The 258,183-nt window shown below is 38.6% G+C and overlaps 3 protein-coding genes across 6 annotated transcripts in view; 2 read left to right on the top strand and 1 right to left on the bottom strand.

The window, feature by feature from the left end:
• Positions 1–1,156: 1,156 nt before the first annotated feature.
• On the top strand, positions 1,157–50,872 carry lmbrd1 (LMBR1 domain containing 1). The gene is made up of 16 exons (XM_085369376.1): positions 1,157–1,222; positions 2,858–3,034; positions 3,880–3,943; positions 15,003–15,100; positions 16,807–16,874; positions 19,367–19,455; positions 24,732–24,805; positions 29,368–29,493; positions 30,169–30,321; positions 32,972–33,036; positions 33,216–33,318; positions 34,776–34,880; positions 34,978–35,127; positions 38,514–38,589; positions 50,202–50,293; positions 50,434–50,872. The coding sequence occupies exons 1-16, from the start codon at positions 1,157–1,159 to the stop codon at positions 50,542–50,544; spliced, it is 1,617 nt and encodes a 538-aa protein (XP_085225502.1). The 3' UTR covers positions 50,545–50,872.
• A 13,270-nt stretch (positions 50,873–64,142) lies between these two features.
• adgrb3 (adhesion G protein-coupled receptor B3) lies at positions 64,143–183,304 on the bottom strand. 3 transcript variants are annotated; one of them, XM_085369372.1, is made up of 30 exons: positions 182,551–183,304; positions 130,784–130,894; positions 128,081–128,242; positions 122,863–123,027; positions 121,970–122,134; positions 120,008–120,172; positions 119,324–119,425; positions 111,226–111,332; positions 109,999–110,193; positions 108,085–108,153; positions 105,728–105,836; positions 101,390–101,536; positions 100,274–100,349; positions 97,808–97,910; positions 97,244–97,287; positions 84,215–84,341; positions 83,121–83,224; positions 82,879–82,981; positions 74,349–74,499; positions 72,735–72,804; positions 72,261–72,327; positions 70,861–70,964; positions 70,432–70,530; positions 70,024–70,195; positions 69,673–69,768; positions 68,893–68,932; positions 66,706–67,382; positions 66,540–66,575; positions 65,628–65,732; positions 64,143–64,331 (listed from the first exon to the last, which is right to left on the bottom strand). In XM_085369372.1, the coding sequence occupies exons 1-30, from the start codon at positions 183,302–183,304 to the stop codon at positions 64,143–64,145; spliced, it is 4,614 nt and encodes a 1,537-aa protein (XP_085225498.1). The 3 variants fall into 3 exon arrangements, with proteins under 3 accessions (XP_085225498.1, XP_085225500.1, XP_085225499.1); XM_085369374.1 differs by having other exon boundaries at positions 70,879–70,964; XM_085369373.1 differs by having other exon boundaries at positions 109,999–110,187.
• A 64,910-nt stretch (positions 183,305–248,214) lies between these two features.
• The window catches only part of eys (EGF-like photoreceptor maintenance factor), a 166,182-nt gene continuing 156,213 nt past the window's right edge, over positions 248,215–258,183 (top strand). Inside the window, exons 1-6 of one of the 2 annotated variants that reach the window (XM_085368758.1) lie at positions 248,215–248,959; positions 249,445–249,561; positions 253,773–253,826; positions 254,788–254,938; positions 255,588–255,702; positions 257,276–257,435. In XM_085368758.1, the coding sequence (XP_085224884.1) occupies positions 248,215–248,959; positions 249,445–249,561; positions 253,773–253,826; positions 254,788–254,938; positions 255,588–255,702; positions 257,276–257,435 (1,342 nt within the window). Of the gene's footprint in view, positions 248,960–249,444; positions 249,562–253,772; positions 253,970–254,787; positions 254,939–255,587; positions 255,703–257,275; positions 257,436–258,183 lie in introns of both variants that reach the window. The other variant, XM_085368757.1, reaches the window with a different exon arrangement.

The raw sequence follows: 258,183 nt of genomic DNA, 5'->3' as shown, positions 1-258,183 counted from the left end.
TTGCTGAAGTCTCATCAGAAATGGTATCCAAGGAAAGTTGGCTGTTGAGATGCCATTCTTAAGACTGGGAAACAGGCATCCCAAACTATACAAGAACTCAAGAGGGACTCTGGTAAGTGTTGACAGCCTTCTGTAAAATACTGTGGAGGCTCTATCATGGCTCTATCAGCCAGTGGTGTTCAGGATCTTGTCAAAATTGATGGACTGATGAATGCAGAAAAATACAGTCAGGTAAACGACAATGTCCCCCAAACACACTGCCAATGCAGTAAAAGTATACCTGGAAAGAAAAACACACAATAGAACAATATCATGGATTGGCCTCCCCAGAGTCTGGACCTCAACAATTCTTAAGCAGTGTGGGATCATCTTGACGGAAAACAGAACAAAAGGCAACATCCAAAGAAGAGCTTTGAATGTCCCCCAAGAAGCCCGGAGAACTATTCCTCAAGACTACTTAAAGAAATGACAAGAAAGCCTGTCAAAGAAGGTTCAGGCTGTGCGGAAGATTAAATGTGATCATGTTTGATTTTCAAGTTCACTGCTTTTTGCCTTACATGCTGTATTCCTATTTATAAGAGCATCAATAACAAAAATTGCAGCCAGTATTTCCCATTTTACTACCAAAATATACAAAAATTAGTTAGCTCAATACTTTTCCAAAGTACTGCACATTAATGTCAGAATCTAAGTCTTGCGGAACATCGCAATGTAGCAAGATGATCAATGCTAACCCCTTTATTGGTGATGTAAGCCATAAATAGCAGCAATAACAAAATGCCAGAAATTCAGTTAAAAGAACATTTAGTTGAACATTCAGTCTTTTTAAAGTTAAAGGCAATATTTTTCTTGTTGAATACTTTTTCCCCTGCTGATGGGAGTTTTACAAAACTATACAGATTATACCTGGAGCTTAAATATTCATTTACTCACTGGGTGTTTTGTGTTGCTTCTAGTCAAGAAGCAGACTAGACTAGACGTGTTGTATTTTATCACACATACTTAAATTCTGCACATCACGATAAAAATCTACGATTATCAGTTCAGCATTGACGCTTGAACGCGCTTCCTGCGGAGACGTCACGGTCAGCTGCCCGTCTCTCCACCGTGGTGACGTTAACAGGAGCACGTGGGTTTGTTATTGCAGGAAGTGAAGATGGCGGCTCAGTCGTTGCTAACAGAGTCTGTGCTCGGGTGGTCTATTTTCACCGTTATACTGTTGGTAAGGAAGCACGACATTACGTAGTCGCTTTATAAAGTAGTGGAGCGGTAAACGGTTAGCCCGAGTTGTGCTAGTAGGCAAATTCGTTGCTTTAACATCGGTGTTAATCGGCGCAACATGGCTACAGCGCATTAACGCCAGCACTGTCTTTGGATTGGTTTTAGCTAACATTAGCCGTGACACACTTACAGGCTGTCGCCCTATAAGAGGCTTTCAGTGAACTGTTTAGAATATTTTGGTGTTGCGTACTGTTAGTAACATTGGAATTGTTAAACACCACTTTGTGGAGAATAGGAATCTGGTATTGTTACTTAATTTCATAAAAATGTAACATCCACGGTTAGATTTTTCCTGTATAAAACCACCCAGCTGTACTGTAAAGTGTCTCCTTGTTTTTAAACGCACTGTTTTTATTACAAATAAATAAGTGCTGAAAGTGGAAAAACTACATTAACCAACCTTAACCAAAGACAACTATGTAGTTTTCTTTCCCCCCCCCCCCCCCCTAGCAAGACATAAATTGAGACTTCTGTAGTGGGCTACTTAAATGAATGTCTTAAAATTGTTCAGCTTGATAATCTGCAGCCCATTTTAGCCCTCATTATCCCAAATGTCATTCATACCCACATCACATGGCTAAATTACAAGTCCTCCAGAAGAATGGCTGGATGCCAATAAATTGCTCTGTTTTTCTGCCCAGTACTAAGCAACCCTTTTATTTCAGACCTCTCAATGGGTCTTATTTGGATGCAGAGCCTTTCGCCATTACCTGGCAGAGCAAGCAGCCGGAGGCGTAAAGCTGTGGGCCTTTAATTGATCCTGTCTGCGAATGGCAGCCCTTAAGCTGAAGGGGCAAGTGTTTGCAGTGTCCTCACCTCTTAAAGCACATGTGCCTGGAATATGACCTTGTCATTTTGGAGCCCATTTATTGCTTTTTTGTCTAATGAGCTTCTCTCCCATTACAATGTCAATTTCTCTCCTGTTCGTTTTTTCCCCTTTAAACGTTGAACAGCATGATAATACATGTGTATGTTATTACTTAATTTAAACAATCTTTTAAAAAGTGTACCACTCGTATCACCTTTCTAGTAAGTCTGTTTATTTTGCTTCTTACGAAATGAAGACTTTGTGTTATTGCCTGTCACTCTGAGAAGGGAGTATGATATAATCGGATCAGCTCCTCCAGAGCACCTGCAGTCAGGCTTTTAAAGTTACATAATGCCCTACTTGTTGTTTTAATACTTAGATTTCAGTTGTTTTGTTTTTGTGTTATAAGTGTGTTACATTTCAAGGATATATAACACTACAAAGGTAGACTTTGTTGCAAGGTTATTGTATTATGCAGCATAATTTTACTGATTTCCAACCTCTAGTGTGTTGCTTGTTTGCTTCAGTTTGATTTTTATAAATCCTGTTGACATTTTGCAAATTAAATGCAAATGCCACCTTGTTCAAGCATTTAGTTGATTGAATTTACTTCTGTTTTCTTTTGCCTTTACATGTAATAGAGCTCTGTAAGCCAAAAGTGTTTTTGCTGCCCTGTTATTTATTTTAAGTGTTCCTCGTGACGACATTATTAAACCTTTGATTTATTTGAATTACTGGGTTTTTTTTGTTTTGTTTTTTGTTTTTAAGGTAATTCTCGTGTTCTGTTGGATCTACATTCGGAAATTTCAAAGTCGGCGGGAGAGTGAAGTTATTTCAACTATCACTGCAATATGTGCTCTGGCTATTGCTTTGATCACGTCTGCACTTCTACCAGTGGACATATTCCTTGTTTCTTTCATGAAGTATCCCAATGGTACTTATAAGGTTAGTATTTTGTTCTTCAACCTAAAATCTAAATGCATTTCTCAGTTGGATTTTTTTTGTCTTATTGTTGCATTTGAATAAAGTCGCCAGACAATTTATTAGGTATATGTTGCTAGTGCAGGATTAGAACTTGTTTTGCCTTCAGAGCTACCATGAGTCCTTTGGGCACAGATTCAGAAAGTTGTTAGAAACATTCCTCAAAGATTTTAGTTTCATATTAACACGATAGCATCGCACAGTTGCGGGTTTGTTGTCTGCACATCAGTGAGTTGGGAAATCGAGACTCAGGCCAGGCAACATTTTCCCTTCTGCTCACTGGATATTTGCTCTTTTTCTCGTCATTCTGTATAAACTGTGTGAGATTGTTGTAGATGAGCACCAGTTCAAAATCACTTAAATCCCCTTTCTTGCCCATTCTGATGCTCAGTTTAAACTTTAGCCGTTTGTCTTCCCCATGACTGCATGGCTAAAGTGGCTTTCATGCAATTGGCTAATGGGGTATTTTTGTTAATGAACAGTTGATTAGCAGTTGGATAAAGTGGTCAGTAGGTGTACATCTACATCAAGATGTGTAATATGTTCAGTGTGTTTAATAGTATTTTTGTTTGAACATTAGGTAATTTGTTGCTTTGTGTGATTGTAAGCTGCTAAATCATTCATCACTGCAATATTTTTTCTTTTGTCTCAGGCTTAAGTTTTATGGTATTTATTTAAGCTGTCATTCTAAATACATTTTTTGAGAACTATTATTGCAAACTTTTTTCATTTATTGTTATACATGAGTCATGAATCAGCCTTGTTACAAATGTTAAAATTAATATTCATAATTGGCTTTCTCATGGCAGGAATGGGCAGCAAACAATGAGACAAGAGGGCAAATTGAAGATACTGTGTTGTATGGATATTACAGTAAGTATATTTTTTTTCATAGTTTATGTGGGTAATAAACTCAGACAATGAAAATTGTTGACATTTATGTCATTATGTGAAAATAAAATATAGTAAACACTTAAATTATAAAAGGATTATTAACTGCACAGCGGTTAAGTTTGCGTTGTTTTCAATGTTTGCTTTTGAGTTATTTACTTTTCTTACATGATTATAAGTGTGTTACGTCATTATTTTGATCTTATCTCTGCTTTGATTTGAATGAGGTGCCAGTTCAATTTTGATAACACCTGGGGCCTGTCTCATCTATGCAGCAGTCCTAGAGGGTTAGCAGTCTAACTCTGGAAATCACATAGGCTCTTTGTTTCCCACACTGGTGACTCATTTTCACACAGGGCATCTCTCTGTAGTAACTTCGACTGCAGAGCTTACCTGCTCTGAAGCTGCTTTAGTCAGGCTGTGACTTGAGGATATATTTAAAGCCCAAACAATAGCTAACTGTTTCTAAAGCATCATCTGGCCTTTTTAAAGACCAGCTTTTCATCACAAATTCGGTTGAATTCAAATTTGGGTTTTTGTCACAGGGTTATGTTGAAGAACGAAAACAGTTTTACATGATTATTCTGTAAATCAGATCTATCAAACATTTATTGTGTTTCTGGGCAATATGCCAGTTTTGGTCATTAAAGAAAGTCGTATCTGTTAAATAGCACTCCACTTAGGTTTGTCCTTTGTAGCAATAAACAAATTGAATTTACTGTTACAAATAAAGTGCCTTTCCAATCATTTGGTTCCACAACCCTGGGATTTTTAACAACGTAAGAGTTGAAAATTAGGTAATTTATTTCGTAAATTTACATACTTGTGTAATGTCATAGTATTTACTTTAATAGCATATGTTTGTAATACTTTAATGTGCCTTATTTTGTGTGTTGTAGAGAATGTGTTTTTTTTGTTTCACTGGGACCAAGTTCATAATGTATCAAATATGCTGCTTGCTGAGTTGGTCATACAGGTTTCTGCCTTTTGGTTACCAACTCTTCATGTAAAATGGCAGGAATTGACAAGTTGTTAAACAGGTTTACAAAACCGGTCAGTCTGTGATGAAGTCACATGACCATATGGACCATTTCAATGATAAGGATGTGATGCATACATATACTTTTACTACAGTCTTCAAAAGCAATTGATTTTCCAATTGCTGCTTGACAGTATTTCAGCTAAACAACACCTGATGTGTGATATTTTTTTTTGTTGCATAATGTGTTGTATATTTTCAGAGGCATTTTAGCACCAGGACTTGATGTTTTAATAGCAGCAGGATGTAGTTTTAGGTTTCTAGCTAGCTGGGAGCCTTCTAGCTAGAAGGCCTTCCTTGATAAAGACATTATCTGGTGATATATGTTCCTCCAAAACTTGATCATTTAGCATTAATGATGCCTTCACAGTTCTGCAAGTGACCCATTCCATGTGTCCTTTGCTGTCTTTTGAAATGTGCCTGAATAACTAGCTGGATTAGTGTCTCTCATCTCTGGCAGAGAAGACTAAGTGTCCATGATTTAAAAAAAAAGAAAAGAAAAAAAGCTTAAAGCTTTAGTCATCCAACAGTTGGACTGTGTTCTACTTTGCTGCAGTTCATCTTAAATGAGATAAAGTTCAGAGGGTCAGAAGCTCTCTCTTAGATGCATAATGACTTTACAGTACTCCACATTTGTAGTGTGACAGTGGGGGATAAAGTCAGAGTGCACATCTGTGTGAATGTAGCCAAGCATCCTTCTCACTTGATGGCTTGGTCACTGGACACTTGTCCATGGAAGAGTACTGTCCTCTCGGACAGAGACCAAATCTAATCTACACTGATAATTCTTAGAATGAAGGCTGACTAAGTTTGATACAGAAGTTGATGTCTGATTTTAAGTTTGAGGTACATGAAAGTGATGAGAACCTCCAGGAATTGACTCAAACGTGGCAGGAGTGCTCTAAGTGGTGCACAATGAAAAAACTTTGAAGGGGATAGCAACCGGATTTAAATTATTTTTAGTTTATTGCTTTTTATGAGCGGAGATGTAATTTTTTTTGATTTCTTAGCTATGGCTTTTTTCATGGCAGAGATCTAAATTGCAGTTATGAATGCAGCGAAACTCTACTTTCTGGTATTAATTTCAAAAGTGGATTTTTAATGCAGTTCCACCTGAGGGCCTCACAGATATTTAATATTACTTTTGAAGAGAAGTCTTTGCAGACACTTCTCTGGATACTCTAAATCTTTTCAATATTATGTACCAATACATTTTAGACTTTGGGGTTACTATATTCATAGTGGAATTGACATTAAGGATGGCACAAATGAGAGCCTGTTTGTTTTAAAAAAAAAAAAATAATTATAATAATAATTATTATATTTTGGGGGATTTTTTCTTGCATTCTGTGTATTAATCCAAAACCTACAAAATCTGCAGATAGCTTGATGGCTGATTATTCAACAGTACTTCTTTCCACTTCTTTGTTCACCAAGATTTATTTGATTTGCTTGTTGTAGTTGTCACACTTAGCTTGTATTTATTGACACTTTGTTTTTGGCTTTGTTTGACACTGGGTTGCATCATTAGGAGGTTTTTTTGAGCATCTTGGACTAATCCTGTTTGATTCCTTTGCTATGAGAAAGGGCAGGTCTAGTCTCCAAGGATGACTCTGCAATTCCAGTTGCTACGACCCGTCTAGGGCCAGGCAATAACATGAGTGAGGCACCCCCCCCCCCCCCCACCGGACCCAAGCAGCGACAGGAAACAAATACGTTCTTTATAATGTGATTTATTTACCAAGTGGTAAAGAAGGACAGAAAAATGGTAAGTGGCCTGTATTTGTATAGCGCTTTACTAGTCCCTATGGACCCCAAAGCGCTTTACACATTCAGTCATTCACCCATTCACACACACATTCACACACTGGTGATGGCAGTCAAGCACCAGGTGTGGCCACAGCCACCCTGGGGCGCACTGACAGAGGTGAGGCTGCCGGACACTGGCGCCACTGGGCCCTCTGACCACTACCAGTAGGCAACGGGTGAAGTGTCTTGCCCAAGGACACAGCGACCGAGACTGTCCAAGCCGGGGCTCGAACCGGCAACCTTCCGATTACAAGACGAAAGCGGGAGCATCAACGCTTTAGGGTGAGCCAAGGCCAAAATAACAAAAACAAATCTACACAAATCTCGCACTCCTGACCTTACCAAAACAAAGTCAAAAATAAAGACAGTCTGACCTCCTTAACTAATTCAAAACAGGAGAAAACTGGTGATCAACAGCAGCTCACCCCTAACCACTCCACTTCCACAACTTCCAAAACAGCAATGCAGCCAGCGGCTGCCACAGGTATACTGCTGGGTCATGAGGAGAGATGCGAGAACCTCTCCCGCCGCGGCACTCCGGCCTCCTTTTAATGGGTGGGTCCTCCAGCTGGAACCAGTCACGTCGGGCTGTATATCCACGCACCAATCGGAGCAGGGCCCTGGCACAGCTGAATTAACATAAACAGATACATTAACTGCACAAAACAAACACATGAAATGCAAGTTCGTAACACAGTATTTGTATGTGGTTGTAAATCATGGACAACATCCAGACTTTTTGACTGATAAATTACAAGCTTAAAACTGTTGGTGCCTCAGAAATGTCTTCATGGTCGTTATATTAAAGGATAACACAAGTTGTCCTTGTTGATAGCAAATTCAGTCATGCCAAAGTCTCTAGATCGTGTGTTTTCTAACAGATGCTAGCTTAAAGTGGCTGTCAGCAACACTGTTGTATACCGTCTGTTAAAAAATGCCAAATGCAAGGACAACAAGCTGTCTCCATGCCCAGGCAGTCCCCTCAAAGAAACCACTTCCTCTGGCATAATGACACCCTCCCTCCAAAATCCAAAAAAGGCACAGACCACAGCACTGCCCCTCAGCATTCAGGCCATAATATATTGTGCTCTAAACATAAACTTATGATTTCATACATAAGGATGACTTTTTTCTTTTGCTATCTATAGTTTGGATTAGACATCCCCCTAAATGAAACCTTGCTTTATAGAGATTTAGAAATATGAATAATTCATTAGGCTTAGTCTTCAATGCAGGGCTGTGTCTTGTCAGTAATTTAATTCATTTAATGGCCAAACTGCCTGGAAACCATGTTCATGGTACAGTAGTTACACTCAAGATGTGTTTCCCAAATTAAAGCAAAAGCACATATAGTTGGCTTAATAATTGGTTTAGTACATCTGGTTGGAGCCTTTGAGAGAAAATCTTAAGTCACAATTTCTGTAATTGCTTTGAGTGGCAGCTAAAATTGCTGGGTTTTATGTAGCACTTCATATTGTGATGCTCATTCCACACAGTTTTATAGGTTACTACATGTTTTATATTGTGTGTTAAGTAGGCATTATATGCTTTTATGTCATTCAAAGAGCAAAAGAGAGGCTTTTTTATGTGCATAATGTTATTCAGCTGAAAAGCCATAGACGTTAAAGTCAGAAGAGGGGTAGGGAAGAAGCTTGAAGGAATTTGCTGTTTGCTTCAAGCATGTGCACATGTGGTCAGAGCTGTGTAAGTATATGCTGTGCTTGTAACCTTTGGCTGCTGATATGGAAGGATGTATACTTGTAAAACTGCCTGGAATACAAAAGTCCCAGCCTTGGAGTTTAGATTGATAATGGGTTCTGCTCGTTTGGAGCAACGTTTTGTTCAATCGTAGCACATTTTGAATATTGGAATTGAATTATGAGCTCAGCGGTGCAGAATATTAACCTGTCACACTGACATGTTCCTCAGTTGATTGTACTTGTTGTTCTGCTGCTTTCTGCTGTACCAAACATAAGATGACTGTTGGTCATATGATGTGAGATTTTTACAGATTAGCTCTCCAGTCAGCTCTACCTTTCTACCTCCTTTTTTTTTTTTTTTTTTTAACTCAGAAGGGATTCATGATGCATCATTATGTGATAAAATGTCTACTGTGACTAGGTGCTTGTGAAGATGACGGCATGAGAGGACTGTGCTGCGTCTTAGCAAAGTCATACTTTGCTGAAGGCTGCAGCATGAGACTGAAAGTGAAAATACGCTGAATCTAATTTTAGCTACATAGTGCATTTTGTTATCGGTGTTTATGTAGAACTAGACAGATTTGGTTTTTATTTATTTATTTATAACGGCCATCACTTTATTATTTGCCAGTAGGTGGAGACCTAGCTCCATGTTTATTGTGTGGACAGCTTCCTTTCAAGTGTAACTTTTAAAGATGAATTTTCCTTAAGGCAACATTTGATAGCACTGTCCATTTGTCTCTTCACAAATAGTATAATTACAGGGTTGACAGAGATTTCTATTTGTACTGGTGATGCATGTTTTTCTCTGAAGTAGACTGTTTTATATTCATTGGTGGTCACAGTTAATAAGTATGTGCATGTCCAGTGATTTGAAGAACTCCCCGTGTTTTATTTATTTGATCTTTAAAATAATTTGATGGCTTTACATAGCTGTCATTTGGTTCATTTCTGCTGTTTTATTATTATTATTTTTAAAGTGCATTTTCTATGGACATGCTTCTCTGCAGCCACATTTTACTTTATAATCAGCCTTAAGAGTTTTACAAACATAGGGTAGTCATAGAATTGCAATTATAGGGTTGGAAAATTCTGTTGTAGCCTTTTCTTTCTTTCTTTCTTTCTTTCTTTCTTTCTTTCTTTCTTTCTTTCTTTCTTTCTGATAAACCTTTTCACATGAATGTTTTCTCTTTTTTTTTGTTTTTTTAGGAATCAACATAATTGTACAGAATCAGTGGGAGCATTTGCCATTGTGGCATTTACAGGTTACTTCAAACCATTTTTAAAATTTATCTGTGTGTTCATGTTAAGCTTTTGCTCAAGCAAATGTTTCATTTTATATTCGATCTCAGAGTAAATGCGCGAGTATAGAGTATTGCACAGGGGGCACTTTGAGCAAAAACCTGAACAGCAGTGATGAAAAGGTAACAGCTATATCAGAATACATCTGTAATGCCAGAATCAAGATTGAACCATTACTTATTAAACTCTGCAGTTGCTCACAAAGTCTACACGGTGTACTATTACATTCAGTGTACCTTTTAAGTCGACAAAGGGGAAGAACGTCTGCAACAGAAACAACCACTTCCGTTTAGAGCCCAAATACCTTTTTGTGATCTTTGATGAACCCTAAGTTTGAAAGCTTAGCCTTTCAATCTCCTTCCTCTGTCCATTTATACATTTCCTTGGACTGCTCAGTACTTCAAAGCAGTGGTGCATAAGACCCTTAAGCAACAGGGCAAAATACCCCTGGGCCCTTTAAATAAATCATTGGCTTTCTCCCTGCCTTTTTTTTAAATGCCATTTGTGGAAGAGAAACTAGCGAGGAAGGAGTCCTCTTGCAAATACACTAACAATAAGTTTCTTTTTTTTTCTCTGTGATTTTTTTTTTTTTTTTTTTTTTGGTCCACCCACATGTGCAGAGTGAATTTTATTGTAAAGTGGTAGCCTAATGCTTTTTTTAAGAGCATTTCTGAAAACACTGACAAATTGTAGTTTTATTTTGGCAGTTTTATGTGATACAGAGGGGCCTTTGACAATTGAAACATAGTCACACAAGGACAAGAAACAACCCAGGTAGCAGCTTTTCTGCTCCCTTTTTCCCAGTTCAAAATACTGACACAGATTTTAAGTGAACACTTAGCCTCACCTTGTATCGTATACAATAGAAGAGGTAAAAGGGGTCATCAGCTAATTCGAGCGCTAGTGGTATGAACCCCCGGCTTCTTCAATCCACACGCCAAAGTGTCCTTACGCAAGGTACTGATGGTGCTGATCTGAAGTACCTTGAGGACAGAGCTGATGAAAATTTAGTGTGAATGCAGCCAGTCCCTTTTTTCGTATGCATTCAGTTTCACATTACCCTCTTTCCTCAAAGTGTGTGTGTGTAATGAGGTCTGCTGCCAGCTGGAAAAAGCTGGGGTTTCTGTGAAAATATGAGAGGCCTATGCAAATCCTACATATTCAACATAAAGAACTGAAACCTGTAGAATAACTTGGAGGTTTCCAGAGTGTCTTAAGTTGCTGCTTGTTGCTTTAGTGGACTTTAAATATTGCTAAATGGTACTTATATAGCACTTGAAATGATCAGTTGTTAAACTTTAGGGTTCAGTATCTTGCCCAAGGACACTTCGACAGGCAGACTAGAGGAGCCATGGGTGGTACCTGTGACTCTCCAACAACCGTCTGTATCTCTTGAGCCAGTCACCAAATATTGAAATCTGGTTGCCAGAGGCTAAGTCCGCATGTATAACAGCAGTAGACTGCTGCATGTGAAAGTCCCAGACACATGCCAGTCACAGCAAACTTGTTACTGATATACCTTTAAGAAATATGAGTCAGTGCAATTCTCCTGATATTCATGTAGCTCGTGTGCAAATTCTGTTTTGTTTTAAATAAATATCTGAAATCCTCTGTGTCTTCAGTGTTGATAGTTTCAGTGTTGACATGCAAGTAAGGAAGGTTTTCTATGAGATATCACCCATGGTATTGAATTTTCACATGATCAGTAATACATGTTGTATTTTTACAACATGTATTACTGTATTACATCAAGGAACAAGAGGTGCTAATGCTCAGTGGATAGCCACTGTCATGTGAGGACGTGGTTATCATTAAGCCTCACAGAGCAAATTTATAAGTACTGTTGTTTTTGATCACTGAGTAAACGGGAGTGTATACTGGAACCACTGACTGGTGAAGTGAATAACGACAATCATCTTGTTACACTGAAATGCTCTGCCTCAAAACCTTGCGTGTTGGCACTCCTGTAGCTCTTACTTTGACATGTACCACCCACCAAAACATTGTTTTGGGACAAACCCATACCCGATGATAGTCATCTCTCTTAGCAAGGCAGTGAACTCCACTGCTCCTCAAAAACTGCTCAAAAACAACTCAAGGAATGTGACAAAGGTCTCTTGGTGCTGACTCCCCATACCTCATTCTGGTGGATATCTGTGGGATGCCTCAGAAAAGCTGATCCAGGGAAAGTGCAGCCCTGCTACCCACAGAACATGATGGATCCACTGCCAGCACAAGAATTGTGTAAAGGTTTAAGGACATTTATACATGCTCCCTTTCACAGGGATAAATATGCAAAACTTTCCCTGGTCAGGTCTTCTTCCCAAGATCTGCATGAAGAGTAATGGATGATTCATTGCAATGCAGTATGACCTATTCCTTCATTGTGTTAATATTCATGGTGTTATGATTAATTTTGCTCACTGCTTTAACCTGCAAGCATATGCCAGTGGCTGCATACTGTGCATGGCTTGCATTTATGGGCTCCTGGCATCATTCTGAACTCCGTTTGTTTAGCTGTAAATGAGTGTAAATGGATACCTTAGTGGAGCAATGAGCATGTGTTTATTGAAAGTAATGCCCTGTCAGAATCACAGCTGGGAAAAACCAAACCTCTGTAACAATGGCATTCATTTGTCTGCAGCACAGAGAGCCTTTTGTGGAATATTGTTCATTTCACAAAGGGACATGTTTGCACTCGCTTAGGGTCATACCTTCTTGACTGATATGGAACAGTAGTTTTCCACATGCCCATTGGAGTTGAAGTGTACTGCTGATTTTATGGATTAAGTGCTTGTTAGGAGTTTTCAATTTTAGTTTTACTCAGCTTCTATTAGTTTACATCCAACAGTCACATTTACAGTTGTGTAGTTTCTCATTCTGAGGTCCGGGGTATTGCTTAGGGCATTTATTTAGTCTTTCATATACCTGAACCTCAAATCCATTAAAGGTTTCAAATGTTACCTTTTGTTATTATTTTTGTTTTATTTTGAGAACTTTAAATTCAAGTTTAACTCATAAAAATCACGCACAGTATTAAAGGGGCTGTTTTCACGGGAAAGTACAGTGGATACGGTCTTGGTAAGCTGTTTATTCTAGCACATTTCTTTTTTGTTGCACCTTGTGCTAATGATTCACATTATCACCTCAAGGTGTTTCTGGGAAACGGTAACCATGCTGCTGAGCACACTGTTGCGACATGCTTTTCTATGAGTTATTTTGAGGTTATCTGGTCTGTCTGCATCGACATCCATTTGCTGCAGGAAAAAAAAGCTACCAGCTTGGAATAGCATCTCTCTGTTTAAGTGTTTTTTGCCGCACCCTCCCCTTTATGAATTCCTAATGCATTTGAGTGTTGGTCTTTTCTCTCAGAAAAGTTATATAGGAAGAAACAAACAAAAAGGCTTGGATCAGAGAATGTCAAAGCCCTTTCTCTAAGGACAGGACACCTCATGTAGAAGGTCACAAGCTCTATTGAATAAAGCAATTTTTCTCAAGCTGATAGGTTTCTCTTATATTAGTGTTGTCAACATTCAAGAGGAAATTGTTATTATCTGCTTTGTAAAAGGTACTCAGTCTAATAGTCACAGCAACAACCAAGGGAGAACATATTCCTCCTTTAATTGAATCAATTGTTTAGTGTTCTGGATCATATTCTGAGCAGAAAGAGCACCATTCATAGATTACTGAGTTTAACACGCTCAAAGTGTGTAAACAACAGTTCCTTACATGTTCAGGCTGTTTAAAGAATACTAATGATACAGGTTTACTAGCTGACAGTTGTTATTGACCCCATTTACACATAAACATATGATTTGTATGAGAAAACATTGTATGGATACTGATTAGTGATATCAGTTCTATTTCTTTTTTCAATTTTCAACATCTTGTATTAAAATCAGTTCTCATTATCTTGATTGTGCTTGCATCGAATCCAGTCTCCATATGCAAATCAATAAAATGTGGATGACTGACTTGTCAACAAACATGGTGCATACTAGCAAATTCTTTCTTCCATTGCAGATGAGATGCTGAGATCTGATGTTTTTCCGCTCACACTATGATCTGCTTTTATCTTGCATAACCGTTTGTTTTTCTTGCAGATGAACTGTCTGCATACAGTTTATTTTTAACAACCATAGTTAAGACAGTGTTTAAATAGTGCTTGCTGGTTAACACAGCTTAAGAGGTGTGAGCCTGTTCCACACTACAAGTTACTGGAAAGAAAAGGAAAAAGAAACTAGAAACATTGTTTGTTAAATTTTGACCCCGTGGCCAAATATTTTATAAAGATAAGCAGTTACAAATACCTTGAGCATTAAAAGCACTACTTTAACGAGACCTAAAAAGTGAAAGCCATATTTTTTTTCAGTATGCTAATTTATTTTCATTGTGATGTGGCCTCATTATTTTTATAAGATAAGATAAGATATATATGAAATATATATCTGAAATGAAATATTATTATATGAAATATTGTTATTATTTATGCATTTATTTTGCTTGACCTAGTCTTTATATAGTTAGTTTATATATATCTGAACATAAATTTCATTTCTCTTTAAGCCAGTTTGAATATCAAAGGTTAGTTCTGGAGTTTGTCCATCACCACATTTGCTTATGTGATCTCTTTCACTCCCTCTTTCTGTCTTTCCACTTTTCTGAATGAGGCTTATTTATTTGTTTATTTGTTTTGGTTATTTCTTCATAGCAGTTGTGATATACATGTTAATTTTTCATTAGCAATAACTTGCAGGTTCCACCTTTCTCAGCCCCCTGTTGCAGCAGTAGAGACTTAACTGCTGGTGGCACCAGATTATAATGTGCACCTAGTACATTATGTCCATACCAGTTTAATAGAAAGAAAAGTTCCTGTATTTTTGGGAGTATTAGAAATAAAACTTTTGGGGTTTCTATATAATTTGTTATATTGTGGTACCTTAATATCCTGAATAGGGTTAAAAAAGTAATGCACATGTCCTTAGGGTCAAAATATATTTTCATATGTGTACTTCACATGACCTTTAACATGTTAATGGAAGGTCAGCACAATACGTTTTCTTTTTAATGCACTGTACTGCTGTGTCATGATAGAGCAGGTTTGACAGTCTGTGATGTTCACTTTTGTCAGTGTAAATCTCAAAATTTATGATTTTTAATTCTTGAATTCATTTCTCCTTTTTCCAAACAGCTCTTTACTCCATCATACTAATCTGTGTCTTCCTGTGGATCCCCTTTGTTTACTTCTACTATGAAGAAAGGGATGACAACAATGTGAACAAATGCTCAGTAAGTGACTTTCTTTTGCTACACACATCTCTGTAAACTGCTGAGATGTGGTGCATATCCTAAAATGATTTCATTTGAATATTGTAGCCAGTTCAAGGCGACTTGCACCACTTCATCTTTTATTTTTATTTAATTGAAAATCACACAAACCTTCCCAAAGCACCCATGTTAAAGTGGATTTTTATCAACAAAATAGGTTGTTTCTTAAGTAGTTTTTCCTTTAATATTATTTCTAATAATTGGATCATTTATGATTCTCTGCTAATAACTTTTACATTGCTATGCTCCTTGTGACTAAAATTTACAAGCTTTAAAATAATTTGCAAGTAATTGCAGATACAGTGTTGATTGTTTGACTACTTGTGGTGCTGTAGAGGAATGTTTTCTAATCTGTCACAAGACTCACACAGCATGATCACAGAAGGAACAAGGTGCACATATTTGCTGAATGTAAAAGGTTGTAATGGTTGTTGAGAGTTAGACTATGTACTTTGTACATTAAAAAGACTTAAAAAATAAAGACATCAAATGTTCTGTTAGGTAGCAAATACAATCAACATGCTTTTAAGGCACTGGCAATGCAGGGGCAAACTTAAGTGAGCTCTCTGTAACCTGGGTTTAAACCATCCATGTCCAATCAAGCACCATCGCTTGCTTTTTTTATTGAACTCAAGTTTATATGTAACTTAAGCTTAACACACTGTGTGCAAACTTGCATGGACTACAACAGTAAGACATTGTACTACTTTATGTACTGTATGCCACAGAAAACAAGTGTTATTTATTACGTTTTGCTTTGCGCCATTTATGTAATTTACTGATGGCTAAAATCAACATTGGCTGGTCAAGTAATTTAGGAGGCTAGCCAACTCGCATTTCCAAATGTATCCATAAGTTACAGACACAAGTTAGGTGGTAATTGTAGCTAAATTGAGTTGCTAACTTCATTTTTGTTAACAGGCAATAACTAACACTAGCCAGAAAAAAGACAGGTTAGATTTGATAAAAAAAAAAAATCAATTACTCCATGATAGTTACTCCAAATATCTGACTGGTGTTAACTGTAGTTTTCCTCCGAAAGAAAGGACCGGTCATGATTTCTTTTTTTTTTTTTCTTTTTTTTTTGGAGATAAAACAGGCTTTCTTCTGCTTAATGTTTGCTACCATTAGCTCACCTGCTCTCAGTTTTAGGTAACATTTCAGTCTGCAAGGCATTGCCACTTAAAAAGTCATAACACATGAAGAAAAGTTACCCAACAGATGTTTCACGGATTTTATCCAACACGTGTTTCATTGTGGTAATGAAAATAGTCACCCCAATTTACCGAACCACTGCATTAATTCAGAGAGACTTTAGAAGATGCTTTAGTGAGGGATTTTAACATTTAGTCATTTCACGAGCACCAAACAGCAGCTATCTCATAGTGCAGTTTCTCCCATGCATGTGTCAATTTTGAGCTGACAGAGGCACTTTCTCTCACAGATTGGAAGGTCCTTTGTATTGTTACTTTAAAAGCCTTGAATAGCACCAGGAGTGACAGTTTATCTCTGCCAGGTAAAACAGGATCTACACTGGCTCTGTATAGTTCTCACTCTCTATAGTCCTTAACTGAATGGAATATGACCCCTTCCCTCACTCACAATGAATAATAATAGTTCACTTCATGGCTATGATTGACCAGTTAAATTTATTTTTTTCATTACAGCAAGTGAAAAATGCTCTGAAGTACACAATTGGATTCGTCATTGTCTGCGTGGCGCTTCTTTTAATTGGGTGAGTTGGAGACATGGTTGGCTTCTTCTGCTTTAGTACACAGCAGGTACTCGGGTGTGGATACATCATTGTGTTGAGTTAATGAGAAGACGATCCCTTCAAACAGCTACAGGGCCATTTGTCTGGCCATGATAAGCCATTCAGGAGACAAAGCTATGTACCTTTCTCTAAATAAGTGTATGAGTGCTAACTAGATTCTTTGAATGCAGAGTGCATTTAAATAGATCTTTGTTAGAAATTCAGCATTTAGACATTTTCAGCCATGCTCTGTTTATGTGCAGATTTAAAACTGGTTGTGTTTAGGAACACCAACACAACATAATAGATTTCCTTTGCAACCGTGACAGCAACACACCTGAAGTTCAACCTACACAATTAAATGCGCTCTCTCAACCATTAAATGGTGAACTGAGAAAAGGCTTACCTGGCTGGGAGAAAAAAAGGACACATGACTATACTTTGTTACAGCTGAAAGTTTGGATGTCAGGATGTTTTTATTGACAGAAGCAATTTCCCTCTCCTTTGCCCAATAAACTGGAACTATTGGTGCTTTGTTCTAGCAATTGTTGCTTAGGTGCTTTGATTTTCAGCAACATGATAGCTTTAATCTCAGACTGCTTTTCTGATACCAACAGACATAATGGCCCTGTTTGGGCAGTGTTCACTCAGTAGGTCTTTGCTTCATGTTACAGGCTTTTGTTGTCTTTAAACCTGGCAAGGTGACTGACTCCTTAAATAGCCTCTGATTGTTCGCTGCAGGATTTCTACTTATTTATCTATGTTTCTTAAAATCTGACTGCCAATGATGTAATACTTTCAGTTTTTTTAAACGTATTTTTTGTAGTAATGTAAATAATATTAAGGGTTTTCTTTCTCTCTCTCTTTTTTTTTTTTTTTTAAATTTGAAATCGGAGGAACTGAAGTCAAGCTTTGTCAGAGTTATAGAGAAGCTAGATTTTTATAACTAAGACACTATGTCAAACTTATTTTTTGGAACTACATAGAAAATGTGCTCTAAAAATTTCAAAACACGTTTTAAGTGGCAACGAGAGACTGTTACAGTGGTGATCAAAGATGATGGCTTCTGAATTCTGCAACAACTAAAGCAAGGTTACTTCTCCAAAAAGAGTGAACCACAACACACAAAAGTTTGGAAATTAATGTCGATAAATAAAGCAAGACCAACTCTGCCAAACATTTCTCATCTGATGGATATAAGAATGAAGTTTTAAAAACCTTTATGTAGACACAGTTATGAAGAGTTGAGTAAGCTAACGAGAGCTTTTTATTTTCTTTTTCTAAAAACAAAAGTGAGACGTATGATGGCCAAAGGAATTCACATTAAAAAGATAAAGTGCAAGTATGAATCCTAGAGGAAATACATATAACATCAGAAAATATCTTTGGGTCTGGATACTTTAGACTTAGTTTGGGATTTTTTGCTTAGATTGGTCTTGATTTTGCTAAAATAATTTTAAAGTGGAAACAATAGTCCAACTCAAGCCTAAGGTGGATGTTACTGTGGTAACAATTGGTGACATTTGCTTAAACTCTTTCTGCCTTGGTTGCCTGCGGGGGGGTAACCATTGTTTCTTTTTTCTGAATTGAGTAGTTTCTGTTCTATTTCAGGTTTTTATTTGCTGTGTTGTCCCTTTACCTAAAAAAGATACAAGTGATCTCTGCCAATCACCCGGTTGGGAAACGTAGGTCTCTTTATTACTCAAAATGTACATTAAAAAAAGACTATCAGAGAGAGCAGAGTGGCGCCTGGTAATCTCTGTGTGGCAGCTGTTTTTCTCAAAATGACAAAATTGAGAAGCTTTTATGAAAAATTGTAAATAGCTTCATTTTGAATAATCAGGTGTTAATCATTTGAGCGATATGCTGACTTGTAAGAATTCTTTTGTAGTAACAGTAGTTTCAGTGATTATTATCCATTGCCATAATAAATTCCTTCTCAGCTATGTTATCCAAGTCAGTTTCATAGTCACATGTGTAAACATAGACCATAATTACTGGCTCGCGCCAATGTATGTCTGTATCTGGCTGAGTAGCTGCGTGGGTCATAATTTAAGGACACTTAGAAACTGCTGACCTGACTGAACCTGTAGCTCAGCAGTTTACTGTGAAAGTAAGGAGAATACAGTTTAACAGTTGTGGTTTATGCCGAGGTAAGCAAATAGATGTTTTTCCAGAAACTATTAATGCGTAAGTTTAATCATTTTTATGTGTTGTTTTTCTACTGTTTTTAATTAAATACAAGGTTTACTTTATTTTTAAATGATTTGATTAATATCTCAACTTTTTGGAAACTTCATTTTTTGGAAACCTTATTATTATTCATGTACTTTCCTTCATTGAAAAGAGCAGTTTAATGTGCTGTTAATATGAATTTCTGTGAATCTTTGTCTCTGTGATGAGGACAAAGATAGCCTAGAAAGAACCACCATAATTTTATCTGTCTTAAAAGTTATTATTTTTTATTCTTACAGAGCGTTTGTTCCACTCGCCGCCCCACCCGGTCAGAATTCTACTCAGTGGGAGAAAGTACAATACCTTTTTGAGGAACTTGGGAGTAGTCGTAAGTACCCATTCTTTAGAAAAACGCCTACACTTATGTCCAATTTATGTCTTGTTTTATAGCAGTTGTTCCCATGACTTATCGTATTTTTTCTCTTTATCACTTGAAAGTGAAGCTACTTCATTCAATCCACCTCATCTTGTAGGATTTCCTTATTTCTACTGTCATCCTATTATCAAGTTATTATAATGTCAGTTTTACATATAGCCTGATCACTGATCACAGTACTGTCCAGTACAGCTTTTCTGTCTATGTAACACAGGATTTTGGACTACCATTATAACCATGACTAAACACTTCAATACAATGCATAACCCTCTCCACTTTGGAGAGGGAGGATATGAGCAGGTAGTCATGTCTTGGATGGCTAGAAAATTATGTGGTGGTTTTGAAAGTCTCAAATTAGTTTTTAAACTAACAGACTAGAAATGTGGTTAATTTAAAGTGCACCATTGAAAGTTAAGTGGAACTAGAACAAGTCAAAGATGAGATGTCAAAAACGGACTGAAATTGTTAATATGCACTCTCCACATTTAGCTCACTGGAACCATCAGAAAAAAAAACCCTCACCAATGTAATGTAAAATTGTAACAACTTGTACCACAACCCCTCTAGAACTGCCAGGCTCTGTCAAGCAACAACAGCAATAGTGGTACAGAATCCACTAATGAACAAGAACAAACACAACGATATCTAAATACTTTATTTATTGTAGGAGAACAAAATTATGGAAAAGTTGTGGAGCCGGTTGAACCGACCATTGCCTACATTTTAAAAGTTAATTCACAGTTGCCCACAAAAGATAAGAAGCACATTTTAATAAATGAATTGTTGTAAAAGTAGAACAGTGACTGTTTATCATCTCATTAACATCACATCCCTGCTGCTCTGCACAGTCAGCAAACCGTCCGGGACTCTGTTCTGCTCCACCCTGGCTCAATATCCCATCTGCAACTTATTTAGCACTACAATGATTATTCTTCTTTTATCTAACTATAGTGACCTATATAGTTATTGGTTAATAAATGTGTTGCTTGGCAGCCAGACTGGTTGAGTGTACAGCATTTGCGTTAATGTCTTTTAGGTAAAAATGATGTCCTCAGTGGCTATAGCTATAAATGGTTGTCATTTTTCTTTTTATTCCACACAACTGAAAATTCACCATAAGATGAATAAACCCATTTTAGGAAAAAGTCAAGAAATATGAGTTAAGTTACAAAACGACCCCCTTAGCTCTCCTAGTGTAAATATATATTTTAGCTTTCATTTGTGATTTACAGACAGGCTGTCTAGTAATCACTCTTAAATCAGTCTTTGTATTTGTCATAGAAAGTGCCAAAATCGACAGCAGAAGTCAAGCTTTGAAAACAGATTGCAATACTGCCCTAAATACTCAATAACGTTATGTAGCAAGCTTTTCTAGTCACTCTCTACCTGAACAGTCATATAAAATGTGATGATAAATGATTTTATAAAGAAAATAGCTTGTGTTGATGCCTAACAACACTGTAAAAACTCCCTATTTGGGCATTTTCACTTGTTGAATGGAACAAAGGCTGAGAATATGCTCATGCTAAACACTGGCAAATGTGGACTCCTAATAGTTCTTTTGGCCTCTTGCCATCTGGGGATCAAGGAGGAAGTTGAACCATCTGCCTCTCTGCATAATAGTGGACCCCTACATGCTCTCTATAACCTTCCTCCTTTGGCACAGGGGGAAATTGCTCTGCTGCTGAGGAAATGTGAGGATGATCCCTTTTGTAATTCCCCATCTCTTCTCTTTCCAGATGGGAGGTTAATTGTGTAAAGAAAAGGCACTTTTACCACATAACCCTCCTGACTGCTTTGCAACAACTGTGCATTAAAGTCACTACCTCTTCAATAGTTCCAGCATTACATTTGTTACAGTGCTCAAGTGATGCCTTAATGTTCTCCAGATCACTAGCTCTCGTGTTGGTATTCAAGACCATACAGTACCGTTGTGTATTTTTGGCCATGTCTCAAGAGGGAGAGTGCAGTGGGCAGTAGTCCAGTTTTAACTACTATGAGTACTCGAACAATATTCCTAACACTTAACTTATCTTGACTTTTTCCTTTCTTCAGCATTAAGAAAAGAAATTATAAACTTAAGTGCTGCCCCTGGAAGTAGATGCTGTAAAGCATCACTTGAAGATCCTTAATTTCACTCAAATCTTTTGGGTTAAGCATTTGTTCATCCATGACAAAAATGTGATGCACTTGTGGTTAACTCTTTTAAAAACTCTTTAAAGGTGTGCTGATGCTGATTTTTTTTCTCCTTTGAATAGATGACTAGTTGCTGGTTGCTTTTAATTACTCAGTCGCTCAACAGAAGTAGGGTGCTAGGGCTAAAGGAGTTCCTTAATAAACACCTTTCTTTATAAGTCTTATGCATGACCATAGGCCTGTAGGGCTATATATATGTGGGGTTGAGATAAGAGCTGCCTCATTCCGTTTCTCTTGGAGTCGAAGCTGTCCAGACGTGGAAGCACCAATGATAAAAGACAACATTCCCTATGTTTAAGCCCCAGAAAATCTGCTCAAGAAACCAAGAATACTGGCAGCAAACATGTATCCTTTGCTTTGTGTGGAGTTCATGAACAGAATGTTCTCTATGCAGAACATGATGCTATTGTCTATTTTACCAAGCTCACCACTAAACAAAGGCAGCAAATTCGGGATGAAACACTCGGGAGTAGAAAACACGTATTCACATGTTAATGTTAAGCCCAGCTGTCAGACTTCAAAGTTTTCCTTTTGCATACAATACAATAGGGAGCAGGTATATAATTTATCTCTATTTTCCACTTCTTTGTCCTGCTGCTTGTTAGATGCCTATAAAGGAAAGTGATAAATGATATAAACAGCACAACATATATGCCCTGAATACAGACTTAAAATTCCCATTCAAATTCCACTGTCAAGGAGAAAGGCAAGCAGAGCCACCTATGACCGTGTTGACAGGTGGGCTGGGCATTATGAGGCTGCTGCTGAGAAAATGCGGGATATCTACAGAGGGACAAATGTGTAGCTTTTTACTTGGAGCACTATGACAGGTGGGATCCTGACAGGGGAGTGTGGCAATCAGTCTCTTCATCAATCCCTGTCTTCTAACTCTAACTCTGACAGCTGGTGTGATACCTACTGTTGCCCTTGCCTTATGGGTGGTCCTCTTTCTGGCTCAATCAAAGGTGACACACATCAGCTCAACCACACATCAGAATTGAGAGACGCAGCTGTTAAAACATTGGCTATGATCAATGTATTAAATGGCAGTGATGACAAAAATGTTGAATAGGTGTATCTCTGGAAAAAGAAATTCTGTTAATTAAAATAACATACAAAATCCCAAGATTACCTGAATACTAACAAGCATTATCCCCATTCAATGATATAACATTTATTGTTGAATCTGTGGGCATGGGGTACTTACAAAAAAAGAATGAGTAGTACAAGCAGCAGATACTAATATGATTTTTAAGCTTTAGCCCTTCAAGCTCAAATCTTGCAGTTCTGTGAAAAGTTATTCTCTTTTTTTTCTCCTTCTTTTTTTGCATATTTGTCCCACTTGTATTATTTTTTTATTATCAAACAGATTTTAATGTTTGACCAAGATAACTAAAATAAATGTAAAAAAAAAAGTGATTTTATTTATTAAGGGGGAAAAAAAAGCTGTCCAAACCTGCCTGCCCCTTTCTGACAAATATTTTCTTTTCATAAACTAGAAACTGGTTTTGCCACCCAGCAATAACTGCAATCAAGCATTTGCAATAAGTACCAATTAGTTTTTCACATCACTGTGGAGGAATTTTGGCCCACATTTCTTTACAGAATTATGTTAATTCAAGAGTGTTTTCAACCATGACGGCCTGTTTAAGGTCATGCCAGTGTGTAGCAATCTGATTTCACTTCAGTCTTTGACTAGGCCACTCAAAAACCTTTTTTTTTTGTTGTTGTTGTTGTATTCAGAGGTGGATTTGCAGGTGTGTTTTGAATCATTGTGTTGATGTATAATCCAAGTGCTTTTGGCACAAACTGATGGCCTGACATTCTCTTTCGGGATTCTCTTGTAGAGAGCCCAATTCATGGTTACGCTCGATGTAACGGGATGCAAACCTTTCTAAAGGTTTAGCTTTCGTCTCATCAGTGCACAGAATATTCTCCCAAAAGTCTTGGGAGATATTTTTAACATGTGTGAGATGACGTTTTCGCTTGGGAACTCTTCCATGGATGTCTTTTTTGTCTTAGTCTCTTTCTTATCTTTGAATCACAAACTCTGACCTTAACTGAAGTAAGTTAAACCTTTAGTTCCTAAGGTGTTGTTCTGGTTTCTTTTGTGACCTCCTGGATGAGTCATTGATGCGTTCTTGAAGTAATTTTGTTAGGCCGACCATTCCTGGGAAAATTCACTGAGTTTTCTCAATTTGTGAATAATAGCTCTTTCTGTGATTCACTGGTGTCCCAAAGCCTTCAAGAAGGTTCCCAGACTGCTATATATCACTGACTTTGTTTTTCATGTGTTACTGAGTTTCTTTACATCTTTGCAAGATGTGTTGCTTTTCTTTAACTTTCTTTTATAGTTCTTTTGGCCCACTTCACTTAATCAGACAGGTTCTGTTTCAGGTCTAGCAGTAAACAGTCCTGTGTGTTGCTAGTGAAAGTGAGCTCAGCTTTCCACAAATTTAGTTAAAAACAGGGGCGATTACTTTGCTTTTTTTCCTTTAATAAAATCATCATTTAAACAAAAAACAAGAAATAAGTAAGGGGGAAACATACTTCTTCACAGTACTGTATTTGTTTGTCATTAATTTGCTGTACTTACTACTATCTTTCCACTGTTTGTAATGTATACTTTTAAGTAAAACCATACATTACCTAGAAAAATCTATTTAGAGTTGCACTTTCTATGAAAGGTAAATGGACTTTATTTTCACAGTGGAGAGCCTCGAATCTAGTCCCAATATTAGTTTTCACTGTCTTCCAATCACTGTGGATACTTTAAAGACCTCCCTGTAGACAACTGGAGCAAATGATAACAGCTTGTGGTGTTTAATACATTCAATGCAATAGAATTTGAACAATTTTAACATTTCAACTAATAGCAGGACTCAACGAACAGCTGCCTGAAAAACATTACTAAAAAAAATAAAAAGAGCAGAAATTGTGATCTTGAGTTTGTACATGTTGTGAGTCCATCGATGTGTCCTTCAGAGGTCAATGGCACATCTCTAATTCCTTACCGGATTTTCCTTCTACAGATGGTCTTCCTGCCCTGTCTTTCTCCATCAGCTCCTTGACCTTGATTGGCATGTTGGCAGTGATCACTTACACGGTGAGTTGACAAGTGGTCAGTGTTATTTCATGTGTTCATTGGAGCAACATTCAGTTCATCTGCTTGGTAATTAAGCAGTTATACAATGGGATGACTTCCAAAGCTTACCAGCTCTGCAGCTTAATAGAGTTTGTGGTTTTTAAGACACAACAGAGTGACTTATAAAATGATTTGACGTAGGAAATGGGACTAAATTGTTATCTTTGTTTTGTCAAACATACCAAGTTTGGTTTACGCAGTGGTTATAATTTATTTTTCTTTTTAGCTTTTAAAGTCTTTCAAGTGCACTGCAGGTTTTGTGTACAAATGGTTTCTCATAGTATTGGTTGACTTGGTGATGGAGTTGCCTTTTACTATTAGTAATGTCTTGTGATCTTAAAGATAAAGCATTTAGTTGCTGAAATTGTTTAGGCTGCTGTCTTTTATCTAATAACCCGAGACTTTTGATGTATGGATCCTCCTCCCAGCCTTATCAGCCACTTATCTCTCTCTCTCGCTCTCTCTCGCTCTCTGTATATTTGGTTATATATTGATTGTGTTTTTTGCTGGGTCAGAAAAAAAGAACTTATGAAACTTTGTCTATTTTTCATAGCTTTCATTGTTTAACTAATCTGTGAATAATACCTGGAGGTTGTGGCTGACATGAGTTAGTGTCTGTTGGGGAAAAAATACAAGAGCGCTATTAGGATCAGCCCAGACATTGAGAATAACACTGACAACCAACTTCAATCTATCGAGTTTCTGTTGAGCTCAAAGAATCCTATCTGACAGATGAACAACAATTGAATGTGGAACTCTTAATGAATAATACACAACCAAGTCAAATAAGTTGTCGAGGCAGTTGCCCTTTAACACAAAAAAAATCTGTCTCATCTGGGAATTTATCCACTGTTCTCTCACCTTTGTGTAACCGTTCTCCAAAGGGTGGATAATTACAGAGTACATTTTGAGGATGGAACTGTGCTCAGATATGTTCTGGCCCATGCTGCTATGGACCAAATGCCCCGAGGAAATCAAAACACCCGGCGTGTCTTTGTTTTTGATGTTCCTTGTTTTGATAAAGTCAATCAAAGAACTCAGGCTTTTAGGCGACAGCAACAGCAGTCTGTACCTCTTTTATTGTCACAGCCTCAAAGCAGAAACTCTTTTTTTGTGTGTCTGACTTTGAATAATGTCCTTTTATCTGCTGTATCTCCTCTCTTCTCTAACTACAAGTGTGAAAACTGTTGTAGGTGGCAACCTACCGGTATTTGCAAAGAACTGTCTAATTTATCATCTTATGCTACTAAGCCCGATTAACTTAATGGAAGCCAAGTGACAGGTTCCATAAGCAGTGGAAATGTTGTCCATGACTCCTTTTGCTAATTTATCACTACCCTTTGTGCAGAACTCGCCATGTACTCTTAATGCACACAGCTCTGTGATGTAAACACTATACAGCTCTGCAACCTGGTGCACTTAAATTTCGTTCACATTGACGTAAGGCTGCACGGCTTTCTTTCTGTGTGCATAGTTCACTTATTAGAAGCAACTTAAACAAAACTCAAGCAATGTTATTTACCTTTCTATAGACAGAAACAGTTAATGGCTGCTAATGACTATTTTATTGTTGGGGTGTTCTGATAATGTATGGTCCTGTCAGTACTGTAAATCAAATAGAGCTCAGCTTTAGAGAGATTATACACTGAGTTTAAATTCAGTAAATTTATTTATTTTTCTAATATATTTTGCAAACATAGTGTTTTGCACTTGATAGCAACTTTAACTATTTTAATCTGTTTTAGAGGGCAATAAATAAGAAAATATTTAATGAAAAGAATTTAAGTACACAAAAAAGAACTTTTTCTTATCCCTAATTACTCTGTAATCTCCCACTCTGCTTCACTCAACCCAATGATATTACAAGGGATCAGCAAAATCTCAAAGCTCATGCATCATGTGAGATCCTTTGGCATCGTTTACTTCCTTTAAAAGCTTAGCTAGCATATTGACTTATGACTGTCATGGCTCTGTCTGCTGTTGAGATGCCATTCTCTTGCTCTTAAAGTGAAAGCCATAAAAATGCTGATACTGAATTAAATTTGGTTAATGTCTGGTAGTGTAATCCCAGACCCTGAAATTGACCTGGGCATAAGGTTCTTCCAGAGAATTGGAGTGATATCTGTTTTTCTAGAATTCTGTAACACCTCGAGGCTTTTTAAAATTTGAATTAAATTTTTATATTTTGTATTTCATTTTGAAGTTCAAAGTTTGTGACATTGGATTTTGAATAAAACAAGACGTGTTTTAGTGTGATAAGCACTTACAAACTGAAATTCTAAACAAGGAGAAGTACATGACATGAACAGAAGGACAGTATGTCCCTGAATGAAATTACTATTTTATAAACTTCATGTAATAAGTATATCTATTTAGTAGGATGAAATCACAGACGGTATTACCAGCAGACTGTATATAATGCACACATGTAGTTACAGAGGTTTTGGATTCCTCAGTTTAAAACATCACTGAATCTGAATTTATTTTTTGGCAAAAGAAAGGTTAGGTTCAATATAATCTTTTTTTAAAATAGCACAAGTTCAAAAAAGTCACAAAGTGCTTTTATAAAAATTAATAAATTAATAAACGCCGCAAATTTGTACAGTAAAATTACACAGTTGGCATGAATGGCTCCATGAACACTAATTTAGTCTGAAAAAAAAAAAAGTAAACAAATGAAATATTCACATGGGTTTTACATGTCTGGTTTGAAAAGGCCTTAAGAGTGAGCACTTGGCAACTGTAGGAAGGAAGAACTCCCTTTTAACAGGAAAAGACCTCTTGCAGAAGCAGTTTAGGGCTGAGGATGAGACAGTGTAGTGAACCACTGCCTAACATTACAATAATCTAGTTGCTCTCTTCCCTGTTCACTTTAGGGTTCAAGTCTGTTTTTAATCCTGTATTAGTTCTCAGTGCAGAACAATTTGTAGTCTACAAAGACATGGTAACCATAATGTTCTGTCATGTTTGTGAAGATTATTTTGTTCTAACACCCTTTGCTAATTGAATCAAATGACAGAGAACCCTGAATATGTTAGTTTAAATGAGTGGAAATGTCTTTTCACCCACTTCTATCCAGAGAATTTTATGCTTTGTTATTTCTTAACTGATAGCATTGAGAACTTGTGGGGGGCCTCAGATCCATCCAGTGGAAACACAAACAAAGAGGCCTGTGTAGGAGACCTGTGCCCAACTACTTCTCCCTCTTCCCACTCAGCAGTCATGTGACTGAATGATTTCAGCTAGTGACTTCACCCTCAGCCAACACACACTTATTGAGTTGCATACACATTCCCAGCTCCCCTGCTGAGCTATTTCTGGTTATTATTGACCACGGTGAGTTTTAAAATAACTTTAATGAGCATGCATTACGATGAGTGAGCTAAAAATGTACACTCCAGCAGAGGGAAACCTGTTTTGTCTTTCTTTTAGTTTCTTTTCTATTTCTCTCATATAGTTGCACATTTCAGGGGCGGGAAATGTTTCTCTTGGGATCTGGGACAGGTTTTCCTTTTATGAGTGTGTTTGATATTCGGGACATGCTCTGGCCTTAAGAGCTCCATGATTCATTGCAAGAGGCGACATTCGCCCGTGGCAGAGATCCTCAGCAGAGACTAATAATAGTGTAGCCTGACTTAGTATCCCATGCGGCTCTCTTAATGCTACCTAACACTCAAAAACTAGTAAAAGTTGTTTTAGAAAAATATAGACTGTGACATTTCCCCACATGAAAAATGGAAGGAGGGCAGCATCTTTTGCACAGAATGGCCCTTTGTTTTACTATGAACCTGTAAAATGGCACACTTCCAAGTTGATAAAAGTGAGACAGCATTGTGAAAGCATTGGCCTGTTGCTTTTACTTTTCTTTGTATTGATTGGTCTGTTTCCTGGTATTAAAGATGTCCCTCGTTTTTGATTAAAGTCCAGATGTCCCTTCAGGTGATTTAAGACCCCTGAAAGATGAAATCACCCCACAGATTTTCTCTTATTGTCTATCTTTGTGGGAAACTGTGCAGTGTTTATATATTGTATCTAACTTTTACAAAGAAATATAATTAAATGACATCTGTTGATTTAAATTCAGGTGAAAATTGACTGCATCTTGATTTTCCTACCTAAATGCGTCTATTGAAAATTATAATTAGAACAAGTTCTTCATATCCTAGAGAGAGGGTAGTGCTGTCACATGGGGGCACTGTTAAGCTGTAAATGCATCAGAGTGATATAAGGCAGTGATATCCTCACAAAATGGTTGCAGCAAATTCTCCAATAAACCTCAGCACAATTATAGGTTCCACCATTTTAATCTTTTTTCCTGAACCAAAAATGACATGGCCTGGGAGGCCAGGAACTATATGATTTGCTCTGTGTGTGTTTGCTTACCCTCATTTGACTGTTGTCATGTCCCACATTGTGATGGGTTTGCCGTCAGGCAGGAGCCTGTGTGGGTGGATGCACGTGCCATATGTGCTCACTCTGACAATGATGTCTGATTATAATGGTAGTTTTGCACTGTCTTCCAGGCATATGGTATGTCTGTTATGCCTTTGAATCTGATAAAAGGCACCCGCAGTGTTAAGTATGAACGCCTGGAGAACACTGAGGACATTGATGATGTTGAGCATCAGATTGAAAAGCTAAAATCCAAGGTGAGTCCCATCAGAAGACACAAAGAGTTATTTAAGCTTAAAAGATTTACTTTAGTAATCATGAAAACAAATGCTGTTTTTATTTGTTTTTCCTTTAATATCATTCTGGATTTTTCTATCTCATATGTGCCCCTTTGTCTTTGAATTCTGTTATGTGTGGGTAACATTGCTTTAGTCAACCACCTTCCCAGCTGGAGGCCACATATACTGAAAGTGTAGACATCTATTAGTTGCTCATTGCAACATGAAGTATAAACAATAGTCCAGATCATTCCTTATTTGTCCCTTGCATAAATGCACTTGTTAAAAACCAGGTATTGGCAGCATTAAAGGTTATTTTCACAGTAGCAAGAAGGTTAATGCAAAACACGCACAGTTTGCTTTAATATTGTGAGAGCAGTAGTTTAAATATGATACAGTGATATACATTTACAAGTATGTATATGCTTTGAGAATGTTTAGAAAACAGCATTTATATAATACTCCCACTATTTTTAGTCTACATACTCATTCACTTGACTGTAAATATTTATTAAAATCATATTTTTGCAGATAAAATGATATCTACATTTTTCAATGTTCTCATTAAAACTTCCAGCAGTGTAGTGTAGTTTCAAAAGTCCGCATAATATCGATCATTGATGCATTTGGGATATCTTTTGGTCGTCTTGTCAGTGCCAAGATGGACGTCCTCTGTCCTCGAGGGATAGAAACAACCTGCAGGAGCTGGAGGGCAAACTACAGGTCCTCCGGCGCAGGGGGAGACACCTGGAAATTGCAGAGAGGAACTGCTGCACTAAAGTGGGCAGTGCTCTCAGACCTTTCAAGGTGAGTGTCCATTATGGAATTGGCTCTCATTCACAAAAGTAAATTATGTTCTCCAAAGTATTCTGTACAAAGGGAAATTATGCTGATGAGTGTGTATTGAATGCAAGCATACAGACAGGGTTATTTAACATAGATAGTGCTGTATTTATTCAGTGCTTCTTTTAATTGATATTTGAGATTAAGAATAGGTGAAACTGCAAAAACCCGCTCTAGCTTGTGTAATACATTTAAAACATCATTTTTGTGTTTGTATTTTTATAGCCACCTTCAACTACTTCTTCCTAAACAATTTCTTTGTGCTCAATTTCCAATCTGAACTGCTCTAGATTTACTTTGAGTTCTACTTTACACAACCGCATAGTTACATGATTCCCACAGGAAATCTATTCACCTAATTTACTCTGAAGTCTCTCAGGGAGTCTCATATTTCTCAGGCAGGATCTCATGGTACCCAAGGGATAGACCAAAGCAACCAAGAAACTTGTCTTTTTATTGTTTTTCATATTTTTTTTCTTCTTTTTTTGGCTACTAGTGGACATGTTGGTCCCAACATTACTGGCCCAGTACAAAACATCCAGACACAATGTACTGATGAGCATAATGTAGAGACTCAAAGTGCCTCAAAGTTCTGATCAATTACATACATTTCATTTGAGCAGTTTTTCATGGTATTGAATAGAAGTGCTTTATAATAATTTTTTGAAGTTAAATAAAAAGCACATTGGCTTTTTATGCAGTCACTTGGGGGCAAAAATAAATAAATCACAAATTCAGCCAGAATCCCGCGTGGCTAGGTTTTCTTACCAATCCTTAATAATATATCCTTGTTCCAAACCACTCATTTATTGTGTGTGCTTTTTTTTTTATCAACAATTGGCAGAAACAGCTATTGAAAATGGCATAAATACACTTCACTGGACTTTGAGACAACGCAGTGGCTCTCACAATGAAAATGGCTTTTCTTAACAGACTTATGACTGTTATTATTCTTGTTAAACATAATGGTGGAGGGTCTGAATAAAAGGTATAATATAAAGTTACAATACTGCAAATCCTCAAGCAGCAGAAGTATTTACTCCTAATAGTTTTATTGAACTGCAGCTGAAATACAGTAACAAGAATGTTTATAACATTACTGAAAAAGATCAAAAGACTTTGATAACAGATTTTCGTTGTCGTATATTTCCTTCTCGATTATTCCCACGTTATAGAAAAAAAAATTTCTTCTTTTAACTGATATAAAAGACTTATGTGGCTGGCTGCAGTGCTATTGTAATAACTCACTGAAAGAATATCCACTTACTTCTGTTCATATTTCAACCTATGCAGCCAGCACGTGCACACAAATGTACTTTGTGCCTATATGAATGGCTTACATGCTTAATGTGCTCTTATTACTCGGCATTACCACATGACTTATCAGTGGTAATGCCCAGTTACAGTCCTGCAGACCCCTCACTTTTAATGCCTTTTCCATGTGTTAAGGATAAAATAAATTCAAGCATCATTCCCTTCTTTCACATTTTACTTTTCCTACTGCTGTTCATTTTTCAGTACTTAACTGCACTGCAGGCTCAAACAAATATTTTAAACCAGTGTCTGTAACAGTTTGTCTTTAACCAGGGGGGTTGCTGCTAATGATAGTCCCCAGACTCAAATTTAAACAGTAATGAGTTGGGAGATTTATTTACTGTATACTGAGAGACTGGTGTAGAGTGATAAGCCAAATGATTGCGATTTCAGCCTCACTGTTCCTCAGACACATGCTGTCCTTTTAATACCAACACCGACAGTGAGCGAAAATGACTCACTAAGCATGTTAAACACTGACAGTTAAAATCAGTGCGTGAGGACATGGAGCTCACAATAGTTACTCTCTTTTGATCGCGCAAGAAATGTAACAAGCTATTTTTTTTTTTTTAGGTAAGCAACTTGCACCATAATAGGGTGAAAAATTGTGCCACCTATTTATAGAGGTTTTATTAAAAAAGTGTATATATATATGGCAGGTGCCTTATTTAATGTTTTAATAACTTTACTATCATTTAATACATGTAAACTCATTTTTTAGATATTTCCTTGGTTAGAGTAGCAGTTTCATAAAAAGATTACTGTACTTTTTTAAAATTAAACTAAATTATGTTTTTCTTCTCCGTCTTGCCTGCTTCTCTCCTAAGTCTGTCATCAGTATCTTAATTAATATTTTGCTGCAAGGGGTTTATCTCAGATAATTTGGTATAATTTGGTCTAACTATTGATATGAAGATCAGCATTAGATTCACTTTTTTTCCCCTCCCACTACGTTCATCTGATCAGCCAGCTTTTTCCTCCCTGATTGCAGCCTCCTAACTCTGCTTCAGCTGTGCCATTGCTTCCCCCTGTCACCCTGAGCGACAGTGCCAAACTGTGGCTGGCTATGCCATATGGTCTCTGTTTGACAAAAGACATGGTAGAAAGGTTATATTTGCTGACTAAGTAGCTGTCTTTAAAAATACACATTTTATTTAAATGCAGCTTTTAATGCAGTTCACAAACAAGGGCACACTGTGATTACACGTCCCTCCTATAGCAGTCATTTCTAAAAATGTATCCTGGTATTTTGTTGTAGTTATTTATTTTTGTTTCTCTGTTTTGATTGATTGATTTGCAGATATTACTAGGCATATTCTTTATCCTGGTTGCGTTGCTGTTCACCATTGCCCTCTTCATTTCAAAGTAAGTTATGATTTGTCCTGTAACACAAAATACAGTTTGCAGTGTGTGCCTTGTAAGACCAAAATGTACCAAAATAAACAGTGCAATTGCTTCATTTAACCTTATATATTAAAGTTTAATACTGGAGATTGATACCCTTATTTCTTCTTTTTCTTTCTCTCTGTTTTTTTCCTCCTCAGTCTGGATAAAGCCCTCCACTCGGCTGGCATCAGCTCTGGGTTCATAATCTTTGGCACCAACCTAACCAATCCTCTGAATGAACTTCTTTTAGCCTTGCAACCTGTGAGTATCCTCTCATCTCTCACGTTGGAATAGTGATTATACTCAATTAAGATATGCTTAAATCCATATTTTTTTGTTTCTGTCATCATTAACCTCAATGAAGCATCATTTAAAAGCTTTATCACTGGTCTCTCCTAAATGAACTTGAGATGTTGTTTAAAACTTGGGGAGTATGTGCTTCAGTGTGCTGAAATTTAAACACATTAAACTGATTTTTGGGTCAGTGCTAATTTGTAATGAAATTAGGTTACACAATACACATCGTCAGTGATAGGTCATTGAGTTTCCAGGTTTTTCAGCATCATACACCTTCACTCAGGAAACCCAGCAAGGGTTGTTCAGACCCTGGCTTGTTTCCCAGCAGCATTGGCGAAAGGATCACTCCTCCTCATTGAAAGCCATCTGGAGGCCCTCTCTGCAGCTTCCAGAGTGGACATGATGGCTTTCTTTTTTGCAGCACCGGTGACTGAAAAAGCTGCACCTTAATCAGCTCACACTGCACCATACAGCCTCTCCTCCTGCACTGATCTACCAGTTCCTGGTACTTGGACCATTTATGCTTATTTGCCTCTTCATTTAGCTGTAAAAGAAGCAGTTGCTTTGACGAGGCTAAAGACAGGACCACACACAAAAGCTTGGCAAAACATGACTGCTAAATTGGTTTAAATAGTAAAGTAAGTAAGTAAAATTTTATTTATATAGCACATTTCTAGATAGAGATCACAAAGTGCTTTACAAGATATAACAGATTAAAAAGACAAAATACAAACAAAGTTAGCAAAAGGCAGTTTTAAAAAGATGTGTTTTTAGCTGTTTTTTAAAAGTAATCAATGAATCAGCGGATCGTAAGTCCTGAGGAAGGGAATTCCACAGTCTGGCGGCCACAGTAGCAAAAGCTCTATCACCCCTAGTTTTCAGTCTCGTATACTGAATGACAAGTAGGCCCTGACTACTCGACCTCAGAGACCTACTAGGGGCATAGGGCTGTAAAAGTTCAATAATATATGGTGGTGCTTGTTGTTGAAGAGCCTTGAAAGTTAAAACCAAAATCTTAAACTGGACTCTAAATTCAACAGGAAGCCAATGTAACTGCATGAGCAACGGTGTTATATGTGAAAATTTAGAAGCTTTCGTCAAAAGTCTTGCTGCAGCATTCTGAACGATCTGCAGACGCTCCAAAGAACCTTTATTCCTAAACTTGCCAGTCTGAACACTTCATGTTGCAAAGCATAACAGTTGTTGATGTTCAGATTTTTTCCTGGTGTGTGAATGTGCTGCAGACTAACCAGGATAGATATGGTTAGCATTTATTGGAGCTGACCAGATATTGTGGGATTACCCATTTTTACTGGTTGCTCCTTGAAAGATTACCATCCTAAGTGTTTGGCTCTGGATGCAATAATTATTGTTGTGCATTTAAGATTTATACGGTAGCTGACTTGTTTTTGATGTCACAGGTTTTTCCACTGGATTATATCCTGATCACAGTCATCACAGTGTACTTCGTACTCACATCCATGGCCGGCATTCGTAACATGGGCATTTGGTTCTTCTGGATAAGGGTAAGAAAATGCCTTATTTATGTATTTAAATTTTTGCAAATGCCCAGTTAACTACATGATAATGTGTTCTTTTTTTCTTTTCTTTTTTTTTTTACAGCTGTACAAAATAAGACCTAAGAAAACTCGCCCCCAGGCTCTCCTCTTCCTCTGTATGATTCTTCTTTTGATCGTTCTGCACACCAGCTACATGATCTATAGTCTAGCCCCACAATATGTCATGTATGGCAGCCAGAAATACCTTGTACAGGTAAGGAAAAATTCATGTCCATTCCTGTGTGTTTCTTTGTTTTCACTCTCCCTGATGAGAGCTTCTAACAATGGCAGTGTCAGTTAGTCAGTGTGTTCAAACCTCTTTGGTTCAGTTTGGTGTAGGCAGCAGCATGGTCTCTACAGGCTGGCAGCGGGGCTTTTAGACTCTTGTTCGTTTTCAGTTCCGTCTTTCTATATTAGACTATGTGGCTTTGCTGTTTGACAGTCTACTCTCCATGTGATCTAATGTAGCTCTGCTCTTTCTCGCTGTGTGGGTGTACGCAGGTGGTTTAGATGCACCCTTGCGTCTACACTTTATCAGAAAAAAAATCTTTTAAACAACATAATTTAAATGAACCGGTGTGTTGTTTTACTGAAACATCCTCTTGTTCTTTTCTTTTAAATTTTGATATCACATTATATGGTAAATGGCCTGCATTTGTATAGCGCTTTTCTAGTCCTTAAGGGACCCCAAAGCGCTTTACATATCCAGTCATCCACCCATTCACACACTGGCGATAGCAAGCTACATTGTAGCCACAGCTGCCCTGGGGCACACTGACAGAGGCGAGGCTGCCGGACACAGGCGCCACCGGGCCCTCTGACCACCACCAGTAGGCAAACATGGGGTTAGTAACTTGCCCAAGGATATTTGGCATGCAGCCGGGAGGCAGCCTGGGATTGAACCACCGACCTTCTGATTAGTGGCTGACCTGCTCTGCCACCTGAGCTACAGCCACCCCATATATCAAAGATGCATACAGTTTAGAGTAAATATTGAATAGGACTGGTTGAATTCTTCTGTGATCAATATCATGATGAGCTCCCACATTTGTTTCTGTTAGGTTCCTCGTTTAGATATGATTAAATTGCTTAAAAAGTGGACAGAGCTTAGCAAATGCATGCGCTGAGGCTGAGAAGTATCAAGTTAAGAAGCAGTAAAGGGTTAGTTGCCTCTAGACTTTTCCTCATCTGGGCTGTTAGACCAGGAGGAGGAACTGGAGCAAAATTAATTAACACTTGCTGCTTTCTTTTTTTTTCCTTTTGGTTTTTAAATCAAAACACTACATTTCTAATATTACCTTCCTTGCGCACCACATGGTCACGTGCAGTTTTATATAATGGGTGGAGTTAGATAATCACCCCAAATCGCATTTGATTGGATGGATTTTTGCAAATGTCCCCAAGTGCAGGATTAGGGACCAAAAAATATTTTATTTTTGTGTCTAAAATTGACATAAATTAAACATAGAATATAAAAATTTAATTTTTGTTTTGAGAATTAAGGGTAGGAATTATTTTATTCCTTACTAGTTAGATATTTAGTCGATTTCTTCAATTAATTACAGAGCTGTGTTGGTTATTAAATGCATTGTCACCGTACTGTCATTGTTAACAGAGGTTCATATGTCTGATATAGCTATTAGGGGTGCAACGATATTCGTATCGATATTGAACCGTTCGATACAGTGCTTTCGGTTCGGTACGCATATGTATCGAACAATACAACATTTGTAATTTATTTTATCAATTTTCCTTCTGACGATGCTGTCTGTGTTGAGCGCTCAGTGAATCTGTGTTCGACTACTCCGCCTAGGCTGCACTGTCGAGCGCAGATCCACTGAGCGCTCAACACAGACAGCATAGTCAGAAGGAAGAGAGCAGGGCAAGCTAGCGAGACAGAAGTTAAGCTCTACTTGCAACAGGCAAATTGAACCTCCCCCACTCTCATTCAGATCTGGCGTTTGGAATTATTTTGGTTTTCATGTGACGTATGACCCTGAAGGTAAGCGAGTCATGGACTAAAGTAAAACAGTATGTTGGATGTGCCATGCAATGCTCAATTACATTGGTGTGAACTAGTGTGTTAGCGCAGTTAGCTCGTTAACGTGTTGGCCATCTAGCCCCATGCACGGAGCGATCGGCGGTAGCTCGTTAACGGAGATTTGCCGTGTTGTGGCGTTAAGGTCATTTCAACGAGATTAACCTGAAAGCACTAGTGGGAACACAACGAATATGACTGCACATTTACGCCGACATCATCCTAGTGCAAAGACAAAAACAACAAGCATGCTACTAACTTTAGCCGAGTCATTTAGACAGCTGTTAGCACATGATTCTCCTTATGCTGCTGAGAATATAGCCCAGAAGAAGCGGATAGTATAGCTTTTATTTTGGAAAGAGCCATTTCTCTGTAATAAACTCTCTTTTCCAAAGATGAGTGATTCCTCAATCAGATACAGGGCTTGCAATATCGCTAGCCCGACGTCCCGGAGCTAGCGATTTTTTCAGTCGGGCTACCAAAATCTATCTCTTCCCTGCCCGTCGGGCTATTGTAGGAAAAATATATGTCAATGCTTTTGCATTCTTTCAGAAATGTAGCTGGGTAATTATGTCATTGGCATCGGTGAGCCACTGTCAATATGTGACATATTGAAGTTGCGTTTGAATTTGCGCTTGTTTTTTTGCTTTCACTTTGCAATCGTGTGAACTGTGTATAGAGAGCGACAGCACTGATCTGTGAGTGATGATAATTTGTGCACCAATTCCTCTGACATCGTCTTATTAATCGTTAGCTTACTATGCAAACATGACAAGTGAAATCTCCCGCAGCTTAAACATGTGAGAGGTTGATCGCGCAGAGAATCGCTGAGCTTATGTGAGTGAGCGTGTAAAAGCATTTCAGTTCTGCTGAGCCAAATAAGACAGGTCAGGGTGAAGAAGTGACAGCCAAAGAAAAGCTTACCACAAAACGGAGAAGTTATGACAAATCAGACTATAAGGCAAAAAGAAAGAGCAGCTTTATGGTTTCATGGACAAAAGAATTTCTGTGGCTGCAATATGACGAGCTAAATAACCAGGGCTGCACATAAGTGGTCCGCAGGTGCGCATTCGCTGTCAAAATAAAAAACACGCACAAGGGTTACGGTTAAATTTAAAAACTGTACTTTTGAGTTAAAATATATATTTATAATTTGAATAAATGACAAATTAAAAAGGCATGAACATTTTTTTTGTATCGAAAAAATATCGAACCGTGACACCAAAGTATCGAACCGAACCGTGAATTTTGTGTATCGTTGCACCCCTAATAGCTATATATTGTGTATACCTGCAGGAAAATTAGATTAATATTATTACAACTTTTACAGTCCTTTGGACCCAAATCATCTTGTTTTTACTTTGCATAATGTAAATCAGCCGATAATACAGTATATGAATAAAGTATGTTGATGATCTGTACTAATTCAGTGTTATAAATTCTTAAAGACGATAGTTCAAACAGTTCCATGTTCATAAAATGCCAAAATATTTGTGTACTGCAGTGTTTAATGTTTCTGTAGTAAACACGTACATCACTCTTGTTTTGTTTTTTGGTTTCAGATGCCATCACCAGGTCCTACATCTGGGAATACAACTATTAACACCTCCAGGATATGTGATGCAGATGCACCTGAGGGTAAGTTCGTCATTTCTACCACACTATAGTAGCGCTGGCTCCAATCGTGAGATGCTTAAAGAACCTACAAGACAACATGAAACATTTATTGCTCATAACGTGGAATTCATGCTAGAGGAACAGAAGGACGGTGTGTGTGACCAAGTTATATAATGTAGAACACTGTTCAGTAATCTTTATCACTATTCATTATGTATTAGAATTAATAATACCAAGAACAAATGTTTACTAATGCAGTAGGTAGTGTCTTACTGTCAACATGCAAATGTTTAATTCACTAAAGGAGGCATGAATACACCAACGTGTGCATGCACATAAGTATAAGCTCTACTATGTTTATTTATTCATGTGATAAATGCTCATGTCAGGCTGCTGTTGGTGGTGAAGGGGATACTTTGTATGATGTGTAAAACCAAAGATACATCTGTAGAAATGTGTGAATGTTGTGTAATAAGTTTGTTTATGATACAGATGGCAATCTATCTAGCTAGTTGGCTATTCTACATATATGCAGATCCACAGTGACATCTGTCTTGAATGGGGTAACATAGCATTGAAGGCTTCAAGTAAACAGACAGAAAAGGAATTATTTTCATTTCGACGCAGGTTTAAAGAAAAACAAACAAGATCATAAATTTACTTCATTTTTCAACATACCTGACACATGTGCCTTTTATCATTCCTCATCTACTCTAACCTTAATAGTCTTAATACTATTTTTGTTCTCCAAAACAAAAATAGTGTTGTTTTACAGTATGCCCTAAACTGTAGTAGCATGACAGGAAAAATGGCTTTCAGACTCACTGTTATGGTCTTTTAGACCCTACCCCAGAATTGTATAGCTAAATCCTCAAAGTCCATTTTTTCTGGGGGAAAAGTAAATTGTTACAGTTAAACCTGCTTTTCTCTGCACACACAACAAAGTCTGTGCCAGTACCTGAAACCTCACACAGGAGCACACAGACCTTTCTAAACCCTTTCTAAATATGAGTTTTCGCTCATATACAGTTTTTTTTTCTATAATGTTCTACAATCTATCTACAATACAATTTTATAGTAGTCTTAAGTAAATGTAAAACCGTGTCTGTAATCACTCCGATTCAACATGATATGAGCTAACGTCAGCTTATCACTTATCTGGCTGTTTCTAGAAGGCTGTTTTCTGAATTTTTCAGATGCATGCAGCACCAAACAGTAGCAAGATCTTTTCCAAAGTGAGGGAAATTCTTTTAACAATCAAGTATCATTAATCTAACAGCAAATTAGTGATATTATTATCATAAGCTTTTATATAATTTATTAAATGGTACTTGATGTGTTTGGAGTTATTTTTGGGAGTAATTATTTATGGAGCTATATAAATGATATTTAGAGCATGTGTGTGGCTCAAATGCACTGAACTAGAGGAAATGGCATTTGTTAAAGGCTGTGGTTTCACAATTGTCATTGTGTGAGAAGTTATCTCTCAATTACAAAATATTTATTATTCTAACCTTATTAGGCAGATCATTGCCATGTTAAGATCATTGCTTATAAAAATGGAAAGCCTTGTAGAGAAATAACTAGTAGGATCACACACAATACTTTTATGTGGAATATAAAGACAGATGATTTCATATTTGAAATTAAGTTATGTTACAATGTTTTCCTTCGTATCAAAGGTAAACATTCAAACACCTATTTAATTACCATAGTTTGAAATATAAATATATATATAATTACATATAACAAACAATGCTTATATTGATTGCTTATATTTAATGTTTAAACAGGTTATATCCAATAAATCCATTGAAACCATTTGTTTACACCTGCTGACATACAGTAATTAGGTATCTGTAAATCTCCCAGTAATACTTATGCTTATCAAAGAATATTGTTCAAAATAAGTGGCGATAGCTTTTTTTATTGTATGTATTTCAGATAATAATGTTTGTTCTTCTTCCCCACCTCTAACAGTTATGATTCTAATTATGATCATGATTCTGCAGCATATTCTCCTGTTGTTTACTTCATTACTAAAAGATAAGTTATGTATATCTTTATAGCTGCAAATCAGATGGTACCACAAGACACTCAATTTGTGGAATATTGTGACCATTTGTTCAACAATATTCTATTATGCTGGGAAACTGCACACATTAATTTAGCTGCTGATTTCCTTTGGCTCTTGCTAAAACCTATTTTGGTTTTTTATTACAGCCAATATTAATATACTAACAAACAAGCATAAAGTCATATTGCTGCATCTGAGGGCTTTTCCCTAAGAACACATTCATCTGTTCATTTTATTTAATGTTTATATACACCTACATGTAGCATTTAAGTGTCTGAGATTCATGTAGGTGCCAGAATAAAATGACTATTACATCCATGCCCAAAGTGTACAACAGAAAATTTAATAAAATATTCTTTTAGAAAACCTGCTCTTATGACAAATCAAATACAGACATATTGCATTTGATTTGTCATATAGGATAATATAGATTTATATCAGTTTATGCATTATCATGTAGAACAGTAAAGCTGTCGAGTTATCCTTACAGCTTGCTTTTAAATAAATACAAACAATATGTCATATAATTTTGTTTTTTTATTCAATTTTGCCGACATTTGTGATGTTCAGTAAACCCAAAAATAAAATGACACTTATTGACAGAATGTCAGAAAAATCAGATCAATCAATCAATTCATCTTTAGCATTATTATGTCAACATATCACTGTTTCTTTTAATACATCATAAGTATTTTGGTAGAGAAGCCAGTATTATTAATATATTCAAGCACCATCATCATGAATACATGTTTGGTATTCTTTCATGCCAGACTGCTTGGAATTTAGCAGAAATGTAATTATGACAAAACATCCTGCCTCATCATTTGATTCTGTTACAGTTCTTAAGAAGTTTTGTCACAACTGGCAACTAAAGTATGACATTTGTTGTCGGTGTTCCTGAGTTGTTGCTTTTCACAAAAAATGGTTCAAATGTGCGGTTTTTACACTTTTTGTAAAGCAGCAGTTCAGGTAGTTCTTACAAGAGTGGCCTAAACATCAATTGGTTTCTTACATATGAGGTGCTCCAGTGTGACGTGCGGTCATTATAAATGACCCATAGAGCTCCTGATTAGTTGTGAGAATTATCTCATAATTTTTTTGGAGCTCTTCAGCACTGTTATACTAAAGGTGTCGTTATTGCTGGAGTTAGTAGTCTGGCAAGATTTGTAATTTGTCTTTTGACCAGCTTAGTAAAATGAGTTCTTTTTTTGCCATCTTGTAAATGGCTCCTGCTTTCACAACAGCCGTTGTACCACCTACCATGAGGCGAAGGAAGTGTCAAGCAGAGATAACACATGTGACTGAGAGGGACTGCAATCAGACACTTAATAGCTTAAACAGTTAAAAAAAAAGTGACTGTATGATAAAAAAAAAAAATTCTGTTGCCATTTAGATAATATCCCTTTTGTTTATAAGAAGATAGTATTTGATTTGCCCCTAGACAGTGCGTAGTTGTGGAAAGGTGACTACATGCAGCGCAAACAGTCGAGAGCCTCCATTTATCTGATTTGCACAATTTATGTTTTTCCAGGGTGTCACACTGAGCAAAAATGTGCTCCACATAATGTATGGTAAAATATTTTTGGGGTGACACAGACATGACCAACGCTGATTGTCTTTATTCTGTACCCACTGCATTAATCTAACAATTGCTACATAATGATGAAGTTGAAGCAAAAAAAATGAAGCAAACTACATTTCAAATAGTAATCATTGCAAAAGTTGGGAAAGTCTGAAAAACTTTGAGTATGCACAAAACAGAGGACAGCCACCAGAAGAATCTGACACTTGAGTTAGGTGCAGGAAGGTAGAGTCTTGTGTCAGAGAGAAGACTCAGGAGATCGGTGCTCTTTCCGTAATTGATATAGACTTGTTGGAGAGGAACTGTGCCTTGCCTATAAAGCTGACAAAAGCAAGTTTCCAGCAGACTTCATAGTTTGAAAAAATGAGTTCTGTTAAAACTTACCCGTTTTGATTCATTATCTAAAAAATGTGCTCATCTTGTAAACTGTTGGTTCTTCATTGTTTTTCATACCATGTTAATACTTTTATCTGAGAATTGAGAAATGCTGTTGTTGACAAAACAGTAGTAACAGTTATAGTAATAATTAGTAAATAGTAAAGGCATTAAAGTTGTTCTTTAATTTATGGTGCCATCGTGAGAAATTTGCCTAGAATTTGCCAGTTGTGTCCAAATTCCTTATTCTTGAAATTTTAATCTAGTATGAACTCAAGCACAGATATGGAGACATGTATCTTTTCTTGGGATTTAAAAGCCCTTTTGGTTGATGTAAAAATAATGATAAGAGAAAAAATTATGGCAATACCCTTTGGTAGAAATTTGCATCACAAGGCACGGGAACTGCATCACTTTGTAATAACCCACAGTATGACATTACATCAAGACAGCTAAGACAAAAGAGGGTAGAAGTCAAACCTAGTGACTGATTGGGCGATTGGTCACAGTTGGGTAATGACACTAACATCTTGGCGAGCAGGTGCTCAGTGCCAGGCTCTCCATTATGTACTCTAAGGTCATTACCATGCCATTACTCATTTACTCAGCGTAATGGAAATGAATCTTCAGGATTTAGCTGCCATGGCGCCAGACAATCTGAAACTTGAAGTTCTCTTGATTATCCAATTTAACACAGGGAGTAAAGGCATTTTAGGGTTTTAAAAAAATGGGTGTGTGTTATATCTTATATTTGTAACATTTCACAAGCCCTGGCACAAACTTGAACTTTTGCAACATTCCCTGTTCAGTTTTAGTTATAGGTTTTATGAAGCCTGGCTGAAACACAGAGAACTTTCAGCTGCTCTGTCAAATTAGTCTTACCTCCATGATGCTCATGCTGCTACTTCTGCAGGGGGCTTTGCTTTGATCATAAATTCTGATATGCATCTAAAACCATCAACAAAATACTACTCCCAGTCAGTTTTGTTTGTTGTTATTTTTGGTGGTTTTGTTGTATTTTCTGTGAGTCTATGTGCGCACACAAGCCTTTTTTGGATAATCAGAATTTCATTATTTATTCTTTTTTTTTAATTTGTGTGACTGACATTTATGTGATTGGGCTATTTAAATAACCTTCAATGTCACTTATTGATGCAGTGATTTTTATTGTGGCCAACCCATCACATATTTCTCTTTCTTGTCCATTTATAATAATGACTGCCTCACTTAAGGGATTAAATGTCCTTAACTGTTGTTTTTTGCAGTCATGTTAACACCTACGTCATTAATTCAGGAAACTCAGCTTGTGGTTACACTCATTCCCTGGACACTTTGACCAGTGATTTTTATAACTTTGAACCCAATGCAGCTCACTGAATTTCTTACCAAAACAACACACTTGTGGAGAAGAACAGATCAAAACGTTAAAAACATGTTTATGCAGCAAGGAAAGTATATTTCACATTTAATATCAATACATCCAGTCGAAGGTTTGCTTTTGACCCAGTGGCTCAATTTATCAGTGAGCTTCTCTGCGTGATTACGGGTAAAATTCTAGCAGCGTGAGCTTAATTCATTTAATAGCAACATAAAGCTGGGTTTTCACCTTGAAAGACGTATCATATTATTCCTATATTGAATCTTAGAGATCAAACTGTACACTTATAGACTCCTGTCTGTTTCCTAGCAACTTCCCTGTTTCCACAGCATTGTTTTAAAGAGTTGGGGAGGGGGCTGGTTGCGTCGTGTTAGCTCTGAGATGCCAGGTACCATAGCAATTTTCAACAGGACTCCCTCAACCCCAACTCAAATTAATAGTAATTTTCTTTCCATCAATGGGATCATCATCAATTTGCATTACAATGGAATATGTCAATCAAAAGTAATTCTCCTGAAAGAAAAATGCCCATTTTGTAATCCACAGACACCCCTTACCTTTTATAGGAGGAAAGAAAATCACTTTTCAAAGGGTATATTTGCTTGGTATTGCTCAGAAAGACCTCCACTATTAACTGATAGAAATAAAATTACTTTTTTGATAGAGGTTGAGCTTTAAAGACGCTTAATTAAAATGCTACTCCTTGCTTAAAAGTGATCCTAATTGAAAATTTTAAATAAACCCAGTTTTTATAGACCTGTTGATTGTAGTGGGGCATTTAGCAGCCAGCTGTTTCCTTCAGGGCTGGAAGAGACACAAAAAAAGAGCTAAGAGAAGATTGAGCTTTCTACATCTAATACCTGACTGTACCTGATGCTCCCAATACCCCTTTATCTCAGCTAAATGTGTAAAAATAATTACGGTTTCTTTCTTAAAAAGTAATAGTTCCTAGCATTCGTCTTGATTTGAAAACTTAATTTAATGTCCTTTGCTTTAGAAAACAGTTTGTTTCTCACTTTGGTTTTAGTTCGTATGATCAGTAGTTTTGGTGAGGTCAAGTTAGGTTATGTGTGTTATCTTTTTGTGGAACTTGATCACTGCTCAAATTGATTTCTTTTTTTTTTGTCTACTGCCAAAAGATGTTTCTGGTGATTTTTTTCTTCTTCTTACGCACAACACTAATAAGTGAAGCCAGAAATGTGAAAATAGTTCTGCTGAAGGAATGGCAGTATTCTCAAAGGACTTTAGATGGAAAGTAAAAGCATACGGTTTTGGCACAAGAGCTTGCTGATCAAGAACCTTTTGGAAGAGCACATTGTGTGTGCAGAGTACTATGCATGTATTTGCACAGATGCACAGATGAAAGTTATGCATAATGCATCATCCTACACCGGGCAGCACTCACCCGGGTATCATGAGTCAGGGTGAAATTACCTGCACTCCCTGGCTGCCCCATACTCTTATCAGAGAACGGTAATGATTTCAAGGTGAAGCTGGTCAGTGGTGTACGTGATAATATATTTAGGCAGACCACTGTTGTGAACCATCTGTAGATCCCACTCAGTGCCCTGCAATTCTGGTAAGCAGCTGGAGAGCTACAGATGGCTGAGGTAGTGGAGCAAAAGAGTGGGGTCACAGTGATGAAGAAAGACTTGCTTCTTCTATTATCTCCTGGTCCTGGTGAAGTGAAAGCTGATTCTTGTTGCACATCACAACTCCTGTGGGATTGTGTCTTCTCATTTGTATTATAGATGAAACAGCACTGAGCTGAATTTTTCCACCGAACTCTGGTAGGGAAAGCTTTTAAAAGTATTGACTTTAATGGAAAAAATCAAAAAGACTGTGTTATTGCTGTGGACCTTGATGTCATGTAGCTTTGTGTAGGTCTGATTGCACTGTTCATACGTTTCAAGTCAGTGTGAAGAGCTGTGTAAGAAACAGTGTGATAGGAGCAGCACAGCAGGGTTGGCGTTAATGCTCCAGATGGCTCTCTAACATAGCCAGACTTCAGCTTTTGGGACTTTCTCTCTTGCCTTGTTCTGTAGAAATGATGCAAGTCCTATAAAGGAGTGTATTTCCATATATACTTTGTTGTTTTTATTGCTTAAGTGTGCATGGCTAAGCTAATTAATAAATGCGATCTGTTCTTACTGTGTTTTCACACAAAACAATTGTGGAGCTAAGAAGAGACCCAGACATGGCATGCATATCATTGGCACTTTCTACTTTTGACGTCACCAGCATTTTACCACGCCTGCCAATACCCATTCATACACATAAAGGCTAAATGACTCAGCTTAAGACTTTTATAATATTTCTGCTGTCTGCGGCAGTCGGATCAATAACAGTATCAGTTCACTCAAAAAGTGGGGAGCTGAAGCTCAAAGGTGATGTCACCAGCATAAGGAAAAGAGCAGCTCGACAGAAAAGAGAAGGCAATTGGATTATGTAAGCAATAAGCGAGTTTCTTTCCTGGGGCTTTTGATTTTGATGATCACAGTGCTGAGTCAATAATGATTGAGCTGCCTTTGGTCACCGCAATAAAATGTCATTTGAGGAACATTGCAGAGTTGAGGTTTGCTTACTTCTGTCGAGGCTGGGACAAAAAGGTTCTCCCAGAAAACTGATACATTTGAAGTGGCAGCTTTAAATTGGTTCATTTAGTGGATTACTATTGTGCAGCATTTAACCTCTTTAGTCTTTTCCACTTTCGAAACTCAGCCTTGTTTGAAATCAACACTAAAACATTTATGTTCTGCACTTCCTTTGACTCACCCTTCAGTGCTCAACATCAACCATCTGGCACTCCTTTGTTTTCAATCCTCGTGTCTAATGTTTTTTCTTCTAATTTCTTCTCTATTCTTTTCATTTGCATTTTAATGTTGTAATTCTTTTTTTTTAATTTAATTTTTAAGTGAGAGCACCTTGAGTTGCCCTTGTGTAAGAAATGCACTACACAAATTAACTTGTGTTGCTTTTAAGTTGCTAGCTACAGTAACACATACACATAATGAATGGGTGCTTTAATGCACTACAAGTAAATAGATGATCCTCTTAAATGCATCTTTATCAGTTTTTACACAGTAGTTGGCAAAAGTGCAGTGCACACAAAAACTGAAATCAAATCGATATCTGTGTGAGCACTTTCTGCCTTTTCATTCTTAACACTCTACGGCACTCAAGGAAAATTCTGCCAGTGTATTTGAAATGGCACAGGCCCGTTCATTGAGTCATCGATTCAAAGCAAAGATATGAAGGCTATAAACCATTTTAAGATACAAATACCAGAGACGAAGCAGTTTTTACTTTGTAATAACAGTAGGTACACAGCAAAATGGTTGTTTCTTATGTTTTATGTCATCTCCGAGGCCACATACTTGTTGAATCACTATGTGCTGGGCTGTGTTTTCATCATAAGAGAATAACAAACAAAGTGCTTTCAAGCTTTTAGTTTTGTTCAGTATAAAAGTGGGCAGATGTTAAGGGGATAAAAGGTACACTTGCAAACAATGTTTCAAGGTGTTTGGCAGGTTTTCTGTGGCTTTAATTAGGGGATGTCATTCATTGGCCACACAGTCTGATTTAATGTCAAGTGGGCGAGAAAGGTAAAGTCATTACACAATTACCTATACATAAAGAAATTTACATATTTCCATACATCTATGTAAATACATCCATTTAATATCAGATGCTGCACAGCCTGAGCTGTCTTAAGAAACATCATTTGAACAATATGCCTCTCTTCCCCCTGCACTTAGTCATTCTGCTGTCATTTCAAAGAAATCGACTGTCATCTTTTAACTCAAAGAAGCTTTGCTCTATGGCTTACCTTACCTAACCTTACCTTACCTCTATATGGACATAGGCCGTGTCTTTGTCAGTGGATGTAGAAATGATGATGACTTAGATCTCTGAATTGTACGAAACATTTCAGAGCACAATTTAAGATACTGGATTCAAACTCGTCAACTTGACACTTCATGGTTCCTGGTGCAAAATACAAAGATAGTCCAGTTTGTATTCTTTGGTTTGTTCTTCTTATAGCTGGAAATGGTTCTTTAGGAATCACTGCATATTTGGTGACCAGACTTGTGATGGATTCATATCTAAAGATCCGAAGTGCCTGAAATGTCTACTTATAACACAGTCATGAGCCTGAATTTGCGTCATCAGAGAATTGGGGTTACATGCATAACCCATAACCTATGGTTCACTGTCTTCACATTTGCTGGTGTCCTCTGTGGGCCCATGCTTTTGCCTTTTGGGGTTTCAGTGTGTTATAGTGGATATACTCTATTAAATGTTACATTTCATTCCAGTTTTATTCATTGGCTGAACCATATTCACACTGACAGTGACACAGCTTTCCTCTTTTCCGACGACTGGTTGTCTTTTTTAGTTACAATAACAAAATTGCCCGAGGCCCTGCTCCATGTAGTAACAGCAGCCTGTGTTGAGCTCTTAAGTTAATATTAGAGCTGGGCGATAGAACGATAACGATATGTATCGCGATATAACTTTTACTCGATAGAGAAATTAAGCTATCGCGATAGACCTTGCCGCTCTTGTCCTCTTAAAAAAAAAAAAAAGGTCAGCCAATCCAAATTAAGTAGCGCAGAGCCGAACCAATCACAGCCGCAGCGTCACGTGGCGTGACTTGTTACAGCACAAGTGCCAAGCCGCACGTGTGTTTGTTTGGGAAGCAACCAGCGGGTAATGGAGCCAGCGCGTAATGGAGGAAATGAGTGTGCCGACTAGAAAAATCAACCGAGCGTGACCGAAGAGAAAACAGATGATGGTTCCAATGCCGGAGAGATTGTCGAACGGAAGAGCCATAGAAGTTCCGTAGTGTGAAGGTATTTCGGCTATTTCAAGTCTGACAAAAAACAGAGTAGCGTGCACTGTAAATTGTGCCGAAAGCAAGTCTGGAAATACAATAAACTGGTGCATGCGTCACACTGTGCGCCACGTTATTGTTTCGGTGAAATGAATTTCTACAATACTGTTACTGTTAATTCTACTCTCTGCAGTGTTTAAATGCTTACATATACACACAGTTACTGTCCCTCCACACATACGACTCGGTTCTGCTTCTATGCCCCAGCTTTGTTTACTTTTTCCCACCGAGGCTTCTAGACTTCTGATTGGCCAATATTTCTGCACGGTTAGGAATCTAGCGCCACCTGCTGCTTTGGCATGTTCATAGCAGCGTTTTCCTTCATTTCTGCCTTTATGTGTGGACGGGATTATTTTTTAAAACGAAAAAGGAAAATCTCCGTTTTCAAAAATACCCGTGTACGTGTGGACGTAGCCTCAGTCTCTGACTGGAAGCGCTAATTCGTCATTCGGCTTTTGTCAGACTAAAGTAACTGTTAAAACTGTTTGAAAAGCTAAGCTATACAACAAGGAGAGATTGAGAATTTCCTTTTAGTTCTCAGTTTATTTGATATTGACAAAAGTTAGTCAGTTTTGTCTGTTCTTCTGTAAAACAAACTAAGATTTATTTTTAGAATTAATATTTTGTTTCTAAGTGGAATTGACAATTTAGTCTGTTTCGTTTGTTCTATTTTGAAACTTAAACGCTTTAGCGGCTGCCTTTTGTGTAGTTTGCAATATTTGCCTTTATTTATCTGAAAAAGTCTCATGTTCCTTAAGTACATCTACCCTGTTGAACTTATTATGGGAAATAAATATTTAAATAAAAACAAGCTGCTGATTATTTCACATTTTACTTGTGAGCAACGGCACATTTAAATCTTACAAATATAGTTATTTGGCTTATATCGTGATAGATATCGTTATCGCCTGAAATGAAAAAAACATATCGTGATATGAAAAAATCTCATATCGCCCAGCTCTAGTTAATATAGACTACTTTATAACACAGGTGTATAACAAGTGATACACTTGTGCAATTATAAACAGAAAGCAGCAGTAGATGTGTCACATTTAATTGTGCTCCAGACCACAGAGAACCTATCTGTGTCATGCAGGCACCTCTCACCTAAAAACAATGAACCACTAGAGTGAAACTACTAAACCGTTTGGGCCCACATTAGTCAAGTATTGATTTTCAAGCCTGTCATTTGAATACACGACAGGTGTCCAAACAATACTGTGAGACAAATACTTCAAAGCGACTGCTTGATTTAAAACTTGCCACAGAGAGAAGACATTGCATATAGCCTCTGTCATTAATGTTGTGCTTTTCTTCTTTTCAGATCAGTGCACTGTGACAAGGTCTTATCTTTTCCTTCACAAGTTCTGGTTCTTCAGCACCATCTACTACTTTGGGAACTGGGCTTTTATTGGAGTAAGTCCAAAGATATGAATGAGATGTCACTGTCTGCATTTTGAATTTATCGCTCAAGTCCTCAGCTAAATATTTTCCACATTAGCAATGAAATGAGCCTTGATATATTTTGTCATGTGTGCTTTCATCGTTGTTTTTAGGCTTTCCTCATTGGTCTGGTGGTGTCCTGCTGCAGAGGGAAGAAGTCTGTGATTGAAGGAGAAGTGGAGGCCGATGACTCAGACTTCAGTGATGATGAATACGTGCACTGAAAAAGCAGAATCACTGTTCACTTGTGTAGGTTTATAGATATCATAACCAACACTGAAAAGGGACTAGAGAGCACAATTTCATTAAGTAATGAATACAGATTTTTTTTTTCTTAAATATATTTTGTTTATTTTATTGTACAGCTATTTCATCTTTGGTTGAAGTTGACGCATGCCTCCCCTTAATTAGACCTCTCAACTGTATTTCTCCGTCAGTGTTACTAATGACAGGATACTGGAAGTGTTCTCCAAGTCAGTCCTACCTTAAAGTTAACTGTTAACTGAAATAAATTGGTTGTTTTTCAGCACACACATTTGTGAGTAGCAGCATAGATGCTTTTTTTTTTTTTTTTTTTTTAAATCTAAGCTTTATTTGTGTAGAGCTCAGGTCTAAATGTGCTTTATAATCTTTCTGTATGCTTTCTAGACCTTTTACATGGTTTGGTTATCTACATATTAAGTTAAAATTCCAGTCGAACCTACACAAGCTGTTTCTGAAAAGCTAATTGGTATAAGAAAGACTAATAAATCCCAAGTGTTGACAGCAGTAGCACTTTTTGTCAGTTTATTTTGCTGATTTTTATCTGAGGTTAAAAATAGTGCGAGTGGATGCGCTGCATTAGTTATTGGCAGTCTGGGACCGTTATGCACAGTGAAATGTTACTCTACTTGCATACCTGCACTCTCTGTGTGTGTGTAATGTAAAGGACCAATTGTCTCTGCTGTATTTTCAAGGATTCAGTTAATTGTGGTTTTAATTATATGGGTTCAGCAGCTTTCTTCTCTTTATTGGTAGGAAAATAGTAAAATTACTAGAAAAGATAGAAATAAAAAAATGTGGATGTGACTTTCTTTTTAATTAAACTACTACTTCTCATTTTTGCCTGCACTTGAGAATTTATTAACAGCAAAAGTGGCAGATCTATTAATGGGCTTCTTTTAGACATACATATTAAAATCTTTGCAAGGTACTTATCTGTTTGAGGAAGATGATGAAAAACTGTAAATTTACTCTGGAAGCCAAGTGCTTGTGCCTCATGAATGTGTGTGACCATGATGGGCACACAACACTGGATATGCTAACCTAAATTAATCGCTCAGAAATCAGCCAGAATGAGTTTGAAATGTTTTTGTTTTGTTTTGGGTTGTTTTTGGTTTGATATTCGTGTTAGGTTTGTTGTCCTTTTGTGAGAATCAGTAGAGGGGATGCAGTGATGTGATGGCGATGATGATGACTGAAGCTGCATCATTTGTATACTTGCTCTTTATCGGTTGTGGAAGTTGTTTGAATATATAACGATGCCTGTGTTTAAAGAAATAAAGCTGTTTTAAACCCCATCATGGCTTTAATGCCTTTTTACATACAGTTTGTGTTCTCATTGAAACTATGTACGCCACTTTAAAACAAGAATCACCAATCTGCAAATAATAATGCATGTGCAAATGTCAATATATCGTTTTTTTTGTAATACTTGTTACATTTTTCCCCTCATGCAGTAATAATTTCAGATGACATGTTTGTAAAGTATAAAATATAAATTACTAGATATTAAATATGTGAGAAATGTGGGATGTATATTTTCTCTGTCAAGATGAACACACACTGTTTCATTAATGTTGAGGCCTGATAATGTTCCATTGTGTGTTTCTGTATCAAGGCATGCTTTTGCTGCATTGACTGTGTGTTTGGCAGTGATCCCAATAACACACTTTCCAGATGGTATTACATGGTGGATCAAAATCTGCATTCGTAAGTCCATCCATTCTGACAAAATCTCACTGGATGAAATGCAACACAAAACAATGACAGAACTTCTACCGTGCTGTACAAATGTAGACAGTGTTGTACCTCTGTCCTGCCCTCATTTCATACACTTCAAATCTGGATTCATCTCCCCATAAGACCTGATGCAGTTCAGTTCTTGTGTAATTTGTCATATCTACTTTCTCCTTGTTTCCCTCTTTACACTATAATTAGTTCATTTCCTTTTTTTAACCCGTATTTCTTTCAAATATCGACTGTTCCTCATCAATAAGGCAAAAGTATTTTCTTCTCCACTTACTTGATTGATGGAAGAATTCATAGAATACTTGATTACTAAAATAACTGATAGCTCTAGCCCTGTGATGGACTAGAGCTATCAGCAAACTGCCAAAACTGCTTTTATAGAGGGTCTCAAACTCAATCAATTAATCATGTGTATTTGATTTGCGGATGTTCTTAGTTTTTGTTAAATAAATAATGACAGGGTGTTAAATGTCATGTTTTGGAGTTTATCTGAGTTGTATTTACCTCATTGTAAGACCTTCTAGGGCCCAGATAAGGCGTAAAACCTTAGATTTGAAATAGGTTGTACGTTCTTTTTATCTTGACTATATTTACTCATATGTTTAATTACAGTATGTAGTATGTCCTGATTTTGTATGTGATTGTACTGTCATCTTGACAGTGCCAGGACATTTGGGGATATAATTTCCTTGCCAGAGAGACAAAATGTCACCACTGGTAATTCTAGGTTAGTGTGTGAATAATGGAGTTTGATAAACCTGAAAACCTCATCTACCAAAAATGTATTTTCTGCAACATGTCGACACGAATCAGAGGCAACAAGCAGCCGGGCTGTCAGAAGACACCAAACAAGATGCTCGGGTCATTGTGCGCCGAAAAAGCTCTGCTGGCCTGCCCTTTCAGGTCTCCCAAAATAGAAACAACCAACCAAATAGGGTGATGAACAACAAAAAAATACATCTCAGTACATATAGCACTCACTCAAAGTTTCAGGATAAGTCAGATCCAATTCTTTCCAACTCCTTTCCACAGCCCAGTGCTCGACTCTGACTATATGTATGCAGTGTAGTTCTTTGCATCACCGTATACCTCATGTTATGTCTACAAAAAACATGCAATGTGGATTTTATGACGTCTTTCATAGTGTAAAGTCCGTCTTTAATATAAAAGGATTGAAGCATTAAAAACTGTGCAGCACATTATTGTATTTGCTGACTAATGCTGGGACAATTATCAGAGTGTGGTCCGACACAAGCAGGAACTCTGAAGTTTATAACAATCAGGAATTCTGTAAACATGAAAGTGCATTCTGCATTGCCACCACAGCAATATTAAACGTTTTAGCATAATAAAGACGTGTATCAAATTAGAGTGGCACTTAAATACATTCGCCACTGGATTAGGATAAAACTGCGTCAGATGGATTTGCATGGAATTTTGTGTGCATATCCAATTAGAGTTTGAGGTATGCATACCTTGTCATAACTATTGTGCAAACCTGCTTTGAGTTAAGCCATTATACGATATGCCACCCCCACATTTCACTAATAGACTAACTAAGCCTTGAGCCAAAAACACGAGCCCGAGGACCCTAGCAGAAAGGATCGTGTGATCAACATGTCAGATCAGAGGATCTGTCGCTGTTTAGAGCGCAACTTTTCTTGTTATCCCTCGTATTCAAAAGCCAGTCTTGTCTCATCTTCTTTTCTTTCTTTGCTGCACATCTTCCAAAGCTCCACTCACAACTTTCTTTGGGAAAACACTTTAATGAAAAAATGAAGGAATTCATGCAGGAAAATAAAACTATCTTGACATGGAGCTACAGTATTAAATATACCTGAAGGTCATACATGTCAAATGCATTTGATCATGTTTGGTTTTGTCTACAATATGTGTATGTGTTCATATATTGCTATAATCTCCATTTGATTTCCCTGTCTTAATAATTTGCATGTGTTAAATGTGGGCTCATTCTGTAATTTAAACCAATATTTAAACTTGTCAGAAAAATGGCAAAAAGAAGCAATCAAATCTTATTTTAGAGTCGGACAGATACAAAATCTTAATTTTTCGATTCATTACATCCTTGCTTGCATAAATTATTATATTTGCTTCCAAACCCGGAATATTCAAACAAAAAACACAAAGGTAACCCAAACAAGCTGGCCACTGTTTGGGTCTTTTTTCACAAAAGGCAAATATGATTTTGTGGAGAACTGCAGGTACCAGGAGGAATTAGAAAACACTGCAGCTATTGTCATGGGCCTCTGTACCCATCATCGCTCTTACTGCTCCACACAACAACAGACCTTAGAGCATTACACAGTGCATGGCAAGTACCTGCCCAAGAATGTTCCAGAGTTTTCTTTTTTTACAAGCTTTCAAAACTTTTTTCTTTACTTCCAGTGCAACTGTTGTTTAAAGTTTTCAGCACAAAAGTCTTCATATTTTGCTTCCAAGGACCCAGACTTCCTTTTTTTTTCAAGTGATCTCGAGCTGTAGTTCTCCGAGCTTTCTGAGTTGTTCAAAGTCTTTCAAAGTTTCTTTGGACATTAGCTGCTTTTTCACTCATGTAGTTCTTGATACCGATCATTTTCAGACATCAATATGTACAGTCAGGAGAGAGGTACAACAATGAGTGTGTACAGCCATCTGTAAAAACATGCTGGAGAGATTGATGTGGCTCAGAGTTGCATTTGATGGAATAATAAACTCTGGAAAATGTACCATCACATTTTGATCCATCATGAAATTCCATTATGAAAGCACCTGATTGGCAACAGCTTCATTTTTCAGCATGATGGTCATCCCAAACACACAGTAGTTTGCAGTAAATGCATTCCTTGATAGAAAAAAACAAGTCATATATAAGTCATAGACTGGCCTCCCTAGAGCCTGGAACGTGGAGCCACAGAACTATTCCTGAAGACTGTCATTGCCTAAGAGAGTTCACACTGGGCAGAAGAATAAAGTTGGTCATACAAATATTGCATTTCAAACCTGTTAGAATTGTACTCTGTTTTTGCCTTATATACTATATTTCCAGTTATATTTGCAATTGTTTCCATAATTGCTGCACCTCTATTTCCTGGCAAAATATAAAGAAATGAGAGATGACTCAAGACAGCACTGTATACAGTGGGGCAAAAAAGTGTTTAGTCAGCCACCGATTGTGCAAGTTCCCCCATTTAAAATGATGACAGAGGTCAGTAATTTGCACCAGAGGTACACTTCAACTGTGAGAGACAGAATGTGAAAAAAAAATCCATGAATTCACATGGTAGGATTTGTAAAGAATTTATTCGTAAATTATGGTGGAAAATAAGTATTTGGTCACCTCAAACAAGGAAAATCTCTGCTCTCACAGACCTGTAACGTCTTCTGTAAGAAGCTTTTCTGTCCCCCACTCGTTACCTGTATGAATGGCACCTGTTTGAACTCATCATCTGTATAAAAGACACCTGTCCACAGCCTCAAACAGTCAGACTCCAAACTCCGCCATGGCCAAGACCAAAGAGCTTTCGAAGGACACCAGGAAAAGTATTGTAGACCTGCACCAGACTGGGAAGAGTGAATCTACAATAGGCAAGCAGCTTGGTGTGAAAAAAATCAACTGTGGGAGCAATCATCAGAAAATGGAAGACATACAAGACCACTGATAATCTCCCTCGATCTGGGGCTCCACGCAAGATCTCATCCCGTGGGGTCAAAATGATCATGAGAACGGTGAGCAAAGATCCCAGAACCACACGGGGGGACCTGGTGAATGACCTGCAGAGAGCTGGGACCAAAGTAACAAAGGTCACCATCAGTAACACACTACAACGGCAGGGAATCAAATCCCGCAGTGCCAGACGTGTTCCGCTGCTGAAGCCAGTGCATGTCCAGGCCCGTCTGAAGTTTGCCAGAGAGCACATGGATGATACAGCAGAGGATTGGGAGAATGTCATGTGGTCAGATGAAACCAAAGTAGAACTTTTTGGTATAAACTCAACTTGTCGTGTTTGGAGGAAGAAGAATACTGAGTTGCATCCCAAGAACACCATACCTACTGTGAAGCATGGGGGTGGAAACATCATGCTATGGGGCTGTTTTTCTGCCAAGGGGACAGGACGACTGATCCGTGTTAAGGACAGAATGAATGGGGCCATGTATCGTGAGATTTTGAGCCAAAACCTCCTTCCATCAGTGAGAACTTTGAAGATGAAACGAGGCTGGGTTTTCCAACATGACAATGATCCAAAACACACCGCCCGGGCAACAAAGGAGTGGCTCCGTAAGAAGCATTTGAAAGTCCTGGAGTGGCCTAGCCAGTCTCCAGACCTCAACCCCATAGAAAATCTGTGGCGGGAGTTGAAAGTCCGTGTTGCTCGGCGACAGCCCCAAAACATCACTGCTCTCGAGAAGATCTGCATGGAGGAATGGGCCAAAATACCAGCTACTGTGTGTGCAAACCTGGTAAAGACCTATAGTAAACGTTTGACCTCTGTTATTGCCAACAAAGGTTATGTTACAAAGTATTGAGTTGTATTTTTGTTATTGACCAAATACTTATTTTCCACCCTGATTTACGAATAAATTCTTTACAAATCCTACCATGTGGATTCATGGATTTTTTTTTTCACATTCTGTCTCTCACAGTTGAAGTGTACCTCTGGTGCAAATTACTGACCTCTGTCATCATTTTAGGTGGGGGAACTTGCACAATCGGTGGCTGACTAAATACTTTTTTGCCCCACTGTATGTGGTGCCCGAGCTAAAGTAACAACGCCAAGTTTCTAAATAACGACATGATAACACAGAAATGTTTTTTAAAAATTAAAATACCTTCAAATCTGTAAAATTACAGCCAGGTATTCCAGATTATGATCATAATCTCCTTAGAGACTAACAGGTCTGCTCTGGGTCCTGGTGGCCTTTTTGCAACCCAAGATGTTGGACAAACCTTTGCTTGGCTTTTAAAAAATACCCTCAAATCATTTCAAACCACTCATTTCTCTATTATGAAGATAACCTACAAAGTGTGTGGATTTCAAATTCGTCCAGGACTGACTGCACCAGCAAATTCAACCCAAGAGCAAACCATCTGCTGTTTTCACAGCAGTCTTCAGAACTATTCCTGAAGCTCACTTCCTTTAAGAAGTCTTCAGAAAAGACTCTTGGCTACCAAGAAACCAAAAAAAGAGAGAAATCATCACAGAATTTTCAGACATCTCCTGAAATTGTAGGTTTCAAAGGGCATGCGTCTCCAAGCAGGACGACACTTCACAAATTTCCCCTGCATAAGAGACCAGGAAGAAACACTTTGCCATCTGAAAGAAACTTAAAACAAGAGTTTGACACAAACAGGCAAAGAGCAGAACTTTTGGAATGTGGATTGTGGATTGACAAATCAGTGTGGCCACAGTATCATTTAACATTTTAGAAGAATAACCTGAAATCCTCTGTAAAGTGTGGTGGGCAAAATGTTAGTGTTTCTGTTCAGTTATGCAATATTTATATATTTCAAGAATAACCAATGATTTCCATGGGGTGTAGAGTTCCTTTTTTTCAAATCACTGTATTGGCTCATTGAAAAGTAAACAACACACAGACCTGTATGTTTAAATATCACAACTGTCCAAACATTGCACCATTTTTCATTTTGATTTTGTCCTTCATAACTTTTGCCTGGATGTATTTTTCACTTTTTTTCCTTTTTTTTGTGTGGCCCCAAGTCTTTCCTCTGGGCTCTAACTCCTCTGAAAGGCCCTTGATAGACGAGCAGTTTGCCTTTCCCCTCAGCGATGCCTCCAGAGAGCAAAGTGACACAGGATCAATGTAATTATGTTGATTCAGTGTTTGTAGCCCCAAAGCAGGTTAACCTCAGTGCTCTCACGGGCCTGTGGGACCTGCCTAGGGTTGCCAACCGTCCCTTAAAATACGGAATCGTCCCGTATTTCGAAACAAAAGTACACGTCCCGTATTGAGCTAATAAGGGACGCACTTTGTCCCGTAATACAGTGAGAATCAAAAGTAGTCTATAACTTTTAATGGAATTAACGCTTTGTTTGAAAACATAATTCCCAGCCCCTCTCCTGCTTTGTGACCAATGAGCTGACAGCACACTTACGAGTATGACAATTCAGATTACCGCTCATCTCATTGGTCGAGGAAAGGTCGCTTACGGAGAAAATACCGGAAGACAACAGATGACCACAACAAGAAGCATGGCCAACAGGGAAACAAACGCCGACACTGCGGTGCAAGTCTCGGACGACAGTACACCTAAAGCTGGACAGACATTGTGCAAGTTTTTTCAGTCACGCTATTCAGCTCCTGCTCAAACTGCACGATTGACTCACAGGGGTTAGAAGTTGGTAGGTCACGATGCAGGTCTCACACTATACCGCCCGATGCTCTGATGCGACCTGAGTGCGCACACTGTGCCTCCATAACATGAAGGTTATAACAGAAAATCTGTCGCGCTCTCTCTCTCCGTCTTTCACTCACACAGACACACCACTACCATCAACTTTGCTAAATTGCTAATGAAAAACATTGATCGGGCAGCTGTGATTGAGCAGCAGTGTAGATCCAACTATTTTCACGGTTGTTGTGTCGTGATAATTTCTGAGGCCACATCGAAAAGGCTCGGATGAGCTTTCCAAAGTTCTACAAGTTGTACCTCCATCGCTTGTGTCCAGATCACACGCTGCACAGCCGTGTTGCGGCGTCTTTTTCGCCGACATTTGTGTTTGCGCGTGAGCAGTGTGACAAACTGCGGTGACACCCTCCCGACCAAGCGATTGATGATCGGGAGCTGGTCGTGAGGTGTTAATCGCGTCTCGTTACCCCACGTATACTACACGATACACGACGCACGATGAAGGCCAAAATCGGGCCGATCGCCAAAACGGTCGCACGACTCAAAAATCGGCTCAAAATGGGCCAAAAATCGCACAGTGTAAGCCCAGCATTACACTCACACAGACACGCACACCACCACCATCAACTTTGCTAAATTGCTAATGAAAAACATTGATCGGGCAGCTGTGACTGAGCAGCAATGTAAATCCAACTATTTTCACGGTTGTGTGCCTCCATCGCTTGTGTCCAGATCACACGCTGCACAGCCGTGCTGCTCCATCTTTTACACCAACGTTTACGTGTTTGCGCGCGAGCAGTGTGAGCGGCTGTGGTGAGACCCTCACGAGCGATTGATGATCGGGAGTTGGTCGTGAGGTGTTAATCACTTCTCGTTACCCCACGTATACTACACGAGGCACGATGAAGGCCAAAATCGGTCCGATCACTCAAAAATCGGCTCAAAATGGGCCTAAAACCGCACAGTGTGAGCCCAGCATTAGAGCAGCAATGTTTGTTCAGAGAAAGGGAAAAATGGGAAAAGGAAAACACCTGGCTGGAAAAAGTTAATATGGGCATGTGCAGTGAATATCAGTGCTATGTGGCCAGAAGTGTGATAATATAATTTATTTTGTGTAATAAACAACTGTAAGGATAGATGATTACAACAAATAGATGACTAATACATAAAAGTAATACACAGATGAATAATGATGATGAGTTATGATGCGTAATCATGGGAACAAGCGGGTTTACAAACAGGAGCAGCTGATTAGCATTAAGCCAATTGTACTAAATGCACTAAATGTGCACTGTTACAAGAATGTTTTTTCTTTCTATTGTTTTCTATTATTTTAAGTTAAGCAGGACAGAGTTCTTTTAAAGAAAGATTTACTTATATTCTCAAAAGTTAAGCATGACAGGCTTCTGTTTAAGAAAGAGACCTGTTTTACTGTGTTAATGTTGTCATTTTGAGCTAAAAATAAATGGCTAAATGATCATTTGTTTCACATGTGTTCATATCACAAAGAATACACATCTACTTAAATCAAATTCAAGTCAAATGGTTAAAAAAATAATTTCACACACAAAAAAAGAGCTAGAAAATTCACCACACTGGGAAGGGTGAAGACAACTGGGTCGCCCGGCCCTGGCCACGAGGTGTCCCTTATTTATTTTTCAGGGAGTTGGCAACCCTAGACCTGCCACTCACTATCGAACTAAGAACATCCAGCAGGTCAACATATATCAGCTTGATTTAAAAACAACTAAATAACATCACTTTCCACTTCCAGAGACACGGAGTGTGAGCAGGAATCAATGTGAAGCTCGTGTATAAAAAAAAAAATCAAAATACCCTGCAGGATTCTCACAAAATGACTGTCCAAGTGTGAAATATTAGAAGTCATCATCACGTTCTTACCCATATTACTTTCATTAACTGAGCCAAAGAGAATCTCTGCCAAAGCAACGCTTCACAGAGAATGAAGTAATTTCTCATTAAATGACATTAGAAGCTGTTCTTGTATTAGTGTTTAAACACAAAATGCTTTGTGTGACGCACAGGCAGCATGTGATGGTCCTCTTGTTAAAATTGGGGACTGCATATACAAATAGAGGGGTTTGTTTTTGAAAATTTGATATTTCAATACAGATGGTAATATTGTTAATCGGGGAAATCTCTAAGTGATTTGCATTAAAGCTGCTGTATTTTTGTTATTTTAAAACTCCTCTTTGACGATTCTTGACACTGAGATTATTCACCCAGTAGTACTATTAAAAATAAATAAAAAGAGGACCAACACAAACACAAACTTGCCATCTTTAGAACACCTCATTAACTCTGGAAGTTAAAACATACATGGAAATACAGTATATAAGGCAATAACAGAGTCAGTACAATTCTAACAAGCATAAAAGTCAAAGTCAATATTTGCACGACAGCCTGAACTCTCTAAAGCAAGTATTCTTGTCATTTCTTTAAGTAGTCTTCAAGAATAGTTCTCCAGCCTTCTTAAAAGACATTCAAATGTGCTCTCTTCTTTAGAAGTTTGCATTTTCTGTGAAAATGATCCCACTCTGCTTCAGTAATGTTGAGGTCCAAGTTCTGGGGAGGCCAATCCATGACTGATAGTTTTCCATTGTGTGTGTTTTCTATCCAGCATTGTGTTTGTGATCATTGATATGCTGACAAACAAAGGTGTTTCCAGATGTTTTTGCATGGTGGATCAAAATCTGACTGTACTTTTCTGTGTATAATTTCATCCATTAGCCTCCATGTTTTACAGATGGCTGTAGATATGGTTGTGTGAATGTATGCGTGAATGGGTGGATGACTGGATATGTAAAGCGCTTTGGGGTCCTTAGGGACTAGTAAAGCGCTATATAAATACAGGCCATTTACCATTTGTACCTCTTGCCTGACCTTGTCTGTACATGCTGATGATGATTTGAACCAAAAATTTCAAATTTGGATTCATCACTCCATCATCCATCATCAGTATCATGGAGTGATAAGAATTACTTAAGGATTATGCACCATTCCAGTAAAAGCATTTCTAATGAGGCTTCAGTGAAGACTAGCTGAATCAACTAACGGGCCAGAAGCATCTCTCAGGTCCAGTGTCAGGTCTTTTCTGGTTTTTATTTTGGTTTTTTTCTTTTTGGCTGACTTTGAGATATTGTTCATCTGCTGTAGATTTTAGGCCTGCTACTTTTGTTCTATACAGTTTCCTCAAATTTTGTTAAGGACACACTACACACCATGCCGAGATTTACCAGGTTTTGCTTTAATAGCTCTTTGGATTCACTTTGTTGCCATGTTTCATAGTCAGCTAAAAACTGGAATAATTGATGTCTTTTTGTGACAGTTAGTAACAAAGTGTCTGAAGATTTGCTAAATTGTCTGTTATGTAGACACAACACTGGTTCACCCCTTGAATATGCTTTTATATGCTTGAATGATTCATAGGTCAGTGTTAAGTGGCTTCACAAAAAAACAAAAGAATGAAAAAAAGACCTTCAGAAAGCCTGGAGAACTATCACTCAAAACCACTTTAAAAAATGACAAGAAAGCCTGGCTCCTTGGATCTAAAGAAATAAGGGGCAGTTTAAAACTTTTGTACAGTACTGTATTCAGTCCAGAAATGGCCTTTAAATAAAACAACATGGTACAATCTAGTGTGCCTTTTTTATATTGGTTACAAATGCACTCTGGCTGTAAAACTGTTTTGTGATGAACTCTCAATACTTGAACCCACAAGCTATGCACTTATTGTATATGCATTTAGGGCGTTGTGTGAAAAATAGGGCCTCCTGCACAGGCAAGGGGGAGATGGCAATATGTTTAAAAGCACTGTAATGGATGCTGCTTCATTAATAGGGAATAAAAAAACTCTTACAGCACCGGCAACAGGCTGGAGTACTGTATATAATTAACCTAATTATGTCTGGTAGTCTAAATTGAAATGCACTGTAAATTTAGATATTAACGTCTAGACCAAGCTCTGCTCTTAATCATCTTAATTTATGTTGGGACGACATCAAACCGCAGACGAGTCTTCGTGTTTAATGGACGGACCCCCCTTTTTCGCCTCCGGTCCTTGCTCTTCACTGACACTTCCTCCTCCTCCTCCTCTTTGCTGGACTCCTGTTTCCCGGGAGGGGATGAGGTGGCGACTGGGTTCGGGGGTGGGCACATACTGGAGCTCTCACGCCATTCATTCAGCTGTACGGCACTCACCACCAGACAGAGCAAACAAGATTTTCCCTGAGCCCTCACAGCCTCTCCCCATTAGTGCTCTGTCTGGGCCTGTCTGTCTGAGAAAACAGACGTTATTAGCCGAACCTTCTGGAGGCACAGAGCCATATTAAGGCTTTAAATGTTTCCTATCCAAATGCAGAAATTTCATATGAGTTTATGAGCCGAGGCAGGAAACTTTCCATGTCAAACCTTCCACAGCAGTGTTACACGAGGCACTTTTTTTGACAGTTCACATCAAGCCGGGAGTAAATTGGATATTGAACAAAAGCAATTTATAGCACGAATCTTAATCTCTTAACCAAGCATGTCACAGCCACCCAACGCCATAAACTTGACACAACCGCTGAAGCAGTACGAACATATTTCCTCTTTTATTTACATTCCTTTTCAAATGTTAACATTTTTCGCTATAACTTTTTGATCAGGTTGGCATTTTTTTTCTCATTAAAATAAATTGGCACAAGTAAAACATATGTAGACAAAAGTTTATTTACACCATACAACATTTTGTTTTTAAATATTTTATACAGAGCTGCAGATGAGAGAGCTTGCTGGGATCCTTCAAGCAGATTCTGCAGTAATAAAGTTGTGAAATATATTATTTATATAAAAGTGAGTATTATCTTTATTGCATTTAAAGCAATGAAGAATGTAGCTTGACAAACATTCATTTTAATATGACAGAAAAAATCCTCTTTGCCTCCCATGTTTTATATTATAAAGTAAAAAGTGTAGTAATGGCCAAACAGACTGTTATAAACTTTTTAAAAACCTGCATAAATATATACATTGTGCTCCCGGGTCTAGTTTTAGGAAATCAAAACTAGACCCGATGAAGCTGGGACCACATGGCATGTCTTTGCTTTGTGAGGTTTACCTTTTTTTTTTAATCCACTTTCTTTTCGCCAATTCCTCAAAAGATAATTCGAAACACATGATGGTAAATATTGTACACCAGGCTGCCCCACACTAAGTACACTAGTGAGAATACAAAAAGTAACACTGATGTTTTTATCCCTTTTTTTTCTTCTTTTTTTCTCTCTCACCAGTCCTTATATTGTATTGGCACATAATGTCCCTGCCACACTCGTATTATCCAGATATGTATGCCAAGGCTGTTAGAAAAGTCTGTTGCTTTGTTCAGTGCAAATTACATCCCCTTTTCTCCTCATTTCCTAGTTTGCATTTCACCTTCTCCGCCCTCTAGACCTCTGTTTGGAAGTCTCCCTCCTGGACATCTAAGGGTAAGTTGACACACTTTTCCCACTCTGCAGGCGTCATCTCCAGTGAGTCCTTGGTGTCAGATTCTAGTACATTCATAGTGGCGTAGTTCTGGTACTCACAGGCTGGATTGTAGCTCTCCCATGGGTTCTTGTTTGGCATTGCCTTGTCCTGTGAACATGGCCGGTGGGGTGTGATGTTAGTGGCATGATATCCTCTGCAGCTAAACCATTTTCTGTCTTTTACATAGTTGAAAGTCAGTTCACTCAAAAGGGCATTATCTGAACTCATCTATGAACCCACTTCTAATTGAAAATAATGGATTAATGCTGTGGAAAGCATCAAATAACAAAAGATAATGGTAGTGTATTAAAGGTGAACATGCTTACGCTATTATCATGGAGTCATAGCAGAACTGTGTTTTCCCAAAGTTCTAAAACTGCTTTATTATATGGGCTCCATATGTGAGCCATTCATCTGAATGTGCTCTTACTGAGAGTCCCAAAGATGCTATTGCAAATAAAGGAGAGAAGCTGCTCCCAGTCAGGGAATATAAAATGGATACTAATGTCTGCAGCCAGCTCTGCAGTAGATTCATTTAGGTAAAAAAAAAAAAAAAAAGAAAGAAAAAGAGAGAGAGAAAAAGAAAAAATGGGGGAGTGAGAATGTGCTGTAGTTTTCTATACAAAAGATCCTGTATTGGTAACTAAGCAACAGGCCTTGAATTACATTGTACTGTAGGGCTGATTGAAAAGGGATTATATGCGACCAAAGGTACTGACATATCCTTTTATCAGATGTGTTTGGTCACCAACCCAATTTGTGCTTTCAGTATAAACATTAAATGCTGCTTGCGTGAGGCAGACGCGTGAAGCCTTATATCCTCACAGTCTGCAGCTGTAGTCAGGTGCAAAGACAGATGGTAAGACTTTTGATTTGCAGCGAGGTCAGGACTAATTCATAGAAGCAGCCTGACTTCTGGACCGAGCGTGATAAAGGAACGTTTCCCCCCCACACACACACACAGCCGCCAGAGGAGTGCAACGGCATTAAGGTCAAAGTTGTATACGATGCTGATAGATTAAATAATCTGCCATGCATTTATGGAAAAAATGATGGTGTTGCTAAGTAGATAAATGTGCATGTAAATAAAAGTGCATTCATGGCCTTGCATTGGAATGGATGCACTCTACTGCGACAAGAAAACCAAAGGTCCTTTTTCCCCTGGCCTCGTGGAAAAAATGCTTCAATGCTTTTAAGGGTCGGCCCCCGTCACTCAGCCTTCGCCAGCTGCTGGCAGGCCCGCTGCTTTACTGGACGGTTCACTTCTGCATGTACTTTAGCTACATAACCACTCATTTGCACAATCACACACTATGTGTCCTGCACCGGGTATCTAAATAGAGTATTTGGATGTTGCTCTGTTTCACTGGCTGACCGCCACCCCCCTGGTTTCCTGTTACTCACCATGCTGCCCATATTTGGTATGTCTCGAAATCGGTCCAGGGTTTGAAATTTCTGATTCAGTTCCTGGAACAGCTCCATGTGTCTTTTCCTGGTGTGCATGACTTTCTGCAATAGCAAGGGTTTTTCTTTTGGTATTGACAGCCAATAATGGAAATGCATCTTCCTCCCCACCCCCTCCAGCTCTGCTCAATTTGTTAGTGTCATGGTAGTTTACTTATAGGCCAGGTTTGAAACAAATCTACCTGTCACTGCATATACACAAGTGACTGCCAAAATAAAGGAAACAGCACTGTAATTAAAGTTAGGGTTAGAGGACACTGAAACGCTGAATAACCTACACTCTTAGTTTTGTTGGTGTCAGGGAAACCCTCGTAATCAAACCTTGGCACTAATTTTCCATTTAAGCCCAAGCTAAAAGAAAACACACCCCAAGCCAAACTAGATGCCATGTTTCCTTGATTTTGACAGAGTTTACAATATATATGCAGCAAAGCCTGATTTAACATTGCAAAGGAAATGCTATAACCTGCCAAAGGGGGTTTGACTATGTGTTTGCAAGCCAATAAAATCACTGCTGAAACCAGTGGTAAAAATCAGATGTGAAATGTGCAAATGACTTTAAAAGCATACATTTTGGAAATCAACATATAGCTAATGGATGTAGGAGATGGAGGAGGACAAAATGTAGATGAGAACTGTTGCCCTGTTTGTCAGTTGACAGCCTTGCTTTTACCTTAACTACACAGCGTGCCAATAAATCTCACTGAGTCAAGGCTGTGTAACTCCAATAAGCTTAAGAGGCACAACAAGAACTAGTAAATCAAATGACAAACACAACTGCAAAAATGGCCTTTCTCTGCATAAAAAGCTAGATGCATGTACCAAGGAAGGAAACATTATGGTTTTACATACCTCAAAGTCCAGATCGGAGTAACGTGACTTTCTTCTCTGTAAACAGAAAATCGGAAAGTATTATGAAGCAGCCATGGGCCCCAATACAGATGTTTGGAGTATTTTAACATAAAAGTGTTAAAGTGCAACTGAATCTTCTGTGCTTCATCCACATGAGCATATGTACCTCCAGAGAGCTCATAGATATTGTTGACCCTGTCTCACTCCTAGAAAGCCCCGTGGATTCCTCCATTTCAGCGAGGAAGTTCTTAACAGCCGTGCGAGGTTCAAAGGGCAGGTTTTGCATCTGCTCTGGAGCGCTCGGATATTGCTGCTCCAGGTTCACATTCATGTGGTCCATGCCTGACGGGTTGATATTGAAGTCAGGGCTCATCTTGTAATGCATTAGCCTCTCGTGTGGCAGTGTATCCATAGTGATGTTCATCTTGGTGTCGTCTTTCAGGAGGGTGGGCACGTTACCCGACCCCGACACGGCTGCGGAGGCACGGGGCATGACTATGTAGTCTGTCTCCATCATCTGACTCTGCATGGGATGGCCCTCCTTGTCGTGGACGCCCATGTCTTGGTCGCTCTGGCGCAGGGCGTCGTCGGTGCAAAGGTAAACGGTGCGGCGAATGTCGGCGGTGGTGTCCACCATGCACTGCTCTTTCAGCTCGCCCATTCCCATCGGCATGTGCAGAGCGGAAGGCTGCTGGATAATCACTTTGGAGATGATGTTGCCAGGCAGTGTGGAGTAGTTGAGGCCCTCGGGGGCCTTCTCGTCCTCCTCATCATTGAGGGAAATGCGGGAGAGGGTGCCTGTTATGGTGGCGGCGCGACAAGAGCCCATGTCTTTGTGGAGTGCTGCGGGGCAGGGTGATACAAGGATTAGTTGGAATTTCTCAGTAATGGGTGTCAGACTCTGTTTTATATTTTTCAGCATGTGACTGAAAGAACAAGGGGATTCAAATCAATGCGAAAGAACTCTCGGCGGAATATGCAGTACAGAGGGAATAAAGTACGGGATATGCACCGAGTGTGACATCACGCCCAAATACAAAGGGACACAACAGCAGACACTGCTGTCTCTCGAGGATATTACTGTAAATGGGCTCATATAGTTTCATCCATCCCTGAAACTCCCTCCGCCATTCAGAGTACAGCATTTCACATCCTAATCCAAACTTAGTAATTGCTGGTGAACTTGTCCTGTGAAAAATATTCTACCAAGGAGCAGATATCTATTCCAAAATACCCTCTGGTTATAGGAAACACTGAATCCTCCCCTGTGTGTATTTTAATCTTTGCCTAGGAATTATATTATCTGCTGACAAAAGGCCTGCAAGGACATTACAAGAATAGCAAACAAGCGCAATACTCCCCTCTCTGTTCGAGGCTAATTTAATGCTCAGTGTGGACATGGGGAAAACAGTGTGGTATTCGCTCTGAAGAAGTCCTTTGATCTAAGTTTACCCTGTGTTCTGTAGTGTGACGCTGCAGAATATTACTTCTGCTGCTGACAATAACCCAAGCTTGTAAACAACCAGCTTTAACACCGTGAGCCCGCAGAGTGGTCCGTTAAGTGCATTTCTCTCAGACTGCAGCTCCACTTCGGTCCATATCAGGTCATAATTTATAAATGACACCTGTCTTTTCTTCCTTTTTGTATCAGGTATGCCCACTTTAGCTTTAGACGAGCACAGAATGAAGTAGGGCAGGCCAGAAGAGCCAGGGAGCCCCTTTTTGTTACTTAACAAGTGCCGTTTCAGAGAGCTCTGAATAATGGCCAGCTTGGTTGCTCCCTCCACATTTAGGATGTGGAAGGGAGTGGGAAAAGGAGAGGTTTCAAGCCTGTGCAGGTTTCTAACGCGAGATAACTTGCACAGTCTCTTTTATTCTCCTCAGTTTTATTAAATCATAAAACTAATGTGGCCCAAAAATACAAAAGAGCGCGACAGAGGAATCAGAAAACATTGTATCTCCCCAGTGAGATAACTTAGAAAGAAAATCCTCCCACAATTAGACACGAAGGACCTACGTACCTATCCTTAGATGGTATCACGACGTTAATGAAAAGACATAATTGCAAATGGAACTGCCGAAAGATGAGGAAAGCTGCCGCTATTTCAATTTACTGCAGTTATCTATTACAGTGACGCTGGAAATTACAGTGAAAACTCCAACAGCTCTCTTTATACTGTTTTGTTCTCAGATTAAAGTCAGTGTTTTTGAAACTGTGAAAAAACTCCTGTGGGGATTGTTGGTTGTTATATAACCTGAGCTATTTTTTACTGTCTAACCTCTTTGTTTTTTTGTTTTTTTCAACATGCAAGCCAAGAGGAATCTAGTTAATCAAAGAGTGTGTGTTCTTTACCTGATCGGCAGGCGATGTCCACATCCTTCTCAAAGTCCGTCTGTAAGTGAAGGACAGTGAAATGCTCAATATTTCTAAAAATAAAAAGCATATTTTAAAAAAGAAACCAGCTACAAAAGTGAGATCAATGCTATTCTATTGTTATGATACATGAAAAGAATCCCAATAATATTTCAGCAAAATGTGTGTGGCTGAAAAAAAAAAATTGGCTGCAGCAGCTGGGGAGCATTTTGTGCTTGCTGCTAATGATCGCATTGAACGAGAGGGCCTGACACCATTCTGCTATTGTGAAAACTGTTTCACTCTGGATGGTATTACAATACTAATGGCAGATCATTGCTTCAATGTGCCGGTGGCATCGTCATGCTAGATGAAGAGACTGGCGTCCCAGTCAAAGGTCATAGAGGGAACAGTCCTCTATTACCCAGTGAGAGGAAATGAGAGGGATGGACGGCAAATATGGCCAGTAAGTTCAATCAAATAGAAATAAAAGACTGAGCTCAGGGGCTAAGAAGACCAAAGGAAACTAATACCATTTATCAAGGGGCCAAGTGTCTTCACCGCATATAATCTGAGCTTTATAAAAGCACACCATGCAAAATTATTAACCTATAGAAAGAGGTCATAGAAACCTAAAAAAAAATAGGATAGTAATAAAAGACAAATTAAGGTTAGTAGAGAACAAAGGGGTGTGCCCATGTATTATAAATAACCAGGGAACATTGCTCAAATTACAGAGGATCTAACGGCTGCAGATAACAGTGGGGTAACTGTGCCTACCATTATCTGAGCATGCCCATTAGGGAAAGTTCCTGTTGCATCACCGCTGATTGGATCTTGGCAGTTTCTGAGCCGACATCTAAAAGCATCCTGGACCTATGCACAAGAGGGAATAAGTGTTAGGGAATATATTAACAATACAGCTTATTATGTCTGTGATATCCTTTAAACATTTCTTTTTAAATATGCAAAACCCTACAGGGAAAGAACTGTTGCTTTAGGCTGTTAGTGAGTTTAGGATTCGAAAGCAATTAATAGTTAATAGCATTTGCAGGAGCATAATCTGCTGACATACAGGCAGTTAAAAGAGATCACAGGTGAAGAGGGGGAAGAAATGAAATCATCCTCTACCTCTCTCCGTAGGATACAGTGCACCATCACAATGACAAAACCCTGCAGCGAGTCAAAGACAGCAAAGAGGATCTGAAAGAGGATGGAGCGCTTGTCCGTTATGGCAAGTACCGCAGACATCCAGGTCAAAGCCAGCAGAGGCAGCACGACACAGGAACTCCACAAGGACGCCCTGAGAGAAAAGAAGGAGCACCGTGTAGAAGAAATAAAGGCAGGCAAACTGGTGGTGATATATACAGTCTACAGTGCTGACTAAAATCTCAAATCTCAACCGTTTCAACACTGAAACGTAAATTTGCATTGCAGTGGGCAGCGAGATGATCAGAACTGCAGAGGTGGACATGCTGTACATACAGAGACTCCCCGCAGCACCGCCTTATTGATTCACAGACACTGACAGGCACTTACATTGCATTGCTAGCTGTAGTTGCTGATAAAGCAGTTGTTGATACAACGCCACATTTGGCACACTTGAGAGTTAATCCTGTATGCGGCTCACTCATCTGTCTGTGGGACATAGAGACAACATCATGACAAACAACGCTGAGAGCCACTAACTCCACTTTAAAATCTCCCACCGTCATATTATCTACAACAGAAGCAGCCAATGTGTGGGCGTGTGTGTGTGGTTTTTTCATCTTGGACTGATTCTGCCAAAGAAATACGAAACCATGTCGCTCCCGAGAGAGATCTGACCTCTTTATGTTTATGCCTGTAATTTCCTTTCAATGGCAGAAAAAAGGAGGTCTAAATCTCCATATGTACAACAACTCAAAGCACACTGTATGTATATTTTTGCATGATTTTAAGAGAAGAAAAGAAAAAGCAGGTACTAACAAGGATGTGCTGTCATACCCTGCTCGGTGCTTCAGCTTCTTGTCCAGTATACCATCTCTGGACACTAGTTTGTTAAACACCAAAATGCCAATCACCATGTTGACCTGTCACGAGAAAGGAGAACAGGAATATTTGTTTTCAATAAATCATCCACAACGAGAGGATTTTAAGAGCAATGTTTTTAATTTCCCAGCATGACATTCTCCTTAAGTAGCCAATGGTTAGTGTCATTTTCCATCTGCATTAACTTTGACCTGTAGCTTCTATTATTTGCTCTTCTCTGTGACATTTCAGCCAATGGAAGAGACATGCCCCGCACACTCAGCCCCGGCACAACAGCCTTAAGAAAGGATCTGCCTGACAAGAAGCACTCGTCTCCTCAAAGGCACCTTCTCCTATTATTAGCAGAGAAGTGAGGGAGCTTTACACTCGCTGGCTGGACCATTGTTTAAAACAGTGCACTGTAGTCTATTTAAAATCCCCCATAACTGTGAGAAGAACTCATTAAGTATTTATGCAAATACATTCGGGGAAGTTTTTATCCAACAAGCTCTGTTACTGTGAGACATCTGACTATCGATATAGTGATAACAGCAGCACGGTGTGGCGTGCATTCTCACTGCAGATGGTTGTTTCTGCTTTTTTTTTTTGTTTTGTTTTTTTGCAGAGATTAGCTTGTGTTCCTCTGAGATTCGCTGCAAATAATAACCACGGAGCGGCGAGACTTCCGAGTCTTTGCGCTCAAACAAGAGGTTTAGTCACTTAAAAAATACATATATCTGAAATCGCTTCATTTCAAATCCCAGCAGAGAACAGGAATTTGACAGTGAACAATATTATTACACATTCCGAGTCGTCCGTCCCTCTGACACAGACTTAGTGATTTGCATAATCACATTCTTTGTGTAATTTTCTCTGTACAGCTATGTAAATACAAAATGATTAAAATACCCCAGTATATTAGATTTTGGACAAATCTAATGCATAAATACTTAATAACCTCACAGCTTCATGGAGGGCCATTATGGTAAATGAAAGGGGGTTACTCGAGCACATTGCCTGATGGGACGCTCATTACTTTGACTTTGAAACCACAGTTGGTTCCTCAAGTCAAACATTTTCAAAGCATCATTTTTTGTGTCGGGTTTCAGCACAGCACAGTTGTACCATATTCACACCATACCACCGCTAGAATCGCGTGGCTCGTGTGAGTGCTGGTCTTTGAGTGCAACCAGAACAATTCACAAGCACTGCAAAGTCATGTTTATTGAAGAATTTGTTGCTGCTAGTGCTGGCAGTTTTTCCTTTAATGTACATTTCCTTTACATTACATTATACAGAAAAGCAAAAAAACCCAACCCCAACAAAACAAAAAACAGACAGTGGTGGCTGAGACATACCAGAACAACAGCAGCTGCAGGTCCAACAAAGGCGTACAGGAGCCCGCCCTCCAAAGACAGCCAACAGCTGCAGGAAAAGCAGAGGAAAAAACACAGTTAACTCCCACTAAGGCATTAACATCCAAGTTAATGGTGCACACCAGCATACAGTTGTGTTTTCCACAATTGTCAGGGGAGAAGTGCCATATGTTGTAACTCCATATCCAAAGTTTCACGGGGTAATAAGATTCTAAAGAGATTTTAAGCAGTGTTTATGCATTTGGTATCCAGCAGGGATACAACTCACATAGAATTGGGGTCTTGCTGTGCTATTTTGAAATTTGATTGGCTTCTTGGGACTTTGTTTATGATACTATTTAGGATAACTAAGCCACTGCAGACGCGTGCAATCATTACCCTTAGATTTTACAGACGAACCTACGATGTGCCCACTGAATACTAAACACAGTTAGAAAGAGAGGAAAAAAAACTTACTATAAGGGTGTCCCATAGCCCTTTGTTTTGGTAAATCCCATCGAAACCGCAACAACTAAAGCTGGTAATCCTTCAAAGGAGAAAACAATCAATAGTTATTTGAGCAGTTCTAGTAGCTTGTTAGAGCTGAGAGCATAAACCCACTTCAAGGGAGAAGAAGTCAACTGTGCCTTCCAGTCATTAAGGAAAGTGCAACCCAATTGATTTCATTAGAAGCCACAGTATGAGACTATACAGACATCTGAGAGTATATGATCAAGTATGGGCAATTCAATTTATTTCTTTAAGTGGCAGAAAAGAACAGACTGTACGCGGCTTCGACAAAAGGGCAGCAGTGCATCATGTCCAGAAATTTCATCACTGTACTGTACAACACGTCTCCACCTTCCACACCTTTTACAAGAAGGGATTTGGCTGTACGTCTCCTCATTATAGATTGGTGTAATTGATTCGGTTCTTGCTACTATGTACTTGGAATATTAACACTATCCCTCTCCAAGCAGCGCAAGCAGGTGCTATTGATGTAATCAGTTTCCTGGAGGCACGAGCCGAAGACCCCGTTGCCATCCAGTGCTTCTCTGCAGTGCCGGAGAGGTATAGAGTGCTGGGTGTTCGCAAGCATGTCGTAAATCACAGCGCAGGCAACAATCTGGTGGAGACACTGCGCTTCAAACAGGTGAATTAAGAGACCACAGGCACTCTGTGCTGCTTGTCTCTTTTAGATCAGTGTTTTGTTTGAATAAGGTCGTAATCTGTAGAGGATTAAAGAATTATGTTCTTGTTGTGGCATGAGTAAACGAATAGAGTAATCTGTACTGCAATGCAACATCACTGTGGGACGACACAATCTCATTTATTTGTCAAAATGTATATTAGTACTTTTTTAGAAATCTGTGTGATTGCAGAACAGGCTTTGTCCATTTTTTTTGCAAGCCATGGCACTGCAATGACTAAGAGAGCCTTGTTTGTTGCTAGGTAACAAGAAGAATGAGTGTGGGCTCTTTCATACCGTAATCAAATTGATTTTTTTTTTTTTTAGGAGAGATTTTTGTAAGAAAAGGCTGTTTGGACAGGGATTGATACTGGCAGTTATCAAATGAAGGGAAATCTTGTAGGTTTTGATGCCGCATGTATTTATTGATATTTGTATGGTGCTTATGATTAAAATCGGTAAAGAAAGATGATACATATGCTGTACTAGTTGCATTCAGTGCATTTTGCCTCTGCAAACATTTCCTTCTTCTAAACTGTACATCAGAGGGTTTCAGATGAAATGTATTCTGCTGCAGTGTGAATGCCTGGCTCAGACCCTCTTTATCAGACATAAGGTCATTGTAACCTGCAATTGAAGAGCCGCACCAGTCTGTCCTTCCCCCCCACACTGCTCATGACTGGTCCATTTACCCAGCCCTTAGAGAGCTTGACTGGAAAAAGCATCACAACAAAAGCACCTGACAGGATGAGGATCTAGCAGCCCCACGGAGAGGATGAATAGGAAAAGACGGTGCAGTTACTTGGAAAGACACCGCGGCCAGAGATATTGTGAGAAAATGGCAGCTGCTGGGATGATGGGAGATAATGGAGAGGTTTAGAGAAACATGCTGCTTTACTTACCCCAACCCAGACACAGAAAGCGCTTACGGATGAGCCTGGTCCGAACCTTTCCTGTCACTGCCATGTAGGACTGCCAGGCCTCTGTTAGGACCCAGCAGAACGACGCCAGGAAGAAGAAGTGCAGGAAGGCTGTTGTCATGATGCAGACGCTCTATTGGATGGAGAACAAAACATGTCAGACAGAGGCAGAGCTTCATATTTAAAAGAAATGCAGTTTACTAACAGCTAATAAATATAGATTCCTTTGAAGCAACAGGCTTCCTACGGAGATGCATCAATTCTATTGATAATCCCTCATTTCCTTGAATCATTCCGGCCATACGAACAACACAGACCATCCATTAGTATCCTGTGCAGCTCAGGGAAAGTCTGCCTTGCACCAACAGAGTCAGCGATAGTAGTTTAGATCAAAGCCAGTCTAGCCAACACAAAAAAACACAGCGTAGCATTCCTCCACACTAAACCTCATTAGTATGCAGACGATCCAACCTGGAGCCATGTGAACCAAGGTCAACTGTTTTACACAGACAGAAGGGGCAACAAACCCACAACACTGCTTAAACGTTAGAGAACGCATGTGTCGGAGGCAGCACATTGGATTGATGCCACTTTTCATCTTCATTAGTTTGTCCATCTTTGTCCCACGCTCCAAATGGGATCGTTTAGAAGAGGATTAGAAATGAAGAAGTATCCTTGAGAATCTTGTCATTACATGCTGACATTTGTGAGCGAGAAGAGATTAAGCTTTTTTTCTTTTTGCTCAGATTGTTTGCACTGTGAAGATTTGGTAAACTGAGTAATACTGTACAAAGACGCAAAAGATTGAAGTGCATCATCTCGTCCGGGGGAGTATACACCATGCTGTGAGATCTCCCATACACTTTTTCATCCCCACTGTGAAAGGCGCACTAAATCCATCTATCCCCTGTAGTGCTCACGGGGTTTATGCGAGACAATAATCCTGCATTACCTTATTCCCGGGAAGTGGGAAATTCTGTTAAACTACACCCACGAGGGTGGAAAATTCATGTAGGATGCATTCAGGTGCAGTATGTATTTGTCATTTTCTTAGATACTTAAATGCTTTTGGATATTTTTTTAATTCAGCAGTCACTGTGGATTAAGGAAGTTAAAGGAATTTCATTACTGGTTGCAAAGAAGAGCTGCTGGTAAAATAATGCTTTGCTAATGTAGCAAAATAATCCAAAGCACCGAAGTAGAATATTAGTCAGTTTTGGCAGGTTCCAACTGTTAAATAATCAGCAGTGTGTTCATTTACACATTTCATTAAGTGCAAAAATGTCAGCCTAAATGTACCTGCAAGTGTGACAATCATTTCTGGAAACTTTTGCTTTTTCCACAGAGTCTAACTGGAAACAAAGCAATCCAACTGCAACTTTAAAAGCTTCAAAATCCGTAAACACGTATAGTATTTATGTTACTATAAATGGTGAAGGAAAACTATTTTGTTTTTGTGAGGTTTAGGTGGATTCAATACACTTGTGGCTAATGCTGCAGACGGTAGTATCGAAGCAACAGGGGAAAAAAAGAAAGAAGAAAGAAACCCACAACAATCATAACACATCACACTCCCATGACGCATTGCCACCTGCTCGTGTGGTAATTACAGGTGCCGTTTTAGAAATCACAAACATGCTGCGCTATAAATCTTTGATAAACTGAGATTAAGAAAAGGCATGTATGTGGGAGTCTGCCCACTTTTGACAAATTCTGACCTTTCAATATGGATTTTTTAAAATTTAGTAACCTATATCCACATGTTAGCATGCACTGTGATTGTTACTGGCAGTGATCATTACTGGATGGAGTATGTGACCAAAAAAACCTCCAGCAATTTCACATCCTGATTTTGTGAAGGAGACAAAAGGGAAATGGGAAACCATACAGTAGCTAGACAGCTTGTAGACTTGCACCCAAAGCTAATTCTAGCGTTGCTGTTGCTCATGTGCTGTCCAAGGTGCTGAAAATAGAGCCTGCCTTGTTTCCTGGAAACGGGTCATATGCAACCACTATGCTTCATGGTTCACTTGGATGCCTGTGCCGTCCAGCCTCATTAGTCCTCCAAAATGAAAGCTGTGCATTTGAAGAGAGAGGAAGCCACACTATGAGGATATTACGATGGCATCGGTTGAAGGAAGGCAGCTATACAGAAACGAGGCTGAAACCCAGAGTTCACGTTGCCCTTTAAAAAGGCAAATGCTCTGAGATGCTGAGTACACTGTGTCGGTATCCATGGAAACAGAGGAACCGAGGAAGGGACCAACATTAAAACATCGCAGAGCTAATAGACGCTGAGGTAAGGGTAGGTGGTGATGGGGTATGCTTCAAGCCTGTTCAGCAGTGACAGTTTAAGATGAGGACAGGACATTTGAAGAATTAATGTGTCCTGCCTAAACTCTGACTAAAAGGTCTCTGACACTTCAACCTTCAAAGCCACAAAGTAAAAAAGAGCAGTGACATATTATTCATACATAACTTTCTATTATGTTATTACTTGTTCACACTACTGTTGCTGATGAAATTGTTTTCAGGGTCCAATTAATATTCAATATTTGGTTATTTCCATTATTTATAGGTTCATTAACTGGTTTTATGAGAATACTCAAAGTCATACACTGTCAGGTTAAAACTCTAAATTTTAATGAAACCTGAAGAAATAGATTACTCACTGTGTTTTCGCAGCAGAGACCTACAACATTATTTAAAATGCTGTAGAACAATCTGAACTGGACTATATAACATTGCTTTTATCTTCCCAACTGTACTGAATCACTGTAGGAGGAGGAGGCTGGTGGTTATTTTGACTGAAGCACCCTCCTTCTGAATCAAGCAGCAAGCGCCCCAGTGCGTTACACAGTGGGTGCTTGGGTGGAGGACGTTAAAAAACTCCAAACAACAAAAGTGGTAGTGGCAAAGAGTTGTTGAACCGCAGAGGAACGCTGAAAAAAATGTATTGACTTTGCCACTACAGCCAGAAAATGGCTACTTCTACTTCCTGGTCTGTGGATGTGCCTCACATGAACCTGAAGTGAACTCATCCCGATAACAATTCTACTTCTGCCTACTTTATCTCAATATATAACACTCCCAAGGCTCTAAACAGTACATCCAGTTATTCTCTCCAACATAATCAGAGGATTCCTGCCAAGTATGTAGGAATGAGCAGCATGTTGATTTAGTCACTTTCTACTCTGTGTGACATCAATTTAGTTAAAGTGAAACCTTGAACTGGATTGAAGAGGATGAACCAAATCCCACTTCCGTGCAGCTCATCCTAAGGAGATGAAGCCTGTAGTGTGCTGAAACTATGTGCTATTGTGTGTTGCAGTTATTGTATGTCGAATATTTGGTGCATGGACCCTTGATTATGTTTAATAAACGATGACTAAGTGCATATATTATGCATGTTTTAATGGTAGTAAATGGCAAAAAAGCTTCATTCTTCCAATTCCATTATTTTTAACTACTCTGTCAAAATAATGCTGCACATCTCAGGGATCTATCTGTTTATCCTGTCTACTTCAAACTTGACGTGCACTGCTGAGGATCCGAGTAAGTGCAGTGTTGAATTTAAGGTCATTTGGATGAGGAATAATGTGAGTTTGAATGGTTGTCTGCCTCTATGAGTTGGTCCTGTGATGGTGACTTATCTGAAATGTACTCTGCCTCTCGCCCTATGATGGCTGAGTTAGGCTTCTGCCCCCTGTGACCCTGATAAGGATAAATGGAAGAGAATGGATGGATGAGGGGTGGTCTCATTTCATGGTTTCCTTCATGTTGCTGCACAGAAAGAGTAAAAGTACAGTGATAATGTGTGCCTGTCACCATTCTTGACCTCGCTGTCACGCTCCTGTTAGCGTCAGTGTTGGCGTCAGTTCACGCAACACAAAGAAAGATTCTAAACAAAGTGCTGCTTTCTCAGCGATGCTGTTTATGATGAGGTGCTGACAACGTGAAATCAGCCCCCGAGAAACCACAACAGTATCCTCAGAGTGCCTTTAGATCAGCGGCAAAGACTACCGACTGTCATCGGCTTTGAATCTCCTGGTTACTGTTGCTATGCAGCACTGATGATGTCACACTGACTTTTATGATCTGTATTCAGGATCATGTAATGTTGCCTGGTAACAGCGGCGACTTAGGCTTTGTATTAACAGGGGACAGTCATTGTGGCAATTTCCAGTCCTGAACCCTAAACATATGTTTCCGTCTCAGGTGAAGGAGCACAAGCCTACAAGTGATTTTCACAGGAATCCGGTCACATGAAGCTACAGACTGACACCTGACACTTGTCGCTGCGTGACGGGCCACAAATCAGAGATTGTGGCTTGTGAGGCCTTGTGAGGCCTTCATCATCAAATGCTGAAGATGAATCATCAACATTCAATGCTTTCATGCATGCAGACTCACATAAGTGCATTGGTAACATTAACTAATGCTTGATAAACACCTTAAAGGAAGCATCAAGGTAGATGACCATCTTTAACTGTATTCCTTTTAAGTGGTGTCAACATTTCTCAAAGGGCTGTACACACATTAAGAGACAAGCAATAATATGGCAAAAAGCAAATGTGGATTGCAATAAAACTCAGCAAATTGAAGACATGAAAGGAAATAATTGCTATTGATGTAAAGTGACCATGAACCAAGTTACAGTAACTTCAACTCTGAGGTAAGTAACAATCAATGGGTGCGAAGAATAAGTTGACTGGCACACTGCAAGGTGAGCAATATACAAAAGCAGGGTGACATAAGGACTGTGAGCCTTAAATGGCTACTAATGACCAGTGGGTGATGAGTGAATCACTTCATGGAGGGTTGACTTTAACCCTAAATCACAGAGCACTAATTCAGTGTGGAGCCCAACTAAGTTGCTGCTGTTGCTAAGCAGCATCAATAAAGGACTATAACCACCATTAAAAAAACAAAAAATCTCTGTCTGGCTCTTCATCATTACAACCATCTTTACAATCCACCTGAAACTTTCAGAGGACATGCAATGGCCATTTCATATCAAAATCTGTCACCTATCCGATATCTATATGTAAGGAAAACCTCCCTAACTCTGCCGAAATGCCTCTGACTTGCCTGTGACAGTGGGAACAGGCAGTAGGAGTTTAGAAAAAAATCCCCTCTCAAAGCAAACATCAAATAAGCCAGGCAAGCATCTGCAATGCTGTCGCAGATCAAAGTGTATAAACACTGTAATGTCACAAAGGGAGTGACTGCCAGCAATTCACTTGTGATAACTTGTAACATCAGGAGGTTTAAAATGAAGATAAAGCTATAAACTGGTTCTCATTTCAGAAGACTTATGACACCTTGACCCCATCTGCCTTATGTATTTCATAGTAAGAGCATTTTAGTGGAACGGCCTCTCTAGCTCCAAGACTCTCTAATTGCATCTTCCCAGGCAAAGCCAACAGCTCCTGCTTGTCTTTGTTTGTCTTTCTATAAACCAGGATCAACAGAAACAGAGGACAAAGGAAAAGCATACACAGGCAAAGGTGATTCACTGTCTTCCTGCTCCCAGGGGACACCTCCATAGCAAAAAGATGATTTCTATTAGATGATGAGCAACTCGGAATCCACAAACAGTGGAGCCAATTATGTGCACTTCTTACAGGAGATGGAGGAAAAACAAGTGAGGCTGTGTCAGGCAGCATGGCAATTAAACCCACACAGGGACTGTTTTCTCCTCTTGGTGGCCTATCACTCAAACACCGGCTTCTACAGAGTGTCTGATCAAACAGATGAGCATTTTCTCAAATATTGTTACAACAGAGTGTTCAACACAGAGCAAAGGGACACTAGTAATAATTGCATTGTTTGGGAAGTTTTATCTACAGCGCAGCTGCACTTGAATAAATACATTTTACTACTCTTGACGACAGTACTCAGCTAGCTGAGTTTTGAGGTCCCCAATTAAATCTAGTTTTGGTTCTCGAGGCCATGGTAAATAAGCACATTTGTGCTTTTTGTGTGCTTGCTTTAGAAGTAAAGATAATTTATGCACAGAAGCCACAACAGCAGTTTGATAATAGTGTGCTTGGCTCAAAATTCTAAATCTGCTAATGTAAGAATGAGGCAAAATCTGCAAGTAATGAATCTTTGGGTGGTTTTTCTAGTCACTTACTGAAAGCAGAATCTATAGTTTAGCTCAGCAGCCACTTGCTTCTGCTTTATACAAAAACACCTGTTTACTAATGGAGAAAACAGATCATAAAAACTGAACCAGACAAAACAATAAGTTTAAAGCTGCTGAAAATTTCAGTGAAACTAAGAGGAATTTCAAAGCCAGGTTACAATTCTGTGGGTTCAATTACACCAACAACCTTGATCCAGATTTGTGTAGCTTCAAAGTTCAGTATTAATAACAGTGTTGGTCCGTTCCAAACAAATCTGTCAGCACTGCTTATTTTGATCCCCGTGAGTCTGACAAGGTAGCTTGTTGAGTCAGTCTAACAGATGCTGAAATTACATCTTCAGTATGTCAGTGGATTTTCGGGGGGGAAAAACACCTAATCTCTTTACAGATTTCACAGACAGACATCCTATTAGAGGCGAGCCGAGTGAGTATTCCATGTTAAGTGGTGGTCCTTACAATCAAGACAGGAGATGGCTGAAGCCCTGATTAAATCTGACAGGGCTTCAAATCAGCTCAGCTTTAAAAAATGCCCTGAAGCTTTGTGGATTCAGCGTCTTGGCTACTACAGTGTGCCAGAGATGCGAGGGCCAGCAGGGACACAGATGAACTTGTTATGTGCGGATGCTGTTTTTGTTATTTTACGAGACTGTTTGTAATGAACCAGCTCGGGTTCGCGTCACGATGCTAACAACTAGCACATTTTTGTCCATAATTTATCTTGTTGATTCTTATTAGATTAGTTTCCTTATTCATTTGTTGTCCATGTTTCCATTTTCGATGAACTCGGGAAAATTAACAAGCAGTATTTTGATTTATGAGTAGTAAGAACCACTAGTTGGCCCATCTGGTCCTAAAGTACTAGAAGGTAAGAGTGGCAAGTCAGTACTCGTGTTATACAGCACCAGCAATACTTCTAATGACAAAAGACCCCCTAACTCTTTTGACACATTTCTTTCATTTTTACAAGCATTTTAAAGGGATTTTTGTCTGTGATTTAGATTCTAAAATCTTTGACTGCTGCGATATGAGAATATCCAGATGTGCCTTATTAATGAGCTGAAAAAGCAAAACAAACAAACAAACAAACAAAAACAAAATGGAAGCGAATACGAGAAACACTGAGGAATAATGAGATGAGGGACAAAAAGCCATGTGTGTCTCGCAAAAGGTAAAGATATACCGAGAAAGTGGTTACACAATAAAATGCCTGTAATCAGACAATGTGTCACACTGTAGTGCTGCCAAATGACCGAGAAGGGCATCTGTGTGGGCAGCTTGTAAATCCTAACTACTTTTTTGCCAAACAATCTTTTACATTAGCTACTTGTTCGCTGGCCAGTGACAAAGCAGGAGGAAGGAAACGACGCATTTTACTGGAAGCGCTTCTCCAGCAGCAGCTGGGTTTTCGAATCCTGCCGTGACTTGATCAGAAATTCAGCTCTTGTTGATATCTGAAGAAAAAAAAATGATTTGCTATCTCTCCGCGATGCTTTTGAGTCACTGCAGCAATGCCAAATCCACATTCAGTCTTAGCAGGACAGAATGCTAATTTCCTGCGTTTGACCCATGCACCATGTGTGCTGGTGTGCAAAATGTCTGCCTTTCTGCTCTTACACTACTTGCTGCGAACCTATCTTGACTTTTTAAGGAACTCTATAATATATAGAAGGTCCCGACAGTCTTTTATGTTAATTCTTTTATTGCTTTGCACTTTTAACTGTGTCTGAATATCACTGTAGTTTCAGTGCCAACAGATTGGGGGTTGTCTCAAGTTTCACCAGAGTAATATGTATGGTTCTAAGCCAAGGCAGAGTAGGTCTGCATCTTAAGGAGGCATTAGACACACATTATTTTCCATTTGGAATGAATATAAAAGGCTTCTGTGAGACCTAAAAGAAAACGAGTAATTTACTTGAACACAGCAAAATGCTAACTACTAGATTCTTTAAAAAAGATATTCTTTAAAGAAATCTGGAGTTCAAAAGGTGCTATTTTGAAGATAAGAGTTGGCAGATGAAGAATGGGACTGATTATTGATTCAAATCTCTGCCTTAAAGATGAGCAAATTTGACTAACACTTCTCCAGCTGACTGGGAACAGGTGAATATGATGGAGCATTTGTAGCATATCTTTTCATCCTCAATACCTCATTACATTCTACATGATAATATGCACAGCTCTGCATAATTCTGCATGGTAAACTATTACCTGTTGAGCTCAAAGAAATGCCAGAATGAAAATTAAGAAGGCTGAGCTGTGTTAAAGCTGGTGTAGGTGAGCGTGGTGTCATTTGGATCTTTCTAACCCATGCACCTCCACACTTTGGAATCTGTGCCCAATAAATCCTTAAATTGCACTTACCACATTGTGGGTCTGTGTTTGCCCAACAAGGATCAATATGTTTGAGCAGACTATAGATAAGCAGAAGTTGAGCAGGATGATGGATCGCTCAGAGCGGATATATCTAAAAAAAACAAGGGAAGAGAATTAACCAGACTTTAAGTTTTACCAGAACTTTCACCAGATTATGAAACATCACATAACAACTGAGAATTATTATTATTGTTTGGTTGAAATGTATGCACTTAAAGCGTTGCAGTTACCGCCATAGCACTGCGTAGATCACTGCCAATGTGATCAAGGCGAGGCAAGACAAGCCACAGCCAACTATCAATGTCACAGATGGGACCCCTGAGTACTCCATGGTCTGTAGGGATGACAGAGCAAGACGAACCAGTCAGTGGGAGGCTGGATGTGGTTCATGCAGGACAGTAAATCTTTATTATTGGCCAGAGAGGGAAGCAATCAAAACAACCACCACCAACAATATGAATAATCCACAGTGCGACTTAATTTACATTGAGGTTTTAGTTGCATGTGTGGGCTTGAAGCTTGTTTAGATACTTGCATAAAACTTTCCAGGAGATCATGTTGCAGGAGAATAAACAGTGGAAGTAATTATAACCAATGTTTTTGTTTTATGCTGTGTTTTCTCAGTCACACTTGGAAGTCAAGGAGGCTGGCCAATCGCGGGCCAGCCACTGAGGCTTCCTTCACATACACTAATGCGGTTTCCCATATTATAAACCATATTCAGTAAATCAAAGCTAGACAAAATAAGCACTTTGCTGCAAGAAAAATGATGCTGTATGATTTAGGCCTGACAGAGAGGAAGGCCACAGTGTAAGTACTGCATGTTCTCAGATTTAATTACTTTATCTTTTCAGGAAATTACAGGCTCCTGCTTCCTTTACCCCAGTCTAATTGCAACACACAATTGTGCTCAAAACACAATTTAAAGATCTCACCTGCAAGAATTTGTCAGCTTTTTTTGTGGACAGGTCAGTAAAGAAAACAGCACCCAAAAAAGGTGAACTTTATCTTTATCTCTTCCCTAACATGATTGATGAGGAGACACTTAAAGACAAGCACCAGCACGCACACACCCTCCCCCTCTGCATGCCCATACACAATCTATCTATCTAAGTCTATGCCCAAACTAGAAAATACTCCCCCCCACAATCTCCCCTTTACCACTGTATTACTATTTAACAGGATTAGCACACACGAAGATTCAATTTTCATTCTCACCAGCACACACACAGACACACACACATACACACACGAACAGGGAGCCTTTCTCCTTTACATGAGCTCATGAAACCCACATCGAATAGCAAATCAATAGCCTACTTACTATTTCTCTTGGTTGCTGAGCCAAAATGGCGAAGGTAGATACACGATCACATAAGCATTTTGTATGGGATGCATCTGTAAGCACCGTTTTACATCCTTTTGTGGACCAGGCTCCCCAAGAATCGTTCCTGCAAGGAGGAGGCAGAGGCAATTAGAGGTTTAATTCCAGCGGTGACACGACTTCACAGGACTTCTCGACATCGCTTCGGCGTTTTTATTTAATTATTACTAATATGACTCGAGAGCTGGAGAGATTGTTTCATAGAGAGAAAGAAGAAGAAAAAAAGCGAACAGACTAATCGACACGGCTCTGGTGTGGCTACGAGCAGCATTTCAGCTGGAGCAGATAGAGAGGCAGAGACGGAGGAGGGGGAGGACGCACGGAGCTGTCCAAGCAGACCGGTGCTGATTGATTCGCTATACGCAGATAAATACCAACGAGTCGAGTGATACAGAAAACAGCGTTATTTCCTCTTCACGCACAAGTTAAAAGCCTTTATATTTACCTGTTTGCCTCTCTGCGTGCTTTATATTCTTCTAGAGATCTTTTCCAAACGACTATAATCCTCTTCCCCCCCCCCCCCGGTTATCCTGTCCTTTTTTACCCCCCCCCACTTTCGGCTGATTTTTCCCCCCCTCAGCTGTTTTAATTAGCAGCTTTTGAATGCTTCCTTGGGGGGATTTTCACCCTGGAAACGGTGGACAGCATCAGATTGATACTTTGTTCCTCTCTGCTGGTGTGAGGGGGGGAGGCAGATGCAGTGAAAAAATAAACGCACGCCGTCGCAAGGTTTGCTTATTCGGCTTCGAGTCTAGTGATATGACGGGAATAAAGGATGCTTTTGGGTCATTCCTGAAAGTCATTTTACACGAAAGTTGTCGCTCCCCGGCGTGAAGCGCTCCCCTAAAAAAACACCGCAGAACTAATACCACCCCGCGGAGGCAGCGCAAATGGTTGCAGCCAGTCCCCACTTCACACCACTAGTAGGTGAAATGAAAGGAGCGTCTCTCTTCCATTTGTCATTCACCCCCGACTCATTTTGTGCCTTCAGAAATACCATCCTTGCTGATTAAATATCACCGAGGCTTTATTCTGAACACAGCCTTTGCCGCAACACCCAACCTGACTTTTAGCTTCGTGCCGTCACTAGCAAACACCTGTTGTCCTGCAAGGCGCTCTGCTCACCCTACTACTAATTTTATAAAGCCAAGAAGAAGAAGAAAAGGGAAAAAGATGCATACTAGTGATTCAAGACAATATAAGACGTACTGGCTTTTGATTTGTTTAAGCGGGCAGTGGCTGCTGTGCGAGCTAATCCTGCTTTGTCATTTGATCAATGTGGCAGAAATATTTATTATTCCTGGAAGAGACCATGGAGCCAGTTGCAAATTTCCAGCCAGGGCCAACCGACACTGTGGGTTGTTTGTGTGTGCACAGCAATGAAACGATAAACGGATATCCTCCCCCTTTTGCTTCTCTTCTTAACTGGGCTGTGACCATTCTGTGTACACAACTGATATGTGCTTTTCAGCAGACTGCATGCTAAAACAAAAAGCATAAACCAATTAAGACAAAAACCAAAAGAAAAAGAAAGAAAGGATAAAAGAGAAAAAAGCGAATGACCCACTCATTAAGCTAGCATCAGCAGTTCTTAAAAAAGTTTAGTTATAAATTTGAATCACAGTTTATAAATAAATTAAACTATATGTATTTATACATACAGCAGAACCTCTACGAATTGGTCATATCAGAAACATTAATTTCTTCAAAACTGGTGCAAAATGAACGTTTGAAGCAAATAAACAACATGTCTACAAGTCACCAAAGAAGCACCTGTGGGTGAAATATGGAGCAAGTTTAGCCCTGGAATAGGAGTCATATGATAGCTGAGAAGGATTTTATGATACCGCACTGCTGATGATTGCAGAAGTAGTTCAATGTTGAAATTGCATGTTGGACTTTCCATCATTTTTTTGTCTGTACAGGTGTGTGGCTCTCCAGATGTTCCAGTTTCAACATTAAGATTAATGTTGGTTTAAGCAAGTGCAAATCTATTTACAGCTATATGAACCCAGTGAGAAACTGTACGCAATATCACCACGACTTTCTTTTTGCTTATTTGTCACACTTAAATGTTTAAGATCATCAAACAAATTTTAACATTAGACAAAGGACACTTAAGCAAGAACAAAATGCAGTTTTCAATGATAATTTTATTTATTAAGGGGGAAAAAATGCTATTCAAACCAAACTGGCCCTGTGCGAAAATATAATTACCTCCTAAATCTAATATCTAGTTGTGCCACCCTTGGCAGCAACAACCGCAATCAAGCATTTGATATTCAGATCATTATCATGCTCTATAATCCAAGTGTACTTGAGTTTCAGGGAACAAACTTGTGGCTGGGCATTCTCCTTCAGGATTTCTAGTAGAGAGCAGAATTCATCGATCCATCAATTACAACAAGTCATTCATGTCCTGACACAACAAAGCAGCCTCAGACCATCACATTACCATCACATACCACATTACCACCATCACCATACTTGACTGTTGTCTTTTCAATCCACAGATTATTTCTCCAGAAGTTTTGGGGATCGTCAGCAGTGGTTTTCTCCTTGGAGCTCTCCTGTGGATGCCACCTTCGCCCAGTCTCTTTTTTATTGTTGAATCATAAATGCTGACCTTAATTGAGGCAAGTGAGGCCTGCAGTTCTTTAGATGCTTTTCTGCGTTGTTTTGGACCTCGTGTATGAGTCATTGATGCACTCTTGGAGTGATTTTGATAGTCCGAACACTCCTTGGAAGCCTCAACACTGTTCCTAGTTCTCTCTTTTTGTGGAAAATGACTCTCACCATCGTTTGATGAAGTCCCAATGCCTTAGGAACCCTTCCAAGGTTGATGTGACTTGTTTTCTTATTTGTTCTTAAGTTCCTTTAGCTCATGGCATGATGTGTTGCTTTTTGAGATCTTTTAACCTACTTCACTTTGTCAGAGAGGTTCTAAAGTGACTTCTTGATTCAGAAGGTCTGGGTGTGGCTGCTTAAATTCAACTCAGCTTTCCAAAAATTGTGGTAAATTCCATTAAATTAATGATTTAACAAAGGGAGTGGGGTTGGGGAGATGTGGCAATTGTTTTTTTTAACAGTGCCAGGTAGGTTCAAATAGCTTTTTTCCCCTTAATACATGAAATCATGATTTAAAAACATTGTATTTACTCAGGTTATCTTTATCTAATATTACAAGATAAACATGTAAGTGTGACAAATATGCAAAACTAAGAAATCAGGAAAGGAAAACACTTCTTCACAACACTGTAGTCAGTACATCTTTGCACAGCTGCAGAGTAAAGGTTAGAAAAGAATCTTTTAACGTGACAAAACTGCTGTGCACATATTTTATAACAATAGTGCACACTTTTCAGCACTTTGGGTAATTCCTGTAGGAGAGTGATGAGGTACCATAAGGTAACAAGTAGGGTGCTATTACATACTCAAACTGATTGTCACGATCTAACTAGCACTTAGACCCCCGGAGAGCAGTCATTTTGGTTTTCTACCTTAGACCCCCGCGGAGTCATCATTTTGCGTTTCTACCTTTAAAAGCCGGAGAGCAGTCAGTCAAATGCTGGAGTCATTCATATGTATATTAGGTCGTTACCTAGGAATTCTGGAGGGAGGGGAGTGGGGGTGAGTGATTGAGGGGGTGGGGGAGTGGAGTGTTTCAGTTTGCCATCTTAGGGAGAAATCAACACATGTCCTTTGTATGTCCTTTGTTGCTGACATTTATTGATAAAAACAGTACAAAAAACCAACCATTTGTACACATATTTACAAATAATGATAAAAAGTGAGTGAGTACATTTCAACATTTTCAGCAATCACTCACAATCCTGGCACTGCCACGGTATCTGTCGTCTGCATTTACCACATGTGTACCTGTAGCAGTGAACACATCGCACAGTGGCCTGATTTTTTTTGCATCTGTGTTTGACCTGACACGTGGCCCTTTTGGGGGGACCTGTCTCCCTTTCACCCCAATAGAAGCGTACGCTGCAGATGGAGAGCCAACGGCTAAGGCCAGGAGAAGTATCTCGAGTCGCCTTCAGAGCTTCCTGTGTTTCGTCACTCTTGACATGCTTCGTAGCATTCAAGAATGGACTATTCAACATGCACAGCAAACGGAGCATGTTCATTGGTTCATGGACCTCCCTGAACTAATGGCATTTATTGCAATTGTGATCTTGCGGGGGGTTTGCAGGCTTCCATCTGTAAATGACTGCTGGTCAGCAAACCTGGGAAACCCACAGATAATTGGAATTATGGCACGAAACCGCTTCCAAAACATCATGCAACACCTACGCTTTGATGACAAGTCCACCCGCTGTGATCGAGCAAAGACTGACAAGTTTGCTGCAATTTCCAGTGTGTGGGGATCATTTGTCACCAACTGCATCACGTGCTACAACCCTGGTCTACATATCACCATTGATGAACAGCTTTTCCCATCAAAGACTCGGTGCTGTTTCCTGCAGTATATTGCAAGTAAACCTGACAAGTTTGGGATCAAGTTTTGGGTGGCTTGCGACCTAAAATCCAAGTACATTTGCAATGTCTTCCCATATCTTGGCAAGGACCCCAGTCGTCCCACTGGGGAGAGACTTTCTGAAAATGTAGTAATGAGGCTGATGGAACCATTCCTAGACAAGGGCAGAAATGTTACCACGGACAATTTTTTCACATCGCTTTCACTGGCACAAAAACTTCTTAGACGGAAAACCACCATCCTCGGCACAGTCAACAGGATTCGCAGGGAAATTCCTCAATCCACTAGACAGACAGATCGCAATGTATTCACCACTCAGGTATGTTGCAGGTCTTTTGTGGTTCTATGTTTATGTGTTTCATTGTGTGTAAAAGGGCTATGAAAATAACAATTTATCTTATTTCTTAGGTGTTTTCAACCTCTGCTGCCACGCTGATGGCGTATGCGGCCAAACGGAAGAAGACAGTCTATATTCTTAGCAGCATGCACAGCGTGGTTCAGACTGATAACACCACCAAAAGGAAGCCAAACACTGTCACCCTTTACAACAAAACAAAGTGTGGCGTGGATGTGATGGACCAGATGGTTCGGGAGTACACTGTCCGCAAAGGAACACGGCGCTGGCCAGTCGCCGTGTTTTATAACATGATTGACATGGCAGCACTGAATGCACATGTGCTGTATCAAGCATGCACCGGGACGAAGGAAAGACGGGTGGACTTCCTGGTGGCGCTTGCAACAGAGTTGGCTCACTCTCATGTAGCTGCGAAGAAGGCAAGAAAAGATCAGTTGCTTCGGGCAGAACCCTCCACACCTAGCCCTGGAAAAAGAGCCACGTGTCAGGTCAAACACAAATGCAAGAAAAATCAGGCCACTGTGCGATGTGTTCACTGCAAAAGATACACATGTGGTAAATGCAGACTACAGGTACCATGGCAGTGCCAGGATTGTGAGTGATTGCTGACAATGTTGAATTATTTGTAAATATGTGTACAAATGGTTGGTTTTTTGTACTGTTTTTATCAATAAATGTCAGCAACAAAGGACATACACCCATGTGTGTTGATTTCTCCCCAAGATGGCAAACTGAAACACTCCACTCCCCCACCCCCACTCCCCTCCCTCCAGAATTCCTACTTAACAGCCTAATATACATATGAATGACTAGCCAATTTAGCTTCCACTTCCACCATTTGACTGCTCTCCGGGTTTTATAGGTAGAAAGGTAGAAGCCTGGGGATGCTAGTCTAATGCAACCTACTTTCCAATGCAGGCTTTCTTTTGACGTGACAGATTGACACAATGTGTGATGCTTTGTAACTTTGGGATGAATCCATCTCTCCCCTGGTGAAAACTCAATCCTTGGCATGATCTGTTTCTAACTTTTGACTTGTTAGATGTTTGCTTATCCTCTGTGCCGGGGGGAAGCTGACAGGAGAACAATCCCTGCCTGGGGATTTATGTATGCCACGTTTGATGTGTTGCCTGACCTTATTGGGGCTCGGTGGCCCAAGAATATAAAACATCCCCAAGAGAAAGTGACATTTTTGACCACAGTAAGACTGATGACATGACATTCATCACACACCAACTGCTGACCACTTTATATCCACGCAGTGATCTATTGACAACTTTACATCAAAACTTACAGGACTTAAAATTTCTGACAGAACTTGATGGGGCTCCGGTTTTTACGTAGTTCGGTGTCAAGCCGCAAGATAAGTGACAGCAAGAGTTACAAAGAAAGCTCACAAAGTTTTAAGCACATTCAGTATTTAAACCTTTGAGTCTTGCTAAACCACAACTTAACTTTGAAAGACTGAGCCCCTCTACACATCCTGTTACTAAATGTACACCTTACCCACATGTTTAGACATTATACTTACAGCATAAGTCAAACAGTAAATCTGTATCATTATTTTTAAGCCAACATGGTGGTGCTGCTGTATACGCTACATGACCATAGCTGCAGTTGTTTAACCTCACTTGTCACACTGCACATAAGCAAGGCTAACTGTATGTTTCTATAGGGATGCAAAAACCTTTAAATTCCTTGCATGCCCACATTAGATTAGGCAGACACCGAGATGGGAGCTTAAAGTGTGCCTTAGGCTATGCACTTAAGGCATTTTTATAAAGTCTTGAAAGACTGACACACAATGGCAGGCAGAGGAGGGAGGGGGCAATGCTGGGAAATGATTCCATCCATCTTGGATCTCTTGATGATGGGCAATTTATATCAGCCTGTGGGCCACATTGTGTGTGTTAACTGAGTGAAGAGAAAAGAAAAATGAGCGCATATTCTTGTGTATCAGGGAAATCGGATTAATCCCTAACATTCCCTGAGTGGGACAAGACCCTTCAAAACGAGGCAGACAAACAAGATAACGTGACATCTGTATTTATTAGTGAGGGTGTGACTAGCCCTACAGGTGCATACAAATGAAATGTATCGTGTATCTGTTTAATAAAATACACCAAGGGACAAGCATCACTACAGTTCATTAGGGTCACTGTAGTAACAGAGAGATTTTTTTTTCATTAGCAAACATTTTTATTTGTCAGTCTGGTTCTTCTGGGAGTCACAACCTGTCCAGGGTCTACCCCACCTTTTGTCATTTGCCTGCTAGGATAGGCTCCAGACATCCCTGTGGTCCTAAACTGGATACGTGGTTAAAAAAGTGCATGGATTGATGGAAAGCACTCAGTACAAAACAGCATGCATGAGTGACAGACAGAAAACTGATTAAGTCAGAGACAGCATGAAGGTGGAGGGGTGGTGGTGCAAAGTGGTTTGAAGATGCAGCAACTCTGTGCAGCCAATGAGACCTCCCTATGAGATTTGACAATTGGATGCATAAAAGGGTATCATTTGAACTGAGATGAGCTGTTATCAGGTGATCTACCAGCATATCCGGCTGAGCTTGGCTTAATGGCCTGCCTGTTATCCTCAGTTTAGTTGACCTTTAGTGCATCCACTACTGTCTGCACTGTACTGCACTGCATCTACTGTCCAATGTTTGGTATTAAATACCAATATTTAAACTTTATGTGACTGGTAAATTTAAATTGTGTTGCGAACTGTAAGTTCAGACAGCCATAATTGAAAGTACACAAGTTTTCTTTGGTCATCTATACGAATATAAAAATACATCTATTATCTAAGTTAAATAATAATGGAGTCAGATAGAATTCCTGCATGCATAAAGTATCAGATAATTATCGCCTGCAAGGGGCTGGTGCATTAGTATTGCATGCCATACTTCACTGTGTGTACATGTGCATTACCCCAACCTCTGGCCCATGCACAAATGCAAAAATACCTTTTACTGTGAATTAATTCATAGTTAAGAGTCGTTATCAGTCCACTATCAGCCCTTGTTTGACTAAAGCTTACAATTAGAATTATTAAACATCACTCGTACTGTCACTTCTCGCCTGGTGCCATCCTTTTGATTTCAGCCACCAGACATAAAGGCGCTTTCACCATTATTGTCTCTACATCTGCACTGTCAACAGTTTCCACTCAAAAGCAGCCCTCGGAAATTGACATAAATCTTTCCACATGGGTCCCTGAGACTAAATCTGATGAAGTGCGAGTCTATGGAGCGAATGTGTCTCTTTGTGGTCCTATGCTGTGAAAAAGCTTGACAGCTGCTGATCACAGATATGAAAATGTCAAATAAGATTGACGTCAAACAGGGGAAACCATTGGAGAGTTCTTCAAAACAACAACAACAAAGACAAAATACCCCCCAAAAAACCCCCAAACCTAAAATCAAATACCGCATTAGCTGAAAGATAAAGTGAGACGTGATTTTGAGTTTTACATGGCATTATGCTGCAGGCAGAGTTGACCGTGGACATGACTGAAGTGAACAGATACAGCATTATTCACATGAAACCAGGCACAACTAAAATGAAAGCAATGCTTATCAAATTTATTAGTAAATGTAAATTCTCTCTTAGCAGTAATGTTACTGTTTGACTTGTCACAGATTTAATGTTATATTCAAAAACTAGGTTAGGCGTGGTTGCATGAACTCCGTCCCAGCTTCCACCCAGCTCATGGAGTAAACGACTACCACTGAACCACACAGACAAACTTGTGGATGGCGGCATCTTCTTTGTTGCTGTAGTAGATACATTTTGATTCAACACTTAAACACACCGCCATGAAGCTGCTGGGGTTTTTTTTAAATGTCCAAATGGAAAGCAAATGTTGCTGTTGCAGAGGTTTCTCTTGATTCATAGGATTTGGAGCAGTTGGAGAGTGTAGGGTGCAGCCTTTTTGGCTCAAATTCAGCTTCTCCAGATGTTTGTAGAACTCGAAGCAGTGACAGCTGCTTTCACACGTTAACATCTAAATGATTAAAAAGGTTTAATTTCTCAGGAAGTGGAGTGCTCCCGGTAAATTCTTGCTAAGAATTGTGCAGCACTTAGAAATGCCAGATAAAACTAACGAGGTGCATAATTTTCAGTAAAAGCTAAAGACGTGACTTGAAAGCGCTTTCCGTTGTAATCGGCAGTTTTGTTTTGTTTTTACACATAATTGTTTAAAACACGTTTTACTGCTCGAGTCCTTGCTATACTTTATTTTTGTTTTATTCGAAACTTGTGTCAAACACGTGTCTTTGCATGCTAGGAAAAAAGACTTTATCCATCAATATATTTGACTAGAAAGTCATTATTTAATATTTAAATAACAATAATTTCGTACTTCATTGTCTTGCTTAGAGTAAACACATTAAACAAGAAAATAACCTTGAGGGTGAAATAAAAGGCAGTGAAATTCTCTGTTTTAAAGATGTCTTAATGAAGGGCCAAGATGCTGACTTGTGAATCCTTATTTAAGGATCTGCAAATGTTCTCAGCCGTTTGATGTTTAGCTTCCACGAGACTCTGTTTGATAATCCGAGAAAGGGTCCTGAAGCATCTGCGATTAAAATGTCAAAAAGACACTCATATGGCTTTCCATGCACTGCTTCCCAAGCATCAGAGGATTTTTAAAAGCAGTTAATTGCAAGGCAACGTCAAAAGGCCAGAACTAGCTTGGAACGTCATTCTGCATTTTTATTTTTTCTACAAGTTTGGGGGCAGTAAGGAAGAAAACCGCCTAGTTTTACAACTAGTAGCATTAGAAAGAGACAAGTCAGAACTGTAAAATAACCTTATGGTAGACTCACAGTGTCATATCACTTCTAAGATATTCTAAGATGGATTAATATATATATAGTTAAAATGTTATTTATGAAAGCTAGGGATAAGGTGAAGTGAGTTGTCAGGCAGATTAATTCTCCCTAAATATTTATTTTTGACCACAACAGGGATGTTAACTGATCTGAAGTCACTGGGTTGCACTTTTTATTGTTCCCTTGGCACAGTGGTGGGATATTGGTAATTTCGAGGTTATTTGAAAGAAATATTGACATTTGAAAAAGTAATAAAAGTGTATGCATCTGATATGTTTACACTCAGTGCTGTGGACCTGGAGACCGGAAGAGTAAATTTAAAAAAGATATTGGATATTTTAGAACTCAGTGTGTGGTGTTTGTTTATATTTCTCTGTCGTTTTCAAAGCTAGCCAACTGCAGCAGATTCACCTATAGGCCTCCATAATAATGATGTGAATTGAGCCCTCACTGTTTTCAAGCAGTTTAATATTATGGTCACTACTTTAATATTACATTGGAAGTTAGTTATAGTCAATTTCAACATTTCATTATTTGTAAGTCTTATATAAATAAAGCCTATTCTGAAAGATTTGTTCACATTTGTTTAAAAATACTTTGATCGTGTAGGTTATGTTAAAGTCCAGCTCAGTGTTCACATAACCTGCACGTGGACCATAGCTCTCCACTTGCAAATGTTTTCTCTCTGCTAATTGTCAACATGAGCACTCTCATTTGGTTTGAACCAACATGGCTGACAGATGGCACATCATCCCCTCAATGAGTCCTAAGAGTGGATCCTATTGGATAATAGAAAGAGCCAAATGTTTGAAAAATGATTATCATACCATGGAGTCATTCAGTGGTGCTATGATTAAAATTACCTAATGTAGTATGGGGGGGAAAAAATCAGATAGTTAACACTAGGTTTGTGAAAGTCAGACAGAGAGAATGTAGCTGAGTTGTCCCAGTTGTATCATTGCTGTTCAAAAATAGACCAGCTGCCCTCAAATACTGTGATAGAGGACAGACCGCGCACAATTCAGATGCTATTTCACAGTGAAAGTAACAAGCTTTTATATGCCTTTGCCAGAGATCTGTTCATCCACTATTGCTGTTAGGTTGTACACAATTAAGTGAAACTGGAATCAAACATATTTCTAGTAAATACATTTCCATCCTGTTACAGGTAAAAAATAAAAATAAACAACAAACTGAACAAAAGTTCTACAAAACATGATCCATCCATAGTGTTAGTATTCTTATTTTAGAAAAAACAATACCGCTGTCCATGTTGAAGTTCTAAAAAATACGATTTCTCTTCCACTGATTTCAGGTAAGCTTGAGTAGTTTTCTATAATAATCCTGGTATTTTTGTTGAGCTTAAAAGACACATGTATCGCCCAAGTGGATGACGCAAACGATGGCTGTGCAGCCGAAATGCGACAGAAGGAGGAAAAGTCTTGTTTTTCCTATAACACATGCAGACAAATGCAGACAAAACTACAACCTTATTGTAGTACACCAAATGTTTTCTTTCTTCATTATGTGAAATGCTGGCTTGCGCCCACTCGATGATATCCATTGCAGACATTGTTGCCTGTAAATCCCTCATGCAGTTTGAGTTGACTTGCCTGCTGTTTGCAGTATCCAACCCTGTTTCATTTTTAGGTTTATCAAGTTTTATTGAACCACCCAGGAGCAAATCTTTCTTTGGATCCTGCCTTGCCATTTGCCCCAACAGCCACCAGAGTTCTTTCTCTCTCTCTTTCTTTTTGATGTCCAGCACTGGAATTCTTCATCAGGTAATTGCTTGTGTAGCCGCCTAAGCTGTTCAATCGGCCACCCCAACCATCCATCAGCCGCCCCTGCCAACACCCAGTGAAATGTCCATCCCTCAAATATTCAATAGCCTGTCTTCTCTGCGCCATGACTACTGGGCACTACCCCAATTGCTCCAGGTCTTAAGACTGGTGTCTGCCACTGTAAGACTCACTGATATTTAATTTGCTGCCACTTCAGAAGTATTTGCATCCCAGTTGTCTACCTGTCCTGGATCAAAACTACTGCCCACCAATCACAACTCTTCCAACCATCTTTTTTTTTCTCCCTAGCCTTGCAGCCACCCTCTAAACTCTCTAGCTCAGCAGATTTCCAGCCCTCAGGCCATCCATCTGACCTCTTTTGCCCTGGCCCCCCACCTGTTATGTGATGCTTCTTTTCTTTCCAGCCGTGAGGCAGTCTACCTGGCCTTCTACACTACCTCAGGGGCAATCATTCATGATGTCTTTTTGAGGCTAATTAACACGTACTGACACCGTGAACAAGTCTTATTGTAAAGTACGAAAAAAATTCCACTTTTGAGTGGAAATGATCCAACATGGGAAATCACGGGACTGTTCTGTTTGCTGCAGAGAAGGTGACATCAAATCAACACAAATGGCACAACAATCTCAAACACAGACACAGTTTGGAGGACTATGCATCAAGCAGCAAACAACTTATTCAGATAAGCAAAAGTGCAAAATGTAATGTTACTCAAGTCATTGGCTTTACATAAATGTAATATTTGTTGTATTCTTATGGAGTGTCACATTTCTACACCATAAAATTAAGCATTCTATATGAGCTGCTGTGTTTCGTTTAGGTAAAGCGGTTGTGTTTTGTGTCCTCATAATTTGTGGGAGTTTCCCTCCTGATACGTTATATAATTCTGCAGTATTTTTGACTGATGCTACGGCACCTTAGGCAGTGACTTTTATCAGCACTTACTGTAAAATGAATATCTTTAAGAAGTCTGCTGAAGCCTATACATGCTGCCTTTTAGTTTTGTATGCACTCAAACTATTTTGTAAAGGACTGGTATAGATATAAATGTCTCAACTGCTGTGAGACGGGCTATTTTCTAACTCATTAGTATTAGTAACTCATATTTGTTTGATTCGTGTTGGGTTCTGATAGAAAACTTGATGGAGTCATGATGACATTCACTAAACAAGAACTCTGCAACTTCAGGACCTCGCCATCATTGACTCAAAGTCAGTATGAACACAGGTTTAAATCAACACGTGTGAGTTTTACAGCCAAGCATTAAACTCATATGACTTACAACTGGCCTACCGTGTTGTTCGCTCTGAATGAGGTTTAATGCAGTTTCTTTGCAGTTCCAATAATGTTGTAATGGTTTACCCAGAAAAATGTATCACCCTGATTTTGAACATGGAAATTATCCCAAAAAAACACACACAGAAAACAATGAATACCTATAACAACAAAAAAAGTGAAAAGAAGTGAAAGTGCATGCCCACTTACAGTATGGTGCTGTCCCACAGCGCACAGTAAGGGTTCATTGTTCCCTGGAAGGCAGGAAAAGGACAAAATGTTTGGTAAATTATGATGATAACTCATCATCATTTTCATCACCACCATCATCATTATTATAAATCAAGTGCACGTTTGTCCTTTTATTTAGCTTTTTTGAAAACGTGTTTCATAGATCACACAAAAAAGCTTTGAACTCCACTACCACAGACACACACACGCATGCACAAATTTGCTGACACGTTCAGACTTACATGCACTTTATCTCAAAGATGAATAAAAAGGTCTGGATCATAAAAAGGGATTGTCCTTGTAATTATCTGAACGTAGTGCTCTCTCCCGACACAAATTAATTATCGAGCCAATTAACCGCCATTGTGTGTCAGCTAATGGGAGATGATACGTGCTGTGGTCTTTGTAGAACACTCAGCCAGCAAACAAAAACTCTTTGTGTAGTGTTAACAAAGGAACATGAAGGTCAATAAACTATAGATCCAAACTATATATAGTATTTACTGTGCATTTGTGTATGAACATTTTAGTTACTGTGCTTACATTTGCCAAGTGAGCCAGTTCAATCTCCAGGTGGGACTCAGTGGCCTTGGGCTCGGGTCTCACAGTCACAGCTATGACCTTGGAGTTCACAACTGTGTGGTTCCTGAATCAAACAGAGATGTGAGAAAATTACAAAATTAATTATTCAAATGTGTCATTCTGCATTTAGTCAAGACTCGAACAAAATTTCACAATAAACATGGCATGTGAAACAAACGGGGAAAAAAAGAGCTTAACATCGCATTCACCGGGAGAAGATCAAGTCAAAAAACCAAAAGAATTATAATAATTTATAATAAATCTTTTTACAAACATGGATGATAATAATTGCTGTATGTGTAACTATGTTTGTGCATAGGTAGCCATATTTACACATATGTGTTGTGATCTTTTTACTAAATGCTTCTTAGATGTCCTTGTCAATTAACATTTCAGTGTTGTTCATCAGTGTGGCTTATTTTTAAGTTTAGCTGTGTTAGCACGGTGCATGAATTTACACTGAGGGGCAACCACCAGAGCAGAAAAATGAAGACACTGATGTGCAGAAACTGCATTTCCCCTAAGTGCCACTGGAGTATGGATCTAAAAGGGAGTCTGTCTAATTTTACAGCACTAAAAATAATATTTAGAAGCTGTTATTAAAAACAAAACAAACAAACAAATCAGTTTCTCCTCTCCTAACAATGCTGGGTGGGGTGATTTTTCTTCTTTTTCTAACTCATCCACCATAGTTGAATTTGGGATGTGGCTGCACTGATTGACAGCTGTCCCACACAGGCAGCTGGGGCTGACTGGGTGACATAATTAAACTGGATCCCTGCACTGAATGTGTGAGCTGTTTGTGTAGGTTTAATAGATTCTCTCACTAATCAGACCATCCTACAAGTCTGTGCTTCAGTTTTGATGAGTGAAATTCTAGTGTGCTAAAGCTCAGTTTCCTGTTCAGGCCCGCTTTTCAACTAATCAACATTCAAACTACGCATAGTGTAACCCCTGTTGGGCCACATGCTGTTGGTTGTTTGGAGGACTGCACACAAACACGTCTGAGTAGGTGGCATGGCCATAATCCTTCATCCTGTGTAGCCAAATACCTACGCAAACAGACACAAACGAGTTACAGTGAATCCCTCATTAGGAATAACATCATGCATCATCATTTCCAATGCTCTAGATTCTAGCATTTTTATAATGTCTGAAAAATTACTGTTAATACTAAAGGATTAGGTATAACTTTAGAGTCAGTGAGGCTTAAGGGCCATGCTGGTATTAAAACCTGATTTGGTGTTTTAGGGAAGATATTGTGCATATATTTTTGAATTTAAAGCTCCTCTCTGCCTGCTAATCTAATGATCTACATTTCAGAGTGCGAGTTCTTCAAATTCAAGTTTCAGTGTCAGGCAGCATATTTTCTCTAATGCTGCTTGCACTGAATACTAACCTCAATATTAAAGTCAGTAAAGGAGGACTACAAGAGCTGCCCATTAGACATCAGATATGCTATACAGGATGATTTGGCAGTAATTATGTAAAGAAAAAAGAAAAGAAAAGAAACTAGAAAACACAGTCTACAAAGCTCACCTGAAGATGCTTTGTGTTATATGCTTTTACAGGCTAGCATCATAGTCATGTTTCAATGGGATATCCAGCTTTGGTATAGTTGACAGAACATATTATATTTTGAAATGAAGATAAAAATCAGTATGTACTTTCCCCCAGGGAGAAGAATTGTCATGCACACGAAGAAAAGAAGAGCTGAAAATGCAGCAGGTCCATAATGATGAGCAGCAAATAATTCAAATTTGTCATCTGACTTTTGCATATGTCTGTTTCCCGTACTTATTTTAAAATGTAATAAACACATGACACATAGATGCCTCTCTAATTACGAGTACACTAAAAGCCACATTGCCTGGTATTTCTCTTTTCAGAGTTGCCATTTGATCAGCTTATCCTCATGTTTGTCTCCAGAGGACACAATTCAGTGTCCCATTATAACCTCCTCTCTGCATTTACCCACAGGGCTGCTGCTCTCTCTGTGACAGCTGGCCCGAACGGTGCTGGAATGACCGGTTTGTCCTTGGGACGTTGCTGCCAGGGACTTGTTGATTGGTGTCTGACACCAGGTGTTTGTTTGGGACATCCCACTGCTTTTCCAGACACTAATGTCATCCTTAATTAACTACATACTGCATGCTACAGTGACACAGAGCTCTAAAAAAAAAAAAAGAACAGCAGCAAAATGCAAGTATTTGCTTGTAAGAAGGACAAAATAAGATTTCTATTCAATGTATTAAGTGGAACTTTCAGGGACACTGGAGCGACAAAGGCACAGCATGTTTTTCAGACTTGATCTGCTACTGTGAATAAAAATGGACACCTGTGCAGCTTCCAAAGGATTAAATCTGTCTCATATTTCCTCCTGCTAGCAGACCAGAAAACGCAGACAATGAGAAATGTTGCCCTTACTTTGGTGAAGGTAGCATGAGTCCAAGAGTCTTGTAGAGAACGGTTCCCAAAATGAAGACAGGCGATCCCTCCATATCTGAAGGAGGAAATGAAGCTTTGATGTCATGTCAGATAGATTTCCCTTTTTTTATTACTACTGCAAATGATGATGCTTTGCGAATTTTTAAGTAAAGAAACACTGTCATCAGCCACAAAAAACCCAAACATTTTAAGCATATTTTGCAGGGCAAACAGATGTATAAATTAGATTCTGAATTTAAAAAAATGTAGTTGTGTATATAGTTTTCTAAAGTTCATTTTATATATGCAAATTAGGTGTTAGCTCATTAAATATACAACATTTACATAAATGCCCACTGAAACCTGAAGGTGTGCTTTTATTTCCAAACAAATCACATTAACTAACACCTGATTTTGTTTGTCCAGCAAGAGAAGTGCCAGAATCCACTGCAGAATTGGTTTGGGTCAAGCACGTGGCATCCTGATCAATTCCTTGTTTTGCTATCATTGATATATTTCGGATAAGACTGATTACACCAATCAACCAAATTGCCTGGCTCTGGATTGCAGTATAGAGTGGCAACTGGCATTGTTTGAGAGGACGCTACAAATGCTGAGCTGATGGAAAACTCTTGCAACTGAACAAGCACAGGCAAGCAAACTGGCTCTGTTCAGAGGCTTGTACCATTATTTCACTTTTTCTAAACAAGGAGTGGTGAAGCATAAACATTAAAGGGAAAAACCATTCTTCAGAAGACAGATGTGTCTGCTTGAAAGTCTAGTAACTTGTCAGACACTCCAACTCAGCTAAAATCATTCCACTTCTGCTGAGATGTGAAGACATATATTTTCCAATTTTCAACAGTGGCCAGTGAATCAATCATTGTGTATTCATGAAGCATTAATCCTGCGAATCTACTACAGTTTCCCTGCACATTTAAGATGTGTTGCTGCAGGTTGTAATTCTGAAGCTTGACAGAATATATGTATGTATATACTGAATATATATTCTAAGACAGATGGAGCTTGCACGTGGAGACTGTTTATGTGCCTCTGATTCTTGAAGAAAGATGTATTTGACTAGCAGTCAGATGACTCGGTGATATAGTCCCATACCTGCTGACTGGGAAACAAAGAGGCCCTTTGGGATGACCACTTTATCTTCAGAGTTTCTGGCCCAGTCAACCATGCCTTTACGGCCCTTCATGGGGAAGTTAATGTCAGTCATCACAGACACTGCTGGAAGCCTCTGGATGCTGGCAACTACAGAAAAACGAGGAAATATAGATTATTAGCATTGCTTGAACATTGCATATTAAATGAAATTATGAACATAACCATGCAGTCTGCACCACTGTCATTCAAAAGTAAACACAAGGGCAGTCCTTTGATTCGAGTTCAACATGCAGAGTCTGCATTCTCTCACAAATTAATAGGTAGATTTTACATGAAACTGAATCATTATGCAAATATGCAGGTCATCTGTCAGCCATACCAGGCCAACTGGGCTTTTGACGCATTCATTTGCTGCAAAATACAAACCCAAAGCTACAACTGGCACCTGACAAGTACTAGAAAGGTAATCACCTTAATCACGCTTTCCTTTTATGGCACCTCCCTGCTGAGGTGCCATAAAAGGCCAGTCAGTGCACTAAGGCTGTGACAAGGAAAATACCCAGGATCAACAGAAAGGGCCTTAGCATTACAAGAGGAGGATAAAGCTGTACTGTTCTCTACCTGGTATCACATCCAGTCCCAGTCAGGTAGTGCTTCAGCAAGGGGAATCTGAGGCTAATCCTACCATTGATGCAGAAGCTCTATTGTTCATTGTACTGTGCCAATAGTACAATTTGAATCCTGGCGAGACTCCATGTGTGAGTGAAATCAGTGACAGTGAAGGTGCATCTAGGTGTTTGGGATGATCCTGCAGCGGGCATGAAATCACAGAGCACCACAAGACCTGCCGTTTTTGCAAAGAGGCCCGTTCGTAGCACCAGATGTCGGGAGCAGCAGTCGTCGTGCATGTTTATTCGTGTTTGTGGTTTTAGTCACAGGGCACACTGTGAAACACAACATGGTGCTGGGAAGACTGTCTCTCAGAGTTCTGGGTAATTCTGCAGGTAAATGGGGCTTTGAATCCGCCTGATGGGGCTACGCAGCACAAATAAAGCAGTAATTACGGACAGCGACGCCTCTGAACAGCGATTCATTGCACTAAGAGTATTCTGTATGGTTCATTTTCATAAGAGAGATTTATTGCATCGCTCATTACGTCTGAATGCGTTCATGAGAGGTTCAGCGTTAAGTAAACCATTGAAGTCAGACAACATAAACATCCTGCAAAGAAATTAATGAGCATTTCCAGCTATTGTGTGTGCAGTGGAAATTAATCACTATTACTGTCAAAATATTCTCTCGACCATGACGCGCAGCCTCACAGTAGACAACCAGAAAAAAAAAGACAATAGAGCGTAATGCAGTCCACCTTCAAGACTGTGTTAAATTTTTTTTTGCATGTCCCAAGCTTCACTTTGTCCTCCAACTGTTAGCTTGCAAGGAGGGAGAACAAGTTGCTGCAGTGGACAGCCTTTTCCAATCAAGGTTATTTGACTAAAAGTAGGAGGACACAGGACGATACAGTGGTGACAGCCAGTATTTATCTAGGTGTCAAGAGGCTGCCATAAATTAGTGACGAAATGATGCCGCAATATCTTACTCAGCCAGATGCTCTCCACTTGGCTTTCACTGATGGAGACACAAAACTTTCCATTCCTTTAATCAAAAAGGGCCACGTGGTCGCTAAGGCACTGTGTGTGTGTGAGCTGAAATCACTGCCATTGGCTGGCTGTGCCGGTGCACTGGCCACGGATGGGATAATTAGAAAGTCCGATGTATTAATCATGTGGTATCGAATCATATCTTGATTGTTTTTTGAAAACAGCTCTGCAGTGGCAAATGCGAAAACATTTTATAGGAGCGGTAATTAATTTTGACATTAGAAAAAAAAGAAAAAATTAAATCAGAGAGTCCATTCTGGCATAATAATTTCTCCCAGCTAGGCCCCTGTATTTTACCACCACCAGCAGCCAGTCAAGTTGATTCTAGCCAGAGGCAACTCATAAATGTTATATCTCCAAATAATTGCTCAAAAGCCAAATGCCCCCCCTCTCTGCCGAGCCTTTGTGCTCACTTTTTCCAAAAGAAAAGCTGCTTTAGCACTCTACATAATAATGATGCTTCCAACATTCACATACTCTTATTAAGAGGTTCACTCATGCTCCTTAAGATTTCTAACAGAAAATGATGGGATTATTGAAATGAGCTTTTTACCGACAAGTGTTCTTTGCACTTTATGTGGGCACACTTTTAGTGTAGCTGTTCCTCCTTCAGTCAAAACAATCAAGTTCCTCTCAACACAAGTTTTATTTTTAATTACTTGCCTTTTGATCTCACACCGAGTAACGCTGTTGTTATTTCAAAATAAAGGTAATCTTTACAATGAGCGTGCATATACATAAATTAAGAAAAAAACCCAAACAAAATATAATAACTCGGATGATAATAAGCAAGAAGATGTTGTTGACCGTGTTGGAATTATTCCATTATTTCAGTTTCTTGCATTTCTTGTTGCATGAAATCAATATATCTTCTTTCTATGGACATGTGGGAGAAAAACTTCAGAATGTTTTGAATATGGTGCCCTGATTATGCCACTCAGTGCTTTATTAGACTGAGAAACAGCGGTGAGTTGCATCATTGCTCCACGCTTACCAAAAATATTTCCTGTCATATCACATCTGACAGATGGACACGGTTTAGTCCACAGTCCAGCAGGTTTGAGTGGAGGCCAGGACAGTGATACAGCTGACTAATGTAATAAGAGTCAAATAGTTTAAATTCAAGCCCAGCTATGAAATGCATTAAACTGCTCAAGGAACTTGTATGAATGTGGATAAAACACTTAACCGTCAATTTAGAGTCAGTTTCACAGAGCAGATTCCATTTTGTGTATAAAGCAGGGGTCATGTGTTAATGCTTTTTTGAGCATAAGGAGAAGGCACTGGCAATGAGTTTGGATGACGGCCATTAAGACAAATTGAAATAAGTATAAAGTATAAAGTAGGAGAACAGCACAGAAATATTCTCACATCTGTGAAAGAAGTCATTAATGATTGGCAATGTGAAATGCATTCAAACCTTATTTCCAAGTCTAAATCCATTAGTTAATTTGACTCTCACAGTGTTTCATAATGGTACTTTGATGTGTGCATTCATTGAACCATGTTTGGTATGCTATTCTTGGAGACTACCGATTCATCATTATGGAAATCACATACCATAAAGAAACACAGAGAGCAAGTGTGCTCGAAGTGAGCTGAATGTTAGCTATTGTAAAGAATACAAGGATGAAACATCTCTGTTCCTCTTAAGAGGAATGGCCTAACGGCACAGCTGTGCACACTCACATTCACTTGCATGAATAAATGAAGCCCACCGGTCTACTCTTCCATTCCAGTAAGACACCATTTGTGGCTGAGTAAAAAATTAAATGCCACAGAGACCTCAGATCATCCGAGAGGCTGCGCGACCGAAGCTAAAAGAACCCACAGCAGCACTTTGGTTTTTTTGTTTTGTTTTTCAAGTCATAATCTCGACAAAAATCAGCGTTGCAGAAAAGCTCATTACAGCTGCAAAGAAAACTTGTAATTTCACTTCCAATTTTACAGCCTTTTATCAGACCCTCCTACTGTATTTTTTCCATGACTGCTAATCTCACAAGGAACTGACAAGCAATCTTTTATTTATTTACTTTTAATTAATTTTTTTCATGCGGCTGTACAACTGCAAAACACGCTATAGGGTATGTTCTGCTAATCAAGTCTTACTCACAGAACTACAGTTCAGTGCAGCGTCAAACCGAACCATTTCATCTTCAGAATAACATAAATATTTGATGTGATTATTGACCAAAAACTTTGAACCTATACATAGAGTCTGTAATTAGTGAGAGGCTTTATAATATCAAGAAAGCAGTGCTGCTCTTACTGAACTACGTTATAAAATCCCCAGTGTTTTAAAATGTACTTGAGCATCAATAAAATGTGTACCCGTGGTTGTTATTTTGAAGTATTGTCTGTATTTATTCTAGTGAAGGCACTACTCTTGCAGGTTTTCCCGTGCTGTAAGCTACTGATATTGGATTGAATGTTAAATGTTTTCATTGGAATTTAGCACATTAAGACCGCAAGATCACTTTTAATCAACATTATTGATTTGCAGTAATTTTACTCCCCCACCCCAACTGCCCAGCATTTATCCTAAATTAATGATGGTGGGGAAATTGACACAAGGAGTCAGAGGAGCACAGGGATTATGTGTCCATATCAAGCCAAAACAAATGGTAAAACGATCTCAGCGGCTGTGGGCCCGAAGGCAAAGTGGGTCGATTCTTACCTAAGTTTCCAGTCATCAAATAGGCATTGTGGAAATCCTTCATGCCCAGTCCAACAATGTGGATGAAATCTTCTATGACCTGCATGAGCTCCACTGCTCCGGGGTAGATCTGGACAAGATAATAAAGACAAGGGGACAGTTTTAATTTAAATAGTTCTCCAGTGATTAAATAACATCAGCATCAGAGCTGTAACCACCAGCTGTGCCAGCACATTTGGTGGCTGGCCTGTTTCTGGAAAAGCACTGCCAAGTCAAGGGTGATTGCCTCAGTTCATGTGTTGCTCCATGGACATCAGCACTCACATAAGAGTGAAGGGGCATGAATTCAGAACCATGGACAGCTCTATAGCACAAGCGGTAACACTGCTGGTCCACTCAGCTCTTTTCCCCAAAGTCAATAAATCAAAGGCACGTTAATCCAATAATTGACCTTCAAAAGATTGGATTACTGTCCTGGCTGCCCATCTACTGGCTGCCCATCTACTGGCGATGTCTCACATCTAATGGGATATATCGTGCTGTACTGCAAAACCATTTTTCAGTTCTGCACAAGACTCATGTAATCGTGGGGCGTAAATAAGTGTGTAAGCACACAGTGGTGATGTCAGGCAATTAGAGAAGCCTTTGAGTGGCATTTAGCAATTAGCACCTCACTCTAAGTTGATATTCAACAAACACCTGAGGCAGGTATTTCCCCCCTCTGTAGCACCTTGTGTGTGTGTGCACATGCCTCTTCATGTGCCGCGGCTAAGCCGGGATAACGGATCAGCGGTGCTGAAGTCGAGAGCCTCTGACACAGCAGAGTGAAAGCCATAGTGGGGGAGAAAAGCACATCATGTCGCCCCTTCCGGCATTTCTGACGCAGAGTGCAGTAATGCTCATTCTGCTGGTCTCCATGGCAACCGCGAGACGTGAAGGCAGTGCAGGGAAATGGCTGCAGCAGAGGTTCTGCAGACAGAGCTGTTCCTTTCCTTGCCATGGTAACAGAGGCAGGAGGTGAATATATAGTGATCAGTGCAAAAAGCCAACTTTACAGCCAGTTAAGCCCAATAGTGAGGTGTTTCATGTACGTGTTTTTGGTGTGTGGGTGCTGTGGAAGCTGAGCCGAGAACACTCATTAATGCAAGAAACCCAACAAGTGAGAAAAACTGTGTAAGGCGATGCAGCTTGGCCATGTTCACTTTTTATAATGATGTAACTAAAGCAGCACATCTCAGACATGCACATTAATAACTGCGGGAATATTTAACAGTGTCGCACATTTCTTCTGGGTGTTAAATCATGGAGACAATATATTTATTATATTTATTTATCTATACTTCCTCGGATCTGTCTGTCCTTATCTCTTACGCATACTCGCTGATGAAATTGCTAGTTTGTGAGCTTCTCTCACCGACATCATCCCTTTAGGGGCCCTGCCAAATTAAAGCTCCAGTAAGTAAACACCTAATTACTCCTTGTGTAGACAGCCAGGACTGGCACTCTGAGCAATATTTGAACTGCCTGTGTCCCCTTATAGCATCAGCTGAAGTCAGGTGTGGAGAAAGTAAGTCATTTTAAGGCATCACCTCACTCATGTGTCAGTGCAGGTGACACCCAATTTACCTGTGAAGGTGACAACAGAGCAGATGCCCTTTGCAGACTCGCAGTCATCACAGATGGCATCTCTGTCAGAGTCTGGATGTGTGTGATTTCAGGGTTCAGGCTGTCTCAGACACCAGTGGCGGTTTTGAAAACAAGACCTGCCACCTCTCAAACTGAGAGATGTGTCTAAACCAGGACGATGCTAGAATCCAATCTTCGTGAATAAACAAGTCTTGTGAATGGGTACTTTTCGGCACTTAAATTTTGACATACACACCATTGCCGCTGTGTTGCAGTATGTTGCTTCTCAATTTCTAAAGGATATTGAAACAATTTTTCACCATCCACCTTTACTATATGATAAATATCAAGAGGGGAGACTGCTGCTGAAATGTTCATTTTTTTATGGTAAAACTGACCTGAGTAAGGTCCTAATCACACTGGTTGCTTTCATCGGCATCAGCTGGGTGAAACAATGCAGAAGGAATGAGTCCTGCAGTGTTGATGGTTGGACAATGTCTATGGCGGTGCTGCTGCCACCAAGTGGAGCTCGGAGGAACTAGTTTTTTTCTAAATGAGGCCAGATGTCACACCTGCTAAATTACCTCACTACCATATGTGTAAGTGTAACATAATCCTAAATCCACCTGACTTGCCTTAATCTGTGCTATTCAGATGGAGAAACTGCAAACAAGCTTTGAGTCGAAGTTTGAGGCAAACAGTGTTCATGCAGCAACCTGAATTATTTACTAGGTGTACTGCCACATGCTTACCTTTTGCGCGTCTTCCCATTTCTCCTTATTTTCCTCCTCCAGGAGGTTGCTGATGATTTGAAAGAAGTTCTGTGGAGATGATGAAAGGGAAAATGCATAACACTCCCACACACCAGCATAACAGGCACTGCAGCTAGACGCTTTTCTCAAATCATGACATAAACACCATGCACTCCAAAAACCTACTGTTATGGATAATATACTAACATTTACGATAGCGAAAAATAAGAGATTTCTGTAGGGGCATAATGATTTTCTCCCGCAGGGCTCAATAGCACCAGGAAATCTGCCACTGAAACCGTGATGGTAAACGATAGGAGAAATGATGGAATTTGTGCTTGAGCTCTGACAGCAACACACCTTGGACCTCCTGCAGCTTGCAGCAAACACTTAATGCTACAGGAGAAAAGCACAAGCTGCAATCAGAAAAAAAAAAGATGAAAGGGAATGTTTGAGCAGCTGTGTGGATTGTCTTCTTCAGCAGTGGAGAGCGGGACTGCTTGGGGTGCATGCCTGCAGTCGTAATAGGACCCCTGTCTGATCTTTAGCCTTGTTATTTCGTTTGGTCTACAATATGCCTGAGGGAGTGGCTCTCTCTCTTGACACAGGCTATCTTGTTTTCTACTTGAATGCTTATGCTCCCTCTGGTGGTAATGTGCCCACTTTAACACTGCATTAGCGCAGAGACACACGGAGGGGTTGGGCTGGCTGACTGCTCTCCTGTCTGCCCACACACGCTCCTAATAACCAGAGATAGGACATTTTCCTCATTTCATAGGTTTTCTACGGTAGGAAAACGGATGAATGGCATCTTTGTATCCATCCATGGACAAAACATTTGGGGTTTTGCAGAATATTAAAAGGACCATGCGCCTTACATCAAGAGGAAACTGTTGATAAAAGTGGACTAAACCAACAGAAAACTAAAGAAAAGAGCATCTCTGACAGTTTGTAGTCCAAATATCACCACACTTCGGAGGTGCATGATTAATTGAGTTGAATTTTTCTTTTTTTTAATTGAATTAGATCAGAGTTTTGTAATCACCTAAGTAGGACAGCTTGTTTGTTTTTGCCTTTCTTTATGTGCTTTGAGTTACCTGAAACCTAGAAAACAGCACAATGCCAAACACTACGGCTATATTTCAGATTTAATATCTGACCGAGCTTATCAGTAAGCAGAGAACTGTGTGGCTGGTATTTAAATAACTGAACTTTCCTGCTAATAAAGGAGAAATTATTACTATTTCTATACAGCAAAGAGCTGATGGACAAGTCTCGCATTTTTCTAATTTCCTGGAGCTGTTACTCATGACTTTATCCAGAAGTAACAAACACAGACAAAACCTGAAACCTCACGAATAAACTACAGTAGTATGCTGTTACAGTATGCTTTTGGCATCACATAATAACAATTATTTTATTCTCAATTAGCAAAAAAAAATTGCACACATATATAGCACAACCATTCACACATGCACACGCAGCAAAACAACCACATATATATATAAAAAAACCTAACATGTATGCATGCTGGACAGAATAAAGAGGCCTGTGAAGGGTGGCTTTGAAATTGGCACAGCCCTGGGAGCATAAATTGTCTTATTGGTGATGGAGGTGGGGCTTTTGCTATAATCTCCATCATCCTATTGACATAAAGAGGATCAAGACTGCAGTCAAGCCCAACATGATGAGATGAAACAGCTTAGGATGTGGAGTAGATCTCCTGATACAATAGAGCCCTGGGTGTTTGTGCTGTTTCACACACAATAGAATTCATTTTTCTCACATTACACATTATAGCTCTGGTACCCAAAATGATAAAACATTTATGTTACCTAAGTAACGGCATGGCATCCTTGCATACTTCACAAAGATTCATGTCCACATGTTCAAATGAAGCCAGCGTCCACTTACTTGCACGTCATCGGATGACGGCTCATAGCTGGCTCTCTTGAAGGTCTCTGTCACATTGCGAAGGATCTCTACTGAAGACAGGAGGTCACCAGCATAGAAGTTCCTCCTCTGGGTGAGATCCAGCAGGTTTTTTGTGACCTGGGACATCCCATCCCCCGCCAGCATCCTCTGGCCCTTGGCAAGGTGCCCCTGAACCTCCAAAAACAGGAGAGGACAGAACTTGGGGCATCGGTGTCCTCTGTTGAGTTCGCAAGATACACGCTAAGCTACACATTTAGATTAAATGGGGTGCAAAAAATCAGGAAGAAAGACTCTACTCTCTAAGGCCCTTTATGTGACACTTATATCTACGCCAGGCCTGAAATGTATTCTGCCTCGCGGATGTTTTGAAATGAGCCAATACGAATAAAAGAGTTAACTGGAGCAGAAGACACACATTTAGGCAGAAATTGCAGAGTGAAATGACATCTCACATCATTGCACAGGGTTTACGTCCATAAATACACGTTCACAGGTGCAGCGCTATATGTGCTATCTCAGCTCTTCTGAATTATTTTATTTTTAACAGTGATGGAGGGTTACCAAAATTACCTATTCTAGTGGAAGCGCTTCTGTGTTTTCAGGCTGAAGGCAAACCTACTAAAGCAAAAGTACTCGAAATGGTGCAATAAAATGCACTCGGGCTTCAATGAAAACTGCTTTTTGTGTGATTAAAAAGTCTCATCAGACGACAAAAGAAAGAAAAAAAGAGAGAATTCACAAAAGGTTCTCTTGAGGGAAAGATATGATTCTATTAAACTGAAAATACCGTTTCACTGAGTTTCCCTAACTGTTATTTATTTATTTACTTTTTTCTTCATGCTGCAAGTCTTATTTTAAATGAACAAAATATTGCAAGTTGTTGCAGTGGATCCTATTTACCAAAACATAGCAAAGTGCAAGTGACGAGTAACCGAGGAGCAACATATATTGTAACCGCGATATCATCAATATTGTAATTTATTTAGAAACACAGACGAGAACATGCCTGGAACTCTAAATTCAGCAGCTGAAGGACATCAGGGAGGGAAAAAAAGGAAAAAAATGTGTGCTTAAATTTGCTCCTCTATTGGAAGTGGTTAATCTTTTTGGCTACATTGTGATGAGAATTGGGAGGGGGACACTGGGGAGGTAATTTATGGTGCATTGGAAACAGAGGCTGTGAGAGGGAGCTGACTTTGCACCTACTGATTGCTGCAAGTATCTGAATTCATTTGTTATGCATCGAGCATAGCTGGGCTGCTCCCAGAAGGCCATACCGCGGTGATCCAAAGAGCAGCGTCGACTAGTGGTGCCTGTAGAGGAGGAAGGAGACAGCGACAGATTTGGAGAGGAGGATTGGCGAGGGAGGGATGAGAAGATGAGCAGGCGCAGAAGAGGTGGGGGGGTAGGTGGAGTTAAGACCAACGGTGGGGCAAAGAAAGGCAGATTGAAGGGGTAGAGTGGGATTAGTTGGATATGAGAGGAGGGGAGAGAGACAAAAAGGAAAGAGAATAATATTAATACTTTTAATGAGAGTCTTATCTTTTCCTCTTTGTCCGTCATTCACCATCAAAATTTGATGTAACCCGCTCGTTAGAGAAGGCAATAAAGAAAGGTTTATGGAAGGAAAGTATTACAGTATTTGAACAGAAATGGTTTAATATTATGCCAAACGACACAGTCCCGTGCCTTTTAATATATGCTCTGCGTGCCCGGCTAATACAACTTGCAGTCGCTTATTCAAACATGCAGCAACTCAGCTGTGATAGCTGTCAGGCATTTAAACAGTAATCCTGAAATAGCAGAACTACCCAATATCCACCCACACGGCCTACATAGGGGTCCAACATCACACCTTCCCAGCTGTCGACCTGGTGGAGTGCACTTCACACATCACCCCACCGCTCCAAAACAGGTGCTTGACATCCTGAGGAAAACTCCCACAGCACAAAACATTTCCCCTGGCATCCGGGCTTCACATAAAACCTTCACTATCTCTTGTTCTCCTCCGTGCTCTCTCTCTGACTTTCGCACACTAACACACACAGACAAAGAGAAATCACAAACACCCCCCCACACACACACACACACGCCCACCTTCTCCACAGCTACTACTTGGTGATATCCACTGAAGCCGAGAGTGCACGCTCGCTGTGTGCCGGGAGCAACCATGCATCACCATGAGACAACCCAGGGGGCAGCAGGAGAGGCCCAGTGCTTTACACTGGGCTGAGCCTCTGTGTCCCTCAAAGCGGGTTTCACCTGGGTGGTTTAGAGTTTTGCTTCACAATCTCTACCACTCTATCTACTGTTAAGGATGCCAGCAATCAAAAGGATGCTCGCTCTGAATTTTTATCAAAAAGATAGTAAAAAGTCTGTTTTATGATGGTTTGAGACCTAGAAATTAGGCATTCACTTCAGTGTTTTGGCTCTGACATTCCAAAAGGTCACTGTAAGCTGAGAAAGGTTGGGTTCTTTGAGTGGGAATTGCCAAAAAGGCACAGAGCAATAAGAAGAGGTCAAATTCAAGAACTGCTTGAAATTGATAAGCATTGAGGTTGCTCAGTGATGTGAATTTTGTCCACGTATAGACACGAAGCAGGAGTTAAACAGCAAGAGAGGTAATGTTTTGGTCACCGGTAGCCTGTGTTTATATTATTAATATACTGTATGATGTTGCAATTTTAATGTGATTTCAGCAGTCCTCAAAGACACAAATTACCCAAGGCCAAAATCATTTTAATGTAAAATCCCTGCACTGGAGCTCGTCTTTTATTTAAATAACCTAATTTTAAGTTTGAAAAAGGGGAGCTCTCGATTGTGGTTTATAAGTGTGCAAAAATAAAACCTAATAGCAGACTTGCACTTTATATAAATATGTCCATAAGCACACCTTACTTGCTCAGGAAAGATGCACTCCTGAAGCCACCGTATGCAAACAGCAAAACAAGAGTAAAAGAAGCTTAATGAATGGTCAGTGTTGAGAGATAGACACTGATTCATTTGTAAGTCTTTCTTTTGCCAGTTTTGTGAACTGAATTTCTCCCAAACTGATCTATTTTTAAATGAAGTTTATATTGTACAGATATATAATTAGATATCAATCTGCCTTGGCTTTGAAACGGGTTGCTAGTGGGATCAAATAGGGTTAGAGACACAAACTCGAGGCCTTCGCTGTAATTCTGCCCCAATCTGTCATCTGTCCTTGCATCATCAGTGATGTACATGGAGTAAGTTGAGTATGAAATATAGGTCAGTGGAGATGTGCTTGATCAAAACCAAGGCTGCACTCCACTGAGGCGCTGACCTGTCGCTGTCTGGTTTGACAGTGCTCTCGACTTGGGTGCCATTAAAAGAGAATTTTTATTCAAGTGATCCTCACCGAGACGGAATACTAAAACAGTGTTTACCAGCTGAGGAGTTGGAAACGAGACAATGTTAAAAAGAGGCTTTGAACAACATTTCTGTGGTTACCATCCGGTGGTGAAAAAGAACAAAAAAATCCCTTACATTCTTTAAAAAAAATGTTTCTGGAATATATGACAAGTAAAACGTCTTGGATTGAAATGGCTGCCATTAATATTATGAAAAGGTAGAACTAACAAATAAAAAAATGAATACCTTCCCCAGTGAAGGGTGGTGTCTAATTTATTTGCTGGAGACGGCTGGATAATTTTCTCTGCATTAACCTGTGAAGAGTTTGTTTAATAGCCTGTGGTGTTGCTGCTTTAATTGCTCCCACTTTCAGTTGGATGACTTGAACTTTAATTGATAATTGAGATTTGGGGCTCTCATTACACGGGCACATAAATAACAGTACATGAACTTTTGAATGCAAAACATCTTCCGCCAAAGTAACTAGTACCTTCAGGTCTTAGCGGGAATAGAAACGGCATATAAATCAAACTCAAAGGATTTATTGCACCGAGCAGCCACTGGCAGGTTTAGCAAATAACGCCGATCCATTCATACAAATGCAATGTTTTGCTTGGAAACTTAGGGTCCTGGCATTCATGTGGGTGTTCCTTTGACGCTACAACCTATCTAAACGTTGTTTCAGGCCAAGCACACACCCCCGTGGCAACGGCACTCCCCGGCATCAGCTGCCTTCCTCGGCAGGACAATGCTCAACGCTGTACTGCAAAATCTGCTCACAACAAAGAGCCCAAGGCACTGGCCCGGCCTCCCACTCGCTCTGAATATGCTTGGGAACAAGCCTAAACAAGCCTAATAAGTAACCCATGGTACTCAAAAGATCTACTGCCGGTATCACGTGCACTAAATGATGCTTCCAGGGTTCTGTGTGCAAACGTCACTGGGTCAGAGCTGTTTTTCTAGCACGAGGTGGACCTATACAAGATTTGGCAGATGGCTTTAATGCTGTAGCTGATCTTGTGTCATTAACAATACCTTGTTGTTGTACCTAATTGTTAAATTGCTTTTGTTCTGAAACAAATTAAACCATACACCTTTATTTAATGAAGGACCAGACTATGATAAATGGGCAATGGAAGCTCAAAATCTTACAGTTTTCATTGTGCACACTCTGCATCTAAAAGTAGATGTAAATGTAGCTCGCATGTTTACCAGTTTGGGGACATTTTTTGCTTGGCTGCTACACTGCGAACAAATTCATGTGCCATACGTGTCTCGCTTTTCCCCCCATTCTTGCCTCCGGTGGCAGTTGTCATCGCCGATGACCAAGTCGGTGCGGACGCCCCTGCACCCAGCGCTCTTTCTGTGATGACCTTGATGACGACAGGCGCTATGGGTGAGTAGGTGCTGAAGCCCCCTAACACATTGGGATGTTTCACCCGTGCCGTCACACTGCATTCGTGTTGCCCACTTCAGACATTTCAGTTACCTTCTCTGATCAATATTTCATCTTTGTTTACCTCTGCCATTTCGTATCAGGCTGTCCAGGAAGGATGAGACTATCAGTGAGGAAATTCACTAAAGGTTTGAGTCTGACCTTGATCTAATTCCAGGGCAAAGGTTTTGAAGAGTTGTTTTCATTTATGGTTTCTTAATGTATGCTCCCCGAAACCTGCTGACTCTAGAACTGTGATTAATGGCTTTAGAGATAAACTTGACCTGCCCTGACCTATTGTCTATCACCATCTTTTTCCCAGTCCTCTGTGCCAGCTTTGACAGGGAGGATGCACTATACTGAAACATGAAATATGTCTGCTAGCTGGATTTTTACCTTTTTATTATGAGACTGTTATAGTATAACCCAGTTCTTTGGCAAAGTGAAATAGCATCCCTGATAACATCACTTTGGGTTCAAGATGTACTGCACATACGGTACCAATAGCACATCTTGAACTTGAAGACTTTTACGTGAGTCCACCAACACTGGCAGTCACAAAGAACTCAGCCCAGAGTGCTGACCTAGTACAGGCAGCATCGACAGCGTGCTCACATCTGAAACTGCATCCAAATTAGCTGCATGTAAGAAAATAACACGTGGTCTGAATTAATCTTCTGTGTCGCAGCTCACGCGAATATAAGAAAGCTCATTAAAGCAGAATAAAGAGCCTCGCCTTGTCTGACCCGAACTTAGCACATAAAGACAACGCTTGGTGTAAATGAAATTCTTAGTAAAGGTCAGAAAGGTGTCGCATTTCCAACATCACACAAATAAACACACACACACACATACACACAATCCCTCACCGCAAGCTGGAAATAGCTTAGTGGTGCCAAACAGTTATTAGCCATAAAACTAATGTCAAGCCGGAAAGCTAATGTCATGCTACTAAATCTTACTCTGCGTAACTTTGCCGCAGGTGAGCCATCTGTGAATGACAGTGTGTTTGCTACTACATCTAGTTTGCAAGTTAGCCATTTTATGGTCGGGGACGAAATGTAATTTTAGGAACGCCAGACTGTTTTGCATTTTGCAACAGCTTACTGTGTCAAACCCACATGCAACTTTCTACACACGACAGCCCTCCACTGCGCCGATGTCTGTCTGCTGTTAGTAGGGTTGCCAACCGTCCCTTAAAATACGGAATCGTCCCGTATTTCGAAACAAAAGTACAAGTCCCGTATTGAGCTAATAAGGGACGCACTTTGTCCCGTAATACAGTGAGAATCAAAAGTAGTCTATAACTTTTAATGGAATTAACGCTTTGTTTGAAAACAAGCCCCCAGCCCCTCTCCTGCTTTGTGACCAATGAGCTGACAGCACACTTATGACAATTCGAGTATGACAAGTCAGATTACCGCTCATCTCATTGGTTGAGGAAAGGTCGCTTACGGAGAAAATACCGGAAGACAACCGATGACCACAACAACAAGCATGGCCAACAGGGAAACAAACGCCGACACTGCGGTGCAAGTCTCGGACGGCACACTGTGCCTCCATAAAATGAAGGTTATAACAGAAAATCTGTCGCTCGCTCTCTCTGTCTTTCACGCACACAGACACACCACCACATCAACTTTGCTAAATTGCTAATGAAAAACATTGATCAGGCAGCTGTGATTGAGCAGCAGTGTAAATCCAACTATTTTCACGGTTGTTGTGGTCGTGATAATTTTGTGATGCCACATGGAAAAGGCTCGGATGAGCTTTCCAAAGTTCTACAAGTTGTGCCTCCATCGCTTGTGTCCAGATCACACGCTGCACAGCTGTGCTGCAACGTCTTTTTCACCGACGTTTACGTGTTTGCGCGTGAGCAGCTGCGGTGACACCCTCACGAGCGATTGATGATCGGGAGCTGGTCGTGAGGTGTTAATCGCTTCTCGTTACCCCACGTATACTACACGACGCACGATGAAGGCCAAAATCGGGCTGATCACCAAATCGGTCGCACGACTCAAAAATCGGCTCAAAATGGGCCAAAAATCGCACAGTGTGAGCCCAGCATTAGAGCAGCAATGTTTGTTCGCTCAGAGAAAGAAAAAAAAAAGGCTGCAAAAGTACAGGGAGGACTGGGAAAAGGAAAACACCTGGCTGGAAAAGTGCACTATAAAGCGCACTGCACTGTGTGCCGGCGCACTTTTTCCATAGGCATGCTTCTATTGGTGGGCACATGAAGAACACGAGGGGCATGAAAGCTCGGGGAACCCTTTACCAATTTTTTGTCCGCCAGGCCACGGCAGAAGCAGATATGGTATGTAAACACTGGTTTGTTTTTTTTAAACCCTCTGGTTAAGGTTAATATGGGCATGTGCGGTGAATATCAGCGCTATGTGGCCAGAAGTGTGATAATATAATTTATTTTGTGTAATAAACAACTGCAAGGATAGATGATTACAACAAATAGATGAATAATACATAAAAGTAATACATAGATGAATAATGATGATGAGTTATGATGCGTAATCATGGGAACAAGTGGGTTTACAAACAGGAGCAGCTGATTAGCTTTAGAAAAGCTGAAATAATACCTCAACTGAAGCCAATTGTACTAAATGCACTAAATGTGCACTGTTACAAGAATGATTTTGTTCTATTGTTTTCTATTAATTTATATAATTTTAAGTTAAGTAGGACAGAGTTCTTTTAAAGAAAGATTTACTTATATTCTCAAAAGTTAAGCATGACAGGCTTCTGTTTAAGAAAGAGACCTGTTTTACTGTGTTAATGTTGTCATTGTGAGCTAAAAATAAATGGCTAAATGATCATTTGTTTCCCATATGGTCATATCACAAAGAATATGCATCTGCTTAAATCAAGTTCAAGTCAAATGGTTAAAAAATAATTTCACACACAAAAAAAGAGCTACCACACTGGGAAGGGTGAAGACAACTGGGTTGCCCGGCCCTGGCCACGAGGTGTCCCTTATTTATTTTTCAGGGAGTTGGCAACCCTAGCTGTTAGCAAACTGACCTTCAGCAAGAGCAAAGGTAACCTGTATCACAGCAGATTTATCAGAGGTCGCATCCCTTTTTTATCCTCTCCCAGCTTCCCCCTCCTTTTTCTTCTTTTCAATAGCTCAGAGTTAGTCTCAATCTGTTACAGAACTTCAATTGCTCTCCTCTCCATGCACGCATTAAAGCCTCTGCTTATTGTCTGAAAACAGACATCAGTGTGCTTTTCTTTAACAATGCCCTCAGAATCACGTTTTTTTCCCCATCCAGTGCACAGGCAGTGTATTGACGGTGCAGTCATAAATTACATCACCGCATGTGGAAATGGAAAGAAGAGCTTTTATCAACTATCCGGAGAGTGTGCAGGCGAACTTCGACATTTAGGGCCAGCAAGCATTGCACCTTATGAAGTGGCAAAATTGCGCTGATACATGTATGAAAAGTCTTGTCTTGTTATTTTAAATTGGATGGAATCCAATATGTTTTTTTCCCTTGGGGGAATGAGGATAAGTAATAGGATTTTAACAAGATGAGTACACTTACCAATAAAGCTTCATTCTATAAGGACAATTAAACTAGTGATAATAAAATGAAAATCTAATTACAAAATGTCATTCAAAGTGATTACAGCAGAAGCTTTATTGCAGTGTATTCTTTTTTTTTTTTTTTTTAGTAAAATGCTTATTTGTACAATATAAAATTTGTAATTTCGTCTGTCTTTTTGCACCTTTTTGTCATGCAGGATTGCTATCTTAAATTTCCAGAAAATTTGAGTGGAAAAAATAAGTAAATCAAGGGTTGTGTCTCTGCAGACAAGTTCCATTCATTTGCCAGTAGTGCTTACAGTTTAATAATTATTTTTTCATTAGTTCGCTTGCTTGAATTTGCACTGCCACTTGTTTGCAAGTCAAATCAATGCACATTGCTCCAGGCAACCCGAGTTTGCCGTGCGTTTGACTTCCTGACCATGCCGAGGTGGGTGGCAAAATGAACCTAAATTCTATAAATCCCACAATATTTTCCCTGTGAAATCAAAAAGGAGATCTAACATCACAGATTAAAGCTTGTTTACTAGTGTTGGAACTGCTGCCAACAATGAAATGTTCAGTGTCAAACTGAAAGAAGACCTGAGGCAACTCGGCTTTTATTTTCACCATTTACTACATCCATCCATTTTCTTAACCACTTATCCAGGGGAGCCTTACTTGGCTAACTTTGAGCGAGAAGCATGCCCTGAACAGGCCAATGCAAAGTCAGACAACCACACACTCTCTCATTCACACCTACAGCCAATTTAGAAACACCAGCTCACCTAACATGCATGTCTTTGGACTGTGAGTAGAAGTCAGAGCCAAAGGAGACCGTGCAAACTCCACAAGCGGTTCAAACCAGGAACATTGTTGCTATAAAGCAACACAACTAAGTCTCATATTTAAAAAAAAGAAAATACACAAATATATGATGTAGCTTCTGTCCTCACCTGTGGCATTAGGGGGACATCTATTGAAGGCGAGTTCTCCTGAAGGGGTTCGTCTCCACACCATTGACACTGCATAGTCCTCAGGACAAATTTCATAAGGTGCTGGAGTGCAAAGTGATACAAACATTACTACATCAATGCTAAAAGCTTTTTAGTCTTTCCAATATGATGCAACAATTTCTTCATGCTGCATATTAAGAGGTATGGAAATATAGGAGATCAAAGCTGTATAGTTTCAGAGAGTCTGAGAATGCATTCATGGATTATAATAAAATTTACCCTCTTCACATGCCTCAGTCTTTATGAGGGAAGGTACTTCTTAATTATAATAATGGAAAAAACGTTTTTAACGTTTTTGTGGAACACTGCTTCCTTTACTTCAGAGAATAGAAGTATTACGTGACTTCATGTTTAAGACTCTACTTCAAAGGAGATTATTTTGAAAACCGTACTTTAAGCTTTGATGATACTTCAATTTCTCGGTATGTCCGTCACCATGATTTCAATTTCTTCATTTATTTCAGTCATCCACCTCTGCTAATCTGCACCCCCTCTTCAGACTCAGTTTTAACTGATCTCTTATAACAAGACATGTCAGTCAGTGCACAGAGATAATTATCTCCTCACTTTCATTCAGCTTCTCTGTGGCCACTCAGACTTAAGTCTTATTATGCTCTGACTCACCTGGACACCGCTGGTCACTGCACTTTCTGACTTCTTCTCCGCTCCCATCACACTGTTGCCCAGTCACCGCTGCCCCCTGACACACCCGAGCACGCCTCTGCCATCCACCGTCGCAAGACTTTGAGCAGCCACTCCACGGACCCCAAGGATTCCACTGGCCATTAGCTAAAATGGAATCATTTCTAGTTAGAAACCGACACTATTACAAATACAACAACTACTTAAAAAAAAAAACAGCAGAAGATCAACTAAAAAGAAACAGCTATAAAAATGTCTTTATTTAGTGTGTGATATCTTTAGCTTTTGATTACATTTATATATTTTGCTACTCATGCTTTTAGTTTGAAAACGTAATTTCTTGGCAGTATTTCACAAATGAACAATATCACCTGTAATAATCAGGGGTGTGTGTATTTTATGGCTAAAGAAAATGATTATTCACATCGTTTTGACGATATTAAAAAAACAAATAAAACCACACACACACACACATACATTTATGCTGACGTTTCCAAACCCAGAGGTACGATTTATGCCCTTGTAATGAACACTGTTAAACTCTGCGTTAGACAAAAAAACAGATGCTCCCCTTCAGCGATGTAGTAAATCACACGCCCTTCTGAATGGAAAGGTACAACACCGTGTGAGCAGGAAACACACACCGCTCATTCTAACCTCCACTTACCCCTTCTTCACTTATACGGGCATTTATCATGTCCTACAACTAACCTCTGTCGGGATTGCTACTGGAAGCAAGAAAAACCAGGAAAAACCACGATGACCTGTTGGCTGAAACTATCTGCAAGACATTGATCAAATCCCAGTGAATAGTGATTTCTTTGCCTGCACATGAAGCAGCTGATTCTTCAAACAGATGCATGCTCATGTGTTTCAAAGAGCTCATTGTTCCAGTAGTTCTGAAGAAATTGTTTTCATTTGAAAACACATAGCATTGATTCAAAAACCTGCACAGGCATTTATTGTAGTTATTAGGCTTTTTTTAAAGACTTTAATCTATTCAGTTACATTAAAAAAATACCAGAATTTCTAGGAACTAGCCAAACATGCATTTAGCTAGTTCTAAAAAGAAAAAATGATGCTTTTGCCTTGAACTCTTTGTCAAAGCAGTGCCTCCAGCACTAATGGACATTGTGCTGACTTGTTAAATAGTGGCTGTGTTTCTCACTAATGATTGATCTCTCACCTTGGAAACAAGTAGGACTTGCTAAATAGATAGGCCTCATTAAATGAATAAACTGTATAATGCATTCTCTCACTGTAACGGCAAACAACAGCATCACCTTCTTCATTATCATAAGCACAAATTAAAAATACGCATTCGCAAGCATTTGCCTCTGTTTTAGGGGTCCGGCAGACCACAGGGCTGGCTGATTATTGAAACAACATTTGTAATGACTTTGAAAACTAAAGAGGAAACCATGCTCCACACACACATATCGGCGAGCTACAGACTAGAAACCTAGCTGTTTTTGCAGCTACATTTGCATCAGGAGATTATGAGAGTGCTCAGACCCTTCACATGATCAGACAATTCAAAGCCTGATTGAGACCTCTAAGCAGACATCTTTGAGCCTCTAATGCATCTATGATGTTGACAGACAGTTCGGGCTGCTAACCCAGAATTATGTGAAAGGCATACAGTATATCTAACTGGATTTTTCAAATCCAATTGATAGAGCACGGTCTTGAACATTACTCTTGATTCTTACAATGCCGATTTGATTCTTGCTACAGGGCTTCTCTGTACGCATCAGGGAGAGTAAGATAGCTCAGTTAAAGGCGATAGATTGTGCTACATGGTAATGACTGTAATAATGATGATGACAATATGGGACGGGCTGGCTTTTTTTTTGTCTCTCTCTCTCTTCCCTGTTTAGAATCGTTGTTTTCAAATTTAGACATCAAAGCGGATATGGAATTAAGAGGCTCAGGATTTTTTACCTGTGCAGTCAGGATTATGGCACTCTCTGCTTTCTGCCCAGTGACCTCGACACTCAGATCCCCCATGGGCGGCTGCTGAGCACTGCCTGGTCCTCTGCTGTGTGCCATTGGCACAGGTCACCGAGCAATCGCTCCAAGAGCTCCACTCCTGCCACTGTCCGTCCACTGAGGCATCAACCACAACCCAACAAGCATGTCCCAAGTGAAGGGAAAAGGAGGGCAGACAGAAATGGGAGGAAATATTCAGATCACTATTCTCTCTCATACTGAAAGCCAATAAAACAGATGTTATGTGAAATGCAAAAATTTACAGGGCAACTTGTCAAATTTGAAGACTCAGACTTTCAGTCGGGTGTCTGCTTTGTTTTTTGTTTGTTTTTTCAACTAGAATTTCCCAATAAAGTCAGAGACAAAAGAGAATAAGACATAAAAAAAAAACAGATATTGGAAGAGTAGCTTCATATTAAGATTCATATTATTAAGAGGTTCAAAGCACACAGTGCCGCTACCTTCTTGTCAGGGAAGAGGGAAAGCATCTGAAATTGAGTTGTTTTCACTGAGTCTGCTAGGACAGCAAAGCTAACATTTACTGTGTGGAGAAACTCATCATCACTAATCTGCTTACCATTCACAGGCAACTGCGAGTAAGTGATTTTGACGTCAGTATTACAGTATTCCTTCTCAACAGGGTTACCTAAACCGCTTTATTGTGTAAGCTCAGAGTCTGCATCCATTCCCTTTTCTTTTTTTACTTACCTTTAAAATATTGCACTGACTAATATATGTGAGGTGTATTGCATTTTACAGAACTGATCTTTTAAACGAGTCCATGCTTTACTCATAACTGTTAATAAAATGATTTCTAACAGATTAAGCGAGCAGACAGATGATACCTGGGCAAAGGGCTATGTTGCAAAGTTTAGTCTGGGTCTCAGGTCCATCACAAGCCCTGCCTCCATGCTGGGGAGGAGAGCACATCCTAGTCCTAGTGCGGTGACCTCTGCCACATGTGAATGAGCACAGGCTCCACGGTGACCACTCCTCCCACACACCGTGTACTGCGGGCACAGAAAAGGCGTCAGGCCTAATCAATGTCTCTGTCTCTGATACAGCATAAACAAAGGCCTCACCGAACTGCGCTGAGCCATAAATGAAACAAAATCAATCAAAAGAATTAGCAACAGAGTAATGTAAGTAAAACACAGAGCACACAGACATTGTGGGGGCTATTCTCTAGCTCAGCCATAAGCTGCAGTCTCCTCCAAACATTTATCACAATAACAGCAAATGCTGCTCCTCTAACAACGCGCCATACAGTAGCACAGGTAGAACACAATAAAAATGTCAATCTCTGACAAGGGAGTTTCGACGTGCAGAACACCAACAATAAGAGTCCAGACTATCTAAACCAAGGTAACCATCAGGAACAGCAGGTCTAACAATGTCACAGTCTGTTGAATCTTCTTGGTTGACTGAGAATCTAATAGCAGGGGACCTTCAAGATAATGTGGGCTGACAATGGTTCTGGACAGCTGTCATTGCACTAACATACTGATCATGGTAATGCACAAAACAGACAATCTATAGCCTGCTTCCAGTCCTCAGAGTAAGTGTGCAATATTTAGACTACATATCAGGAAAGACGGATAAATTAAAAAAAGGAAAATGTATTGAACATTATGATGTTGCGGAGGTTATGTTGTTTCCTTTTGAATTATAAATCTGTGGCATGTTGTTTTTGAACAACATTTTGTCACCGCTGCTCATTAAAGCCAACATCAGTGAGATTATCTATCTAGCATTCAACGTCAACCGTGAGTTTGACATAAACGAATGCTCTAATACCCTCCGATCTATCTATTCAGATCATTTATTCCACTGAAACATGCTTCTAAATATAGATATTTCTAATGTAACACAATGTTTCTTGACAAAAGTGCAACTTTTAAACTATAATTGCTTTTTTTTTCAATTAATTTAAAACAATAGCTGGCAAAAGGCAGCATTCCTCTGGCATCTTGGTTTGTGTGTAAGCTTAACTGGGTTCTAGTTGACAGATGGTGAGTCTTCATAAAACTGCGGAGAATATTTGCTATTGGCTCATCGTTTTACTTTGGAGAGGGAAATGTGGAAATCTGAGAGGCAGACAGAAGTAAGACACCACCTGTCTTGTCTTGGCAGTGCTCCTAAATGTACACAGAGATATGGAGTGATGAACACACTGCTTTCAAAATGTAAAAGTTTAACCCCTGATATTAGTTTCTGATGCAACTGTTGGCAGCTTGATGCCAGCACTGAAGTACATTTACTGACAGAGTTAAGGCCCAGCATTAACTTTAAGTGCATTGCATAAAACCCAGAAAATACTGAAACTGTGTTTGTTACCAAAAAGTCAATGTCTGTTTTTATCTATAAATCTTCAAACTTATATTTATGCTCTAATATATCACCCTTACCTAACTTGATTATTTTCTGCATGAGAGAAATGGAAAGGTGGCCACTTTCAAAAGTAAATCATAATATTAAAAAATAATACTATATGACATTGCAGTATAGGCTCTGGTGAGCTCTGATGGCTATTGAAAATGAGCGTTCAGCTTCAGTGTGTCTTCCAATGTTTTAAATAAGCAAATGTTAAACAGAAACCTGCAGTAGATGGACGGTGCTGTGGCTGTGATTAGGCTCTACATTTTCAGAAGTGTGGGAGGAATTTCTCATGTCTTGCACTTGCAAATTAGCATGCGCACAATTAATAGAGGTTTGTTGTAAACACAGCATATCTGGTGGTCTTATCATCTTTTGACTACAAACAGGACTTAAGACCTTAGTAATGTATGTCTGACTGCTGGACAGTGGCCGCTGGGGCTTGATAAATCCTCTTCAGAAGGGTCGCTGTCCACAGCTTGTGCAGAAGCTTAAAGTCCCCGCAGTACAAATTTTTAGATCTCGGGATCAGTTGTAGAGTAGTTGGATCTTGGGATCAAGCCTATGGTCCGCCATGAGGCAAGCTACCGTCTGTCCCGGCCCGTGCCTCTAGGCGCTACTTTGATGCTCTTAGCTAAGTGGCCCATGGTGACTGAAGCCTTTACTTTGAAATATTCGAGTTCAAAGCTTGCAGTCACCACAGCTAGCAAAGATGGAATAGGATTCTGTCCCTTTGTGTACTTTTTCTCTGAACTGCAGCCATGATTTACAGGGATGTCCATGAGCAATGCTATTGGTCTGCTAGAGGTGAAATTCCTGGACCACTACAAGATGATGGACAAAGCAACTGCATTTGCCAAGAATGTTTTCATTAATTTGAGGTAAGCTGGGATTTGGGTGGCCTTCTCATTGCTTTCCAGTGAAGTTTAACCTTTTTAACTTGCTAGCTAGCTCCTTTTACCCAACTGTAGTCACCATACAGTATTTATTATTTTGTTTCTGAGTGCCTTCTCTTTTGATACAGAGTGGTTTGAAGTAGCTTCAGATAACCCAATCAATGCTTCTGTAGTGGAGTAGATTTGCATCTGTCACACTGTAATTCAGTTAAATTCAGAGGGTTTTTTCATAGAAAAAGACCTGTCAACCAAAATGTCTAAACAAGATTTTATACATTATCATGCATGTAAAATCTTGACATATTTGTACTGATTCTAAAGTGTAGGTTTTTGACCTGTGTTTTACTTATTCTCCACTTATTTTTCTATTTTTACACACTTCATTTTTTATTCCATTGTAATTGTCCTCAGTGCCCATGCTAAACATAGGTGAATATATCCTGCAAACCAAACCAGGAAACCTAGCAGCTAGCGACAGCTATGGAGTGTATGAGCGGCATTAAACAACCTAACTTTAAATTATTAACCCCGACCTGATGATGTAGCTAGCTTTACTTAGAATATAATCCTTCCTAAAAAAAAATTGACAACACAAAAAAAGAAAAAAAAGAAGATAAACCTGTTACCTTGGGTGACACTTCATAGCAATGCAGATAGGTAGCACAGTTTATGCTTCCTTCTCGTGTTCAAAGGGATGGCATCAAAGAGCCTTCCTGTGGATTTACATTGCAAAGCTTGCCGGCTAACTGAACTTAAGTAACAGAAAGCCAGAGGGGTTTAATGTCAAAGGTATAGCTCTTTATGATTTTACCAAACCTCACATTGTGAAATGTCTGATGGTGAAATAATATTAGTGTTTACAAAAAACAGAGGATGCCAACTTTTATTCAGGATGGAATCAGATTTTAGACATATGTACTTTCTTTTATCTTATATGTAAGGAAAAATGTTATTCTGATGAATATCTTATTGTGTGCTACAGTTTAAGAATCTAACAGTAACCTTAAATATGCACTGAATGTTAGTGCTGTAGAAAACCCTGAACTGAAGAAATTTCAGATATCAGAATTCCTGTAGACTGTGCTACTAAGAATAAAGCGAATAAGATTCAACAGAAAAATGCCATGGGTTTTTGTTGCTTGGCTTGTGAAAGGACTAGCATTTTACAACCCAGGGGATATTTCATACAGCAGATGTGTTGCTGTATTTTGGCATATTCCATCATGTTGTGTATGGCATCACAACTTATGTAGGCCCAGGATTTCTAACAGCATGCTTGATCCCAAGATGCAGAGCTCAGGACGCCGTTCACAGACGATATTGCTGTTTTCAGTCATGGCAACTATAAGGTAAGGTTTCTTTTGACTGGAAGTGATGTGTCTTTAGGCATAATGTATTTTGGAGGTGTTCTTCTAAGCTTGGCATAGCACAGAGAGCAAAGAAAGCTAATCGATATGTCTGCCTTACAGAATATTAGATGTATACTCTGTGTTTCATGTGGCCCCATGCCAGGCTGGAGTTCTTTGTAGCAGTTTGCTACGGTAACTAAGTATAGTTAGTGCTATGTAAGTATTTTAAGGATGACCTGGTAAAACAACTTCTTTGATCCTAGTGGTAGATTTCAAGTATAAGTAAGAGAACAGCAAATCCGTCATCTTTCAAGTATTATAGTCAGAGCAATTTAACAACACAGCAGGAGTGCATTGATACGGTCTGAACTAAAAACTCATTAAACAAGTGAAAATTAGAAAAGCAAATTAGAATCTCTATCTTGTTGCTCTTTTAAAAATGTAAATTTCCAATTGCTTTACTTTCCCCTAAGTGTCAAGGCACAGTTCTATGGTGATTTTCTCCATTGTTATTTGAAAAAAGTTTTGGAACCACAGTGATAATTCAGCAGGGTTTATGCTTTCTGAACTGAATAATACTGGGCATTGAAGAGTCACATCAGGGCTGAAATGATGCTCTTTTATAATGATGACTCATTCTCTTTCTGTCTCTCAGTGTTGACGCGTACTAAAGGAATGACCCTTTTGAAAACCACCAACTTCCCACTTAGACAGACTCTATCTAAAATAGGATATAATACATCACTAATCAGAATGTCAGAGGATGCAGCTTGCAGTGTTTTTGATCGGCCATAATTACTTAGGAGTTTGCGGTCTCGGATGCACTGTGTTTATGATCGCCATCAGATACTTTGACTAAACCCGAAAGCTAAATCAACTTATTTGTGGGAGTAAAAAAAGAGGGAGAAAAAAATAAAAATTGACAGGGGTTACTTGTGACACGCTGTTCTACCAGATTCATTCTGACAAACATTTTCATGCTGCAATCACCAGCCAGCAAAGAATCTGATGCTGATACCTGAGTGCCAGTGACTCATCTGCCATGCCATCATGGATTGAGGAAGAAATGCCTTAAAGGGTGTTTGAAGAAAGCTATTTTAAAATGCACAGTTGACCTTCAAGAAAATGAAGCTGACGATATATCAGTATCTACAGCTCCCCGGGCTCCATGTGGATCCACATGTCATTAAACCATTTCAATGCTGATGAATTGATTCACAGTTATATGAAATGGAAAACTCAAAATGATAATGAAAAAAGAAAAACAACATTCACAAAATAACATCAAAGAAACAAAGCATTAGATTCATTATATTATTACTGCATACATTTGGAAATATAGACACATTCAGAAATTTGTTAAAACAGAACAACACATTTCCTCCCATATCAACAACAAAGGTGCAAAACATTAATATTCAAGAATCTGCGGCTAACACTACCTGGACAAGGGGCAGTGTTATTGCAAACCCTTGATTCTCTTAAAGGGCCGCTGCAGTGTGTTCCGTATGGTGAGACACATGTTCTTGTTCGCACCTGCGACCCTTGACCGCATGTTACAGAGCATGAGCTCCACTGGGACCACTCCTCTGCACCTGATTCACCTGTGTGGGAGAAGGGTGACACTAGTTAAATGCAGTAGTATGGTCCTGGGGCTTATACCGCTTATACTGGGCGGGGTGGGGCAATGTGGGCAGGTTTGAGTAAAAGAGGGAGGAGCCAACATGAGTAACGTCGGGGTGGGGTGAGGTCAGGTCCTAAAGAAGAAATTTAGCATACAGTCTATTCTACCTTTATGTGATCTTTGATGAATACTGAATTGGCAGCTTAATTCTTTTGACTCGTGATTCCATTTGCAGGCAGCATAAAAGTGTTTTTGTGGCTGCAATCACTGGGAGTAGTAGCATTAACAAATGGCTCTCCAGTGTAGGAGTAATTTGTATATTAATCTGCCTTTTTACACCAAATTCATGCAAAGATCACAGAAAAGGTACAGCTATGGTTGGAAAAAATGAACAGTAGACACTAGGGTTACATCTATCGCTTTCAATTCATTGAAAAAAAAAAAAGGTCATGCATTTCAGTGGAACTCAATATTATGTTTTAAAAAAATAAATTCGCTATAAGCAAAAACAAAATTTCATGGTGGCATGCAAGAAAAGACAACATCTGAGAAAATAAAAATGGAATTTAATGGGTGTTAGTTCAGAAAGGGGTCTTAAATGTGGATTTCCTTGCACTGCAGCAAACTATCTAGTTTCCTTGACAACATTGGAGCAAATTCTGTGTTTTAGATAATGGCTTCAAAAAAAAAATCTTTTTTAATCTAGCTCAAGTTGTTAACTCGCAGGGATGGAGGAAAATGAGAAAGTTAGCTGATTTTATTCAACAGATCACAGCCATTTTCATGAGTGGCTCAAAGCAGAAGGTTTTCCGTACACTTAAATTTAAATTGTGGATGCCCAGAAGGACGTGTAATCTGTGGTATTTAAGCCACAGGATGTGAATGTGAGTCTGTCTTTATGGGCTAGGCCTTTAAATCTATAGGGAGAATTTGCAGTTGCTTAACTCCGCGTGCAGACTTATCATCATTAAATCATCATACGTAGCAGAAAGTATAGCAGATTAGCGAGGTAAAGGACCATAGCTGTTACATTAACTTGGAGATGTCTGAGTTAACTTAAAGGATAAAAAGGAAGAAACCGCATTGAGCCTTTCAATTTTAATGGTACAAAAGGTACCCCAAAAAAGCCATGAGATGCTAAATAAAGCTGCATAGTATGATGAGGCAGTGGGGTGATTTCCAAAGCCACAATAGCCAGAATGAAAGAAAAAGAATAAATAATTTGGTGACAAGTGAGTGGACAATAAAATTCCCACATGAGTGTAGTCACCGAATAATTGCTCTACGATTATGTTAAAATCCAGGTGAAGAATTCATTTTCTTTGAGGCTTTATGCATTGGAGGGATAATTCAATACAAAGCGAAATATTTTCAATTTCAGCTCTGAATACATTTATGTCATTGAAAGTCATCAAATCATATCAGAATTTAAAGTAGTTTCACAGCATGTTGTAACAAGGACACATAGATTCAGCCAAATAGGGGTCTTAACCCTGCCCTTAATTTTGTAGATCATAAAATAGACTGAGAGGTGGATCAATTTGTTAAATGAGGCAGTACAGGGAGAGTAAATTGTGTGAGAATGAGAAAACAGAAAAGCACAGCGGATGCAACTCGACAGGGAAACAACGTACCTACAGCGTGGGGAAAATGAAGAGATGTTAATGAGTATATGTTAGTAGTGGTGCGAATGCATGTACAGTGCGTCATAAATTAAAATGACAATGAAAGGAAAGGAGTTTTTAAACAATGACAGCAATTTAAACGAAACAACACATGAAAAAAATAAAACATTTCCCAAAACTTAAAATAAAAAAACCAAAAACTTAATAATAGCTACAACTAAACCCACCCACTAAAAACAAATGTTGTCTAGCTATATTAAAGCAAAAGATACTTAAAAAATAATGAAAGCAAAATAAAGATTTTGCTTGGATTTGTACCTAACTTGTTTTACTACTTTCTGATTTTATTTTTAAAAAAAAATGCCAAAACTGGTGGATCGTAAAAGCCATAATGAATTTAGATCATTTAAGTTTTGAATTCGCTACACTTGCTGAAACCACACAGGTTCATTTTATCTCTAAGGGCAACATCTATCAGTTCAACTTTTGCCAAGTATGTGTTTCATATTTGGCCGAAAGGGTGGGTTTTTTCATCGAATGACATTTAATTTATCACGCCTTGGAGGAAATAATTAACTACATCTGGGCCGTAGTTTTAAACTGCTGTTTAATTAATGTTCCCCGAATATACTGTATGAGTAATCCACTCGCCAACTCACTATGTGACAATAAAACAAACAGACCCACAAAACCCAATTATGTCCTATATTCAAAGTAAATACTCCTAGAGAAATGGGAAATTTTCTTCCTCGTCCATATGTAGCAATAGAGAATGAGTAGGAAAAATAATAATGCAAAACATTTCCACTTAAAAGGTGCAGTACAAGAGAGAGCATGCATGATGAAATTAAGTTTAGTTAACAAAATAAAGTCAAGAAACATAACTATTGTATTACCAGTTTGTGCCATAAATTTAGCAGATTCAGCTTGCTCCTGCAGGGCCTTTGTGTCATGAACTGATCTTGGCCGCTGACTTTTTACTGTATGCTCTCCGATCATTCCATATTCTATGGGACAGAATAGAGGTTCATATGAAAGCTAGGCTTAAACATGATGTTCTGAGAACAAAAAGCTTATTACATACTGTTTTCAGGATGTTTGAAGCAACTGCAGTACATGGCTAGAAACAAAGACCACACAAGGTTGTATTTAATTTGTCCTTTTCTCTATGGCATAGAACAATGCAACGAATTTATACGGGTGAGTTGGAAGTATTAATTGAGCTTGAAAGCACAGCGTAGACACATAGCAAACATGCAGATAAACTCACATTGTTTTTTTTCTTGTTGTTGTTTGTTTGTTTGTTTTTAAAGACTAACACTTCATTAGACCAGCTCCCTCCCTCCCGCCCGCCCTCCCACCCGCCTGCACACCCAAAAAAGAAAAGAAAAATAAATGAAAGTAAAAATGTGTAAGCCATCAGAAAGCCACAGAGGAGGGGGGGTCATGGACATAACATGCTATTGATCCACGGTTTCCTCAACACTTTGTCATCTTTGTGTGATTTATTTTTGGATGGGCAAGTCCAGGAGACTGAGAGGCTTAGACAAATGTATTCTGAGCTGTATTCATTACAATGCATGCCCTCTTTGCTTCCCATAAAGGAACAAAGAGACAATGAGTACAGTGTTTTCAAGCGACACCGAGAAAAGTGATGCTAGAAATATTGCAATTAGAAAGGAATTTGCATCAGCTCTTTTAAGCAGATGTATCATACTGTAAATAGCTCATGCAAATTGTTTTTGAACTCTTGTTTTTAATTAAAATCTAGCATTACTTATGGCAGTGTGAGCCTAATGAGGTGATTTTATCATTCGCAAATAGGCAATGCAGGTGATGCATTAACAACAGATTTACACATAACTTATGTTAGTACATTAGACAATACAATGCATCAGCCATTGATAGGAGTGCTTAAATGATCTCTCCTAATAGAGTTTGTAGCCTCGTTTTGCTAAATCCCAGCACCAAGCCGAAAGCCTCGAAAGACTGACCTCCCTCAAAGTGAGCCACAGAGGGAGAAATCTGTCATCTGATCTGATCACGTTACACAGAAAGTTAGAAATGTTATGACTAATTATACGGTAAATCACTTGAGTACAGAAAAGACAGTTGTCTAATCCGCGCATCAGACTGTTGGCATTAACCAAATCACATCAACAAACATGTTCCGTGATTGGATTAAGAAAAATAAAGAAAGAAATCAGGGCAGCTAGATTCAAACAACATCACTACCCAGTATAGCATCAAGGACACTGTGTTTGTGCTCGCATAAAAAATTTGAATATTAAGAGGGTACAATGAAAGGAGGGAAAGCCGCCAGGTAGAAACAAACATCGCAGCCGTTTGATGCTGATTGGGATCTTCAGGACCGTGACTGCACAAAGTAACACGCTTTAGAAGCTTGTTCAAAGGTCTTTCAGTCTGATTTGATCATGTCCACATCTGTTTTGCTGAAATTAGGTAGAAAGCACAATGTGAACTCTTTGTCGTACAAAGAATGAGCAGGTACACTGATGATTGGACAAACAGCAGGCAGTTCATCTAACGTTCAGCCGTGTAAGGCTAACTGCTGCAGATACTCTGACATGTTATTGCTTTACAGTGTTTCATGCTCTACCCTGTGGTGTCTTGAATCATAAACTAATTCCTCATTTGGCAGAATAAAAGGCCTGTCTGATTTAGTCAGTCTGAATGCCTGCTTCTTTGTGGGAAATTTTTTAAAAATAACAGCGTGCGCTGCTTTTTAATTATTTCATACAAATGGAAGAAAACACTAAAATCTACACGACGGCATACAGTAAAACTCGCTTGCCGCTTGGCTCAGTGGGGCTAGCTGGGTGCCCTTAAAGTGATGCGTCTTTTTGAATGAATATCCATTTCCAACAGTAGCATTCAGTGCAAGCAATGATTAAAAAACAAAAAGGTGCAAAGCATAATGACCTTGGTGTCAGTTCAGGTATCAAAAAGGACATATGGTGTCAGGGGCTGTGACAATCTGTATTGTCATTTTTAGATACCAATCAACATCGCTGGCTTCATGAATCATCGATGATTATCATACTTTTTCATGGTGTTGATTATGTGCCTTTGCGAAACATTGATCAGCTCAGCGGTGATATTAGCCTTGCAGCCAGTCACACCTAATCAGCAGCTGATGATCAACAGTGCAACAAAGGCACTGCAGCATGTCATTAAGAGTGGTGTCAGTAAGATATTTGGATGGCAATTATTACAGCGCAAGTATACACACACACACACACATTTTTAACACATTTTTAAATACAAGTCTTTCTTCGAAGTCACAGATTCATCATTTTGTGGCTGATATTTGAGTGATTATTTCTAAATCAGTCTGGACAGGCAGCTATTAAAAAGGCTCAACCTGTTGGTACACAAATTAGCGCTGGCTGATTTAGCGCAGAAGACATCTCAGTTTTAAGTCCGTGAGATTGGAGCCTCTTTTGATGCCACAAAGCCAAGATGTTAATCCTAATGTTGTGTTTAGACAGCCTGAGGTCGAATTTATATTAAAAAAGAAAAGAAGCAAGATGTCAAAACACGACACCAGAAAAGTACAGGGAAATAAGGTATAATTGAACTACTTGGGATTGTATTCAAGCCTGTAGCCATGTAAGGATGAATATGAGAGAGAAACCAGATTTTTAATAACTGGAGGGATAGGCTGTTGTCATTTGTCAAAGACACCCCAAAACAATGTGTCTTCACTGTGTTACAAGGCAGAGAGCGCAGTTGATGTATTTAGCATGTCATTACTTGAAAACATTTCTTCCATTTCAGACAGAATTATTTTGAAGTTTGGTCCAGTATTTAGAACTTTTAAAATGTGTGCTTGAAAGAAAATTAAGTTTAAGATTTATGAGATGTCTCTCTCTCAGTCAGGACTAAAGAGCATACTTATTGTTGATATCCATCATGCTTCCGCAACAAAGGAAAGACAATGCCATTTAGAGAAATCCATCACTGTTACCTTTCTTTGCTACCCTGCAGTGACTGATTCGTTCACTTAGTTTTTCTTGCACATAACCTCGATGTAATGCTTCACTGGCAAAGCATGCAATTTTTGGACAAGAAACGCAATACAACTACTTTCAGAATGAGAAATACTGGGATTTCTTTCCAGAAATAGGCAACATTTTTTGTGGAGGAATTCCTTTGGCTTAAAGGAGGTCTATTTGCTTCAAAGTCCTTGGTGAATAAATCAGTGATAACCACATTTTGCTTTTTTCTGTCTACAACATTTTAACATGGGGCCAGGGCCATGGCAAATGTACACCTTAACTACTTTTTTTAATATGTTTGGTTTATAGTTAATGCATAAAAGTACTGATAACTGAAGGAATGCTATCTATCTATCAACAGTTCTTACCAAATCCATACACAAAACCTCAGACAAATTAATGCACACACTCTTCTTGCGTTTTACATTTTTAAAAGCTCCTAATTTGCTAACTGAAGAAGCAGAATTAGCATTCCATTCAGTAATGCAGCATCAAAACTGCAATTATTTTCAGTAAGTGCAAAAAAAATAAAAATAAAATGGATCCTTTAAAAAGGTGCAAGCAAATTCTATTACCATGCTGTGCCATCAGTTTTGTAATGGCAGCCATTTTGCTTGCCCGTCTGGGATTATCAACAAATCAGGTGAGTAATAAAGAGGTTGAGAATCAGATTAGGCTTTTTTGAGCAAAAGTACCTTCCTCTCAACTTTAAGGAGCTGAAATGATTGAGTGGCTAGTCTCAAGTTGATCTTACTGCGAGATATGTGTGGCCACTCTGGAATGGAAAGAAAAATAGCGCCTTTGTTCCAGTTAGATTTCCAGAGGTACATCTGTTAGAAAAGCCAGTGCTGCATGCAGAACCAGCCACGACAACCGTGGAGCAGCCAAAACAATAATGAGAAATATGTATTTGGTCAAAATGTTACAAAATGTCTGCTCAGATTATGGACATGGAAGCACCGACCTTGTCACCACAGGACTGTAACCTCTGCAGATTATTACATATGATGCTTACACCAGAAGAATAGCCTGGTGTTTTTATATTTTAAACCCAGAGCAAACTATTCATGTGAGCCTGATTTTTGGGGCTTAAAGCTTAATTAGTGGGCATATTTACAAAGATATTCATGCTTGATTTAATTAATGTGTGACTACTGACTGCATCAAAAACACATTACAAACAAAGACTTTGCACACTATCAAAGAGAGCACAAGTTCCCTGGATCCATGACCTTTGTCAACATTCGACTTTGATTCGCTGCCTACGGTGGATTTTTAACACTGAAAGTGATCACGGCAGCCACAGAGTCCAGTGGTAGACATTCCGTTTCCAGGTCCATCTTCAATATGTGGACACATTCCATGTGTAATTTCATTGAAAGGTAGTAAAAGCCAGACCCATGTCCAATGACAGATGTGTCTAACCTTGCATGAAATGAGCCTTTACTCCAAAGTTGCTATGAGTAGCTTCTATCAGGGGTACCTCACTTACTGCCCTCCATGCATTCCTGCCTGACTGACTGACTGTCACAAACGCAGCTTTTAATGAGAAGCACTTCATTACAGCTGCACTTTGAAAAGTGTAATTTCTCAAAAAATAGAGACAACGGTCCATACAGACTAGGAAGAGAAATACCCCTCAAGCTCAGGCTTGACTTTGATCCATTACTCAACAGCTATGCTACTGAGGCTGACAAATTTTGGTCAAATGTAGTCATATTTCTGGGTAGTAGGTACCTTTTTAGATATTTAGGACTTATGTTCAAGTCATGAATTACAATGGAAATATATTTAAAGATCCTAAAAACCTAGACGTTTGTCTTTAAAAAGGGTAAGAATGAAAATGTGCTAAAAAAAAAGCTGTGTTGTAATTAATAGCTGAACAAAGTCTTATTTGTGCTAAAGGCCCCGTTCGCTGCTTTGTTATTCAAACATAAACATCAATGCAGAAAAATGATCACAGGCTTTTCTGATGGATTATGGATTGTTCTGTACAAAAAAGGAACATAACTTTAATTAACAATGAGTATACTGCAGTAAAGAAAGAAAGAAACGTTCTAATAAACAAACAAAACAACAAAAAAGTCCAAGGAAGTCAGTCATAATGTGTAACAGTGGAGCACATAAGGAAAACATGATATAAAAACATCAAATATACATTTATTCAGAGTACAGATTCGACTACCAAGTTTTATTTTTACTCAAACAGGACAGTACATTTTGTTCTCTGAGTATCAGTGGAAGACTACTTTTTAGGGTCCAAAAGTAAACACATGTGATGATAACTGATGATGACTCATAACAATGATTATGATGTAATGAAGATGCATCATATTTTAGCTCATGAATAGACTCCCATGTCCAAACTGACTCATGTTAGGCCATCCGGAAACAGTCTTTAAAATTGATTCCGTTGTCCTCAAGATATCTCCTTACCACCATTATAGAAACCCTTCACTATTGGTGGGACCATATGCTTGAGCCAATGTAAAAAACTCAATTAGTCCTTCATTAAGAAAATGAGGGGGTTGCACGGAATCAGATACAAATTACAAATTGTCCTCTGAGACACACAATTATCCATCATATTCCTTCTGCCATCTGTTTGCTTCCTGTTGACTCTCCTAATGACTTAGATTGAAGCCAAATTAGAATTCTGTGCAACTGCCACTGCACCTCATTGAAAAGTCATGTGAAGTCGCCTAAAAATGGAGCAAGTGTGGTGAGACAAGCACTCAGAATGCAGGCTGTTCTTAGCAGCGAGGATATATTTTGCATCACTGATGTGTAGGCAAATGAGTGGAAATTGCATTGATAATTTACAGCACAATGTTAAATCACAAGGTTATTGAGCAGTACCTCACAAAGCAACCTAGATGGAGCTCTGACGTTATCAAAGCACTGCATCAAGAAGCCCTGTTGCTGGGTGCCGTGAGCAGATCATTCCTCCTCTTTTTCCATACACTTCAGGGAATGGGCATCAGCATTCTGTTTTTATATTATTTCAACTGATCCAAACATGTATACCGTCAAAAGCCACACAGTTTATATGCTGACTCCACAGTCCAAATGCTGAGTTATATTAAAAGAATGAGGCAAAAAGCACCGTCTGCATTATTGTGGTTGTTAACTAATGCTTGCAAATCAACCTCTGGCAAGTAGACTGCACGTTGGTTCTCTTAAGAGGGGGGAAATGAAACAAGATAAAATATAGACATGCATTTTAAAGTTATCTTTTTTGCAAAGATGCACCAGTGCTTGACAGTGTGGGTAACTGCATATGTCGTGCTTTCAGTTTAGCTGTATGGTGCTATCAGAAAATAGATCCGCCTATGGAGCATTTTAAAGTGAAAGCAATGCCAAGATTGCAGCTTATAACTTGCAAAATCACCAGCCTTTTCAAAAAGCCACACTGTTGAACTAGCCATGACTAAAAGTGGGGCTGCTGCAGGGACACAACTGAAAGGACTACTGTGCACTGACAGAAACAAGGATGGAAGCTGATTACTAATGAAACCATTTCAGAAAGGGAAGTCAGGTTATATGAATTGTATAGAAATACTGATGGCTTTCAAATCTGGGACACCAGTCTCAAGCATTTCATGAAATATTCTCTTGTTTTGGCCAGTCACCTCAAAACAAGAGATGTGTTTATGTATTTATGCTGGCAGCAGGGTATGATCTTAATATGCTGCTGTAAATTTTACAAAATTATTCACCGAGATATGCTTTACTACAATTCACCACCTAAGGGACATTGAAAAACTATGGCAGCAACTCCTGGCATCGGTTTAGAAACGTACAACCACAGTAGATGACCTGGCAGTCACGCACACTGCCAAGCTCAACGCCACCATGCCAAGCAATGCATCTGTCAAGTGAGAAACACGACACATTTTTTAGCACCTTTGTGACTGCAGCCAATTTTCAAAGAGCCTACCTTGTCCTTTTCTGAGCCATTTTGCTTGGCATACCAAGTAGTGACCTTCGATTTAATAGAGTCATGGTTCGCCGTTCATGGAAATTCCTCACTAATAAACAGAAAATGATACACCTAAGAAATTAAATGAGCAAAACACAATATGAACTCTGTAACCATGGAAGCAAATGTGGTCGGATGACCATATTTCGTAGCAAGATAAATCATTTCCAACAAGCCCTAATGAGACTTTCATAATTCATGCTGTCAGCTTTTCCACAGCACCAATCACGTCGGATCCTTTTGCAGTGGTAAAACCCACTCCTTCAGACTGCCACCCTGCATCTATCAGCACAGGGAACATTGTGTCATATGCAAGTTAGTCATGAGGAAGATGCCTGCAACATGCCCTGTCTTGGCTCATTGGCTAAGCTCATGTTAAACCAAATACGCTCTCCAAAATAATTACAAGGGATGTAGAAGCGATGCGGAAATGTCCTCAGACAAGTCAGGGCATAACAACAGCGCAGTTGGATTTTCATTTAATGGATTCTGATGCCAAGTCGGGAAACATGAGACAATCTCAGTTATTACAAGATTTGAAACAAAGCGTGCCTGTACCTGACTGCAATATTTTATTATGAAGCACATACAAAATTTAGGCTTCATTCATTTAGTAGGAATTTTATTTTTCACTTTTTGTTTGTCCCGACAGGTTGCATGGAGACATTATAATGTAGCTCTTCATATTCAGCTCTTCAAATAAGACCATATAACCAACAGCTCCAGCTTTATTATAGTTCATATGACACTCCTGCTATATTTTAGTACAAAATACAGCAATGTTTGTGCTTTTGTTAAACTAAAATGGGCAATTAATAAGAATTTATTCTAAATAGATGGATAAATAACACCCCTCAAACTACATAAAACAAACTCTTTGTCAGAATTCTTTATTACTAACAACCACAAATTAAGCAAATCTCTCCTTTCTTATGAGAAATGAAAAGGGTGAACTCCTACCATCTCCATACAGTTTTCTTTTTAAAATAAGGGTGGCAGTGCTTCTGTATTCTCTGTTTAGGCTGTAATAAAGTGTTTAGGGAGCCAGAGAATTGGAAACATAGGAGAGGAAGCTCTGTAGGGATTCAGTCCCAGGACAAGAGGAGCATTTAGTTCAAGAGTCAGGGGATTTAACTCTGGAAAGCCATAATATTCACAAACACAAAGTTACTGTGTGCTACGTTTTAATTTGGCCTATTTTAGCTTCTGTAAAGTCTTTTCTTGCCTTTCTCTGTAAGTTTTTTTGTAACAGAAAAGCAAAGTTAAATAAGTAACATTTGCTACTTTCTGTCACAAAAACCATGAAAAGTCTTAACAACAATGATTAAATCATGCTGGGTAAATATTTCAGGTTTAATGCCAGCATCCAGAAACCTGTGATTGCATATCAAAGAAAAGATCAAAGAGAAGCTAAATACTAAACTAATAGAGTAAATAAGTGCTAGCTTGATTTTAAATTATTTTGAATAGTGCTGCTGAAATTAGACTGGGTTTTTTTAAGAGATAATTGTCATTTCAATAGGCCAAAACACTTGAGGGAAATTGGAAAAGGAAGAGTACATTAGAAAAGAAAATCAGGATAATTAATTTCTGATGTTTTCAGAGGGGTCCTGAAGAAGGTTCCGGGTTATTATCCACTAGAAGCTTCTGAAATAAACCTCATATAAAATGATAAGAGACCAGGCAGTAAACAAATGAAAGATAATTCCCGTTCATTTGCAAATCTCTCCTTCTCTGGACTTTCTCCTTAACAGCACAGTGTGTCTATGTACAAACAGTTGTATTGCCAGTGCTAATAGGAGATAACACACACACACACACACACACACACACACACACACACACACACACACACACACACACACACACACACACACACACACACACACACTACTCTAGATAAAATCTGCATTTTTTTCATCAGTAGAAAAAAAGGTGCTTTGTTTACCTTGTCAACAAATGTGACACCAACAAAGATGTTTGTGTAGTCTCCCACAGCTTTCAGAACAATATCTGCATTATCAGGCTTTTCTCTTACATGTGGATTGAAGGGGAAATTAGGTTACTGTCTTTTTGTGATTATTTTGGAGTTTAATATAATTGCAGTGAGTGCTAATAACCGACATGAATTAAAACTCTATGCAAACATTTTCCAAAAACAAAAAACCCACCTCACAACCAAAAGCAGTATTCATCAGTGATGGCTGAACACAGACATGTCTCGATGAATGGATGGTAAAATTACACAAAATTTTAACATGATGTCTTGTTGCCGTGTGGAGCTGGCAAAGTACAAAGTTGAAGCTTGAAGCTTGAAATAGTTTAGTGTAAACACGAGTAAAAGAAATTTGGTTCAGTGGCTAGAAGCAGAAAATGTAATCCGTCCATGACCAGACCATGACATTAATTTCTTACAAAGAAAGAAAGAGAGGTGCTAAATAAACTCATTAACCTAAAGAGAAGCCTAAACTCTCACGTAACCTCGATAAAAGTAAACACAAAATGTACCTCGGCCCACCAAAAAGACCTTCTAACTTTGTCTTCCTTGGATCAAATCCTAGCTGGAGTACGAAATGACTTCTCAGTGACAGCTTCTTGTTATATGCAGCAGCAGAGGCAGCCAAGAGTGACATTAGTATTGGAAATTAATTGTTTTTTAATGTGCACGTCTCCATCGTCCACCACCACATAGACATGCACCATTACTGTGGTCAATTAGCCATTCAACATCTTACCGTTGGCCATTGTATGGAATTGATTACCACACCACGAGCTTTCCCTGCAGCTTGCCATGTCCAGAATATTAAGTGTTATGTAAAAAGAATGTTGAACACAACAAATTATGTTACATCAGCTTTTCCTTAACGTGACTGCTTAACTGCCTTTCACCTGGAGGCTTCAAGCAACGTTGCATCTGCAACAGTCACACTTTTGCACATTTCCCTTTTTATACACACAACATGGTTTTTCTACAGCTGGTCAGCATAATTAGCGCTAAACAATCACAGTCCTTAATCTTGTGATTAAAGCCCCTGTTTTTTGGTCTTGGATATGAAGGGAAATAAAGCCTCTTCAACTGAGCTTCTGGGCCTTTTTGGCTATGATGACATTAAGGATGATTGAAGTGCATTATCTGGGCACACAATGGCTGCTGTCCATTCAGCTGTGCACTGCAGAGCACTGAAATAGGGAGCTGGTGACACACTCACTGCAGAGGAACGTGGAGTTTTAAAGGCTCATGACACCCAAGCCGCCCAATAGCTTTGGCTGAATAGCCTGTCTGACCTATTGTCAGCCAGTTCACATTATTGTCGATGTACCTGTCTGATATGCAGTCAAAGCTCTAAGGTCTTCTGCCTCTGGTTAAAAGTGCAGTAAGCCTTAAAAATTGAAGGTGATTTAAAGCATATCCCTTTGTCAACTCACTGATGGTACCAGGAGCAGTTAATTTACAGGAAATAATTCATCCCAGTCAGTGTTCATATAACATCTCCCACTTTGTTGGGATTTTTTTTTTTTTACCTCCAAGTGTTTACATTTAATTTGATTCATATTCTGACAGATTCTCATGATAAATGTGGCAGTACATGCATTAGCTAATCAATACTTATAATCGATAAAATACTTATTCACTGCTGTCACACTAAAAAGAAATCCGCTTCCCTCGAAGGCAACCGCTTGTCCATTTTGTGTTTCTCACACAACAAACAAAATTGGATGTCTATGTGAGCCTGAATGACAAAAACATTTTCTTTCGCTTCTCTTACTCTTCTGTGAAAGCAGTTTTAATGAACTTCTCAGTGCACAAAATGTAGCCATATGCATATATTTTTTTCCACCCTAATCAACAAAGAAAAAGACGCTGCCTTTTCATGCACTCCCTGGTTCTAATCTAATTAGAATTTATTAAACTAAGCAGAAGTTCAAGGGCATCAATAACTACATTTTCCCCCAAAACACAGAGTTAGATAGTTAGAAAAGGATAGTGCGCAACATTGAGGGAACCATTTTATTCCTGACTATCCTTTCACCTCATTATGGTATTTAGTGTCACTGATGAATGCATATTTTCTGCATTTCCTCCTGATTTTAAATCCAGGCAGTGCTGAATGGTCACATAAATCAACAATATTCAGCCAGTAATTGAATCTCCCTGGACATAAAATGATATAAAAAAAAAGGGTAATCAGAGGGCATACTGTACCATGTACTACAGCAGAAAACTATGCAGGCATAGGACAGCAGGATTAAACCAAGATGTATTAGATGTAAATTATATGAAATTATATGCACAGACTGTTTTTTAAATATATGCTAAATATATAGAAAGACATGGTTACATAGAAGGATGCATTTAAGATGCAAAGAATGGAATAAAAGTAGACTGTATAACATTTCTGTTCATTTATGTTTTAGAGATGCAGAAATGTATTAATACACTCTACATGACTCACAAGAGTCATATAGATTTTCTGTTCCCAACACATGGATAAGCATATGGATCATAATGCATGAAAGCACCTTTTCACCTCATTTTAAATCTGTCAGCACAGACCTCCCTTCCAGGTAACAGCTAAATCTTCCAAAGCTTTAGCTTTAGTTTAACAAGACTCTCTAAACTAATCAGACGTTGTTTGTGTTTGCAATGTTATACAGTTCCATATAGCTCCTAATATATCAACACAATACAGGTTAAATTTGTTGATTTAAATTGAGATCAGTTTTAAATCTTTTTCTGTCTTTTAGACTAGTTTAACCCTAGTCTAGTCTAATCTAGTCTAAACTAGATTTTCTGTTATTTAAATGACTACCAAATTAGTCCCCATGAACATTCCTAGTAAGAAATATGTTTTCTTGTCTGACAAAATTTAATGGTTAATAATCTTTCTTATGTAGTATTTTCCTCGTATTTCTTAAAGATATACTAATCCCAATGGTATGAACAATCTGTACTCAGTAAAATACTGAACTTACTATTACCTCATTTCTTTTTGGAGACACAATTTTAAACACCACTCAATTTATCAGGTGTTTCGAGGGAACAATTACTGCTTCTCAACATTTACTCAAAAGTTGCGTATTTTCTCTCTAAGTTCTGCTTTTACAGTCATTCATTTATCCACTATTTTGTTTATTTTGTGTATGTGTCAATAGTGTCTATGTTGTTGTGTTATTGTTGTGTCTTTGTTTGTTGTAGCATTAGCAGTGAGTGTTCTATGTATCTAAAGATGGTGCCTGTGTTTCATTCTCTAAGTTATATTCATTTAAATTAAATTCCCTTTTAAATATTGCCTTTAGTTACTTAAATTTACTTTTTATTAAGTAACTTTACGTTCTTCAATTGTGGTTTAACTGATTATCTTTATAATATTCATTATTGCTACAGTTCCCCATAATCAAGCAAGCATTTCTATATATAATTTTATATATATTTTTTTTTCTGTTGTGTTTAATAATTCTCATCATATTCCCCAAAATAAACAAATTTCCCTACTGCATTAGTATAGAACTTCATACAGTTTAACTCTTTGCTGTGTGTATAAATAGGAACTCTGAATTCTAACTTTACAGCAGCTTAGATACAAAACTAATAATTTGACATTACTTATTCTACTACTTTACTTTTAAAAAAAGAAAGAAAGAAAATGACTTGAAATGTTAAAATGGAGAATTTCTTGTAGCGTGTTCATCGGTAGCATGTTTGTGTATTAATAAAGTACCTAAACATATAAACGAGTGAATAAAAATCTGATCTGTAGATGTAAAGAATGCTATTTTATGACTTAAATTTACATAGGTTTCACTCTGCTTGTCATCATTCTGTGGGGATATGCTATAGATTTAGGCAAGCTTGTCATCAAGCATTCGTCAACTACAACTACTATTCTTTTTTTTTTCCAGTTTTCTTCTTTTATCATCCAGTCACACACGCTTGAGGCCATTTTATGTCTTTTCACTTTCCTGGCTCTCAAGAACCAGTTTCCAACCACTGGGCAGAAAATTTGATTAAGATACGAGTAAATAATTATAATGAATGAAATAAAACAGCTCTTAGATTACTTTTTTATGAACACTTTATGCATATTTACCATGAAATGGCAGGATCCCTAGAATTATGGCATTACCGGGTCATTATCAAGAAAATAAATCTTTATCTCTTAAACGTTATTTTATTACCTGATCAATCAAGTTGGGATCTTGGCACATTCATTTGTTACAGCTTCACAGATGTCAGGAATTCTAGGGATTTGTTCTGTTAGTTGGATAAACAGGCAAAGATTAGCATACTTTTCACAGCTTATAATTATTAGCGCCCATGTTTATATTCATGGCTAAAGCAGTATCTGCTGATGGTATTATTTGGCACTAATCTCAAGTAACCATTTTTACCAAAACATCGTGATTATTTTGTTAACATTTAACACTCCTTGAGAATTCTACATAAAAATTAAGTAATGTAAAAAAAACTTAATTTACAAATCTTATACGCCAGTTTTTTATTCACAGTAGACATGAGAAAATCGATCATTTTAAATAGAATATGAGCTAATTTTGAATTTGATGGCAGCAACACAAATTGTCACTAGGTATGAATGTGAGTGCGAATGGTTGTCTGTCCCTGTGTGTTGGCCCTGCGACAGACTGGCGACCTGTCCAGGGTGTACCCCGCCTCTCGCCCTATGACAGCTGGGATAGGCTCCAGCGCCCCCCGCGACCCTGAAAGGATAAGCGGAAGCGAATGGATGGATGGCAGCAACACATTCAAAAGTTTACGCATTGTGGAACAAAAGGCTGGGAAACTAAGTGGTACTACAAAGGAACAGCTGGAGGGACTTTTATCAACTAATGCAATTAGTTGGCAATAGATCAGTAACATGACTGTATATATAAAAAATTAGAAATTAAAAAAAGAGCATTATACAGAGGAAGAGAGATTCACCAAGTCTACAAATGTTTTCGAATGATTTGGAATAATGTTCTTAAACATAATATTATGAAGACAAAATATTTCATTGTCTACAATACATAATGTCATCTGAAAAAATTCTGAAAATCTGGAGAAATCTCTGTGCGCAAAGGACAAGGCTGAAAATCGACATTAGCAGCTTCACAGGGTTACCAGAGTCCAGGTCCTCAGGCTGGCTGAGGCTCACTGCATTTAAAACAGACATGGTGTCTGTCATGGAAATCATTGAATGGGCTGAGGAACCCTTTCAGACAAATGATTGTCTATAAACACAATTCACAGTTCCATTTTCAGATGCAGTTTAAAACTCAATCAGGCATCAGCCATATAATGCTGCTGTTAGCCTAATTTAAAATGTACTGTGTCAAAGTGGGAAATTGTTTTGTGGCCAGACAAATTGAAATTTCAAATTCATTTTGAAAAATATGGACACTGTCGACCAAAAATGAGAAGAACCACCTGGCTTTTTATGAGCACTCAATTCAAAAGCCTGGATCTCTGATGGTATGGGAATGCATTATTGCCTATGGAATTGGCAGCTTGCATATGTGAAAAGGCACCATCAGTAAGGTACCAGGTTCTTCAATCCAAAAAGAACTGGCATATTTCAGCAAGATTATGCTAAACTACATACTGCATCTAATTTATTACTACAGCATGGCCTTTTAGTAGAAGAGTCAGGGTGCTGAACTGGCTTGCCTGCAGTTCCGACCTTTTACAACATTTGACACATCATTAAACAAAATATACAACAAGACCCAGGGCTTCTGAGTAGCTACAATCCTATATCAGACAAGAATTGGACAACGTTCCACAGCAAAGTCCAACAACTGGCCTCTTCAATTCCCAGATGTTTATACAAGAAGAGGAAATGCTGCACAGTTGTAAACATGTCTTACCTTTCAAGATGTGTTGCTGCCATCAGATTCAAAATGATCTTATATTTTCCTGAAAATGGTATATTTTTTTTCCAGTTATTGTGATTATTATTGTGATTAAACTATGGGTTTATGAGATTTGGAAATCATTGCATTCTGATTCACCCTGCACAGTATCCCAACTTTTTTGGAATCGGTTTGGTATTTCTGTAGTTTGCACAAAGTGTCTTGTTTATGCAAATCAAAAACAAGACAGTAAGGACTTTAGCCTAACCTAAAATAAAACGCCTTGGTAGTCTTTCTCATTGGCTTTTCTATCCAGTGCTTGGTAGAACTACTCCAACAGCTCCCACACAGCTCCTGTTCTCCGGTCCTTATTTGAAGACCAGCTCATGAGTCCCAGTCACATCCAACCAGCTACCCACCACAACATATATAATCATTCAAGATATTTCCTAATTTGGTCTTTGACAGATGTACCTCCTTTTAGATATGAATTGTAGCCGAGGGGCATCAGTGACAGTTTCACGCACATATCCATAGCTGGTTCTATAACAGTCATTTGCTTTACTTCTGATAGCACATACCCAGAATGCTATTACATATGTTGAGCTTCTATTTCTGCTCTCATAAGAGAACACATAACTTGATACCATTTGGTAACACTTCACCCATACCATGCTGTTATACCAGACTGTGTAAATTACATAATGCAGACCAATTCAAATTAATCAAAGGTCTGCTTGCATAACATTATTGATTTGTCTCTCTTCTTTCAAAGCAAACTTTTATTACTTGTTGAGGTTTCTTCCAGGTTTCACTGTCCACATTTGCATAGCTCTTTTTCAATGACAAGATCAGCTGTTCCAAAGCATCAGTACCAGTAATCTATAATGGCTGGTATGCACATAAATAGGGACAGTAAATGTATTTCCTCATGAGTCCATCGTTAATACTCAAAGAACATTAAAGACAGCTATTCTTCAGGGGCATCAGGCAAGCATAGAGCATTATAAGTGGGATGCAACCCAGCAATACTATTGATAAATCAAGGTCACTTTAATGACACTACTTTTCTTTTTTGTGTGTTAATTCTGTCCATAGAAATAGTGGCAAACACCTTTTATTGTGATTACAGATTTGGCATTGTGTATACTGCTGATAGAACTACAAATATTTAAACCAAATACTGGTATTTGGAGAACGGCTAATACTGCTTCATTCTGTGTGTTGAGCATAATTATTTGTAAAGTTGCAAAATATATGTAGCTTTTCATCTAATACATAGTGACATGTAAATAGCTCAAACTAATGAGCCCAGACACTTTCTCCATGACTATATTTATAAGTTAATGCAAAATGCAATACATTCATTTGAAGTTAGAGCAATCAGCAATTCCGGTGTCTCCAGGCACCCCACAGAGACAGGAGACAGGATTCATTATATGACATTCTTAATAATTCATTACAAATGAGCTGCTCCTGTTTCTCCTTCTTTTAATGCCTCGGTCAGCCACGGCTTGGCAGCATGCATCGAGTGACCTCCCCCGTGATCAACTTACAATTAGCTGAAAGGGCTCTTTTGCTTTGTTAAAGCCACATTTGTACCGCACGTTAGAGACGTCCGCTTTAACTTTTCGTGTTTTAACCATGAGATGCACACAGCCAAAGCAACTTCCAAGGGGAATCTCAGAAGAGCAGGATACACAGTCTTTCATGACTACAGCTTCAATCCCTCACGTCTCCTTTTTCGTTTTCTCATTTTCTCCTCTTGCGTGAGATCTGGGTAACGCCCAGATATAATACTGTTGCCTCCATAGACCTCCATAAACTCAACCCAGTGCAGCTATTATTTTATAATGCAGTTACACCATCGCATCTGTAAAGTATATCTGTTGAGGGTCAACTTACCCTTATATCCACTCATGCTGATGCAGCACACAGCTTTCTATTAAACTAATATTGCTGACTTCTTTAGCTGCAAAAATACCGCCTAATGTGGTTTTAATAAACTGTTTAACTTTAACTCCGGCATTAAATTTATTGTCGTAAACCTGATGACAAATAAGTGTAATGGGAGCCTACAGTGCCTATTAAAGTTATTATTAAATATACTTTATTAGTGCATTTATTAAACAAAGCAAGTTTCTTCACGGGCTGCTTAGGGGAAGAATTCATTAACCCACAAATTAGCTTATAAATAAAGCTGGTAGTTTTTACTGCTGCATTCAGTGGTTAAAATGTGTATAAACAGTAATCAAATATGAATTATGACATACATTTTTGGGTGACATGATATACCACTGGGGAGGCACCTAATTGGTGCCAAATTCATTCTCAGTCATAACAGTGACCCCACACATGCAGCCAGAATAATAAATAATGATTGTCAGTGAGAAGAAGAAAGCTGTGCATAACTGTTTCTAGGAGAAAGGAAACAGGTGGTGCTTTTACTGATTTGATGTATTTTTTTTAGAGATGGACCGATCCGATATTACGCATTGGTATCGGTCCGATAGTGACGTAAATTACTGGATCGGATATCGGAGAGAAATAAAAAAAGGAATCCGATCCATTAAATATCAAAAAAGCACATTACAAAACTTGTGACACGGCGTAACTCGGCTCATATCCGTAGCACGTCGGAGCAGTGTGCTCACGTGATGTATTTGTAGAGAAGTAAAGCAAGTGTGTAAGTTCATCTCTGAATGTTTGTAAAGCATTCCAGCATTAAGCTTAACAACCGATATATGGTGCAACTGCCTCTTCTCTCTCCCTCTCTCTCTTTCCTGCTGCTACTTCAATCATGAAACTGATCAATGATCAGCTGATTGGCTTTTCTGTCGTGAGTCCGTCTCTCTTCTTTGTTTTTGGCCCACTTTGCACCAGAAAGAGGAAACCAGCGGCTGAACAACAGCAGCACGTTTAAGCTTGATAAGCTGTTGTTAGAATTTATTTAATATTACTTTCTACACCAGGATCCTTTTCTACATAGCTGACGGCTGGTAACTGTGCAGGGGCGGAGCTAGCAAAGTTTAGCCAGGGGGGCCAATAAGGCATTAACAGGAAAAATGGGGGCACAAAGACATACTTTTCTTTCTTATTCTCATTTAAAATGTCTAGCTTTTAATAAATAATTATCCAAATCTTACACCCAAAGTTTTAATCTGATGTAAAATGTATAGAAGTCCATTACTGTATATAGTAACTTTTAAGTCTAATATACCATAGTAAGCTATACTACTTTTTCCTTTGGGAAGATACCATTTCTGCAATTCTGTTGAAGAAAGATGTTGAATCTATTTAATTATTCTTGAAAAATAATTTATTTCTGTGCATTTTTTCCCACACTGCATCAAATTAAAGTTGATAATGTCGATTAAGCATCATGAGGTGGAGGGTGGGGGGTGGTTTCCTTTTTTTTTTTTTTTGCTGGGAGTTTGCAACCCTATTAGTTAGGTTGCTTAATATTTCTGCTAAGTACTCTGTAAAATACCAGAATAGGAAGGATTGAGTAGGTTTAAGTTTATTAGATTGATCAGTGTTGCTGAACTATGAAATATTTTGGGTGCAGTGCATTTTTTACATACAGGTATAACAGAATAGTGTTAGTGTTGTTGTTTATTTAAACTTGAGTATGAACTTATACAAAATGGAGCAAGATATAAAAAAACAGTTTTATTGATTAAAAAACAAACTATATCGGATTCATATCGGTATCGGCAGATATCCAAATTTATGATATCGGTATCGATATCGGACTTAAAAAAGTGGTATCGTGCCATCTCTAATTTTTTTTCTGTTGCCTGCACTTTCTATAAAGTAAACCTTACATAGTCCTGCGTGTTTAAAAGAACAGACAAAATCGATAAAAACATATCATCAGCATCACTGACTGAAGCACTGCAGGTACTTTAAATAGCATTATGCCTCTGCGGCAGCAACAGCAATTGTCGGAGACATTTTATTTTTGGGTTGCCTGTTTCACGTTCTCCTGAAGGCAATAAGGGAATTTCTTTAAATTTGATACAGACGATCAGTCACAGATGAACTTTAGGTCATTCGAGGGATTACTTTCAGACACTACACTATTAAATTCATTGTACCCAAACGTGATGATTTTTTTATGACTTTTTTTTTTTTTTATTAGTTTTTATGTCTTTTTCCCTAGAGCTAGCAGCAAGTTAAAGTTTTCACTTTTGCTGTGAAGTATCTCAGAATCTATAACATTCCCACTGTGGCCGCCATGAGGTTGAAATTATGTTTCAAACTAAAATGTCTTGGCAGCTATTTCAGACATAAAGCCTGGCAGTACGCCTCTAGACCGGGATTGCCACACACACACACACACACACACACACACACACACACACACACACACACACACACACACACACACACACACACACACACTGCTGTCTGTGATGGAGTTCAGGACTTCACCTGAGGAGGTCCACTGTGTAACAGATGATTAAACTCTAGCACTGTAACACTGTAACTCTCAGGTAAAAAGAAAAACTACAGATTATGTTTTGCCATTAGGTCCTGACCAATCTCGCCTCTGTGACTGGAATAATTAATAGTTATGAATAATTAATGAATTTACCACCCTTGTACCAAGTGTGTTACAGTTTTTTCTGATTGCTTAAGCACATTTTTTGTAACCATTGGCTAATTTTGCAAAACTCTTCACACAAATAAGAAAACCTGTCACCCAATCATCAAAACATTGTAGTTCTCTTGCAAAAGCGAACACAGCTAGATTAACTCTTCACACCTTCGTAAAAATGGTGTTTCCGTATCAAACAGTACACACAAGCCATCATCTACTAAGCACACAATGCGCCAACTGCACACTGATGGTATGAATACAAAACACATCTGGCTTTTGCTTTCTCTGTGCACAAGGTAGGCTATGTCAGTGTGAGCTCATACTTCTGTCATAGATCCATAAGCATAGAGGGATCCAAACTTCAAGTACTGCTGTTTATTCAAACACATCAAAACAAACACGTGTTTATTTCCAAGTATAGGATTATTTGCAATCGCCATAATGACTATATGGGTTACTTGGTCTGCAGTGAACATGCTTCCTCTGCCCCCAGCATCTGGTCATCTAGCAGTTCTGTAAAGTAACAATTTCAGTATTTTTACATCAATGGTATTGGTGTGTTTCTCATTGGCATATGGCAGTGCTACAAATCTTTGTGCAAAGTGACTGTACTAACCGATTCTCATTTCAAGATGTCCTTATGGTACTTGCTACAGTGTAGCGGCTCGAGTTAGGCTGGACCCGTTGGCCAGCTACCCTCAGGGTCATTCCACGGTTGATTACATGGTCCACTATTGTAGCTCTGATGTCATCAGCAATTCTATTTCTTACTCTTCCTACCCTTCCTCTCCCCCCTCCTCGTCTTCCTCTTGCTCCTCCTTGTCCTTGTCGTCCTCTTCATCCTACTTCTTCACCTCCACGTCCTCTTCCTCGGCCTCCTCTACTTCTCACTCTTTCTGCTCCCTCCATTGTACTCCGCACACACAGCTTACCTGTATTATAGTGCTTAGCCTGATTGCAAAGTGAACTAATTATCTAAAAAAGTTTTCACATGTGAAAGTGTGCCAGACAGTTGGCAAATTAGTGTTAATGATAGCCATACATGTGTATACTTTTGCTAGGAGTGTGTTGGAAATTTGGTAATTTAGTGTTGTGCAGTGAATTGTGCCTACAGTTTTGCAAAGTGTGTGTTACAAAATTGCAAACTGAGTGCAAAGCAGTTTTTGTGCTTTTAGTTTTGCAAACTCAGTGAGTGGTTTTGCTATAAGTCTGAATAGTTTTAGAGATTGTGCTACAGGAATCACAGTTAGGGTTTAAGCAATCAGAAAAAACTGTAATGTGTTCAGCTGTTTTTGTAGAAGAGCATATGGATCCTCTAGGTAACCCTGTGAAGCTGCAGGTATTTAAAAGGAAAGAGTCCTACAAACAGCCGGAAGCACAAAGCTAACACTTTGACGTACAAGGATTCCATTCCGGTGACTCTCATTAATAACCTCTTAAAGAGAGGTCTGTGTGTGCACCTCTGGCAACTTAAGCACATGAAGTGACTTTTGTGCTCTGCGATATTTATGGATCAGTGTTGGTGCTGAAGCACAGAAAAAAAGCCTGATCTACAGAGTTCATAGAGCAGAAAACATCCTGTTTAACTTACGTGTTTTTATTTCTATAAAAGTAGGGCTTTGGGCTTCCCAGTATTTGGCTTGACTGTAGTTTGGGCAGCATGAGAGCATGAAACTAAAGGTGAAAGCACGTGCCACACGTCTGAAGCACGAGAGCTGGCAACGCTGCTGTTGACTCAGTCTTGTTAGCTCTATAGCTCATTTGATCTCATAATGCAAGACATTCATGCAATCAGGCCAGACATCAGCTGATGAAGACAAAAAACGAAAGAGCTGTTAATCTCATCATATTATGGCTTTCTCCACTTACACGATGCCCTTTTTTATCCACCTCCTCCTGCATCTAACCCCACTAGAGTCGCACCATCTATCTATTCAGCAGCCTTTCTGAGCGAGCAAGGGGAGGGCAAAGGAGAAAGCAATGCCACAAGCAGCACAAAGTGCAGCTTCTGGAGTTAGAACAAGAAGACTTTTGTTTGCTAACTCAGTGGGGTTCAGTGCTCTGATGTCTGCTTGATTTAGCTTCTGTCCTGGAAAATGACAATGTTTATTAATGTTAGCTACTGAGCCTGCAATATTGTTTCTACTTTCACTTGCAGCTGAAATCTCAGTAAAGCGAATCAAGGATTAAAAGCATTGCCTAGAAATATTTTCTGCGAGTCTTTCAGCTCTTCAGCACTGCCCCTCGGTTCAGTGCAGCGGAGCAGATGTCTGGTTTGTTTGTGTGATATTGAGCTGGGTCAGTACAGATAGTCTCAGATGGGTACATTTCCAAAATGAGCTAACCCACCTATCACTTATAAAACAGCCTCGTAATTAAATCTATAAAAAACAAAAAAACAAACCCAAAACAGCGAAGGCACTTGCATGCCTAGCTTCTTGTTACTAAGCAACCAAAGTCAACCAATGTGCATGCCACTCCGTCCATATTAAAGGCAGGATGAGTGGAATTGGGGCTCCCTGTTGTTTTCCAAGACTTCTTTTTGGTCGTATTCTGTAAATGGACAAAGCCATAGGAATGTGGACTGCAGATCAAACCTAAGTAGGGTGTTTGAAATTCCTTCAATGAGAACTAGGCTCATTTAGGGGCATTATTGAGACTCCCAAGCTGATGTGACTCGAATCCAAAGCAGTTGGCGACCGATGCTAGTTGGAGCAGTAAATTCTCTGCGGTGTTTTAAAACAAGCGAAAAGAGAAAGGAGGGGAGAGATGATATTTGATTACTATGTTTTGATAAAAAACAACAACAATTATTTCTTTTTTTCCAGATAAGGACACAAACCACGATATCACTGAAACCTGAAGAAGACAGCCATTGATCAGTATATTGATATGGCAAGACAGACCGTGTTTTTGGTTGAATAGTATTGACTGCTATCTCATGAACTGACTTGAACGGATGCTAATTAATGCAATATTTCAGTAATCTATATTTTTTTTGCAAGGGTTAATTAAAATTCATTTTCTGTGGCTCAACAAAGCATGTCATTGCTTAGCTGCAGTTCTTAGGAATCCTGACTCCTTTACTATTATGAGCGCAGTTCTTTAAAAGACACAGCAGCACGATTTTGCACATGTAAGTAGGCAGGAGAGGATGTAAACCAGAATGCATCCACCCCTGCACAGCCATCCACACTCACAACAAATATTCATCCCATGTTTATGTGCTTCTTCCTATGTGTCAAGTTCATTTCAGTTCAGCAGCGGGCGCGACGCGCACGACAGTACCACCCACCTTTTTATGACACTTGACAGTCCTCTGCGTGACAGATGACAGTGACACAAAATGCATTTGAATAATGCAGAAATCCCAGCGCTCTGTAATGCTGGAACTGTGGTAATGGTTGAAGTATTCCTACTTGTGGTCACACACCTGCCTGACTAACCTTCAGCAAAGTAAGCTGTTAACATTCACTATGTTTATGACTTTGTACTAACGATGGAACAAATGAGAAGGTGCTGACTTTAAGCATAAGAGTATTCAAAAATTAGAATGAACACTAAGGTCACTAAAGCTGTCTGAGGTGATATCTCCCTTGTTAAGTAACCTATTTTTCTTTCCTTTGTATCTATTCTTATCAAAAGAACAGTACCCCCCCCCCCCCCTCCCCCCACCCCCACACTGTGTCATTTATTTATTTATTTGGCTTCAGCACCTGCTTCCTCTTAATTCTGCACACAAGCCTAAATAGGTGAATGGACTTTGAGACAATTATTGCACATTAAACACTGGCACTGCCTTTTGAACAGAATGTGCACAGACAGCACATAAAATATTTTTTATAGTTTGAGCTTTATTGTACATTTCGCTACTGTACAGACCATCTTCATTAAAACCATCTGACTCTGAAGGGATGAGCTGTCAAGGGCTTTGCAGATCACCCAAAACCCTTCCCATGCCATTAATCTAAATTAATGCCCTGACAAATATGTCATAATATTGGGTGTAAAATATGATAAATGTTCACTTCAGCCCATCCATAATTAAGTCTCTTTGGCGAAATGGCAAAGTTTCAAATTGCAAAGCTGGTGTGGTCCCTGAAAGCAACAAAGGTGACCTTATGCTTTTGCTCCAAACAACCTAATAGTAATGGAGATTGCCCTTTAAAAAGACTTCATGGGCTAAATATAAAAGGCAGCAGATAACTGAACAGTTAATGTGAAACATATTCAACTTTTAATCTAAAACTCAGCTCATTTAAACAGAATAAGACAATCATCATCAAACTATAGTTAATATTTATTTTTAAAAAGTGAATACATTGTGTTTCTCTCCGAAAAGAAGTATGACTGCAATTACCGTACACAGATCAGGCTCACAGACAAAACAAGAAAAAAAAAGCTTGTGTTATCGTGGAAGAAATTATTATACCAAATTACTTGTTTAATGATGCATTCCATATAGATCTACATCCAATGGGTGCATGAATATTTTGTGACAGTCGTGCTTGCTTTAAATACATTTTTAATTTGCTTTTGAGCTCAAATAAAAAGCGGAAATGTCAGCATGGCAGTTTTCAGAGGGCATATTAAAGATATGAGAATGTGAATTGGGCCTGCTATTCTTTGAGTGTTGTGTGAGTCTCTAGACGGCAACTGACAAATCAGTAATCTGCAAGAGGCATATTAAAAAATGGAAATGCATGCAGCCTGTATTTACATCTCGTGCGAGCAAATATGAAAATTCAGAAGAAGTCTCCCAACTGCTGCTGAATACTTACCTAACTCACTCATTGCATCTGTTTTCTTCTGCATTAAATGACATAAGGTATTGTACAACTCCAGGTGCCAACCTCTAACTAGACTAGGAGGTGCATTCACTTCATTTACCTTCCTGGTAATGAGGTGGAAGAGAGTGTCAGCCTATGGCCAGCTGGGAGGCACAGTCCACTGGTGAGTCAGACCAAGTGCAATAGGCAAAGCCAAGACATGAAGGGAGACTGCTCCAGTCAGGCTGATGTCACAAGTGCTGGAGGACAAGCTAATAATAGGACATGTTTATGAAAATATCAAAATATAACATGCCATGGGACGTCCTGGTTGCTCAAAAAGCAAGGGACATGCAGTGTACTATGATTTTCTGTTTATTTGTTTGCATCTTTAAGCCCTCTCCTTCCCTCTTTTCTGTTATCTCTGTGATATCTACAATTTATTCCTGAGCAAGATAACACATATCCGCATTGTAGTTTGTACCTAGTATGTAATATAGTGTAGTAAGGTAACAGTATTTGGCACAAATATACATAAAACATGTGTTTTCCTCCCAGCTACAGGCCATTTAATCAACAAAGAAAACAGCATTGCCATTTTTAACCCTCAAACTGTAATAGATGCATGTGATGAAGAATCAGCTGCACTATCCCTGAATGGTTGTGCTCTGGACATTTTAGAAACAAAAGGAGAGAAATGCAGCAACTTTGTGGGTGGTACATTTTAAGCAAGAGCATTGGCGCTGTTTTATTTTTCATCATCGATTTGCTTTCGAGAACCGGCGTTACAGTATGTGGCTTTATGATTTTGAATTGTGATCTGGCGTTCTCTCTCACTCCCACGGTGTTGCTGTGAAGACTTTAAAGGGCAAGCCTCCCTCTCCGCTTGTCTAGATCTCATTCTCACAATTTCTAACAGAGCAAGCCTAGGGATAATCAGAACTGTATGCAACACTCGCATAACAGAAAACAAAATCTGTCTCCAAAGGGGACATATGCGAAGATAATGTAACGCACCAATGCCCACGAGCCAGGCTACTTTAATCTTCCTCTTTAAAGCCTTTCATGGAGACCTCGAACACATGCCTTTGCCAACTTTAAAATCTAAGTTTCTGAGTAGATTTCTATTTCAAACAGCGATTTTGGGAAACTCGAAGAATAAGAAGAACCAATTATTCTGTAAGCCTCAATATAAAGTAATGTGGTGACACCTCTGTCTTTGGTTGGGCAAGTAGTTTCAAGCTATTTTGTAGTAAATCTGTTTTACTGATCGATTGCTGTGTTTTCTTTTTCTTTTCTTTTTTTTTTTATCACTACTGACATACTAATTTAAGCTGGTGGTCCCTAGACGGTCCCAGTGTGAGTATACATGCCTGTGATTCTTGCCAAAAAGAAAATACAAAAATAAGAAATGTTTTCATAAAAAAAAGAGAAGGCAACATGAGTAGTAGCCAGATATTCAACTTATGTTTAAATATTGTGAAAACTACTAACATACCAAGGTAGTGACAGATTTGCGTGGGTGTTTATTCGGTTGAAGCCAGCACTGACATTATCTGATGGGTGCCGTTTATTTTTCTTGCCAGTCCAGTGTCGTGAATAATTAAATGGGATCAGCGTGCTCCTCTTTTTGTTGAAGACAGGAGGTATTCTGACAGTCCCTGTTTGACAGGCTTTGACCTACCACAGAACGTGAGGGGCCTTCTAAACAAAGCCTCAATTTTGTGCATTAAAAAGAGGGGAGGCATTGTCTAGACCAAACACCTCTTTCACACTAAGTTCATGAATGCCATTTTGTCCTGAAAGGCAGAAATCTCATTGCTTACTTTAGATTCATCTGTCTGGCCAGTGCTGATGGCTTCAGTCCATCTGGGAATTCAGTCAGGCTTGGAGTTACACACCTGACATGCTGCAAGAATGGACACGAAGCAACACTCTCTCTGAGATCAAATTTGTTTTTTCACTGTTAATGTCCAAAAACGCTGCAAGGCCAATAAATCAATGCTTTTTCAAACTAAGAAATTGATGGAGGGCGTTTGTAGGACAGGCACAAATAAAGTAGTGGCCAAACATCCAAATATGTTCTCCCCTCAAGGACAAAAAAAAATGATAAAATAGTGTTACATGATTTTCTCTGTGAACAAGTGTGGCCTTAGGGTAAAAAGTATACATGGACATTTGTACACTGTTTTGTGTTCATATGAAGTAACCCACATAGGAGTCCTCTTATCAGTTCCTTGACATGGTTACAATATTTAAAAAAAAAGAATCACTGAGTGAAAGAGACGAAGGTAACGGTGAGACAGAAAAGTAAAATTGGCCACTCATTCTTCAGAGAAAGCCGAGATTTCGAAGGCTCCAGCAAATCAGAAAGCAATCACAACGCACAGATCACACAGCTGACCGATATTACTTTTAAGGCAATCTCAAGAAAACACAATGAAATAAAAGTATATTAGACCATATAGATTTACACAAACCCCAGATTTCTCTCTGTGAACTTTTAGCATTTATTAAACAATTTGGATACAATTTGTCGCCTCGGTTAACACATTTCTGGGTCGCCTCCCAGTCGCAGTACATCCCAAATAGTCATACAGCATGTTTTTGTATACAGTTTAAAATCTTGTAGCGTATTTTGAAACTGAAACTCTGATTCACTAATATAGCGTGTAGCTGACTGCAGCGTCTGTACCTCTCTCGATACGCCGTTCATCATTTTGTGTGTTCGAGGGTATTACCACTTTGATAATGATCCACCCAGTAACATCCGTGCTTCCACTTGCCTGCTTTGTCAAAATAACTCCTGGCTCAATATACGAATTGTCAAATACATTTCAGAATGGTCCAGTGAGCTCAGTGAAACCCTAAGGAAATTTTCTGATGTAATTTAATCACAGCATTACCTCAAGTGTAGCAAGTGTAAGCATGTGTGGGGAAATTCTGGCCCGACATTGCTCTGGTAGTCTTTATATCCAGCTGTCCGCTTATTGCATTTGTTTCAGCTTACCATCTAAAGAGTTATACGTGTATGGCATCATCTGATATTATAATAGATGCTGTACTGTTGTAGTATTCAGTCTAGCATATAAATTAAACACAGCAGTCAAATCATTCGTCAAATACATGCACCCATCTGTGGCCTCAGTCACAAGTATATGCGTGCACCTCTGACGTTGTACACCTATCTGTGATAAAGTTAAGCTACAGTTAATAATCATATCACATAGTGCTAGTATTTTTGATTTGCTGTTTAATCCACAAAATATCAGAAAATAGTTTTGAATGGCAAATCCCCTTTTCAGATAGCGGCAGATATCTGCAATCAGCTTGTTTCAGTTGCTCAACCAACCAGTTCAAAGTCCAATTTAATTTGTGGTTCTATGTAGCAAATAAGAGCTCACAAAAGCATGACTTCTTGTTTATTGAAATATATTGTTTCATCACAGTCATGTGGGTGTTGTTTAATCATATTTCATCAGTAGTGGCTTTTCAACACGAGGAAACAACCCGACAACTGTCAGCTCATTTGACTTAAATATTGCTAAATGCCCATTTGGTCCAACAATGTATATAGTTACCATATTTTACTATAGTTTAATCATTTCCAATAAGTAATGATTAGACTAAAAGAGAAGAAATTTCTCATGCTAATCAAGCAAAACTAGGGCTTGGGTAAGGGGGGAATCAAGGTCTTTAAACACTGCGTTACATTCAATTCTCCTGTGAGTTTGTTTCTTTTTCTATTAAATCAGCAGTGATCTTATATCCACCAATAATTAACACCGCTTGGCCACTTTACTGCTCAACCAGCAACATATGTCAGACTATGAAATCTCTGTGAGAACTGGTTCCAAGTCAAAGATCTGTAAGCTGTGGAAATTGCACAGCAGGCTGGAGAGGAGGAACCATAATGGGTGGAAATGAAGGGTGAAATTCACATTATGGACTAAACACTAAGGCCCTATGGACAGAGACTTACCATAGTGGGGTCACACAAGCATGGACACTTTGGAGCTAACTGCTGTGATAAGCACTGACGTTAGGATGAAGAATCTCTGCATCCTCCTACTGACCCTGACCTGTGAGACTTATTGCCGTGCCAGAACACCGATAACAAAATCAGCATCTTCATCTACTATTTTTCATTTGTCACTTGGGTCAAAGGCATGAGGAAAGACCGACCTTAAATATGTTGATTGCACTTTACAGTCGGCGAACCATATAATTTCCGGTGCGAAAAATGGAAAACAAAAGGCAGCACAATAAACCCTCGCGTTAGCATGAAAATACATTCAAGCCTTATCACTTATCTGGAGTCACTCAGGGGGAAAAAATGTCAACGTTGCAACTCTTGACACCCACAAAGAACAATGTTTACAAATCCTCTGATTTTCTTTTTCCCACAATTCACTATGTGTGTGTTCATATTGCCAAATGGCAGAGTATTCTCTCACGCTCACAGCTAATCCTCTACTTTCACCCCCTTCCTCTAATTGTCACCTCACATCAGAGAAGAAAGCTGCAATTATTGCACTTCAGTAACTGTTGAAACAACATCACAACAGTCGAGCTTTGGACACCGCTGAGCTGACGGTTAGGCAAGATGGTCTGAGGAGCAGATCTCTTTAACTAAAGCATCTCAGAGCTCCAAAGCACCTGCTAAATGATAGCTTTAGATCACTGCATGAGAGTACTGTTTAGACATTTACACATAAATGTTCCCAAAGAGCAGTAAACCCAAACATTTCCAGATGTTGGTGTCTAAAGAGACATGAATCACCTTTGTCAGTTCTTAGTTACCCAGCTCTAACCGTGAGTATACTGATATGATTTTTTCTTGATTACATTATGCACTAAAACTCAAATTGAAAGTTCAGCTCTTTAGAAAAATAAACACTTTGGTAAGCAAAACAATTCAGGATGATTTTAAAGAGGCTAACATTTTCTGTCCCTAGTATGTATGCATGTGTATATGACTATAAGGCCTGTTATAATTCTTACTGAATGTACAGCATTAAAGAAAAAAAATCATTTGTATTTTGCATATATAGATTCGTTATATTTTAGATATTGATACAGAATACATTAGTCACCTTTTTGAATAAATTAGTATTGCTAATGTTTCCCAATTACCCTGCATCAAATAAATACGGGATTAATCGGTTTAGTTGCTCATGCATAAAAAAACTAGCCACTACTGGAAGGTTTTTAGGAAGAATCAACCTACCAACCCTCATTAACAGTGTGACTATTTTGCATCAGCAACTACAAAAAACCCATCAGTCATTACCTCAGTCACATCTTTATCATGTAAAATATCCCAGAAAACAAAAACTTACCTCATGCAACAAATTGGAACTACCACATTCATCACAGCATGTTTGCCTTTTTAACTCGGCATAGTCCTTTTTTCCTAAAGGACCATTTTTTAGTGGAGACGCACAAGCCACGATGACTTCTCAGACCTCCTCACCTTGGAAAATAGTATGTTTTTATACACCAGATAACAATAATTCCAATGGATAATGGGTCGGGGGATCAATTTTCTCAGTCTGAGACCAATGCCATCTTCAAACTTGACCTTCGTTTTTATCTCAGCTACAAATCTGCTAAGTTTTGTGATTGTATCTTGCATCGCAGCACCACTGTTTTGCTGACAGACACAAGCATCCACAGGCAGCACCTGCCACAATATTTAAAACTGCCTTTGTGGTAGTCCCCGCTACAGTAGGTATCATTATGGCACACACACACACACAGAATCACAAGGGGGAAAACAATACCAGCCGCGCTGTCATGGCTGGTAATTGTTGAGGCATAATTTGTTATTTATTAAGCAAATGCTGTTGTATGTATAGAAACTGAGGCTCCTTCAGTGTGAACAGTGATTAAAGAGACCGGGAAACCTGGCACCACTGACGATGAATGTGCAATCCATTTTCAGTGGTTTCCATGGATACCGGTGTTCTTTGAGAAATTTGAACACATGAAAATTGGGGTTTGTTTTATATTTCTATTCAAATTATTAGCAACATGTTTGACAGTCAGGAGTTAAATTTCACATTAAATGTCAAATGAAATGCATCAATCACAGTTCAAGTCCAGTAATTTTAGTTTTGAAATGAAATCAGTACAATACTCTGCAAAAAGTCTATAGCCATGCCTCATTTCTTTATGTTTTACCAGGAAAATGGGAAATAGGTGCAGCGATTTATTGAAATGTGCAACTATAAATGGAAACAAAGTGTGTAAGGTAAAACTAGCATGAAAGTCAATATTTGGTGTGATCACCTTAATTCTACCACACTGCCTGAACTTTCTTAGGCAAGCTTTCTCGCCATTTCTTTAAGTAGTCTTCAGTAATAGCTCTCCAGGCTTCTTGGAGACATTCAAAGCTCTTCTTTGGATGCTGGCTGCCTTTTGTTCTGTTGTTCTCTGAGGATGATCCCACACTGTTAATAATAATCTTGCAGTCCAGGCTCTGCAGAGGCCAATCCATGACTGATACTGTTCTATTGTGAGTTTTTCTATCCGGGTATGCTTTTACTGCATTGGCAGTGTGTTTGTATCAGTCTCACTGTCATGCTGAAAAATGAAGCTGTTGCCAATCAGATGCATTCCAGATGGTGTCGGTGGATAAAAATCTGACGGTACTTTTTGGGCTCATAATTCTGTCCATTTTGACAAGATCTCCAAGACCACTGTCTCAAATGCAGCACCCCCAACATGACAGAAAATCCACTGTAGTTTACAGATGGCACTAGACACTCATTATTGTACCTCTCTCCTGACCTTCTCCATACATATTAATAGCATTTTAAACCAAGACTGTCATATTTGGATTAATGATTCCATAAGACCTGCTTCTCACTGTTGAGGTCTGGGAAGTGCTTCCGCTCCCTTAAGGCCAAAACAGAGAGAATGAGGAGGAGCTTCTTCCCCCAGGCTATTTGGGCCGTGAACCAGGTGTAGGACTGGACTCTCCCACACACATCACTATAAGACTGGACTCTCACACACATCACGTCACCACACGCACTCTGGTTTTTCACACTTCCTATAATTTATAATCTTTATAATCTCTTTCTGCTATTTGCACATTTTTACTGTAAATTTCTAAGCTAATTTGTAAATTTTTGTAGTAACCTTTAAATTGTAAATACTGTAAAACCACTGTCATTTAATGGTCAGGCATTGCACAGCTACAAGCATTTCACCCCCATGTCATACTGTGTATGGTTGTGTGTGTGTGTGACAAATAAAATTTGAATTTGAGAAGAATTTTCAGTTTAGTTCTTGTGTAATTTGGCAAAACTCAGTCTTTTGTCCCCATTTCCCTTCTTTAAGATTGGCTTCTTGATGGCTGGCCATCCAGGGAGTGTCAACAAACAGCTGGAACAACTGAAGGGCCAGATGCATCTTTCAGGTCTTTGCTGGATTTTTTTCTTGACATGACTTGGAGATTGGAGCGTATGCCACTTGTTTTGTCCTCCACTTTCATCAACCTTTTAGGGATACACTACACATCATACTGAGATATGTCAGATTTTCAGCTCTATATGATCAATACTATTCTAAATAGTTTTGAAAACAATATTTTATTGGTACAAAAATACTATTTTATGTCTGTCAGATTATTATTTTTATTCATTTTTTTTGTAAATTCAAACAAAGAAATGGAAACAAATGACATGATTTTGCGACAGGCTGTCTGAACATACAATTTAAAATGATTTCGTTTTTATGTTGTCTGTAGTTAGCTATCTTTTTTATGCTATAATAGTTAATAGATCTGAGTTAAGTGGCTTTAAAAAACAAACAAAAAAAGCAATTCCTCTGAAAATGGTCACGTACAAGAACTGGACTGAAAATAAGTAAAAAAGCAGCCAAAAGCTTTGAAAACCCTTCAGTCTGGAAAAACGCCTCTCAAGAACACTTTAAACAGTTACAAGACACTCTGTCTTCCTGGAAGCACAGTATAACAAAATGAGGAATGGCTTAAGACTTTTGCACATTACTGTACACATTAGTCGTCATTTCAAATACATAAAATTGGAGCGCTTTAAAAAACTTTTCATCTAGTAATCTATCTATCAAACAATTTTTTGGAGAAAGGAATCAAGTACTCATGATTTTACTACTACTCTAATGTGGCATTAACTGCGTGCTGTGCCAGCATCTCAAACTTTACTGAGTCTAATATAGATGTTTGAATAAATGCATTTGTAAACCTCCCTGTCTAAATTTCCTGCAACACTGCTTTGTATCAATAGTTTTTTTTAATCAAAGTTATTGTTTTTGTTTATGTCTTATAGAATGAAAAAACGTTTTTGCTTACAGGAGTGATGACACGAGCAGCACATGCACAGGGATTATCACCTCTAGCTATTATTCCTGGATTTACAATGGTCCCTGTTTCTGTTTAATTATTTCCTGTGTTATTTTGTCTTCCCTGGTCACTTTAATCTTGTCACTTTTGCTTATATATCTATGAGTATATATATGTCTATTATGGGTGCAACGATACACAAAATTCACGGTTCAGTTCGGTTCGATACTTTGGTGTCACGGTTTGATATTTTTTCGATACAAAAAATGTTCATGCCTTTTTAATTTGTCATTTATTAAAATTATAAATATATATTTTAACTCAAAAGTACAGTTTTTAAATTTAATGTTGCTGAAACAACAAAGGGATAAAAAATTTAATCTATCTGATCGAGAAATCACTCATCTTTGGAAAAGAGAGTTTATTACAGAGAAATGGCTCTTTCCAAAATAAAAGCTATACTATACGCTTCTTCTGGGCTATATTCTCAGCAGCATATTAAACATATCAGGTGCCCATAAGGAGAATCATGTGCTAACGGCTGTCTAAATGACGCGGGTAAAATTTGTAGCATGCATGCTTGTTGTTTTTGTCTGCTTCCACTTGTCTTTGCACTAGGATGATGTCGGCGTAAATGTGCAGTCATATTCGTTGTGTTCCCACTAGTGCAGCCATCGCTAAAATGACATCAACGACATAACGCGGCAAATCTCCGTTAACGAGTTACTGCGGATTGCCCCGTGCGTGGGGCTGGACGACGTCAACACGTTAACAAGCTAACTGCGCTAACACACTAGTTCCCACCAATTGAGCATTGTGTGGCACATCCGACATACTGTTTTACTTTTTCCATGACGCACTTACTAGTGATGTGCGGATCGATACTGGAATATCGATTCCTCCGATACCAGTCATTTATGTTCTAGAATCGATACTCATATTAAAATATCGATATTTTAGTAATTTAGGGTAAATTTGTAGGTTATCATTAACAGGAACAGAGTGGAAAGAAACTATATCATTTGGATTGTCTACATTGGAAGGAACTACTTAGTCTTCCGCCTGCCATAGTCATGTGCGAAGTACGTCTGTATAAGGCTACGTTCACACTGCAGGTCTTAATGCTCAATTCCGATTTTTTGATCAAATCCGATTTTTTTTGTCTGCTCGTTCACACTACAAATAAAATGCGACAGCAAACGCTCTCTAGTGTGAACGCTCAAAGCGGCCCGCATGCGCAAAAGAAGATGTCACACACAACGCGCTCTGTTTAGACCCAGAGCAACAGTATTGTTTGACTGATGGCCCTTAATATAAAGACTTCGGACTTCACGTTTCCCAATTTTTGCTTTAAGTTATTTTGTTATTTACATAATAATGTAGATAACCTAATAATGATCCTTATTTCCGTTTAAGAGAGGAGCGGTGCTTCAAAGGATAGCTGTAGATTTCTGTCAGAATCTGCAGATTATACAGTACAAATAAAATGTTTACGTTGTCTTCCCAACAGTTTCACTGACATCTACACTGGATGGCCAGGAAGCGTTCGCGATGTCTTCTCGGGCGCTTCTCTGGCGCTGATAATTGGCTTCAGTCTTGTGTCGGTGACGTAAAAGGCGGATTTAATGCGACTTGACTGTTCAAACAGCAGTTGCTTTCTAAAACATCGGATATGTATCGGATTCAGTACCACATACGAAAGTGACCCAGATCGGATTTGAAAATATCGGATTTGCGCCGTTCACACTGTCATAGCATGATCGGATATGGGTCGCATAGGGTCAAAAAAATCGGATTTGATGCGCTTTCGCCTGCAGTGTGAACGTAGCCTAAATGTTTCGCAGCCCCTTGGTGTGCACACTCACAACAATGGCTGAGCGTAAATGGAGTCATGTGCAGACGTATTTTACTTGCACAAACGGTTGAGACGTAGTTTGCAATACATGTGGCAAGAAAGTGAGGTGTTGTGGCAACACTACTAACCTCATCAAGCACTTCAGAGTAAATCATATCACAGAATATGACGAGCTTATGTTGAGGCGAACTGAAGAGGAGGAGTGGACAGGGACAGGTGCTGCTAGGGCGAGACAGACGTCTCTCACAGAGTCCTTTAGTGCTGCAGGCAGGCAACATGCTCAAATAGCGCACAACTTCAGTTTTCTTATTTCTATATGATAACTGTGCATTATTAAGCAATAAGAACAAGTAATCCGATGTCCTGTAATCATTATGACGCTATAATTTGAGATACAATAACTGAAATACGTTTTTGTACAAAGTATCGGTATCGGATCAGTATCGTCGATAACACCCTGAATTTTACTTGGTATCGGATCAGAAAGGAAATCAGTGGTATCGCACATCACTAGCGCTTACCATCAGGGTCATGCTTCACATGAAAACCAAGATAGTTCCAAACGACAGATCTGAATGAGGGTGGGGGAGGTTCAATTTCAGGTAGCGTTGAGGCAGTTGCCATGTTGCAACGAGCTTAGCTTCTGTCTTGCTAGCTTGCGCTGCGCTCAGTGGATCTACACTCGACAATGCAGCCTAGGCGGAGTAGTCGAACGCAGATCCACTGAGCAGTCAAAACAGACAGCATCGTCAGAAGAAAAGTTGATATAAAATTTTTTTTTTTTATTGTTTGATACATATGCGAACCGAAAGCATTGTATCGAACGGTTCAATATCGATACAAGTATTGTTGCACTCCTATTGTCTCTATATAGACATATATATACACTACCAGTCAAAAGTTTGGACACACCTTCTTGTTCAATGGTTTTTCTTTATTTTTACTACTTTCTTCATTGTTGATAAATACTGAAAACATCAAATGTATGAAGCAAGATATGTGGAACTATGTAGCAAAGAAAAAAAGATAAATAATAAATCAAAGTTTCCACCCTTTGTTTTATTGACAGCGCTACAAATCTTTGGCCTTCTCTCAATGAGCTTCAAGATGTTGTCACCTAAAATGGTTTTCACTTCACAGGTGAGCCTTGTCAGGGTTCATTTGTTTAATGTCTTGCCTTCTCAATGGGGTTGGGACCATCAGTTGTGTTATGCAGAAGTCAGTGTGGTACACAGCTGACAGCCCTATTTGACAACTGTTAGAATTCATATTATGCCAAGAACCAATCAGGTAAGTAAATTGAAGTGACAATTCATCAACACTTTAAGAACTGAAGGTCAGTCAGTCCACACAATTGGTAAAATTATGAATGTGTACTCAAGTGCAGTGATACGCTAACAAAACTGGCTGACATGAGGACCATCCCGGGAAAGAAAGACCAAGAGTCACCTCTGCTGCTGAGGATAAATTCACCCGAGTCACCGGCCTCAGTTAACAGCACCCATCCAGTTTGCTTTTAGTTGGACCATCGTGTATTTTTCAACAGGACAATGATCCGAACTGCACCAGACGGCCTGGCCTCCACAGTCACCTGACCTAAACCCAATCGAGATGGTTTGGGATGAGAGTGAAGGCAAAGGTGCCAGGAAGAGCTCAGCATCTCTGGGAACTCCTTCAAGACTGTTGGAAAACCATTTCCAGTGGTTACCTTATGAAGCTCATGAGAGAATGTCAAGAGAGTGCAAAGCAGTAATGAAAGCAAAGGGTGGCTATTTTGAAGAATCTAAAATACAGTATGAAAATACCTTTGGAGTTATTTCACACTTTTTTGTTTACTACATAATTCCATTTGTGTTCATTCATAGTTTTGGTGTCTCCAGTAAGAATCTACAATGTAAATAGTCATGAAAATAAAGAAAAACCGTGTGTGTGTGTGTGTGTGTGTGTGTGTGTGTGTGTGTGTGTGTGTGTGTGTGTGTGTGTGGCTCATAGTTCATTTCCACACATATTACCACTTCCTTTTTTCTAGACCTTGCCTTGTTCCCACCCCATGCCCCTACTGTTTTCTTCCATAGACTCCTTTTCTGTGTATGACCCCTGTCTAGATTACAGATAGGAGTTCAGATATTACTGTTCTTTTTTATGAAAAAATCATTACAGTGCTGATACGTTTTAAATCAATGCAGGGAACTTGCCTTACAACAAGGATTACTGACATCATATTCTTCTATGCTCAAAGTAAGTTGAAGAAAGTGGTTTGGTTCATAGTTTTTACAGGATTCTCTGCAGATTTTTGCATTTAAACTCCCAACATTTGATTGATTGATTGATTGATTGATTGATTGATTGATTGATTGATTGGTAATTTATTTCAACATGTGAACAATATACAAGTACATTTAGAAAAGAAATGAGAGAAAAAAAATATACTATACAAATTACATACAAAAAAACATTCTGATTAATTTACATGTTGAAAGGGAGTGGGAAGAAGTATACACTTATTTAATCCCACCCCTGTCCCATAAATTATCAGTGAATATTTAGTCAGCTTCCTTACTGATATAATTTGTAATAAAAATAGTGAACAGATTTCTGATATACTATATACTATAATATCACATCATGAATTTTTTGTTTGTTTGTTTTTAAATAGAGACATTCACTTAATTTAAATATTTTCCTTTTCTTTATAGATCGAGAAGATCATATTTTTATAACTCTTTTTGAACAGTTTTATGTTTGGACATTGCTTTAATTCCATATTCAGTTTGTTCCATAGTTTCACTCCTTGAACAGAAACACAAAAGCCTTTTCTTGTAGTACGTACCTTCATCGTTTTGAAGTTACAAAAACCCCTTAAATTATAACTTCCTTCTTTCAAAAAAAACATACTCTGAATATTACCTGGCAGTTCTTTATTTTTTGCTTTGAATAGAATTTGTGCTGTTTGGAATTTCACTATATCGTCAATTTTCAATATTTCAGACTGCAAAAATAGTGAGTTTGTATGTTCCCTATAACCTGCATTGTGGATGATTCGAATTGCTTTCTTTTGAAGAGTAAAAAGTGAATGTAATGTGGTTTTATAGTTATTGCCCCAGACCTCTGCACAATAGCTTAAGTATGGTGAAACCAGTGAACAGTAGAGAATATGAAGTGATGTTCTGTCGAATACCTGTTTTGCCTTGTTTAGTACTGCAATGCTTCGTGATACTTTGGAATGAATATATCTTACGTGAGCTCTCCAGTTAAGTTTTTCATCTATTATTACCCCCAGAAATTTATTTTCACTGACTCTTTCAATATCAACACCATTTATTTGAATCTTTGCATTAGTATTTAAACTACTATTTCCAAATAACATAAGTTTAGATTTATTCAAATTTAATGATAATTTGTTTTTATCAAGCCAGAACTTCACTTTACTTATTTCATTAGTCATATCCTCCAATAAATTCTGCAGATCATCACCAGAGCAAAAAATGTAATAGTTAAGACACTGAGCAAGATTTATGCCACTTGTCATAACAGAATAGCATGAAAAGTAAACACACCGCTGTAATAATAAGAAGAAATGAAGTGGTTAATTGTTACCACAAGAATAATGGGCACATTATTTTGATGTTTTTTTTCTTTTAAAACAGCTTTTTAAAAATATGTAAATGTAGTTATGTGTATCTAAAGAGATGCAGGCACATTACGGATGCCACTTAATGTACATCTTCACATGTACTTCATAGATGCTGCACTTTGGTTTAATTTTCAAAGTAGGCACAAAAAAACAGTTTTGCATTGCACTGACTCATCATGAAGCAGAAGTACAAAAATGTTTATTAATAGTGACAGAAACCAAATGCATTTCAGAAGAGGGCGAAGTATCACAGGGCGATTATTTTCTACATTATCACTTGAGTGCCATTTGCTCTGTATTCATTAGTTTGATGTAATATACACAGGCACTCTCACACACACACGCATACACACAGCAGCTGTGTATCACATGACCTCTTTTTATAGATGTGCGTTTCAAAGAGACAAAATCAAAGACTTGTAAAACTGCTTCACACATAGAAATGGTCTATTAGTGCTTCCTTTGGAAACAAAGGTGTCTTTGAATGCATCAAATCAAAACGCAGAATTTATATGGCAGCCATATTTGATTTGCATCACAGAGTGGTAGACAGCAAAACCAGTGGAAAAAAAATACACCAACAAAAAAACAAAAACAAATGTTAGAACCATTAAAAAGCACTTAGCAATCACTCACTGTCTTAAATAATTTGACCTTCTTCTAGTCGTGTCTGCCAGTTAACAAAAATAATGATGATGAATGTGCATGAGAGATGCGATCATGAGTTTATGAAAGATGATGAAGTATTAACGTTACTTATATGGGTTGTTTTGGTTTGTTTTTTTTTACATTAATTGGAATTTTTTCTAAAATATAAGTACTTTTTACAAATTAACATAAAGTTTCTGAATCTCCTTTATGTCAGCTGTGTGACTCAGATAACCAGAGTGCCCAATGATGGGATGAATAACGGTTACTATGGCCACAGCATGGCTTCAGTTTCTAGTAATGAAAACTCTCAGAGGGAGGAATGCTGATACTGATTCAGTATGCATGGTTCGCCTCTCTTATAATCCAGCACTGGTTGAGATTGTATGAAACTCTAATAACAGATGAACTGTGTCAGCCATCACTTCAGAGTATTTCATAGAGGGATCGTCACTGCAAGACAGAGTTTATTCAGCTTTTCTGTGCTATTTATTTGTTGGCATAGTTCATACAGGGGAATAGAGTTATATAAATCCAGCCTTGACTTTGTCAGCGATTTTGCATCCAAAATAAATAAATAAATAGCGACACACTAGCCATCTTCTGCTTCACATGGGAAAGGTGCTTCATACAGTCACTGTTCTACTGCCCCCCTCTTGAGCAGTGTCACTATGTGCTAATGCACCCCGTCATTTCTGATAGCTTCCCAGCTGGTACTCATATTTAAAAATGAAAATGTGGCATCTTAGAAGTTGTTATTCGTGCAGTATTTGGGGTTGTAGAACTTTGTAATTTAATTGTAATTTTTAGATGTGCTTTCTCTAAGAATGATCAGCATTTAGATTTTTGTTGTGGTGGGAAAATGCGCAGAATCTGAAATCACAAGCAGTGTCCGAAGATGAATAATCGCAAACCCAACTGAAGGCTTTTACTGGAGGCTAGTAAATCAGAGCAGGTTTGGGAAGTCTGGGCTAGCTGTCGTGCCACAGTATTGATTCAGTAATCCGAAGCCATCTCCCAAGTGCTTCTGATTTATCTGTCACATTTCATTATGACTCCTGTGCTCTGAAACTCTTTCTCTTTAATACAATACTGCAGAGAGCATTTAACCATCTGATGTGTCATGTGTATTGGCACAATGGATAAGACTCCCTGCAGTAGACTTTCACTAATTTGGTAGGGTGCGATTTCCTCATATTATTTTGTTAAGAGATCTCACGCTGATGCTGCTATTGACACTGGAGGGAGACTGTGAGTGAATTAACAATTAGAGATTAAAAAGCATGCTTATGGTGAATTGTGTCATTCTGTTGTAAAGGAACAGTGGTCCGTCATTTGAGTACTTTGCAGAGTGCTGCTACATTAAGGCATAAAAGAAAGAAAAGCAGCAGCCTCCTAAGGGAAATTGACAACATGGGTCATTTATTTAAGCAAGTGAAAATAACCTGCGTTTATGCTTATGGGCAAAACCAGGAAACTTGTAATATTTTCATGACACAACAGTACAAATAACCCAGATACCAGAGAGCACAAATTTGAGTTGGCAGTCATTTTCTTCAACCACAACAGAAATCTGTGATAACGCTCAACAATAGTACATAAAAATGTGAGCGGTTACTTAGGAAGGAGCGATCAATAATAACAGTTTAAATAGTGCTGTTGTTGGTGAGGAGTGACTGAATCTTGTACTGTAATTATTGGACAGCAGACTGGAAATTACTGAGCGGATTTTCTATTAATGGATAAGCAGGTACTGATTCATTCATACATCTCTTGGAATTGAAATAAGTAGCTCCCAAAGAAACTGCTCATTACTCATTACTTGAATCATTTTTGTGCTTTCTCTACCTCACCTCGCTTTACCTGAGCATGACATAAGCTTTTTTCCCTAAAAGTTACATCATAGTATCATACTAACACAACCACCCATCCACCTGCAAACCTGGTATATTCTTCTTCTTCTTTTAAGAAGGAACCATCTCTCTGCTGTCTTTTTAACCTATAAAGCTTTTATACACGTTGCATTGTGCTAGTGAATATGCTAACCTAAGGCAGGGATCTGCCAAACATCAGCATGTTAGTACTGCCATTGTTGGCTTGAGGTTAGCTGCTTTAGCACAGCTTTGACACTGCAGCAATCCAAAACTTGTTTTCCTAAAAAAAATTAATTAAAAAGAAAACAAAATTGCTTAAAACCCCTAAAGCTATTGTAGGCTATGGCACTGATGTCCACAGATGAAGCAGAATTCATTTATGGCAGTTGCAAAATCAAAAGATATTCTCTCCGGACCTTTAGATAACTAAAAATATGTTTTGTGTAACTTCTTCAGTCTATAGCCAGCGCTAATCACCCTGCTATTTGTGACTGATTAGAAGTGATAGATTTGGTATGAAAAAGAAATAAATATATAATATATAGATATAATTCAATATAATACTTCACACACACATATATATATACACATCACATGCTATTATTTACTGTTTGTTTATTTATATTATTAGAAGTGAATGATTCTTCTTTTCCATGGCATCTATGTTGGTTGTCATAGTGAGAGCTTAGGAGTGTCCAGGTATGTTAACAGGCATACCAGAGTAAGATCTTCAGCCCCATTTCCCTCTTCATGTTTTTTAGCAATCTCTACTAATGTTCGAAGACAGTGTATCATATGGAATATCATATTTTTGACCCTATTTCTAAGGATTTAACATTGATTGTTAGCATCACAATTAAAATTATAAACAAAGTAATTAATTAAACTAATATCAAATGTAAATGTTTTCTCAACCTTTTTACAGTCACAGCTGAAATGTGATAAGAAGCCCACAAGCTGCCTCAGTGTAGGATTTTAAATGGAAGACAGACTGACAAGTTTACCATTTACAATCCTGACACAAACAATATATCATTGCGGTCTTGCAGAGTGTACATATATAGCTGAGAGTAATATCTGATGCAATATTGCATCATCACCTACAGGTGACAATCTGATCAAATCCGCAGGACATTTTGCCATGTAACTTCTTTTTTTTTCCTTTTTACTGTGCACTTGCGGTGGTGCCATTGTGATGCAGAACTCTGCCACTGCACCAAAAAGCATCAGTGACAGATGAGTTGAGGATGTGCAGCAATGCTGGCAGGCTAACCATGCTCTGGATCAATGACTGTAGAAAACATTGCTCTGGATGTGACATCAGTGTTGTATGTTGGTCGCCAGTGGTGAAAAGGATAGTTTGAAATGTGATTTAAAAAGGCAGGCTGTGACATGCACAGTGTCCAGAAATTCTACTCAGATCTGATTTGCCATGGATGTGGTTTAAAGCTGACTTGTAAATTAAGTCCATATATTTCTAACTCGATAAGCCAAACAGCGATGGGCACTGACTTAGGAGTTACTTACTATTTAAGCTTGTTATTGTCTGAAGGAAGGAAAGCTGGATTCCACCCAAGGAAAAATAGAAACCCTTTCTTTTCATGCAATCATTTAATGGATTTGGGATGATGTGATTAATAAGGGCACGAATTCTGTAAAATAAGGATATGCATTGCATTACATTACATAAAGACATGCAGTTTTTCCCTAACATATCAGTTATTTAGACTTTTTTTTTTTACATATTATCATTTGAAATCCCTTTGTTTTTAACAATAATAATGTATACTTTATTGATCCCCGTGGGCAAATTACTCTGTCTGCATTTAACCTATTCACTCAGTGAAGCAGTGGGCAGCCGCCCAGGGAGCAGTGTGTGGGGACGGTACCTTGCTCAGGGGTACCTCAGTGTAGCCGTTCAGTGGATTCAAACCCCCGACCTTCCGATCGTGGGGGTGACCACGCTACCTACCGAGCTATCCCTGCCCCAATATTGGCACTTAATAATTTTCCGGTAAATTCCAATAGCAAGGTGACTTGCTGTAAGTGTGATAAGCCAAAATCATGTCAAAAACATGTGTCACTTTGTTGACTTACATGACTTGCATGGCCGGCTACTATTATTAAGTTATGATCGACTATCAAGAGAATCACTGCAATTCAGTTTCTATCATGCTGTGAAGGACAGAGAACTGTGGACAAGCTGACAATTGGACAAAAGTGAGAGTGATAATTTCTGAATCTCATTGTATGTTACATAACAGTGCTCCTTACACTGTGGCACTGAATAACCACAATGCTCCGTGGAAACATGCAGTCAGTGAAAGCAAATGTCTGCTGTCTTACTTTGATGTCCATCACTGAAATGTCACATCCTGAATCTGCCAAGTATTCATGCTGCCACTTGAAAATAAATCCAAAGAAATATATTTTATATAGCCTAACGAACATGATCAAAATGTAGGTTTTGATATCCCTGAAGTTCTTTTTCACTTCTTGTGGCACTGTACTCTAAATTGTTCATGGTTAAAAGGGATTCATTCATTTATTCTCATTCTCATTGACATACATCTCCAATAACTATTAATTTTCCTAAAATAATATACAAAATATATATAATATATATTGCAAGAAAAATGCCACTTTCTTCAAACAAAAAATACATTGTCTAAAACTTTCACTATTAGTAATGCAGATTATTTTATTAACCTTGTTCATAACTTTCTATAGAAGAAATGAACAAACCGCACGCAGGAATTTTGTCCTTGCATTCAGTTTAGATTTTCCGCTTTATCAACATTATCGCACACATGACAATACACACTGTATTGTTGTGATGCTGCGTCTAAGTGTACAGTGTTTGCTGCCCTAGATCACAGTATACCGTGTAAGTTTAAAAGCAACATCCATTACAGCTACATGAGGACACTTGCCATACCCTGCAGAGGGACTGCCAGTGAGAGCAGCTAAAGAAGCCCCTTGAGAAAAAAAATTGGATTTTGCCTCCACTTTACCACATAGACAGTGTTTTTGAGTGACAGACTCATTTGCCAGGTTTTGTGGGTGGATGTTTATGCAAATGCCTCTCCTCTGTGGGCTGAAATAGCTATCCAGTGACAGGCCAAAACTAACTGGGTTGAAATGCAGAAGCATGCAACTGAGAGGCTGAAAGCAGTGCATAATTCCCATTAAAATCTCTGGCACCATACAACAAGGGCTTGATAAAAAATTTACCATATTAAGCCAGCCCACACAAAAGTTAGAATATGATTTGGTTCTTTTTTTTTTTTTTGTGATCAACATTTTATTGATTTAAAACGGGGTTGGGGGGGGGGGTACAGACATATACAGCACAACTGTAAACTGCAGTAGCAAAGCAAACATTAGCAAACAAGGCATAGGGACAGCAAAGAAAAGACACAAAAACACAAAGTTAAAACCAATTATTGCCTCTTCCAGGAGATAACTCTGGATGAGAAGATTTTCCAAGCGTCAACAGTATTGGTTCTTTTTTAAATGTTTAAGACATTTCACAATGTTTACTTGCAATAAGAGCTTCAAAGACATGCCTCAGCCTCACAACTGCAGGGCAAAGCCGCAACAGACTCATGTGAATGTTGTTCATGTTTTCTTAGAAAGATGAATAGGGCAGTTGCCGAGGCTCTGTAGCAGTCTAAATTAAGTTGTCATATGATAATCCAAATTGCTGTTGTCCAAATTTGTTTTTACAATGTACTGAATTGCTCCAATTTGCTGTGAGACAAAGATACCAAACCTTCATTTCACACGGCGTTCTAGTTACATAAAATAAAATCAAGTACAGCGCGTTACCTTTGCTCCACTGAAAGTGACTACAGGAATATTTTATTTTGCTATAGCATGAAATCAGAGTCATTGTACTGAATTAAACATAAGATGGCAATAAACAAATCTTATTTATATCACAGAAACACGAGACAGACGTCCTCTCTTACAGATATTCATTACTTGCTATGTTTGCATTCATAAAGAAGCCTTTTCAAAGGAAAGAAGATCATAATAGTGCGTAGTCCTTTGATTTTGGTCCACTTATTACTACTCATAAATTGCAAAATAGAGACTTGATACACTGTGATGTCGAGCAAGACCTGATTGCAAATGGAAATGTTTCTATGATAAATATGTGTTGTGTGGAGATGAAAAACTGCAGTAGCTTACTGTTTGGAGGCTTTGACAAAGAGCTGTATCAGCTTCAGCCATGCACACTGTGGCAAAAGTCATGCAACAGCAGTGTACTGCAAGATGGGATTTAAAATGAATTCTTTGGAGTGGAACACTGAAAAGATCTGAAAAAAGTTTGCCTTACCTAAAACCTACGCATTTCAGTTTTTCACAGGCTTTTGCAGTGACAGACTCTAAGAGCTGAAAACCTCTGATGCTTGCTGTTGCTTCAGTGTTTCCAATACAGTGATTTTAGAGCACACATCTTAAATTATGCATAAATACTCAAAACATTTACTTTTAAATTGATGGACATGATGCTAATTGATGGAAGCATGAACAGCATGAAAATGAAATATTGGTTTCTGGCTTAACTGGTGACGTCAATGGTGCACCAAACCAGCCTCAGTTCAGCATTTTCACAGCCTACAACGTGGCTGAGGTTTATATTTGTCACTTTGCATTATTTTTATTTAATAGGAAAGCTCAAAGAGTTGAATGGGAACTTGAATTCTAAACAGGCAAATGTGTGACATTTCAAGAAGAATTTATGAGTAGTTGTGGGAGCTGGTGCAGCGTGGATATATGAGCACACAAATGTTCCACCGTTTGGAATTCATAGCAAGGAGCGAGTTTACAGGTGGGATACACACACTAATAAATCAGACATGCACGTTTCTTCATTTCTTATGCAGAATTTTGCTAGTGAAACACTGCAGATTTTAGGGGGTGTGGCTGCCAAACATTAGAGAATTAGACAGGCTACAACACTGCATGAGCCATTACTCTGATTGCAATTCCTGCTGCAATATGGCTTTATTATAGGCAACAACTGTTTCTCGCAAATTTAATTGCAGTGGTGTCCATTGCTGGCTGTAAAGTTGAAAAGGGGAAGCTGTCATTTACATGACATTGCAAAGAGGTTGGAGATTAACCCTCGGTAGATGCACGATTTGGACCTGTTTGGACAAATTTAAGGAACTTAGCTTCCAAGTGTAATTTTGTAATGTGTTACACTGTATGTTACATGTGATTTTTTTGAAGCACTTTGAATTGTTGCTACTCAGTAGTTTAGTTCACAGGAAAATATTGTCAAGTTTTATGTTTCAGTTTTTTGTGAATTTTCTTTCTTTTTTTTTACATTTTAAGAAATATAAATGTAGCCAATAAATATGATGTATTTAGATGAAAACGCCATTTGTTAAAAATACCAAGCTATATATATAAAAAGCAAGTTGTACAATGAAACAGCGTGCAACCAGCTGCAAAATTAACTAATAATATAATGTATTATATTATAAAGCTCATAAAGGCAATATTCTTTTACTTCTTATTTAGTTTTAATGCATACATGTTACACATTAATACATATTAATCATGAGATAATTTGCAGTGTGGTTTTTTGGAGGGGGGGGGGGGGTGTATGAGGGTATGTTCTTGCTGTGTAATGTTTTCTAGACGTAATGCAATAAATCATATCCTCACTTTTTAAATTGTATTTCAGGTTTTCCTGGATTTACTGTATACTGTTTACTGACGTCAGAGCAGTTTTGACAACACAAGGCTTTAATTTACTCTGCCGCAGTTGGCAGTGCACAGTCTGGGCATATAGAGGAGGAGTTATCAGTCTGACTCCCAATTGTCATGCTGCCGAAAAAGAGGCTCAAGACTGAGATCACCAATCCATGTCAAATGAACAACAATATTCACAGCTGGTCTGCATCCACCTCGCTGCCAGGTTATCATATCTAGAATCTCAGCCCAGCCTACAGCGTACGGTTAATATAAAGTAGCTCCAGATATAAAAAAAACTGTCAGGATGATTGATTGAAAGCACAATCTTAACACTAATTAACTCAAAAGTAGCTTCTACAGCTAAATTATGTGTGTTAACTGTGAAAACGTGTGGATCGTGTTTGAATCTCCTATTATTATTATGACGGTGCTATTTGGTATTATCTATCACTCAATGACATTAGGGTCAGCCTCGTATGTTGGACCTTATACTTTATCATCAAATTGTATCCCATGTAAAACAGAGACTTTTGTGTTTCCAAAGAGCTCATTTGCATCCATGCGTGACGGCGTGAGTGGTTTAAGAAGACCTTTAAATGTAACAACAGTTTTTGTGGTTCTGCCATCGTGTAAAATGACTTAACAGTCCCCATAGAGCCTCATGAACTTTTATATCTGGAAGTAGCCACCACCTGGACGATTTAAGCAATGTAAAGTTTATATATGTATATTTAAGTGCCACGCACAGAGGGGAGCTGCTCAGTCACCTCCAAACTCCATTATCTATGCCTGGGAATCCCAGACTCGTGGATCCTGAAGTAATTTTGGATATAATGTCTGACCACATTTTATTAGTTTCCCGTGTGTTTCACAAAACCGACTGAAATTGACCCAAAGCTGTGTAACTGATTAGAGCATAAAATGTAATCATTCCACAACCAGCATTATCTCTTCTTTTTTGAATAGGCAAAATTTAATAGACGGTTAATGGACAAAGAAGATGGCTGGCTCTTTCATAGTAATTCTTCAGTGTTGACCTTGTCAATCCATGACAACTTTCCTGTATTATTCCTATGCCCACTTAACTACATTAGTAAGAGGGATGCTGAAGAATTGGAACAGCAGACACATGTAAAAAAGAGAGAAAGAGAGAGAGAGAGAGAAAAGGACACAATACAGTTTCTAAAAATTACAACTGGCACAGGCTGGAACTCGAAAAAATCCTAAAAGGTGCAGTAATTGAGCCCAGAATTTCAGGGGGAATTGGCACATGAAATATTTGAGACAAATAATGCATGTCTCAGATAAAAACAGATTCTGTGCTGTTGATCTGAGCTCTCTCCTTCACTGAATTGGAACTAAAATGGCCTCCAAGTGTACTGAACAATGGGGGTGAGCATAATGCAGTGTGACTACTGAGTGACTTGACTGAGATCCAAAGTGAATAAAAGGCCTCACTATGTGAGCCAGCGAGGCTGAGCTGCTGCAGTGCTCAGGACTTTGGCGGGTGACAGTGCGTTATAACGCTTCACACACATTTCATTTGCCAATAAATCCTATTGCCATTTCCCACATTGCACGCGGCCTGTGTCATCAAAAGTTGTAATCATCAAATAAGCATTTGTACATAGTCTTAAAGAGTTTTTTCTCCCTCTGAAATGTAAAACCCCTGTCCTTCGACTTAAATTATCCTTTGTAAAGAGCAGCCTGAGAACGCATCTAAAGAATTTATGTAGTTTATTCATATTGCATATTGCATGAAAGAATCAAATCAATGTTCATGCGCGGAAAAAAAGAGAATCAAGACATTTCTAACCTACTTATTGTGATTACAATGAATCTGAAGACCTAGTTTGTGTGGACTCATTAAATATTAATCGAAATCTTCGACACGAGATTCATTTTTTTGTGTTGCATTATCAAGTTTGAAACTAATTATTAACCCTTATCTGCATAAAGCTTCTTATTGCCACAGTCACATTTGGCAGATTTATTCGCTATTACCTAAAATTCAATCACGCCACAGAAAAAGGAGGCATGGAAAGAGGAGTAAGATGAACTAACATACCTGGCAGATTATCTGACAAATCGAAACCGTGTTTGGATGAGAAAAGTCAGATTTCCCCTTTCATTTCTAAATGATGACTGTGTAACGCTACGGTGCGTTTCAGTGACAGTGATTTAAGGAAGGAAGGGGTTTTTTGTAGAGTTGTTTTGTTTCCATGTAACAGTGAGGCATTTTGACATAAACATGACAAAGCACATCCCTCTCAGACAGTGACACCCCTTGACCCTGACCCTTGAAAACTGGCAACTTTAAACCAAATGAGGGAAGAGAATAATATATCTGTCCTCAGCCAAAGATCAGACAAGACAATGCCATGTGACCGCGTTTGTGAAGCCAAGTGAAACTTGGTTTCTTTGAACAGAGCCGCTTGCATGGAAGTACCAGTATTTGCAGAGAACGTGGCTGAAAAGTGTGTGTGTGTGTGTGTGTGTGTGTGTGTGTGTGTGTGTATGGGTGGGGGGTGGGGGGACAACTGGGTAAGAAAACTGTCTTAAAATGTTGCGCTGTTCTGGCTGTCTGGTTGCTGAAAGCCTCTTTTTGCACATGCTTTCAAATTGTGACAGAATAGAAGGTGTGAGACATTTTCTGCCAAGGTTTTACTTAAAGCAGTTTTATATTTGTGCGCTCTGAAATTCAGAGTCACATTAGCTGGAGTCACTCTCGACTATTCATTGGGCTGATAGCGAAAAAAAAAAACACATCCAGGAACTCACAAAGAGGGAACACAGTCAGTTGAGTATTCACCTACGAGCAACTGGGAGCCTTGAGCCGACTTAATTTTGATTGTGTGGAAGGTGTTAGGAATCCCACAAAAAAAAAAAAAAAAAAAAAAACAGACCCCAAAATTAAATCTGTCATGCTGTGAGTGCTACTGCACCACTGTGCTGCCTTTTACAACTTTTATTCATGCAACGGGAGAATGTGATAAAAATAAAACTGCATAAATGAGTCATCAGAGTAGTACATCTGGATTTCATTGTTATTGCTGTGGCTTTCAAAATGTCACCGAATGGGATCTGCTTCCCCCCCTGAATAATCACCTTAAATAATCAAGAGCATCAACTTTCAAATTGCTGTTACCCCCCAGTCTGTGCGAAACGCCGGTGGGGTGTTTCTGTGGCATGGCTGGAGTACACAACCTCCGGCCCTGCTTTTCTTTGATGTGCTCCGAAGCCACCCGCTACCAGGAACTGAAGATCAAAGACACGTGATTTTATCAAATAGAGCTCTTGTCGACTGTTTGTAATGCTTTATTCTTCATCAGGAATACCCACTCTGTCACCACGATGCCACAGGAGACGCAGTGCTCTTTTAAAACCCAGTGGTGATCTCCCCGTTATCCAGATGAAAACGGATTTATTCAAACCTCCCATCAACCAACCCTATAAATAGAAGCTTGTGGAAAATCTTCTGAGAGAGAGAGAAAAAAAATAATCTGTGCTCTTAAGCTGTTATTAACATGCTGATAGAAAAATGTCAAATGTTATTTTAGAGCAGGGAATTTTCTGTGAAAAGAAGCATAACGCTTCCCGGTAATATTTATGACACAAATGTAAGATTTACTAAATGATGAAATTACCTGACAAAATACACAGCTGAGTCATACTTACTGTTGTTACTCCACATGCTATTTGACTGTGTGTGTGAGGGGGCTGGATTGTTAATGGTAATTTTCTTCAGATGGTGTATGCATTATGGCTTAGGGGCTCTAGAGAAGCAGTAGCTAAACTATTCTCGAAATGGGTTTGTCATCCAACTTGATGGAGGTTAGCCACCTTAAAAATCACATGGAAATCTAGAGCTAGAGTAATTCTTACAAAAGCCATATAAATATCTTGAATGCTGTGGTGCTGATGCATCTTACGATAAACAAATTCCACATATGTGCGTTTGAAAAACGTGCCTGGAAATGTGACGTGGCACATAGCAGCGCTCATCTCCAGTCAACTGAACAGCTGAACTACTGCAATCAATATTTGTCTCTTCTTTGTGATAAGATAACTGCCACCTGTTATCCAGGGTGTTATTATAGCAACTGTTATTTTGGTACTTGCCACAGGGAACTAGCTCCATAACATTCCTGCAATCATTATTTCCCCACATCCCCCTCCAAAAAAGGTTGATTCATTATTTTTGGTTCATTGTGCCTTGATGAACACCCCTCCCTTCCCTGAAGTATGTAGCGTATTCCTCAAGGTGGGACGGTTCTCTGCTATCTGTTAAAATGCGAGCAGTTATGTGTCGAGAATGGCTTTCTTCGCAGTAGGCGAGAAAAAAAACACAACAACAAAAGATTAAAAAAAGAAAAAAACTCCCCCTACTAAGTGATAACACGAATACACAGAGAAATAACAGCCCTTATCATAAATAATAATTCGCTTATCTACTTTTCAATGTGTGTGGATGAATAGGTGGTTTGTGCATGCATGGGTGCTTGATGCATGTATGCACATTAGTGAATTACATGTCAACTGAAAATGCTGTCTTTCCTCTGTATATTGTTATTGCTCATTTCCAACAAACAGTGAAAACACGTTGCATTGCTCTATGGCAGCACTGCAAAAGTAGTATCCCTCTAGAACAGCTTTGAAAGAAAAGAAGAAAAAGCTCGTTTTTAAAATTAAATAACCTAAATACATTCCCGTATTTTCTGCAAAGCTAAACAATCCTTAACTCTTACATCTCATCCACAAGCTTTATGTGTTGCATTGCTTGAGCATTGTGCTCCAATTGGACACTGCTGCATCTATGATCCCAATCGTTCCATTTGCCATACAGGCTGCATGCCAATAAAAATGAAGGATGTGTCCGTATTGACCGCTGCTGGTCTTTGTATGGATGACACTGACATAAATGTATATACACACAAAAAAAATTATCTTTGGATTTGCAGCCATTTTAACTCTGCTTATGTGTACAAAAACAGCCATTTTAAAATTCACAGCAATGATAGTGCATTTTGAATTCAGTCCAACCAAATGAAAGACCCCCTTTTTAGATGGTTTGGTTTGTGCTGGTGTGGTCTTTACTACACCCAACTCCCCCGGCAGCTTTTTTCCCCTTTTATTCCTTCATCTTCTTCTTTTATTTTTATCTTGAAGTTGACTCATTTCTGAGCCAACTACACTAGATATATCTATGTGTGCTCTTTGTTTCATGGGCCATCACACTTCAAACATGCAATTAGGGCAGAGGTAGGAGTGACTGACGTGCACATTTATTTGACATGATTGCTATCTTCTCTATGCATACTTAATTCCATATACAACTATTTCAGCATAAAGAAGAAAGATGACAGGATACTCACCTTCTTTAGGAGGCCGTTTAACTTCTGCGGTCAGATTGCAGATCTGCCCGGCTTGTAGTTGGGGTGACAAGCAACCCTCCGTTTGTGGATTCAAGGGTAAAACCACGTTGTTGAGCATGAGCATGCTCTCTGATTCTCCATCGCCTAAATGCTGAGGACATGTGCATTTCGTGTACACAATCCCACATGTCTCCACTGTCCCTTTTTCTAATTTCAGGCAATTTTCCAGCCATGTACAAAGCACTTGACATCCAAATTGGCTAGGGCTGGCCTTGTTCAACACTAGAAACTCCACAATAGACTTCTCCTCCTCATCCAGCTTCTGTGGCGTCAATCCATTGTAATCATAAGGGAAAACTCTCCGTAGCTGAACAAAATTCTTGTCATACAGCAAAAATACGTAAATATTCTTTGAATCACACAAATACACTATAGACTCGTTGACTCTCAGCAGTTCATTGATCTTTTCATGTGAGTAATGGTCAAACTGATAAGCAAGCAAAGAGTATTCAGAGCAGCTCAAGTCTCGCTTGTATAGCTTCAGGTAGATGCTGTATTTGGTAGGGTCAGGGTTCTCCAGCGTCCATGTACAGTTTGTATAGTTCTTGGGAAACATTTCAGTCACTGAATATGATCCATAAATGACCCCCTTGACCAGAGTGGAACACCAATAATCTTGGGCACCAGTTAATCCAAACATAACCAGAAGATAGGTGGAAAATATATAAATCAACAGGTTTCGAACAGCCTTCATCCTATGTCATTTGGCCTGCAGGGAAAGATGAAGAGGATTACACAAAGGGGTGTTAAAGCAGGGCACATAAACACATGATAGATTATCACTACCAAGTCTGACTAACGAGCTTACATAGTTCTTATTACATCCTGCCATGATAAGAAGGGGGGCAAAAAGACACACAGGTAAACCTCAGCAACATGTGTTTTGCATCTCCATCCTTCATCACTATACTTTGTGCAAGCATTGCCACCTTGTGGTTGCTTCGGCTATTATTTATTTATTTATTTTTATTTAGGGAGGTGGGTGCAATAATGTGAGTCATTTAGACTTATTAATTGGGTCGTATTCGGTACGGCACAATCCCCGGAGATATACAAATGTAGCTATTTAGAAAATCTGGTGACAAAAAGGAAGAAACGGCGAAAGTGGCAGCCTTTGTAAATCAGCGCAGTCCACGCGAGTTGTGGAAAATGTGCAACTGCTCATTTTACGCAGTAACCAGTATCTTTGCACATGAAGCTATGTTCTCTGTGAATGTTTGCTCACGGGACAGTTAGATAATATGAGGAAGACAAACTGACGTTATATATATTTTTATTATTATTTATTTGGAGGGGGGTTATGTCCTGGCGTGTGCTCGGTCACTGCGAACTGTCGCCTCTTCCACACCACCTGCATGTCTCTGAATTTCAGGCATATTTGACAATGCAATTTGATAAAGAGACTGTGTGTGTGTGTGTGTGTGTGTGTGTGTGTGTGTTGTATGTCTGAGCTTGCATGTGTGCGTGTGCGGATCTACATGTGTGTGTGGGGGGGGGAGAGAGAGAGAGAGAATGCAATGCGATGTCCTGATTGCTTTAATCCTACAGGCAATGCAGCTGTGAGCAGTGTCACAGCAGAATGCGCGCGAGGGTGTGTGTACGTGTGCGCCTGTGTGTCTGTGTATGCGCGCGCGTGTCTCGAACTGTGTGTTGCGTGTGTGTCTGTGTGGGCGTTCAAGTCGCAAGTAGGCTAGAGATGGGCTACCAGTTTTCACATAATAGATCCATTTGCGCATATGTCTTCAACTTCTTTCTCTTTGAATCGTGAATCACGCCCGTCACATTACCCCAGAATTATATGTGCGTTATATAAGGATTTGTGGAAGCGGTGCTGAGTTGGATCATCTTTCTGCCGCGATAAATTCACATGATTTCACGTCCTTCCACAAGATTCACGACCAGGGCTAGACGAGAAAAATAAAATCAGTATTCTGGAGACGAGAAATCGGTCAAGAGACGCTGATTTTATTGCCGGGCTTCTAAGAGCAATTTAGACTCGAGAGGAAATCTGAATATAGAGACACGTCGGCCACGGGCTACATCTCATGCAGTGTCACTTCGAGGCTCGGCACTTTAAAGTGATTTTTGGCTCTTAAGAGAGAGATCAGCTCTTAAAATTCCTCTGTTAAGCACCCTGGACTAATGTGAGCGGATGAACGCTCCAAAACCATCGTGATGAATATACGGGGCAAATGTTTGAGAGAGGGAGGCTAAACTTTAACTGACAGATGACATATGAAAATTGCCATTGCACTTGCTCGAAGACCTTCATCTCATAATAATAATAATAATAATAATAATAATAATAATAATAATAATAATAATAATAATAATAATGTCTTACCTTACACTGCGGAAGCTATGGCTATTTTTTCCACATACTTGACCACATCCTTTATAAATAAATTCTGCAGCCCTCCAGTGAATCAATACTCCCCATTCCCGACAATAGAAGTCCGGCGCAACAAGATGGTTCAATGGATGAAAATAAAATGCGTTACACTCCGGTCTGCCCGCACATATCCCCCCGTCTCCTTCTTCTGGGTTTTTCCCATCAAAACGGAGCGCAACAACACACGACAGCCACCGAGAAAAAGAGAGAGAGAGGAGAAGAAGAAGAAGAAGAAGAAGAAGAAAGGAGAAAGACCAGGAGAGACAGAGGGGAAGAAATTCTTGGAGTGACGACGAGAGCAATTCTTACAGTATTTACCATAAATTAATTCGGCAGACTCCACGTCTCTATTTCCCACCGAAATGTTTTCTCCATCAAGTCGCGCACCGACCCCCCCTCTCCGCAAAAAGGGGGTGAATAGGGAAAAGAAAAAGAAAAAAAGATCCGTAGTGGGTGGATGTGAGATGTTGGGGGGTCAGTGAGTTACAACACAGAGAGAAATAGACGCGCTTTGCTTGGTGCTTGCAGAGCTCCAGGAGCAGGCTGCAATATCACGTCACACTCAGCCGCTAAGATAAAGCACGTACGTACGCTTCTTACTGCCGCTGCGTCTGGCACCGCCACCACTTTCTTCCCTGCCCTCCTCCTCCTCCTCCCCTCTTTCTTTCCTTCTTTCTTTCCTTCTTTTTTCTCTCTCTTTTTCCCCTCATACAGCCTCCCTTTAATTCGAGTCAAAAGGGTTTCCCCCCCTGAACTGGACCCTCTCAGTTGTGCTTCAGACAATACTGCGCTTTGCTTCTGCGCCCTTCTCCAATCAGGAATATTTCACGGATTTTTTTTATTTTTGTTACATTTTTTTTTCTGGATAAGAGGAGGGTGTGAGAATAACGTGATCATAAATGCTACTTGAGCGCTCTATCAGTGGGACTTGAGAGCTCGCTGGTGTGTTTGGTAATTTTCCCTTCTCTCCTGATGGGTGACAGCCGCTGTTTTGATTTCTTCACAGTTTGTCGATGTGCAGCACCCTGCACGTCCTCCTGCTCGCCCGAATTCGCGCTGCTGGAAGAACAAATGCTTATGGGGCAACTTGTGCCGTCTGTGGAAAGTTGTGCCGGGGTGTCTTCACCTTACAGGTGCAACTTTAAAGCTGCTGTTTTTCTTTCACTTTATTCTGCTTTCTCGGGGGAGTGCTTGCACAGACCGCCTTAATGTTTTCCCTGAACTCTTTCAAACGTTTTTTTTTCTTACAGTCTAAATGTGCATTCATTCAATCATCAGTAGTGAACTAAATGCTCCAGGCTTCATCAGCTGGCCGCTGACAATGAGGCACAAATGGTTCTGCAATAGTCTTCATCTCCCACTGGCTGAACTCATGGGAAGAATGGAATTGTAATGGAATGGGGATAGGGAGCTTCAGGGTGATCCAAATCACCTGCTGATCACACCGCCCCTCCAAATGAAGGTGGAGGAAGGGTTTTGTTTTCATATGTGCCTTTTCTTTATCAGTATCCCATACAAAGGCTAAGCACAGACCTGATCATGTGCTTAAAAGAAAATGTATGGTAACGGAATGGCTGTCTTTGTTTTAGCCATGCCACGGGCTGGATAGTTGTCCAGGGTCTACTCCGCCTCTCGCCCAATGCCAGCTGGGATAGGCTCCAGCCAACCACCACTCTCCACAGGACACAAGCGGGTAGAGCTTGGATGGATGGAGAAATGATTGTGCATGACTTTCACATAGCTTGGAGCTCAATTCATTTGCATATTTGGGTTATTTGCATATTCAAAAAGGATGACATTCAATTGGTAAGTCCAGACAGAAACAACTGTTTGGTGTAGTTTTATTTTGTGATTTCTTTTTTCTTGGAGAGTTTGGTCAGCTGCTCTAATCATTTTACTGCGAATAGTTAACTCTCATTAGCCTGGCCGTCTCTTTCAGGCCCTGACTGAATGCGTTCCATCTGAGCAGATGCTGCATGAAGAAGCTGTTTGTTTATTTATTTCCAGGAAGTTTCAATCTGAAGTGTTTCTAAGCCAGCCTTTCCAAAAGAATGCTACAGAACCACACAGAGCAGCAGCGTTGTGAAAGGACTTGTTTGTATCTCCAGCATCCTATCCCACACAGCGTTTACAACATTGTTAATCGGTTGCCAAACTTATAAAGGAGTTTGGAGTCCTGTTGGTTTCTGTGGCCTGTGACTAGAAGCTTTCTAATTCCAGTCTTCCCCAGGCAGCCAGTGGAACATCAGGGGTGACCTCGAGTCAGCCCACTTTCCACGGCCATAATGAAGACTTGGGTGTTTAGGGAGCTTTTGGCTCAGTACGCCAAGAGGTGGGAGAAATTCATGCAAAGCCTTATTGAACAATGAAAACACAATAAGTATCTCTCCACTGACTCACGAGGAGGCCAATTGCCAAGCTCCAGGAATGCAGCCATCACTCTCCTCTGCAAGGACATTTCCAGAGTCCAGCTGGTATGCTCTGTGGTTGCATTGTTGTCACTGCAACAAGAAGAAAAGATTACATTTACTACATTTAAGATTACATTCATGAGGGAATGTGAGTCCAGAAATTGTGGCCCAAGTAAGCAGTCAGCTCAAGAGTGAAAGATTGTGCTGCACTGTGTGATAACAATTTAAGCTTTTGAATTTTTTTGAATTTTTCTTGAATTTTCTTTTTGAATGTCTTGGATTTGCATTCAGCAAGTGTAGTAGTTGCACATGCAGCACGGCAGTTTATCCTCTGCTAGAATCTCCAAAACATTTGTGATATTTTTTTTCATCTAATAGCAGTTGCGGAATCTGTCATATTATTCAGTCAACTCGAGTCTGTTTGAGCACATGGAATTTGAATTATTCATGACTCCGCATATAGAATAGCCCTATTATCACCTGCTCCTGTTTGTGTGTGTGTTTGTGTGACTGAAATCTACACTAACACTTGTGGGCGTGCGCGTGTGCCGAACAGTATATCTCTCTGATATTATGGCTGCATTTCATTTCATGGCCGTTGCAAAATGCAGTGTGATAAACATCAGCCTTTTGATCATGTGATAATATCAGTTTATTGATGTGAATCAACCTTTATGATTAGCATGTGAGTGGATACAAATATATATATAAATTGAATCAGCGACAGAAACATGTTTGGTTCCAGTTTTCAGTGTACCTACCAATTCATACAGTATGGTGCAGTGCATAAACATATGCAGGCATATAGGGTGAATTCTCTAGACACCAGTGAAATGTATTCAGACTTTCAGCTCAACTCAATCACGACGAGGGAGTCCATATGTTACTTCTGTCTGCACAGTGATAATGGGCTCCTCCCTGTAGGAATCTCAGCTGGATGACGTATTGGTAAACCCCAAATGAGCGTATCTGAGGGAAGTTTTTCTTGAAGTGCTCAGTTCTTTTGTGCGTCCTCCTGTGCTGTTGTGGAAGAAGCTATTACACCATTTGTCATTACAGAAGTTGTGCATTTCTGCCAGATTCTGGAGTATTTTCTTTTGTTTTATTTCCACTGCTGTTTTCTGCACTGCTACATTTTCTTCCACAAATTGCCATGCAGAAGTGCTACAGCTAATCTTCTCCGTTACACACAGCTAGTTAGGTTTAATGATTGCTGTTACCAAAGATGTCACTCTGTTTTTGTTTTGTTTGTTTTTTATGCCACAAAAGTAGCATGGAAATGAGAGCGGTAGGAGGATAACCACTTGAACACAGGCTGAAATATCTTAACCATTGAAATGTACTGACATTACTTGTCCTCCAGAGAATGATTTTGGCTTTCCAGTTCCTCTGACCTTTAGGACCTCTAGCGAATTTTTAATTGCTTAAGTGAGTTTTTATCTAGAATTATACACAGGTCACTTACAAAGTGAAAACTTGAAACCTACTGAATAGACTGGCATCTAAATTTACCCAGGCATAAAAGCTCCCCAAGCAATGAACGTTGTTGATCTTGTGACTTTTCCCTCTAATGCCAGTGGGAGGTTAACATCTGTGGTTTTGAGTCATATGGCTCAACAACTACTGGATGAAATTTTGCACACATGCTCAGAATGTCCACAAGGAGAATTGCTGGTGGTTTTGTGCTTCTCTCAAATATTTATCCCATGTCAAAGTGTTGAAAAAGACAAGAAAATTTGGTGCATTATTGTGTCAAAATGCTGCCTTGCTAGTGCTTTGTTTTCGTCTTTTATGAAATACCTGCTAAGCAAATGACATTTCCATTCAACACTGCTGTTCTTTGTAGAGTCTCAGTGAGCAGACTGCATTCATGTTGACTTACAATCTTGTCGAATTTTTCTTGTGAACCTTTGAAAAAGCTTTCTTTTTCTTGCAACTTCAACTCACAAAGAGTGTGGTCAAAGAGGCACGGCCATGCCAATGACTCCTGTGAACATATCTACACATACCGTAAGATTGTGAGCGTCCACAAACATTTCATGTGTGACCACCTGATGCATTCATAAACTGCTGTATTTGCATTAAAGATTCATGCTAGTGGTAATGGTTTTGGTTGTTTAGGTTTTTTTGCTTTTTTATGCATCATGTCTACTGGATGTCACTATCAGTGTATACAGGCTTGTGTCTTATGGTTCAGTGCAATCATTACCCTAATGATGTACAACTCTATTAACAAATTAAAGTGTGAGTGCATCCCTTCAAGGGCTGTTTTCCCATTTTTCTTCATGTTTAATTAAAAACTGGTGCAGAAATTGCAGAGTGCTGGAGTCTGGATGGGGTTAAGTGCTGAGGGCAGTTCTTACACTTCTTGTATGGCAACGATAAACACTTCAAGTGGGCGCAAAGGGAAATGTATGTTAACCATATGAGCTAATCAATGCCTGTAAAAAAAGATGCATAGTTAGAGCATTTTTAAGACCGCACAGTCGCTTGCAATCAGTGTATTAAAATGAGTCCCCCATGAAAAGGCCCTTTGACTCCTGAGCACACATGATCTTTGCTAGTCAATAACAATGCATTATTAACCACATTTAGTTTGCTAGCGTGCTAATTAAATTTTTGATGCCGTTAGAAAATGTTGTGTTTTCACAAACACAGTGCTGTGAAAAACAATGCCATTATATCGTTTTATGTTTTTTTCTCCCTTAATCCATGTTTTCCTCACAAACACAGGCAACAGTGTAAATAACACCACTCATATTTGCATTTATTGCAATATGCAGCGAGAAGTTCCCTCAATTAATTCTTTATCATCTAAAATTTGTCATGAGGAAATTATCTTTTAAACACAGAATGAACAAAGGAAGGTATCAGAGGTCCACTTCTATCAAAATTTTAATGTGTGTAAAGCATTTAACAGGCTTCAAACATTAAAGTTTAAATATTCTTCATTACTTTTACAAGGGAAAATGTATTTCTGATGTTTTTCACAGACTCTTTACTACCTTATTTGCAGAGACATGCTCTCTCAACTTAAAACCTCACTTTAGAATAACCTTGCGTGATTAATGAGGTGAACTCTATGGTGTACTGACATAGTGCACTCTGATACCATCCAGGGTAAGAACAAAGTCTTGAAATGTCTCTGCTCAGAGACATTAGGCCAAGGTCTGCCTCCTATGGTGTTTCCAGGCTGTCTTCACAGAAATCCGGGAGATCTAAAAGTCAGTCAGCAGAGTGAAAATGCTTTTTAGGAGTGATATGATCTCATCTTTAGCAGGAATGACTCCCATGCTTTTAACCCTTACCACTGCTTGTTTTCAGCTAAAAGCCCTGAAAGCATAACTGAACCTTGAACATGATCAGAATTATTGAATGTACCATTGATAACACACAGTTATTTTTGTAGGTAGTGGAAATCAAAGAAACAAAGTTACTGTATGAGTGCTGTGAGGAGTAAACAGTACTACATGGGTAACGTTTGGGGATTTTTTAAAGTGTTTTTAAAGTTGCTGATCCATTTGAAATGCTAGACTTTCAGAATTGGATTAGTGTGTGTTGTGTGATTATTAGTTGATGGTCAAAAACACTGTGTTTTAATACAGTTACTGGACACTTTATTAGGTACACCTTACTGGTACTACTGCATATTGGGCCTGCTTTTGCCTTCAGAAATGAAGCCTATGCATAAGTTCAATAAGGAAGATCTATAATCACTCATCCGCTTGCTTTCCTGGGTGTTCAGCTGCTTGTCTGTTCTTTACATCACTACCAGTTTCCCACGCTGTCAGTCTTAATACTGGCATCATTACTCTAGTCCAATCATCTTCTTGCCAGCCTTCTTTGAGCCAATCAGCCGTGCCTTTGTGTGGTTTAAATCTGGGCTCTCCATCATTCTCCCTTTCAGACTCTTTCGTGCAACCCTCCTCCTCCCTATCTCCACCTCACTCAAGTCACTAAGAGCTCCATCCAAGTCTCAGTCTTCATCTTCACCACTGGTATCTAGACTCCAAAGGGGTCCTGTTCTAAATCCCATTACCACTGGGATTATGTTCTGCCATGATGGGCCACGGGAGTCTTATTGAAAAATACACTGATTAATTTCTCTATCTCAATAAATCATGTTCAGTTCCTCAAACAGAACTCTCCTTACTCAACTGCATTACATATTTCTGACAAAGATTCAACACAGTGCTGAAAACATTCCCCAGAGAGTTTGGGCCACATTGACTTGATAGCGTAGTAAAGCTGCTGAAGGTTTGTCTGCTGCATATCTATGATGAGATGATCATTCCCACACATCCCAAATGTGCTCTATTGAAGTGAGATCTGGTAACCTTGTAAGCAATTTGATTACAGTGTTGAAGAAACCAGTTTGAGGTCATTTGAGCTTTGTGACAAGACATAATGTCCTGCTGGAATCAGCATCAGAAAATCCATACACTGTGGCCCTTAAAGGACTGGCATGGTAAAGGATCCCCAGATGGTACTAAGGGGCCTAAAGTGCGCCCAGAAAAACATTGTAATGGATATTGCTTGTTTCTTAAAAATAAATCCACTATAGCCACCAGCACAGACATGCTACATTTCCACTCTGAAAATTGCAGGTTTAATATGATGGGAGGGCTGAGCAAAAATGGATGGGTTCAGGAACCAGTAATGGTCTAATTGTGTGTAATTTTGATATATAAACACCAGACTATTGAGTAATGGGATTTAGACCATTTTGATCATATTTATGGTATTTATTGTTGAAATGCACACACTGTATTTTAGATAATTATGAACTAGGTATAAAAACTTTTTCAAATTTTTCCATTTTATTGGAACTTTTAAAAGCCAGTCTTTTGTATCATCAGCGGCTTCTATCTCAAGCAACCACAAAAAAAGGTAATCATACATCAAGAGTATTGTATAATTCCCAGGATGACTCGTCTATTTTTTTCCCAGCATCTTTGATTACTTTCTCTGCTAGGGTTTTTTTTTATGTTGAATATACTATTCTGCTTTCCAGTCAAAGGAATTTTCTTTTTCAGATAAATGACACTGCTCTCCACCAAACCAGTCCAAATCTCACAGCTACAGAGTTACCTGTTAACAAAAAAGGAGCTAAATAATATATTAAAACCGTTCCTCATTTAAACCATGCATAATTTGGAATTATTATTAAATAATTAGAAATAAAGTGTTAAAAATGTATATGAGCTTTGTATATGATTGCAGGGCAGTCTTGCCTGGAAAAGAATCAACAGGCACTATTTCTATTGCTGGAGTTTAATATTCAGGAAAAAAATATATGTAGAGCCTGTCATGCATGTGTGACCTAAACTATGGCAGTCTGGTGCATACAGCTCTGCTTTACATTCCACTCGCACCTCTATTTGCTTTTCCATGCCTGGGTTTGGAACTGAATTTTAAATCAAGGTATTTTTCCCCAGCAGTGTTCCTGGTTTTTTTGTTTTTTTCCCCCCCATCAGAGACAATGCGGCACTGCATGATTCCTCGGGGCCTTTATCCATTTTCTTTGAATGTGGTTCCAACTAGGCCTTAGACTCCCACAAACCCCCTTCTCTGGCTATGTAAATATTCCATACCCCCACACTGTGGATTGACAACTACTCCTGACTTAAAAGCATCATGTTAAACAGCAGGTTGGAAGCCAAACTTAATGATTTGGGGCCCAGTGCTTCATCTTACCAGTTGTTAGATCTTTCCTCTTGCCTTGCAGTTCCACATTATGTTTTATAAGTAAAACAGCCAGTGTAATGTCTTGTTATATGTTCAGTTGTGTGTATGTGTATAAATATAAAATTAGAATTTTGAAAAAAACTAATGATCACATAATAATTTAACCTTTTTTTTCATGTGTTAGTCTATAAATATATAAATTAAAAGATAGATGACTGATGCGTATCACTTTAACTCATTTCATACAAAAAAACCAAGTCATTCATTGAAAGATCCCCTGAACAGTCAGCATAGAGAGATTTGTCCTTGTTAATAAAGGAGATCGCGGGTCACCTTGGCAATTATCAATTCTCAATGGACGCAATAACAAACTATCTTTGCGACAAATCGCCTGCCACGTTTTAATTTTCCTGTCTGTAATTTGTTTTACTCAATGCAGCGAGGAAATGAGAGGGGTGGGATAGAAATAACTGACAGTCTTGGAGTTCATTGGAAAAGAGCTGCTTAGTCATTAATAACAGACTAAAATGTGAGTTAAACCCATAATTTTGCTATTGGTGTTATACACTGTTAACACCGCTGAGTTCTCTATTCTGTAGTTGCAGTAATTAATCATGAGCCATGAACTAAATTCAGTCTCTGTCATGTTTAACCCCCTCAATTCCGCTTTACGGCTGTAAAATTCAGATCTCAGGCATTGTGCAAGCAGATCTGGAGTAGTTTAATTTATTGATAATCCTGGTATCTTTGCACAAGCCTTTCATCACTTTCTCTGATGCTACTGTTTGTAGAAACTAGAATCAGAGAGGTCTGCCTTGTGATATCGGCTCGACATTAATATGGGCATTCCCAAAATGCATTTCAGATTGTTATTCAGACATTTTTTTTAAAGCAGCGTAAGGAACATTTTCTTATTCATCCTTTACTCTTCCAGCAGAAGCATAGTTTTTTAATATGAAAAGCCTCAGACACACACACACACACACACACACACTGTTGGCTCTATCAAGCTTTGTAGCTCCATGGACAACGCTGAGATTCAGCTAATTAAAATTTTGGTGATAAAATAATTAGCCTCTCTGGCAGACAATGGAGAGTGAAATTCTTTTGCTCAAGTGAAGTGATAAGAAACTTTTCAAGCATTTCACGTTTGCTGCCGACAGGACAACCCCAATTTGGTTAGACTGGAATGCTTGTGTGTATATTTTAATTAACAGTATAAGCTTCCTCACCTGAGAGCATGCCCACACTTCAACAGAACTTCAGTAGCATAAAAAAAATACAGATAATTTTTTTCCTCGTAAATTAACACATTTTCTGGCACTGTTAATCACGATTTGTGTCGAAATCTATGATGAACGCATGCAAATTCATTTTTGTCATGTATGATATTTTACAATAATTCGTAAGTCTCAAGAAATGTGGTTTCCCATTTACCTCAATATTTCTCAGCGCAGACTGATTACACAGTTTTTGTGTTAATATTTTCTTATTTACAAACCTTTAATTAACATGATTATCATATTTCTTTGTAATCACAGGAAGATGTGGCACCTCATTCCTTTTCTCCAGCCATTGCCACAGCAGTACGTCTGCTAGATTCAGAAATTGAAAATTTGGCCAGGAAAATGATTTGTTGGTTGAGGCAGCTGAGGGCATATCCTCATCGGTCACAACTTTTATTTGGACTAGTAATTGGAGATATATTGACACTGGTGCATCTTCCTTTGTAAATGCTGCTTCAAGCCAAATCTGTGACACACTATTTTGTTATTGTGGCAGTAAGCCAAATAAGACAATTTCAGTCATAGCCTATGCAATGCTGTTGCTGCTCTGTTGGTAATGGCATTTAGTCACTGAGGCATAGGTCACTCTTACAATAATGTTCCTCGTGACAAACAAATAATGGAATGATATTTTGTAATGATTGTGAAGGCACATGTTTGAAATGTTTGAAATAAAAATGAACTGAACTGAACTGAACTGAACTTCATTCTGACATGCCCATGGCGGTGATGGAGAGAGACCGATATGATTAGACGGCAGACCTACATCAACTGATGCGTAATATTTGAGGTAAGAGTCTTTTCACTACTACATGGTCTCTATTGGTAGGCTATAGTCTATGTGTTGTTATGGGAATGCATCAATATACAGCTTAGTAGATGTGTGTAACTGGACATTATTTCTACGTACAATTAAACAAAGAGATGTGCTGACAGTTGTGATGGAGCAAAAGATCAGTGGATGGCCATTTTGTCAGAAATTATTTCATTATGAACTGTAACTCTGTGTTGGCTCATCTAAATTGAAAATCTCAATATAGTGTATATGTTAAAGTGAGCATACTACAGCTCAGTTTGATTCCAAACACTTGTAGGGCAGCTGGATTCTCAGGACATCCACAAGATCCCATTTATGAGACAATTCTTTCTACGCTTCAAGTTATGCACTTGTAGGAGACCCACAGTTGATTTGGTCCAGTCAACTTATTGTAGAGACTACTGGGTAATAAAGTCACAACTACAGGAAATATTCAGGTATGATAAAAAAAAAATCAAGTAGTCACTTGCAAAGAATTTTCTTCATTAGGACTTCGACCAATCTCATTTCTGCAAACATCTGTCTTTCAAAGATAGCTACCCGGTTGTTTGGCTGGTTGTTACTCTCTATCTCCTATGAGTCACTGGTTTCATGTTTGCCCTTAGTAAATGGTGAGTGACAGAGTCATCTGCTTTTTTTTTTTTTTTTTTTAAAAAGCCTGTCATTTTACAAAAGATAACTTAACCCAGTGTATTGCGTTTATAAAAACCCTCTGTTTTGTTTACATTCTTACTCACATTTACCATATTACAGTAAGTGCTATTCCAAGCCAGTTAGCATATAAGCTGCTGTAGGCAGAAATCTAGGGAAAAAAATGGCAGAATCTGAAAAAAGAGAGAAGTTCCCTTCTGCATTCTAAGCCCTTCAAACTAAATGGGTATAAGCATGTGTTTTATGATCACTAAGGATCAGGAATCTGGCTTTTCGCTTTACATACAGTAGGATTCAAACCCTGCTCTCTTAGGTGAATGTTCTGTGTCCATCCAGTTGCACCTCTAGTTTCATATATTCACTGTTTGGTATAAAAACTGTACTGTAATCACATTATATTTTCCTGTAGCAATGCAATATAACACATTGCTCTAAATAATACATTTAATAATCACTTTACAAACACTAACCAAATAAATATGTTGTTCCCTGCACTACATAAGTTATTCATGCATCTCTGGACATTGGGTTGATAGAAAAAAAATCTTTTTCCTGTGGACTTGTGTTTGTGCTAATCAGCTGACTTGGGTTTGTGTGGAGGAAAGGGAAAATAAGCAGAGTTGAGGAATGATGACCTAGACATTACTTTAATTTGCATTGCATGAAAGGACAGGAATGTGGTGGCTCCAGAAACAGCTTTCCACTGCTGCTAACATGACATCAACTTTTTGCAAAACATTTGCAAGGACAGCAGCAGAAAAAAGTCTTGATTTTCAGCAGATAACAAAGGCACCGATGAGCCGATTTTGTGTCAAAACTCAAACCCTAGATGAAAGATCTTGTGCCTCCTTTTTAAAAAAATGACTTTTTAGATTTATATTGTTAAATGGGACTAAAGTCATGTAACGATTATTGTAATGATTTACTTTCTACCAGGAGGAAACCATAATCCATTACAATTTTGTAAAAAGTAACAAATAATGTATAAATTATTCCCTTTCACAGTAAGGACACAAACACTGATTATGTTTTACATGGACTATTGCTATACTGTTAATCGAGTCTGAAACTATTGCTTAGATAAGCTCTTTCATCATAGGATCCAGAATGAGAACCCAAGCAAAGCAAAGGAGTCTTTGTCTGCTACAGTGATGCCAAAAACATGTTGCTTCTCATGCTGGCTTACTAGGTAGACACAAAATATGAGTTGTCTATAGTTATTTTTAAAAAGGGTGTATGGTTTCATATAGTGTTTCATACAAAATGACTAAAAGAAGAAGAAGAAGAAGAAAAGAATTGTCTTCTGTTAAAGCGACAACAAGAACTTAAATTCTAATTTGACTCTGATAAATTCAATATGTATGCTGTATGTGGTCAGTACTGACCTGTAATGTCTCTAAAAACTACAGTCTCAGAATGCTTAATCACCCCATTCATAAAAACAGTATTTGAAATGCATCTTTCAACTGAATACCTTTAGTGCCTTTGGATGTGTTATGAAATATGTATTTAATATGGTTTTAGTGAGCAAAATAAAGGTGCCTCAGTCAATAGCAGGCATTCTACTTACATTTTCATTGAGGCATTCAATATGATTTCGTAATCTCCGCACATTTTTTTTCTTTTTTTGTGTGTATCGTGACCTTGAATATATGTTTGGTGACCTTGAATATATGTTTGGTGATTTAAATTCTGCAGAGGCTCTGCTGAATAATAAAGATTAATGCTCAGAGATTATGTTTTTGCCATGCTGAATGAGGCACATGAGACATGGCTGAAATGCAGACAGACTGCGGCTATAAGTGATCTGCAGATTTTATGCTAAGTAGTAAACAAGTAGTAAACAATGCACGAAAGCTAGATTTGGTGAATGAGCAAACTCCAGATCAGATGTTTCCATCGTTCAAATCTATTGGACATTCACTGGTTCAATTCTGAATAATGTGGCCTGTCTAAAGAACTAAATGAAAGTATATCTCACCTTACTTTAGTGTTTAATATTTCCAAAGCGTGTTGCCGACTATAGCTCAGACATGAATTTGTTTTTCTCAGGTATAAACAATCATTCCAGTTGTTTACAGTCAATTTTAAACCAAAGAATTGCATCATAAATGTCACCCAAAACTTCACTGCACAATTAGTACTTTGGAGACAACCTTGTCTGAGGACCAATTGCCTGGATCAACCTGTCTACTGTAATGAGACTGGCTGAAAACTGCCTGCACCATTGGTTTCCTGCAGCTCAGCTGTCCCTTGTGATATCCATCTCCCGAGTCTGGTCTGGCTTGTCAATCTGGACTGGAGGGAGGTACTGCCTTTGCTGATCACATCTGCTCAGAGAGCTGCTTTCAGCAGCATGAATGGTCATGGTAAAACTATGCCTCTGTCATCACAACCAGATAGTCCATTTGAATCGCAGCACCCAACTCCTCACAGAATTTCCTCCATTAGCATTTTGGCTGCTAATATGTTGATGTCTGCATACTGTATCTCAGCGGGTGAGTTTTGACAGATTTTGCGCTCAGAAAATAATTTAATATAGTACGTGTTAAAATCTTCCACTATGAAATGAAAATAATGGATCACTCGGTGTTGTGTTTTAAAGACCCTTCACCTATTCAAATGATTGTTTATCCAGTAGCTTAGTTCATTAAACCACTAAAAATATCTGGCACAGTTTACACTGCAATATTGAGTAGGGCCTGTCTGAGGCTGTCCATCCCAGGAGATGTGTAACAGGAAGACGGATGAGGTACTGGATGCCAAAGATGAAATATAAAAGTGATTTCCATTAAGGTAAAAATGCACTTTAAAACCTTAAAACAGTTTATATTGCCGCTATAAACTTGGATGGTGAAATCTAGGTTCGTGTCTAAGGCCATATTTCTTCTAAAACAGATGAAAGCCAGCCAATACTTCAATTTGTCATCAAAGCAAAACTGTCCATGTTTGGCCCATTAACACTGAAAAAGAGTTCGTATCCATGGTGACGTTCAGGGGAGAGAGAGAGATTCTCTAGCTGAGCATTGCTATGAAATTAACTCATTAATGTGTAGAGACTACATCAAATATCCCCAGGAGTCCACCAAGTCACCTCCTGGTTAATTGAGCAGCTTGTATCGCTACACTATCTTTGATTAGTATATTTGTTTTGACCTTTTCAGAACAACAGTCCATGCGTACGAGTGTGTATTTATTGCCGTGCCCAAGTTCTTAAGAGGAACAAAGGCATTTTGGAGAGATTATGACTAAATGATGCCCTGTCAGCTACCATCCTTTGATGGTACAGAGGCATTCACAATAAATGAATGGGAGTGAAGATGAAAAGTCTTGTTTTAAGTCAAAAATAAAATTGGCTGAACATTGCACAGGGTTGCACTCAAAATGGGAAAAGTAATTTGATGGCTTGTAAACTATGTAACACCGCAGCCAACAGAGCCCACCAGAAATTCTCAATTGAGCTGATGAGCCCTGAAAAACACCATCAAGCTACCTCCCTGGTGGCAGGGAAGACGCCACCTGTGGTATCCTACAGATGTGCATTGGAACGGCGCTACCTCTCGCACCCCACCCCCCAGTGAGTTGTGGGATATATTAATGGGGCAATCTCTGGTGTACATCTCTGAGGGAGCACGTGAGGAACACCACTACGAAGGCCTGTTCTTCCCTCTTGGGGCCTTTGCAGGTGTGCTAATATGATATTGGAGCTGTCTGAAGAACTTACACCACAACGCAGTGACTAGTGAGATGAATTAGAGAGGTCCAGCCTCTCTCTTTAATGACAAGCCGTCCTCTCCATTTCTCAGCTCTCCAATCATGCAGACAACTCGCCACGGCTTTACTCCAGCCAGGTCCCCAGCATGAGGATGACCCATCAGTCTGCCGCATGTTACACTAGCCAATCTGCTGGGATGATAAATGATAACCAGGAGCTCTGTGCTACTGGCCCTGTCAGAGGAGATTTCGGATGGGAGGGATGATGGGGTTGCCACACCGAAGCGTGGTGTGGGCTCACAGCAGGTACAGAGCAAAGGATCCAGTACCACCAATTAATGTTTGTCTTACTTCACCCTGGATAACCAGAGCGCACCATACACCATGCAGGCAAAGCGCTGTTCCGACAAATAACAGTCTCGGAAATGCTCAGTACTCCAGGGAGCATGAGAAAAGATGCACGGCATTATGTGGATATGCAACAGCCAACAGCAACAATTAGTCTGGTGTTCCTTTGGGAATCGTCACCTGGGTAGAAGAACTTTGAACAACGTGAAAAGAAAATGTGTGTTTTCAATGGAGAGTAGTGAATTTGTATAAATAATGAATAAAAAAAGCTTTGTCAAAAAAGCCAACATGAATCAAAGTGAGATATCTTCTTGTAAAAAAAGAGAAATTCAATAGGAAGTTTATTTACAGCAAAATACTGGCCTGAAATCTCACAAAGAATCAATTTCTCATCTTTCTTTTCATCAGCCTGCACGACTGCCTTCCTGCTTTCTGCCATATCCGTATCAAAGGTCTGCACAAATGTCTGCCATCTAGAAATCACTTTAACAGCAGAGGGTGCCAAAGCTTTTCAGTTTTACATTTCCCAGGTCCACTGAAGCACACTTTTTAAAAATCCCCATTAAAGCACATGATTATGTTTCTGTTTCACATTTTAAGGAAATACAGATGCTGAGTTATACCAATTGCTCCGAGTTAACAGAGGGATGGGTCAAATGTAAAGGCCGGTCTCCTTACACTCTTAAAAAACTCACAAAAACACAATACTGCAATATTCCTCGGCACAGTTTTTCTTCCTTTCTTTCAGCCACGATCACATAAGTATTCCTAATAATTAGAGCTCATTTAGGACACAAACAGTTGCTGTGCTAAAAAAACAACTGTGTCAAGCACTGTTAGGCTTATGGGCTATCCCATTGAGCAACGTTTTGTTCCTTAGAGTGGAGCACTTTTGAAAAAGACTCCTTTGTAACACAGTGCTGAAGAGAAATGAGTTGCTGCTATATATGGTACCTGTTCTGTGTGCGCATCTGATCCAGGATTGAATCCTTCTCACCATCTGTTTTAAGAGAGACAGACAGAGGGAGAAAAATAGAGATGCAACAGAATGTACATGTTTTGAATGTGTGAATATAAAGGAACGGTACCCACTAATGCTTTATTTGTTGTCAAAGACAGAGCAGAATCATGACATATTTTACCATATTTTCCCTCAAATAAAATCTGAAAAAAACAATCCCGCATGTTTTTTTTTGCTTTTCTTTTTCTGGGGCCATCACAGTGCCACCGTGCTTCTGCATCTGCTCACATCTTTGTTGTTTTCACTGTGCTGCAGCTCAGGTGAGTGCCATTATCTCCTGATGTGGTGTATCCCATCATTTGGGCCCCCCGTTGCTGAGCTGACTGTAAGTTAATTCTGTCGGTTGGAATGAGCATCTTACTGACATTTAAACCACAGGGAACCATTGATATGTTGGCAGTGAAAATAGAGTACATGCAGCTGGAAAGGTATAGAGAGCAATATAGCAGCAAAATTTGAAGATGGTGCCTGAAATCTTTAGTTTCAAGCACCAAATGAGCTTGCGAAGCAGAAGGCTGGCCGGCACTGCGAGTGACAGATGTCTGATATGTTTGGCGTGGATTAGCTAAAAGCTTATTTTTGCACTTTCTCTGTCACTGGAGCTCAGAATCCTCCGACAATTCACCAGTTTACAAATTATATGCAGGCTGTGAAGCATCCAAGCAGCAGAAATGGAGGTTGTCCAACTTGTGCATCTACCCTTAAAAAGAGTCAGCCGATTTCATTTCAAGGTCAAAGAGTGATAGCCAACATTGCTTACAATCCTGTGAGCTACTTAAAAAAATTACATGTTTCTAATTATGAAAAGTAGAAGGAAAAAATAAAAGAAATACTAGATTCCAATGACTAAGACCCAGTATTTTGTTTGTATGTTTCTATTACTGTTAATGGTAGATTGCTCATTTTATCACTCAAACAGCCCCATCGTTGAACACAAGTGTGTAAATATTAAGATTTGACCAATTTACTTTTTCACTGCAAAGTCAAATGCTGAGTGATAAATCCCTTTCCACTAATGCAGAGTAAAAAGCTCTATCCACCTCACATAATGTTCCATCCAGCATCGCCCACAGTGATGGCCAGTCAAATTGGATTAAGCTGAGGTGGCTTGGGGCTTCTCTGCAGCTGCTGCTGTTTGATATGGGGTTTAGGTGTGCTGCAAGTGTTAAGTTGGCTAGACTTTAAAGACTTGTAGAGACACATTAATATTTTATATGAAACTGCAGACTATAATGCCAATGAGTCATTGGCCTTACCAAAAAGGGAACATTAAATATGTGATGATTATGTGGGCTTACAACATCCATCTGTCATCTCAGGACAGTCGTTGTGTTTCACTTTAGTTTGTTTTCTGCATCTGGAGATGAATCCTAATCTCTTTAGAGGTAAGAAGTCAGACCTATTATAGTTTATACTATAGTAGTTTTTATTTGTTGCATTCAGAATTCCTGAGAACAAAAGCAAACTTTGGTACATATTGAAAGTGAATAACCTAAGTAAATCAATAGTATTAAATGTCATTATTAGGTTTTCCAGCTGACTCTTTGTAGAATTTGGAGTTTTTATGTATGCCGGGTCAGAAGCCTCTTTTCACATAGAAACTTAATTTTAAATAGTTCATTAAGATGGAGAGATGAAGGTTTCTTTTCATAAATACAAATTACAAGGTGACTTAAAGAAAATCATAATGATGTTCTTAAATCGAACAAAGATAGCAGGAGAAGGGTGAGTTGAATGGCTTCGTCTTGTGTGTCCAAAGAGTGAGCTTCTGTCAAAAGAAGCAGGTCATCTGACCACAGAGATTTCATGTATTACGTTTTAGCCCTGACCCAACTGGGAATGAGAGCAATATTCTATTATGCAGTCAGTGTTGCACAAGATAATGCCAGCAGTAGTCATAAATTAGTTAGCTGTTTTTTTTTACTGATACAACCCTGTCTCCAGAAACTAAAGTTACATTTTCAATGTGCTGATAATAAACAAGTAAGACATTCACATATTTCACATTGTGTCCATATACATTACATATCCCATCGAAAAAACGGTGTACTGTATATCTCATAGTCACTTTTTAATATTATATTTTTATGGTTATGCTTTGGCACTGGCAGGGAAAGATCAGGTTATTGGTTTATTCAGTGTCTTGAGACACTATTCTTATTCACATTCAATCCAAACCATAATCATTCACAAATCTTAAACTGGATCGAATCTCATTTGTAGAAGCTTATTTTTGTTCTTGACCTGTACTAGAGAAGCTTTGCTTGATTCAGAGTAGGGCTGTGCGATATGACCAAAATATCATATCCCGAAATAAGAATTCTATGGTCCGATAACGATATAAATCACAAAAATGTAACATTTTCTGTAAATTCTGTGAATATCGTGCAGCTCGACTTGCGGGAAGTGTTTCCAGCTGCGTGTCATGCAGCTGGAGTCCAGTGTTTCAACAGATGCATGAAACTATACATTTTTAGACATAAGTTGTGAGTATTTATTACACAGCGTGCTGCGGGGAAAAGCCTGCTCTAATGTTTGAGTCTAAGGTTTATTTTTTAGCACCTGGCGGCTCTTTTTTACTTCTCATCCGTAAATAATCTGCTCTTTCACGTGATTCAGTTTATTCTGAAAAGTCTCAACAGGATTTTGAGCTTTATTGTGAAAGGTTTATGTGGAACATAAACAAGCGGACACGCAATGGTGTTACCGTTGTTGTTGCTAACGACAATGCATAAAAACAGGCTCTTGTCCGTCTGTAGTGTGGTTATATTAAATATAAGAGAAAGAGAGAACTTCAAGAAATTAATATAGCCACTACAGTGACCATCAAAACGATGAAAAAATATAGCCGTAAACAGTTTATTTTGCGACACCATGAAACAAAGTTAGCGTAAAATGAAATGATAGACGTTTTTATATCGTCATCCGATATATATCGTTATATCGAACAGCCCTCATTCAGCGTTTTTTTTTTTTTTAAGAATAACTAACTAAAATAAATAACTAAATAAATAAAATCATCCACTGCCGCCAACAAGCCATAATAGCGCCTGACCCCATGAGTGAAAGCCTGCTTTCTTTTGACTGGCTGCCCCTCACCTGGCTTCATCAAACAGAATCAGTTGCTTGTAGCTTTCTCTGCTTTCCGCTGTAACAAACAATTTATAAAATCTGCTTGGAAAAAGGAAATCTTTCTCATTCGTGATTGAAAATGGCAATTTCTCAAATCCATGGCTGACCCTGATCCTGAACCGCAACAACAATGTGTCTGTATATGTTAATTTTAGTCACGAGGCATGAATACAATACTTTTAGATGCAGTGTACATTCACTGATGTTGTTTCAATGTTAAGCAAATGGACAAAGCCCACATAATTGGTTATTTAAGATATTATTAATCATCTTGAAATCTTAAACTAAGGAAACGAGTGCTCCAGATGTTCCTAGCTGGTGCTGTTTGTCTTTGTACTGCTGACATGCATTTATGCTGAACAACCCTTTGGCAAGAAACCGACATGACAAATAAACAAAACATTCTGGGTGTTTTGTTAGTATAATAGTTTTAAAATGCTGAGCGTGCCCTCAGTTCAAGTCTAACTGTGGGACTCTGTTATTGACTAAACAGATCACAGTAGTGGATTGAAAATTCCATTAGTTCAGAACTGTGTCCTGTAATAGCAGCAGGTTGGATGGCTTGTAAAAGTGAATAATAGGAGGGCTCATTATTTTTGGTAACAAATTATTTTGTAACAGTAATGTTTGGCATTTTGCTATGACTGGGTATTCCTGGCACATCAATCAGGTAATGACAGGAAAGACAGAGGTGTGTGATCCTCAGCATGAAGCCCCTGGTGCACCAGAAGGTAATTTCTGCACATTTTTAATTATTCCTCTTTTTTTTGCATCATAACAAATGTTTTAGCAATATATTGAGCGATGCTGAAAAGAAAGTTTACATAAGAGTTTTACCAGGTTGAGCTGTGGCCTTTGAATGGGCAGTTGCAACACCTTGATTCTTTTCTTTTTTATTCTTTCATTCTCTATATTTGTCCTGTTGCATGACCCACTTTGGCCCAACATTAGCTGTCAGACAGATGGCCTGACATTTGACTCTGGTATACTGAGGAGTTCATGGGCGACTCTGACTGCAAGGTGTCCAGGTCTTTATTATGAGATCTTTGCACTAATATGGTGCGTTTGGTTTTCACCATTATAGCCAAACATCTCTGTCTGGTTGTTGCCTGTCAAGGTGTGTAGTTTCAGAAAAACACTGAGAAATAGAAAACACATTGTGAAGACAAAACCACAGGATTTTAACCAATTTGTTTCAAAAGAAAAGAAATGCCCATTAAATCATATTTGCTCGATAAACTAAAATAAGACAGATAAATGCAGGTGTGGCACTGTGCTGATTGCAAATAGCTGGCTGTACTGTCAGTGTAAGAACAAAATTGGCCAATGAGCATGTGTCATGAGTCACACAATAACACATAACTTAATGTATTTTAATAAGCAAAATCCAGCCAGTTTTTTGGGGGGGTTTAGGGTGAATTCAGGGAAGCTGACGTAACAATCTGCCACTTTGGCCAACCTCCAGGGTGGCAGCTGGCACTGAGTTTTAGAAGTGACAGGTGCAGGTGAATTGTTTTTAATACAGGACCGCATTGTGTCTCGCTTTATGACGTGGCAAAAGCAGGCGTTTAAAGAGAAGTTGCATATTCTGGTATTCTGTCTAGCATTCATGTTTAAAGCTTCAGTGACAATTAGAGCTTTAGAGAAATCCCTGGATGTCACTGATAAGGCCTTACTGTGATTTGGATCAGAAGGTCATATGAGTCCAGTGGATCAATAACTTCAGATGTTCTCCCTGCACACAGCCAGCAGTCTTTAAGACAGGGGCTTACTATGACATGACTGGTAAATTAGGTTTGCAGAGCTTAATGACTAAAAGATAACAAGGTAAAAGATGACCACAGACTTAATAATGCAGAGTTAGGACATTCAGTCTATCATTCAATCTAAAATCTTTCATATTCAATAAAAATAAATAATCGGAATCCAGAAAGTCTTAAATTGATTGAAAAGTCAAAGTCTCACAGTTCTGTCTTTTAATCAACAGCCACTATTTTGCTACAATCAATAAAGTCAGTGTTTTTTTTCATCACAACACAGAGTGGAGCGAAAGCAGCACGCTTCCTAGAAGGGCACTCTCCTAAGCTATGGAATTGTATATAATGATAACACCTGAGTGCTAATATTATCCACATATTAAATACTTTAAATGCAAAAAGATGCAAATTTAGTAAAAGGTAGGGTTCTAAAAAGCTTCTGGATTTAAATGCATGCTTTGTTAGGCCTGAATAAATACATTTAGACTTTATGCTGTTCACATAGGCATTCATGTGATGAGATACATGGCCATTCATTTTTCTCACTCACTTTCAGGTGGTTAAGCATCGTTTGAAATGTTAAGTGATGTAGAGCACGAGTTATACTTTACTGTATTATTTTGGGGAAAGCAATTGAACAGCATCCCTTTTTAGCTTGTACATTTCTTACAGAGTTGTTTTTGCAATAAATGTGGAAGTGATCAGAATGTGATTACAGGCTGTATTTGTTGCAAAAGATAAGAGGTTACATTTGTTTCTCAGCATGCTACATCTTTTGCTCTCAGCTTCTCATTTGAGCCAAATCAAAAGAACCTATCTGTCATGCTGTGTCTACCGAAGATGGACCATGTTCCGCACCTATAAATGCTTGTTTGCAGGTCTTCTGCATTTTCTTTTGTATTGTGGAGGGCTTAAAATACATTTCTAATTGACTAAAAAACTTTAAGCTAAAGTGCACTTTCAGAAACTTTTAAAGCCTACAGAGAAAAACTTTGTGATTTGTGTAAATGTCAGTGCAATTGTGTAATAACATCTTAGACCATTTCAGTATTTAACTCCTCGTATCCTGGAGGTTTCTGTACAGATGCCAGGCCAATAAAAAACACTAAATGGGCCATTTTCTTGTAATGGGCACTAGCACGGTACATTCCTTGAAAATGAAACATTTATTTTTGTTTTGCAGTCAAGCTAAAAATGAAAATGTTCTAAAATCATTTCTATGGATTCAATCTTACCGACTCGTTGTTGTAGGGCTGGTATAATTTTTCTAATTGACAGTTTTGATTAGTCACAGGTAATTTTCTGCTGTAGCTTTTTTATTTTTTACATTTCTATTTGCCTGTTGATAAAGAAAAACTTGTTCTTTTGGCCTTATTGTCGTGCACACATCTATCTACTACTATAGAGATTTTTATAAAGTGGAATTGTGTGCTTATAGGGTTACGCACAATCTGCGCTAAATATAGACACCCTTTATTAAAAGAAATGTTACTCTTAGGATAAAACATAAATAAATGTTGAAATCTTGATTGTTTGTTTAGCTCTTTGTACATACAGTATATTAAAGTTCAGAGCCATGACGATCATGCTGATGTGTTTCTTTTTAGTGAAACTATGCTGTTTGGTTGAATTTAGTTTTATAGTTATTTCTTGAATGTCTTCGACTTTATTAGGAATGTAACAACCCAGCAGCCCTCTTCCTTTTTATCCAGTGTGTCTACACACACTGTCTGTCCAATATAGCATTACTGATCGGTATGAGCAACTGGGATTCAGCTACTTTTCTCACAGCCACAGAGACAAGTATATACTAGAATCTCATTAATACAGGCAATTATATCCTATTAAAATGTGAGCATAGGTGGATTTGAAAGGCAAAACCCTGTAACTTAGCCATCTGGCATGAACAACAGCTAAGGAAACTGTGACCCATATTAAAGATTTTGCTACAGAAGTGCTGAGTAGCATCTGCTCGCTGTGAAAATGCCTTGGGTCCTTCACATGACATGACAAATTACACTGGGCAGTACATTTAATTATCCACTTCAATTCTCAACTCAATGAAGAAGTACAGGAAATGGGAAGTCTTTTACATTATCTTCAACATAAGTACTTTTAAACAGACTTTCCACCTTTCTTTATAAAGTTCAAATTGAGTGAATATGATTATTCACAATCACTGTCTGGATAGCGTGTGCACTTTAGCCGTATTAGATATGACACACACTTTAGTGTGCAGTAGGGGGGAAAATAAATGTTTGACACTGATAAATCTTGAACATTGTCTGCCAGCAGATGGACAAATAGTGTATGATTTCGTGGAGTCGCAGCTGGCTTTGTTTGCAGAGAAAAGCGCTTTCATTCAGTAGTTGTTGTCTACGATGTCAGAGATCAAAGAAATTAGGTTCCGATGATAAATAAGCTGCCCGCATTGAGACATCGATCATTTTTCATTCATCTTTGTTCATTTTCATGTTATAAAGGATTATGACAGGAGCTTGATCATGAAACACAGATAATGTTATATGTCTGGAAACATATATGAACATCGATTTTTTTTTCTTCAATGAATGTAAGGTTTTTTTCAGCTTTTGCTCAAAGGTGACAACAGCCTAGCAAGAACACTGAATAAATAAACCACAAACAACCTCCATTTAGCTAAATAGTGAGCATTCATTTGATGCAAGTTTCTATATTTTTCAATATATATACAAATATGGACAACTAGTCTCTGCCTTAGTTGATCATCAAAAAAATAATCATAAGTTTGTGTTTGTTGTGCTTGTTTGTGAAGACATTTGCTGGTACGATAACTAATTTCTGGGAGTAAAAGACGACTCTAGATCACTCTCTTATTATTTTTGATATTATAGCAGGAATTGACTGAGAGCACACAAAAGAGCAGGTAGACTGCCTGCTATATCCTTAGACCCAAAGACAGAAGGTGAGTCACAGCAGGCACTATCAGTGTTGCCCAGGATTTAGGTCAGCCAAGTAACTCCAGGTGGCACGGGTCCTTCCCCGAGGACACAGTGCATCCTGTATCTGGACCAAGGTTAGCAACAATGGCCCTGCAGGCATATTGGGACATTAATTTTTAATATAAGCTAACCCATCTCTAGTTGTGGGCAGAATGTAATGACTTGGCCACTTGACTCTACATGCAGTTGTGTTAATGTTGTGGTGTAGCTAGCTGGTTTGTGTTCCTTGTTTAAAATTCATTCCTAGAGTTCCAGTGGCAGAGAGGAGATAAACACATTTAGCTTTTATCCATTGAAAACTGAAGCGTGTTGAACAGCTCAGAGGCTGCAGAGTGTTAAAGTAGCAATATTTACTGGGTCCCCAGAGTGGGAGCTGTAAACAGATAATACCTGTTGAAGGAGGATAAAAAGCAGAGTCAGAACAGGAACAATAGGTTCACTTTTTTTTTTTAATTCAAGAAAAAGGCATGGTGTCTTCAGATACAGAAAACACCTATGGCATACAGCTGAATACATGGCAATTATGTGTATTATTTTACAACAGATAAACACTCAAGAAAGCATGGGTATGTGTCATAAAAATTAATGTTTTAGGTTTACAATTAAATTTATTTCAAAGCTTCAATACAACTACGCAGTCATTTAAGTGGCTTTTTCTCCTCTGACCACTGGTGGTGGTCAGAGGGCCCGGTGGCGCCTGTGTCCGGCAGCCTCGCCTCTGTCAGTGCGCCCCAGGGCAGCTGTGGCTACAATGTAGCTTGCTATCGCCAGTGTGTGAATGTGTGTGTGAATGGGTGGATGACTGAATGTAGTGTAAAGCGCTTTGGGGTCCTATGGACTAGAAAAGCGCTATACAAATACAGGCCATTTTACCATTTACCATTATATTCATACTTTGAATTCCTGCTGAGTTGATAGCATGATTCTGCTCAGAGCGTTTTTTGCACATTTTGCTTTTGTGCAGCAGATATAGTTTAAAACCAAAGTATACAAATATAATACTCTCTTGTCAAAAAACAGTGTGAGCTCAAAGGAAAATGTTTCCCATTCTTAAGCAGCAGAAGTGCCTACATTGATGAAGAAATAAGTTAATGGTAACACGGCCCAGTTCCAGTGTTTTTGCTTTGCTTGCTTTGTCGTCACACGTGATAATCGCCATAATGTAAAATAATTTACAATAGGAATTTTTACAAAATCAATTTGCTAACGTACAGTTAAAAGGAGAAAAAAAATACATATTTATGTTTCATTTTTTGTTAAATTCATAATTAAGATTAGCAGAGGTGTGATGAAACAACTGATGACAAACAAACACAAAAATACAATTAAAAAAGCACGTTTTGTACAATATGTAGAATAAATCCAGTGAAGATTTTAGCCATAAATTATGGTCACAGGTTTAGTTTAGTTTAGTTAAATTTGACTGATTCATGTCCACCTGTCCACTGTTGGAGTGTGTTATGTTTCCATACTCTTCCATAAGCTTCTGGCATAATAACTGATCCAAGATTGACAATGGTAAATTAATTTTTTTTAAAAAAGTCTGTAGTAGCAAAACTGCAAAAAACTGTAGGTTAATAATTGCATTTTATTTTGTATTAATTTTGTTTTTAATGTCTACAATCAAGATGTCTCGTCAGGAAAAGAAACATGTGATTTCTTCTTTTTAGTGTCACATAGGACACAGAGATCATGTCCTAAATAAAATAAAAAATTGGAGAGTCTTTTCTCAAAGCAACAATAGAAAAGACTACAATAAAAAAAAAATTTATAATAAAGGTTCTACATTTGTGGAGTACTTTTTTTCTGCCCACATCATCATCTTATCTGTCAAGTTTTTATGTCATTGAAAAGAAAAAACACCAACAAAAGCAGCACAACTACAACGGGAAAGATTCAGTAATGAGATTAAAATATATTCTTTATTGTAAAAAGCTGTTATACATTTTTCTTTGAGACCATTCTGCTCCAGGATGACATTTAAAGGAGGTTACATCCCACATATAACAAATGTTGTTGTTTTTAAGGCTGATTCTGATATTAATTAGCCATACTATTTTAAAATGTCAGGAGTTGTGCAAAAAGAAAAAAAAGAAGGGAAATATAATTTACATCTGAAACAGTTGAATTCTCTACCAGCGGAGTAGTTTTGTAAAAAAAACCAAAAAAAAAAACCATTTCGAACCTTATTAGAAAGATAACATTTAAATATAAAGGTACATTTTTCAGACAGTTGAGTTTTAATGTGAGACTCTGGAGTCATGAACTTAGGATTTCTAAAATGCTCACTGCAACCCACGCAGCTGTCATGCATGCACAGTAGTGCTTACTTTTCACTATTTTCAGTAACTCAAATCACTTTTCCAAAACAGTCTCATTTCATGTAGCTTGAAATACTGCAGTGATGTTCGTAAACCCGTGATACACTAATGACATTTGACCAGTAAAACTGATCTATATAGAAAATAGCTATTTATATTAATGTCCTCTGCACTGTTTCCAATATATATTAATGTGGGGTATACATTTCTTTAGGTATGTGGGTTGGGATGTTGCATTCTTCAGCGTTCCTCTAGCTTTAAATGGACCTCATGTTAATGATTTCACCATCATCCTTTTAGCAAGTGAAATGCAAAGAAAAACGCTGACTCTGTATTATTCTGTTTATCTTTATCTTTTTGGTTCGTGGTCACGTTAGCTATTAATTAATAAGTATATTGCTTAACTTGAGTGCTAGTACTATGGTAGCTTGTTGCATGATTTCATCCTGCTGGGTGTGAATCTGCACATACTGAATGATAAATTAATTTCCTTACTGGTGTCATTTACTAAACTTGCAAAAAACAAGGCACTGAGGCAAAGGAAACATTTAAGAAAAAATTAGTACATGTGGTCCCTATCAAATTAAGACTTTTAGGAATTTTTTTTTTGGTTCCCTAATTCATTACATATTAAATATTGGAAATATAACCAAAAACCCAACATTTATCTATTCGACACATTAGTAATAAAGAATTCCAATGACTGGCAGTCTTCTCAGACTTGCTGGTCCAATTGCCTTTTTATTTATTTTATTGCCTTTTCTTTTCATTAAATGTGATATTAAATATAATAATAGTAAGATGAAGAAGAAGAAGATAGCTTTTCAGTCTTGGATCCTGCTGGATCGATTTATCCAGATACTAATGGAAATAAACTAACAGAAAAAACTTTTCATTGTTCAAGTCCTGCGGTGGATTAAAACGAATTAATAACAGAGAAAAGTGTGTAGAAGGGTGCAAGGTTTCTGGCAAACACTGCAGATTAAAGGTCCATTATCAAGTAACTGCTTTTGTAAAAATAGCCCCTTGACAGTTGTATGATAGAGGGTTCGTCACTTTTAATCCCTTTGTTATTTTACTTCACTGTCTTCATGTCTTGTAATTTTTGCGCCTTCGTTCTCGTATGAAATCTGCAAGAACTACTTAAGCTTGAATCTAATTTGAAAACAATCAGTGCTCGTTTTGCACATTAATGAGTCAGTAAAAGTTTGCTTAAAAAGTTACATCCTTTTTCTATGACAAGTACACTGAAGGAATGCAAAACAATCTTTAATTATACATTTAAGAATCATTTATTCAGTTATTTTGAAAGGAAAATTTAGGATAAATGGTTTAGCTCTCTTATTTATTAATTTTGCTTATGTGCAGCAAGTAGCACTTCACCAGTTTTTTGGGATAACCGAATGCTAGGAGGAGTCTGAGTGTAGAATTTGTGTCGATTCTACCACAGATTATGCCACAGGCTGATTTGCACACCCCAGTAGCACAGTTTGGCCTGCACTGGGGAAAATGAGCCAGACTCAGGCTGCACATTATAACTTGCACTGCATAAACGCTGATGATAAAGATGAAAATCAACTGGAACTCTGCCTCAGCTCAAACACATTTTAGACTCTTTCTATCCACCTGTAAGTGTAAGATCTGTAAACTTATACAATAAACAGGACATTTGTATTAAAAAAATTAGACAGACTCATTTTTTACTGCCTTCAGTAGACTAGTGTATTACTCTCTTAATATTTTTCAATACTTTTAATGCATCATTTAATTTGATAAATGAACGTCCATCAATGGACATGCATTTCTTTGGTCTGGAAAATATTTCAATATGCATCCTTTGTCAGTTCCATAAGAAATGATATTAATCTACATGATTAAAATATGATACAACTGGATAATGTCATTTTGCCATAAAAAAAGGCAGGTAATGTTTTTATTTTTTTAAATACTCAATATTTGGTTTTTAATTTTAAAAGCCTACAAATATTGTACTTGATAATAAAATCATGACTTACATCGATAACAAATTAAAGCTGAGTTACATTTTACATGTCATTAAGCTTTGTTCACATTAAAAGCAAATAAAATATATAAGTAATATATATTTGTTTTGAAATTCAGTTTCACATATTTATAGACATAGAACAGCTTGGAGAATAAGTGCTGCACTGAAAATTACTATGCTGTTATATTAATTATGTTTTAACAAAGCAAGCAGAACTAAAACACACACACACACAAACAACCTCTGAATAACTGAAAGACAGTAAAATGATTTTCTTTTGGTCATTTCTCTAAGTCTAAATGAGCTTCAGTCTGGAGAAAATAAAAGACTGCATTCAAAATGCAATGACTGTTGCAGACTGTTTAACAGGATGGCAGGGGTCCTATAATAGTATAGACATCCAGCTCATGAGACAATAGGTCCCATGATTGCAGTGCATTATGAGTAGCTACCAAAGAATATGAGACCATTTTATAGGACCAGATGTATCCTATGGTCCAAACAGTATTCCCTCATTATGGCCCAATATTGTTTGATGCTAATATGTCCCTTCACACTGCTAGACAAATTCTAAAGTGGTTTAATAAACACTGGGATGCAGTCAAATCGCTTTTAAAGCCCCATTAATATAAGCATCATTACAATTTTATGTGAATGCTAGTGGGAAGCAGATTAATGCTATCTTTGTTGTTGAAAAACATAACAAGCAAGCAGGAAAATAACTACAAAATAAAATGATATTTTCAGTTTGATAATTTGTTTAATATTCCAGCTTGCCAGTACTCTTCTTCTTCTTCTTCTTCTTCTTCTTCTTTTGCAAACAAACCGATAGGGAATGGACTGTGACAGTCTATATGAGACATTTAACATGTATGGACTTAAAGGAACTTCAGTTTTTAACTAATAGTATAAGAGAACATTTAATCTTCACATTGCATGCTACCCTGTGATAATGGCTTGCAACAGGCAAAGAAAATATTATGGGGGGAAAAAGATTCTATCAAAACCACAGTACAGCTCAATGAAGCCGAATGATCTCTCTCAAGCTCGACTGGATAAAGTCAAACGCCTTGGTTGTGGACATCAATCCTGTTTATGACTGTTAGGCTGGAGGATGTTTTCCAGCTCTGCTGTTCAACACAGACCCTTACAGCAAAATCTGTGCAAAGGACACCACAAGAGTAGTTTTTCTGCAGCTTGGGGTGTTACAGCTGCCTTCTCCAGCCTTGCGTACATTTAGGATTGATGTATACATTTCACTCAACTCAGTAAGGCTCTTTTATCTAATACTTTTGTTATAAAGAATTTTCTGTTGCACAAAACAGTCATACATTGTAATGGAGCATGTTTGCGATCAATTGAACATATTGCTTTTGTTCAGTTTACATCGTGATCAAACGATTCAAAGGTTTAAACATTTCATTACCATTTTTGAATATTAACTTCCTGGTGAGCCTTCAGCTGCCAGAACAGAAGTTTCTGCTACAACAATTGATATTTTTCCAGTGTAGGTACCAAACACACCTAGGTTTGACATAAGTCGCTTCCTTTTCAGCCTTATATCACACGACCACCCATCCTTGCTGGTGGTCGGTTTGTGAAATATAAAATATGCTGGATCCAAACAATTGGGAGTTTTAAAATTTTTCTTTCCTTTTTTTTGTGTTGTTTTGGCTTATTTTCTGTAAAATCACACGGTTGATTGGTTTTGTGGATACGAATACCAGACGCAGTTTTGCTTGTGTCAAATTTTTCTCATTGGAATTTTTTCTTTACTTAAACATGTTTGGTATTCAAAGCACTGTCTGCAATATAGCTCTTGATGACCCTGATAAAGTTGACACCAAAACACGTTGGTCAGGTAATAAAGCTGTTCTTCATCCTACAAGTGTTCCTGGAGCTTTGACCTCTTTAGAGTCTACAGCTGCCCACAGACTCAGTAATGGGGCAGGGATAGCTCAGTAGGTAAAGGGGTCGCCCCATGATCGGAAGGTCGGCGGTTCGAATCCACTTAACGGCTACCCTGAGGTACCCCTGAGCAAGGTACCGTCCCTACACACTGCTCCCCGGGCGCCTGCTTAGTGGGCTGCCCACTGCTTCACTGAGTGAATGGGTCAAATGCAGAGAAAAACAAGTAATTTCCCCATGGGGATCAATAAAGTATCCATTATTATTATTATTAATGCACTTTCATCATATAACATTAACTGTAAAATACAGTAATTTATTGCTGCCTGTTGGACTTATCTCTAATGAAAGTTATGTGGGCAAATATCTCATCAATTAAAGAATGTTTCTCAGTGTTGTGAAACTAATCTATGATCTTTGCTATAAAAAAACAGATACGTTATGTGGTGGAAGTTACTGCATGTACTCAGAAATTTGTTTTTTTACTGTAGCTCCCTTCAGTTGCTGTTTGTTTGTGAGTTTCTTTGCATCCAGTTTTGTCTTCAGTAACTGAACAGCATGCACTAATGGCTTGATGATAATATCTCATTTCGTTGCTTTGAGAAATTCTTTTGCAGTATGCTTTGGGTAATTACCTGAAACAGGTCTCTCTTGTAAATGTGACATTGAGTCTCAATGGAACTACCTTTATAAATAAAGGTTAAATAAATAAATAATCCATTTGCACTGGGAAACTCTGTCTCATCAGTTTTGTGGTGTTTGCTTGAATCTGAGCGTAGAATAACCGAATTATGTACACTTCAGAGTTTATCCTGCTGCTTCTATCAGCAGTCACATCATCAATAAACACTAGTGACCCAGTTCCACTGGTGTGCTTCAGATCATGAGCCCCTTTCCTTTTCAATGCTTTTCTCTTCCTGTCGTTCTGATACAAGTTAATCTTGGTTCCATCTGTTGAAACAAAATTTCTAGAACTGAGCAGACTCTTTTAGCTGTTTTTTTTTTTTTTTTAGCTAAGTCAAATCTAGTCTTTTCATTCTTGGGTGTAATTAGTGATTTGTACTTTGTTGTAAAGTCTCTGTCAACGTATTTCTACATGTATTGATGGTGTCTCTTGACTGTAGACCTCAGCAGTGACACAGCTTCTTCATCTGGAGTGTTTTTGACTTGGTTAGATGTCGTGAAGTCATTCTGCAATCATCTGTGATTTGGTTGTCTTCTGCAGGCTTTCAAGCCTTTGCTGTTGCTGAGCAGGACAGTGTATTCCTTCTTTTCAAGAATGTGCAAGATTGTTGATTTGGTCTTTCCCTAAAGTTTTTGTTTGTTTGTTTGTTTCCAGTCTAATGATATGTACTGACATCTCTTTGAACCTCATATTGACCATTTAAGTTTTGAGCCTTTAAAAACCATGTACAAAATTGTCTACAAATCCTAAAGGTTCAATGAAATACTTTTGTTAAGTTCTTGTTAAGTTCTAACATCTTGACTGGCAAAATTATAGAAACTGTGACAACGTCCAGATACTTAAGGACTTAACTGTTTAAGCAAAAGACCTGCAGCTGACAGTGTTAAACCTCTTCCTTTGCAGCAATAGAATTGCTTGTTTCTTGTTTCTTTTAAACTAAACATTTCCAAAAAATATACCTAAGATTCCTGGGTAGACACAGTCCTAGCAAGAATGATAGAAAAATTTTCTTTCAAAATTACAGCAGCTGGCCTACTTAGTTTCCAAATGCTTAGTATGTTGTTAAATAAAGCGGTGATGCAAAAACACAATGGAAAAATGAAATATACTGCTGGCATCTAATTCAGAACAGTGGGCCAGTGTGCAGCTATCACATTAGCAGGTATAACAGTCTGGCACAAAGCCAGGTTAGTGGTGTTTGGCAGAATGAGAGAAAGGCCCTGTTGTGTCCATAACAGATTCTCAGTTTCAACATTTCATATGTTGCTTTTATTCCAATTTCAAGCAACATCATAAATCTTGGGAACTGATTCAAAAATGTAAATGTACAAAGTGAAAATAGAAGTAGAAATATGAATAAAATATCTTTATTTTTTTAAGTAAAGATCAAGCTGATGTCAGTAAATCAGTCAAATGGCAAACAAAAAGCATAGCACTGACTGTTTTCTGATTGGACAACTGAAGAAACTCGTGCATGTCGTTGCCTGTTAGCCGTTTTGACATGGGTCATCTGAAACACAGCTGCATGCCCTGAAATGAACCACAGGTTCAGGTGGATTATTCCAGATGTGTGTTCATATTTGCAAAGAGGCTGACCAAGGCGGCATCTCACTTCATAAGCCAAAGCAGCAAGCTCCATCAAACCGAATGAGCTTACATCCTATTTCAGAAAGAGAGAAAATGACTCCTTGTTGGGATCTGCATTAACAAGCTCCGGGAACGTGGGAGCAGCGTGGGCAGAGAGCTATGCATGCACTATAAGAATTGTGATGTCTTGTAAGAACCATGAGTGCACTGAGATTGAGGATGTGCAGTTTTGATTGACCAGTAATTTTACATTTTGTAGGTGGATTTTATGGTTGGGCTCCAGGCTGTGTAAAGTGAAATACAAGCGTGCAAGGAATATAGGCTCATGAAAACTTTTAAACTGACCAAAATAAACTCCAGTTCATTTGTGTACTGCAGGCATGGCTTGAAATTAACTTCTTGGCTCACTAGGCACTTCAACGAGTGGATTTTAACTTGAACATGACTCAGTTTTTTTTCACTTTAAATAACCAGACATGGCAACGTAAGCTTCAGCATATTAACTTAAGAAACAAAATAAAATGAACAGCTGTGGTAAGAAAATAACATACTGTATATAATATATAAAATTGGCACACTGACTAACTTTAAAAGCTTGCCTGTTTCTGCTTGTGTATATTTCTTTCTACAAGTGTACATCTGCAAATATCTTCCTCTCTATGACAGAAATGATCTTTTTTTCATATGGTTTCTATTTCCTGTTAGGGTTCTGACCACATGAAGTTCATTACAGTAGGGCCTTCAGTGGCTAGCAAATGTTGAAGATCCAGTATCTCATAACTCTTGTCATAGGCACAATCTCTCATCTGGTGGGGAACAAAGCAGGATGATCAAACAACTGTGATTTTGACTGACCCAACTTTTATCTGGATCATAAAGTGCACAAGTACAGCTTGATATCTAGCAGGCAATTACTACCTAATGTAAACTCTGCCCTGAGATTATAAACATTTTTCATCAAAAGCTGGTTTTGACAAATATAGCATCTAGACAGAATTAAATTATGTTAACCACAGAAAAAAAGAAGATAAAAGAAAAGAAATCTGAGGCATAAAGGGGTCAGTGAGAGCACTTAATGGGTGTCATGGTTCTTGCTGAAAGAAAGGCCTTGCTGTTGTGGATGATCGGTCTTATGACAATGATAGATGGTGTTTTCTGGAGCCTTACAGTGTCCTGCTGTGCTGCCAGTGACACTCGGGAGTCTCACTAAATGCCTGTGCCCATGTCACAGACCTACAATGAAAGCCCGGAGGGGAATGTAGGCACCATAATCCAGCGACACACATCCCATCAAAACTTTCACAGCTTTGGGCAATTGGGAGTGAAAGGAGCTTGTAAAGGAACACTGTGTTTGGGGTGTCTACAGTTTGTCTTTTTAAGTGACGCACAATGAATTGTGTTGCTAAATTATTTATTTATTTATTTTTTTGCCTTGTCCACATTGGAAACTCAGTATTTTATCTGATTATATATGATTATATCCCATTAAGTCCAAGTTTTTCTCAAGCTGCCAATCTTAGGAAGAATTGTCATAGCACAATGCTAATAGTATTAATAAACTACCATCTAGTAAAGTCTAAAAATCGATATTTGGGGCTAAAAGCTATTTTTACCTGATAATGTGCTGTGATAAAATCTAAAGTGGTACTCAGGAAACATATCTTATCGATAGCGAGCTTGAGCTGAAGTTTCCTATTTGCATACAAGGGCACAATTAAAGAAAAATGTGTGCTGAAGGGGGGAGAGCTCTAAACTCATTTAGATGTCAAAGAGACCTTCAGCAATGGCAGACACAATAGCTTGCTGAGTAATATGAGCCTACAGAAGAAAGATGGATCTCCCAACAAGTGAATCTTTACAATAATTGGGGTAGATATCCGTAATCTCCATTTCAACCACCCAATTTTTGGGTGGCATTTCATTATGCCGACAAGAACTGTCACCATAATGAATTCATCAATGCTGGTAAGATAAATGGCTCAACAAGTAATAGATAGGGCCATCTACCCAATCTGATGTGGGAAATTGTCTTTCATATATATCATCTTATTAGAAAAAGGGATAGCTATTTGGACGCTGCAACCATATGAACATCTTTTTCCATTTAGCATGTTTGAAATATTAATAGCAACATGATTTGACCTATTCTGGAGACACATCCCATACAATGACTGAGTTAGCACGTTTCGAAATAAAACCTTTGCCCTTACTGTGGATCCCATATGGCACAAGATAAATATCACGGAAAATGAGACCGTTTTCCTTTTAAAAGTTTTGACATCTTAAAATATGAATCTGTCTCCTCAATAGCACACCACATAAAAGCTTTAAAGTGGTTTAAGAAGCAGTTAGTCATTTGGGAAAATCAGTTTTTTTCTTTTTCTTTCGGTACCAATACCAATACATTAATACCACTTTCATGTCTTTATTCTGAAGCTAGTTCTAGAGCAGTCACCACACAATTCTTTAGGTACACCTTCCCTTGTTAGTACCAGATCAGGCTCCCTTTTCATTCAGAAATGTGGCACTGATTCACCAACGTCTTGGGAGGATATTTTCCACTATTTTGGTCCATATTGACTTGATAGCACCCAGTTGCAAAGCTCTTCTTCCACTATATCCCAAAGGTGCTGTTCATCTGAGTGCTCAAAACTCACCTTGCAAATGTGTTTGTTTGAAACCCTTACATCATCTCTCAGGTAAAAAAAATTGTCATGGTATGATGTCAAAACTTGGATCACTGACAGAAACCATTATGACTGTTTCCATATTAAATCAGGTAAGGCTGTCTCTTACAAAGTGAGAAATAGATCACATTATTGCAAGGACGGAAGAAATCCTTTTTTAAAGCAAATATTACTCAGGTAATCCAGCAGGCTGTGGCATTTGAACAATGCTCAGTTGGTACTAAAAAAATATCTAACACATTGTTACACCACCAATGTCAGCTTGAACTTACCTTGGTTGTCTTCTTCTTCTTCGTCGTCTTCATTCACCCGCTCCCTTAAGGGTTGCCACAGGGAATCATCTGCCTCAATTTGCCTTCACTACAACCATGACCATCCTCTGTAGTCTTCCTCTTTTCTTCCTGCCTGGCAGCTCCTTATTCAGCAACAGGCTGGATTTAGCTCAGGAGGTATCAGGTCACCTACTAATCGCTGCTTCGATCCCTTGCTGCTCCAGTCTGCATTGCAAAGTATACTTAGGCAAAATACTTTGTCGTAGTGTGAATGTTAGATGGAAAACACTAAATTCAAAGTACTTTTTCTAGTACTTAAAAAAGTACTTGTGAATGAGTGAATGAGGCATGTTGTATGAAGCACTGTAAGTGCTCAAAAAGATACCATATCCTTGTTCGATAGATCGACTGCGCCTTCTCTGCACATGTCCAAACCATGACAGCCTTGCATCTCTAACCTCGTCTCCAAACTGCTTAACCTACAATGTCCCGCTGATATATTTGCAATCTTGTCTACTTTGGAGACTCCAACCTCCAGTTGTGCCTCCTGTCTTTTTGTTAGTGCCTCCATTTCCAAACCACACATCATGACAGGTCTCTCTACCATCTTTTAAACTTCTGATTCACTCTTCTTGCTATCCCTCAACATATCTATTCCTGTGGGGTATGGAGTATTTCTGTTCAGAGCACAGGAAAATTCCAGTACTCAGAAATTCTCAGGCCACTCCATCTGGCATCAAGAGCTAACCCCATTCAAAGTCACTTAAAATAATGTTCTTTGCCATTCTGATGACTGGTTTGAACTAAATGCATTGAGTTGCTGCCATGTGATTTGCTATGGCAAGATAACCTTTCCAAAAACAGCAAAGGAAACAAATTTTCTGAAGAACCATTTGTCTTCTGGGCCTGAACAAATAAAAACGAGAACTGGGAAGCAGCAACTGAGGGCTCTGTCGAGGGTAGAAGGAAATCTGTGCAGCTCATTTAAAACAAAGTAGAAAAACACAAGAAATGAACATGAATATGCTTGATCATTTTTATTTGTGACAACTCTACTTTGAACACACTTGTGCAAAATGTGCAAAACTTACTCATCACCTACTGTTGCAAGCAGAATTAATCAATAACTAGTCTACAATCTGAACGCAGGTTTATTTAATGTTGGTGAAAGATTTTTTGCCTTTCAGTGTTGCATAGAAGATTACAAACCAGGAGATATTATCAAGCCTTGAACCTGCTGAAAAACTGTTTAAATGTCATATTTAAAACTCCGATTATCATATTGTTATACAGTTCATTGTACAAACCTCCATTTTGATCAAATCCTTGCCACATAAAGATTTCAGTTTTCCACTCAGTGTAAGAGAGGAGGTTTACTGTGCCAGGAAATGGATGTTCAAAACGAAATTCTATTTTTATGTCTGTGTGAAAGGGGGTTGACTTGCATTCAAGTAGAACTATATGAAAGTGAAGGACAGAGTTATGAATTATGTAGGAGTGAAAAAAATCCTGCTGACAACAAAAACAGACTCTTGAAGCATAGCTATACTGCACCACACAGGCTCACAGAGTCCATAGGAGCAGAAGTAAGTAGACCAAACTCATACTGTGCTTCACCATCTACATGTTTTCAGTTTAATATTTTAAATGTCTCTCACACATGATGAATGTTGAACATGTAATACATCATTTAACACTCCTTTCTGTCCTATAGGTTTTCAAAAACGATAGATACTACAAAGAGGTTGTTTTAAGTCACTTATTATATTCTACGCAGTATCTTTACAATACTGTCTGTAATCAGTTTGTGTAGGCTACTGCTTTGTGTTGCAGATTTTCCTACAAAGGCATGACAAGTCATATTTAGTTGCTGAGTTTGTTTATTGTCAGCTGCATAGTGAGCCAAAGCAGGTCTCTAGAGTGCTTACAGTCATCTCAGTAATTACATCATCGTTTCCTGCACATGTAGCATTCAGGTTAACCTCTGCAGCACACCATGGGTATAATCTAGTCAACAGAATGACAATAGAGAGGCTTGTAATCATGTTTTAGTTAAAGTAGTCTAATCCAGAATAAGTTGTAGTAAAGCATTACAGATGCAGCTATGAATCCTTTTTTTTTCACTTTATTAGATCAGGGGTTTAAAGACAAGAGTACAGTTGTGGTAAGAGGTTTCCATACACTCACATGCATGGGTGTATTCAATCATGGGAATGAATGTCTTGGTCATTTGGAGGTTTTATTGATTTATTTGAACTGGTTTTTTTTTTTTTCAGGGTGGAATGATTGTGCACCGTACATCTTTGATGACAAAAAAAACCTCCAAGAATTTGTTGGCATGTTTGAATTTATTTAGAAATTTTTTTTTATCCATGCAGCATCAAAAAGTATACATACAGGCTCAAATACATACATGAACACTCACTTAAATATTTTAGTGCTGAAGGTTCAATGAGGTCTCTGAACCTGAAAAAGACAGGGGTGTTTAGCTTCTTATTAGTGATCATGATTGAATACAACTAGTAGGGTTTTTTTTTGCCAGCATATAAAAAAAGACTTTGCTCGCCAGTGCTAATCTGATCAACAATGTTATGTGAAGGCGGTGTGCAGGCAGGAAAAGGACCCAAAGTGCAGACACTCTGAGACAAAAGGTGAACTTAAATACAGCTTTAATGCTGAACTCCAAAAAGTTAACAAAACTAAGACTCCAAGGTAAACCTACACAAACAGCACACACAGCAAGATAAGGGTAGATCACAACACCGACACAGAGAAACACAGGGCTTAAATACACAGAGGAGCAATCAGGGAATGGGTAACAGGAGAGAAACACAGCTGGGGCAAATCAGGCCTAACGAGACAAAGGAAGCAAAACCAGACTTTCAAAGTAAGACAGGAAACATAACACAGAGACGTGAACTTGACAAGGGGATACAGCTGACAGGGGAGACAGAGCAACTAGAGAACACAGAGACATAAACCATAAGACAGAACTCTAACAAAGAAACCAAAGACTAGAAATTATAAATAATATAATAAATTCAAAACCTTGGGTCAACGACCCAGGCATCCTAACAAATAATCTAACAATGGGAAAGTCCAAGGAGCTCAGTGACGATCTAAGAAGGAGAATTATAGATTTACATAAGATGGGAAGGTCTCTGTGAGTCGTTTCTAAACAGCTGCGGATTCCAAGATCATCGTTTCAAATAATTCTGGGTAAGTAAAAATTGTGCAGATGTGTCACCATTTTGCCAAGGTCTGAAAGAATACCCAAACTGTCACCCTGAGATCTAATAGACTGCTGACCAAGAAAGAAGACCCTGCTCTAAAATGGACACCTTCAAGTTCGATTGAAATTTGCAGCTTTCCACATGGACAAACCAAATGCCTTCTAGATTTAGCTATATGGCCAGTGTTTGGAGGAGTGAGACTTTTAAATGTAAGAATACTATGCCAACTGTCCAGCACAGCAAGCATGTGCACATTTTAGCCTATATGTATAATTCTAACCCTGAATAGATTAGAGGAAATCTAAAATAAGCTTAGACTTGTGCACCCAAGTTTTGTTTCTTAAAGTCATTAAAGATGTATGCTGTACCTTCATTTCACCCTGGAAAAAGAACAGTTCAAGGAAATCATTAAAAGCCCCAAATTACCATGACATTCATGCTCATGATGAATGTAAACTTATGACCCCAACTGTATGTGTTTGTTACAATTACAATAACAATTTTATTACAAATATAATTATTAATATGAAAATAATAATTAGCATGAGAATGCACAATCCTTATCAAAAATGACTAACTCAGTATTTAACCCACTTTTTAGTATAACACAATTTGAGGAATAATGCTGTAATCAAACTTACTTCACAGTCCATCGTAATTCACCTACATGCTCATCAGAAGTGGGTGTTTGATGAGATCATTTGCAGACACAGGGGCAACCTAATGCAGTTAAATCAATGTTCATCATTATTTGGTTTAAAGCTCTTATTAGTCTATAACACAGAATCCCTTTGTTCTGCCCCCCTCCTGTCCCCTATCCTCTCTACTCTCTGCAAAAATTCCTCATTATTATTATGCATTTGTGCAAACAAGACAATTTTGTTTTTATGTAATGACACCAGATTGCTTTGTGTCACTGTCAGCAACATTCAGGACTTAAACGTGTTATTGCTCTGAATTACAAATGCAGTGCTGAAACATTCAGATGTCAACACTATTTTGTGTCTCTATATCTATATCTATATCTATATCTCTATAAGTAACAATAGAAATAAGATTTAAAAAAGAAAAACTATAGTGCATTACTAAATCATCAAAGATCTTTGTGTTTAAAGTTCATTCATTTTGCTTCAATACAAGTCTATTCACTGTAGTGTAATTATCTTCAATATTTGTTGTATTTTTCCATGTCATATGGGTAGGTGTTTCAGGGCAGAGTGCTTCACATCCACCTAGACTACAAACATATAAAGGCATTGGGCATAACAGTAAACGCATTTATTCAGCTACTACTGGTAGGCAGGAAAAGCTGTTTCTACATTAGCTGCATGAGTTATTGTTGTTGTCCAGTTTGGCTTAGTAGCCGGAAGGCCTGCGGCAGGAAGGAGGCTCGATGTCTATCTGTTGTCCACGCGGTATGGCAAAGACAGAAACCCAGTGGGAGCAGTTCAAACTGGCAGCGTGGGGCAGGAGATATTTTTCTGCAGAGCACAGACTCTGGGAGCAGAGTGAGTGGGAGCATGTTGTCTGTGTATTTCATAAGATGGTAGCTATGTCTGAGTGCTCATCCTGCCATTAGTGTAGAGGGTTAAAAAGCTTTCAAAACATGCCCTTATGGTTGAATCACTGTGATTTCAGAGCACTGGAGCAGCCATTAGAACTGGACCTAATAAAACTTAAATCTTTTTTTCTTCCTTTTTGCAATAAACTTTCCTGCATTGAGCGTAGGAATAGGTGTCATTAAAAGATAACATTTTCAGTAAAATCTGGTCAATCATATTGACATTTAATAGCTTCAAATAAATGGCTAGAGTTTGATTGGAGGAAAATGTTGAGGCTACCTACAACTCAACCTCAGATACTACATATTAGTGCCAACGGCTCTGTGCATTAGATTGGATTTTTTTCAAGGTACTAATATATCATTTATTGTAGATGACTATTCGCCTTTTCTGCTTTGCAAATATCAAAATCTGATCAAAGAGATGCCTAGACCTCAATAAACATAATCTCCCCATGGCTCATTTCAATGTGGACAAAGTTGCTCCCAAATGAAGGAGCTTCTCACCCCAGAAGTAAAGCCCAGACAAGTAGAAGTAGATTTCTGCTATTTGTATCTGCAGTTTCACTGTTTTAGTCACTATCCAGAGCTAATGCTCATACTGTAGGTTACAGTAGGTGACATTGCTTTCCTGCTCAGCTCTCTCTTCACCATAATAGATTGGTACAGTGTCCACAATACTATCAACTTTTCCCCCATCTATCTGCCAATCCAGTCTACTGCTCTCTCATGAGCAAACCCCTAAAATGGTAAATGGCCTGTATTTATATAGCGCTTTACTAGTCCCTAAGGACCCCAAAGCGCTTTGCATATCCAGTCATCCACCCATTCACACACACATTCACAAACCTTAACTCAGCTTCGAGCAGCAACATCTCAGCAACCTGGAGTAGACACTGAAACCTTTTCCAGCTGAGAACCATAGCATTAGACTGGGACGTGTTCATTCACATTCCTGCTGCTTAACACTTCGCTGCAAACCACACTAGTGTGAACTGGTCTGATAAAACCAGCAGAACCACAACATCTGCAAAAAGAAGAGAGGTGATCCAGAGGCCAACGCTTGACGAAATTCTGTCAAGTAAATGGTCTGTATTTGTATAGCGCTTTACTTGGTCCTAAGGACCCCAAAGCGCTTTACACTATACACAATCATCCACCCATTCACACACTGGTGATGTAGCCACAGCCACCCTGGGGCGCACTGACAGAGGCGAGGCTGCCGGACACTGGCGCCACCAGTGTCTTCTGACCAGCACCAGTAGGCAACGGGTGAAGTGTTTTGCCCAAGGACACAATGACTGAGACTGTCAGAGCCGGGGCTCGAACTGGCAACCTTCCGATTACAAGACGAACGCCCAACTCTTGAGCCACGATCGCCCCGTATTAATGCAGCCAGTTACAAAGGGCAGCCGTGGTGGTGTTCAGTGTCCACTTGGAACAGCTCTGCTGACAAAACTCTCGCTACAGTTGCCCCAGTGGTTCATAAGAATGGGCCTGTTAATCCATACTACCAAAGGACCAACAACACATAACCCAATAGACACGATCAAATTTCCCAAGTTCACAAAACACTCTTGCATGTACTCTCAAATGGCCTTTAGTGAATAGCTGCTCATGTGTTCCAGCAACATTTGAACTTGCGGGTCAGCAGCAATACTGAAAATATGATTATTTTTTCCAGCAAAAAGACTTGATTACTTGTCTTCATGTGTCATGGACACTTACTTATACTTAATATACTTACAAATATACTGCATATTTCATCTGCAGTCATTTTACCACATTTACAAGCTCTATAATCCAGTTAGGGTTGTGCATACCTCCAAAATGAGTTGTGCGTGTGTGTGTGTGTGTGTGTGTGTGTGTGTGTGTGTGTGTGTGTGTGTGTGTGTGTGTGTGTGGTTGGCATTGTTGCTGCATTCATACCTGGCAAAACCTGCCTGCTTGAAAGAACAAAGCCAGCACAATACCTCACATCACTTTGTCTTGCGAGTGGGTTTAATGTAGCAGAGCTCCATTTGCCGGCACCAGAGGAGCATTTTCCAAATTAAAGCATACAAAAAATGACATCTGTTAAAATTCAACACAATGCTTTTATATTTGACACTCAGTTTGCAGTCTGCAGTGAAGCTTGTTCCTTCGCCTTTCCTGGTCATCAATTTGGACTTGACATTTTATTTGTTTGCCTTCTCTGCTTTACTTTGCTTTGCTTGTTTGTATCAGCTGCAATAGTGTAACCAGTATTATTACCAGCATTGACAGTGAGGTTGGTATTGTTTCCACACTGAGCGTCTGTCTTTGTTTTAGTGTCACAGGGAAACGCTTTCTTTCAAAGCTTTCTGTCTGACAAGCTACGACGTTGTTGAAAGGATGTACTTTGGCTCATTATTATTAGTTAATTTTCCAAAAATTAACCAAATTGTTTTGATACTTAAACTTAACCAAACCATGATTCAAAAGTGGAAATAATTTTCTGCCAGAAACCTGAAAGAAAAACTTCTGCCATTATGGTGTTTGTGTAAATACTTTGGCAGGTTTTATTTTGTGTGCCCGTTTGTCCTGAACCCCTGAACCCAGAGGTTTTGCCTCTGATTGGCAAAACCTTCGTTTTTCAGCACGACAAAGCTCTCAAACACACTGCCAATGCCTTAAAAGCACACCTGGATAGAAAAACACACAATATTCAATCTGGACTTTACAGTTATTGAAGTAGTCTAGGATCATCTTAACTAAGACAAAAAAGGCAGCCAAAATCAAAAGAAGAGCTTTGAATATCCTTCGAGAAGCTGAAAGAACTTTTCCAAAAAACTACTTAAAGAAATTACAAGAAAGCTCGCCTAAAAGAGTTCAAGCTGTGCTAAAGAAGAAAGGTAGTGAAACCAAATATTGACTTTCATGCTTGATAGAATTGTACAAATGGTGTTGTTGCCTTATATACTGCATTTCTATCAATTGTTGCCTAGGATTCAATAAGTCATTGCACTTATTTCCTATTTTCATAACAAAATATAAATAAATAATATGCGATTCAAGACTTTTGCACAATACTGTATGTTGGCACAGTGTGGCAATAGGGACACATACTGTAGCAGGAACTACCACAAAGTTAATTTGATAAATTGACATGTGTTTTTATGTTTGTGTCTGTGTGAACTGATTCTATCCACACAACAAGAACACAGCCATGTGTATCACGATGTTGTCACATAACTTAACACGTGTGTAGCTGATGTCAAAATGAAGGTGAAGTTCAGAGACAGGTGTGAATCCCTGTGATATACTGTAGCAACAGTTACTTCGGTCAAAGGGGCTGTTTGGAGTGAACAGTTTCCAAGAGGGTCTCGTACTCAATTTTTTAATGTCAGGAATTGAAAAATCTTATGACAAATTATGCCGACTATGGGTACTTAATCCTTGTAGCTATTTGGTGTGTGTGTGTTTAATAATAAAAAGAAGAAAATGAAGTAGAAGAAAAAGAAGAAGAAAGTAATTAGGCATAATATCATATCATATATATACATGGAATTAAGGCTATAGAAATCACTTAACATCTCTAAAGCACAAAGGTAAAATATATGGGCCAATAATATTTATTGAACATGGTGCATACATTCTGTGGAGAATATTAATGGAAAATGAAAACATACTAAATACAGCAAGATTCAGAATCTAACCTTCAACACAGGCAGCAAGGAGAAAGAGGCTACTGAAACACTGCTCTACAAATAAATATCTGCAGTATTAGCATGCTAGACACACTTTCCCAGTGTTAACAATGCCGGGTCTTCATACATCAAAGGAAAAAGTCCTTGGAAAACATTGCATGAGGATGGAGGTGTCTGTGGGCCTTGTTGGTGAGGCATGTCAGGTTACTTGCTAAGTATAGCAAGCAAAGGAGGAAGAAATGATTATGCAATGAGCAGGCTAAATCGCTTCCTCCAAGCACAAACGCAGAGAATGTTGCTGTCTGTGCAAATAAAGTCTGATGGGTAAATGGGTCAAAATGATGGCATTTCAAAACATTATAAAAATGACTTTGTTTCTGTTCCCATAGTTCTGAAATGATTACCGTGTGGGTTAAAATGTGGAAATTGAGATTCATATCTCTTGATTAACCATATTAAGTCTTAAGGAGATGCAAATAAGTTAATGTTATTGATTTTATTTTACTCATAGCATTACAGAGAGTGTGGTGCATATAAAACTAATGACATGCATTAAGTAATTCACATTTCAATTGCAGATACGTGTCTTCAGGGAATTACACTACACTGTGCAAAATATGGCACAATGTGGCAGAAAAATGTAGAGAGCAAGAGATATGAAAAAATACTGTACACGAATGTATTATTTCTTGTTTACAGTTTTACCTTGCACGGTTTATTAGGAATTATACAGAATACTGAGGATGGAAATGCACCATGTAGTATTTCCGTTTAACAGTGACGTAGAACAGACTAAAGCACCACACGTGCTTGACAAAGTTGGGAAAATAATTTGCAACATTTTGCATCATGTTGATTAGTCAGAAAATATCAGTGCAGGAGCGTCATCTCTTAACCACTGACCTCTAATTTTTCAGCGCATTTTGTTATATATTTAAAGTGAACTGTAAATTGGCGTGTTACTCCAAAGGCACAGCTCCATTTGAACAGCATATTGTGTGAAGCACCAGGGGAAATATAACAAATAACCTGCAGCACACGGTATAGAAACAGGATATTACATCTAAGGAACCAGGCTGCTGACTAAGGGAACCTCCAAAGCGGACAGCCTCACAAATGCACAGTTGATCCAGTCCATGCACCTGGTTGAATAACCAAGGGCTGAGTACTGGATGCAGCAGGGACAATGCAATGCACTCCAGTTTCAAAGCCTCTTTAGAGATGTGAGCATAGCCACCCTCTGTGCATCCTATTCTGAAATACAAGCGCTGATCTTGTGAATTTTGTGTGTGAGGTGGTTTTGTTGACATTGCCTTACTGTGTTATTGTTTGGAGTCCCACATGTCACATCTTGTATCACCTTATTAAATCTCAGTATGCAGAAAAGCAAGTGATACCACTTCCTATTGCCATAAATCGGGCTTGTGGTGTCTGATAAAAATGACAATCCACACACAAATGACCACAGCCTTGTTTGACCAAATTTATTTTTTTCCCAAAGTGGTAATAGACACAGAAGTGTAATTCTTTTTCACACAAATATCTAACATAAAAATACAGCAACAAACATAAACTTATTTGGCATTAGGTCAGGTTGAACTAAAAAGAAAAAATGCCGCTGCATTTTCCTCTTGTATATTCAGCCATTACAGCATAATAGCACAACACTAAAGATGTTTTTAGTTCAGTCATTAGCCATCAAAAAGAAAACTATGCTTCTGGACTCCAAAAGCAATGACCTCTTAGGTGTCACTGGGTACAAAGATATGCTCTGTCCAACTTGATTCATGTTCAGGCCTCTCTGAGTCATGGCTACTCCCCATCCAATTACCATCCGATAATATATCAAGGGAATTACAGCCAGACTGAGCAAAGTCAGAAGTGACTTGAAGACACCTGTGCGTAATGGACAGTAGTGGCGTTTGGTTCGGATCACGCCACAAATGTAATGATTCAGTTGGAGGGAGGCCAAGTCGACTGATAACTAGGTCAAAAGGAGGATGTGCTTGATCCTTTTCCTCCAATCCTATGACTACTATTTGGCTTCAATTACTCTTTTTCCTTTTTCCTTTTAATAAAAAAGCTTGAAAGAAAATGTATTTCATGTGTATCAGAGCACTCACTGCTAATGACTTCTACGAATTAATATTCATAAGAGAATCTGAATTGGAATTGGAGTATTAGGTGTGCAGGTCATGATCAAAATATCAGGGATATTTGCTTATGGATGGTATTAAATATATGGAACACTTCAAAGGCTGATTCATTTAGTCTTTTACATCAGAGGAGAAATGCTATTAGACAAGCTCAAATATATGAAAGTATGACTTCTTGACATATCTGCAAGAAGTTTCCAAACTAACCTGTAGACGATAAATGTAAAATGAAATCTGATGTTATTTAAACATCTCTGGATATATTTTCTATATTCAGGCAAAGTCTGACAAGACCTCAGGGTGATGTTTGGGAATGTAAATACCACCCAATAACTGTTTGAAGCAAAGATTTACAAACCATTGGAATTAACTGCTATTTTCCATCTGCCTTTCCTGTGCTGTTATTTCCATGTAAATCTTTTACCCTAAAGAATGAATGTTTTGCAGAGTTCAACTGTAATAGTACTGACTGTTGCAGAGTTGACATGCCATGAAGTAAAAGTTGTTAATTACAGAACTATTTAATGTAGCTAATAATTGCAATTTGTATTTGCAATTTGCTACCATAGATTGGCAACCTGTCCAGCTTCTTGCACTATGACAGTTTGGATAGGGTCAACCCAACCGCTATCTTGAATTAGATAAGTGCAAGACGATGGACGGATGGATGGATAGATGGATGGATGGAAGGAGTTGTGTTTTTTTTTATACTTTTAAATAAAAAAAACATACCAGTGGTCACCTTAAGTGGGGTGCATGATGTAAAAACGACCTACTGTAATGAATGATGCCTTTAAAATACTAAAAACCACACGTTTCCTTGCTTTCATTTCTCCCACTTATCTGAGTTTACTTCAAAAGCTGCAATGGTAAGTTGTGCAACATGTATATCTGAAATAGTTCACAGCTGAATAAATGATCTCCTCAGAGCATCACTTACTCCAAAATACCACTCACTAAAGATGAATAAGCAATGTTGGCAACAGCTAAAAAAATCTTCCCATGATAACAACGCAGGATGCATGATTGACTACATATTTTATAACATTTTGGAAGTGGAAAACTCCAGGCGTATTTGTAGGAGTTCAAGTGCAATGCACAAGTAAAGGAGAAAGGCAGAGAGAATAGCTGCTTAAACATCATATGAAATATCTACTGTATCAGTGTAATTGCAGCCCAAGAGCTGGTTTGATTTAATTCAAGTGAAGTAACAGAACTCATCACTCATTTTGCAGCTTTGATCAGATATTTTGATTTTGTATCATTTCTGCTTATTTAATGTGGCATACATTTCATTAAGTGGGTTTTATAAAATAAGACACTGTCAAGGAAACTGGGGTACAGTAGTTTTCCTTTGTGTGTCACGAAGCATGGATCCAAATGATTGGATCGGCGAAGGCGCGGGGAGACTTTGAGGATACAGCCAGAAAGCACACCAGTATAGACAGGTAGTGACATTTTTACTTCACTGATTTTCCCAGCATCAACTGAGACTTTCATGTGAGTGTAGAGAGCAGTATCTGATATGTCTTTTGTGATGATTTATGTTTTGCCGGCTTTGAGGATTTCACATAGCTCTCTTAGGACACTACAAAGTTTGATACTTGTAATATGATGCCTCTGACTCTGTAGCTTTCCTTAAACTAGCGTGAAATCCATCAGCCAGCTCGTTGAATAAAGTTTGGGAAAACAAGTTTTTGCTGAAGTGGTTCTGAATATTACACATCTGAGTCTATTTATGGTCACAGCAGTTAAGTCTCTATATCTCCTCTACAGTATCCTATTGTGGAATTTAAGATAACCCAGTTTTTTCTTTTGAAAACTGCTATAGCTTTAAAGCTGCTTTGGAGTTACATTTCTGCTCCCAGACACACAAGTGAAAAGAAGCTATTAAAGTATCTGTGAACTTGTGAATACTGTGTGTATCTGCAAAATAACTCTGTATTCTGGGTAAAATAATGTGTTTTAAATGCCTCATATTTAAAATGTTGGGTGGATTGAATGGTCCCTGGTATGTCATACCCACCTCCAGTAAAGCAGAGAGATGCCAGCAACAGAATTTTGATAATGTTGTCATGGAAACGAGCTATTGAAAATAAGTAAATGGTATGAGCTCTTCCTGCTGGAAATGTACTGTGTTGGCATGTCAGAAATGCACAACGTGAAATGTAGGCTGCAAGTCTGAAGTTGTTGTTGATATTGTTGTTGTTTTTAAAAATGCATGACATACAGGTACACGATGCCATTCTTTGCACAAAGCTTTTTGAGAACAGGATAAACCCAGCTTTGTGCAAATATTGTAACCCTCCTTCCATTGTGCAGTTTTGCTCTCTATTCCCAGTGCTCACAGGGATTTTTTTTCACTGGCTCTAAGTAGAATGACCTCTGAGCATTGATTTTATCATCATTTTCTCACAGCTGTGTGGCAGAGCTGTGCTTTGTTGTTGGAGCCTTTTTTCTCTGTATTTCAGCAGCATATCTTGATGTGTTCAGGACACTGAATTTGATAATTTTCCATTTTTTTCCCCATTTTAATTAAAATCATACCCTAACCCACTAGAATATAAACTAGTTAACCCTACAAGTAGTGCTAAACTGCAAGTAGATCAGTTGCACCGATATTAAGATTCTGCGCTGATACTGATGTTTTGTTGTTCTTTTCTCTCGTTGGTTTAAAAGCTTTCAGCAAGTGATCACTCCAGGAATACCTAGAGCATGCTATATTATGGCAGCAGAAAGAAATGAGGAAAACAAGAGGAAGGTATAGCTATAACTCTAGATTTTACAGTTTTATAGTTCCTATAATTTAGGAACAAGAACTGGTGCAACTCCAAGGTGTGCATCTCCTGAACTCATATTTTTTTCACAATAGATTATAGAAAATATGTCTTACATTTAAACTGAGAAAATGTAATTTTTTCTTTCTCCTTTTTTTTTCGATGGAAGCAACAAATCTAAAAAAAAAATTGGGATAGGGCAATGTTTACAACTGTGTAGCCTCCCTCGTCTTTTAACAACAGGCCATAAACATCTGGGAGACCCGCTGCTAGACATTTGGGTGAGGAATGTTGTCCCATTCATGCCTGATATAGAATTATACATGCTTAACATTCCTGGTTCTTCTTCTTTATTATATTCATCACTTCATGGTGCACCAAATGCTTTAAATTGGTGAAATGTCTGGACAGAAGGCAGGCCAGTTCAACATCTAGACTCTTCTACTATGAACCCAGGTAACAGATACAGTTTGCAGTTTAGCACTGTCTTCCTAAATGTGCAAGGCCTTCCATGAAAAAGACATTGTCTGAATGATCATATGTTGCTCTGAAATCTGTATATACCTTTCAGCTTTGCTGGTGCCTTTCCAGATGTGCAAGGTGCCAATTCCGCAGGCACTGAGGCAGCTCCATGCCATCAGTGATGCAGGCTATTGAACTGAATGCTGATAAAAAGCTGGGATGGTCCCTTTCCTCTTTAGCCTGGAGGACACAGCACTCATGTTTTCCAGAAATACTTTTACCATTTCAATTTGTCTGATCACAGAACAGTTTTCTTCTCTGCCTCAGTCCATTTTAGAAGAGCTTTGGCTGTTTTTAATGCAGTGTCGCCCGAAGGCTCGAAGATCTCAGGCATCCAGTGTTGATTTCGCCAGATATTGTGGTTCTCTAACATAAACTAATGTTAGAAATATTAATAAAAAATGTGCTAGTTTGTACATACATTTGAGCTTTTACTGTACTATATTTGTGTATTGTGTATTTTTTACAAGCAGTGGTGCTGTGTGTGCAGTCTGAGCCATTAGAGTTCATTCAGTGTGGTGCTGTTAGGCCTGCTTCAGAGTTCTGTGCTTTCCTTGAACAAACAGAGGAGAGATTTGGCAGTGGGCAACTTCGGACACATGGTGTAGGCTGGCCACCCAATCAGAAGTTAGATACAGTGCTTGTACTTTCTATCCTATTTTTATGTTGATTTCACAAAGGAATTTGTTCAGTTATTTTTTAACTGGGTGGTCAAGATGCATTTTGGGCATCACTGTATCATTAAATGAACAAATATGGCATCATACAAAATTATAAGGTTAGAGCCTGAATTCATGGGAAACAAAATTGCCACCAGTGAATTTCATCTTATTGGCTGATTGTTAGGATGCCTGAGGTTTGAGTTTATAATATTATTTATCATTTCTAGTCTTTGGTTTCTTTGTCTGTGTTCTGTCTTTGGCCTGCACACAGCCGCCCATAACGCTGATAGGCTTATGATAGTCAACAGGGAAAATAAGAGCTGCTCTACTGATAAACCAATGCATCCCTGTTTTTTAATATATATTAAATGCTCAGTTTTGACAAATGTTGGGGAAAATGCTCTCTCGAAATCCATTGTTTTTGAATTTTAACACCATGTTGGAAATGTTGTTATTCTCCTGCAGCAAGACAGGTTAAATATTAAAAGTCCTGCGCTTGTTACTCTGTTGCTTTGTGGTGCTAAAAAGATCATTATGGCCTCATCAGAATGTAGCACTGTAAATGGGGACATTACAACAAAGCAAGGACTTAAAAAGCCATTTTACACCAAAACATCTCAATATGATTTTCTATTATGTATAAATATTAAGCACAATGATATTTTTCACTAAAGAGGTCCTCTGAATATTTTAAACTGTAACCAAAGATTACAACAGTAAATAAGCCAATTCCAATGGAGCAAATTTTGGTCCCCTAACTCGCATGCTTCAGACAGTTTCTTTTCTTTTTCAGAGTAATCCCACCAATATGTGACACAGCAGGTACTGTATGGCACTGTTAAGACAGAATATCATTGCTTAAGGCAAGGTGACAGGGATAATAATCTGCCATCCTTTATGTTTAATATTTAAATCCCGGAGGTAGAGAGGAAAAAATATGGCGGTGTCCTTGTTTCAAGCGCCCTCTCTACTCTATCAACTGAGTCGAGTAATCAGTCAAACAGCAAAGCACAATCTGGGATAACAATTCATGTTTTTTTAGACTACCTAAGATTGATTACTGGTAAAAATGACATGGGAACTACAAATGCACAAAATTACACACAGAAATGCCAGAAAAAAATATGCTTGTTTGTGGTTCTTCTCATATTTCATATTCTGGATTTGTATATATTTATGTTTCTTCTGTTTACCAGTCACAAGCTATGCTTAAGGCAACGCTGCCCACTTCTACAGTATTTGTGAGTATATGTGTTTGCTGTGTGCCTATTAGGATTTTTGTAACTGTGTAAACACAGATTCATTCCTTGCATTTGCAGCAATTACTCATTTTATACATATTTTCTGCCCCCAAGCCTGATGGGAATACAATCTTTGTAGGTCAATTTGGGGAATTGCAGGATAATATATTGCATTTTTATTAAATGAGCATATGCTACATGCAGTACAACAGCATTTACCTCAGGAGACACTGTGGTATGCAGTTGAGAAAGTGGAAAAGGTCACATAACTCAGGGGCAGCAGAATAACTGCTGCCACATGTAAATGTTGATTAATATCTGCGGTTCTCAGGGAAAAAATTAAGAAATATAACTTTTAGTTTAGCACCTTAAACATTTAAATTTTGAGGCAATTACAACATGGCATTTGGCCTGTGAATCAGTAATTAATACTTGAGTGTTTTTCTGTGACATTTTAGTAATGTCTGTCTAGATTCATTATTTTCACTTTTCTGGGTTCTTTTTTGACATTCTGGGCAGGAAGTTCTTCAAATGTCGACTATTTGGGTCTGTTTTTACGTTTATACTGGTAGTTAGAGTTAATGGCTGACAGTATTGGCAGTGCAGAATGTTATCTGACCATCTTTAACTAAGTAAAGTGTTTTAACTTTTGAATGTCAAACTGGAGTTTGTGTGTTTTTTTATATCCCACTGATGTCGTTTTGCATCCTTCACTACATTCTGTTTAGTGAACATGCAGCGTGTGGCTTGGCTGATAATTCAGCCAGCAAGATCTTGTGCAACAATCTAATTATATCTATATTCAAGAGGGATCCAAGTATTTCTCAGCGGGCTCCATGCAGCTGACTGTGTGTGCATAACTGCAGGCTTGATTAACAAGTTGTTGAGTCAGCACTTACTGTAGTAAAGTGCATCAAGCCCACAGACTTTCTAACCTACAGCAAGGTACTAAAAACTACCCCAAATGATTGCTAATCAATTATTGTTTAACTTCTGTTTAATTCCTTTAAAAGTGATTGTTGCAGTTGGCTTAATGTGTATAAATTTAATCACTGTGGATTTAAAGTACATTTTCTGGCTTTCTGTGTCACTTAAACTTTCTTGGTGTACTAATACTGGAAATGGATGAACATTTTTTTTTTTACATTAAAAAACAAAACAAACAACAGCAACAAAAACTAATTTCCTTGTTCGGTGATACTGAGAATTACAAACCCAAGACATACATACATTACAGGCAGGGTTTAAAGTGGCATTTGGCAGGTGCAGGAACTCTAAGATCTGGTGTAGTGGTGCAGTGTGGAGAGAAAAATTGCTTAGAAATAAGTTGCAACTTGTTTTGTGAGTTCCAGCAGATTTTCTTTGCTTTAGACTTTCTTTGGTGGCTGATGCTGTTACCAGCATTCATGCTTTTGTGTCATGTTTTATGTGTTAATTCCACTGTGGTCTTGTCCCGGTGTTTTATATCTGGTGCCAGCCATGACAGAAACAAATAAAATGCTAGGACCTAGAACCTCCCTGCAGGAATTTGCTGACATTTGTCATTATATTAAGGCAATGACTGTTATTCTCTTACTGATAAATTCAAAAACCAGGCCGATCAAAACAGCTGCGAGCTATGTCGACACAGCATGTAGATACGTTTCCAATGAGGTTACTGTGTAGATTATGTTGTAGGGTTTCAGAGAGGTTGTCAGTGTTGGCATACCTATAGATTAGATTAGTGGATTTAGCCAACTCAGTGTGGAAAGAATTAAGCAGATGTTTCACAAGTTATTGCTGAGTTGCAACCCCTGGACAGTAAGGCATTAGAAAAACTAGAATTTGGTGATTGAATTTAGGGTTGCATGAAAATACTAGCCATTAAATTTCCCAGTATTTTCATGCAGTCTTTGAATATTAAAAAAATTGTATTTGACTAGTTAGTCGCGATAATTCAGAAACTCTTACTGTATAGACCTAATGCTTGATTTAAAAATGCTAAAATGATATAGCGTTACCATTGAAAAAAATCTCTCATCTCATCTAGGTGCAGGAATTTTACGTCACAAGGATAAGAAGGAAAAAGCAGTGTTGAAAAAGGTGTAAGCCTGGGGATGTCATTATTTTGTTATTACTGAGCAAGTATCTCTATCCAGTTACTGGAAGCAACACCAGGCTGCAACAGAAAAAATAACTAATTCAAAAGTAATATGCATTACCTGCCTATTAGATTTTGTTGCTTATTAACTGAAGGTGCCAGAATGCCATTCTAGCCCACTTTAACCCCAGATTACAGGGCAGCATGATGCAAATTACACAGCTGTACAGTCATTTGTTATAATGACTGCGTAATTAATGTTATTGTTACAAAGTGAATTTAGTGAAAAAGCAAGACTCAAATGTAAAATATTCACTTCATATCAAAGAGCCAAAATACCAGCAAGGACTTGGAACAGTACTGGAAGATATGGAATGATGAGAATAGTTTGCAGGGCTATATAGATAAATGCTTGCTTTTCCCTGCTATACATTCTCATAAAAAGCGCTGAAGGTCAATATTTCTGTATATAATGAAGCTACCTAAAGCTGCAGAAAATATGGCTGATGCTACAAGCAAAAGGGCAGCTCGTTAATCTAGTCACAGTGGGGAAGCAAACCAAATTTGAGAACTTAAGTGTCTTTCACCAAGATAAGCATAGGAGATAGAATATGTCAACTCTTAAGGTCAGATATGTGCTTCACACTGATGTATTTTGATAAGAACAGCCATTTTAAAAATTGATCCTGAAATTACTTGAAACTGACTACTGATGTGATGATCTGAAGAGCTTCTGTAGGGCAAAAGCCTGTGGCTAGCAGAGGAGGAGTGTGGAGGACACACCACAGAAGCAGCTTGCAAGGAGTGAAGTGTGCTGAGAATACTACTGTGAGCAAATCATCAAGAAAAGTAAGGTGAAAGAGAAGAGGGTGACCTTTATGAAAATATCTGTCATCTCCCTCAATTTCTCAGTGGAGCTTAGAAATGGGTCAAATACATGTTCTCTTTATTACTGCAATAAAATGACATGGGGAAATAATAACAAAAATGTTGTTTTAATTGTTTCTATTGCTAGAAAAAAAAAGTAGTTTGCAGTTTTCTGCAGTCCCAGATATTGCAACACTATTTCCCATTGCATAAAACTCATCACCATAATTGGTAACATCAGCAACGCCTTGGTGCCAATGTAAATAACAGAGGAGGATCTTTGAGGAACTACATTGTATTTATTGGGACGCGGGTATGTTTCCTGGTCAGAGAACAGAAATAAATCAGTGACAAGCTAATGGATGGAGAGTCACTGGCCAGCTGGAGGAATCAGGGTTGGAATGTAAAATGGCAAACACTCTCCTTTCTCCCTCAGCAGCCACTGCCAAAATGCCCTGGAGCAAGGCACTTAACCCCTTGCTTATACTGTTTTCAGCAACAACCAGCAGAAGACTGATTGCAGTATGGCTCTGTGGTGTGAATATATCTGTACAGCAAGCAGGATGTAGGTCATTGAAGGAAAAATGAAAAACAAAATCACACACAAGCTGTCAAAACATTCCCTCTGCAAATAAATATTAAATATGATATAAACACAATACCACTATGGATGTACCCCCTGCTGCTTATGTGCGCGTGTTTCTGTGAGCGTTAGATCGAAGAGGATGTAAAAAAAGAAGTGAGATGTGAAATGGTACCAAATGTACCCTTGAGGAGTTTTCCCACTGACTTCCGGCCAATAGTGGCAATTCCAGGAAGTTGCTGCACACAGACACAGACACACATAACCACTCCTGAAGCAGTTGATGTGCACTGAACAGAGGCGATGATAGAAACTGTTCAGTAGTGCGGACAGGCCAGGCTATAGCCGTTGTTGCTTCTTTTCATTATGCAAATACTAATCAAAAGCTCCACATGAAATCAATCTTCCTCTAACTCTCATCAAGAAAGGAAATGCATTTCCTAAAAAATGTTCCCAATAATCCGGTGCAAAAATTAAAAGCTGATAAAGCTATTCACATTCTGAATTGTTGCATTATGATAGTCTAGTGTAATCTTCACATCAGCCCAAGCAATTGGAGTAGCGCATGCATGACAAAGTGCTACAGTAATTCATTTAGCCTGCTAGGCAACCAGATGCACGAAACAACAGTTTTGGAGTTTTAGTTCTTATTAAACGCGTTCCTAATCCAGACCTGCAGAGGATCAATTATAGCTAGGCTTTGAGAGACCGCAGTCAATTTTTTTTCACCTCTCAGGTAATAGGCTATATAAAAACCATTTTCATTTTGTAGGAGAGGTTCAATTGTTTACACAAGATAATGACTCGCCTCGCTAATGAATATTTTGTTAAGCCTAATTAAATAATCAATCAAGCAGCCCCGTATCCCCGCCCTGACCTGCCACAGAGGGCCATCTCCTCAGCAGACAGGCACGCCTTCAGCCCTCAGCTTCTGATCACATTTCCTTAGCAACGTGTTTCCCCCGGTGTCGCTTAGACGGCTCAGCTGTCTTATTCCCCACGGAGATACACATCTCACCTCTGACTAGCAAATTCTCCAGAATGATGGTACAAGTCACCGTCCCAGGGCGGAACACCTTTGCAACTTAATGGTGAGCATATATCCCACCGGCACAGACGATGAAACGGCGTTAATTGCAAGTCAGCAGAGTGGTGTCTGCTGCACCGTTTCTGCATGCAGCAGATGGTCCATGTGTACTCCCTACTAGTAAGATTAGCCGTCCATAGTAAATCCTGGGCCTAGCATTTGCAGGATGGGGGCAGAGGGACGCGTTAGCTACATTTAATGCTAAGCTGTAGTTCAATCTTGTTGACGTAGCCTCTTTCGTCTTTGCATTATAATAACTTTTTAAAACTTCTCAAACTCTTAAGACAGATATAGGTTGTAGTAGTGTGCACAGTTATTATTATTATTGTTGTTGTTGTTGTTGTTAGTGTAAAAAAAAAAAATCAATGTCTTTAAATTAGGAGAAATTACTTATGACCGGTGTTGAACCAAAAAGGTTTTTTGTATAATGTCATCCAGCACACCCTGAGGTGTTCAGTAATCAAAATGTGACATCACCATGGGGGGAAAATAGTAAGACATGCGCCACTTGTTAAAGCTGGCTAACTTTAGCAGCACACATTTTTATTTTAGTTCAAGTGAGTCACGTAGTTATGAAAATTGTCCACAAATCACCGGTTATGGTACATTTTGGATCCACGTGCAAATGGGATCTAAATCAAAAAGTTAAAAAAAAGATTTTTAAATAGATGTAACAGGAATAAACAAATGATCAATAAATGCAATAAGCTGGGAATTACCAGAGTGGACAGGATTAGAAATGAGAGTATCAGAGGGACAGCTGAGGTCGAGCACTTTGGAGAAAAAGAGGGACAAGGCTGAGATAGTCTGGGATAGTGGATTTACTGGACAAGGGATGTGGAATATGTAGCTGTTAGGCAGCAGGAAAAGAGGAAGACCACAGAGGAATTTGATGAAGGTAGCGAAGGAGGACATGCAGAGGGTTGTTGTGACAGAGCAGGATGCTAGGGATAGAGTGAGATGAAGGCAGATGCTTCGCTGTAAACCCACAAATAGTAAACCCACATTTAATTAAAAAATAAACAATATATTCAATGTAAGAACTCAGTTTTTTTTGTGTTTTTCCCCCTCGCACTAAAGAAAATTTTCACGAGCAAATATTTCAACAACGTAAGAGTTTCTTTTCTATTTTAAAATTGCAAAGAATTTGGGGATTTCATCATCTACATGGGATTATATTAAAAGTTTCATGGAATCTGTGTGCACAGGGCACAGTGTCAAAACCAATACCGAACAGGAGAATCACATTAAAACCTTAAGTGACTCTAGTGGAAATCCCTGGCTGGCTCAGCAGTGCTAATAAAAACTATACTGGCAGTTAACAGTATATAGCCGCACAGATATCAGCTATAACGAGTTAAAACCAGTTGAACTGCATATGAGCAAGATTCAGAAGGCAATTGGCTTTTCTGGGTCCCAAGTTCATTTAAGAAGTATTGAGGTGAAGTGGAAATAAAATAAAAAACCCTTTTTTGTAAGTTATGAATGATACTTTCTCTAGGTTAAAGATGAGTTTATTAGCTCTGTATGGTTTGGTGTGCTCATGGCATGGACAACTTGCACAACAACTTGCCTATTTAGGTCAAATGAAACCAAAACATGTTTTTCTGGTGATTAAAAAACTGATAAACATGAAACTATTCGTTGTATAAGATTTAAAACACAAATATGTTGTTTAGGGGAAAATACACTGTCTTAGGTATACTGTACACTCGTGTGAAGTTTTTAAGAGAAGAGTTGGTGGAGATGGAGAAGAGATTTTTGCTTGACCTCCAGCATCCACACCTAACATTAGCATGCTACAAGCTCTATATAGGTGACTCAGAACAAACAAGAAAAACTATGGATAAAAATAACTAAATAAACGAAACTCTCCAAAGCAATTTTCTGGTCTGCAGGTGTGCCACATATTCTGGATCATGATAACCAAGCTGCCTCACAGACGTGCCTGCAGTATTTCCTTCATGCAGAGCTCTTAGGGCTCTGCGTGGCAGAAAGTGTATATACTGCAAATCCCCAAAGCACTGCACAAGTGTTACAAACAAACAAAAACTCACAGCCTTAACTTATTGAGGTTCTCCTCCAGAGCCCCAAATAAACAGGAAACACTGTAGACTATACAGGGGGGCTGGTGACTGATAAAGGTAGTGCCTAAAACAAACAAAAAAAGAGCAATTCATTTCAAGCTGGCAAAGCTGTTGTCCTGCTGGCTTTGGCCTAATTTAACCCATGGTTTGAGATATTACAGACTTGAAAACATTCTGCAGTTTTGCTTCTTTCAAATGTTGTTTAAGGTTTTAGAGAGTAAAGAAAGAACAAAAAAACTAGGTGTCTGTGAAGTTTAATTTCCTATGCACTTCTATAAGATAAAGGCCAGAACTGTATGACTTGTCTTCTCAGTATTACTTTACATGATTCAGGAAACAGACCTGAAATTTGAGTGAAAATTGGTTTTGCCTTTGGCATCAATCACTTCATTTAGAGTAAGAAAATTGATGTACGGGCTAATTTTCAGGGGGCTTTAGGCCTGGATGCTCATCATTGTTATAGGTGATTAGTGGCGATCCACACATCTACCCAGGGAGCACAAACGATCAGTCCAGCAGCGGCTGTGGCCAGTAGCCTGCTGGTGGTTCACTGCTGTTTCAGAGACATCCCGCTGCTGATATAGTAATAAAGCTGATTTGTATCAGTTTGAAGGTTATAAATAATAACCAAAGCTCGTTTTCTTCTTCTTATTATTATTAAATGTAGCTGAAGTGTTTTGGCTTTGTAAATATGTTCACGAGCCGGTCTGTGTTCGAACCCACTTAATGATGGTGGCAGTTGACCTTTTTCTGCTCTAACCTACTCTGAAATGGGACAACATCTACCAAATCCATCACCACAGTGTTGACAAAAGTGAATTTAACAGTGAGTGGACAGAGAAATGAGTTCTGTGCTAGCTGCTTTAAAGTCTGTGTTTACTTCACAGTCAGACTTTCTCAGGTAAAATATCTGTTCCAGATTTTTTCTGTTGTTTTTTTTGTTTTGTTTTGTGTTGTTCACTCGGGAAGCTTTTAGAATGAATTGGTATGCTGATGACAAATGATGCTCTACCAAATATTGTCAAGTTGATAAAAGCCTACGAGTCTGTAATGCCGGTCATGAAGTTCATCTCATCGCATACCTCATGTGTGGCGATAAATTGAGAGATGATTTTCTTTCGCCTTCTGATTTAATCATTTCAGCAGATTCACTGTGGCACAGAGAGTTGCAAAAGACCCTTTCTTTGTTACGATGATCCTGAGGGACATGTTATGACAGAACAGCAGCAGATTTAATCAATGTAGGAGGCTTACAACTTGAATTCTAATTTAATTCAATTTAATTTAATATGCCGTACAAATATAAACTTCCGATAAGTCATCTCCAGTCCCTATGCAGCGAGGGGGAAAAAAGCAAAAAATACACTCAATACAGCACAATAGCAAACACCATCAGCATTCACTCACTGCAGCTGCCAGGCTGTGAAAAGTTCTGAGGAAATGATAATGAGAAATTACCATATACAAGGACGCTTACACTATTTATCTCAACAATGTTTGCCTCAACTTACACCTGTGCGTCCTCGTTCTTGCAGAAGTGCCATTGTACTGTAACTAGCAATTGTGCCTCAGTCACTAACCACCATCTTCATCACTGTCTGTGCATCGTGCTGACAGCTTAATGAGCCAAACTTTGCTACTTGTGAAGAAAACAAGAAAATGTAATCTTTCTCATTAGTTGGCAAGTTAGCAAATGTTTTCAGATGTGGCCTAGTTTCTGATCAAACTAAGCTTTGTTATGTCAAATGTCCTCTTTGATCCAGTTCATCTAACCTATCTTCATCTAACCTACAGCGCTGTGTTGACTATTTATTACCGAGTAAGCTCCTGATCTCTTTCTTGAGTCATTTGGTCAAGAAAGTGACATTAATTGGGGAAAATGTCCTTCATTTGGTAATCTTCACATTTAAGTTGCCTAAACCATTTATTTAAGAACAAAGGGAGCTGATTATTGAAACAAATGTGCTGATTACAACCGTTCGGTTTACTTGCTTAATGTATTCTTTCTGAATTCCAGTGGAAATGTGGCAAATAGATAGTCTTTCCTGGCCTTAGTGTGCCTTCTGTTATCTTTTTACTCATTCTGCTTGTTGATGTTGTCAATTTACTGCCACATGCATGGTGGTATAAGGTGGTCTTCATTTCACTCCAACTATGGGAAATTCATGGTGAGGCTGTTGGGGTGACCTGGGTCTTGTTATTATGTGGTAGTTGAGATATAAACACGTGTACTGCAGCATACAGCATTATGCAGTGCATTATTGAATTGTAGCTGATACTGTGAAAGTCCAATTTCGATTCAGAGTATACAGTACATCCTGACCTCTTGCCTAAATCACATTACTGGTTACAGGCGACTGATAGCAGTAAACATAGCTGCCACTACTGTGCTACTACTAATAGACAAAAACACCTTACAGTGACACAGTATTAGATTCTGGTGTTGTGCTGTTTTTGGTAGTTTCAGGGTTGTTGTGGATAATTTACAGTACTCTTTATATAAGGCAAAAAAAGAGTTTGTACAATTCTAAGGAATTTGAAAGTCAGTATTTCGACCAATTTTATTAACTCTCTTAGGCTTTTTTGTAATTTCTTTAAGTACAGGTAGTCTTCAGGAATAGTTTTTAAAGGAAACTCAGAACTCTTTGGATGTCGGCTGCCTTTTGTTCTGCACTGGCAGTGTGTTTGAGAGCATTGCCATGCTGAAAAACAAAGCTGCTGCTAATCAGAGGCTTTAAATATGCTTTATGGTGGATATTGAAATCTGATGGTTCTTTTCGGTATTCATAATTCCATCCCAAACACCACTGGTGGACATGTAGCCAAACCAAACCACGACAGAACCAATGTGTTTTACAGGTGGCACTCACTCTTGTACCTCTCCAGTATATATTGATTTTGATTTGAACCAATTTTAAAAAAAAATTTAGATTCATCACAGCACAGGACTGTGAATGAATGAAGCAGCCAATGTCCAAAGAAAACCTTTAAAGGATCATTAAGAAGCCTGGAAAGCTGTTTCTCCAGACCACTTTAAAAATGAAAGAAAGTTTGACTCCATGGAATCAAACTGTAAAGAGTTTAGGGTTTACTCTGTACTTTTGTATTGTACTATCTATGTAAAACTCTGATTTCCAATTTTATTGACAATTTTGTTACCATGTTTTCATTTTTTTTAAATTGTTTGATGTTTTTTAGTCTGTAACCCATTAAAGTTGTTTGTTAGCCACTTTTTAAAAACCAATATAAGAAATTCCATATCTTCACATGTCTTTTGAAACATTGTAGGCATGCGACAGGGATGCTTAACATACTTTTACAACCTGTAAGCCAAGAGCAGCAGGCTTGACGATTCTCCAAATCCACAGTTTCATCTAATCAAGGATTAAACTTAATTGTGGATTAGAGTTTTGTTCCTACTGTGGTTATATTAATAAATGTAACAATGGAAAAATGTCAAAAGAAAAGAATATTTTGCAATGGCAATTGTTTTGATTTTATTGCAGTGGCACCAATCTGGGTTCTCAAGACATTTTCCATGGTAGAACAGGTGCTTTATTTCTGCTTGTTTTCAATTTACAGGAGGTCCTGCTTCTGTACCTGTTGGTTGGCTGCCATTGATTCCGGGGGGAAAAAGCTTTTTTAAAATTACCCTTTTTAAAGCAATTTTTAAATCAGATTGACTGATGAGTCTATATGTCCGTTGTTGTTTTTTTATGTCCCAGTGGCCATTTAAAGGTAATTTAGATGAAAACTTTTGGCAACTTGCTTATTCACTTCCTGACCCAACCCTTTTAGGGATTTGTGTCTCCATCCAGTCTCGAACCAGGATTCCTTTGTGTATTATAATAACTTCCAAGTAAATACCTAAAACTTGCTTTTAGAAGAACTTGAATCATTAGTTCCAGTAGCAGCTCAAGGTTCCTGGCATATTATGTAAACAGATCTGCTCAAAGTCTTTCTTTTTTAAAAAAAAAAAAAAGGTTTAATGTACAAATTAAATTTCTTTGAATATATATTGAGTTTTTTAAGAGCTTTTTCTATTATCTCATAATGACATTCATTGATTTCTTTTCTCCTGTTTTATAATTATGAGACGTTTGTGAGGTGCTTTGTTTTACAGTATAGTTACAATATTCTGGCAAGAATCTCAATCATGTGTTTTTTGGTGCTTTTACACTAAAACCAACAGACTGCCAAAATGACATCTTTTTACAACGCATCAGTGTCCTGTCTGTCTGGCCACTTTTTTTGCCACCACGAAATTGCCGGACCCAAAATTGGAACTACTGTAACTATGGAGAAGGATCACATCTGTCACATTTTCTCCCCACACACAATGACCACAACTTCTGCTATAGAACTCTAATGTACGGGTTTCATACTTTTTGAAGTGTAGGCTTATTCACCAGCACCGCTCGCACCAGATAGAAAACATCAAAATGCTGAAAAAATAAAGGGATGCTCTGTTGCTATGAATGAATCCTTTCATATCTAATCTCCTTTGATTCATTGTCAATGTAAAAATACTGAACTTTAAATAAAAGTTAATTAAAAAACGAATAACTACATGTAAATGTCATTGCACAGGTGCTGGTAATTATTATTCTGCAATCACTAAACCTATCCCACATTTTGTCTTCTTTTATTAAAATTTTAATTCAATATTTTTTTCTCACAAATCAGCTGACAGGTTTCCAATTTGTTCGGTGAAACACAATAGTCATCCTCATCTCGTGTAAATGAAGTCTTCTGGGTCCCCACAGAACCCCCAAGACAATACTTGCAATCTCATTCATTTTATCACTCCCTCTTCTATTGATATTGGTGTTCCATATTCAGCGTTTTATTACTTATCGCCATGCAGTTATTCATATCAGCCCTTGTGAGCTGATCAAGAAGCAGAGTTTTTCTTGCAGCGAGGCTTCTCTACTTTGTTGTTTTATCTGGCGCACACGTATGAAAAAGGCCTGAGGGAGGAAGACAATGCTGTCTGCTTTAACTCATCTCGCTGCCTGACACTGAGGTATCAGGCACCAGCAGGGGAGAGAGAATATTTTATCTGACATTGTCACTCTCTGTAGAAACCTCCGGGAGGCTGAGGCTGCTGTGACACACTTGGTGGTCAGCAGCACTGCATATGATTATAACAGTTCCTGCTACCCTCGCAGAAACCATAGGTCTGTGGTGTTATTCTAAAATGAAATCTTCATAATAACAGCATGGGCTCAGTCACTTCTAGTGCTCTGGGTAAAGTTTTAAGCAGCAACAGTGTGTAGCCGTAAAACATATTTTAAAAAATCTCTTTGTTTTCTTCAGGCGATTGCTACTCTGGTGGACTTTGGAGTAAAGCATCACATAAAGTCGTTCTTAAAAGTCCCAAACTGATTTGGATTAAATACAGAGAAAGAGGAGACATGAGATCGTCATTGTTTCACGTGAGTCTCATTTTTGTGGCCATTCATATGATCCACTGCCAAATCCTTTGCAACAGGCAACCTTCAACCGAATGGCACCTTAAAAAAAACACCATCCAAATGAATTGGACTCTAATAGGGAACATCTGCAGGAGTGTTTCTGAGTGTTGGGATTCCCAGCAGGGAGACGAGTCAAGTGAGCAGCCTTTCAACTTCCCACAGATATGCCCACTTCAGCTACAACATGGAGACAAACTGCTGATGTCTGCTGATGAAACACTCAAGTCATATGGCATCAAACTCCTAAATGTGTCAAAAGAGAACTTTGAAAGCTGTTCTGCAACAGGACAGAGAGAAGATCAGTTTCTCTTCCCTCACAACATAAATGAAAGAGAGCAAGTCGATGCCAGGTGGCTCATGCCGGGTCACCGTTATTTTATTGCGCTGCACGAAGGAGACACGCAGCTGTGCACGCTAGGTTTGAGGCTGAACGTCACAGTTAAAACCCAACTTTGTCGGAGCTCCCCGATGCTTCGACTTTGTTCGGGGAACGGTGTCTGTCAAACAGGAGTCGGAGAGAGTGCATTCCACTGTCGATGTCACCACAAGTATTCCGGGAGGTTTTGTGAAAAGTTTGATGCTTGTTTGGATAACCCCTGTGAAAACAAAGGAGTCTGTTTGAGCAATGGATCGACAGATCCACACTACAGAACATATAAGTGTCTGTGTCCTCCACATTTTACAGGTGAGCACAAATGTCACTGATCCCATTTAATGAGTTCTCGTAATTGTTTGAATAAGGGCTTGGTCAGAGCATCTAAAAATAGTCCTATACATCACTTGTGGCTGTAACATGTTGCATTTGCTACAAAATCAAAGTTTGTAGAAGAAGTGTTTCTGAGAGACGTACTCATGTGCTGAAAGAACGTAAAAGCAGCTTCTCAATTATGGATTTATTGAACACATCAAGTTAATGTTTTTCACCATAACCCTCCGACACACTCATGTAATGCAAACAGAATAAATTTTTACATTGCTTGCATTCCAGATGACTTCCTTTTTTAAGCTCCTTGCCGAATTATCTACAGTAATGACTTTTTTTCTTTAACAAAATTAAAATCAAAGGCATTAGACCTCCGTGCATGCAAGCAAACTTGATTCTGCTCATCTACTGTTTTTTTCTGTGCCTGGTCCTCTGTGAATAATCATCTAATGGGCTGTTTGTTTTAGGGGTTAACTGCTCTGAAATCATTGGGAAAGCAAACTGTGACAGCATCTGTGAAAATGGGACATGCCTTCAAATATCACCTGCATCCTTCAAATGCATCTGTGACAATGGTTTCTCTGGTAAGCATCTCTTATTTTAGAAGGCTGTTTATATAACGTAGATGGACTGTCTGGCTCAGTAACAATGAAGAGCTGCTCTTTAAACAGCATGTCACAGTTTTAATCACTACCAAGCAAATCACACAGTTTACTGCAATTCTGTATACAAAGCACAATGGAAAGTGTTTTTCCCTCACCTCCCAGAACCATGTAATTTCCCTCAAACAGGAGGGCTATCTTCAAATCATCATAAATCATAAAAAGATCAGCATTTCCTTGTGGGCTATAAACTTGATCCCACTCGATGTTATATTTGTCATCATAATATATGAAGGGGCCACTTCAAATCAAATACCTCATATTACAACCAGTGATGTGCCGCTCTAAAGGGCCTGGGCTATACTGCTAGCTAACGGAGCATGCCGGAGTTAATAAAATAAAGGTTTACGGCAATCAGGTAAAATGTAATTTATAGTGTATTGTTTCTGCTGAGAGCGCAAAGATAAAAATGAATGTTATTCAGTGCTCGTTATTTGAAGAATAAGTCCCATTTATGATAGTATTTATAATTGCCTTTTACAGGTGGCACACATCAGGCTTCCAAGTTCAGGATAAAACGAACGCGTCACTTTTTTCGGTCACAACAGAAACAACACGTGATGTAAAGTTGATACACATTAATATACATCTGAGAACTGGATATAGTTATGTGGAAATCCATCACTTTTCTTCTGCTCTGCTCATATTCACAGAGACAAATTGCATGGTTATATTATATTTAGGCTTAGGGTTAAAGTAGCTGATCCCCGTCTCTAAGAATCACTTACAAAAGCAAATCAAAGAGCACTGTGACACATTTTTCACTCCCAGCCAAGACCATCCACTTCAGAGACAGTGCTGGACGCTCATGTATAGGCGCTGAGTGGGACTTTTGCTGTGGCGAAGATGTATGGCACATTAGTGATTCGCTCATTATTTAGTCTCATCCGCTGTATTTTTGTATAGTCGGGTCAATCGTTATCACACACAAATGGTTACAAGACCTAGATGCTCTTCGGGCTGCCCTCGATATCACTCTCTGCTGTAAAAATCAAGCCTGCAATGAACTTTCTGGAGTAAAATCTCCAAGTGGCTTTTCACATTGATTCATTGTTTTGTTTGGAGCACAATTTGTCCTGGCAGCATTCTTGAAGTGTCACAGCTTCGCCTTTCGAGTCCAGCCCATGCTTTCAGCTTATTATTTTAGAGATGTTGTTTCAAGGTTACTTCCAGTACTGTTTGGCATATTCTTTTTTCTTTATAACAAGAGATTATTAAGGCCATACAAAAGAAGGAGAAAAAAAAAGTCATTTCATCCCCTTGTTGGTAGTGAATGCCAGATACCTGCTGAATTGAATACTGAATATTTTCGATCAGGTAGAGGACATTATACTTATGTTAGTTCCTTAATGCAACACCGGTGGACTAGACTGTATGTTAAATTTGGTTCACATGAACTTTATCATATTTTCCTTTTATTCAAGTCTGAATTGCTCTTTGAAATGTAACTTTTTTCTCTAACTACAGCATTAGGAGTGAAACTAGTGGGGAAAAAAAGAGTCAAATGATTTTTGTGTTAGCTGTTTTTTGCTCTTGTTTTGTTTTGTTTCATGTAAAAGAAGCATTTTGCAAGCCTTTTAACCCAAGCTGTCAGTGATGACAGTATAATGATCACCAGCTACTTACATTTGTTAAAACCAAATAGTTGGCCCTATTAAAGAAAACATCTGCCCTTGTTTGAAGTCAAATAGATAATTCCTATAATTTCCATCAGAAACAAATTGTGGACTTACATGCTCTGACTGCTTTTGCAGCTTCTTGTAATTGGCTTTAATTGCTGCTGCTCCCTCAAATAAGCAGACTCCACTGGGTGCTTTCGCACAGTCATGGTGTCTTGGTGTCCCATCAGCTTCTTGGGAGTTCTGTAGAGCTCGTGCTTCCTTTACCTCCCTGCTGCAGTTGGCTCATTAATCAAGTGGAAGTTAGTGGCTGCTCCAGTGCTGGCTGCCCTCACAGGCCAAAGTCTATGCGCAGAGAATAATGAGCCAAACTCATGGGATGTTTCAAATGAGATTTTCTTTTGATTTGACTGTCTTCTACTCTACCTCTAGGGCATTTGTTGTTAAGTATTACCATCTTTATAAGACCATTTTCATTTGGAATATGGTGTTAATTGTTTCTAAAATCTTGTTGGTAATAAAGCCAAGTTTTGTAAGTTTAATTTGGTGTATATATGCAGTCATTAGCCTTGTTAAACTGTTTTAATTAGGCATTGACATGCTGGTGTTTTATGCATATTAGATGGATGCAATTCAAAGTCACTGCAGAAACAATGGTGTTTTAGATGAGAGCACAAATGTAAATGACTGTAATAAATATATAAACCATCGTCGGTGTTAACTAACATTGTTAGCATTTTACAGAGGGAATTATCATTATTATGCTTCATTAATACATATGAGAGATGGAAATTCTACAGGAAAGCAGTTTGTAGAGGTGCAGCTTTGAGTGGACCAGTTTTGAAAACTCAATTTCTGATGTAAAATGAGCTGAAGCAAAAAGCAAACTCTGAAGTTGGGTACAGTAAGATTGATGCCCACAGAGGAGGCTAGGAGGAGCCTCTGGGACATGAGCACTTGTATCAGCAGGGGGATTAAAGAAAATATGCAAAAAAAAAAGAAGTCACTAGAAAGATAAATGTGTAGGTGTCATGTGAGAAAGGAAAAAAAAAAACCCTCACAAGGGAATAACATCAAAATTTATTCACCTTGACCTTGCAGTGATTTCAGTCTAATTTTATCCTTTGTGCACAATATCACTGCAGCATTACTTTGTCCCTGGTTAAGTTCACAGTTGTGAAATTAAACTGCTGGCTAGAGCTTAGGTCAAAGTTACTTTATCTAAGAAAATGCTTACAATATGCTGAAAGCTGTGGCGCTCACTACTTAGTAAAATGCATGTTTATCAGTTAAAAATCTGTGTTAACTTTAATTTGGTGTATATCAAATGATGTATAAATAATAAAAAAAAATAACACTGTGTTGTGCGCATAAAAAATTTAATAATACAGCAGAATTTAATGAATAAACTTGTATACTTTTTAAAAAATAAAAAATAAAATGAGAACAGTGAAATATGAGAATAAAAATAAAATAGTATTTGAGCTGTAGTATAAAACTGTTCCAGGACATTTACCATGCGTTAATAAAAATCGATACAGCAGTTTACTGTGAGATTTTGTGTGACAATATTATATTGATACAAGGGCACTAAATATAGATATTTAATTAAATAAGTTAAAATACTCTGAAAATACTGCGAACTACAGGGTTCATCTCATGCGCCACCATCCTGAGGTAACGTTAGCTGAGCAAACTTAGATTAAATCACAGCAACCAAAAACAAACGAACACAAAAAAATCATCCAACACACTGGGACGCCTGATAGGAAGGAACCTGTCTACAAACAGTCGCAGTCTGACTTTGACTGACTGCAATCGCTGACTGAAGTTTTGTAAATAATTGCCATCTAATTTATAAATGTAGGCATATTCCTAACATGTTGCCATCAGTCTGAATCAATCTTTGGCTGCCAGCTGGTTGTATTCTGGTTATAATTCAATAAAACAGGAAGGTTGCTGAGCACAAATGTAATAGTAAAATATGATTTTTTGTTAAATGTGAACTTCTGCCTATATAGACAGCAACAGATATGTAATTTTAAGCAGTATATTACAGGTAAATGCTGTATTTTTTTTTTTAAATATTACATTTAACTGTGAACATCACCCCATTCCATCTAATGGTACCATTTATGTCAGGTTTGCAGCAACAACATAAGAAAAAGTAATAATAAGTTCCATAGTCTTATCTTATTGAATAACACAGATATTGTCATAGTTTAACTTTGAGGGTATAAATTGCAGGTGAAAAAAGGTGATAAATCACAATATGTGTTATTTCAATAATCGGCATATCACAAAATGTTGAAAAAACTGCAATAAACAAACGTCTGCATTTCATTTCTGGTGTGAAAATTCTTTGAAGTCATTCCATGCTTGTTAATTTCCATGTTTAATATTTGAGATTCAAGAGTATACAGAATAGTTAAATTCATGCTATGCTAAGAACGCCAGTAGACGCAGTATAGTTTCTAAATAAAAGTGCAGTAATCTATTTTGCTGGTTTTGCAGGCCCACCGTGTGAGAAGAGGAAAGCCTCCTGTGACCCAAATCCATGTAGAAATGGTGGTACATGTGAAGAGAGTCCCACAGGATTTGTTTGCCATTGTCCGGAACGATTTGCGGGCCTCTACTGCGAATCTCGAGTTAACTTCGATTGCAAGTCGTACCCATGTCAGGAGGAACAAATGTGCACTGCAGGGGATCGCGTGAGGACTTTATTTCCCTTATTTGTTTTCCCTCAGTGGGACGTAAACAAGAAATGGCACATGAAAATTAATAGTGTCTTGAAGCGAGATCAAATGCCTTCATTCTAAAAGCTCCGGGAGCAATTAATATTTCCCGGTGAAGATGAGCTGTGGGAAAGGGTGTCTGCTTTCTCTAACATTTTGATTGAATGACCCAGTCCATATTTAAGTGCCAGTTTGAAATGGCTCTCATCAGAACCTTTTTGTAATTGGATGCCTGCTGCAATTTGCACCTTTCACGGGAAATGCTAGTATACTCATACATTTTGCAGAGGTGGTAGTGTTTCTAATGCTCTAGAGGATACTCTGGGGAAAATACAGCAGTGGTCTAATTGTCTTTCTCTACGACCTTTGTTTTGTTCATTACAGTTTGCCAAGTGCACTACACATTTTCGAGACCCACCTAAGGATACCCGAGCAGAGAAGAGTAAAGAGGACATTTATCAACATAATGCACATTATTGCTGCTGCTTGACATATATATTTTTTCCTAGAAGCATAATCTGTTTGACTTTGAATTACAAGAACATTAACATTTGTTAGCCTCTCATATCTAAAAACCATATTAAAACAAATGTAAAACCTATTATTTATTTAGATTATATTTAATGAAAGTGTAGAAGTCTGTAGCAAATATAACTGTGACTCAATGAAGGCCCATTTTTATCACTACAGTGATTTGCTCTTTTATTGATAATGTTCCGTGTTCCTACACTTGGAAATCGAATGTACCTTTTGTGTAATTTAAGCGTCCTATCCCAGGCTTGCAGGTGATCTAGGTTGTATTGCTTCTCCCATGCAGGGCTCTGAATGTGTCTGTGCAGATGGTAGTGCGGCCACAGCGTGCAAGAGGCAGAACAGCCTGTGTAGTCCATCACCATGTTTGAACAATTCCACCTGTGTGTCCAGGGGAAATGATTACATCTGCAGGTAAGAGGGAGATCTAATAATAGGAACATCAGAGTCTCTTCTTGAAGATGATTCGCGTTTCTTATGAATGTGTCTCCCTCTGAGAATGAATAAAAATGTGATTTTTTTTTTTCCACCTTTTGATGTGAGGAGGATTTAAAGCGGTTTTAAAAGCTCCAGGAAGTCATTGTTGAGAGTTGAAACAGAGACTTAAATGCTTTTCCTATGAAAACGTTTCCATTTCATGCCATTCATTTCTGCCATCTTTCAAGATATCCAGATATTAAACTGTACCAGACCACAAAACAGATAAACTGGTTTAATTTGTTTATCAGATAACAACTCTCACACAAGAAATTTGACTAAATAAGAACCAAATATAATACAAATATAGGGAAGTGTATATTTGGCATATTATACAGTATAGTTAATTTGATTCACATTAGAGCTTGATTTGGTATGATACGCTAACATCGCTAAGCATTTCAGAAAATGGATAAAAAATGCTAACCTGATTAGCGACACGCCCCTGTCTTTATCAGAATCAGATCATGCGGAAAACTGAATTAGAATCCCAGAAATCTCGTATAAAGAAACAACACAGCATTGCTTGTTAGTGCTTAAAGCTCAAGGTGAATTGATTTTGATGACACTGACCGCCTCTCAACAGATGTCTGAGTGGGTTTTCTGGGAAGAATTGTGAAGAAATAATTGACTACTGCAGTCTGCTCAATATCAGCTGCCTAAATGAGGGATTGTGCTTGAGTGTAATTGGCGGATATCAGGTAAGTAATTCAAGGTTTCAGTCATAATGAAATGCAATAAAGCCCACGAAATATGACTCATGACGCATACAGAGTCGACGCAGCGTGAACTCATTCATAAGTGTTGTTAGGATTCATAAAATAAATGTTCTGTTTCGGTAGTAAGATTTTTAAAAATCTTTTTTGTGATTAAAAACATGGGAGTGGTCCACTCTTCGTTATTGCATTTGATCATTTCCAGAGTAATATTGATCTAAATGGTGTATTGTAACCTTTTGCACTTTTCAGAAATTTGAGCATGTTGACCTTCCTGTGAATCTGTTTGGTGTGTGGCTTTTTTGTTAGCAAGTATTCATTTTTAGACTATAAAATCTGCTTTAATGATGCAACAGTTATGCACTGGATCGATTGTAATGATGAATGCTTCAGAATGGCAACTATTGCGTGATGTTCTTACAGTTGTCCCTGAATATAAAGTACATGCAGTACAAATACAGAGATAAGACCTGGTTTAGACATGTTTAAATGTTTGGGGGGTTTTCTAATGTTGTCTATATGACAGTGAAATACAAAGAGAATTACAGAAACATCAGTGGTAGTTCTATGACTACAGAAAGCAGTAATCCAATTCTAAGTCATTAAATCCTGGTGTATATGTGGAAGCTTTGTTCAGACTGACAGGTCCAGGTCTAATTTGCCTCCCAGTTTCTCAGTCTTCTCAAATGTCTGCATTTTTTACAACACCTGAGAGTGCTCTGTAATGCCCCATAGCTCCTAATTATTCTCCATCAGTCTTGTTCCATTAGACCACTGATAGGGTTCTTTATCTACGATCTACTTTTACATGCTTTATGTTGGTGCACGTTTGGTCAGAGATAGTCAAAAATTGTTGCTAACTGCAAGTGCAAGTTTTTCTTTTAATGTTTTCTTATATTTTTGTGACTTTTAGGGTTTGAATGTGAATAAATATTTACTGTGGGTAGTAATAAAATGGTTAGTGTGTCGTGTAGAAGCTCCATATGCACAACTAGAGATAACATAAAAATCATTTTAATGCTAGATATAGAGAGTAGTGTTTGTGTTTTTTCTCTTTGTAACACCTCGTGTTTGTGACAAAGAAACATCTGAGGTGCACATTTAGAGTGAAACCCTGTTTTAGCTTATTTGGATCAGGTTTTTCTTATTGTCCATCCAGGATTTTAGTCTTCACAACTGCGTAATTGAATTTGCGTTAATGAAAAGGCAAAAAAAAAAAAAAAAAAAAAAAGTACTATGAATTTTTATTTAAAGCTGTTCACTGAGTTCTGACTGTCAAAAATTATATTAATCTCCATTATATCGTGGTGATGGTAGAAATCTTGGTTGAAAACGTCTCAAAGCCAATTAAACCATCTTTAATATCTCTCGAAGTAATTTTTGGTGAACTGAAATTTATTTGAAGCTGTGATTTGTTCATTCATCTCCAGGCTCAAAATGTGCACGATTCAATGATTTCTCTCTAATACAGTGTGCTCTGTATGATACATTTTATTATAGATTGATGTATACTCTACTATATTACTGATCTTATGAATAATTTTCTGCATTCCTGCAGTGTGTTTGTGCCCGGGGTTGGGTTGGAGAATATTGTCAATATGTGGGTGATGCCTGTCAGATAAAGCCAAACAGCTGTTTGAATGGGGCAACATGCATTGCAACAAATCAGCCAACATCTCCCCCTCAGTACTCCTGCAAATGTCCCCTTGGCTTTACAGGTGAGATATCTTTGTTTTATTATCTCTTTTTGTTCCTTTTCAGTGAGTCTGTCCATCTGTCTCCTGGCAACAGACTTCTGTCTCCTAATTTGTACACACAGTTGTGGAATGCCGGTTATGGGATGAGGAATGACTGATTCCTTAACCTTAATGTTTGGGGAAAATCTGATGTAAAACTGGCAGAGGCTGACAGATACATGGTGTTGACATTTCTTGACATCTTGTTATATAAGCACCAACCAAAGTCAAGACACACAAAGCCACGGAGTGCTATCGTTTTCTGAATATTTTACTATTTTAAGATAGCCAATCCGCAGTCCACATGCAAGACATTTGACATGGAGCTTTCATGCTAAGAGCAAATCATAAATTATACATTTTGACTTTTGTTGGTGGTTTAAAGCAAAAGGCATAAAATCCATAAAGAACTTATGAGATGCTCATGTATTCCATTAAAAGTACATAACTGGTATCATGCTTGAATGTCGTCTATAGTGACAGAAAATGTTTTTTTTCTTCTGTTTTCTTTGTTTTTTCTCATTAACTGGCAAGTGTGCATTAAAATTTTATGTCACATAAAACCACTTTGATAGGGAAATCTACTCTCCACTGTCACTTTGTCATAGAAGCAATGCATTATGCATAGCTAGCAAAAAAAGACATACAAACATGGTCAAGGTGTTCATGAAGAGTTCAGACATCAGTCGATCATGTTACATATTTGTAGACGCACAATGTTAACCCAACC

The sequence above is a fragment of the Diplotaxodon limnothrissa genome, linkage group LG13 (genome assembly GCF_057381915.1).
Source record: "Diplotaxodon limnothrissa isolate DT_005_m linkage group LG13, D_limnothrissa_male_GT1.1, whole genome shotgun sequence".
Classification (NCBI taxonomy): Eukaryota; Metazoa; Chordata; class Actinopteri; order Cichliformes; family Cichlidae; genus Diplotaxodon; species Diplotaxodon limnothrissa.
Note: the sequence above shows the minus strand (reverse complement) of the source record. Positions and strands in the feature narration are given on the sequence as shown.

Excerpts from the sequence above, each read along its gene's own strand:
- lmbrd1 (XM_085369376.1), top strand. The coding sequence starts at position 1,157 with ATGGCGGCTCAGTCGTTGCTAACAGAGTCTGTGCTCGGGTGGTCTATT. Across the intron at positions 1,223-2,857 it reads TTTTCACCGTTATACTGTTG|GTAATTCTCGTGTTCTGTTG; the intron begins GTAAGGAAGCAC and ends TTTGTTTTTAAG. Across the intron at positions 30,322-32,971 it reads GTGCTCTCAGACCTTTCAAG|ATATTACTAGGCATATTCTT; the intron begins GTGAGTGTCCAT and ends ATTGATTTGCAG.
- adgrb3 (XM_085369372.1), bottom strand. The coding sequence starts at position 183,304 with ATGAAGGCTGTTCGAAACCTGTTGATTTATATATTTTCCACCTATCTT. Across the intron at positions 83,225-84,214 it reads CTCAGCAACCAAGAGAAATA|ACCATGGAGTACTCAGGGGT; the intron begins GTAAGTAGGCTA and ends TCATCCCTACAG. Across the intron at positions 69,769-70,023 it reads ACTGTATCCTACGGAGAGAG|GTCCAGGATGCTTTTAGATG; the intron begins GTAGAGGATGAT and ends TCTTGTGCATAG.